This window comes from Amphiprion ocellaris, chromosome 4 (assembly GCF_022539595.1).
Source record: "Amphiprion ocellaris isolate individual 3 ecotype Okinawa chromosome 4, ASM2253959v1, whole genome shotgun sequence".
Classification (NCBI taxonomy): Eukaryota; Metazoa; Chordata; class Actinopteri; family Pomacentridae; genus Amphiprion; species Amphiprion ocellaris.
Window position 1 is genome coordinate 27,451,380 of NC_072769.1, and position 288,358 is coordinate 27,739,737.

Below are 288,358 nucleotides of genomic sequence, written 5' to 3' on the forward strand. Positions count from 1 at the left end.
AAATGTAATTAAATTACAACAAAATTTTATTTATTACTGGAATCAAATACAAAGCTTCGAAACAACATTTAGACTAATATACAGAGATAAAACATAATAAAGCAATTTAATAAACGATGGATAAAGTATTCAGTGGAGTAGAAGTACAGCCCAAAATGGATAAAGTAGTGAAGTCCTTGAGTAAATGTATTAAATTAAATTCCAACAGTGCAAACAAGTACATTTTGACTGCCCAAAATCCAACCTTACTCAATTTTGTCTCAATCATAAGTCTGTGTGGCAGAAATAAAGTACTTTGGGGGCAAAAAATATAAACTGTCATCACAACATCTATATGTTTAACCCCTGCAAAAATATAGAAACATTAGAAATCACTGGTAAAATACTCTGCATGCCTCCAGAGGTTCTTTGTGTCATGTTTAATTACAAAAAAGGCAGCAAGCCAGTGTTCTTTTTGCAAATGTACACCACATCACCAACCATACTTTGTTTACCTGCTAATATAAACTTAAATAATAGTGCTGTTATGAGCAGCGTAGCTTTCCATCATATTTATCCGGATAAATGTCTATTAAAACAGTTCAAACGCTATATTAATAACTTTAAAAACGTGTGAAAAAGGGGTATAATTGGTAACTACTGTCACTTGGCAGTTTGACTACTTCGAAACAGCGAAGCGTTTAGCATCCCGAAACTACAGCTCCCATGATGCTTTGACAGCGCTTGTGCCTCTAAGACTCTTGGGAGATGGCTTTTAGTGCTAACAAACTAATCGTTGTTTAATCTTTGTTAAATTAGTAGTTATTCGGATATTATGCCCCAATACAATATCTGAGATCCGTTAAAGAAATAAAACGAGCAGACGATGGCACAACTGTTCTGCTCTACACAAAAAAAAAAAAAATGCACGGAGTTAGCTTTGTGGCTAACATGCTAATCCCGGAAGAGGAGGGACCGTCAGACGGAAGCGCTATTTGATCGCCTCTCCTGGAGATTCAGGTTCATTTCAGGCAGAATGAAGAGAGAACCAGACCTCTGTGGCATTCAGCAGATTATTATTTTTCAAAGAATACAACACGGCAGCAAGAAAAATGCAGAAGCTCACCTGTTTCCAAGAAGCAGAACCGCTGAGACGTGACACCGGGCGGTGAGTATAATGTGAGCATGCGCGGCTAACTTTCCACGCTGTTGCGAAACACGTGGAAGTTCTGCTGAGACTAACGTGGTGATCAAGTAGGCCGAATAACTGTGATTTTAAAAAACCGACTCTGATAATCATAAGATGATTATTGATGATAATGTGACGTGAGATGTCTTGCTATATTTATATGTGAAGCTGGAAAACTACAAAACCCTCAGTCTCCTACATTGTTGCCTTTAAAATACTTCTTGTGAGATTGTTTTTAATCATAGGGTTCACAATTTGTCAAATCGTCTTTAAAAAGGTGCCCGTGATCATTCTTCTTATTCAAATTGGGCCATAAAAAGGTACTTTCTAATACAGGACAAAATTCACAGGCCTCATTTTCTGCAAAACCAAACAGCTGAAAATGATAAACCAATAATTAGCTATTTGTTGAGGCTGCAGCTAATCTGTTAACTATTTTAATCATTTTAGTCCATAAAACAGAAAAATCAGTCACTGAGCTGTCTATATAATCAATAAATATGATGTTTCTTATGTTTCACCAGCTGCTGCGATAAGATCGGACTATCTTTACTCCATCAATAGCATCTTTTTCAACCTTTTATCTAAACAAATCATCAAAATGATTATAGATGTTGTAATTACAATTAAGCTGGTTGTAAAGACAGAAGTATTTTGAGTATCACCCAGTTTTCAACTAGAAATCAACATTAAAATCTTAGTTAGCATCATAAAAGGGGCACCGCCTTTTTGTTGTGTTAAAAATCACGTTTGTCTCTAATCTCTTCACAGTTGAGGCTGATTTGGATGCAGAGAAAGAAGAATGAACGGGCTGAATTCAGTCCAAGGACGATGTGATAATCCTGAGATCAAAGCGAGAGTGGGACAGCTGGTGAGTCTGTATGTTGGCGTGGAGCACTTTCAGCCCATGACGACAAACTGAATAAACTTTTCTGACACCTACTATGAGAGCTGAACTTCAGCTCCTGATTCTAACTTTATTCTGAGGCTCTGTTATGAGAATATTAATGCGTTTTTTCACTGCAAGATCACCACAGTTTTCTAACTTTTATTTAAAACTGTCCACGTTACAGGGAGCAATGTCAAAAATTTGTGCCATCTGGATGAAGATTTGCTGTTTCAGATGAAGGTGTTCATTGACTAGGTGGTCTTAAGAGCAGGTGAGTCTCTACATGTTGGTACTTGAACATTTTCAGCCTGTGATGACAAATTAATAAACTTTTCTGACACCTACTATGAGAGCTGACCTGCAGCTCCTGATTCTAACTTTATTCTGAGGCTCTATTATAAGAATATTATGCTTTCTTCACTGCAAGCTTGTCATTTTTTTCAGTTTTTTTTTCTTCCACTGTTCACTTTACAGGTAACGATGAAGAGACTGAACATTTGAACCAGCTGGATGAAGATTTGCTGTTTTATTTGGGTCTAACCAGCTGCAGGTGAGTCTCTACATGTTGATGCTTTGAACATAGTTAGCCGGTGACGACAAATTAAATAAACTTTTCTGACACCTACTATGAGAGCTGACCTGCAGCTCCTGATTCTAACTTTATTCTGAGGCTCTGTCATGAGAATATTAATGTTTTTTTCACTTCAAAATCTTCAGTTATGTAACATTTATTTAAAACTATCCATGTTACAGGGAGCAATGTAGAATATTTGAACGAACTGGATGAAGATTTGTGGTTTCAGATGAAGTTTTTCATTGACCAGCTGGGTTTGAGAGCAGGTGAGTCTGAATGTTGGTACTTGAACATTTTCAGCCGGTGACGACAAACTAAATAAACTTTTCTGACACCTACTATGAGAGCTGACCTGCAGCTCCTGATTCTAACTATATTCTGAGGCTGTAGATGTTATTTACATGATGATGGCTGCTTCTTTTTGCACATTGTGACTGCATTTTCTTCTTTTCCAAGTTCATTTTCAACTCTACAAAGACGACAGCCGTCCTGCTGATGATCGGGTTTCTGTAACGGTACGTTTGTTTGAGTGTATGCTTCGTATGTCCAGAGCTGTCTGTGATGACAAACTAATATTTCTGACACCTCGTATGAAAGCTTCCAGCTCCTGATTCTAACGTTTATCTGAGGCAAACCTGGATGGGTTTTTTTTTTTCGTCACACATTTTGCTCCAGACTAATCTGCATTTGTCTCTTTCAGGTGTCTCAACACATTTTTATTTATTTTTTTTGATATATTTCTGCTGCCTTCGAGCTGACAGAACAAACCAGAGTGAGGCCACTTCCAGTTGATGGGACCCGTCATTTATTTTGTCATGTTGGATTTGCTGAATAAACAGTAACTAATTCTTGAATGCTCATGTTTGGTGTTGTAATTCTACTGTAAATTATTTTTATGTGGTTTTGGGGGGAATATTCACAAAATTGTATTAAACACTTAAAGGTGGTGATTTAATGGTGTATTTGGACAAAAATCTACTTGTTCCAAGCAGATTTATAGACAATCCAATAATTAGTTGTTATTTTTTACCAGCATTCCAACATGCCAGTTTTTCATGCTTGAAGAAAAACATGTAGTCAGTGTCATGGTCGAGCATTTCCACCTTCAAACTGCAGCGTATTGACAAAATTCTCAGAGATTCAGACTTGCCTTGTTAACATGGTATTTCTATGCTGGAAGACATTAAAAAAAAAAAACATGCAGTCATTGTCATGACTGAGCATTTCCACCTTGAAACTGCAGCGTACGTAAAGATTCTCAGATATTCAGACTTTGAGGTGCTCTTCTATATTACTTGTCTTCAGAATCTGTCTCCGACTGGAGTATTTATGGCTTGTAAAGGGTTTTACAGTGTTTGAGTCAGAGGTGAGCTGGTGTGCTAAGACTGCAGCCAGTGGAGAGATGTGGGTGTAGAAGGAAGTTGAGACTTTGTAGAAGTCGCAACGCCATTTTGTTTTCTTTTTTTAATGCACACTGCCTGTCCAAAAAAAAGTCGCCACCTGGATTTTTTATTTTTTTTTATCACAGATTGTGAGTTTGGAAGCAGGTTGTTCAGCATTTTATTGCTATTGTGTGTCTGTTACTGTGCTGTTCTGACCTGTCGATGCAAATTAGTCAGAATCTGTAAACTACAATGACATTTACATTAAAAATAAATGGTTGTAATAGATAATAGAGTCGTGCCATTGAGCTTATCACTTGTTATAAAGTATTCAGTATCTTCCATGCATGTTTTTTCGTCCTTTTCATTGCATTTTTATCGCAGATTGTGACTTTAAATTGGGTTTGAAAGCAGGTTGTTCAGCATTTTGTTGCTACAGTATATGTACTGCCTGTTATTGTGTTGTTTGGACTTGGAGAGGGACTGTAGATGTAAATTAGCTACAAGTTGTAAACTGGTGCATCACAATGACATTTACATTAAAAATAAATTATCCTAATAGATACTAGAGTCCTGATATTAAACTTATCACTTGTTATAAAGTATTTAGTAGTTTCCACATTAGTTTTTATCCTTTTATTTGCATTTTAAGCACATATTGTGACTTTAAATTGGGTTTCCAAACAGCAAACAAAACTAGACTTCCTCACATATTGAACAAAAACGAGGCTCCAAAGCATAAATATCTTGTTAAATCTGCAGTTTCTTCTGGGAGAGTTCTTCTACTGACTCCTGCTCCTTTAAAATCTCTCCTGTCCCTGGTTGCCTCCCAGGAACCAAAACCTCCTGTGCGCTCATCTGAATAGGAAATTAACTCTCCTCCTGCTGCTTTCCCTGTGGAGTGCATCCTCATTTGCGTCCACATTTCCATACAGGTGCGTCCTCGGCTCCATATGGAGTCACAGGAGTGCCACAATAAAATATAAATAAATAAATAAGGAAATAAATGTGGAAATATAAAGAGAAATAGATAAATAAATAAATGTGGAAATATAAAGAGAAATAAATAAAAAGGAAAATTTTGTCTTTGCTTTTCCCTTTTCGCTTTTTTCCTTTTTTTTCCATTTTATCATTGTCTTTTCCGTTTTGCATTTGCTTTTTCATTTTGTCATTCCTCAGTCCACCAAGTAAAAGCAAAGACAAAAGCCTTTGCTTTTAATTGGTGGACTGAGCTGTCAATCAAATGGCTCTGGGTGGGGTTTTCTGTCCAGGGTGGGTAGTTGTACTCATAGATATACAGACCCTTTCCAAAAAATTTGAAAAATGGCGGTTTATTTATTTCCATGATTCCATTCAAAAAGCTAAAATTTCAAAGATTATAGATTCAGGGCCCACAATTCAAACAATTTCAAGTATTTATTTGTTTATTTTTACATAATTTGGGCTTCCAGCTCATAAAACCAACAAAAACGGGAATTCAAAAAATTAGAATACTGTGAAGAAATCAGCCCAAATTTTGCAGGGCATGAATGTTTTAAACTGAGTGTCACACACTAATCATCTACTAAATTCAGAGCACCTGCACAGGTTTGCCCAGGTGTCGTTAAATTGTTTCAGTTTTGTTCAATTGTCTCAGTTTGGTTCAATATGGGGAAAACTGCAGATTTGACAACTGGCCAGAAGACCATCATTGATACCCTCCATAGGATGGGTAAGCCACAAAAGTTCATAGCTAAGGAGGCTGGCTGTTCACAGTGTGCTGTGTCCAAGCATATCAATGGAAAGTCTAGTGGAAGGGCAATATAGTAGTTTCCACATTAGTTTTTATCTTTTTATTTGCATTTTAAGCACATATTGTGACTTTAAATTGGGTTTCCAAACAGCAAACAAAACTAGACTTCCTCACATGTTGAACGAAAACGAGGCTCCAAAGCATAAATATCTTATTAAATCTGCAGTTTCTTCTGGGAGAGTTCTTCTACTGACTCCTGCTCCTTTAAAATCTCTCCTGTCCCTGGTTGCCTCCCAGGAACCAAAACCTCCTGTGCGCTCATCTGAATAGGAAATTAACTCTCCTCCTGCTGCTTTCCCTGTGGAGATTTGCGTGATTTCGTGCCTCCGCCGAGCCTCGGTGCGGGTCCACATTTCCATACAGGTGCATCCTCGGCTCTATATGGAGTCACAGGAGTGTCACAATAAAATATAAATAAATAAATAAATAAATGTGGAAATATAAAGAGAAATAAATAAATAATGTGGAAATATAAAGAGAAATAAATTTGGAAACATAAAGAGAAATAAATAAAAAGGAAAATTTTGTCTTTGCTTTTCCCTTTTTGCTTTTTTTTCCTTTTATTTGTCCTTTTTATCATTGTCTTTTCCGTTTTGTTCCGTTTGGTTCAATATGGGAAAGACTGCAGACTTGACAACTGGCCAGAAAACCATCATTGATACCCTCCATAGGATGGGAAAGCCACAAAAGTTCATAGTTAAGGAGGCTGGCTGTTCACAGAGTGCTGTGTCCAAGCATATCAATGGAAAGTCTAGTGGAAGGGCAAAATGTGGCAGGAGAAGATGCACCAGCAAAAGAGATGACTGTGGGCTTCAGCGGATTATCAAACAGAGAAGATTCAAGAATCTGGCAGAGATCCAGAGAGAGTGGAATGAGGCAGGAGTCACAGCTTCAAAAACCACCACATTCAGACGCATCCGGGAGATGGGCTACAACTGTTGGGTTCCTCGGGTCAAGCCACTTCTGAGCCTGAGCCAACGTAGGAAGCATCTCAACTGGGCCAAGGAGAAGAAGGACTGGACTGTTGGCCAGTGCTCCAAGGTTCTCTTTTCCGATGAAAGTAAAGTGTGCCTTTCATTCGGGAATCGAGGTCCAAGGGTTTGGAGGAAGACGGGTGAGGAACAGAACCCAAGCTGCTTGAGGTCAAGTGTGAAATATCCAGTCAGTCATGATTTGGGGTGCAATGTCCGGTGCAGGTGCTGGTAAACTCTGCTTTCTTAAATCCAAGGTCACCGCAACAGTCTGCCAGAATGTTTTAGAGGACTTCATGATTCCTTCTGCTGAGGATCTGTATGGCGATGCAGATTTCATCTTCCAGCAGGACCTGGCCCCTGCCTATACTGCTGGAAGCACCAAAACCTGGTTTGATGCCCATGCCATCACAGTGCTTGACTGGCCAGCCAACTTGCCAGACCTAAACCCCATTGAGAATCTATGGGGTATTATCAAGAGGAAAATGAGGGGCACCAGACCCAAAAACAAAGAAGAGCTGACAGCAAGCATCAAGAAAATCTGGGCTTCCATAACTCCCAGGCAATGCCACAGGCTGATTGCCTCAATGCCAGGGCACATCGAGGCAGTGATTAAGGCAAAGGGATTCCCAACCAAGTATTGAAGATTGACATATCGTTGTGAAAGTACCATATTTTGATTGATTTGATGTGATCCTAATTTCTTTCTTTTTTTCTGCAAAAACTGAGAAGTAAACGGTGATTTCTTCACAGTATTCTAATTTTTTGAATTCCTATTTTCATGGGTTTTATGAGCTGGAAGCCCAAATTATGTAAAAATAAATAAATACTTGAAATCAATTAAATTGTGGGCCCTGAATCTATAATCACTGAAAGTTTTACTTTTTGAATGGAATTATGGAAATAAATAAACTTTTTCATGGTATTCTAATTTTTTGGAAAGGGTCTGTATATAGAAGACTAGATACGCTAGCGCGCTGTAGCAGCCGGCTAAGCTATGTGCCTACGTGGCGGCCATCTTGGAGGGGGCAACGTTCCCATTAAAAGCAGTGTATGTACATTGAAAATAAATCATAATTTGCTCTTTTCGCAACCGATTTTCATGTGGTTTACTTTATTGTCAATGTCAAAACATGTGCTATTAATACAGAACATTTGATTAAAAAAATGGAAAGTCTTTCTACATTCAGTCATTACATACATAAATGTAAAATTTACGTTGTAAATAATTAGATATATAGCTATATCAACAAAAAAAGAGAAAGATGAAAAATATACATATATAGAAAATATGTTTTTAGATCAAAAGATTTAATAGTAAAGGTAATCAAATAATAATTTATATTTATCTATCTATCTCTACAGCCATAGGCTGTTATATACATGGAGATAGACTAGAACAGAATAGAGTTTATTGCCATTTACAAGAAACAGGTACATTGAACTGAATCATTAAGCATGACAAAAATAATTTAAAATACTTAGACATATACACAATTGACATATAAATGCTAATAGCATGAAAGCAGGGATACAAGCAGATAATTATTATTTATTTAGATACAAACACAAGTAGGGTGAATAATAAGTGTGCATTGGGTCACAGTAGGTTGTCTATAAAGAAACAGTAAAAGTGTAAATTTTCATGAAAATAATGAAACTCAATAAAACTGAGTTGCTGCATCCTTGTCAATGATGCACCTACTCTTCCAAGATGAGCCAGGAAGTTTGAGTCCTAATCTATGCCTGTGTGTCTGTGCCTTTGAGGATTTCCCTGCTGACGTCTGACGTAACGGTGAGCGTATTGCGTCACTTCCTGTTGTAGTGCTGTGTTGTGTTCTGTGACTGTTGTAGCTTATCCACTCCATCTAATTTGATATTCATTAAATCTGTGTAGCGGTAATATTTGAATCGTAACATACAGTTGTTTTCTTCACGCACCCTCTCAGTGCTTAATTCTAAGTTAATCTGTTATCTCTGTCCGCTAGCCTAGCACTTAGCAGTTAGCATGGCTTCTCCCTCTTCCTCTCCTTCTCTTTCCTGCTCAGTGTGTCACATGTTTAGTTACTCCTCTGCCTCCTTTAGTGATAATGATACCTGTAATAAATGCAGTCTGTTTGTAGCTTTGGAGGCGAGGCTCTCTGAATTGGAAGCGCGGCTCCGCACCATGGAAAACACCCCGCTAGCTGTTAGCCAGGCTCCCTTAGCCGGTGCGGACCGCAATAATATAGCTGCTAGTGTAGCTTCTGCTAGCCGTCCCCTAAGCAGCTCCCGAGCTGCCGGGAAGTCAGGGTAGCTGGGTGACAGTTCGTAGGAAACGTAGTCCTAAGCTCAAGCCCGCTGTCCCGGCACACCACAAACCGCTTCACATTTCTAATCGTTATTCCCCACTCAATGACACACCCGCTGAGAAACCAACTCTGATCATTGGCAGCTCCATAGTCAGAAATGTGAAGCTAGCGACACCAGCGACCGTAGTAAAATGCCTCCCATCAGCCAGAGCGGGTAACATAGAAGCAAATTTGAAACTGCTGGCTAAAGATAATCGTAAATACAGTAAGATTGTTATTGATGTCGGCGGTAATGACACTCGGTTACGCCAATCGGAGGTCACCAAAATTAGTGTGGCATCGGTGTGTAACTTTGCCAAAACCATGTCGGACTCCGTAGTTTTCTCTGGACCCCTGCCTGATCTGACCAGTTCTGACAATTCAAAAATAAACAAAAGACATAGTAACCATAAAAATCTAATTAAAATTAATACCACTATTTCAACTGAGCGAAGAAACAGGACAATTAAATGTGGTCTGTTAAATATTAGATCTCTCTCGTCTAAATCTCTGTTAGTAAATGATTTGATAACTGATAACCAGATTGATTTGTTCTGTTTGACTGAAACCTGGTTGCAGCAGGAAGAATATGTTAGTCTAAATGAATCAACTCCTCCTAGTCATACTAACTGTCATGTTCCTCGAATCACAGGCTGAGGAGGAGGAGTGGCAGCAATTTACCACTCTAGCTTAAAAATGAACCAGAGACCTAAACCTAGTTACAGTTCATTTGAAAATCTCACTCTCAGTCTCTCTCATCCAGATTTAAAAGCTCAGAAACCAGTTTTATTTGTTGTTGTATACCGTCCTCCTGCTCCTTACTCTGAGTTTTTAGCTCAATTCTCAGACTTTTTATCTGATTTAGTGCTCAGCTCAGATAAAGTCATTATTGTGGGTGACTTCAACATTCATGTTGACGTGGACAGTGACAGCCTTACGACTGCTTTTAATTCAATATTTGACTCAATTGGGTTTTCTCAACATGTAAATAAACCAACTCATAGTTTTAATCATACCCTTGACCTCGTTCTGACTTATGGCATAGAAATCAAACAGTTAACAGTATTTCCCCAGAACCCTCTTCTTTCTGACCATTTTATGATAACATTTCAATTTACAATAGATTGTATAGGAGTTAAGAATAAATATCATTACAGTAGATGTCTGTCTCACAATTTGATGACTAAGTTTAAGGAAATAATACCCTCTCTATTTAGTCCAGCACCACTTACTGATATAATGGAAGGGAAATATTATAATTTTACCCCCACAGAAGTGGGTTATATTGTTAATAATGCTGCAGCCTCACTGCGTACAACACTTGATAGTGTTGCACCTGTAAAAAAGAAAGTTCTATCTCAGAGAGGACCTGCTCCTTGGTATAATTCCCAGCTGCGGACTTTAAAGCAGGCGTCCCGAAAGCTGGAAAGGAAGTGGTACTCCACTAATTTAGAGGAAGTTTATGTAGCTTGGAAAAATAGTCTAGTAAGTTATAAAAAAGCTCTTCGTAATGCCAGGACAACATATTATTCATCTTTAATAGAGGAAAACAAGAACAACCCCAGGTTTCTCTTCAGCACTGTAGCCAGGCTGACAAAGAGTCAGAGCTCTGTTGAACCTTGTATTCCTTTAGCTTTGAGCAGTAACAACTTCATGAGCTTCTTTACAAATAAAATTATTACGATTAGAGAAAAAATTAATCTGGCCCTTCCTGCAAATGTCACAGATGTATCATCGAGTACAGATACTTTAGAATTGGCTGTAAGACCTGATGGTTATTTAGAATTTTTCACCCCCATACATCTCTCTGAAATAATTTCAATAGTTTCTACATCCAAACCATCAACATGTCTTTTAGATCCTATCCCAACTAGACTGTTCAAGGAGGCTTTACCTTTAATTAATTCCTCAATGTTAGATCTGATTAATCTCTCTCTAGTAACAGGCTATGTACCACAGGCTTTTAAGGTTGCTGTAATCAAACCTTTACTTAAAAAGCCCACTCTAGATCCAGATGTTTTAGCCAACTATAGAACAATTTCCAACCTCCCATTTCTCTCCAAAATTCTGGAAAGAACAGTTGCAAATCAATTATGTGAACATTTACAAAGGAATAGCTTGTTTGAAGAGTTTCAGTCAGGCTTCAGAGTGCATCATAGCACAGAAACAGCTCTGGTGAAAGTTACTAATGACCTTCTCATAGCGTCAGATAATGGACTGGTCTCTATACTTATTTTATTGGACCTTAGTGCAGCATTCGATACAATTGACCACAAACTTTTATTACAGCGACTAGAACATTCTATTGGCATTAAAGGGACAGCACTGGACTGGTTTAAATCCTACTTATCAGACAGGTTCCAGTTTGTGCATGTCAACAATGACTCTTCTGAGCATACTAGGGTTAATCATGGAGTTCCTCAGGGTTCTGTCTTAGGACCAATACTGTTCACATTATACATGCTTCCCTTAGGCAATATTATTAGGAAGCACTGTATTAATTTCCATTGTTATGCTGACGACACTCAATTGTATCTATCTATGAAGCCAAATGAAACTAATCAGCTAGCTAGACTGCAAGATTGTCTTAAGGACATAAAGACCTGGATGACCTATAATTTCTTACTACTAAATTCAGACAAGACTGAAGTCATTGCATTTGGCCCCAAACATCTTAGACAATTGCTTTCAAAGCATATAGTTACTCTGGATGGCATTTCATTGGCCTCCAGTACTACTGTGAGGAACCTCGGTGTTATCTTTGACCAGGACATGTCCTTTAACTCGCACATAAAACAAATCTGTAGGACTTCCTTTTTCCACCTGAGAAATATTGTGAAAATCAGGAACATCCTGTCTCAGAGTGATGCAGAAAAACTAGTCCATGCATTTGTTACTTCTAGGCTTGACTACTGTAATTCCTTATTATCAGGTTGTCCCAATAGCTCTCTGAAACATCTACAGCTGATCCAAAATGCTGCAGCCAGAGTACTGACGGGAGTTAGCAAGAGAGATCATATTTCTCCTATATTGGTTTCTCTTCATTGGCTTCCTGTTAAATCTAGAATAGAATTCAAAATCCTTCTTCTGACATATAAAGCTCGTAACAACCAATCTCCATCATATCTTAAAGACCTGATAGTACCATATTATCCTAGCAGAACTCTTCGCTCTCAGACTGCAGGCTTACTTGTTGTTCCTAGAATCTCTAAAAGTAGAATGGGAGGCAGAGCCTTCAGTTATCAGGTGCCTCTCCTGTGGAACCAGCTCCCAGTTTGGGTTCGGGAGGCGGACACCCTCTCTATTTTTAAGACCAGGCTTAAAACCTTCCTTTTTGACAAAGCTTATAGTTAGGGCTGACTGGGGGACCCTGACGGGGTGAGCTGGTGTTTTCATTTGCACAACTGACTTCCCCTCTCGACGTCCTTTAGTTCTGCCCCTAGTTCTGCTGCTATAGGCCTAGGCTGCTGGGGAACCTCTCTTGATGCACTGAGCCCTTCTCTAACTACCTATGTATTTACTATATATACCAATATTGCATTACATTCACTCTGTTTCTTTCTGTGTCCTTTCTCCGAGTGTCCCTGGTCCCAGAGCTGGATGCTGGATGCTTCAGATGTGTGGCTGTGTTTTATGGTCCTTGTGTCCCACCCCCCACCTCTCTATCTCTACCCCTCTATCTCTACCTCTACACCTCTATCTCTACCCCTCTACCTCTATCCCTCTATCTGTATCCCTCTATCTCTACCTCTACCCCTCCATCTCTATCCCTCTACCTCTTCCCCTCTACCTCCATCCCTCTATCTCTACCTCTCTACCTCTTCTGTCCCTCTCAACCTGCCCGGCCAGCAGTCAGATGGGTCCCCCCACATTAGAGCCGGGTTCTGCTTGAGGTTTTTTTCCCTGTTAAAAGGGTGTTTTCCTTGCCACTGTCGCCTTTTGGCTTGCTCTGGTGGTCAGGCATATGGGTTCTGTAAAGCGTCTCGAGACAATTTGACTGTAATTGGTGCTATATAAATAAAATTGAATTGAATTGAATTGAATTGAATTGAATTGAATTGAATTCTTTACACCGCTGTTAACAGTTTAGGCTGTTAGATTGTTCCAGATAAGACAAGTACAAGATTCTTCAGAGCCGTTCTACCACGAGCCTGACAGGAAGAACTCCAACAGCTACTGAATGTTCCTGTGGTTCCCTCAAGGCTACAGGAGGAGCCCTACGAGGACGAGCCGGTCCACCTGATGGTGGCCAGTCGCTGCGGTTCAAAGGCAACACCGACTACGTGGACTTCTACTGGACCACACAGAGGCCTTCAAACCGGACCAACAAGTTCACTGACTCCCCGACTCGTGGGTCTGAGGACGCCGCTGAGCCTCGGCCCAGCTGGCCTCCTGTCTGTGGGTGTTTGAGTGCTGAGAGGTTTGTGGATGCATGTGAACATGTCTGTGTTGAAACAGCAGCTTTTGAGTCAGTAACGCTGGTAAAAACCAAGAGCTCCTTTATTTGTGACTTCCACTAAAAAACTGATGAAAATAAGTTTGCCAGGGTTCTGACTGATGACAGATTATTAAATAATGAAAATAATCGTTTAAATATTCCTTTAAACAATCCTTTTAGGTCTACATTTCCTTTAAACTGACTTCTTGGTATATGTACAAGTACTTTGGGTGGAATATACCAATAAGCCCGATGTTCAAGGGTTCTTCTGGGAATATACCATTAAACCAACCTTTTAGGTAAATGTTTCAGGATGTTGAGTACAATATACCATCAGATCAACCTTGGTCTACATTGGAAGATTTTAGAGTAGAATATTACTCCAAACCATCCTTTAGGTCTATATTTAAGGTGGAATACTCCTTTACACCAAGATTTGTTGGTCTACATTGAAGGATTTTAGGTGGAATATTCCTTTGAACGAACTTTTTAAGTTTATGTTAAAGGATGTTGGGTGGAATATACCATCAGACCAACCTCCAAGGTCTACAGTAGTGAATTTTAGGTGGAATATACCATTAAATGAACTTTTTAGGTCTACATTGGAGTATTTTAGGTGGAATTTTCTTCCAAACCTCTTTTAGTCTACATTTAAGGATGTTTAGGATGGTATATTCTTCCAAACCAACTTCTCAGGTCTACATTTCAGGTGGAATATTCCTCCATACTAACTTTTTTGGTCTACATTGAAGGATTTTTTCTAAACCACCCTTTCGGGTCTATATTTGGGGTTTTAGGTGGAATATTCCTTTTAACCAGCCCCTCAGGTCTCTTTGAGGATTTTAGATGGAATACTCAGTTAAACCAACATTTTAGGTGCATGTCCAAGGATTTTTGGTGGAATGTTCCTTTAAGGTGGATGTTTGAGGACCTTGTAGGTGGAATACTTCCTGAAACCAACCTTTTAGGTCAACATTCAAAGATTTAAGGTAAAATATTCCTTTAAATCAACCTAAATTTCATGTTTTGATCATTATCAAGTGAGAAACCTCAATCCAGACTCCTCATAATGACGTTTGAGACTTATGCTGCTGTTATTTGTTTAGTCCAGACTAAATGACAGAAATCCACATCTGTAATTTTATTTCAGGACTCAGTTATTAAATGTCAAAACAATCCATGTGACTCTAAAAACTCAACAGCTGTACAAACTCTAAGATTAAACTCTCCACAAAGATCCAAAATAAGTTGGACTTCTATATGAGAGCTTTAGTTATTCTTCATCTACTTCCTGATCAGTTTGGTCAATAAAAAAGACAAAAACTAATATTTTCAGCTGAACTAAAGACAGACTTTGTGATTTTTCTGCTCACATGTTGTGTTGTTGTAAACTTACTCTTTCAAATAAATATCCTCCTAACCCCCTGGAAGCCAGCGTTTGTCCTGTTTTTGTGTTGCTCCTCGGCAACCCTAGACAGCCGGGTCGTGATGTTTTTTGAGCAACACACCATACTATGACATTTTTACAATGATGGTTCTACTATGGAACCAGTTTGACATGTTCAGGCGTTCTTTGTGTGAAAACTCAGAGATTTCAGGTATCAGAAGGTGGTTTTCAACTTTCTTTGTTAACTTTCTGCTTCAACTTTAAATTAAATTTCCTTCACTAACCCAGCCCTCTGGACTTCCAGTAAGCTGTGTTCCTATTGGCTGTCCAGGTGGCTGCTTGGTGTTATCAGGAACACCTGAGCAGCTCAGTGTCTTCCTGCTTTATTTAGCTGCAGACAAACATTTCCTCTGCTTCTGTTCACCAGTGAACCGGGTTTGGCTCCATTAGTTTAGTTTGTTCTTTAGGCACTGGCTTGCAGCTTCCAGCAGTAAAATCGTCTTTAATGTGTTTCTTGGTGTGTTTTAGGGTTTTGTACTGGATAGTTGTCTTGGTAAATGTGGTTCTTTAGCCACAGTTAGCACATGGTGCTAATGTGTGCAGTGATTAGTGGATTTGGTGCACCTGAGTTGTGTCTTTATCTTGGCTGTAGTGAGTCTTTAGAGGTTTTTGGTCAGACACATTCTGTGTTCTTGTTTGTGAACCAGCGTTGGTTGTCCAGAAGGTAAGAGTTCCTGTCCTGATTCTCTGTTCTCAGAGGTTCTCTGGTAGGCTGCAGGAGACTTTAGCGTTTGGGTTGTGCTCGTTTGGTTTTTGTATGGTTTCATTTGGACGACTATCTTGAGGCTCCTCCATGTGGTTTAGTGAGGTTTTCTGCAACAGTTCTACATAGCAACCTGCAGCAGAAGAGACTTTGAGAGTTTTTAGGAAGTTCTGGAGACCAGACTTTAGTGCAGCAGAAACATTTGTCAGCAGTTTGAGCAGGAGAAGGTGAGCTTCAGAGTAGAAATGAGATGGAAACTTTCTTGACCCGTGTGGTGAGGTCCTGTACCAAGAGTTTGAGCAGGTTGTGAAGAGTCTGTAGTTCTTTGGTCTGAAAGCACAAGAAGAGTCGACCCATTAAAGGAGAAAAGAGGAGATATTGTTGGTTCTTCTGTCTCTCTGCAGTTTCCTTAGACTGAATATCAAGTTTATATTTTAAATGATTAACCATGTGAGCCCAAGAAGACTTCAATAAACTCCCTCCATCCCCTGGACACAACATATTTTATTATGATGTTAAAAAGTTTTAATCATAGTTTTAGCATAGTTTTTTCTCTTTGCTTGTTTAGTTTTGTCATCTGTGTGAAAGTTGCTAAACAAATAAAGCTGAATTGATAAACTGAATAATTGACTAACTCATGATTGTGACAACAGAAGTATTTTCATTGTGATTTAAGGGTTTGTTTCATTTTTAAGGTCAGGGTTAAAATCTTGACAGAAAAAAAATCAAAGAAATAAACTACGTTTAAAAAAAGCAATTACATCAAAAAAAATATTTAATACAATAAAACTTTTAAAAAGCAAATTAAACATTAAATACAATTAAATTATATTAAACAGACAAAATATTTAATTAGATAATTAAACAGAAGATACAAAACATGTAATTATGAAATTAAACAAAATTATTTAATCAAATATTAAATATTAAAGATGAAATATTTTAGACAATTAAACATTTAAAAAATACAATTAAATAAGAATATTAATACAAAACATTTAATTAGATTATTAAACCTTTAAAAAGACAAAATATTTAATTAAAAAATTAAATGTTTAATAAGAAAATTAAATCTTAAAGACAATAAAACTTTAAATAGGAATTAAACAGAAAATACAATGAAGCATTTAAAAAGAAAATTAAACTTCAAAGGTGGTAAAACATTTAAAAAGAAAAACCTCAAAGACTTAATCAAAAAATTAAACATTGGGAAAGAAAAGGAAATTTTTCAAACAAGCCGATAAAACACTTGAAAAAACAACAATTAAACATTAAAAAAGACAAAACATTTGGAAATCAGACATTAGTTTTGCTCTTTTCTCACCGTTTATTATTTTCTAAATATTTAAGAAGAATGAAACTAAAGACAAAACATTTGAAAAGACACCAGTTAAACTTTAGAAGATCAAATTAAACAGAAGAGACAATAAAACGATCAAAAAGAGCAAAAACAGATAAAGGTCTTCAAGCGTTTTCTAGTCTGAAATGAAAACATCAAGTTGTTTCTTCAAACATTTCCTCTTTCTATGTTCTTGGTTTGATTGTGGACAGATTTACTAAGAACTCATTTCAGAAAACTGCTTTCCAGATAAAGTCTACTAGTAGTTGAAGGCATCGATCAAACTAATGTTACCTTCTGATCTCCACAAACTTTACTGTTCAGTGAAGAGAATCAAAGTTTGTTGAGGATTTCTAAAAAACCCACAGGTGAAGGTCTGAGAAGAACCCAGATGGATGGTCTAAATGTGAAATCAAGACTCATGGTCACAAGTTTTAAGGCTTCTGGTAACAACAAAGTTCAAACTAACAGAGAAGTACTGAGAAACTTTAAAAATTTCAGTCCTCAGACTGTCTGAAGGTTCAAACTAACAGAGAAGTACTCAGGAACTCAGAAGATATCAGTCCTTGGACTGTCTGAAAGTTCAATCCAACAGAGATCTACTGTGGGACTTAGAAAATTTCAGCCCTCAGACTGTGTGAAAGCTCAGGTCCTGAGGACTCGGGAGGTCTGGAGGCTTGGAAAGTCTTGGAACTGAGGGTTCAACCCTCCAGCACAAAGGCTGAAGTCCAACCTCCTGAGAAAAACGGTCGAGTCGAGACTCGAGTTAAAAAAAAAAGTCGAAAACGACAAAAAATAGATGATAAATGCGCAAAAAAAAGAAGAATTTGTATCTGAGCGAGTAGCTCAGGAGGATAAGAAGAGGACTACCAAGCGGAAGGTCGCAGGTTCAAGACCCACCACTGGCAATTTTCTCTTTTTGTCTTTGTCAGAATTTTGATAAAGTTTAAGCAGGGTCTGGTCTTGAACCAGCGACCTGCAGCTCCATAGGCAAATCCTTAACTCACTGAGCTACAGATCAGATAAATAGAAATAAATTCGTCGTCCCTTTGGCATCGTAGTTTCTGAAGTCACCACATGGGTGGAGCCAAGGCGGAGTCTGGGTGGAGTCAGGGCGGAGAGTAGGCGGGGAGGTGGGTGGCGGCCTCCCCCCTCTACTCCCCCCACCACCCACCACACCTTCCCCCGCCCGACGAGTTCTTCGAGTCTCCACGAGTTCCTCGAGTCTCGACAGGTTTTCCCGAGTTTCTGGAGTTTCCACGAGGTCAGAGGCAGAACAAAATGTCATGCAGAGGTGCTGAAGTCGGCCAGGATGGACTGACTTTTTACAGCAACTAGAAGGAAGACGACTAGAAGAGCAGGTCTTTAACCACCATCCATAAAATCCATGGAGTCGGCTCCCGAGAAATGAAGGGAAGTCAACTTTTATCAACCTCCATCCAGACGTTCAACTTGATATCTTTGAGATTTTTAGCACCACAAACCTTTAGTATCACACTTTATTATCATTTATTCGGACTTTAATGGAATCCACCAGCAAATTTATTTTTTCTTGACAAACTTTATTCTTGTCATCGTGGGACTGCAATATTTAAAACTGTTCCTTCGATTTGACCTCATGTTTATTAGTTTTAGTGCAGAAAGTTATTTTAATTGCCAATTAGTCTCTTAAAAACCAAATAAATTGGATTAGTCAAGAGGTTTAAATTTCTTAGTCATATTTTAAATATGACAAAAAATATAAAAATAAAGTGTCTTGAGACAATTTGACCTGTAATTGGCGTTATATAAATAAAATTGAATTAAAATTGTATGTATCTTGTAATGTTGGAGTAATTCAGCCATATATGTTGGAAAACACATTTTCTTTGTCCATTAATCTGTTGATTGTTTTCTGCAGTAATTCATTTATTGTTTTGGTTTATAAATGTCAAACCCAAATATATTCAGTTTACTGTCTTAAAAACCAAATAGATTTACATTAATGATGCAGGAATCAGGCAGTTTCTCACTTTTTATCTTAGTTTAGTCAGAAAGATAGTTGATAATGTGTGAATTGTTGCAGCTTGTGAGGCGTAGAAGGTTTTAATCTTTGGGGCCGAGTGTCAAAAAACATTTAGAAACCAACATCAACAAAACACTCAACAAAGGGAAATCCAACTTTTGCATGACAATGTCTAATTAAAGGACATTTATTTCCAACATAAATGTGTGATATTCATCCTCTGGAGCTTTCTCTTCACATCGTCTTCCACCTGGACTGGTTTGGTCGGGAGCATGTGCAACAAACATTTGAAAAACTGCACTTTAACATCAGTGAATGACACTGAAGTTTAATCTCTACATAAATGAGACTGAGTCTGGATGTGCTGCTCTGTCATTAACTCCTAAGTTTAGGGAAAGTTCAAACAAAAGAGGACAGACTTGAGAATGAGCTTATTTTGAACAAACATCTCAGACTTTCTGAGCTTCAGCACCTACAGCAAGATATTTTAACAACAAGCAACTCAAGAGATCCAGAAGTTGGAGCGAGTTAGCTTTAGCTGAGCCAAAGAACATGTGGGACACTAACCCAGCAAACATTTCAGATTTTCTCTGTGAATTCTGAGAAATAATTTCCTATTTAATGACAGAGCTACACATCTTAACTCAGTCTCATGAAAACAGACTCTAATTCAGTGTCATCCATCCATATTAAAGTGCAGTTACCCAAAATGTTTGTTGCATGAGCTCCAACAAAACCTGTCCAGGTAGAAGGCCACTTTGACAAACAGGAAGTGGACGATTCCAAGCAGATTTATAGAAGGGGGAACCGGACTGTACTAAGTGTGGTCGAGTATAGAGGGGTGTTTTGTGGGTTTTTAAGGCCGATAATGATTATTAGTGAGATATTTGGAGTAGATATGTATTTGCAGTAAATGAAAGTATTTAAAATCTTGGAATTAAACTTAGAAGAACACAAACTAACAGAAAACTTGTTGATATGTTTTTGTTTTGTTTGCAGATGCTAAGTTAAAGGAGTTTTATTCGTGATGTATAACCAATCAAATAACTCCAGAAGACAGAGCGACCACAGGTAGATTAAGGTGCAGAGCCAAAGTAGCGCCATTTTTAAATGTATTTATTACCGTAAATCAGTAAAAAATAAAATACTGATATTCAGTAAATCAGTCAGTCCACAATTACTACAATTCTACAATGTATGTCTCTTTGCTATGACTTGTTATTTGTACAATATACGATGTATATGATGGTGTTTTTTCATACCAAAGGCTATACTATGATGTTTTCTAAGAGACATAGTATACTATGGCGTTTTTTTGCGCCAAAATTCATGCTGATTTTTTTTTTCAAAGAAAACCTTACCATAGTGTTTTTCACAGCCTCCTTTACATTATTTCATCATATGGCACGTTTTTACATGTTGAAAAATGGCAGTTTTTTTTCGACATAGTATACTATGGCGTTTTTTTGCGTCAAAATTCATGATGATTTTTTTTTCAAAGAAAACCTTTCTGGAGTGTTTTTCACGGCCTCCTTTACATTATTTCATCATATGGCACGTTTTTACAACATGTTGAAAAATCTCATTTTTTTTTCGACATAGTATACTATGGCGTTTTTTTGCGCCAAAATTCATGATGATTTTTTTTTTCAAAGAAAACCTTACCATAGTGTTTTTCACGGCCTCCGTTACATTATTTCATCATATGGCACGTTTTTACAACATGTTGAAAAATCTCATTTTTTTTCGACATAGTATACTATGGCATTTTTTTGTGCCAAAATTTATGATTTTTTTTTTCAAAGAAAGCCTTTCTGGAGTGTTTTTCACGGCCTCCTTTACATTATTTCATCATACGGCACGTTTTTACAACATGTTGAAAAATCTCATTTTTTTTTGACATAGTATAGTAAGGCGTTTTTTTTTTGCGCCAAAATTCATGATGATTTTTTTTTTCAAAGAAAACCTTTCTGGAGTGTTTTTCACGGCCTCCGTTACATTATTTCATCATACGGCACATTTTTACAACATGTTGAAAAATCTCATTTTTTTTTCGACATGGCGTTTTTTGCACCAGAATTCATGATGATTTTTTTTTTCAAAGAAAACCTTTCTGGAGTGTTTTTCACGGCCTCCGTTACATTATTTCATCATATGGCACGTTTTTACAACATTGAATAATCGCATTTTTTTTTCGACATAGTATACTATGGCATTTTTTTGCACCAAAATTCATGATGATTTTTTTTTCAAAGAAAAGCTTTCTGGAGTGTTTTTCACGGCCTCCGTTACATTATTTCATCATATGGCACGTTTTTACAACGTTGAATAATCGCATTTTTTTTTCGACATAGTATACTATGGCATTTTTTTGCACCAAAATTCATGATGATTTTTTTTTCAAAGAAAAGCTTTCTGGAGTGTTTTTCACGGCCTCCGTTACATTATTTCATCATATGGCACGTTTTTACAACGTTGAATAATCGCATTTTTTTTTCGACATAGTATACTATGGCATTTTTTTGCACCAAAATTCATGATGATTTTTTTTTCAAAGAAAAGCTTTCTGGAGTGTTTTTCACAGCCTCCTTTACATTATTTCATCATACGGCACGTTTTTACAACATGTTGAAAAATCTCATTTTTTTTTCGACATAGTATACTATGGCGTTTTTTTGCGCCAAAATTTATGATGATTTTTTTTTCAAAGAAAACCTTTCTGGAGTGTTTTTCACGGCCTCCTTTACATTATTTCATCATATGGCACGTTTTTACAACATGTTGAAAAATCTCATTTTTTTTTCGACATAGTATACTATGGCGTTTTTTTGCGCCAAAATTTATGATGATTTTTTTTTCAAAGAAAACCTTTCTGGAGTGTTTTTCACGGCCTCCTTTACATTATTTCATCATATGGCACGTTTTTACAACATGTTGAAAAATCTCATTTTTTTTTTCGACATAGTATACTATGGCGTTTTTTTGCGCCAAAATTTATGATGATTTTTTTTTTCAAAGAAAACCTTTCTGGAGTGTTTTTCACGGCCTCCTTTACATTATTTCATCATATGGCACGTTTTTACAACATGTTGAAAAATCTCATTTTTTTTTCGACATAGTATACTATGGCGTTTTTTTGCGCCAAAATTCATGATATTTTTTTTTCAAAGAAAACCTTTCTGGAGTGTTTTTCACGGCCTCCTTTACATTATTTCATCATATGGCACGTTTTTACAACATGTTGAATAATCGCATTTTTTTTTCGACATAGTATACTGTGGCGTTTTTTTGCACCAAAATTCATGATGATTTTTTTTTTTCAAAGAAAACCTTACCATAGTGTTTTTCACGGCCTCCTTTACATTGTTTCATCATATGGCACGTTTTTACAACATGTTGAAAAATCTCATTTTTTTTCGACATAGTATACTATGGCGTTTTTTTGCGCCAAAATTCATGCTGATTTTTTTTTTCAAAGAAAACCTTACCATAGTGTTTTTCACGGCCTCCTTTACATTATTTCATCATATGGCACGTTTTTACAACTTGTTGAAAAATGGCAGTTTTTTTTCGACATAGTATACTATGGCGTTTTTTCATACCAAAGGCTATACTATGATGTTTTCTAACAGACATACCATGCTACTCTGGTTGTTCTGGCTCTGGGTCGCTGCACTCCTCCTCTGTTGTTTTCTAGATTGTACTCAGCTGCATGCCTTCGTCCACCCGGCCTCCGTTGACTCGTCCCCCCTGCCGTCTCTGGAGCTGAAGCTGGATTAGAACAGACCAAAGTACAGTCCAATCACGATGCCAGCTGCCTCTCAAAAGGCTCCTTCATCTGGCAGGTGGCGGCACTTCTTCTGAGGGGAAGCTGAGCTGGCCCGGCAGAACTTTGGAGATGTGTTCCAGTGGTTGGTGGATGTGTGGGGAGATAGAGCGGGACCTTTGAATTGTTCAGAAAGGAAAACAGGGAACCCATTGGTAGTTTTAGTTTAGGGTGCTACTGCGGTGTGTTTTTGGGTTTTAAGAGGTGAACAGGAAGAGGTTTTTTTGGTATTGATTATCTTTTACTTTGTTCCCAGTTGGAATGCCCATCAATGTCAACATGAAGTTCACTTTTAGTTCTGTTTATTTATTTTTATTTTACTAACACCCATTTGCTTTTAACGCCCTCACATGTTGTGTTGTTGTAAATTTACTCTTTCAAATAAATACTTGTCTAACCCTCTGGAAACCAGCGTTTGGACTGTTTTTGTGTTGCTCCTCACCTACTTCAGACAGCCAGGACATAACGTTTTGTGGACTAAAGGCTATACTATGATGTTGTTAGAGCGACATGCTATATTATGATGCTTTTTGAGCGACATGCTATACTCTGACGTTTTTTGAGCGATATGCTATACTAAGCCGTTTTTAGAATGACATGCTATACTATGATGTTTATTAGAGCGACATGCTATACTATGACATTTTTAGAGTGTTTTTCACGGCCTCCTTTACATTATTTCATCATATGGCACATTTTTACAACATGTTGAAAACTCTCATTTTTTTTTCGACATAGTATACTGTGGCGTTTTTTTGCGCCAAAATTCATGGATTTTTTTTCAAAGAAAACCTTACCATAGTGTTTTTCATGGCCTCCTTTACATTATTTCATCATATGGCACGTTTTTACATGTTGAATAATCGCATTTTTTTTTTTTGACATAGTATACTATGGCGTTTTTTTGCGGCAAAATTTATGATGATTTTTTTTTTTCAAAGAAAACCTTTCTGGAGTGTTTTTCACGGCCTCCTTTACATTATTTCATCATATGGCACGTTTTTACAACATGTTGAAAAATCTCATTTTTTTTTCGACATAGTATACTATGGCGTTTTTTTGCGCCAAAATTCATGATTTTTTTTCAAAGAAAACCTTACCATAGTGTTTTTCCACATTCTCCTTTACATTATTTCATCATATGGCACGTTTTTACAACATGTTGAAAAATCTAATTTTTTTTTCGACATAGTATATTATGGCGATTTTTTGTGCCAAAATTCATGATGATTTATTTTTCAAAGAAAACCTTACCATAGTGTTTGTCACGGCCTCCTTTACATTATTTCATCATATGACACGTTTTTACATGTTGAAAAATCTCATTTTTTTTTCGACATAGTATATTATGGCGATTTTTTGTGCCAAAATTCATGATGATTTATTTTTTCAAAGAAAACCTTACCATAGTGTTTTTTACGGCCTCCTTTACATTATTTCATCATATGGCACGTTTTTACAACATGTTGAAAAATGGATTTTTTTTCCCCCAACATAGTATACTATGGCGTTTTTTTGCGCCAAAATTTATGATGATTTTTTTTTTTCAAAGAAAACCTTTCTGGAGTGTTTTTCACGGCCTCCTTTACAATATTTCATCATATGGCATGTTTTTACAACATGTTGAAAAATCTCATTTTTTTTGCGACATAGTATACTATGGCGTTTTTTCATACCAAAGGCTATACTATGATGTTTTCTAACAGACATAGGATGCTACTCTGGTTGTTCTGGCCCTGGGTCGCTGCACTCCTCCTCTGTTGTTTTCTAGATTGTACTCAGCTTCATGCCTTCGTCCACCAGGCCTCCGTTGACTCGTCCCCCCTGCCGTCTCTGGAGCTGAAGCTGGACTGGAACAGACCAAAGTACAGTCCAATCACGATGCCAGCTGCCTCTCAAAAGGCTCCTTCATCTGGCAGGTGGCGCCACTTCTTCTGAGGGGAAGCTGAGCTGAGCCCAGCAGAACTTTGGAGATGTGTTCCAGTGGTTGGTGGATGTGTGGGGAGATAGAGAGGGACCTTTAAATTGTTCACAAAGGAAAACAGGGAATCCATTGGTAGTTTTAGTTTAGGGTGCTATTGCAGTGAGCTTTTTGGTTTTAAGAGGTGAACAGGAAGAGTTTTTTTTTCGTATTGATTATCTTTTACTTTGTTCCTGGTTGGAATGCCCATCAATGTCAATGTGAAGTTCACTTTTAGTTCTGTTTTTTATTTTACTAACATCCATTTGCTTTTAACCCCCTCACATGTTGTGTTGTTGTAAACTTACTCTTTCAAATACTTGTCTAACCCTCTGGAAACCAGCGTTTGGACTGTTTTTGTGTTGCTCCTCACCTACTTCAGACAGCCGGGACATAACGTTTTGTGGACTAAAGGCTATACTATGATGTTTTTAGAGCAACATGTTATACTATGACGTTTGTTGGACGGCATGCTATTCTATGACGTTTTAGAGTGACATGCTATAGTACGTCGTTTGTTGGGCGACACGCTATACTATAGGCTTTTTTAATTGACATATTACTATGACTTTTTTTTTCAGTTTTTTGCTGTTTTTTAGCAACATATAAGAATTTGAACAGTTTTAAATATTACTATACTTTTACTTGTGCAATGAAATTATTATTCTATGGCATTTTTTAGACAACATATTATACTCTGATGTTTTCTTGAATAACATACTATTTTGACAATATACTGCACTATGACATTTTTGAACCACATCATACATGACAATTTTAGGCAACATCCTATCATTTTGCACTTTTTGAACCACATAGTAATCTATGGGTTTTTTTTTCCCAACATGCTATACTATGAACTACAGGCCATACTATGTTATTCTTGAGTAAAGCATACTATACTTTGACATTTTCTGAACTACATCCTATACTATGGCGTTATACACAGAGTGCTTTGGTTACATGTTGATTTATAATCTAGATTTTTTTCCTGTTTTGTTTTTTGACGGGATTACCACAGACCTGACCGTGAACACCGTCAACACCAATCTGAGGGTGACGCTGCCTAAGATCTCAAGGCTCCTTGGTTGTGGTCTTTCTGGCACATACTCTTCCAAGATGAGCTGGGAAGTTTAACACTGATGGAATGACACCAGGTCTAAGCCGACAAACCTGCCCAGGCCTGTCAAACTCACAGGTTTAAAATGATCACTGCAGAGCACCCACTCATCATTTGCAGCAAACCCCTCTCTCCTCAGAGCTACTTCCCAGTTCCTCCTCAGCCCATAGTCTTTGGGAAACCTACATGGAGTAAAAAAAAAAAAGTAGACAGAGAAGTAAATAAGTCTGTACACAACATATTTAAAAAGAAATCATGCTAATAAATTAAGTACAAAGTACAAAATTAGCCAATATACTGGGGACGAGAGCTATTTAATTTGATAAGTATAACCTTGTTTAGTAACATTTCAATTATTTGAGAGCAGTCCTAAAGAACTGCCTGTAATCCCAATCATACAATCGGTTTGGAGGAAGAACATAGACGGTAATCTAGATATATATGAGTTAGGCTTTATAACTACTATTGGTAGTATTGGTGGTAGTAATAGCAATGTGACTACTACTAGTAGTAGTGGTAGTACACTAACTACTGCTGCTGATACTGGCACTGCTACTGCAACTTGTAACACTATTACAAATGCTGATACTATTTCCACAACTCGAACAGCTATTTATACTACTACTGCTGCTTGTACTTTTAGTATTACTACTACTGCTTGTACAACTATACTACAGCTACTATTAATCGTCTGGTATTTGGTTGTCAAGCTGCTAGCTCGCCTTAGTGTTTTGCTAGTGGATAAGTAGTTAGCTCTCATAGACTGGAAGCTCTCAACAAGATTTCATAATGAAAAAAGAGCCAAAAACTATTCTTACCTATGAAAAGTCATTCCAGGTTTACTTGTCTCAATCTTACGATGCAGTGTGCAACTGTATGCAGCACAGTCAGACGGCATACTTGTTATTTCCTTTACCACGCCGTCTACATCAACGGAATGCACTGAAACTTTGCCCCTACTGGGCTTAGCCTCGCCGCAGGCACGCAGCTCAAAGGGGCGTGTCCTATCTACTCATTCATACAGACCTGATCAAAATCTTAAGACCAGTTGAAAAATAGCTAGAATTTACCTTTTGCATATTTGGGTCTTAATGAGGTTTTAAGTAGAGCTACAATATGCAAAAGCAAGAAGGGGGAGTGAGACAAAAAGCACTTTGAAAAAGTAATTTATTGAAAACAAGTAAACTGAAATAGGCTGTTTATCAGCTGATCAAAAGTTTAAGACCATCGCTCAAAAAACTACAAAAAACTCTCCAAACCAGAACAAAAAATGTTCTCAGTAGGACTCAGTAATGAGTAGCTCCACCGTTCTTGTTAATCACTTCAAAAATTAATTTGGGCATGCTTGATGCGAGTGTTTCCAGGAGGCTGGTGGGAACATTGCTCCAAGTGGTGAAGATGGCTTCACGAAGGGCATCAACTGTCTGGAACTGATGGCCATTTTTATAAACTTCCCTTGCCATCCATCCCCAAATGTTCTCTATGGGATTTAAATCAGGGGAACATGCGGGATGGTCCAAAAGAGTGATGTTATTCTCCCTGAAGAAGTCCTTGGTCAAGCGAGCATTGTGAACTGCAGCGTTGTCCTGTTGAAAAACCCAGCTGTTACCACACAGACGAGGGCCCTCAGTCATGAGGGATGCCCGCTGCAACATCTGCACGTAACCAGCTGCCGTTTGACGACCTGCACCACCTGAAGCTCCAGTGTTCCACTGAATGAAAAAGCACCCAGATCATGATGGACCCCCCTCCACTGTGCCAGGTAGAAAACATCTCAGGTGGGATCTCCTTGTCATGCCAGTAACGTTGGAAGCCATCTGGACCGTCAAGGTTAAATTTTTTCTCATCAGAGAATAAAACTTTTTTCCACCTTTCAATGTCCCATGTTTGATGCTCCCTGGCAAAGTCTAAATGGGCAGTTTTGTGGCGTTGTAGGAGACGAGGTCTTTGAATTCATTTTTTGTTTTTGAAACCCTTTTCCTGCAGATGCCGTCTGATGGTTATTGCGCTGCAGTCGGCACCAGTAAGGGCCTTAATTTGGGTCGAGGACCGCCCTGTGTCTTGACGGACAGCCAATCGGATCCTCCGGCTCAGCGCAGGTGTAATTTTTTTGGGTCTACCACTTGACTTTGTTGTTCCATAATGCTGAGGATCTTTCAAAAAAATTTAGAATGACTGTCTTACTGCGTCCAACCTCAGCAGCAATGGCACGCTGCGAGAGGCCTTGCTTATGCAGCTCGACGATCCGACCACGTTCAAGAAGAGAAAGCTTCTTAGCTTTAGCCATCAGGAGGCCATGACCGTGTGAATGCCTGACAGAAGATGAGAATTTTGAGCAGATTTGGGCTTTTATAGCCTGTGGTCTTAAACTTTTGATCAGCTGATAAACAGCCTATTTCAGTTTACTTGTTGTTTTCAATAAACTACTTTTTCAAAGTGCTTTTTGTCTCACTCCCCCTTCTTGCTTTTTCATACTGTAGCTCTCCTTAAAACCTCATTAAGATAAATTCTAGCTATTTTTTCAACTGGTCTTAAGATTTTGATCAGGTCTGTATCTATGGGTATGACGACCCACCCTGGACAGAAAGCCCCACCCAGAGCCATTTCATTGACAGCTCAGTCCACCAATTAAAAGCAAAGGCTTTTGTCTTTGCTTTTACTTGGTGGACTGAAGAATGACAAAATGAAAAAGCAAATGCAAAACGGAAAAGACAATGATAAAATGGAAAAATAAAATGAAAAAAAGCAAAAAGGGAAAAGCAAAGACAAAATTTTCCTTTTTATTTATTTGTTTATTTATTTCTCTTTATACTTCCATTTATTTATTTTTTTCTCTTTATAGTTCCACATTTATTTATTTATTTCTCTTTAGATTTCCACATTTCTTTCTTTCTTTATTTATTTTTTATTATTGTGGCACTCCTGTGACTCCATAGCTCCAGACCTCGTTTGACTGTCAAAGCAAGGCGGCGGTGCTCCTGTTCCTCCTTTTCTCCGCCCTGCGCATCCAGTCGCATCCGGAGCGCAGCGCAGGGGAGTTGCCTCTGCGCCGCCGACAGCCGACACACGCAGCCTCCTCCCCCACTGACGCCGCACTGCTCTGCCGGGAGAAACGACACCGACTCTCCGCTTCCAACGGATTTTTTTTTTTTTTTTAAAAAAAAGAAAGCCTCTCTATCCGCCGGGGTGCTCATCGAACCGACCAGCTCGTCCTGACGGTAAGAGCGGTAGTTTGTTGCTCCGGTTTTTTGCGCGTTTCCATCCTCCTTATTACCATCACGACACATCTGCGCCTGAGCTGCTGTTTCCTTTTAGAAATGAGTTTAAGGTCTATTGTGGCTCCTGCACTCGATTTGTTATTATTTTAAAGGAAAAATGAGGGGATTTGATGGTTTGACATTCGGAAATGGTGGTGATGGATGTGAGATTTAGGCGTTTTTGAGGTTTAATGATAGAGGCCTGCTGGCTCATGGAGCAGCTGGATGGATGCTGGTGGAGGAGACAGACACCGGCCAGCGACCTACTTAGATCCATTAGAAAGATGAAGAGGATGAGAGATGATGATGATGATGGGAGATGGTTGGTCTGAACTCTCATCTGGGCCTCAGTCTGTCTGTGTTCAGGGTGGGGCTCCTTTATTATTTTACAATCAGTAGAAATAAAGGCCAGTGGAGCTCGTAGCATGTAAAAACAGCGTGTTTTCCTCAAGTGAAATACCTCGAAATTACACTTTAGTGCTCTGAAACTGTGCAATTTCAACCTTCCTGGCAACCAAAGACACAAACAAAGTGAAAAGTACTCTTTTTTAGGCATTTGTACTTTAACTTTGTGTTTTTATGCGACTATGCATGTACCTGACAGTTCAGACTTTTTAAGAATTAACTATAAGATCACAATATCTTGAGAATTTTTGAAAAAAAAGTATTGCTATGAATCAAATACCTGTTTAACTGTGTTTACCGTGTCTCTTTTAGTAAATAATTTTATTTTAAAAAATGCCTTTTTAGACATTTTAATCCATCCTTCTACACACTTGTCTGATGAAACAGATATATAAACAATTCTTTAAATAAATTACATCTAAAATACAAATGTAGAGAGTTAAATACTTCAAAATCACACTTTAGTACTCTGAAACGGTGCAACTTCAACCATTCTGGCAATCAAAGACACATAAACAAAGTGTAATGTGCTTTTTTTTTTTAAGGTATTTGCACTTTATGTTTTTACTCCATTACATGGACCTGACAATTCAGACTTTAAGAATAAACGATATAATCATATCTAGAGAAATTCAAAAAATAAAAAATTCTATAAATCAAATTCAGATTTAACTTTGTTTACTGCCTCTTTTAGTAAATAATTATGCTAAAAAAAAAAATTTGTCACTTTAATCTGTCCTGCACACTTGTCTGATGAAATAGATTTGTAAAGAGTTCTTTAAATAAATTACACCTAAAATACAACTGTAGAGAGTTAAATTCCTCAAAATTACACTTTAGTACTCTGAAACTGATGTACTTTTTTAGGTATTTGTACATTAACTTTGTGTTTTTACGCCACTATACATGTACCTGATGTAGTATAATAATGCTGCAATGATATCAGATCTTTAACTAGATAATTATCTTTGCCAACATAATTCACACTAACTATATATATCTACAGAAATAAATAAAAAGTGTTGCTATAAATCAAATTCATATTTATCTTTGTTTACTGTATCTCTTTTAGTAAATAATTTTACTAAAAAAATTACACATGCAGAGTTGAGACAGAGTTGAGAGTTTTGTGTGTTGGAGTATCAACAGAAAGTTACTGCCACTGGATTATTTACAATGTTGTACGTGTATCATTTAGTATATTTCATTTTTTAATACCAAGTCAACACCATTAATACACCCATAAAAACATTTGACATATCAAACATTATATGCTTTAGAAAAATGGTTTTAAAAATAGATTTCCTTTAGCAGCAAATCACAGTCTTATAAATAAGATTCTGAACAAATCAATAATTACCACATTTGTATTTTTATTGCAATAATTTCCAGTTACTGCCACTGGATTATTTACAATATTACACAATAAAAATACAAATGTGTAAAACAGGGAAATATCTTCAAGTATGACAAAAAATTATCATAAAAACACCTATTTATTCACTAGTGTCAATTATTGACTTATTAAAATCTACTTTATATTATAAAATTGCCATTTGCTATTTTTGTGGGTCTATTTGTAAGATTTAAATTGTATTTCTAAATAACATTGTATGCTTCATATGTAAAATGTTTTTATGTCTGTATAAGTGGTGTTGATGTGATATTAAAAATGAAATACAGTGAATCATTAATTAATAATAATAATGTCTATAAATACACCTAAATAATCCAAGCAAACATTATTTCTGTATCTCAGTGCTGCTATAGTGTGATCCTTGGTGCAATGTCCTCCCATTGTGGATTAAAATCTATTTAAGTCATCAGCGATTAGTTTCTTCATCATGATCCACTTTTCTGCAGTTTACTGTGACTCAGTCCCACATACATCACACTGCTGCTGTCGGAACTCAACTGGACATCAAATCTACATTAATCCGCTGCTAAAAATAGTCCGACAAATGCTTTATTTACTCCTGTCATCCTGGAGTACAAGCAGAATTACTGGTTTTGCTTTTACGCAGAAGAGAACGGCAAAACAATAAGTTAAAGCAGCCGTTGATGAATTTTGATTTGGATGAGATGTCTTGAAAACAAATGATTGTAATAGATGTTAGAATCAGCTTTATTGGCCAAGTTTCTATGCAAATAAGGAATTTGACTCCACTGAATCTTATTTCTCATTGTACAGTAATCAGAAAAACAACTAAGTACGAAATACAAAAAAAGGTAAAATTAGAGTCCTGTCTTTAAGCGTATCACTTGTTAAAATGCATTTAGCACCTTCCATGCATGCTTTCATCATTTTATTTGCATTTTTACCACAGATTGTGACTTTAAATTGGGTTTGGAAGCAGGTTGTTCAGCATTTTGTTGCTACAGTATATGTGCTGCCTGTTATTGTGTTGTTTGGACTTGGTGAGGGACTGTAGATGCAAATTAGCTACAAGTTGTAAACTGGTGCAGCACAGTGACATTTACATTAAAAATAAATGATCCTAATTGATATTAGAGTCCTGATATTAAGCTTATCACTTGTTATAAAGCATATAGCAGCTTTCTCACTTCTTTTTATCCTTTCATTTGCATTTTTTATTAAAGATTGGGGCCTTAAATTGGGTTTGGAAGCAGGTTGTTCAGCATTTTGTTGCTACTGTGTGTCTGTTATTGTGTTGTTCTGACCTGTAGATGCAAATTAGTCAGAGTCTGTAAACTACTGCATCACAGTGACATATTTGTTTGAGCTGTAAACTCTCTAAAAGATGAGAAACCTAAAATTAAATGATCGTAATAGATATTAGAGTCTGGCTATTAAACGTATCACTTCTTAGAAAGCATTTAGCAGCTTCCACACGTGTTCTTTCAGCCTTTTATTGGCATTTTTATCACAGAGTGTGACTTTTAATTGGGTTTGCACCAAACAATAAAACAAGACTTTTAAATGATCTACGTTTGTGTTTTTTTTTTTTTTTTAACAGCAGTAGCATCATGGAGGAGTTAGACGTCCCACAGATGAGGAGAGAAGTGGAGAGCCTTCAGTATCAGCTGGCAATCAACAGAGAGAAATCCTCCATCACTGTTACCGAGTGCGTCTCTGTCTTTCTCACACACACACACACACACACACACACACTTTGTGAGGTCCTGAATGTCGTATCAGTGCTGATAGTGTGTGCTTTTCTTGTTTTTTTGCAGGCTGGTGAAGTGGATCGAGGGTTGCGTTTGTGAAGATCCATTTCTGAACCCCGAGCTGATGAGAGCTAACCCCTGGGTGGAGAAGGGCAAGTGTGTGATCCTCTAATGATCACACACATGCACACACACACGGATACACACACAATCACGGATGCATCCAAACTAAAGAATCATGCACTCCTAAACGGTCACACTGCACTATGTCATACTCTCTCTCTCACACACTTTATTGCTATGATCATGTTTGTTATTTATTGATTTGGAGACTCCTGAATGCTGTTACTTTACGTGGAGACAAGTGTGTGTGTGTGTGAGTTGTACAGCACCGAGTAGCTTTCTAGAGGTTTGTTTTGACGGACTGCCGAACAAATGTTCAACGACACCCTTTTTATTGGCTCTTTACACTGTCAATCCAAATAAAGACTGTTTTGAATTTAACAGCATCGATGTGGGTGATTTCGTTACAACAAATACGAGGCAGATATGCTCAAAAACACGTGGAAACCAGGAGATGGTTTTTAGTTCTAATGAAGGGGAATTTTGACAATGCGGCGTGGACACTAAAACAATTGAACGTTACTCTTTTTCAAACATTTCCCAAGTGCAGGTTAACAGAGGAAAGAGTTTACTTAGTCTATTTGAGGTGTCTCTTCTGCAGAGATTTTCTTGTTGCATTAATTGTCTGTGCAGGTCTTCTTTGACATTTCAATTTGAGACTCAACTAAATCACTCACGAGTTTTCTTTCCAGAAAACTCTGAGATCCTTTTCATCTTCAACAATTCTTTTCATAAACTGGCGTCTTTAGCTGGGTGTCCAAATACTTTCGTGCATACGGTGCGTGTGTGTGCACGTGAGTGTTACAGTAGCTCTCTGATGTAGACATTTCGTCTGACGGCGTTGGACATGCCCTCGTTGAAGCGGAACCACACGTCGCTGTTGCCCACCGCCGTCCCCATCGCCACAACTGCACACTTCTCTCCTGCACAGAGGAAACAGGTTTTTATTACATTTATTCATTCAGGCCTCGTTGAGGGAACAGAGGAGCCAAAAAGTCTTAAAGTAACGTGGCAAGATTGACTATTTCCTCTAATAAAACTGACTGAAAACAGGTTCACTAATTGCTAGCTAATAATTCTTTTCAGAATTCGCTAATCTGCTTCTCGATGATTCAACTGGTTAAAAAACATCAGAAATCACAATCAGTTCCATTTCTTCAGACTTCCTGTTTTGCTTGACCAACAGATCAGACATTAAAGAATATCAGTTTATCATCATAGAAGTCTGACAAATATGGCAACAGATTCTGACATTTTAGCTTAAAACAATCATCAAAACACTTGTAGAAGAATTAAGTCAACTAATTCAGCTTAATTTAATCATTTAAATTGATAAAATGAACTGGTCCAGTGTAAAGTAGCTTTTTATTGTCTTATATGAGGAGAAAAATCTGTGTTGGCTTGTTTTGGGCTGTGGGAACATTTAATGGGCTTTTCCTCTTATTTTCTAAGATTCCACAGATTTTTGTAAACAAATCATCACAGCTACCACCACCATAAATACAGATAAATAAGCAGAAATATGCAGTAGAGTTTAAAAAAAAAAAAAAAAACAATAAGAAAAATATAAAATGCAGTGGAATAAGAATGTAGAATTGTTTAAGTGCAAATAATGTGCAAGGGTAGAAGAAAACCCAGTGTATCATAAATTTAGTTCTAATGACATCATGAATATTCCAGACTTTTAAAATATCCTGTGCAATATTTATTATTTTTCATGCTTACACTAGAACATACTCTACATAGGTACGTTTTACATAATACCTGTGCAATATAGCTAATAATCTTTGCAATAATGTTATTTCTATAATTAGCATTTATGTATATCCTGGTTTATTTTGGTTACTTTTTATGTTTGTACTACATTTTCTAAATGGTTGCACTGTTTTTGCTGCTGGAACAATGAAAATTATCCCCACTGTGGAATTAATAAAGGTTTATCTCATCAACTTTGTCATCTAAAATGTAAGATGTGTGTGTGGATGACGTTCACATGTGCATATTTCCTTCGTTTTTTGGCCCTCCTGTTTAATGTTGGAACACTACACTGTCCCATACAGTTCTTTCCTGCTTCTTTCTTTATATCATCTTCTGTGTATGTTTGAATATTACAGGTTTTGTGAATCTGTGGAGCTTGATTTTTCTACATTTGTGACTTTTTTTCTTTTTTTAAGTCATATAACTGTACCTAGCTGTGCTTTTGTATATCTTTGATGATTATGAAAATATTTTATACTTTACAACAGAGGGAAAAAAATATAAACATACAGAGCATGTACAGACCAAGATAACAACCGGTTCCGAGTGTATTCCCTCAAACTATAGAGTAGTGACGCACTCAAACGGAAGTCCGGTTCATCATCAAGGGGATCGAGAGCTGTTCCCGTTTTAGTTGTTTCTACTTTGACCTACAAACAGCTCTACATTTCCGCCGTCGATCAATTTCCGGGATGCACCATTTCCAGCAGGATTAGGGATTTTTAATGGGTTCGCTTTTAATTGCTGCAACCACAGAGCGCCACATCTGTGACACCAGTTTTACTTTCACAGAACATCCTGTTCTTACCTTAACGTTGTCAGAAAATCTCAATGTTCATGCAGTAGATGAGAATTACTGGGTGTCTGTTAGTGGCAGTCACAGAAACATGTCACAAAAGTGAAAATTTGAATACATTAACTTCATGTTGAGAACAAGAGAGAGAACAAGCAACACTGCTTTTCCGTTGTAAAATCAGTATTTTCTGTGTCTGCCTTTGAAGCATGAGAACCCAACAGTTTTTTCTGTTAGTTTCTTTTGTGTCCCTGGAATTATCTTGCAGACCAAACAAAAATAGAGATTTTATTGGCTTTCTGGAGCTGCAGGACTAAAAATGTAGTACGGTAAGTACTTCAGGTGGTGTAAATACAAATAAGATATTAAAATTGTTTAATCTACTGGCTGAATGAAAACATGCTGCTCAAGTCTTTTGTGCAATTGCTTTCTTTCTTATAATATACAAACATCTTTCGCAGCACTGTTAACTCTACAGGTCACTTTCATTATTTTATTTATTATAGTATTTTTGCTGCTGCTGTATATTTTTAACATACTTTATATTGTAATATATGCATTGTTTATATTTTAACGCATACTTTTATATTCTTCAAACATTTTGTATGCATGAGCCATAATTGCTCAAAAGAATATCAAATATTAACACAAAATATAAGTGTTTTTTTTTGTTTATTTTTAAAAAAAATGTATTTAGTTTTTTTCCAATTGCACTCCAGGGCACTTTAGGCACTTTGTTCTTTTAATTCTATTTCTTTTATATTTTATTCCAGTCTTTTAACTTTTTTTTTAACGACACCCACAGTAGGATTGCACCTTCCATTTCATTGTACATTACAGGCCAGAAGTTTGGAAGTGAGAACAAATTTGTACAAAAAAAATATCATAGTTTCATTGGCATACTTTGCAACAAAATAAACAAGATTATTATATGAAGAGTCCCTCATCAGAATACATTTTTACTATAATGATCAGGTATTTGTATCTGTACTCTTGGTTCTATATTCAGCTGTTTCTTGCTTGACATTTCTGTGGTAGTTACAGAGATATAGTTGAGATTTATTGGGATTTTTGTATGCAAACTCTCAAAGAGCTAAAGTGAATAATGTAAACTGTGATTTGTTGTTTACTTTTGCACTGAAGCTGTGACTCTTAAAAGTCTTCTCAACCCTACAACTAAGCACTTACTTCCTTTGTTAACATTAATTCAGCAATTCTCTGATAACATCAATGCATACCTAAAGGTAAATTGAGGAAAATGGTGCTTATCAATGAAAGCAAAGTCTGATCATGAGGTAAATACATCCCAAAATCCATGGAATTCATTCTGGTTTTAAGAAAGACATTGTGAACAGAAATTTGAAGTTGCTTCCACACTTTTGGCCTGTAGTGTAGATGTACAATGACAATAAAGTCTAAGTTTAGTTAAGTTTCCAAATATAACAAAGAGGTTGTAGGTCATGGTGTGTCAGCTGCAGAAATATGATAGTGGTTGGGAAAATGCAGGCAGCAGTCCAGATCTGCTGCTGCTACACTGTAAATGTTATATATCACACTTCAGGTGATCACTTTGAGGTGTTTTATCTAAACATCCTGCAACTTCCAAGGGTTTGGATTAAGGTCTCTACAGTACCTGTCTCTGAGGACGGCTGAGGTCTCTGAGGTTTGGGGGCCACAGCTCGACCGAAGAAGTCCAACTCCGGCTGCAGGACACAAACACAGACAGATGAGGAGGAGGAGGACGGAGTTAATCAGGAAGTTTCTAAAAACACCGTCCTCAATAAGAAGGTCAAAATCAATGAACAATCGCATGTCTCATTAGCCTAATTTCACCATGAGGGACCGGTGGCTTCTCATTATCCTCATTTGTGCCCTCTAGAGGCTCCGTTGCTGAACTATAAAACACTGCGGCTCATTTGGAGAAGCTCTGATGTTCAGAGGAAACAGGCTGCTGTTCTCTGGTGCCACCTGCAGGCGCTACGCAGCACATACAGCTGGGTGAAGCTCAGAGCCAGAAGACACAAGAAGTTTCTGATTCAACAGCTTCATGATTGAATCAGCTGCTGTAGCCAAGTTATCTCTCACATGAAGCTTCTCAGCGGCCGGTGCCAACTTGCATTAATCACTTGTGGACATAAAGACGGCTTGCAGCCCAAATCCTAGTTTTGTTTTTTGTTTTGGTTAAGGTTTGAGTTGATTCGGTTACATCTCCACAGAATTCGTGAGATCCTTTCAGGTCCTGATGAGTGATTGCAGATAATGGTCCATCCAGAAGGTATCTAAGATTAGCTTTCCTCTAATTGGCTGAACTTGTCTGTTTTACACCATAAAATGATACACAGTTACTCCCAAAATCACCAGCCTGTGAGCTTTTTGCTTCCATTTTGAGAAAAGGTTGTGTCATTTGGTTTTGATAACTGAGTGTATTCTCCTCATCATAGCCCTTCCTGGGTCATGACTCAGTGAAGGTGGGTGCTTGACCACCTCAGAGCTTCTTAAATGCTATAAAGGTGATAGCTCAAAATTGTAAAAAGATTTACAGAGCACATATTACAAATTGGATAAAACAAATGTTAAACTTGCCACTAGAATAAAACTATGAAGAAGTTTGGTGACCCTTTGTTAAATTTGTAGAGAACAATGTCATTTTTAAATGATAAGAGCGGTCGGTGTTTGTTGATGTGTTTTGTTCTTTCTGTTGTTTTTTTTTTTTTTTTACGTGTATATCTTGAAAAATAATGATAATGTTGGAAACATAAAAAAGAAAGGCTGTTTGCTCTGCACAAGCGTTCGACATTGAGCTCACTCAAACAAACCAGGCAAACGAATGAGAGTTGGCTTTACCAGACTAAAGAAAGTGTTTGTGTCTCACCCTGGTCTCCACTGTGGTCTGCTTGACAATGTTCTCCAACCTCTGCTGATGATTCCTGGCAGGTTTAGGACCAGCACTCTTCTTTTCTTCCTGTTTCTACATCACAGACACAGCAGATTGTAATCATTCACACATATGGCGACCTGGTTTCTGGTAACAAACCCACAGTCTGCTGGGTAAAACCTGCTTTGGCATCTCACCGCTGCAGGGTTTCGCTGCAGCATCAGTCGCTCGGCCCTCCTCATCTTCTCCTGCTCCATCTCTCTGCTGATGGTTTGTTTGGCCTGATACGTCAGCTGGCGGCGCGGAGGCAGGCTGGTAAACCTCGCCACCTCCTCCACACGCCTGCAAACACACACAGCAAACAGCTAAATACAAACAATGGGAGTACCACAAACACACTCGTGATGCAATGCAGCCGACACAAAGGGAAACCCTGTTAGATTGCAAAATAACAAAAGCTTCCACTTTTGGTGCCATGATTTGAGTTTTCCAGAATAAAACCCTGAATCTGTCATTCTCTAAAACCTTAATCCTCTTACAGCTGATCTCCAACTCCATCCAACACACACACACAAATCAGTAAACTGTCACTCAGTGCCTGATGGACTAATATAAATAACATAAAAACAGCTGTACAGCCAGCTATTTATTGGAGGTAATCATTATATAATATCAGACGTGTTATCAGTAGAACTATATAGAAATAGCTTCTTGGCTCCTTTAACATAATGGATTATTAGTTTTTTGAAATATTATGTGTGTACAGACATACATACAGACAGACAGACATACAATTGCATTGCTGGAATATTACTTTTTTATGGCTCTTATCCAGGTTGTTTTCTCCTGATTAGATCCTTGCTTGTGTTGTATCTACTCTCAGATGTACATTGCTTTGGATAAAAGCTAAACTAAATTGTAAAATTGTAGAATTGTATAAACCCTGTGGCTAGTACCAAGTAAAAAATCTAATAAACTGAAAACACAATTATATATTTTACTGCAAGTCCTGTGTTATTTAAAATTGTCAGAAAAATCAAGTCACATTTACTAGAAGTTTACTTATATATGAATTTGAAACACATTCACATCAGAAAAGTAAAAATATCACTGCAAATACAGGAATTACACACTCATCATCCACAGAGCAATGAGAATACAGCAGATAGAAGCAGAAACAACTTTCAGTCTTAAAAGTCTTTTAACTGCAGTAGACTATGAATGAATTATCCTGCTTTTTCTCTGCTGACAGCTTCAAAATCCACAAAAATGTCAGAATCTGAAACTGATTTTTTTTCTTTTTAAAAAAATGAGTAGTTCAATCAATAATCCTGCTGTCTGTGATGCCAAACATTTACATCCACGTCTTTATCCATGAATTATCACGGCGTGGCGTTGTGGTGAGCCAGAGAGGGCAGGTACAGGAAGGTGTAGACCAGCAGCAGCAGCAGCAGAGCGAGCACTAGAGGCAGACCCCAGTCGTTGGTGACCAGCACTTTGTCGCAGCGAGCCTGAAGAAACGAACCGTCCTGGCCGCTCGGCTCCTCCTCGGCCTGCAGTGGCATGGCTGAGATAAAAGCCGCGTTATCCCATTCTATCAGCCTCCAAAGCCCTCATGATTAGTGAGCAATGTAGTCCGGATTTCAACAAAAATGTGCGTTTTTTCATTTATTCTAACATTCCTCGATATTTCCGACGGCCACCCGCTTCTTCTTCATCATTCCATCCTCTAATCATTCCACGTTAACCTCTCCGCCCTATTGTCGTCCACATGTATCCCACCAGTGCCCTTTGCTACCTACACCGCTGTAACTCCACAACCATCACACATTCATACCAGGTGTTCAGGGGATTATTCTCTAAAGCCTTCATGCAGAGAACCACAGCGTGGACAAGAGCAGTGACCTTCAACGGCCCACAAACACAGCAGGTGTGTGTAGGTGTGTGTGTAGGTGTGTGTGTGTGTGTGCGCACTCACGGCTCCAGCACATATGTGTACTGTCCCTCGGGTGTGCGGTCCTGCCTGTACGAGAGGTTATAGGCCAGCATGGTGTCGATCAGCTCGTGCATCTGCTCTTTCTCTCTGTTGCTGAACAGTTGTGGGTTCACCTGGAAGAAAAAAACAAGATTTTAGCAACAATCACTCAGGTGTTTACTGAGGTAAGATAAACTGTATTAATGAAATTCACGTGTTACAGCAGCTGGATACAGGTAAGGCAGAAAGAAGCACAGAAATTACCACTCTCAGATGCCCAAGGTTCTGAAAGATGCTAAGACAATAAAATCCTATCAGACTTGAACTTCTTTTATGGCACTTATCCAGGTTGTTTTCTACTGACTAGATCAGGGGTGTCCAACTCATTCTAGCTCAGGGGCCACATATAGCCCAATTTGATGTCAAGTGGGCTGGACCAGTAAAATCATAATAACCTCTAAATAACCACAACTCTAAATATTTCCCTTTGTTTTAGAGCAAAAAAGTACATTCTGAAAATGTTCACATCTAATGAAATATCTTTCTGCAAAACATTATGAACAACCTGAAATTTCTCAAGAAAAATAAGTGAAATTTTAACAATATTATGCCTCAGTTTAACATTTACACATTACAACTTACAGATCGCAGTGTCTACAAAGATACAAAACATTTAGTCACAGCTATCTAGAATTGAACAACATAGTATTTTACTTTATGATCACAACTGGTCAAGATCTAGAAAATATTTTAAATTTACATTCATTTCCACATCTGTGTAGCAATCCTGACCACCTGAACTGACTCCCTATTAAGGAAGAATGTTAAGTTATCCTCCTGCCTTGTAAATGCATACAATTTATATAGAAAAAATACATAAAAGTTGTGGCAGTGCATCAACAATAGGGTTCCACCAAAACAAAGTCTTTTGTGCTGAAGCTACTGACTGACCTTGTATCACACAATGCTCAATATATTTACATATTTTCACAGTAACTACTCATTTTCACCTCTGTAATTTTTTCACTTTGCAACGTCAGCCCATGGGCCGCATTGGACCCTCTGACGGGTCGGTTTGGCCCGCAGGCCGTATGTTTCACACCCCTGGACTAGATCCTTGCCTGTGCTGTATCTACTCTCAGATGTAAGTCACTTTGGATAAAAGCGTCTGCTAAATGAAATGACGAAATTATAGAATTGTTAGATAGCTAACCTAACCTGCCCATGTGAACCTCCTAAGCCCAACACTAAGCATAAGTTGGATGGGACCTCAGTAAAGGCACTGCAAAGCTCTCCAGAAATATGAAAAAGAGAAGTTTGTGAGTTTACATGTGGATATGTACACATATGACATGCACAAGTACAAGGTTCCACATCATTAGAACATAAAATACATCATATACATCATGATCGGTCAGTGATAAGATATTGATCCCTCACTGGGGAAATTTACTTTTTGTAAAGAGAAAACACAGTTTTACATTTTTCTTTGAGTTGTACAGGAGCAAACTTTGATCGTATGTGCAGAACTATAGAAAAAAAACAGTCCTAAGGGTCAATGTGACACCAGAAGAGCTATAGGGGGAAGGAAAAACAGTATTATATATGTTGCTGTTGAAAACTGGAGAGCTGTGGCGGAAAAGAACAGCGATTAAGTTATTAACAAACAGCGTTAATAATGCAGTTGCATTGGAAGAGCTTTAGGATAAAATAGTGTTACATGATGTGGATTGTTGCGACCTGAAAGGCTGTGAAGAGAAAAATACAAGGTGTACTGTGAAATTATAAACAACAGCACCCATCCACAGCAGCTTCTAGCTTTGAAAATGCACCCAGTGAGACCAGCGTCAGCTTTAATGCGATTTACTCAAACTTGTTGCACTACTTTTCTGCAGCAGGCCAAGTTTTAGGTGCCTTTATATGCTTTCATGAGTGTGGGAGACTCCCAGTTTAAAAATGTTTGCCCATTTCAGCTGAAAATCTAACCTCAGGACTAAATATCCAAACAGCAGACTGTAGCCTCAGTTAACCAGGTTAACTGGAGCTACAAAAACAAACAAAAAAATCCTTTCATGAAAATATATTAATATTTTAGTTCAAACTGTTTCAGATCGATATTGAATGAACTCCAGCATCATTTTGTTTCTGGGTTTCATGTGTCTTTTCTCTCAGGTCTGTGCTACAAAGCAGGATTTAAGGTTATCGATGTAACTTCAGGTTTAATTTTTGTCTTCAGTTCTCCATCTTGGAAAATAGCATCACTATGCCTAGAAGAAGTCTCCTCACAGATAGTGAAGGGGGAAGAACTGCAGTTGATTTCAAAGCCATTAAATAGTTCTATTTGCCTTCGTAGAGCAACACAATCCTAAAACAGACACAGATTAAAACAGTAAAGCCTCTTAGCTTCATAAAATTTACAGTAACTTACTCCCAAAACTGTTTAACACAAAATTAAGGATAAAAATGGTGCACACACTGAGACTGTGTGAATGTGATATTAAATTCATCCTCCCTATCACCATGAAAATAGTTCAATGTACTTAATTATCTTTTAAAAACTGTATTCGTGTGAGTAGCATAAAGGAACTACATTTGTAATTTTGTCAATCTGAATAGGACATCTACACTTAAACAACTTACACACAAAAGAACAGAGGCATTTACAGGCCTGTGAATTAAATATTCACACGTCTGGCGTTTTTTTTTGCTGCAGCAGCTTTGTGACATTTAGTCTGTATTACATTTTTATATTCTTCATAGTGGTTTGGGATTACAGTTTGTTTTTCTTGTGAGAAATATGCAGGTCTAGATGTGTCCCTGTTTGTGACTGCTCATTACCACCGCCTTTATTTTGAAGGCGCTCATAGCTACAATCAGAAACCTTGATTGATTTATAGAGTTGCTAACCAATTAGCCTGACTGTGGTTGTTCGGTGTACTGAATACAGATAATAAAAAATCCTGGATATGTTACATGCTACATTAACAGAGAGAAGTTTGCTATAAATGCTTTGACGTACAGGCCGTAGTTTGGGACAGATGATGTCAAGAAGCAAGGTGAGAATATCGAGGGTCAGGCTGAGCTGGCTGATCCTCGCTCTGATGCTTGCTGGGATGTCGGCCAACATGGTGGACAAAGCATTCCTGCTGCTGAGGAGACGGGAGGAGGCCTGGAGAAGACACAATGAGTGAATGAACGGTGATATCTCAATGCTTATTATGTTTTATGCCTAAATATCTCCTGTATATTTGCTTGAAAAGGCATGAAAATTTGCACACACATACGAAGTGGCGAAAAATTTTATATTTTATAGGATGTGTGGCAAAATGGCTCCATAGTGCCCCCTGCAACATTTGTAAAAATTAGCCCCCACAGGACATTTCACTGATATCTATGAAATTTGGTAAGCATATACAGCACATCGGGGAGCACAAAAAGCCTCTTGAAGCCTTATCCTAAATCCAACAGGAAGTTGAATTATTTGTTTGATTTTTGGTGATTTTGGTCATTTTCAAGAGCTATAAACTCAAAATGTGTAACTCCAAGAGATGTCAGATTTGGCCAGTTTATACAACAAGCCTTAATGATGAAAAGTTTTCAAAATATTCCACAACAGTCAAAGGGCCTGGCCATGGCAGGCCCTTCAAATTTGATGCGTGGCCATGAAACAGGAAGTGCTGTCTAACTCCTCTGTGCATGCTCCAATCTGCCTCAAACTTCACATGTTTGATCATGATCCTGCCCTGATCACATCCATATGCCAAAAGACATTCACAGTCATAGCACTACCTGGTGGCAACAGAAAGTTATTTGCTTTACACTTTGATGTACAATTGTTAGTCAGCTGCCAGTGTTCAGATTCATTATTCTTTCATCCTCATTCTGGCTTCCAGTTATTTTTGTCTCTTTATTTTGGTTCCCAGTATGTTTTACTCTCTTTACATTGGTTCCCAGTATGTTTTACTCTCTTTACATTGGTTTCCAGTGTGTTTTATTCTCTTTATATTGACTCCTACTATGTTTTAGCCTCTTCACACTGGGCTCAATATTTTTTATCCTCTTTTTAAACACCAATTTGAGCTTTCTTCTGTCTTTTTCGAAGACATGTCTGTTTCATTTTACCTCCTTATAAAGCACATGGTAACTCTGACAACTGCTCTATATTTGCATGTAATGTGATAAAACTTTGTGATATAATAAACCTCGACGCCCGCCATGTCCCAACATGCGTGGGTGCGCTAGGGCTTATTCAGCGCTTGCAGCTTCAAGACTTAGACTGACTTTATTAATCCCCAGAGGGAAATTCAGTATTCAGTAATTGTTTTAGCTTCACAATGTTCCACACTAGTGTATGCAGTGGATGAGTACCTCATGCTGGCTGTGGGGATAGTTGATGCGGGGCACATGTGTGTGGGCAAACAGGAAGTGAAACGTGACAGAGAGGAACGGCAGGTATCTCATCAGAGAGAAGTTCTGTCCATGTAGAATCACTTGGTTCAGCCTGTCAGAGAACAACATCCAATCCAGAGCCTCACACACACTGTGAAGGTTGGGGTCCCTCACACGCATGGACAGATAATTATCATACAGACCCTGAGGAGAAGAGAGAATGTAATGTTTTACAGATCAGGAGTGCAGAATACAGTGTTTTGCAAAAGTATTTGACCCCCTACAGAAATCTTCTATTTTTGCATATTTGTCACACTTAAATGTTTCAGATCATCAAACTAATTTTAATATAAGACAAAGATAACCAAAGAAAAAACAAAATACAGTTTTTGAATGATGATTTCATTTATTGAAGGAAAAATGCTGTCCAGCCTATCTTGCCCTATGTGAAAAAGTATTTCCCCACTTAGCTACCAATCTACCAAACGAACAAATTCATTCATCAGTTGGGTTCAGTTTCACCATCCACACTCACATATGATTACTGCCAGGCTTGTTGAATCTAAACATCACTAAATAGAACCTGTCTGACATTGTGAAGTAGCTAAAGGGTCTCAAAAAGCAGCACATGATGCCACGTTCTAAAGAGATTCAAGAACAGATGAACAAAGTCATTGACATTTATCAGTCTGGAGGGTTACAAAGCCGTTGCTGAGGCTCTGGGACTCCAGAGAACCACAGTGAGAGACATTATCCACACATGGAGAAACATGGAACAGTGGTGAACCTTCCCAGGAGTGGACCAATGAACTACATTTCTCCAAGAGCATCAACATCTAATCCAGGAGGTCACAGAAGAACCCAGATGAACAGCTAAAGATCTGCAGACCTCACTGGCCTCAGTTAAGGTCCATCTACATGATTCTACAATAAGGAAGATTCTGGGAGAAAATGGATCCATGGGAGAGTTGCAAGGATCAAACTACTACTGACCATAAAGAACATAAAGGTTCATCTGGTATTTGCAAAAAAATATCTGGATGCTCTAGAGCTGGAAGACATGGGTCAGTTACATCTGGTGTAAATCTAATACTGCATTCCACCAGAAGAACATGATACCAGCAGTGAAACATGGTGGTGGTAGTGTGATGGTTGGAGGACCTGGATGACTTGTCATCACTGATGGAGCCATGAATTCTGCTCTCTATCAGAAAATCCTCCTGGAGAAAATCCACCATCAGTTCATGACCTAAAGCTCAACACAAATGGTTTATGCAGTGAGATAAAGACCCAAAGCACACAAACAAGTCCACCTCTGAGTGGCTCAAAAAGAACTAAATGAAGGTTCTGGAGTGGCCAAGTCAATGTCTGGATTTAAATCTGAGATTCTGTGACAAGACCTTAAAAGGACAGTTCATGCTGGAAAACCATCTAATGTGACTGAATTAAAACTATTCTGCAGAGAAGAGTGGACCACAATTCCTCCATAGTGATGTAAAAGACTGATCACAAGCTGGAACAAATATTTATCTGCAGTTGTTGCTGCCAAGGAACCAACCAGTTATTAGGTTCAGGGGGGCAATATCTTTTTCACAGTGGTGATAGAGGTTTTCAATAAATCTTCAATAACTCATCATTTCAAAACTGCATGTTGTGGATTATCTCTGTATAATATGCAACAAATATAAATATCTGTTTTATGATGTGGAACATTTAAATGCGAAAATATTCAAAAATAGAAGATTTCTGCAGAGGGAGCAAATACTTTTGCAGTGCACTGTAATTGTCATTTCAGAATTTTACTTGTTTCTGATTCTAGTAAAGCATCCGTCAGTGCTTCCTCTTTGCAGAGAATAAAGAAAAAAGGCAGGAAAGCAACATATTAGAAAGTTTAGTTTATTACCTGAGAAACCTTTTCATACTCTCCACTAGATGAAGCCAGATTTAGAATGTGCTGGAACCTCTGAGCTCCACCTCCTGAACCTGGTGTCTCTTCAAAACCTTCACCGATGCGTTTCCTGAAAAACACAAATTACTGTCACTCAACATGTAATTAATGAGGAAACAGTATAAGGAAGCGAATAACTTGTCCAAGGTTTGTTTGATGACATAATCAGCACCACAAAGCTCTGTTCATTAAGTGATCTGAATGTCAGCTTTTCCTTTATTATTATTTGCAATGCAGATACACTCACATACAAAATCATCTCAGTTGTCCTTGAGGGATACATTTTTAATCTGTTTAAAATTCAATTTTTTTCACATCGCAATAATTAAATCACAGAAAAAGAAAATTTTGCTATGTCACTTTTCCCCCCCAAAATCATGCAGCTTTAACAAATAATCAATTAAAGAGTGACATATCTTACATATGGTCTGAGTTAATAGTGATTTAAGACAGTTTTTGCTGAACTTAGATACAAAAATGTAGGGTGTTATTTATTTATAATACTTTCAAAACGGGCTATTTTTACATGAAACTGATATTCATGCTTTTTAGGACTTTTCAAAGTTGTAGATACCCTGATAGATTTAGGTTGTAATTTCATGGTTCATAGAAAATTCAGGAAAATGCAGTCATGGATGCCAACAACAACGAGAAACTCTCGCCATTTTTCAGGATCTTCGCTATATTTCTTCTTAAAAAGCTAAAACATTTACCATTTAATGTCAAGAAAAATTCCTAACAGACAAGACAGACACAGTTGGGACACACTGATACCGTTTTATACGAGGTAGCTGGAAGATCTCCTGCCACAGATGAAACAGTCCTTTGTTCTGGTCCTTCTGCCCCACAGAGACACACTGAATCATCCTGCTGTCCAGACGCTTGAGGCCTCGTCCATGTAGAAACTGCACAGCCAAGAAAACATATGGCATTATAATTACAACATATCTATTCACTGCTTCAGTGCCGCCACTCACCTGCAGAGTGTTGATGCAGGACCGGATGTCGTTGTCTGTCTTCTCACACAGCGACATCAGAGTTCCCGTGTCTGCCTTCAGGCCCTGTCGCTGGGAGATCTGAGAGGGAGTTTCAAATTACCATCGTGTTCGGAAACGTTTGTGTACTTCTGCGACTGTTTTTGTACCGACCTCTGCCAGTCTCTGTGCAAGGCGGGAAGGTTGTGTTTGTGGGAAAGAAAGAAGGAAGGCCTGCTGCCGGAGAGGTCTGAGAGCCGGAACATAACTGAAAGAAAAGAGAAAAAAAATAAAATCAAATGAACACAGAGAAGACATCATTCAGACTAGGGGTGTAAAACTCATTTTAGTTCAGGGGCAGTAAAATCAGAGCATAAAACCTCTAAATAACCAAAACTCCAAATGTTTCCCTTGAGTGCAAAAAAAAAAAACATTCTGAAAATGTTCACATTTAATAAAATATCATTTTACAAAACATCATGAACAACCTGAAATTTCTAAAGAAAAACTTGTTCAATTTCAACAATATCATGTCTCAGTTTTTCACTTACACATAACTTGTAGATCACAGAGTATCTACAAAGGCACAAATCATTTAGTCACAGATATCTGGAACTGAACAATATAGTATTTTACTTTATGATCAAAACAACTTGTCAAGATTGAGAAATTATTTCAAATTTACGGTTTTACAAATTTAGAATTTGCAGTTAATGTCTTCGGTGTAATTTTTACACTTTGCAAAGTCATCACCCCTAATTTAGATATTTCTGACTGGGCACAACATTAATAGAGTCTCTGAATCTAAATATCTGGGCATCTATCTGGAACAAAAACTCACATTCAAGTTCCATATCGAAAAGTTATTCTGCAAGCTGCGGCACACAATTTGCCATTTTTACAGAAACACTTTTCCTGTATTTTGCAGACAGCAAATAATTGAAGCAGTGTTCTTGTCTGTCCTAGATTATGGACAAATCTACAGAAACGCCTCTACTTCCAAAGCTTCAGAGTGAGTTCATCACCTCGCCCTCAGCTTCTGTTTCAGTTTATTCATAAAATACTGATTGGTAAAATGCCGCAATACATCACTTCCTTGTTAAATGCATCTCAAAATAACTATTCAGTTTGCTCAATTGGTTAGCTCACACTTGAAGTTTAAAATATGAGTTTATTTTTTTTAAATAATTCTGTTGAACCATGGTTCAAAAGCAATGTCTGATTTTCATTGGTTAATTTTCATAGAATTTTTATTTATTATTACTTTTGTCAGATTCAAATTATTTCTGTGACCATTGTGGTTTTCTGTCATTAACCGAGAGGTACCAACAATTTTGTCCACGTGTGTAGTTGGAACATGTTGCAGAAATCATTAAAGCTTGGTCCAGCCGTATCTGCTGACCAGTTTAAATCCAAGATCACAGACTATATTGTTTCTGAATGTGATTGCTTTTAACTTTGTTCCTTTGTTGTTTGTCGCCTTTCTATCCTGTTGACTTTACTCTCAAATCAATGAATGAATATTTAGCGTTTGCATGTTACAACACAGTAAAAATCTACAGTTTCTTTTTGGATGTTGCTTCAAACATCCTGTCTCTTACAGGTCATTACAGATGCAGATGATCGGTCGAAGCAGGATGGACTCCTTCTTCTTTTTCTTCTTCGTGGTCTCTGTTCCAGCTTCCCCACCATGTCCGTCTTTTCTGTTCAGAACTGCTAACAGTATGTTGATGGCAGCCTGCAGAGCGTCAAGGAAGACAAACATTTTTAAAAAGACTGCAATCATAGCTAGTCTTTAAACCCTCTATTTTTTATTGAAAATGCCACTAATTGCACCTCATTGTAAAGATTCACGATTTATTTATGTGGTCAAATAAAACAGTCCTGTTGCCTCGTGTAGCGCTAACAAGCACCGCCAGCGTACGTGCTTTTGGTGAAAATCATCCTTTCTGTGGCCGAGATATTTCCATACAACTGATGCGGCATGTCAGCAAACTCTTTTAAATACAGAGCAAATGATGTTCTACAAGACAAGACTTCTCTTCATGAAGAATCCTGAAGACTGAGAACCAAGCAAACACTCCTGTGAGATGACCACTGCAGATGTTGCTGCTGAAATAACACATTGTGTAGCCCTATTAGTTTTTCCTGCTATATGTCCAATGTCTCCTGCTTGTGACAAAAATTCACATAATTTCCAACTTGTGTTCGTAACGCCGCTCTTCAACAGCAAAATTTACACACCAATTTCATGCTCTTTTGTACGTTATTCCTCTATCTATGTTGTATGTAAAATGTGTGATCTATCTATCTGTCTTAAAACTGATAAACTCAGGCTACATACGCAGTTAGAAATATATGTTCCTAGTAATTACGTTCTATGAATCAGGTGTTTACTGCTTCCTACTGCCGAAAACATCATAAAGAAAGTAAAATCAACTAATCTTTTCTAGTTTTCTTAATATACAGAATTTTGCCGATTTCAACAACTTAACACAAGTTCTTATAACTTGAGTTGATGAAATAAACAACTGAGATGTCAACTCAGGAAATTACATTTATAGGAAACAAAACTAGACTTCCCAGGATGCTTTGTTAGAGAGTTAAAACTCCTCAGAGACTCATGTGTTTCCTTGCAGTTTGAGAAAACAGAAATGTGCTGTGTGTCTTTAAGCTAAATTTAGTTATGGTTCTTTCTTTTCATAATAATAATCCAAACAATTATCACTTAAACTTTTAATTCATCTCACTGAAACTGAGGGCAGCTTCACAGACTCTGTTTGCACTGATTGTGGCTTCAACCAACTGCAAGTTCTTAATGTTAAATGAAGAAGTAACTCAAAAAAAAAAAAATCAGAAAAGCTGTCTATGTGACTAGTTGATTCAAGCTAATATCTCAAGTTTATTTTTTGTTTCCTCAGGTTCAGTTAATTTAACTCGACAAGTCTGAACTAATTAATCATTGAAGTAATTCACATTTTTAAGGCAGCAGGGGAACTTTAGCTTAGATTTACAGTGTAGTGATGCAGGGGAATAAAATATGACTGTGGAAAAAAGGCGCAACAACCAGACCTTTTAGAGAAGCAAAACAATAAATCTAATTTAAATAATACTTAAAACTGTGCTCAGAACGTACCGTAGGGGCCCCGTCGATCTCATCAATAATGAGGCAGTTCGGCCTCTCGTTGGCTCCTAAAACAGACTTCATCTGCGTTGCCGTGTCGATGCGTTTCTGGAAAACCTCGGCACTGCGATCATCGCTGCAGAAACATCAACGGCACCATCGAGGTCACCACACTGAGGTCTACAGGAAACCTAGTATATTATCTGATCAGGATGAATTTAGTTTGTCTCACCTGGCATTGATTTCCACCACATTGTACCCAGCATGCTTTGCGATGACATGAGCCAGGGTGGTCTTGCCCAAACCTGGAGGACCAGACAGCAAAGCCACCTAGAAGAAGAAGAAGACAAACACACATTACTTCTTGTAATAAAGTTTATTAAATGGAAACTGGCATGATATATTGACAGATTTCTTACCTTGAATTTGGGCCGTTTGTACTGATCCAGTTCAGCTTCCAGAATCTCTTCCGTCATCTCAACCTTAGTCTTGAAGCGATTTTGATTTTGACCTCCTTGGTTGGGTTTGAACGAGTTCTGATTGGCCACCTGTCGGTCAGATCGAGCTGGGCGGGACTTCCTCTCCCTCCCAAACACCACAGTGTCCCAAAGCTTCAGCCACTTGAGCAGACAGCGGTTGGTAAACTGCGAAGACACGTTTAAACACAACAGATACTCGATTCATTCACCAGAAGGGAGATCTAATCATTTACAGAGCCCTAAGCTCACACAGGAAACACAACACATCGCTCACATCATCACTGAGAAGCTCCGTGTAGTGCCGAGGAGAGAATCTGTCCACCCAGAGTCGAGACGCTCGGCCTTCTGCGTCTTCAGGATCCTCGTTCTCTTCATTCTCTGTGTTTCCAGGCTCAACAAACACATCGTTCACGCTGCTGGAAAGTGACACAGATGTAAAAAAGACAGTTAAAATCCTGCATGTCATCCAGTTCTTGTTCTATTTTTGTGTGTGCAGACAGTGAGTAGTAGTAGTGAGTTACTTAGTCAGCAGCTCGGTAAGACGCTGTGATTCCTCCACAACCTGCTGGTGACGCTGCATGATTTCAAAGAAAGAAAAGACAAAACTGAAGATATTTTTTTGCTTTTTCACCTTTAATCAACAAAGAGAGTTTTAAGAACAGGAAATGCAAAATAGGACGTATGCAACCATGTTATATTTACCCAGTCATCGGGTTACCCCCTAAATTTACAGTCTTGACAGCTTCAGAATTCTATATATACATCGATTAAGCATAACATTATGACCACCTGCCTAATATTGTGTTGGTGCCCTTTTGCTCCCTAAACAGCCCTGACCCATCAAGGCCTGGACTCCACTAGACCCCTGAAGGTGTGCTGTGGTATCCAGCATCAAGATGTTAGAAGCAGATTCTTTAAGTCCTGGAAGTTGTGAGGTGGGGCCTCCATGGATCGGTCTTGTTTGTCCAGCACATCCCACAGATGCTCCATTGGATTGAGATCTGGGGAATTTGGAGGCCAAGTCAACACCTCAAACTGGTTGTGGTGCTCGTCAAACCATTCCTGAACCATTTTTGCTTTGTGGTATGGCGCATTATCCTGCTGAAAGAGGCCACAGCCATCAGGGAATACCGTTTCCATGAAAGACTGTACATGGTCTGCAACAATGCTTAGGTAGGTGGTATGTGTCAAGTAACATCCACATGGATGGCAGGACCCAAGGTTTCTCAGCAGAACCTTTGCCCACAGCATCACACGGCCTCCACCAGCTTGCCTTCTTCCCATAAAACATCCTGTTGCCATGTGTTCCCCAGGTAAGTGTCGCACCCGGTCATCCAGTAAAAGAAAACGTGATTCATCAGACCAGGCCACCTTCTTCCATTGCTCCATGGTCCAGTTCTGATGCTCACATGTCGAGCGTTGGTATTTCAGCAGTGCACAGGAGTCAGCATGAGCCTCTGACTGGTCTATGAAGCTCCCATACACAACAAATTGCGATGCTCTGTGTACACCTTTTTTGTTTATTCTTGCACACTATTTACACTACACATAAAACACTTCAACATTTTTACATTCTTTGCATTGGACATTTTGCATTTTATTTTTTTCTTGTTTAAATTTACTGCACATTTTTGCTTATTAATCTGTATTTATGGTGGTGGGACCTGTACTCTTTCTGCTGTAACAACCAAATTTCCCCTCGGAGATTAATAAAGTATTTCTATTCTGTTCTGATATTCAGAGTTTAATGGTGTGATGTAGTGTAAAAATCGAGTCCCTCACCTTCTCTGCCTCTTGTTCTCTCAGGACTCCTATTGGCACTGCCAGCAGCCCCAGTCCACCCTGCGAGTTTGGCAGCATTCTGGAGTCCACTACCTGCAGAGACAAAAGTAAACACAAAGAAATGAAACTCAAACTATAGCTGGACACTAGAGGGATGTTCCAGTACATTAGAGTTTGCCCAAGGTGTAGATTCAACACCACAGATGAAAAACTGCAGGCAGTTTAACCTTCGTCCCCACGTCTTCTTTCTGTCTGAGGTAGACTCGACTCCCCAATGAGTCTGTCACACTGATGTAGTCTCCTTCTAAAGGAGGCCGCCTCAGCACTCGCAGGGATGCTGGTGTTGCCGTGGGAGGTCGCTGGGGTGTCTCTGGGATTGCAGCAAAGCCACTGATATCCAGCACAGCAGGGGTCGACCTAGAACACAGAAACATGATTAGAACTTTGTTACAGTTTGTATCAAAGACTGCATGATTTGCATTATTATTATTATAACACATTCAAAAAATTTTCATCTAATAATGATAAGTGGCCACTAGATGGTACACAAGGTCAGCATAATGTTTTTGATTCCCTCTTTTTTACGTTTCAGGTTATCTGTTCATTTTGTTTTTTATTTTTTACATTTTACATTAAGTGCTCTTTTTTTATAACGCACATTGTATTTCTCTTGTTTTTTTTTTTTTGCTGCCGCTCTTATCTTTTTCATTATTTTATCTTTCCGTGTATAAAGCTGATTCAAGAAAACCCACAAAGAATTCCAGTGTACCTGTACTGAAATGTTCCTATGCAAATGGCATAGTAAATCTGTATTCTATTCTGCTTTGTTTCGGACCAGCAAACAAAACATCAAACAGAAAAGCAGAAAATCTTCAGACATAATAGACTGTAATGAGTAGCTGTATTTTTCACTTCATAGATTCATTAAATTATTATTCAAATCATTAAAATTGCTTACTTTTGCGCATTATCTGATCAATTAGCTGTACTGTCAAAGTAAAACACAATGCAAAAGACATTTTACAAAGACAAACTGTAGAGTAAAAAAAAAAAAAAAGTCTAAAGTCTACAGAGTAGATGTGTCAGACTTTTGTCCTTCTGCTACACACTGCTATATTTTATCATTGCGATTTATCGTTTAAAGTGCATCTTATATGTGTGTAATTTAAGTATGATTAATTTTTTTGTATCGAGTTCGCTCCTTTCTTATTTAGTAAAATATTTGGGCTTCTTGGGAACATACATTCAGCTTCTTTATTGATAATTGAGATTAATAGTTACTGTGTGTACACACAAAATAAAGTCACATTAAGTCTTCTGGATGCACAGATGACCAAGGTGCTTCAATCCTGCTTTGCTCAACTGAGACTACTAAGAAAAATCCAACCATTCCTTTCTCCTCCACTTTTTAAAACAGTCATTCATGCTTTCATCTCCTGAAGACTCAACTACTGTAATGTACTTTACACTGGAAACATCCATAGATTGTAATCAATTCAAAACACGTATTAAGAGAGGTGACCGCATTCCACCAGTCCTCACTGACCTACTGGCTACCTGTGAGTTTTAGAGCTAATTTTAAGATTTCCCTGCTTGTTTTTAAAGGACTCCTGCCTACATCCAGGAACTGCTAATTCCTCATGAGGCCAAACGCAGCCTGAGTTCCACCGGCAGGGCCCTTCTGATGGTTCCTAAGATCCGTTAGGTCGCGAAAGGTGGCCGAGCCTTCGAAGTTCAGGCCCCAAATTCTGGAGCCTGAGGATCTAAAGCAGGTAAACTCAAGTGTCCTCTTTTATATCTCTTCTTAAAACTAACTTTTATTATTTGGCCTTTTCTTAACTGCGGCTTTCATTTATACGATCTTACTGTGTCTTTATGGGGTCTTACTGGGTTTTTTTTTTTTGCGTTTTATACTATTTGCTCTTACTGTAAAGCACTTTCTAACTGAGGCATTTTGAAAGGTGCTATAAAAATAAAGTTGTTATCATTATATGAAATTGTATAAAAGCATTTTAATGTTGAAAAAAAAAGTTCCATCACACTATTCATCTTTTCCTGTCAACTCTCCCTGTGTTTTAAACTGACCCATTGAACTGTACCTCTTTCTGAGTGTCTTTTTTCAATATTCACCATGTATCTGTCCTACCTGAGGGAGTCTGGAGGCTCGTAGTGCTCTGGAGAGGACGGCGGTGTGATGTCATCACTCTGCGATGTGATTTTTCTCTCTTGAAGTTGTGATGCGTTGAAGAGCCGCTTGGCCACACCGGTATCCTGTTTCTGCCGCTTTGCTTTTGGAGCTGAGAGGAGCAGGTTAGATTTAAGACACAAAGGCATCAAAATAATCAAAGGCAACAAAGTCAAAATACAAATAAATGACGAACTCACTGGTGGATTGATCATCCAGCAGGTGCTCTACATCTGAAATGTCGTCTCTTGGACCTCGACTCTGACGTTTCGCTTGTTTGGAAGATTCCTCTATGTTGAAGCAAATAAACAGTTGTGTCACTTCAGAAACATTACACTGACTGAAGACGTACTCTGACTCTAACCATGAACACTATTTGTATAAAATAAACCCTTATTCTAACACATACATGCAAATTATAATAAAGCGCTGACCATAATCAGCTGATCAACCAGTTAGCCAATCGCCATAGTAACATATTACCAATTAAATCTTTTAAACTATTCGTCAAGCAACAATTTCACAAATCTGCAAGTTTCAAATGTAAATTTCATTTCATTTATTTTTAAAATGGGACAATTCGTATTAATGTACACTTTCATGTAAATACGACAGATTGTAGCCATACGGCTAATTTCCGTCTCAAGTCCCATTGGCAGATCAAAATTAGAGAACATCATATTTAATTTATATATTTCTATTACCATTCTAATAATATATTATTTATGTTGGTGTTCTGTTGGGTTTGTGGGTTGTCTGAGTGCTTACATGCTGCTGTTACAAGTAATTTCCTGTAAAGGATTAATAAAGTGTTATTCTTATATTTAATTTGAAGACGGTACTTTGGGTTCAAGGACATTTTTTTTTACCATTTATTGATTTTTGTAGGCTATGAAATTATTAAATTTGGGAAAGATAAGCCCAAGATATTATGTTAAACCAGATAATATTCACCTTTATTGATGTAACAACAGATTGCCGTTACCTGAGGTCTGTTAATTAGTACATTGAAATAAAAACTAACACACTCTTTAATTTGTAAAATGATTTATTGAGGTGTATGATGTGATTTGTTTGTTTCTGTTTGATTGGAGCACATGGTTTTCAGCTGTGATGCCACACAGTTCCATCAGGTCCTTCACCTGTGAACAAAGGTAGCAGGTGATTCATGGCAGTAGATGGTGTGGTGGAAAGTAGCAGGGTGAACAAGTTAAGAAAACTCTGCAAATGTAATGTTAGTTTACTGGTGTACTGGTAGCTAAACTTATCTCTGCTTGTCCTCTTCCTCCCAGGGTATCCAGGCAAAAGCATTCCCCAGCGGTGCGGATGTCTTTTATTAGTTCCGGGAGGGAGGTGCCATGTGGGAAGTAGGTGGAGGGGAGTTTGTGTTTCCAGTTGTGTAAATAATTGTTTAAAGTATTTAGGGGTGGTATTTATTAAATGGGGTTTAAGTTCATTTTGGTTATTGAGTATATATTTGTAGTCTGTAATGGGTTTTATGTAAATATTTAATATCTACTTATGTGAGTGTGTTTAGGGGTTTACCTCTCAGTTAGTATGTGCCTGATAGGCACTGGGTATTTAAACCTGTGGAGAGAAGTGCCAGGGGCTTCTTTCTTTAATGGTTGGAGGAACATGCTAGAATATTGTCTGGAATTATGGTGTACAAACAATAAAAAGAAATATGGATTTGAATCTCTCTGATTCCCTGGTTCCTTCATTGGTCGCCTCCACTGTTTTGGCTATCTGACAACTGACATTAGCGCAAAGTCTGTACACCACCATGTAGTTTGACATGCAAAATGGAGCAAAATTGTTCTGTACAATTATAAATGTAAATACAGTGCACTTTAGTTTAAGATCTCTACCTCATTAATTATGACATTGTGACTTTTTTCTATTGTTTTTTTTAAAAAAAAGTTTTATGTTATTGAAAACAGCCACTTTGCATTTCACTGCATGTGACAAATAAAAACTTTCAAATTTTAAAATGAATGCAAATAAAAAGTGCAAAACAGCAGATTTGCACGTAGAATGTGGAGTATGAATGTTATTTTGACATGTCATGATTAATATGTGACCCGAAATCCACAGCTAGAGTCCAGCAGAGCAGAGGATTAGATCATACGAACCCACACAGCTTTGATTTAAACATCATGGAGTCAGACTTTGATCACATGAAAAGACAGAAGACATTGAGACACATTAAATCCACAGAATATAACAATTTAAACCTTGAAGAACAGTGTGTAGTTGTACTTGGAGAGCTGGTGCTAGCCAAAAGCTAAGGATACACACACTAAAGAGGACTGATTTATTTTTTCAGTTTATTGCTCTTTGTACTAATTAACAGCCACTTCAGAGTAACAAATGTTATGCAGATAAACGTAACCTGAGTCCAGTTAGCCTATATTATAGGTGTTGTTACAGTTACTGGGGAAAACATACATGAAAGTTCCCACGCTAGCTTGTTTTGACTCACCCTCCATCTGAGCCAGAACCTCCAGCTCGTCGGCGAACTGGTCTTCGAAGTCGTCCTGGATCCCGAAAAGTTCGTCATATTCGTCCATTTCGGCTCCCGCTGCTTTATCTATCGACAAATGAACCTAAAAGTGCTATTTTCATGAATGTTTCTTTCTTAACTTCGGCAGCAGCTTCAGTAGACTCCAGTTGGCGGCAAATTTTTTGTTGTGAAATATTACATCCGGGTAACGACAGCGCCCTGTTTTCTGATTGGCTAAAGAAGCTCCTCAACCCCATCATGCACCAACGTAGCTGAATATTCTAAATATTGGGGCAAATGTGCTTAAAATTGGAACAATTTAACGTTTTCTTGCAAACATAATTCAAAAGTAGTGATGTTTCCATTAATGGTTCCGTCTTCACTTAGGCAGGAGTTCCGTGGGAGTTCAGTTCGAAGCACTTTTTTTTGTTGCGACATTATTACATCCGGATCACAAGCGCACGCTTTCTTCTAATTGGCTAAAGACGCTCCTCAACTCCCATCATGCACCAACGTAGCTGAAAATTCCAAATACTGGGCAAATGTGTTTAAAATGAAAAATATACATGTATATATTTTTTTCTTGTAAATATCATTAAAAATATATACTGACCTATAAGAAAAATAAAAATTCCATATTATTCTAAAGAAAAAATATTTGAAAAAATAGTTAATGTTATAAACTCAGGTTGACCTGAGGGTAGCGCTAACTGCACAGCCAACCTTTACCAGATTGAACCGTGTTCAATCTATTGATTGGACTGTTTCGGCTCCAGTGTCCCTTAGTGATACCTTCTAACGTGTAATGTTTACAATTTTCCCCTATGGAATTCATTTTAAAAATCACTTACTTGCGTCCAATTAATTTCCCATTGCAGTAGACAGAATATGTATACTAATTACCTCAAGGGGCTCGTATAAGCTATTTCATACTTATCTAAAGGGCTCTCAGACGTGCCCACATCCCACTAAAATGCATCATTAGTGCTGTCAAATGGACCCATAACAGCTGATTTGTTAATCAGATTGATGAAGCTCCATTGGCATCTATTTGAATATATATATTTTTTTAATCTGAACATTTTAGATATTTCCAAGTCACCTTCGGATTTATTTCTCACATCACAGATTTTCTTGGCAGTGCTGTTGTGATAAATGCACACAAGTCTCTTCAGGTAATACAAATCTAAAAAAAATAACATATTAATAACGTAACTTTAGGATTATGATGGTGATTATAATAATAATAATGATTATTATTATGATTCTTGTTGTTGTTGCTAATACTACTACTATTAATAAAACTAACAATAATAAATACATTTTGGGAAAAAATCTAAAACAGTGATAGAAAACTCAGTTTATATCTCGCATTTATGACCATAGATCTTCTAATAGGATTTTTTTTCCCATCATGACTGAATACTGAATTATATTATAGTGGTTATGGTATGTTATGGTGATTTTAAAATGAAATAACTACATAAAAACAACAACAACAGCAATGATAATAATAATAATAATAATAATAATAATAATAATAATAATAATAATAATAATAATAATAATAATAATAATAATAATAATGTGGCTTCTTGACAGATGTTCTCTGACATTTAAGCAGCCACACTCTAGTATCATAATAACATAACAACCTATTACGTCACCGTCAATAAATAATCTGGATTTCTTCATATTGTTTGATTTTCTTGTATTTAAATCACCATGTAGTAAAATTAGCACAGTAAAAGTCTTTGGAAGTCAGGTACACAAACAATTTCACTCCAAAATTCTTTGAAATTTAAATATATTTTACTGTTTTTATATTTTCTTGTAGTCCTTTCTCACGTAAAACCCTTTATTCATCCTTTATGGTGCATGTATGACCAGAATTTGGGATTTTAAGCCTGTTTGTATATTTGACCAACATGAAGTTGTGACTTGTGGGAAACTTAAAATCCTCCAGCAGATGAAAACATTGCTCAGAATGCAGGTATCAGGGATTTTTCTGAAGGGACGTGTGGTTTTCTCTCAGCTTTTACATTCAGTTGTATGTGTGTGAGAGGGAAACAGAGAGATTAATGATGATGTGTGTGACGTCAGGATGTCTCCATCGCCACCATCTGCTGCTTATAGCGGGCAAACACCTGCCAGGAGTTTGTGTGTGACGCTGAGTTAATTTCACATCAGGAAGCATGAAAGCAAACCCACTCAGCTCTCGTTGCCTCTTGAACTTCTGGTCCTCTGATGTTTGTTGCTCTGGTGAAAGATGTACAGATGTGCTCAGAGTGCAGGAACACATTGTCATTTTAAGATAAGTCCAGCAAATGCAAACAAGTCATAAAACACATGATCATAAGAGGTTGCAACAAAGTCTTTTTATCCAGTAGTGACTAAATATGAAATAATGCAGATTATTATGTCTCACATTTCTGCCATAAATCTTCTCATAGGAATATTTTTTCCATCATGACTGAATACTGAATTATATTATAAAGTATGTTATGGTGATTTTAAAATGAAATGAATACATGAATAAATAAAAGCAACACCAACAACAATAATGACAATTATAAATAATCACTTAAGTATATATATGAAATTAATAAAATTCAATAAAAAAAAATCTAAAACAGCGATAGAAATCTCATTTAATGTCTCACATTTATGACCATAAATCTTCTCATAGGAACATTTTTCCATCATGAGTAAATATTGAATTATATTATAAAGTATGTTATTTTTATGGTGATTTTGAAATGAAATGAAATGAATGAATAAATAAATGTCAAAACCAACAAATAAACATGTTTCAAAAAATAGTGTTTCTTCATGAATACAACTAATATGTTATTTTTTAAAATCAGTGTCATAAAATCTTTCATATTTTTAATCACCTTTCTTCCACTTGAGAGGACTGATAGCTTTATTATATAGTGACTTGATGAAACCATAAACAGCTCAGAAACTTTCTCTGACCCCTCTGAGCCATTACCGGGAGATGTTTGTGTGTTTCGACACTAATGATTATAAACTTGTCATTGCCAATGATTGACCATCTGTGTGTGTGTGTGTGTGTGTGTGTGTGTGTGTGTGTGTGTGTGTGTGTGTGTGTGTGTGTGTGTGTGTGTGTGTGTGCGTGTATCTGGACTCTGGTCCACAGGAGCATCTGCTGTACTCCACTGCTCGGCCACACCGTGCACTCCATTATCCCCTAGCACAGCCGCTGTGTCAGGGCTGCAGCCGCCACATTAAGGTGATGTGTTTAATCATCAATTCAACCAGAGGACGGCCCTCTTCACACGTACATACAACACTCTGCCCCTGGCTTTCTCCTGGCTTTCTGGTAACACGCAGGTCAGCATGGAGTTCAGTCAACTTTTACCAGAGAGTGTGTGTTGAACTGTGTGTGTGAGGCAGCATTTAAGGGTTCTCTGTAAGGCAGTGTGGTGGTTTGTAGTTTCAGTGAGGTGGTCTGTAGGTTTTCATTGTGGTGGTTTGTAGGTTTTCAGTGTGGTGGTTTGTAGGTTTTCATTGTGGTGGTTTGTAGGTTTTCAGTGTAGTGGTTTGTAGGTTTTCATTGTGGTGGTCTGTAGGTTTTCATTGTGGTGGTTTGTAGGTTTTCGGTGAGTGTAAGCTGCACAGGTGTCGTGACATTCAACAGGTGTGTGTGGCTGCAAGAAAAGCTCCATTCAAGCAGCAGGTGTGTGTGTTTTTGCCGCTGTTTCTGTGTGTTTTGTCGTGAACACTGAGGATGTCCAACTCCACCATCAATTTCTACGCCGTGACGCAGTCCTTCAGCTTCTCAGACATTATTGTCATAGCAACCTACTTTCTCCTCAACCTCGCCGTCGGCATCTGGGTAAGAGTCGGAGGTGTGTGTGTGTACGTTTTCTGCTAATTCAGATGTGTGACAGTTTTTGTCTGTTAGTCATCATGCAGGGTGAGCAGAAATACACTGAACGGATATTTCCTGGCTGGGCGGGACATGGCCTGGTGGCCGGTGAGTCTATCTATCTATCCATCTATCCATCTATCTATCTATCTATCTATCTATCTATCCATCTATCCATCTATCTATCTATCTATCTATCTATCTATCTATCTATCTATCTATCTATCTATCTATCTATCTATCTATCTATCTATCTATCTATCTATCCATCCATCTATCTATCTATCTATCTATCTATCTATCTATCTATCTATCTATCTATCTATCTGTCTATCCATCTATCCATCTATCTATCTATTTATCTATCTATCTATCTATCTATCTATCGTAAAATTGACAAATTCAGGTTACATAAATAGTTAGAAACATACATTCCTAGTAATTGTGTTCTATGAATCAGGTGTTTACTGCTTCCTGTTGCTGATTTCGAGATAGTTGAATATAAAATTACCACTTTAGAACTTAGAAACACAAGTTCTTATAACTTGAGTTGATGAAATAAACAACTGAGATGTCAACTCAGGAAATTACATTTACAGGAAAAAACTAGACTTCCCAGGATGCTTTGTTAGAGAGTTAAAACTCCTCAGAGACTCTTGTGCTTGTTTGCAGTTTGAAAAAACAGACGCGTGTTGTGTGTCTTTAAGTTAAACGAAGTTCTGTTTTTTTCTTTTAACAATAATAATAATAATAATCCAAACAACCCTTAAACTCGTAATTCATCTCACTGAGACTGAGGGCAGTTTCACAGATTCTGCACTGATTGTGGCTTCAACCGACTGTAAGTTCTTAATGTTAGATGAAAAGAAAAAACTGTCTGAGCAACGAGTTGATTCAAATTAATATTTCAAGTTTATTTTTGTTTCCTCAGGTTCAGTTGATTTAACTCAACAACTTTTAACTAATTAAGCATTCATGTAATTCACAGTTTTAGGGCAGCAGGGGAACTTTAGTTTAGACTTACAGTGTACTGGTGCAGGGGAACAAAATATGGCTATGTGAGTCAAAGGAGCAACAACTGGACCTTTTAGAGGAGAGATATCAAACATAAGGCCTGTGGGCCAAAACCGGCCTGCCAGAGCGTCCAATCCAGCCCAAGGAATGACTTTGCAAAATGAATATTTAATGTGAAAATATTTAAAGACATTGAACATTGTGCAATATAACGTCAGTCAGCAGCTTCAGTACAAATGAGTTGGGTTTGGTAGAACCCTATTGTTGATGGACTGCCACAATTTTTATGTATTTTTTATGTATAAATCTTTACAAGGAAGGGGCACCTTCCTCTACAGGTGGTCTGGATTACTGCACACATGTGGAAATGAATGTAAATGTAGAATAATTTCTTGATATTGACAAGCTGCTCTGATCATAAAGTAAAATACTATATTGTTCAGTTCCAGATATCTGAGACAGAATGTTTAGTGCCTTTGTAGATAAACTGTGATCTGTAAGTTGTAATGTGTAAATGATTAACTGAGGCATAAGACTGATGAAATTGTAATAATTTTTCTTGAGAAATTTCCAGTTGTTCATAATGTTTTGCAGAAAGATATTTCACTAAATGTGAACATTTTCAGACTGTACTTTTTTGCACTAAAACAAAGGGAAATATTTGGAGTTGTGGTTATTTAGAGGTTATTATGCTCTGATTATACTAGTCCTGTATGCGGCCTCTGAACCAAGATGAGTTTGACACCTCTGTTTTAGAAGAACAAAGAAATAAATATACTATTATTTCTAATACTGTGTGCCTACAAGCTACAGAAACACCTTTAAGGAGTATCTCACATTGGTGTGTCAGTACTTTTACCCAACAAACACATCAGAATACTTCCTCCCTCTCTGATGTGCACAGATCGGATCGTCTCTCTTCGCCAGCTCAGAGGGTTCGGGCCTGTTCATCGGTCTGGCCGGTACCGGAGCTGCTGGAGGCATCGCTGTCACCGGCTTCGAATGGAACGTGAGAGCAAAACACATTCAGCACAACATTAAGAGGTGTTGTTATTTCAGCACAGCTCATTTGTAGCATGGAATGAAGCAGAGCTGGTCTGCTAATCCCTCCAGAAGATATTTCTTTTGTGTGGTGGACAAAAACAAAATTAGAAAAACAACATAGAGGATGAAAATTAATGTGTCTGGGAAATGACACTCATTAGAAATCAGGCTTAGCCAAAGATATTTTCTCTAATTACCTCTAATAAGCTGTCTAGACCAAGAGAGATTATCTGTTAGTTGCATGCAGCAGAGGGCAGCACAACTCTTATGCCATCCATTTGTGTTAGACTTAATCAGTTTGTCCATGAAATATTTGCATCTAAAAAGTTAAAAAGTGACATTTTTCCTCTTGAGTTGGACTTTTGTGGTCAGTCTGGTCAAACACCTTTGTTTTCTTCCTCTCAGGCCACCTATGTGCTGCTGGCTCTGGCCTGGGTATTCGTGCCGGTCTACATCTCCTCAGGGGTTAGATCACTCACACACACACACACACACACACACACACACACACACACACACACACACACACACACACACACACACACACACACACACACACACACACACACACACACACACACACACACACACACACACACACACACACACACAGTTGTTAAGGCTGGTTCTGCAGGTACATTCACACTTTTCCCCATGGAAGGAATCCCCGCCTCGTAAATTCCCCAGCAGGGTGTTGCACTGCACTGAGCTCACAACTGACTTCTAATCACAAAAACCATAAATTAGACTTTTCCTCATAGTTGCTGCACAATCTTATTCAAACTAAAATTTATAGTCATGAAACACCTGCTAATTATCAGATCACGCTGGCCGCTGAAACAGTGGTGTTAGGTAACTAAGTACATTTCGAACATTGGTCTTTTATTTTCATGCAACTCTTTACTTCTACTTCTACATCTCACAGGGAAACATACTACGTTACAGCTTTAGTCAATTTACCTGCATATGAGGAGCTTCTAAAATGTACTATGTTATTTAATAGAAAACTGGCAACTATTTGATAATCATTAATCATATTAACAGCGGTGCTATTACAAGTGCTATTTTTAATCATTAGTTGCAGTTATTATATTATTATCATATATTATTAAAGCAGGCTCCACCTCAGCCAACAAAAATGCCACTAAAATCTTGTTTTCACATTAATGCCAATAGTATAACAGACACATTTGATATTTTTCTGCATTAATTGATTACTTTTATTTTCTAAAAATTAGGTACATTTTTGTGATAATATTTATAGATTTTTACCAAGATGACATTTTCAATACAGGACTTTTACCTGGAACCTGCATTGAAAATGTTACCACAAAATACTGCGGTGTATTTTTACAGTGTGGTGTTTTTTCTTGAGTATAAGATGTGAATCTCATTAGACTTAGAAGACTTTATCAATCCTGAGAGGGAAATGAAGTTGTTGCAGCAGCATGGATATTCAATGGGTTAGGGTTAGTTAAAGTGAAAATAAAATGAAATTAAATTAAATAAAGTGAAATAAGATTTTTTAAAAATATCTAAATGTAATTTAGAAATAAATCCACAGAATCTGCAAGTGACAATGTGCAAATGAAAATGTGTTTGGATGTGCAGATGACATAAGAATGTGCAGATAAGATCCTCCTCCAGTTCTTGAAACCATCCAGAGCTTCTCATATTGCTTTGGGTTAAAGATGTTAAAATGTGTGTGTCCAGATCGTGACGATGCCCGAGTACCTGGGACGTCGATTTGGAGGCGAGAGGATCCGAACGTACCTGGCCGTCCTCTCGCTGATGTTGTCCGTCTTCACGAAGATATCTGTATGACAACAAACAGACACACAAACAAAGAATCGGTAGAAAAACTCTCTTTGGTTCCAAAACTTTCTGCAAATAGACTAAATCTTGTGGTTTTGCCCCCAGACTGACCTGTACTCTGGAGCCCTGTTTGTTCAGGTGTGTCTGGGATGGAACCTCTACCTGTCCACCGTCCTCATGCTAGTGGTCACTGCTCTCTATACTATCGCAGGTACAAGATTTTAGCATTCACAAGTTGATATGCAGGATTCTCATAGGCTCATAGGCTATTTGAAGTCCCAAACATTCACTGGCTGCAGCTTCTCGAACGTGATGTATTTGGGCTGTTGCACTACAAAAAAATGTCTTTCTTCCTCTATCTTCTTACATTTTTAGACTAAACCATCAGTCATTGCTCGGTAGATGAGATAATTACTCATGAAATTCCTCCCTTTCAGGTGGCCTCGCTGCTGTCATTTACACAGACACTCTACAGACAGTTATCATGATTGTGGGTGCAATTATCCTAACAATTACTGGTATGTGCACCTTCTGTCAGTCAAAAGAAAACACAAACTATGCAGACACACATAGCGGTTGTTTTAACTGTTGTATGGCTGGATATGTGTGTCCGTAGCTTTCAACAAGATTGGTGGCTACAGCAACCTGGAGCGAGTGTACAGCATAGCGGTGCCCAGTAAGATTATTCCCAACAGCACCTGCCACCTGCCTCGGCAGGACGCCATGCACCTGTTCAGAGATGCCGTCACCGGAGACCTGCCTTGGCCCGGCATGACTCTGGGGCTCACCATACTGGCCACCTGGTACTGGTGTACCGACCAGGTACAGCTAAAGCACAGACAAAACCACATACTGTTGCTTCAGAAAGTATCCAGACCCATTTACTCATTGAACTTATTAAAATGTTGTAGGTTTAACTTTAAATGGATAAAGCTGATGTTTTTCCTCATCGATATTAGTTTACACTTGATGATCTGTATCAAAAAATGGAAAACACGTTTTTTAAAATTGTTGAAAATGTCTTAAAAGTCGAAAAGTATCCTGGTCGGTGAGCTGATATCTTCAGGTGTTCGTCTAAATCAGATATTTTTCTGCTTTTCACAGTTGCATTCTCGTAACAGTTTGATCACACCTTGTATTTGTCTGAATTCATTCTCCCTTCAATTCAGACCAGCTTCCCTGAGAGGGTACCCCTATAGCATGATGCTGCCGCCACCATGCTTCACTGTAGGAATGGTGTTAGCCAGGTGATGACTGGAGTTTGCTGAACGTAGTGTAAGAAGTTCTACCCAAAGAGCTCAGTTTTTGACTTTGTCTTGGTGCTATCAGTCCTTTAAATGCGGTCTGGCAAACATCAAGAGAGTTGCCATGTGCCTTTTGTTCAAGAACAACTTTCATTAGTTGCCGTGCTCTAAAGGCCTGATTAGGTGCTGTTGACCCGGTCGTCAGTTTGGCAGGTTTCCATCCCAGAGGAGTTATTTTTGGGGTGCCTGTCACCTCCCTGATCAAAAGTCTATTTTCTCGGTTACTCAGTTACAGCAAGCCAGACAGCCGACTTGAGTTTCCAAACTTCTTCCATTACACAAGTATTGAGGCCACTGTTCTCCTGGGAACATTCAAAGCTTTAGAAAAAGTTTACACCCTTGCTCTGATCTGTGACACTGTTTTGTGGAGATTCGCAGAGAGTTCTTTGGTTTCCATTGCTCAGTTTTAGTCCAGAATCCACACAAAAAGTGTGGATTGTGGGATTTTATCACACAAACGTTTGCCTTTTCAGACTTTGTCTAGTCCCTGTACGTTCCACAGGTAGAGTGCAATCAAATTCTGAACACATAGCAAAGATTATTAAAGCAACTAGAGTGGACACTTTCTGAAGCAACTGTTCACAAGAATAGTAACTGGAAACCACCAGAACTTTAAAGTGTACTTCCTCTTGTGACCAATGGGAATTTGTTCCCCAAACTTTAACTGTACCGAGGCAGTTTGGAAAATTTCAGACTTCTCTGTTAGTACAAAAGTACAAAAATACTAAATCCATACCATTAAACAAATTAAAGCTAAATATCACAAGCAACGCATTTAAAAACAAAATGCTCATATGTATTAATCCCATACAGATGAACTGAACTGTAAACAGTATGTTTTTTTTTCAGAATAAGGAAGTTCCTGAGAAATGTAATGTGATGTTTCCATCAATGTTTGCTTTCTCCTCCCAAATAACGATGGACAATTTTAGCTTTATTCATACTGCTTACCCTGCCTGTCCTACTAATGTGGCTGCGTCCACAAATCTCAGAAAAAGAAAAGAGGTCAGTTTCCGCCCTTTTGCTCAGATGATGATGTTGCGCCAAATCCAAACTCTAGACTTCAAAAATCCCTTCAGAATACAAAAAGCTGCAATTATGTTTTTTTTGCAGTCCATGAGGAAAAAGCAGACATAGTTAAAAATACCTTGCTGTTTTCATACACAGTAATTACACTGGATTATTTCTACATCAGTTGTCTGGGTAGGCTTCAGTTGTGTACTTTCACTTTCAGTATGAGAAACTTTCTTCAGATATTCTGATGTATACTACAAATAGAGTCTTCAATCGGCTACTGATTTACTTGAAGTGGTTGAAGCAGCAATGGAGACAGTTCAGCAACAATCTGGTTTTTTGTTGTTTTTTTTTTTTTATTTACAACATTCATTTTTGGTCCCACGTCAGGTAATTAATGATATTATTTACCAGTAATCAGCATGGCAGCCCGCTCGTCTCACTATCGGTAACCAGTCACAGCGGTATCAACACTTGAGCATGACTTGTATGAGTGAGTAATCTGATCTTGCACGTGTCAGACACATCGCACCTGTGTGGTTTGACGTGAAAAAACGTTATAGTATGAAATTCTACAGAAGAAAAAGACAGTTGAGGTAATTTAGAAAGTATTTGCTGAAGGATTATGTACAAAACTGAAGTGCCTGAGTTGGCATCACAGCTGACCAAATATGGTACCACATCTGCACAGACCGATCATCTCCAAAAACATCCAAACTGGAAAGATCCATGCTCTGCTGTTTAAGGCATAGATTTGTAAACACAAATACCACCTGATACATCACTATCAGGGATTATTTCCTCACAGACATCTAAATATCTGCACGTTAAATTCATTATTGGCCAAAAACACTTTGAAAAAAAAAAAAAACATCCAGAAAATAAAATTTAAAAAATCCCAGTTAAATAGTTCTCATATGTTGCACCCAAGGATTTCACAAAAGAAAGGAGACAGAAAAGATTCCACATCGTCGGCTGACAAACACGCCGGTTTACCTGCACAGTTACCTCCACAGTTCTACCTGCCAGTCTTGTTGTTCTGAGGTGCCTTCTTCTGCGACACTCCACCCCGCGCCCTCAAGTGTCTTAAACTGCTGACCTTTGAGAAAGAAACTCCCAGTAACCCGGACTGGTTGGTTGGTGGCTGCGGCGCTATGTGGTCCGTCTTCCTGTAACCAGGGCTGTGTCGTCGTGGCGACCGTCCAGACCGGGACTCAACTCGCAGCTGGGCCGAGTCGGGCTGCAGCATTTGGCTCTGCCAGTAACGGTGTCCGCCAATCACTGGACCAGCTGCTCGGGCCGGGCGATGAAAACTTCCCGGTTTTGCAATGACAACTTTTGGTCCTCTCGGTCTCCCATCACGACCTGGAGATCTAGAGGTCTGAAACAACTAGACGGAGAGAGGAAGCAGAGAGAGAGATGAGTAGAACTGCAATTATTCCGCTACTGATTTCACACATGGAGCACATTAGGGGTCAATCCTCGGTCCTTTTGGACTCACTGTCCAGGTGCTCAAACATTTTAACATCTTGTTAGTTTCAAATGGTACTACAGCGAAAGTTGGTTATTGGAGTTTCCTTCAACTACATAAATGTTTCAGACTCTTCACAGACTCAGACTCGCACAGATACCTGAGTCACATTTGATAACATGATTATATAATTATGTAAAACTAGCTTTGCTGCTAAACTTGCACAAAGAAGGTTCCACTTATTCAATGAAAGCTAGTTAGCCATAATTTAATAACACAATGGCTCCTCTGAGATTTTAAATACTTTGGGGTGAGACAGTTCTAATTGTCTTACCAAAAATCATGTTTCCAGGGCTACAGTGCCATGAAAAAGTATTTGCCCCACTACAGAAATCTTCTATTTTTACATATGTGTCCTATTTAAATGTTTCAGACCATCAATCTAATTTTAATGTAAGACAAAGTTAACCCAAGAAAATGACAAATGAGAAAATGCAGACAGGAAAAATGCTTTCCAGTCCACGCTGCCCAATGTGAAAAAGTAATTGCCCCCTTAGCTACCAAATGACAAAATTCATTTTACAGTTGGGTTCAATTTCACGACCGCTACTACTGCCAGGCTTGTTGAATCTAAACATCACTAAATAGAACCTGTCTGGCATTGTGAAGTAGCTAAAGGGTCTAAAAAAGCAGCACATGATGCCACATTCTAAAGAGATTCAAGAACAGATGAGAAACAAAGTCGTTGACATTTATCAGTCTGGAGGGTTACAAAGCCATTGCTGAGGCTCTGGGACTCCAGAGAACCACAGTGAGAGACATTATCCACACATGGAGAAACATGGAACAGGGTGGCCCAACCAGTTAATAGATTGAGGGGGGCAATTACTTTTTATTTTTCAATAAACCATAACTTAAAGATGGCATTTTATGTTTTGTGGGTTATCTCTGTCTAATATTTGATAAATATATATATTGGTTTGACGATCTGGAACATTTAAGTGTGAGAAATAGAAGATTTTTTTAGGGGGGGGGCAAATACTTTTTCATGGTTCTGTATGTGGGCTTGATGAAAATAGCCCAAATATCTTCATGCTAAAGGCATGAAAGAAGTCTTGCAATGGAAAATACCCTCTGAAAATCTGAAACCTGGAACCAAAAATGGTTTGATCATGTTTTTAAACATGGGAGAATATGCACATCAGCTGCAGTGTAATTTTAGCTATTATTCAGGACACAATAAATATGACAGCTTCACATTTTAGCTTACTTAAAGTTTAGTCTGCCATATAAATCCTGTTGTTCAGTTTTCCAAAACTCAAACTGTAAGTCATTGTTTTATTGTATTTCCATTAGACAGAGTTAGTTCCTCTCTGAAAACAGTCTTTAAACATGCAAAAACAGCTAAAAGTCAAAATTCACTCGCACAGGCTTTCACCCACTAAGCCACCACATCCCCTCCCACTATGGACTTTCTTGCTCTAAATACCATCTCGCCTGATCTGGGTGACATCTCCTGTTACAAGCGTGAAAACAGATTCAAGAGGAGGTTTCCTTTTCAGACCATGTGAATTACAATAGACTGAAAGGTTGGTATGAATCTGTCAGCCAAATGACATTCACATTTTTTTAAAAACACCCTAGTTTTAACATTTTTTAGAACCAAATCAAGGCTGCTCATAAGATCCAACAGAAGATTGAATATCACACACAGGCCAAGATACGAACTAGACTTCTGATCTATGAAATCCTTTCTTTAAAAAAAAAAAAAAAAAAGCCTATTTTAGGAATGTCTTTTCTTAAATTCCCTATTCTGTGATTCATTTTTGCCATGTTGCATAATGCACTCCACACTACACTACACATTGTGTTTAAATAAAGTTTTGGGTGAAGGTTGAATATTTGTTCTGTTTCTTCTGTTTGTGAAGGTCATTGTGCAACGGTCGCTGTCTGCTAAGAACATGAGTCACGTGAAAGGCGCTTCCATCCTGGCAGCCTATCTGAAGATGCTGCCCTTCATCTTCATCGTCCTCCCTGGCATGATCAGCAGAGCCCTTTATCCAGGTGTGAGCACACACACATACGTACACACCTTTTAATCAGGATAAAAAATCTGGGCATTTTAACTGTGGACAGGTAGAGGCTTGCTTTGATTCTAGTGAAGCAACACACCCATTCTGACATAAGTTTGGACTAATGTGTGTGAAAGACTCTTATAATGTTGGACTGTTACTGAACTGTGCTGCCTACCTGTTCATGACCATTTCTGGGAACTTTCTATTACTCATTAAGCTTTAAAAAGGCTCTAAAACATTAAGTCAGGCATTGTGTCATCTATGACAGCACCTAATCATTTAATCCACCAAGAATCCATCTCCTTAATCGTTTTTCAATTAACTAATTACAATTTGCCTTCAATATGTGGGGAAATTAAGATAAACACCTCAGTTTCCTACAGTTAACAGTTATGTCTTTCTAGTTCATGCTTTGTCCGACCAACAGTCCAAAAACCATCATATTCAGTCTGCTGTTGCAGAAAATAGAGAAAAACAGCATGTTCTCATAATGAACCTGTTAATGAAGAATTACTTCAAGTGGTAAATTTTGTTTCCCCGTTACTTCCCACCATCACTCACAGGGAATCCAAAGTTAAACATAAAAACCAACGATACACTCAAATAATATTAAGTGAAACTGGAGGCGGTGAATGCAATTTTTTACAAATAATTTTGAATCAGTCCACTGAAGTGAGAAACCAGCAATCAGATGTTTTTCTAACCAGAACTTTCTGACTTTGTCAGCCTTCTCCGACCAACGGCAACTTTGGATTGTTGGGTTTTCTGTTTATACTTCGTAAGGTCTGTACTTTATTATGCTAAGCGCCGTGAGATAACATATGTTGTAAATCTGCTCTGTATAAATAAAACTGAATTGATTATTAAGTTATTATGGAGCTATTCTTTTACTTGTCAACTAATGTTTCGATTATTTCAGCCAAACAAAACAATGATATAAACCAGAAAATGCAAATAAAAGAAACTAGATGAATGATTTTAGACAAAATTAGTCGTTACCCATTCACTAATTCAATATAGCATTTCACAACTTATGTGATCTCATAGCAGTCACATAATAAGGTCAAGATTTTTGAAGGATTGTAAAGAAGGAAGAAAGAACCCAACAATCTAAATTGACTTTAGTAGGAAAGAACCAAAAAACCTCTGTAACGGGGAAGAAAAACTAAAACGCAGTAATCTCAGAATTATAGAAATCACTGTTCTGGGTGCTCACCTGTCCTATGTGCCTGTGTGGGGAGGGGTATCCTTGTCTGCGCAGCTGCTGTGATTTGCGGATGAGGGCTTTGCTGTCGTCTGATTGGCTAGGCTCCCGCAGGTCCAGCATGCTCTGAGAGAGGCGGGCCATCACGTTGAACCCGTCTCCTAGGCGATTCCCTCGGCCCGACCCGGTCGTCCCCATGTTGGTCAAAGGGTCAGTCGGTTCCTGCTGGTTACAATCATAAAACTCCTCCTCCGATGCCGTGGAAGCGCTCGAAGGATCGTCGTTGCCGGCGCGGTCGCATATGACCTTGGTGCTGTCCTGGCTGTCGTCACCGTTACTGCCGGAGTCCCTGCTGTAGTTGGGCGCTGATGTCAGGCGGCCCCGGCTGGGCATCAGCTCCTTCTCGGGTCTTGCTTTGGTCAACAAGCCATCTACTTGGTCCATTTTTATCAGAGTGACCTGTGCTTCGCCAGGCTGCTCTAGGGGGGCGGGGTCTATGACTAGCTGCAGCGTGCGCCGTTTGGGAACTGGAGGTGCTGCAGGTTGTGTCTCTGGATTTTGTACAATGTTGTCCACTGGTGGTGATGTAGACGGTTGTGCATTTGGTTTGTGAGCATCCTGTGGTGCAGGTTTGTTGGGCTGCTGTGGGGAAACTGTTGGGTCTTTATTTGGTTTGTTGGTTGGACTGGCAGGAGTAGGAGTTTTGGGGTTTGTATTTTCAGGAAGATTTTCAGCTTTTGTATCCTGATCTGAAGCAGATTTCTCAGTCTGGGGCGGCATGGTCAGTGGGGAGCTGAATCGTATCGCCTGACTGACCTCAAACCTCTCCGACCTCTGCAAGTGAACCTGATTGGCCCGCTTTTCATCTCTGATGTTAATAAAGCCAATCACATCGCTCGGTGGGTCCGGCTCCGGCCAGGTGGGCAGGTACGGGATCAGGTACGCTTTCTCCAGATGGGCTAATCCTGGATGTAAAGGCGACTCTTCAATTACATCCTTCAGACGTCCTTTCATTATCTTTAGCCCAGTGGGATTCTGGAAGCTCGAGTTCTTGTTGCTGGAGTTCTGGTCGGAGGAGGTGGGGCTTGTGTGGGTTCCCGCGGCAACAAGGGCGTATTTGGGATTTATGAGCTTCCTGGCAACGGAGGCTGGTACTGGAGTGGGAGCTGTGTGTGGGATCGGGTCAGGAATGGGTTCGTCCACCATGGGAACCTTGTTGAGAGACACGCCTCTGGACACGAGGTAAAGATCACGGAACTGCAAGTCGAAGGTCTCCACCGCCTGTCCTGTAATCACGGTGATGAGGTTACGGTCCAAACGAGATGAGGACCAAGTAAAACTGGAACAAGAGCAGAAATATAAACAAACTCATCTATTACTGTTCTTCAAACACCTTCTTCTACTAAATCCACCCCACTTCCTGTTTGTAAACTGTTTGTGTCTAGTCACAACAGCGAATATCTAGTTTATCACAGTTTAATCATTACACTAGACATTTGTACTCTGAAGTCATGCATCACATTATGCTCTTTGATCATATTGTGTAATTGTTCCTGCTAAGCTTCCTGGTGGAACAAGGGATGCAGTCTGTGAGAGTATGCAGAAGTATTGGTAAACAGGGCCATTAGGGATGACAGTTTAAAGGTCTGTGTATGTGTGTGTGCGTGTGTGTTTGTGTAGAAGTCATCCAAGGATCACACTTCACTTTAACATGTGACTGCTGGTTTCCAAGGCTAAAAAAACTGAGCAGTTATTATGTCACAGCCAGAGCATTTAATGTTTACATGACTGTAGCATATTTCAAGTTTATATTTGAAGAAAAACTAGACTTCTCAGTGTCCCTATGGACATATTGGTGTACAGTGCTGTGAGCCTCTGCATATATCTTGATGGCAATACTAGGAGGAAAACTCCATATGTATTTATTTAATCAATTTCTTCATTTTTTGACAGCTTGAGAGTTGTGCTACAAATTGTAACCACTGATAGAGTATTTCTAGAAATCCAAACTAAAACAAGGTTGAAATGATAATCACAATTTTGTCTCTCAAGTTACAGAAGAGCAAACTTTGAACAGTAAGATTTTCCTCTGGGAAGTTAGTGACTAGCTGGTGAGCAAAGAAGAGCATTTAGCACAGATAGATATCTATTTCTTAGCAGCTAGTGGAGACCTAAACACAGCTAACAAGAAGAGCAAATTTTGCTTGCTAACAAGTTTGCCACAACAACTTTCTAAGAATAATTTATCAGTGGTTACAATTTGTAGCACAACTCTTGAGTTGTCAAAAGATTCTCAAATTGATTAATTAATTACACGTGGACTTTGGAAATTCCCATCTATGATATCTTCATCTTTTGCCCTGGACAGAATGTGTAAGGTGGATTTATTGGAGCTACTTCAGTAAAGTTACAGATCAGAAAACCCAAACTGTCAACTGAAAGACTCTAAAACGCTCTGTAATGCTGAGTAGACCTGCAGAGCTGGATGATTATTTTCTGAGGGTTTGTCTTTAACTTTAAACCTTCGTTTGATCCATCGCCAAGTACAGATCAATGAAAGCTTTAAATACACAAACAAACAGTGCACGGCTCACCTGTATGAACCTGAGATGGCTCTGTCTCCATCTACCAGGAGAAACTTCTGGCTCAGAGACCCTCGCACCTTCTGAGCCGATCGCGTGAAGAACTCCACGCCTCCACAGCAGCGAACTCGCAGATTCTAAAGACAGACACATACTAGGTCAGCGCTGTGTAAACTTAGGCTGGGCAGGATGAAGCATTAATGGCAGGAAGGACTTTAATGAACAAAAGGCAAAATAAAGGCAACAACAGAATAGAGAGACAGAAAAGAACGAGCTACTCAAGAACTGGTGCTCGGCATTATTACTATTATAGCCTCGTGTTAGGCGACTCTACAGGTTGGAGCATGGGCTGGATCTATGTATGTGCATGCTTGTATGACACACCCTGCGGTGTTTTCCTTCTGCCCTGTGATAAGGGTGTGGTTCCGAATGGAGCGTTACCTCGCAAGTAAACGTTCTGTGCGAAATCTCACAGGAGTCGCTAACCAAAGGAGTCATAAATGCTCATAATAACAGCACAGATGTCAGATAAGAAAGAAGTCGAGAGAGAGAGCGAGAGAGCGGAGGTCTCGTGGTCAACGCTGTGAGGAAGGAAGAAGGAGAATTGAAAGAGAAATGTATTACAGAAAGCGAAGTGGGAGAGTACGGTTTTTTTAATTGCCTGCAGCACAGACAAGAATGCGCTTAGTGTCTTTCTGGTCTCCAGTCTGAAATATTTAGAAAATTCCCCTTGAAACAGTAAGTGTTATCTGCTACTGCCTGGACCAGTTCGGCTCAGAGAGGCAAAGAGCAACAAAGAAAGTTAGCATAAGGCGATCAACTAGCTGGTGCATGCACCTTACAAAGGCCTGCAGGCAAAAAGCTGTCAATTTGAATCAATCATGTGGCTGCAGTTTCAGATATTTCCCTTGTATAGTAATATTACTGCAGAAAATGCGTCTTTAATAAAAACATCTTAGCTGAAACGCTGAAACTGGAGCTTTTAAAAACAAGAACTTTCCATTATTGTTCACTTATCAAGAGGAGCCATCTATCCAACTGGCTCATCTCCCAGCTTATCAAAACATTGTGTGTGTGTGTGTGTGTGTGTGTGTGTGTGTGTGTGTGTGTGTGTGTGTGTGTGTGTGTGTGTGTGTGCGCAAACAAACCTTCAGGTGTCCACGGTGCATATCAGCCCTGGCACACATAGAAAGAAAGCAGGGGACGGCGGCCATGTCGATGATTATGTATACAGGAATTTTGCGTTTGTATGCCGCATCCAGCAGGTCTCGAAAGATATCCACATCTGTAAACACATCCATCACCACTGCTATCACCTACACACACACAAAACACAAAAAAACACACACACAGGAAGCCACAAATGATGTTAGTGTTTCCTGGTCTGCAAGGGTGGATGGATTTAAGCCGCTCTTATCAACAATAATACAGCCATTAAATCCACAAAGGAAGCCAGGCATTTATGAAAGCTGAGCTTGAACAATAAATTAAATATTCCTGCAGTCCAGAAACTAGATAGTTGCTAGACACAAAGAGTGTTTTACAGAGTGGTGATAAAATGTGAAGCCGGTAGACAGCGTGTCAGTCAGACTAACGGCAGGATGGTAGTCTTTGCCTGAACTAGTTTAGAAGTTTAAAAGTCACAATGACTGACAACTGACAGAAAAAAAAAAAACAACTGGAAGAAGACAGCTTGTGAATCTTGAGGTCAGAATATTTTACAGGACGTTTTACTGCCAAAATACTTGAGTACAATGAAACGTTGTCTTGCCAATCCCGGATAAAGTCAGAAAAACTAGAAGCATTCCAAGCAGTAAAACTGTATTCTGTGTTGGGACTGAGTCAAATTAATTAAAGTCTCAATGTCTCCTTTGTTTCTCCGGTGCAAAGCTAGACAACTTTTATGAGCATGTGCCAGCAGTTACGTATGCGAGATGTAAAGCTGATGTACAAGGTGCTGGCATCTAACTTTAGTGATGTCAGAGCCCTTTTTTTCCACTAGTGTGTGAAGCTCACACTTGTCACGTTAAAACTTTGTTGTGTGGAGGAAGGGGAAGTAGGTCTGAGAGACAAAGCCTAGGCAAATGATGAGATTTAAAGGGGCAAAACTTAACAGAAAGAAACCAGTAACGCTGGATTAAATTCAATCCAAATGTCAGATTATTCTGGTAGATATGTTTTTATCTAACGTACAATGGCAAGATGTGAACCAGCAAAGGCTGCAATGTACATCCTTATTATGTAAATTGTACACAACATAACATAAAGAAACATAAACAATGATAATGAGCGGCACCTAATTACAGAATTACAGCCACAACTAACAATTACTTAACAAGTAATCTGCTGACTTTTAAAATGAGTGACAAATGCCAATCATAACTCCTTACATCCTTTGTTTTGTACAATTAAAACAGTCTCAAACTCAAAATATAGAGAAATTCATCATATGTGACAGAGAAAAAACCGACACTGACAATGGAAAAGCTGAAAACAGATGTTTAGTGTTTATTTTTTTGATAAAAAAAAGATTAATTACGTATCAAAACCATAAATATCATTTCTCTGCTTTGTAGTTTGTGCATTTAACAGTAAGAAATCTGTTAAAACCATAATGTGTTGTGGCGTGTTCAACAGCACTGCAAAAAAAAAGTTATTTGTGTTGACTATTAATACTATTAACTGTTTAGATCCCTTATGTCCAATTAAAACAGTCCCAAACTCAAAAATATAGAGAAAAATCATCATATGTGTCAGAGAAAAACCTGACACTGACGTTTTAAAAGCTGGAAACAGATGTTTTTTGTTTTTTTAAACCATCAATTTCTCGTCAGTCTACAGAAATAAAGTTATTACTAAGCTTAACTGTAAATGCAAAAAAAAAAAACCTGCAATATAATTTTTTGTTTCGCAGTTTGTGAATTAAGCACTAAGAAATCTGTTAAAACCATAACGTGATGCATTCATTGGCACTGCGAAAATAAAGTTGTGTTGACTCATTTTAAGCCTCCATATTGTTGTTTTGGTCATTTTAGTGTAAATATAAATGTAGAAGCAAACTAAAATAGCGATAAACATACACAAATAGTTACTGATGAAGTTAATTGGTGTTTAATATTAAAAATAAATAAAAGATAACAAGTAGTTTTATGGGTTAACTAAGTTTGGTGGAGGTCTTCTGACCCATCGTACCTTCTGGGCTGATGCAATGCTCTTCCGCACCACCTCCTTGATGTGCGTGAACCCTTCGGTGGGAGGCTGCGTGTACACGGTCACGCGTGTCACCCCACGGTATGAGATGGACTCGGGCCAGCCCAGGTCCAGCTCCGCCACCGAGGCCTCAGATCGGTCGGGCCAGTACTCGAGCGACACCTCCCCGTCCTCTGCTACTTCCGCGGCCGCGGGGGTCAGGCTCCCCGCGGTCAGGCTCCCCGGGGTCAGGCTCCCCGGTCCGGGCGTGTCGGGCTTCTGGTGGTGCTCGTATCCGGGCCGGTAGGCCTCCGCCGTGCGCGCAATCCGCTCCAGCTCCGGTTCGGACAGAAACTCCCGGAGCCCGTTCTGGCGGATGAAGTCCATGAAGGCATCGCGGCCGCCGGTAAGGAGCGTCTCGAGCGCGAGCCGCTGCTCTTCGCTGTAGAAGAACTCCGGTTTGCCCTCGCTCACGCGCCAGTTGACGTGGTGGTCGTCCAGACACTGGATCTGGGACAGAGCCATGGCCCCGGTTCACCGAATCACACTTTAACACGCCCTGACCCGGTTTCCGTCCGGAGCGTCAAACCCGGAGACAGTCGATCCGGTCCATAGTGTCCTCGTGACCGGAGCTGTTAACGGATCCGCGAGTCGTTCTATTGTCAGCTCTTCGGTTCCTAACTCAGGTGTTCTCGGCACGAACCTCCCGCCCAGAGACACGCCTCCACCTGGCAGGGGCCGGATGTCTGCGGCGGCTGCGGCCCGGTTGAGCGGCTGCAGCCCCGGGGCCCGGCGGCTGTCTGGGCGGAGGAGTTACCGTGAGTCAGAACGAACCGGAACACCGACTGGAACAGAGGAATAAGTCATTAATCCTCCTGTAAAAGTGTCGAAACTCGGTTTGAGTCACTGCTGACGAGTCACTTTTCCTCCTCTAGTCAGACAGATGTTCCAGATGTTCAAACATGGCAGCTGCTCACCTCCAACAAACACTGAAAGAACCAAAACAACAACAACAAAACAACAAAAAAGTCGTAGATGTCAACAACGAGCCGCGAACGAGTCCGTTTATCTCCGTCGTGTCCAGACACAGAGTTCACGGAAGGTCCAGCGGTCCGTGTCTGACCTGGAATTCGGCAACGGAAGCTCTGTCACCGGCTACAGGGAGGAGGAGCGTCCGGTAGCTGGTCTGGAAGCTCCACCCTCAAGAGAGAAAGTCTGTTCTCACCCCAAATCTGAACCCTGAAGGAAAAAGTAGTAACAAATCCAGTAAAATGTGTTAAAGTGGGACTTCATTTTCATCGTTTTCTTTATTTTATGTTTATATATGCAGATATTCAGCTTATTAAGTAATGTGTGGTTAAGATAAGATATACTTTATTGATTCTAAAGCTAATTTTACAATTCAGTACAACTACAGATAGTGAGATTAAACAAACAAAACACACACAAATAGCCACAGAATAAAACAATGCAGTGAAAAATAACATTCCCACCCAGAATATACATATACAGTGCTGGGGAAAAGTATTTGCCCCCCTACAGAAATCTTGTATTTTTACATATGTGTCCTTTACATATGTGTTTTTTTTCACACTTAAAAGTTCCAGATACATCAAATTTTAACACAAAACAAAGATAACCCAAGAAAACACAAGATGCAGTTTTTAAATGAAAATTTCATCTGTTGAAGTAAAAATACCGTCCAGCCCATCTTGTCCTATGTGAAAAAGTAATTGCCCCCATAGCTACCAACCTACCAAATGACCAAATTCATTCATCAGTTGGGTTCAGTTTCACCATCCACACTCACATATGATTACTGCCAAGCTTGTTGAATCTAAACATCTCTAAATAGAACCTGTCTGGCATTGTGAAGCAGCTAAAGGGTCTGAAAATGCAGCACATGATGCCACATTCTAAAGAGATTCAAGAACAGATGAGAAACAAAGTCAATGACATTCATCAGTCTGGAGGGTTCAAAGCCATTGCTGAGGCTCTGGGACTCCAGAGAACCACAGTGAGAGACATTATCCACACATGGAGAAACATGGAACAGTGGTGAACCTTCCCAGGAGTGGACCAACGACCAACATTTCTCCAAGAGCATCAACATCTAATCCAGGAGGTCACAAAAGAACCCAGACGAACATCTAAAGATCTGCAGACCTCACTGGCCTCAGTTAAGGTCCATCTACATGATTCTACAATAAGGAAGACTCTGGGAGAAAATGGATCCATGGGAGAGTTGCAAGGATCAAACTACTACTGACCAAAAAGAACATAACATCTGGTATTTTCAAAAAATATCTGGATGAGCTCCAGGACTTCTGGGATAACATCCTGTGGACTGATGAGTCAAAGGTGGAACTTTCTGGAAGACGTGGGTCAGTTACATCTGGTGTAAATCTAATACTGCATTCCACCAGAAGAACATGATACCAGCAGTGAAACATGGTGGTGGTAGTGTGATGGTTGGAGGACCTGGATGACTTGTCATCACTGATGGAGCCATGAATTCTGCTCTCTATCAGAAAATCCTCCTGGAGAAAATCCACCATCAGTTCGTGACCAAAAGCTCAACGCTAATGGTTAATGGAGCAAGTCAATGACACAAAACACACAAACAAGTCCACCTCTGAGTGGCTCAAAAGAACTAAGTGAAGGTTCTGGAGTGGCCGAGTCAAAGTCTGGACTTGAATCTAACTGAGATTCTTTGACAAGACCCTGAAAGGACAGTTCATGCTGGAAAACCATCTAATGTGACTGAATTAAAACTATTCTGTAGAGAAGAGTGGACCACAATTCCTCCATGGTGATGTAAAAGACTGATCACAAGCTGGAACAAACATTTAACTGCAGTTGTTACTGACAAGAGACCAACCAGTTGTTAGGTTCAGGGGGGCAATTTCTTTTCACATATGGGTTTTCAGGGAATCTTTATAAAACTGTATTATGTGTTTTATGGATTATCTCAGTCTAATATTCAATAAATATTTATATTAGTTTGATGATCTGAAACATTTAAGTGTGAGAAAAATGCAAAAATACAAGATTTCTGTAGGGAGGCAAATACTTACTCATATATAGTACAGATACTCAGCTTATTGAGTAATAAGTGTGGATAAGATAAATTAAAATGAGACATACTTTACTGGCCCTAAAGGGAAATTTTTCTGTGGCAGGAGCTATGACGATTATAAAACAACCAAACAAAAAAAAACACCGAATTAAACCACAAATAGAAAAATAATATTTCCACCAAAAAGTACATACTGCTCTTGTAAAAACACTGTATAGTATAAAACTGAAGATATTTAATTGAGCTGTTTGCTGAAGTGGAGATAAAAGTTTAATTTGGCTGCTGCTCTATTTGTAGAAAATAAAATTACTATCTTGTGAGCACATCTGATAACAGTTTTATAGTTCAGGGATTAGTGTTCTTTCCTTCCAATCTCGTTTATTCCCATTAAACCGAGCTGCTTTATGGTTGGTCAGTGATGTGTTACTGACAGATCTGATAAATAAATAAATGGATGTCTGGATCGTGGTTAATATATTTTAGGATTAACATGATTTATTGTTGCCTCGATGAACAAACGGAGGAGTCACCCTCGTTGTGAGTCCACTTATAGTCACCTCACAGACCACTGAACATTAGATTACTCTGAAAATAAGTCACTTAAATGTGATGTGATTACAACTCAGAGGTCACTGCATGCAGCATTACTGCAGTGGATGCTGCTGATGTGCTATTTGTTGTGCTTTAGCATAAAATTAATGAAGATTTCTCATTTTTTTCCAAGTCTCGTGACAGTACTGTCAAAAAGAGAACGCAATAATCCATTGACCTTTATCCATTCAACACATATATGCTCAAAAATTTATTTAAATAGGATATTATGCTAATGATAATAAGGAATTCAGTAGGTTTTTGGGTAATTATACTTGTACAGGTTCCAGTTTTTGGATTAAATATTGCAAAATGCAATATGAGTTCTGCACAGATTTTCTTCCTCATTAAGGACCTGAAATTGCTTTTAAAAGCTGCCATTGTGGACAGAAGTGTGTTTCCAGTGTGTTGTTGTCTAACAGACTTGCAAATAAATGTAAACCTGCCCACCGTTTGAGTAGAAACTGGAACAAAGCAACATGAATTCTGGATGAGAAGAATATTTAGTTTCATCTTCCGTTCTTCATGTTTCAGACTCGGTCGGGTGTGTGGATCCAGATGAGTGTGTTCGAGTGTGTGGAGCTGAGGTGGGATGCTCCAACATCGCTTTCCCCAAACTAGTCATTGAACTCATGCCAAGCGGTGAGAATATGGCTTTATCCTACTTGTTTTAAATTTGTAAATGTGTCAAAGACTTTGATAAGTTTTCAGCAGCCCAGCGGAAAATCTTACTGCTCAAAGTTTGCTCCTCTTTAGCTTAGAAGACAAAATTGTGATTCTCATTTTAGGTTTGTTTTAGCTTTGATTTTGTCTAATGTGATTCTCTTATTTTTCTCCTAAAATTCAGCAGGAGATATAGATGAGAAAGGAGCAGAACAATTAGCAACAGGAGTCAAACTTGGGATTTAAAGGAGATCATTCGACTAATGGCTCCATTATTTCTCAGTTGAGCTGCATGTGAACTGTATATGAGCTAAATTTTATACAAGTATTATACATTGTATATATACAATATATATGCGTAACAAATTTATTAGACCACTGTTGCTCATTGTTCTCCTCTTTTCTCATCTATATCTCCTTTTGAATTTTAGGAAAACAATATGAGAATCATATGAAACAAAATCAAAACTAAAATAAGTATCACAATTTTGTCTCCTGAGCTATAGAGAAGCAAACTTTGAACAGGAAGATTTTCCTCTGGGATCACACACCTGTGAATCCATATGTGTGTTTTAGGTTTGCGTGGACTCATGATAGCTGTGATGATGGCCGCTCTGATGTCCTCGCTGACCTCCATCTTTAACAGTAGCTCCACACTTTTCACTATGGACATCTGGAAGAAGCACCGACCGCGAGCCACAGAGAGGGAGCTGCTGCTGGTCGGCAGGTGTGACACTCTTAACATCTGACGGTGCTTAACAACAGACTGAATAAAGAAAACAGACATTTGTGTGTAGAGAAAGTGAAAGATGAAGCCATGCTGCTTGTGTTTGTTCCAGGATCGTGACTGTGATCCTGGTGGTGGTGAGCGTGGTATGGATCCCCATCCTTCAGTCGGCCAACAGTGGCCAGCTGTACGTTTACATCCAGTCGGTGACGAGCTACCTGGCTCCACCCGTCACTGCTGTCTTCACTCTGGCAGTCTTCTGGAAGAGGACCAACGAACAGGTAACATACAAACACATGCACAGAGAGTCTTCCACACAAAAAAACAGTGGCGTGCAAAAGTATTTGCCCTCCTACAGACATCTTGTTTGCATATTTGTCGCATATAAATGTGTCAGATAATTTAATGTAAGACTAAGATAATCCAAGAAAAAACTAAATGTAGTTTGTGAAGTAAAAATGCTGACCAGTCCATCTTGCCCTATCTGAAAAAGCAATCACCCCCTTAGCTACCAATCTACCAAATGGCCTAATTCATTCAGGAGTTGGGTTTAGTTTCACCATCCACACTCACATATGATTACTGTCAGGCTTATTGAATCTAAACATCACTAAATAGAACCTTGAGAAGTAGTTAAGGGTCTCAAAAAGCAGCACATGATGCCAGGTTCTAAGAAGAACATGATACCAGCAGTGAAACATGGAGGTGGTAGTGTGATGGTTGGAGGACCTGGATGACTTGTCATCACTGATGGAGCCATGAATTCTGCTCTCTATCAGAAAATCCTCCTGGAGAAAATCCACCATCAGTTCATGACCTAAAGCTCAACACAAATGGTTTACGCAGCAAGACAATGACCCAAAACACACAAGCAAGTCCACCTCTGAGTGGCTCAAAAAGAACAAAATTGAGGTTCTGGAGTGGCCGAGTCAAAGTCTGGACCTGAATCCAATTGAAATGCTGAGATAAGACCTTAAAAGGACAGTTCATGCTGGAAAACAATCTAAAGTGGCTAAATTAAAACTATTCTGCAGAGAGGAGTGGACTAGAATTCCTCCATTGTGATGTAAAAAGACTGATCACAAGCTGGAACAAACATTTAATTGCAGTTGTTGCTGCCAAGGGGCCACCCAGTTATTCAGTTCAGTAGGGTCATTACTTATTTAAGGATAAGGATAAGAATAAGGATAAACTTTATTGATCCCACAGTGGGGAAAGTTCACCGTTACAGCAGCTCCAAAGAAAAAGTATAAAGGAAGTGCAGGAATAGATAAGAAAAAGAAACACAGTGCAAAAATTGCAGAAAAAACATTATATACAGATGATTTTTTTTTTCTTCTAAATATCATGTAGAAGATTATATACAAGAGGATGAGGTATCAGTTATTGCACTGATGAGGTACAGGGGTGGTATAGGTTTTCAGTAAATCTTCACTAAATCATAATTTAAAAGCTGCATTTTGTGTTTTGTGCATTTTCTCTGTCTAATATTCAATTAATACTAGTTTGATGATCTGGAGCATTTAAGTGTGAAAAATATGCAAAATTAGAAGGGGGGCAAATACTTTTGCACAGCATGTATGTACTGTATGTGTACAGTTGCAACCACCACTTAATTCCATTTTTCCTACTAATTCAATAATAGGTTTGTATATGGAATGAAAATAGTGAAAAAGGCCAAAGGAACATCCTCAAATTGTTCATTTTGACTAAAACCTAAATGTAGTAAATTACAGTGAGAGAAAAGAAGGACTTTCTGACATCTGGGAAGCTGGAACCAGTGAGTTTCTGGCGTTTTTACTGAACAAATGACAACAGAATTTTAAGGTCAATTATCAGATTCTGTCATTGAACAAATTAATTTATCAACTACTACCCATTGCAGCAATTAATAAGAAACAAGCATGTAATTACAGTAGTACTTCCGTCCATCAATTAGCTATATATGGAGGACTAAAAGTGCCAAAATTAAATAAATAAATACATCATTAAATAATTAATTAAATATGTCATTAATTAATTAAAATTGGAATTAAATATTTCATTAATTAATTAAAATTGGAATTAAATATGTCATTAATTAATTAAAATTGGAATTAAATACTTAAATGTGTTATTAAATAAATATATCATTAAATAATTAAATATGTCATTAATTAATTAAAATTGGCATTAAATATGTCATTAATTAATTAAAATTGGCATTAAATATGTCATTAATTAATTAAAATTGGAATTAAATACATAAATGTGTTATTAAATATGTCATTAATTTATTAAAATAACAATTATTTTAAGTAAAAAACATATTTCATTATTTCACTATTTAATTAATTATTTCATGGTCCTTGCGTTGCAGTGGATCATGAATTTATTTTATCTGTCAACCTCGCCCGTCAAAGTCGGTGGGCGGATCCTAACACCTGATTGGTTACCCTGCACATCAAGTCAAGGCAAATCGATTCCAGATAATGGATTGACGCAGAGCTTGTGAACACATTCCGATACACTGGGTGGCGCTATTCACCTCTACGTTGGTTTGGATACTCAATAAAACAAAACTTTATTAGCAACCGCTAAAGACTCGGTCCTCTTTCCCAAATGTTGATACATGCGGTGCAAGACAAATTTTCCTTTAGCATTTCCTTTAGCATCTACTCGGCGCGCCACGGCTCGTCTCGGTTTAGTTGTTTTTCCATTACATTGAGTACCACCTCATCGTGGGTTGAGTCGTCATAGCACGGTGGCCCGAAAGTCCCTTACCGTCATTTTTGTGCGACACAAACGCAATGCAACAATGTACATGGAGGCGATAGTACACCTGCTGCTCGGTCTGTGGCTTTCTGTCAGATTCAGAGTAACAGAAGAGTCGGAGAAAGCTGAGAGCGGCGAGTCGAAACACTCAGGAGACACACAGGAGAGTTTGGGAGGCGATACAGCAGTATCAAGCTGAAGACAAGAGGATATGAACGAGACGACATATAAGGGTAAGCTAATGCTAGTTCGCTAGCTATCGTGTATCAGTCCTGTGAACGACCCTGTAATGGCTGCAGTTTGTCGCTATTAGGTATTAAAATATGTATGCTGTGTATGTGTTTCAGATGCTCTCTGATGAGACTTCATGGGATTTACCTGAAGCAGCAGCACATGAGCCTGCAGTGGCACAAGGTGTAGAGGAGGAGGGCAGAGATGTACAGGATGCACTGATGCACTACGTGTCATGCAAAAGTTAAAAGTTGTTCTTCTTGTTATACTTCTGTTTTTCTGTCCCCGGACCGCTATTGTTTTCTTTAATGCAATTCTGACAATAAACTTTTGTAGATGTGTCTATGCTATTGTTTGTTTGTGAAGGTTAGCAAGATTAAATAAAAAATTAAACGCCAAAACATTAAAACAGCTGTTTTAAGAAAATTCCAGTTTGATAAATCAGTATTGCTTTGGTGTAATTCAGTCACCAGAATTATGAACCATAAAGGAGTTTGTGTTAAAACATGTTAAATCCCATTAAACACAAATACATTATTAGGGAATATAGAATTGTTTGGTTCAGACTGTTGACTCTTTTCCTACCAGTGTCTTAACAGACAAAATGAAAAGTTATGATGCAATCACATAAGTCACAAAATAGTTTATTAGTCAGCAGCAAAATCAAAACTATTTACAATGTGCAAAGTACAAACTGTGGTGGGCCTCTCCTACAGTGGAGGACTAAAAGTAAAACTATATACAACTACAGGTGCTGGTCATATAATTAGAATATCATGAAAAAAGTTGTTCATTATTTCAGTAATTCCATTCAAAAAGTGAAACTTGTATATTATACTCATTCATTACACAGAGACTGATATATTTCAAATGTTTATTTCTCTTAACTTTGATGATTATACCTGAATACTAACAAAAATCTCAAATTTGGTATCTCTGAAAATTAGAATATTGTAGAAAGGTTCAATATTGAAGACACCTCTAATCAGCTAATTAACTCAAAACACCTGCAAAGGCCTTTAAATGGTCTCTCAGCCTAGTTCTGTAGGCTACACAATCATGGGGAAGACTACTGACCTGACAGTTGTCCAAAAGACAAGCTTTTTCGTGATATTCTAATTATATGACCAGCACTTGTAAATCTCAAGTCTATGGGAGGTGGACTCGCTCACACTCGCCGGCTGCCCACTGCCTACCCAGCTACCCCAGCTGCCCCAGCACACCCAGGAATGACTGGTTGAAGGCAGTATTCTGGGCCAGCTTCATTCTCTCTTGCCTCGCTGAGGAGCAACCAGATGTTCTCATCATGCTGGGCATGACTCCACTCCTCCTCAGTCTGCATCTCCACAAGTACGCTAGGAAGGTCCAATTTTCTGTGGCCCCCTTTCCTCTTGCCTAGACCAAAGACAGAAAAGTGATCAGAGTCAGCTTTAATGGCCAAGTAAGTACACAATATACACAGAATTTGGTTTCGGCTGTTGGTGTCATCCTAGGAATATGGAAGAGAATAATAAAAAATAAACAATAGAAAGAGGAACAGGGAGGAAAAAGAAATAGTAGTAAAATAGAACACAATATAAACAGAAATGTACAGCTAGACTGGAATGTATGAACACATTAGCAAAATGGTAATTGCTATAAACACAGTAGTGGCGATTTTTGTGTACAGGGCACTGTAGTCCAAATGTCCAGGGTGAGTGGGGTCTCTGATGATGTTTTCTGCAGTCCGTACTATGGGCTGTAGTCTGTTTCTGTCCTGCTGTGTGGTTGATCCAGAGGTGCACAGGACAGATTGTATGACTGCAGTGTAGAACTGGATCAACAGCTCATGTGGCAGGCCATGTCTCCTCAGCTGTCGTAGGAAATACATCCTCTGCTGAGCCTTTTTCAGGAGGTCCTGAGAGATTGTAGTCCCCAGGAGCTGGAAGGACTCCACAGCTATGATGTGATGTGTTTAGCCACCCGTCCATCCATTTTCAATCATGATCATGTCTTTGATACTTTAATAAACTTCTGGCACTCTTCGCTTTAACCAAAGCACAAGCAGTAACTGCTCCACCACAAACAAAAACGACGTGGTGTGAACTTCATTTCATCCTGTGCACATTTTGGAGTTGCTAAGAAGAGCTGTGTTTTCTCATTTTTATGTATATTTTCATTCAGTTTCACAGCTACCTAGTGACTATAAGAAGAATGGTTGCAATACTACACCGCACCAGAACGTAAATTAATTAGAGTGACTTACTTGTTAAATCAATAGAAAATAAATGCAGCTGCATGTGTTCTGTTTATGTGTCACTGTAGCTACATGTAGCTTTCATCAGGCGTTCCTGAGCTGGCTGCTGCACAGTTTGCATTTACACCTGCCTCAATTCTTGGTCATTGGTCTCGTTGTTCTGATCATGCTTGCAGGCATTTACACCTGTAGTAATAATAATACGAAAATCAACCATGCTCTCTGTTTACCGTGTCTTACCGGTGATAAGACGGTGCTGTTGACAGGGTCGGTGTCGAAGCTGGTGCTGGAGAGGAGCTGCTGCTGGTGGTGGAGAGGAGACAGGGCAGCCGGGGGCTCCGCGACGGAGGTGGAGTAGGCTTCGCATGTGGAAAGGGATTCTTGAACAGAAATAAACACTCACTCTAAGTACAAGAAAAACACGGCATGCTGACTGAAGTATTAGCTTCTGAGAGCTAAACGTTAGAAACAGCAGCACGAAATACAAGCAGAGCACGGAGTTAGCGCCGATGGCTAACTAGCTATCTTATTGTCTGCTCCAGGAGACAACGACGTTACTTTCTAAAAATACTTGTTTGCTTAAAAGAAGCTTGCCACCAATGGAATAAATGATGTATAAGTTTCTTGAAGTCACAAAACACTCACCGTTCTCGAACGTCTCCAACAATGCAGCGGCTGAGTCTCCCTCCTGTTGCTGGCGGTGCGGTGCCAGTAAATAGCTTCCATTAAACCTCTTCCAACACCTCCTGGTTGACCCACGCCGGCCGTTGTGGTCCTTGGTGGACCGATAGTCATTTTTGAGCTTTTTCAGCTTCTCCCTACACTGCTTCTGTCCTCTTTATATACAGTCTACTGTATATGTGAGCGGCCATCCGCTCAGAGACCTCCTGATAAACTTTCTCCGTCCAGCTCTCTCTGTATTCTTTGGTCCGCCACCAAAGACAAAGTCTCGACCTCTTCATTCACCCACGGTACAGGTCTGGCTGTCACATTAAAATTATGAAGAACAGAGAGTTTCGTGAAGAGCAATGCACACCGTCGCTGTTTACAGTCATTTTTTTAATGCAGGATTTTGTTTTCGTGCTGAAGTTGCTCTGTGTCGTCACTCCCTGTCCAATCAGTGGCCTGCACTATGTAAACGCCACATTATCGGCTCATCTCAGCTCGCTGGGAACCTCAGCCGAGAAGGTGCTGAAAATTAGTCCGTATGGAAACGCTCGCTAACAAAGATGAGACGAGCCGTACCGTGCCGAGTAGATGCTTGTGGAATCGCGGCTAAACAAAGACGAGCGGAGCCGTGCCGCGCCGAGTAGGTCCTAAAGGAAAAGCGCTCGACACTCCGAGCATCGCTGCAATTTGACAGGCTGGTAATCCACAAAGAACGTGATGTTCCAGAACTTCCCTCGGTATGCCAAACGCCCTGGTCCCTGTGTGTGCTCCTGTTGCACCCTGGTACCAGAAAACCGGCGGAGTACTTCCTCTAAATTTGCAGTCACTCTACGGTCAACATCTTGGTCGGAAAGTGCGGAAATAACTTCAACAACGTCAATAAATTCCTCTGCTTTACACGCTACATGCTCGCGGTCAGCAGGTCCTGCTTCCACATACTCTGCAAGGTCTAAAATATCTCTCACCAACTCTCTAGAAAGTTCACAGCGACTCTCCCTCTACACAGCCTCCATGTTTAGAAAGACTTCTACTTCCGGTTTCAAGGCAGACAAAAGCAGTGGATTAGACTAGATTCACGTTAGTCCCGCCCACGGACTTTGACGGGCGAGGTTGACAGATAAAATTAATTCATGATCCACTGCAACACAAGGACCATGAAATAATTAATTAAATCGTGAAATAATGAAATATGTTTTTTACTTAAAATAATTGTTATTTTAATAAATTAATGACATATTTAATAACACATTTATGTATTTAATTCCAATTTTAATTAATTAATGACATATTTAATTCCAATTTTAACTAATTAATGACATATTTAATTATTTAATGATATATTTATTTAATAACACATTTAAGTATTTAATTCCAATTTTAATTAATTAATGACATATTTAATTCCAATTTTAATTAATTAATGAAATATTTAATTCCAATTTTAATTAATTAATGACATATTTAATTAATTATTTAATGATGTATTTATTTATTTAATTTTGGCACTTTTAGTCCTCCATAGCTATACACCAACCGCTTTATTGTCAGTATGGTCGCAGGGGGGATGGGGGCCCACCAAGCACACTCGCACACCTACGACCAATTTAGAATCATCAGTAACCTCAGCATGTCTTTGGACATGCTAACTCCACACAGAAAGACCCACACCAGGGATCTTCTAGCAGTGAGGTGACAATCACTGCAACACAGTGCTGCCCTACATTAGTACTTAATAAATAATAAGGATCCTTTGAACAGGGATATTTTTAAGACTCAAAATATTGCTTTTCAACAAACAGACAAAAAAGCATTGGTAAGCGTTGTCTCAAGCATAACCAAACTTAATTTAAAGTTTTATGCCATTCTGGACAGAATTGACCAAGCTAATTCTGCAGAACTTTCTGGATGTTTGAGGTTTTCCTCAGTGCCTTGTTTGTCCTTTCCACTACACTGTATTTGCTTTATGGTTTTATTAGCCTCACGTGGGATCGAGATTTGTGCTGCAGTCTCTTTCTCTTTCTCTCTCTGCTTGGTGTGGATTCCTTTGTGTGAGAAAGTGTGAAGTGTGTGTGTTAGTCACATCTGATGAAGTGTATTGTTTATGGCTTCCTGTGGAGGAACCAGCATGAACATATTGCACTCTGGCTTTAAAAGAAAAGAAAGTCTTTGCCTTTATCTGATAACAAAGTGAGTGAAAGTGTGTTTATGACCAGATAAAGACTTCAAGTTAAACAGAACATCGCTGTAGGAAGGGCATCTATCAGCTCCAAGTCAACAACACGTGTTGAGACATTGTTTGGCTGCAAGTAAAGACCAGTTGGCTGCATATTCAAGATCCAACCCCTGTTTTAACAGAGCGAGTATTGGGTGTGTCTGCTGGCATGCTGTCAAACAACTGAAAAAGAGAATTTTTTTAGGTTTTTCAGAATGAACAGGGTTTTCTCCTGTGCTATAATGTAAATATGACCTTTTAGCAACTCAGAAAAGCTTCAAAGAGTCCACTCTAGTTGACTCTCACTACTTTGTGTTTACAGTGAACTCACCTGAGGTTACAACATGAGATGGCAACAGCCAAGCAAACTCTGATTTGATCATTTGCAGGTCAAAGGACATCCCAGTCATATAAAATTATTTGTAGTTATGTTGGCGTAGTATGAGGCAGTATTGTTCTCTGAGGGTGCAAGTTCAGCACAGACTGAAATATGAAAACAACTACTGAATGGATGGCCATTAATTCTTGTCAAGACATTCATGTATCCCAGAGGATGTATTCTTTTTTATTGTAACAGCTACCAGATAAAATTTAGTACTAACATTCAGGTTGTACTCAGTGTTTTTCAATGCAGAACTTTGATTTATAGCTATAAAATAATGATACAACAACATTCCCATTAGCCCCATCGGCAGTGGTTCTCTTAGGTCCACTGGGCTGCTGGATGGGGCCTTCATGGATCGGGTTTGTACCAGTAAAAACTGTGTTGGTACAAAAATGCGATCTACCTCAGATTTAACCCACCTAAGCTCATTGTATTTTGATCTGTACCTGGTTTAACTGCTGTAACAATGTAAATTTCCCCTGGAGTGGGGAGAAATAAAGAACTTTATCTTTATCTTATCTTTATCTTATCTTTAAAGTGGCCCAGATGCAAAAAAAACCACACTAAAATCTCCACGTTTTTACATTCTAACACAAAAAACAATCGTTTTCCAATTCAAAAATTATGTTTTATAGAGTCTTTAGTCTTTATATGAAAATCTGTTTAAGATTTGACCAACCTAAGCTTGACCAAGAGCTTCCAAACTCCCCCAGTCAGATCAAACATTTGTGAGATAAACAAGTCCAATCCACAAAGACCCCATCCTGCGAAGTGCAGAACCCAAAGGATCTATTGCCAATGTCTGGTACCAAAACACCCACAGAGGCGTTCATGCCCTTGCTTTATCCGCACAAGAAGCACCTGCACTGTCGTGGCGAATGAGTTCAACATTACCTACTAAACACAAGCATGTCAAAAATGTTCCTGTGAGCATTTTAGCATTTACTTCTGCTGTGCCTCGACGACTCTTTAGGCTCGTATCAGCAGCATGACGAACTGCACATTTAAACACTGTCACTGAAACAGGGTTGAAACACAATTTTTAGATGACCTCAGTGTCTTGTCACAGTTTAAATCCAACCGTGTACAGACATGCCAAAAACCAAACCCAATGCTGAATGTCACAGCCATCTGCTTCTTCTAGACCTATAAAAAGGTTAATGAGAAGGGTTCATAGTGGTGTTACACAAAAAGGTCTAAGCTTTTTATTTGATCAGATGAACTGGCAGCATATCGCAGTAATAATCTGAACGTTATTGACTCACAGGGTCAAAGGACACATGAGTCACATGCTAAGTAGTCTGGCTGCAGAGTGCAATCAATACAGACTTGCTTACACGTTAGCATGATGTGTGCAGTCATAAAAGCAGCAAATATCACTCATAAAATCTATCTATCTATCTATCTATCTATCTATCTATCTATCTATCTATCTATCTATCTATCTATCTATCTATCTATCTATCTATCACAATGACATGAGAGAAAGTATGTTTACTCTGTGTGCTGTAACAATCTGATTATTTTCTTCATGCATGTGAAGTCGAACTGCACAGATCACATTCTTTGCTGGAGCGTAGACGGAGAGTTATTTGTGTTGCTGCACGTGTGTTCACTCACAGTAAGTGAGAAGTGACATGATGGTGACAGATCATCACGGTGGGAAACTTACGAGCCGAACACACCCAAGCATAAACCCTGAGCTGCTTCAGGTCGGGAATTAGTCCGATGAAGAAATCACTTTTCTGTGTGCCCAGAGCAAAAAATGTTCAAAGTTTTCAAAAACTATATATATATATATATATATATATATATATATATATATATATATATATATATATATATATGCATCAATGTGTACACTACAGGGGAAACATTTGGAAGCAACTTCAAGTTTCTGTTCACAATGTCTCTTAAAAACTGGTATAAATTCTATGGATTTTGGGATGTATTTACTGTATGATCAGACTTTGCTTCCACTGATATGCATCACATTCCTCATTTTACCTTTAGGTATGCATTGATGTTACCAGTCAATTGTTGAATACATGAAAACAAAAGAAGGGCTTAGTTTTAGGGTTGAGAAGATTAACAAGAGTCACAACTTCAGTGCAAAAGTAAAAAAAATAATAAAATCTCAACTGTGTCCATATCTCTATAACTACCACAGAAATTACTAGAAAGAAACAGCTGAGTACAGAAACAAGACTGCAGATACAAATATTTGATAATTACAGTGAAAATGTATACTGATGAGAGACTCTTTATACAATAATCATGTTTATTTTGTTGCAAAGTACACCAATGAAACTATGATCTTTCGGCCTGAAGGTTTGACAAAACATTAGGAAGACTCGGTATAATTTAATAAAGTGGTTGTATCATATTTACATAAAATAAAGCTCATACAAAGTTCACATATAGCTCAATTGACAAAAAAAATTGATCCATTAGTTGAATTATCTCCTTGAAATCTCAAGTTTGACTCTTGTTGCTAATTGTTCTCCTCCTTTCTCACCTATATCTCCTGGTGAATTTTAGGAGAAAAATATGAGAAACAGATCAGACTAAATCCAAACTAAAACAAGACTGAAATGAGAATCACAACGCTGTCTCGCGAGCCGCAGAAGAACAAACTTGGAGCGGTAAGATTTTCCTCTGGGTGTGTTTTCAGGGTGCGTTCTGGGGCCTGATGGTGGGTTTGGTGGTGGGAGTGTGTCGGATGGTGCTGGAGTTCGCCTTCCCTCCACACCGATGTGGCGTCGTGGATTCAGCTCCCACGGTGCTACGCAGCGTCCACTACCTCCACTTCGCCATCCTGCTGTGTGGACTCACCGCTATCGTGGTTGCCGTGGTTTCACTGCTCACGCCACCGCCCACCCACGAGCAGGTATGTACACATAGTTTGGTATTACACACACACAATAGCTTGATAAATACTCAAACTATTAGCGAGGTGAGGATATGTAGGTAATGTAATGTTTTCTACTAAAAATCAACCTCAGGTAAAAACACCTGCACATCTGAAAGTAGATTATCTGAAGCTCGGCCTCCATGTTAAAGATGACATTCCCATCTAAATCCAAAAGATCAACACTGAGCTCAAAATCTTACCATACAGTTGAACTATTGTTGCACAGAACAGAATGACTAACTAAAGGCTTTACATTTGACATTTTGTTATAGCTGCTGACCCATTTGTCACACATGATTTCACTCCAACCCGCAAATGAACTCTAACTGCAAACATCAGCCTTTCTGATGAAACACTTCGTCTTACCAGGTTTCAAAGGAATTAAGCAGAACGGTGTGATTCACACATTTATCACATTCATCATCTGTAACCTCACATGTTCAGACCATCACCACATTCATCTGTATGCTCCCTTGTACATACACACAGCTAATCACAACTACTACTTTATGTCCACTAAAACACACACACTGCTCTAAGTAAATAATTATTACTAGAATTATCTGTGGATAAAATTTATTTACACATTTAAAACACTAACTGTATAGCTGAAGAATATTTCACCCTCCTCGGCACTGGAAATGATTACAAATAAAATATTAGTTTTGAGAATTTGTTTTCTTGAAGAGAGTTTGATGATAGCACACCTATAGCTTCCTGTTGATATGAAGCTATAACCAACAACTAGTTAGCTCAGCTCAGCATAAAGACAACAGGCAGAAACAGCTGGATGGCATTTTCAAATATATATATATATATATATATGTTACGCACCGTCTAGGCTGAAGCTGTGTAGCATAATATTTTTTTAAAAAAATGAAAAACTAATATTTTCCCAGTCCCCAACAACAATTAACAAGTTCTAAGAAAATTACAAAAAGGTTTATTTACAATATGTTAAAATGAAACAGGCCACTTCATGGGCTATTCAAACAACAACAGAACTGGATACAAACTAAAGAGGCATTTAAGCACTCAAACAAAAAAACTATCCAACAAAACTACTACAAAAAGAAAACCTAAGTCTAACAAACAAAAAACAACACTAGCTTATCCTAACAAAGAAAACACAGGTATCAAGTAAATTGGTTTGAGTCTGGGAAAAACGTGAAAAAGGGCCTGCTGTCAGAGTGGCTCCACTCCACTGCCAGCCGCTGACATTTTCAAAGGGGCAACAGCCAACCAGCGTCGTCCGCCTTGCCGCCAATTCCACCTCCTGCACACAAAGATCTACACACACACACACAGAACACCCACTACAACCTAACAAGACAGATGACTCACACAGAAAACAAGGACGAGACAAAGATCCACACAAAGACAGAACACCCACTCCCAGACAATAAAACAGATCCAAACTACAAACACAATATTACAAAATACAGCCACAGCTGTAACTATATGTATATATGTATATATGTATATATGTATATGTATATATGTATATATGTATATATATATATATATATATATATATATATATATATATATATATATATATATATATATATATATAGATATATAGATATATAGATATATAGATATATATAGATATATAGATATATAGATATATATAGATATATATAGATATAGATATATAGATATATAGATATAGATATAGATAGATTTATATTTATTAGTGTCAGATCTCATTAAGAAATCAGTAATGAAAGCATCATGACCTCAAATGCACCACTTGCCTAAATAAGGACAGTCAGTACCTCTGGTAATGGATTAATTTTCATACATAAGCTTGTAAAATAAATTGTATATTTCTTTTGTATATATCTGTATCTATATCTATATTTGGAAAAGCCAATCCAGCTGTTTCTGTCTGTTATCTTTATGCTAAGCTAACTAGCTGTTGGTCATAGCTTCATATCAATAGAAAGATATGGGTGTGCTACATACACACCACAAGTCATAAGTTTGGACACACCTTCTCATTTGATGGTTTTTCTTTATTTTCATGACTATTTACATTATAGATTCTCACTGAAGGCATCAAAACTATGAATGAACACATATAGAGTTATGCAGTGAACGAAAAAGTGTGAAATAAGTCAAAACATGTTTTATATTTTAGATTCTCCAAAATAGCCACCTTTTGTTTGATTTACTGGTTTGCTCACTCTTGGCATTCTCTCCGTGAGCTTCATGATATAGTCACCTGAAATGGTGTTTTTTTAAGCTTTACAGGTCTGGGGAGAAATTAATTGTATAATATATAAACACGTCATTTATATATATTGAGGGAATGCCAAGAGTGTGCAAAGCAGTAATCAAAGTAAAGGGTGGCTATTTTGGAGAATCTAAAATATAAAACATATTTAGAGTTATTTCACAATTATTTGTTTGCTACATAATTCCATATATCTTGCTTCATAGTAGCAGTAAAAATAGAGAAAAAAACATTGAATGAGAAGGTGTTTATAGGTGTTTATATATAATACAATTAATTTCTCCCCAGACCTGATGACTCCATGTGCAGCATCATTTAAATGTTAAATTGTTCAAAATTGTACCATCTTATAGTGATTACACCCTTCTGAGGTGAACTGCAGGTTATGTGGCCTTATGTCAAATTAAAAAACAACAGTTTTGATTTGAGATAATTAAAAACACAGGCCCCACAAGTAGGGGCTCAAGGCAACTAAAGTCAGTACTTTTAGCTAAACTCATTTCTGACATTCAAATCTTTATTTTGTTCAATACTTTTTTATGAGACAGTATTTTCCAGCTGCTCTTTGCTGGAGGGGGTTGTTGCTTCACATTTCTCTTTAAAATACCCAAGAGGTGTTCTGTTGGATTCAGGTCAGGCAAGATCCCCTGCCCTCACATCATAGTTTTCATTTTTTTTCTTCTTTGGAAACTCTTGGCTGTGTGCTTTGGATTGTTGTGTTACAACTCGGCTCCACAGTTGCAACAAAAACTCGGAGACAACCACTGTACGGTGAAACACAAAGGTTTATTGCCAACTAAAAGCAGTCCACAATGCCGTCAAGGCCCAAACGACACAAAACCCCACACGTGAGGCTGGAGCTCCACAGACACCAGCTCCTGTCAGCCAGCCCCGTCTAGACTGGAGAGGAGAGCAGTTAAATGCAGCTGAGCCACTGATTGCAGGTGTGGCTCAGTCTGGTGACGACCCTCAGCTCCTCATCAGGAACACCTGGTGTCCAGACGAAGGGTCGCCACAGTTGGCATGCTGGAATATTCTGCAAAGCTTCTGGAAGTGACGTTTTCAGACAGTATTTTTGTGTTCTGTATCTGTATATTTCAAATAATCTGTTTTAAGTGGATCCATGATGCAGATAAATGACCTACAGGAATAAAAACTGAGAAAGTTGTGGTCATTTTATACCGTGTTCGTGAAACTAGACAACACAATAATAACCCTAGGGAAACATTTGGGTATCAAAATTTACATAAAAAACATGATCATATTCATAACATTACAAAAGTAACTTTGTGCAAAAATTCAATGTGAAAATGCATCTTGAAAGAGTATTTTCTAGCATTTCTAAGGATTGCACAAATATTGACCAAACTGTCAAAAATGAAAACTGTTTAAGGAGATTATTCCTCACATTGTTGTTCTTCTTGGTCAGCAAACTCAGGTGTTTTTACTATTTTTTACATGGAGTTGCTATCTTGAATGCTGTATTTTCAATCTAGTCTTTCTAAAGCATCTGTTTTTCATTGCTTGTGATTCAGTTACTGCTAGGTGATATTTGAGTTCATTGTTTAGAGAGTTTTAAACGGTTCTTTTTAGTCAGGATATTGTCCAAAAAACCATGTTAGAGCTGAAGTGTGAGTCAGTAAATCATATGCTGGTGCCTTTCCTGCTCTCCCAGGTGTGTAACCTCACCTGGTGGACGATAACTGAAGAGCCACAGAGAGAAATCCCTCTGCAGAAAGTGTCCTCTGTCAGCCACCGTAGCTCCCAGGGTAATAAAACCAGCATCATGTGATGAACACTCATCTGCACACTCAGCTGTTGTTGGAGCAACTTCCTGTGTGTGTGTGTGTGTGTGTGTGTGTGTGTGTGTGTGTGTGTGTGTGTGTGTGTGTGTGTCTCTCTCTCTCTCTCTCTCTCTCTCTCTCTCTCTGTGTGTGTCTGTGTATGTCCCTCTCTATGTGTGTGTCTCTTTGATTTTTGTTTTGTGGGTGTGTCTGTATGTCCCTCTGTGTGTGTGTGTGTCTGATTTTTGTATTATGTCTGTTTGTGTCTCTGATTTGTGTGTGTGTATGTGTGTGCATGTCTCTGATTTTTGTTTTTGTCTGTGTGTGTCTCGGTGTCTCTCTCTCTCTCTCTTTGTGTGTGTGTGTATGTGTGTGTGTTTCAGGCTCTGAACCAGCCCGGCGGGTGATGTGTGGTCGTGGGACAGGATTGTGTATCGCAGCGGTGCGACAGTCGGAGGATTCTCCGTCTCCCAGAGTTCCCAGTGTCCGAGAGAGTGTGTTCTGGTCTCGGTTCTGCTGCGTCAACGCCATCCTCCTGGTCAGCATTAACATTTTTCTGTACGCCTACTTCGCCTGAGTGGAGGATCAGATTTAACATCCTGCCTCGCCCTCCTGCTCCACAACATGAACTGGAAACTCCACCTGCCTGCAAAAACTGATCTGTTTATATCAGGAGGTTCAAAACCAAACGCATCTTTATGGAGATTTCTGCTGAACCCTGAAGGCATCGTGCATTTAACAATATTAATAAAAATATATAGATGTAACTAAAAATGCTAAAAATCACCAAAATTTAGGAGTAGAAAATACACACACACACACACACACACACACACACACACACACACACACACACACAAAAACACACACAGAGACACAGACACGCACACACACACGGACACACACACACATCGACACACACCCCAAAGGATTTAACAGCCAAGATTACAAACATAAATCAGACAAACAAAAAAAACTACCATAAAAATAAAATGTTAGATGACACCACAGTGAAACATAAAATTAATTCCCAATAAAAATATTTTTAAAAATATCTCTAAATCTAATTTAAAACACAGGTCTCTAATTTATAACAAATAAACTAAGTAAAATAAAATACAGAGGATGTTCCACTGAATCTGTTTCACCAGTTAGACTTCTTGTTTGAACATGAAATGAAATCAAAAAGGCTTTTTATCTTCGCTTTTTTCAATAATCAGAATTCTAGCTGTGATCTCAATTAAATGCAAATTAGAGAATCAACTCATTTAAAGACTTTTTTCGGAAAACCCCGTAATAGTTGCAGTAAACTAACTGTAAAGGCAAGTTACTGGAATTATTTCTAATCACCTAATTGACTTAATAATGTTTATCATTTTTAACTGCTAAACTTTATCCTCTTTTCAAAGCTTTTTTAAAAAAAATGTAAATAAGTTTTCAAAGGATTATTATTTACAGTAAAATAAACATCTCATCAAATTAAAAGCTCAAAAATGTATATTAGTAAGAATATGTGGTTTAGTTTGTATGTGACTTTAATTGTATTTTGAAATTATACTCATTCAGTTAATGTTTTCTGCATTATATATATGTGTGTGTGTGTGTGTGTGTGTGTGTGTGTGTGTCTGTGATGATATTTAGCTTGTTTATCAACAGAAATTGCAGATTTTCCTGGCATGATATATTATTTTATATTAGAATTGTTGCTGTCATCCAAATTTAGTTAACACATGTTTTTTTTGTTTAATATTCAAGAGTGAAGCTTCATATGCATCCATATATATATATATATATATATATATATATATATATATATATATATATATATATATATATATATATATATATGTATAAATATGGAGGTTTTCATTCATTTTTTTGCTATTACGATTCATCAGAACTAAAAATTGTAAATCAGCTGAAAAACAAAGCTTCACAAAGGAAGTTATGATGTCGCGCTGTGTGTCTTTCTTACTATTCTGGTGTAATTCCTTAAGAAATATTAAGTACTGAGTGTTAGATGTGAAAAATTGTCTTGACAAATGTTTATTTTTCTTGTGATATTTTAAATAAATGAAAGATATGTGCATCACAGCTCAAAAGCGTCCACAAATAAATGTTGGATGGAGTATTTATACCCACATAAAATCTTTATTTGGTTGCGGAGGGCACTGGGAGGCAAAAACAATAAAAAATTGCAAAATCTAAAGTTAAATTTCACCTTCAGTGCGTAACTTCAATACAAGCCTGTTCACTCAGAGGCTGCAGGAGTTATTTTCATTTTCAATTTTTGCTTCAGGCCATTTTTGATTTGCTGATTAGTCAGTAAAAAACAGGAAACACAAACAACCCATGTTGATGTCTGGATTGTTTGTTTCCCTGCAGCCTAACATCCAAGTTTTTCATGAATATGATGTCCTACATGTCTTATTTTAACTCGTCTGTGTTCTACATAAACCGTTTCAGTATTTCAAATAGCTTTAAAGGACCAGTTCAGCTCATTTAATGCCATTTTCCACTACCTAAAAAGTGACTGTAGCACCTATATTGTGACTAAAATGTTGATAATGTATCACGACTTTGAGTTAGTCACTATTTTCATCGCCGATTAGTCTGTTGATTATTTTCTGGATTGATTCATTAGTGCTTTGATTTGTAAAACCTCAGAAAATGGTGAAAAATGGACAGTAAAACATAATGTTAAATTCCACTTTTAATGCATATATTCAATACAAGCTGGTTCACTCTGAGGCTGCAGCAATTATTACTCCGCCAAGGAACGCGGCGTAGTTATGTGACGATCAGCGTACGTTTGTCCATCTGTCTGTCTGTCTGTTCACAACATTTCCCAAAAACAGACTAACGGATTTAGATGAAATTTTCAGGGAAGGTCTGAAATGACACAAGGACCAACTGATAAAATTTGGGCAGTGACGTAGCTTATAGTCTGGATCCATGGATTTGTTAAAGATTTCTGTATCATTGCAAAATAGCGGTGTGGCATCACTGTAACTATGACAACACGTGAACACTGCATCAGCTGCCTGCTGACGATCACATGAATGCAGTCCGACCACAAATCGACCAATGTGGACTTATCAGGACTTATCCATCGGAAATGATACAAGCAACAGGTGATTATATTGTGAGTCTTTTTCCGAGTCCCATCAATTCCTACCGCCTGCTACATATTTAGGTTACACGATTCGGCATCCGTACATAACGTACACATGCATAACACACACCTGTGCTCAACGCAACATCATTTTTTAATTAAAGATTTCATCTGTTGGAAATGATACAAAGATTGAGCAGTCTTGGCAGAGAACTGTGCTCTCTGAGTGCTTTTCTTGTTCTTACTATTTCTTTATCAATTTATGTTTCAGGTTTTATTTTTGACTTACTGATTAGTCAGTAAAAAACAGGAAACATATAGAACCCACAGTGAATTGTTTGTTCATGTAATAATGACAGAATTTAATCAACCATTGCTCAATACTGGAACTGACTTAAATCATTAAATTTTGCATTACTCTGAATACTCACTTCTGCCCGATGACACAGCAGGTATTTAGGACTAACAAAGCGAGAACAGACTAACATCTTTAGGTATCATTCAGAGTTTTACACCCACAATCAGGGTGTGGTTCGATTTTGTTTCTGTAAACCCATTTTCCCACAGTCACTAAGAAAAGCAGAAAATCTCTCATGAGAAATAATCAACTTTGCCAGAAAATACTGCAACCTCAGGACCCCATAGCGCATAGCTTGAAGCTGATTGGATGGGGCCTTTAATCTATTGCTATCTATTAGCTTTCAGGTAATTGATTAATTGACTAAATTGATTGATAAGTGTTGGCGTTACGGCAGCATGTTGTCGAGGGTTTGATATGGCATCAGTGCTACAGCGGTTGGACGTAATCTGGTGGGAAGACTCCGACTCGGCCTCGACAGCGCCCCCTCCAGCTCAGCGAGCTTGAGCAGTCTAGCAGGTCGATGATGTCGCCACGCAGGAAGTGGAGGTGGGCGCTCTGAGGGGGGGTGTAGTCACAGAGGGCGTGAGCCAGGCGGGGCTTCTGCACGAATAAACAGTCAGAAAATTACTGTAAAAGAGGGGGATACCCATTTTGCTCACATCTATAGTCCGTACTAACTGATTCCTACATACACAAAATACTAATATTTGCTTTATTTTAGTGAAAAAATGGTTTATAGTCGAACTGTTTTGTGAGATATTATTGGAGCTGTTTTACCAGTATAATAAGAATTATCTTTCTAAGCAGCTTTTTTATTTGTTTTGTGCATAAAATGTGCGAAATATTAGTGTCCAGACATGTAAACTGTGTGTATAGTGTCACACCGATGACCCATAATCTGTATTAATTGATTCCTATATACATAATATTTGCTTTATGACACTGAATGACACAATAACATAAATCAAACTTTATTTATGGCATATATTTGGCTATCAGTTAAACTGTCAGACAAATGATTTTAAACAAAATCCAATTGTTCATTTTTCTTTTGTGAGATATTATTGGAGGTGTTTAACCACCAACATACTAATAATTAGCTTTAATTAGCTTTTCAAGCGGCTTTTCTGCTTGCTTTATGCATCAAAACTCGATGCTTTCAACCATGGAAACAGTGTGTATTGTTTATTTGTTAAATACCAGCAACCTAACATCGTTCAAGACCAAGTAAAACAATTACAGTGTAAAGAAACAGGCTGTTTTACTAGATTTTCTCGTAATTTCCCAGTTTAAAGCTTCATATATGATATGTTCTGCCTTTTAGAGGTTTATTTGTCCTCTATAACCCTCTGTGGTGTTTTCAATCTACAGATAGAACAGCAAACTCTACACAAACGACACACTCTGTTATGGGTCTTGACAAAAGTTTATGAGTTGTCATACCTCCAAAACTGATTCCAGCCGACGGGGGGAGCTTTGTCTCTCTGGGTGAGAGGGGTGAGAGTGGAGTCGGGTGGAGGGGATGGACTCCTGAGAGCTGCTTCTGTAGGGGTTGGGGTAGGGGTTACGAGCTGGGTGAAGCAGTGGCTGAGGAGACGAGGGAGGGTCTCTGAAGCAGACCACCTTCTCCACGGCGATGCTGTGGGTTCGGTAGAAGTCCACCAGACGGTTAAGGGAACAGAACGACTCGTCCCAGATGCAGTACTGACCACCGCCCTCCAGGACCCGGAAGTGCTCCACCCTGTCGCCATAGCTACAATGAAAGAGAAGGTGAGAGGTGAGAGGTCTGATCTGTGCACCGACACCTGCTGCTGCTTCTTTCCTCAAATTGTTTCTTTGTTCAGGATCCATTCAGTCGTAACAATGCCGTTAAAAATGAGACCACAAACCTCTGCGTCTATGGATGTATCTCAGGTATTATGTCCACTAAAACACACTAAAGAAGTAATTATTACAAATTTATACATTTAAAATTAAACTCAAACTGTACACACAAATAATATTATTTCACCCTCCACCACCCTGGAAATGATTTCAACCAAAATATTTGTTTTGAGAATTTGTTTTCTTAAGGCGAGTTTGAGGATCGCGTGCCCAAATCGTTCTGTTGATGTGAAGCTACAACCAACGCCTAGTTAACTTAGCATAAAGACAACAGGCAGAACCAGCTGTATTGGCTTTTCCAAATATACATACACCGATCAGCCACAACATTAAAACCACTAGCGTAACATTTGTGTAGGTGTTCTCCGTGCAGCCAAACAGTTCTGACATGTCAGGACAAAGACACAGGATCTCTGGTGGTGTCCAGTGGTGTTCGGCAGGCATCAGGAAGATCTTTTGAGTCCCGTGGGTTGCAGGGTTTGGATTTGGCCTCGATGGATTGGACTTTTTCTGAAGCATCCCTTTGATGATCCACTGGATTGGGATTTAGGGAGTTTGGAGGCTATGTCAGTACTTTGAACGCTTGGTTGTGTTCCTAGAGCTGTTCTTGATCAGTTTTTGAGGTGTAGTGAGGCACATTGTCTTACTGGGGGACTGTTGTTACCCAAAAGGAGTGTTCTTGGTCTGGAACATTGTTTAGGTACATGGTACATGGTACAATAACATCTAGATGAACACCAGGACCCAAGGTTTCCTAACATTATTATTATTATTGCATTATTATGAAAAAATGAATGTTGTACACTTTAGTATATTGACTGGTAGTCAAAAGTCTGGACACACCTTCTCATTTAATGGTTTTTCTTTATTTTCATGACTATTTACATTGTAGATTCTCATTGAAGGCATCAAAACTATGAATGAACACATATGGAATTATGTAGTAAAAAGTGTGAAATAAGTCAAAACATGTTTTATATATTAGATTGTTCAAAATAGCCACCCTTTGCTTTAAATACTGCTTTGCACACTCTTGGCATTGTCTGGATGAGCTTCATGAGGTAGTCACCTGAAATGATTTTCCAGCAGTCTTGAAGGAGTTCCCAGAGATGCTGAGCACTTGTTGGTCCTTTTTCCTTCACTCTGTGGTCCATCTCATCTCAAACCATCTGGATTGGGTTTAGGTCAGGTGACTGTGGAGGCCAGGTCATCTGACGCAGCACCCAATCACTCTCCTTATTGGTCAAATAGTCCTTACACAGCCTGGAGGTGTGTTTGGGGTCATTGTCCTGTTAATAAATGAGGGTCCAAGTAAACACAAACCAGATGGGATGGCATGTCACTGCAGGATGCTGTGGTAGCCATGCTGGTTCAGTGTTCCTTCAGTTTGGAATAAATTCCCAACAGTATCACCAGCAAAGCACCCCTACACCATCACACTTGCTTTTCCTTAGTAGTGGTTTCTTAGCAGCTATTTGACCATAAAGGCCTGATTGGTTCGGTCTCCTCTGAGCAGTTGATGTAGAGATGTGTCTGCTACTAGAACTCTGTGTAGCATTTATCTGGGCTCTAATCTGAGCTGCTGTTAACTTGTGATTTCTGAGGCTGGTGATTTGGATGAACTTATCCTCAGCAGCAGAGGAGACTCTTGGTCTTCCTTTCCTGGGGTGGTCCTCATGTGAACCAGTTTGGTCGTAGCACTTGATGGTTTTTGTGACTGCACTTGGGGATACATTCAAAGTTTTTGCAATTTTCCAGACTGACTGACCTTCTGTTCCTAAATTAATGATGGACTGTTGTTTCTCTTTAATTAGCTGATTGGTTCTTGCCATAATATGGATTCTAACAGTTGTCAAATAGAGCTGTCAACTGTGTACCAACCTGACTTCTGTACAACACAACTGATGGTCCCAACCCCATTAAGAAGGCAAGAAATTCTACAAATTAACCTTGACAAGGCACATCTGTGAAGTGAAACCACTTCACGTGACTACCTCATGAAGCTCATTGAGAGAAGGCCAAAGGTTTGCAAATCTGTGATCAAAGCAAAGGGTGGCTACTTTGTGGAAGCTAAATATTAAACATATTCAGAGTTATTTCACAATTGCTTGCTACATAATTCCATATATCTTGTTTCATAGTTTTGACATCTTCAGTATGTATGTAGAAAGTTGTAAAAATAAAGAAAAAGCATTGAATAAGAAGGTGTGTCCAAACCTTTGACTGGTAGGGTATATAGATATAAAACATCTCCGCAGAGCTGTTTAAGATACTTCACTGTTTAACATTGTATTTTTTTTCACAGTCTTTCAGGTTGCAACGATTCACATCATGTAAAACAGTTTTTATCCGAAAGCTCTTCCAGTTCAACTACATTGTTAGTGTTGTTTGTTTATCCTGCAGTTCTTCCGAGTCAACAACATTGCTTAATTGCAGTTTTTTTCCGCCACATCTCTTCCAGTTTGCAGCAGCCTCATTGAACATGGTTTTTCTTCCCCCTATAGATCTTCCGGAGCTACATCATACGTTAACACTCTTTTCTCTCTACAGCTCTTCATAAACAATCAAAGTTTACTCCCAACAGCAAAATGTAAAACTAGTATTTAATGCTGGCCCTTTCCGGCAATAATGCTTTTTACTTGTACATATGTAGATTCATCATGCTTGGTATATTGTCTTATATCTTTTTTTTTAGCCTTAATGTACTTTTTGTAATTCTTGTCCTGCTTCTTTCAGGCCTTATCTGTATCCAGCTGCTGCAATGTGAATTTCCCCAGTGAGGGATCAACAAAGCTTATGTTATTTTATCTTTTTTTAAATAAACTTTATTGATGAATTTGCATTCTCTGTTGAAAAATAAATGTCTTTGGGTTTTAGACTGTTGGTTGGACAAAACAAGACATTTGAAGACCAAACTTTAGGCTCTTTATTCACTATTTTTCAATATATCATAAACTAATCCAGTACTCAATAAAGCAAAAGGAACAAGAACAATATTTAACATTGAAACTAATTTAGTTGAAAGAATAACATTACAAAAATCCTCATTATATGTGAGCCGCAGCATCACCTTTTCACTTAATCTGTTAGTTTTTGTTTTCATTGGGAGTTTGTGTGAATTTGTTGCTGTAATTACTTAAGGAATTAAAACATGTTTCACTTTCAGACATGCACAATGCATTACCGTATTACTCTGAATTACTTCTAATGTGTCACTGATTGTTATGTCAGTTCCTACCTTATACTAATGAAGATAATCCTTTAATAACTCTAAAAGGGGGTGGAGAATCTGGGTGGCAGTGCCTCACGTCCATAATCTGTATTAACTGATTACTGTGTACAAAAAATACTAATATAAAATGGTTTATAATAACACCAAATGACACAACAACATCAATCAAACTTTCATTTTGGTATTAAACTGAAGGAACAAATGATTTTCACAAAAATTCAACTCGTAATTTTTGTTTTGTGAGATATTATTGGAGCTGTTTTACCACCAACATACTACAAATTAGCTTTATAAGCAAGTCTTTAACTGCTTTGTGCATCAAAACTGTGAAACAATAGTGTCCACACATGCAAACAGTGTGTACAGTGCATACCGATCAGCCACAACATTAAAACACTGACAGGAGAAGTGAATAACATTGATTCTTGTTACAATACAATGATCTCCTGTAGAACCTTCAGTACTGGTAGTTGTGTTACATACCACTAACCTAAACTTTGTTCAAGACCAAGTAAATCAATGAAAGTGTAAATAAACAGGATATTTTTGTAAATTTTCTTTTAAATTTCCCCGTTTAAAGCTTCATGTAAGATGTGCTCTGCATCTTAGACAGTTTAGAGGTTTATTTGACCTCTTTTCTTGTGATACCTCAAAAAAAAAAGAAAGATGTGCATCACAGCTCAAAATCATCCACAAAGAACTGCCGGATGGAGTATTTATACACAGATAAAGTCTTTATTTGGCTACGGAGGGTGTCGGGGGACAAGAAATAAGACGGTAAAACATCCCAAAGCGTAGAGTTAAATCCTATTTTTAATGCATATATTCAATACAAGCTGTTTTTCAGTTTTCGATTCATGCTTATGGTCATTTTTGATTCACTGATTAGTTAGTAAAAAAAATGGGAAAGAAGCAGAACCCATGGTGACTTGTTTGTTGTCCAACGTCCAAAGTTTATCATGTATATGACATTTCCTCCAAAACAATTGGAATCGAGATGCACAACAAACTCTGTACAAACCACACATTGATTTATGGGTTTTTAACTCTCCTGCTGATCACTGTGCTAGTATCTATAACCTCATCCTTCCTCTCAGTCCTTGCAGGCAGACAGATGTTGAGCCTGAATGCGTTCACAGTACGTACCTGCATGTCGGTGACATGTCGATTGCATAATGTACCTGTGCTTAATTAAAGAATATGAGGTGTTACGCAACGCCCCCATTATCGAATACAATCAATTTACCCTCAGTGATTAAAGTGTCCCATGTTGCTTCGGTGACCCAAATTACACGTCCTCCTCCTCACACAGAGCTGTGATATTTTTAGTGAAATGGGTTGTCGCGGACCATATTTAAATAGTCTGGCTCTCCGCTCGGCCAGCCCTTACACACTCAGAGACACGTGGATGCTGTAACTTGCTAATGTGTTCGGTGAGATGGAAAACAAACATCCGACTGCACACATAATCAGAGCCGGCAGCAGATGCTTACGTCCTCGGTCATGAAGAGACGCAGTACAGCAGATGCAACTTCACAAAGTTCATCAGTCTCAAGCTTCAGCCTGAACCCCTTATTTCATCCTAAATGCTGTTGGCGTGCGTGTGTGTGTGTGTGTGTGTGTGCATGTGTGTGCATGTGTGTGCATGCGTGATGTGTTCACTGACCTAACAGAGACAGAAAACTCTCCAGGAGCTGATTCACTCTCCCTCACCAGAAACACTCCGGTGTCCTGCCAACGCAGTCTCTGCTCGGCCTCGAGTCTCGACACCGGACCTGCAAACCACCTACGACAAAACACACAACCACAGAAATGACTCCTGAGCTAACATACTTTGACAGTGTAAGTAAATATTAATGCTGCTATTTAAACCGCCTCAAGCAGGGGTACGTTCAGAATTAAATATACAGCTCAGTTATGTAAGTCATCCAAAAAAAGAGACACAAAATGATTAAAAAAGATGTTAAAAAACACATAATTATGTTTATTTTTCTGACCTTTTTCTAATTTTTGTTTAAATAGTAGCTCAGTTTTGTAAATCAGGATCCAAAAAGGCATAACAAAATGATAAAACAGACAATAAACATGTAACTACATTCACTTTTACTGAGTCTTCTCAAATTTTTGCTTAAATATCAGGTCAGTTATGTACAACAGTTGCTTGGACCCAAAAAAAGAGTCACAAAATGATAAAACAGATAAAAAATATGTAATTATAATGATTTTTTTTCTGACCTTTCTCTAATTTTTGCTGATTGTCTTGTGAAATATTGAACAAATTCACCTTTTTATGCCTCTAAAAGTCCTCGAAATTACACAGTTAATGTCGAAACATCACTTTTTACAGCACTTTTTGGTCAAAACACAAAAGTACGGTACTTCTTTTTAATTAATGTTAGGAAGCAGTGATGTCACGATTATAAGCACATTTCTATCAAAATAGCAGGAATTATTGACTTTTTTATCATCCTAAATCAATTTGCTGTATTTCTAAGTACAACACAAGTAGAAGAATGATTTCTTTACGGATGAGGGAGGAGGGAAATGTAGTTCTCGGGCACGTAGCCTCGCCGCCCCTGGATCTCTGCTGTTACCCAGCAGGAATCATCCTCCATTTCTGTCACCTATGACACACATGCACACAAGCAGTTACTCTAAGTAAACATATCATTTGTAATGCATTATCATCCAGCGTCTACTCACTCACCTTGATAATGTCCCCTTTATGGAAGCTGATCTCGTCTGCTTCGGATGCTGTGAAAGAGAACAGAGCCACAGCCTCCATCCTGAGCACAAGTCAGAGCATGAATGAAAGAGTGGCTTCAGCTCTGCGGGGTGATGAAAAAAATAAATAAATCAATGTGTGTCTGTGCGAGTGCAGTCGCTCCCGTCCTCCTCATTAGTTAACGAGGAGAGTGTTTTTTTTTTTTTGCGCGTGTCCCTCTGTTCGTCCATGTGACCGAGTTAGAGATTGTGGTGTGAACACGTGGAGAAGCCGACAGTCCTCTCTGTCCACACTCACTTCAAACTCTTTACTGGAGCGTTTCCAGTCATCAGGGAAATCAGCCACAGTGGAAGCCAGACAGAGCGAAGGAATGAAAAGCACCCAAAATAGAGCGTTCTTATTATAACAGATCTGGGCAGGAGTTAACTCGGTGACTCACTCTTTTCCAGATCCAAAAATATTTTTAAGAAAAGGCATAAATTGTTTTGCAGTTTGTATACAGTTTTACCAAATGAGATGCTGCGGCAAGAAGTTAAAAGGGATGAAAACCATCTAATGTGACTGAATTAAAACTATTGTGCAGAGAAGAGTGGACCAGAATTCCTCCATGATGTAAAAGACTGATCACAAGCTGGAACAAACATTTAACTGCAGTTGCTGCTGCCAAGGAACCAACCAGTTATTAGGTTCAGGGGGGCAATTACTTTTTCAAAGGGGTGATGCAGGTTTTCAATAAATCATCATTTAAAAATTATCTCTGTCTAGTATTCAATAAATCTAAATGTTAATTTGATGATCTGAAACATTTAAGAAGATTTTCCACGGCACTGTATGTCAGTTCATAAGTGATTTTTTACTCTTTGGAAATAAAATGTCGATATCACATCCTATTAGACATTTATGTTAAATGTTGTGTATTTTGTGGGTTGTACTGACATTTTGGCACCAAATTCTAATTAGATAATCTGTCGACCTTTGCACCTGAAGAAAGTCCCAAAAGATGTTCAGGAGGCACCTTGTTCATGCACAGGTGAGTAGTTCCAAAACATGACATCAGCACAGTGAAAACAACAACAGAGATCCAACCAATATCAGTATTTTTACTCACATTTTATTTATGTAAAGAAAAATCGTCTGATGCATTCTATTGACAAGGTAAAACTCTGGCACTGGTTGGCACAGTAATCTGCTTATGTTTGGTTCAACGTTTAGTCAGTAATGGGTTTCTCTTTAACCCGACCGACTACTGTAGGTTTCAGCCACACCAGAAAAACAAAAATATTCTGGTTCAGATCAATAAAGCCGCCCACTTGCTGCTTTTGTCACATGGTCTGTCTAGACGAGCTGCTGTCTGCATCCATATTTGGATATCAGTAGGATGAGACCAGAGTGTAGTAATGGTGAGTCATGAATGTAATACTGTAATAAAAAAAGGAGTAATTTACAGTAGATTTGAGTCATGTTTCAGGTTTGGGTGTAATATTTGGCAGCGTCACTTTAGTTTAGTCCAAATATATGAAAATCTATTTTTAAAAAAACATATAAACAACAATATATGATGAAAAATCCAACAAATATCAACAACATCCTGCAACATCCTGGTGTTTTCAGCAACTTATATGTGTGTGTGTGTCCTTTTGTGGTAATTTTTGCCTGTTTTTGTTGTAATATCACAATTACTGTGGTTCTTGGGCGTCTTTTTGTTGTAATTTTACATCGTTTTGTGTGTATACTATGCGTGTGTGTGTGTGTGTGTGTGTGTGTGTGTGTGTGGGCCTGTGTGTGTATGTGTGTGGTAATATTGTGCCTTTTTGTGGTAATTTTGCCGATTTTTATTGTGGTTTTCCATCTTTTTGTTGCAATTTTGTGTCTTTTTGATGTAATTTATTATATTTTTGTTGTATTTTTCCATCTTTTTGTTGTGATTCTACATCTCTTTGTGGTGACTTATTGTTTTTTAGCAATTTGTGCATCAGTGTGTATGTTTTTGTGGTCATTTTTGCCTGTTTTTTAGTAATATCACAATTATTGTGGTTCTGTGGCATCTTTTTGTTGTAATTTTACATCTTTTTGTTGTGATTTTACATCTCTTTGTGTTGATTCTAACATTTGTGTGTTTGTGTGGTAACTTTGTGTGTTTTTGGTAATTTTGCATCTTTTGTAGTAATTTTGTGACATTCTGTGGTGATTTTGCCTCTTTTGATTTTCCATCTTTTTGCCGTGATTTTACATCTCTTTGTGGTGACTTTGTGTCTTTTAGCAATTTGTGTGTCTTTGTGTGTCTTTTTGTGGTCATTTTTGCCTGTTTTCATAGTAATTTCACATTTATTGTGGTCCTTTGGTGTCTTTTTGTTGTGATTTTAGATCTTTTTGTACTGATTCTAGCATTTGTGTGTGTGTGTGTGTGTGTATGTGGTGATTTTGTGCTTTTTGTGGTAATTTTACCTTTTTTGAGGTAATTTAGTGACTTTTTGTTCTGATTTTACATCTCTTTGTGGTGACATTGTGTCCTTTAGCAATTTGTGTGTCAGTGTGTGTGTTTTTGATGGTCATTTTTGCCTGTTTTTGTAGTAATTTCAGATTTTTTTGTAGTCCTTTGGTGTCTTTTTGTTGTGATTTTACATCTTTCTGTGGTAATTCGGTGAATTTTTGTGGTGATTTTATATCTCTTCATGGTGACTTTGTGTCTTTTAGCAGTGTGTGTGTGTGTGTGTGTGCGTGTTAGTAGCAGTCCGCTATGACCTCCTGTTGTGTGTCGGGTTGACTGCGAGCTGAACTCGCGGTCAGGATGTCCTGCAGCAGTGACAAGGGAGAGTTGTGAACGTGGTCGCTGCTTCGGGTCAGGACGTCCAACCTCTCGTCCAAATCCAGAGACCTCAACACTTCACACACACTCACACATGGCGTCTGACCCCCGACGCTCGCCGCTTCCTGTCCCGCCTCGCCACAGTCGTCACAATTGACCACTTCCCCTCCACTGACACCCCCCTCGGCGTTGGCGTCTTTAGCCTTCATCACCAGCATCTTTCTGATCTCTCGCGCCCAACCGCATCCGGGCAGTTCACAAGTCACTCTGGCAACCGTTGCCATGGCAGCAGTTGCATCCAGGGCCCCTAGCGACAGCGGACAAACCACCTCTCTGAGTGTTATCAGCAGTCGACAGGCCCTCAGAGCTACAGGTCTGTCGCAGTCGACCAGACCGCTCAACAACGCCGAGACGACCCCCCACTGGACCAGACTGTTCAACACACCGACCACATCCTCCTCGTTGTGCGTCCGTGTGTGAAGCGTGTTAGGAATCACGGCGTAGGGGTGTGTTTGAGTAGGATTACCTTTCGTGTAACCCCGCTGACCTGAAAAGGCTTCGTCCAGCAGCAGCTCTGCCAACTCCAGTGTGTGAACTTTCACTTCCCAGTCCAGATCGGCGCTGCCTCGAGAGAGGACTGAGCGAACAGACGGCATGAGGAGGGAGGAGGAGGCGGGCGACTGCACACACGAGTGTGAGGACATCGAAGACAACCAGGCGATGAAGTATCGCACGACGGCCCTCCTGGCGAATCCCTCGGTGTCCCAGGAGAGAACTTCAAGCAGCTGATTCACGATTTCAGTCTGGAGGGAAACAGAAGTTCAGGTTATAGATATAAGTCAAATTTAGGATTTACTTCCTGTGACTGTTCAGATCAGATCTGGATAAAGTCAGTCGTGTGCAAGTGAGCTGAGATTTACATGAGGACCTCAACATACAAATAAGAAGTGAATCACACATTCTGTAAACTCCCACACAGAGAGAGGATTAACCAGACAGATAACTGCTCCAGACCTTTAATAAAATGCAGTAAATTCAAATTAATTCTCAACTTTTTATGATGTCAGTTGGCATTACAGCCGCACGCATATTTAAACAGGTTGAGCTATGCATCACTTACTTGGGAGTAGTAGAACCATAGATAGACAGACAGACAGATAGACAGACAGACAGACAGACAGACAGACAGACAGACAGACAGACAGATAGATAGATAGATGCTGGCTAAAGAAACACAAATAAGGTGCCTAAGATGCTGGTATTTACAGAAACGTGCAAAAATTGTTGGTATTTACAATAAGGTGCAAGTCAGTAGTATTTATATTAAATAGAATGTTTTGAGGGTGTTCAGATGGAGAGAGAGGAAGAGGTGAAGAAGTGTGTTCAAGCAGGTTGGAACAGGTGGAGGAAAGTGTCAGGTGTGACGTGTGATAAAAGAGTATCGGCAAGAATGAAAGGAAAGGTGTAGAAAAAGGTGGTGCGACCAGCGATGTTGTCTGGTTTAGAGACAAGTGGTAGAGCTGGAGGTAGCAGAGATGAAAATGTTGAGGTTCTCTTTGGGAGTGACCAGGATGGATAGGATCAGGAATGAGTACATCAGAGGGACAGATGATGTTAGATGTTCTGGAGATGAAGGCCAGACTGAGATGGTTTGGACATGTACAGAGGAGGGACAGTGAATACATCAGTAGAAGGATGCTGAGTTCTGAACTGCCAGTCAGAAGGTCTAGTGGAAGACCAGAGAGGAGGTTTATGGATGTAGTGAAAGAGGACATAAAGTTAGCTGGTGTGAGAGAAGAGGATGCAGAGGATAGGGTTAGATGGAAGCAGATGATTTGCTGGGGTGACCCCTGAAGGGAAAAACCGAAAGGAAGAGAAGAAGAATGTAATGAGGGTTCAGAATGCAGTAAAACAGAGTATTAAATATATGTCCCACTTGACTTGGTCAGGACACAAAGAAAACAGAACTAAATATTTTTCTTCTCTTTCCTATGTACAATTAATTCCTCCCAGCAGTCTTGTTCCACCAGTGAAACGTTGAAGTGTTTTCAACCTACCTGCTCCTGGGTGAGTGCTGCCCCCTGCTGCCAGCTCGCTGCCAGTGTCTGCGCCAGTGCAGAGATGGCGCTGGCTCTAACGTAACTCTCTGTGTCCTGCAGCGCCGCCCTGAGGAGAGGAGTGGTGAAGCAGCAGCCGCCCAGCACAGCAACTGACGCATCCGACGCCTCCTCGGCCGTCGTCTGGATGACTCTCACCCCCGCCAGGCGTCCCAGAAACTCCACGGTTGAGTCTCTCACCTCCCAGCGAATATCACAGGAACGTTTCCTCACCACCTGGAGGAGATCTGACAGCGACACATGCAGAATATCATTCCTGTCACAGAGAGGAGAGGAGCTATTAACCGCAGTGAAGAGGCTGCTGGCGGGGGTTCACCTTGTCTGTGCTGGTCTGTTATGGAGGAGAGATCTGAGCAAACAGACATCCACTGCACTAAGGCCTGGAAGGACTTCTGTAGTACCTGAGAAACACAAGCAACTTAATGATACAAAACCTCATGAAAAACAAACATAAGTAGAAAAATATGTCCTACAAATACAAACATAAGTAGAAAAATATGTTATAAAAATACAAACATAAGTAGAAAAATGTCATAAAAATATAAATATTTGTTTAAAAAAGTCCTACAAATATAAACATAAGTAGAAAAATATAACCAAAAAATATGAAAATAAGCAGAAAAACATGTCCTAAAAATATAAACTTAAATATAAAAATATTAACATTAGTAGAAAAATGGGCGTTTGCTATCGTACCAAATTTATATGTCCTTTTATGTCCTGATATGAGGCACAACTAAACTGAAAAGACATATATTTCAATACATATCTACTGTATTGTAACCCTTAATCATCTGTCATCATAGCATATGGTGCTCCAAATACCTTAAGATTCAACACATTACTTCTTAATTTTACTGTTTTAATTTTATTATTACTTTTGACAAAAAAAGAAATGTTAAGCTTTTGACTCTGCAAAAAAAAGTGAGAAATAAGAAAATTAATTGGGTCATCAATGAAAACAAACAGACAAATGAGTGGATGATGGAAACACCTGAATTAACAAAACAGGCAACCAATGTTTTCTCATAAATGGTTCAGTTCCAAACAAAAAGGGAAAATTAAATTGTTTTAACATACAAGCATGCTTCAGACAACAGTGTACTTCCAGCTTAGAGATAGATTTAACAAAAACTGACTTTGTGTTAAAGAAATATCTGAACCAGTTCACCCTGCACAAAGCCAAGCCTCACTAACGATCCTCTGTACCAATGGAAGCAACGGTTTTGGAATGAGGTCTGAGTAGTAAGGCTGTGATACTCAAGTGTCCAAGTTATTGTAGACTTAAACGGCTCACTAGCAGTAGAATATTAATGTAAACTTACAGTGGGGTCGGAATCGGGATTGTCCAGACATTGTACGAGAAGTGTGAACACTTCGGCCAACTTGACTTCCACTCCTGAGACAAACGCACAGTTATAATGTCAAAATGTTCACTTAGTTTGTGTTTTTGTGCACATAAAATCTATTTTGGAGGAGTAAACAGCAAAATTAAGTGCCATCACAGTACATTTAATACTTAGACAGCAGACATTTCACTGCTCTTTAACAAAAAACATGATCTAACAGGCTTAATTACCAAATAAAAGAAGTGGATAACGTCACATTTTATATAATTTGATTCAATTCAGCTGAAATCTGTTTGTGCTGTGGTTGTCTTTGCCTCCGTTTTACCTGGGCTGCCACTAAGGGCTGTCAGAGCGTCGAGAGCACATTTCTGAACTTTGCTGCTGCCGATGACGTTCCTGGAAACTTCACGACAGCCGGAAGAAGAGGAGGACGGGGAGGAAGAGTCGCCACTGCAGAGCTTCAATAACGACAGAACTGCAGTGACAATTAACACTGGAGGACAGGGGAGGCAGTCAGCAGCCTGAAGGAGGATAGACAGACTGATCAATAGAGGGATAATAGTAGTTGGCATGCAAATTGTGCTGATCAAAGAAACTGGAATAAGGTGCCTAAAATGCTGGTATTCACAGAAATGTGCAAAAAATTGTTAGTATTTATAATAAATACAGAAGATTATAAGAGTATGGAATACAGTAACTACATTATTTAAAAATTAAAAATATGTTCTAAAATATATGACCTAAAAACATGTATTTTTAAATGTTGTTAAAATATAAATAAGTAGAAAAACATGTCCTAAAAAATATAAACATATGTAGAAAAATGTGACCTAAAAATATAAACCGAAGTAGAAAACTAAGACCCAAAAATATAAACATACGTAGGAAAATATGTCCTAAAAATATAAACATCATTAGAAGAATATAACCTAAAATTATAAACATAAGTAGAAAATATGACCTAAAAATATAAACAGAAGTAGAAAAAAAAATTATGCATTTTCCCCCACAAAAATTGTTTGAATTTACAATAAGGTGCAAATCTGTGGTAGCTACAGTAAAATAAACTATGATAAGAGTACAAAAAGTGATGAAATAATGTCTTATAAAGTACAAAATGTGCGATATGAGAATAGAACTAATAATAAAGAGCATATAGGTGTAGGATTATTGGTTTATTGCATGGTTTAGTTGAGTGAAAGTGACAGAATAATGTCTTTTAGTGCATAAGAAATACAGTCAGTGTTGACTCTGCTGCCCTCTAATGTTCCAGACTCACCATCAGTGTCATCTGTGGTGTGTTTGTTAAACAGACGCAGATCAGGGAGATGCAGGAGGTTTTATTCTTCAGCTGCTCCATCATCAAGAACCGTTGCTCGTCTGCTGAATGAACAGAAACCATTCTCAGCTGCATAAATTTAACACAACAGACTTTGTAAAAATGCGTACATGTGTGCGTGTTACCTGTGGTGGTGAGCAGATTCAGGCCGGTAATAATGTCGAGGGGTAGCAGCAGCACTCGAGCACTCTGGGCCGTGTGAACAAGGTCGCTGCACATAAGACGAGAAACGGGAAAAAAAACTCAGAGTCCACGGGAATGTGCGAATAAATAGTCGACTGCCAAATCTCCTCAAACATAACCTCTGCAGACGGAGGCTGAGCTGCCAGGCGTGAACCCGCAGCAGAATGTGACGCTGTGCTGTGAACAGATGCTTACTGAAGGCCTCGGCGGAGAAAAGCAGCTGCTGCCTGAATGAGGTCGGCGGGTTTCCTGATGTTCAGCATGAAAGATAGAAGACGGGAGACGCGCTGGTCTGGTGCACGACGATTAACGTCGCAGCTGCTGAAACAAACACGGGAAGACTTTTAGAACTGCGAGCCCGCTCATTAAAAGTTGACTTGATACGATAATTACCACAGAGCAAGTTTCCATCCTTCTTTTTACACATTTAGGCAGCAACAGTTGAGTCCATATTGTACAGTAAATCTACTCTTCTCTCAGCATCATAGTGCACTCAAAAAAGTCACTAACTACACTTAAAAACACTAAAAAACATGGTGGAAGGAACTGCTCCAGATCCAAAGATATCACCTCATCAGTGAAGCATCTAATATTTATTGATGATGTGACATGTTGTGTCATTTTTGTGCTTTTTATGTGTTATTTTGGCATCGTTTTGTGTCATTTTTGTGTCTTTTTCTGTCATTCTTGTGTTGTTTCAGCATCCTTTTGTGTCATTTTTGTGTTGTTTAAGCATTGTTTTGTGTTATTTTTGCGTTATTCAAGCACGATTTTGTGTCATTTTTGTGTATTTTTCTGTCATTCTTGTGTTATTAAGGAATTGTTTTCTGTCGTTTTTGTGTCTGGAATTTTTGCCTTTATTTGACAATGAAGAGGCACACAACAAACAACCTAAACAAGAATTTGAGCAGGGACACTGCAGTGATGTGGCAAGTACTATAATCATTTGGCTTTAGAGGCACTATGGGGGTCATTTTTACATGCATTTTTAATAATGATTGTCAGCTTCCTTGCAGTGTATACAAAATATTGCAAAGAGCTGCAAACAGCAGCACTGCATATCTGCATATTGGAGTCGCTCTGACAAATATTACTAATGGCTTGCTATGGTTATTTGAACACAATGGAGCCATGCTTGATGCAATTAGTAATAATTAGCGTGCATTTCCAACTAAGGTCTATTTCACACATATCTTTAAATGGGGTTTTTCCTCTTTCTGTCTCAGGAAAAGATGACTAAGGTGCCAAACCAACCCTAGTGGAAAATCTTACTGATCAAAGTTCGCTCTTTTATAGCTTAAATAAATAAACAAATTTTGATTCTTATTTTAGTTTCAATTTTGTCTGATGTTTCTCATATTTTTCTCAAACTTGAGATGTATATAAGCTTTATTTTTTACAAATATAATACAACCACTGTATTTAATTATACTGAGAGATCTTCCTAATATTTTGCCAAACCTGTTTTATATAAATAAAAGTATATAAATACATATTGATACATATATATGTGTGAATGCATATACATTTAAAGCTCACATTGAGAAAAAATTGTTCCTTTCTCACTCATATCTGCTTGTGAATCTTAGGAGAACAATATGAGGAAACATAACAGACAAAATCCAAACTAAAACAAGAATCATCATTTTGTCTCCAGGCTATAGAGGAGCATACTTTGAGCAGTAAAATGTTCCTCTGGGTATATCCGTAAGCCTGTAACCTGGCAATTGAAAATAAAGCTTTTTTCAGTTCAGGTAGGATACTTAAAATGGCGCATATATGTGGACTGATTGTGATGCTTGTGTACTTCAATATAGTGGAAAATATGATTAAAAATTTTTCAGCTACTATATGTGCCAGATAATGGCACAAAATCCTCTCGCTATACAAGAAAACTGAAAATTGAGTGTCTAAGCATCTTCATCCAGGAAAGAATTCTCCTAAAACTGCATTTGCGTGTAGATGAAAAGCCAAAATGTGGAGAAAATGCAAAACAAAACCGATGTACATGTGGCTAAAGTCAGAATTTGTGCAACTGGAATGTCTATTGCAATATTTGTCCACACTTTCTCCAGCAAGTCACTGGTGTCAATCGAAACTCAAAATTGGAATAAAAAGCATCTCAGACTTCAAGGTGAGTTCAGAGTAGAGGTTTTACTTTGCCACAGGTGGCTCCAACAGGACAGGGAAAAAGGTAATTTGAGGTACTAGTGCTCATGAATGGTTGTTTTCTAGTCTTCATTGTCTTGGTTGCTTTGGTCATTGGTGTATTTTCCATATTTTACTGAATTTATTACTGTCTTCAAACCAAATTACACAAAGTAGGCTCTTGAAAGTTGTGTTTTACATATAAGGGAGGTTTACCTGTATGCAGCTAGAATGACGTCCATCAGAGGCAGAATTAGCTGACTGTAGCCGGCCACCAGCAGCTCGTCTACAGAGTCAGCGACCATCTGCAGCAGCTTCTCCCACAGAGGAGGTCTGGTCTGGGCCAGCAGCAGGGCCAGAAGTTTGAGGATCTGCAGACTCTGGTGAAGCTGTGTGTTTTCTCTGGGAACCAGCGACTTCTTCAGGCACTCTGAGATCGCCGTGACAACAGCAGCGTAATCCTGATTGGTTTCCACAGTGACAGCAGAGTATTCTAAGTCTGCAATGGAGCCGCCCGACCTCCCAACATCTTCTCCTTCCTCGTCCACGTCGTTACTTCCTACCGAGGAGACGGACTGGCAGGAGAGCAGGACGTGGGCTAGCATTTGATTGGCAGCAGAGGCGACGAATAAGCTTTTGTCTGTCTGGAGTTGTAGGAGGGGCTGGAGGAAATCTGAGGAATCAAACATAAAAAACTGTCTAAACTCTGAATTTACATTATTATTATTATACAACATCTTTATTCCTCATCATTGCCTGTCTCCTTCTCATGAAATTCTCCTACGCAATTATATAAAATGAGAGAAGATATTCGTATTAGGGATCAACCGATGCCAGTTACTGGCAATCAAGAACAACCGATAAAGGAAAATGTGTATATATATATATATATATATATATATATATATATATATATATATATATATATATATACATAATACATACATACATACATACATACATACATACATACATACATACATACATACATACATACATACATACATACATACATACATACATACATATATATATATATATAAAACGGTCCAGATACAATTCTTAGATTTCAAATCGGATAAAACAGCTTTAACTGATCAAAAATATTGGAAAACAAACACAACAAAAATATCATACAGGACGGACTTTGGACAATTGACCCAAAAATGTTAACTAGCCATTAGCATAGCCTTAGCCACAAAAACTACAGACCGAGACAGGAGGCTGCATCAAACCTGAAGTAGTGCATTTAATTTAGCAATAATCGGTCATTAAAATACAGATAATTGGAAAAATGCCAAATATAATCCGTCAGGTCGATAATCGATCAATCTCTATTTCCAATATAATGATCACCTGCTTGTACAAAGAAGCTGAGAGCCTTTGGGTGCTGCATCATTGTTCTTAAGCCCTGGATCCAGCCAATCCGTATGCAGGGATCCTCCCAGAGTCCTGCTTCCTGCCAGTGCTGAAGGTTAAAGACCAGGTCCAGAACAGAGGACTCCTGCAAGGAGGGGGACATCATCATCACAGGGGCAGGTTACAGCCAGGGAAGGTTGGCTTTAGACTAGTTAATAATAACTCACCATACCCCACTGTTACAATCGCTGTGAACTGGACTTTGCATTTTCGCATGAATCAAACATCACTCAAATAACTGTCTGTATGTTCCCTCTGTGTGCTGCAGTACCACTGTTACTGTTCCTATTTATACATTTGTGCCTGCACTCAGTAATTAAATTTTATGTTATTGTGTGTTAATTTTACAAAGTAGGTGTTTATGGGACTGAAAGAAGGGACTTGCACCATCACTTTATATCATTGCTATGCAGTGTATGACATGCTCTGAATGAAATGTCATTGTTTTATTGACAATGACAATAAAAGATTGAATTGAATTGAATTGAATTGAATTGAATTGAATTGAATTGAATTGAATTGAATTGAACAGTTTAGTAGAAGTATTCTGGGCTTTACCTGCAGAACTTTGAAGGCAACCTCGGTTACAGCCACGAAGCCAGTGAGTCTGAGAGTGAAAGAGAGGATGCTGGGGTCCAGAGCTGTGTTGTGGACCACAGTGGATATGAATTCAAGCAGACATGGGCATGACTCCAGCAGAGATGTCCCTTCATTGGGTGAGAAGACAGTGATACAGATGTACAATCCTGGGCGACAAAAACTGTGAACTTCCTTCTTTCTTTCACTCTTTGTGCATTATGTATTCATCACTACACATCCTAGCTTCATTTTTTAGCCATAAAGAGAAAAGACTAAGATGCAAAAAGTATCAAAAAGGCACACAACTCCTCTGCCACACAATACAGGAGCCTGTTAGCAATTCAGTTCAGTGGATCAAATGATTAGTCAATTAACAGAAAATTAGGTGATAGAAAATATAATAGTTTGAGCCACTTTAAAAGCTAAAATACCAAAACTTAGCTGATTCTTTCTTAAATGCATTAAACCAGTGCTATTCTTAATTTTAATGTTTTATTATACTAAACATCCTTAAGTTTTGGAAAGTGGTTTGTAGGAAGCAGACGTTTCTTTTTTTTTGTTTTTGCACAAATATCACTAAAATAAACCAAAAAACAACTTCAACTTCAGCTTTATTGCCATTCAGCAATGTACACAGTACACAGTTAAATGAAATGACATACGTTGGAGAATAAAGTAGTTATCATAACAATTGTCTACTATACAATATTTGAATTTTTGTCAATGATTAGTCAATCGACCAAAAAATATTCAGACTATTTTGAAAATCACATAATATTCGGTAATAATCAGTCATTTTAAATGAAAAAATACCAAAACTTCACTGATTCCTTCTTAAATGCACTGAGTTAGTGCTATTCTTAATTTTATTTTTTTATTACACTCCTTAACTTTTGGAAAGTGGGTTGTAGGAAGCAGATGTTCTTTTTGGTTGTTGCAAATATCACTAAAATAAACCAAATAATTATTAGACAACAAAGTAGTTATCGCAACAATTGTCTGTTGCACAATATTTCGGTTTGTCAATGCATTCATCAAAAGAATCTGTGCAATATGACTGATATGCGCAATAATGTTATTTTTTAGAACTAGCACTTGTATATATGTTGATTTATTTTTACACCACAGTCCTTAAATGTTTGCACTATCTGCAAATTTCCCTACTGTGGGATTAATCAAGGCTTATCTCACTCGCCAGCTTTACTCATCAGTACATTTATGTTTATTGCACTTTAATGCCTCCACTTTTTCTACTTTTTGGAGTTCCACAGAAATACGCAAAGAGTTCATAGAAACAAACACATTCACCAGGTTAAGTGCTACTAACCAGCTTTGGTGAGCCCTGTGAACCAGTCCAGCAGTTTTTCCAGGCTGGTGTCATCGGGCAGAGAGCTCCCTGAGGCCGCCAGCACCTCACAGACCCGGGGCAGCAGCGACACACACTCTCTGTCCATGGTACCAACCGGAGTGTGTGTTACTAAACCAACTTCTGAGCTAGCAGCTACATGTGTCTAGCAGCTACATTTACAGCTGGAACAGATGGAACTGTAGCTAGAAGCTAGCTTGTGTAGCACAGAATAAACAGGTCCAGCTAGCTGAAAAAACGGAAATATCATTTTTTCTTGTACTTTTGCTAAACATCCATGTCGCGGTTAATAGTTTCAGATTTACCGGTGCGCAGCTTCCTTTCTCTTTTGCTTTCAGTGCAAAATTTGAGTCCGAACAAAGATGGCTGCGCTGTTTCCTGATCTATAAACATCCGTAACTTCTACATCCCACGTGTTCCTCTGCTCCGTATGTTCTATAGATCTACTGCTCCTGCGCAGCCCGTCCACCCGCCTACGAGCAGGTTCCGGTGTTCCGTTTCCGTCACATCGTCCATTTTCACGTTTTCGCACATGGTGCTGCACCGGCCGACGACCGCCAGCCGCTTCACTTCTGGGATTCTGCTCCGTTGTAGCTAGAAATCCGCCTCGCAGTGCCGTTAAATGCAAGATACGGTGGATATGGTGGACGACCCCGAGTATGAGGAGGAGGAGCCCTCCTTCAGCGACCCGGAGGACTTCGTGGACGACGTCGAGGATGATGGTGAGCGGGGAGCAGGAAAAACGCCGGCTTTCTGGCCTGTTGCTAGCAGCTAGCCAACGGCTCAACGGTGCTGCTCCTTTAGATGCTAAACAGCTAGCTAGCTTTACAATTCGATATTTAGAATAAAATTAACAATTCCTCCATATTCAGAAATAGTTATCAGGAATCAAACAGAAACAGAACCGTTTCCCTCGAAGTCCTCAAAAATCGTGTTAACACAATTTCGCTTAACGCCCATTAAAGCTTCACCCAGACAGCCGCTAACTGTGGCCCTGTCGCTGACATTTAGAAAACTGAAACAGCATATTATTTAGACTAAGCAGTTAATAAACGTTTTCTCGAAGTTGTCTGTACAGATAATTAAGGCCAAGACCACCACCGTGACCCCTCAGTATGTAGATCATATGGATCAGCTGGTAATACTAGCTATCTCAGTGTAACGTTGGTCCATGTTTAAGATGAGTCTGCAGCATTATGCCCTCAGTTCTGCAGGGATAACGTGAACCTTATCATGATTACATTTTAAGGATTAATACCTTGCATTCAGTATTTGCATTCTTTGCTAATTTATTGGTACAATCAGTAAATCTAATGTAAACCAATACATCATTTATGCAACAAATCCTGTTTTTAGTATGATCTATAATGGCCAGAGAATTGGAATTCACTGTACTGAAATTATATTGTCTGCTCATTTAGTTCAATGTGGGCAAGCTAAATATTAGACATATTTCATTGTACCGCACTACAATTTAACATTATGACTTGCAGCCCTCTGAAATGATCATGTAGTTTACTCAACAAATTTCAAAAACAAAAATGAGTTTTTGTATCAGATCATGTTACTTGAAGTTTGGTCTACTGAATAAATTTCTAATTATTAAATCAGTTTTCTAAAGATCTATATCTAAAGTCTGTTTTAATTCAGTCATTTATTGGCATGATTGGTGTATTGGGAAATTTGGGCAGTAAGCAATAAATATGTGGTACCTTCCATTAAAATCAGTTAGCTGTCCCATATACATTAAACTGAGAAATATCAGGGCATAGAAATGTGACTATAAGCCCAAACTAACGCAGGCAGATCAGAGAAAAAACTACCTTTATATCTGCCCTTTCTCATTTTCCCAATCCTCCTCTTCTACTTTTCAGAACTTCTGGGTGACATCCTGCGGGAGAAGCCCCAGGAGGCGGATGGCATAGACTCGGTGGTGGTGGTTGACAACGTCCCTCAGGTGGGCCCGGAGCGTTTGGAAAAGCTCAAGAACGTCATACACAAGATCTTTTCCAAGTTTGGCAAGATCACGACTGAGTTTTATCCAGAGGTTGAGGGCACGACCAAAGGGTATGACCCCGTCTTCTTGGATGGGTTTTATTTTATACGCAGTGATGCTCTGTTTACAGTTGAATCAAAGATTTAAACTGACATCTTGTTCTTGTAGATACATCTTCTTGGAGTATGCTGCTCCTACCCAGGCCCTTGAAGCAGTAAAGAACGCAGACGGATACAAACTAGACAAACAACATACATTCAGGGTCAACCTCTTCACTGACTTTGACAAGTATGTATGCAACATTAACCAAGAAACTTGCACGTTGAAGTGGGATGCAAATAGAATAATACTCTTTGCTTATTCTTCCCAGGTACATGAACATCAGTGATGAGTGGGAAACTCCAGAGAAGCAGCCTTTCAAAGACTTTGTGAGTCTTTTTTTTTTTTTTTTTAAAATTATTAAACAAATACTAGGGTCAGTCAGTGTTGTCTCAGCAAAGGTGCTTGTTTGATCATCTCAGAATCTCCTGAAATTTTGTAGGAATGATCTTTGGCATCTGAAACGCACATTTTTTTTTTAGCTTAAATTCCAACATTTTCACAATTTTTTACCCAATAGAAATTTCCAATACATGTCTTGTGAGTTTGGAAATTGAACAAGATGCCACTTTCATATGTCCGTATCTCTTGACATATATGTCCTCTAGTCTTCAGATTTTTAGGAGATGTTCAGAATATTCTGGTGAATGGAGAGAATGTAGCAAATTAGATGATACTTCTATCTCTTACTATCCCAAATTTCATCAACCTACCCATGATTCAAGATGTTCATCTGGCCGTTCGGAAATTCATTACTTTTTTACCTGTCAATTTTGATTGGTCATAACTCCCATTTCTACTAACATATGAAAGATTTCTAAGCATTAATAATGTCATTCAGACAGTATTCTCACAATAACATTGATCAAACAGATCCTGTGTATTACATAGAGATATATTTTTTGCCACATTCTTTGAAAATCCGCTTTATTTGTAATTTCTGAACAAATCTTGAATCTTAGAGGTCTTAAGCACAAAACAGTGGCTAGTTTGCCAGAATCTGCGACATTCTTTCCATTCACCTGAAACTTCTAGATATCTCCTGAAAATGTGAAGACTCTGGGACATATGCTTCCAGAGATGTGGACATCAGAACTGGCATCTTGCTCCGTTTCCAACTCATGAATGATTTACTGAAAATTTCTATTTTATGAAAAATTATGAAAATGTTGGAATTTCAGTAAAAAAAAAAAATGGGCAAATGTCAGTTTCAGATGCCAAAGATCATTCCAAGAAAGTTTCAAGAGATTCTGAAATGGTCAGCAACCACCTTGACACAGAATGACTTTTCGCTCTTTAGGTACAACTTAATTAATTGGTTATTCTACTTAATCCGTTTGGTGAAGAAGTTTCATCTTAATATAACAGTTTAATTATAAAGTTGACTGTTTCTATATGAGCAGAATAATCAGTTGTACTCGCCATTAACTGTCCGTCTCTGTTTAGGGTAATATGCGTCATTGGATTGAGGACCCAGACTGTCGTGACCAGTACAGTGTGATTTACGAAGCTGGAGAGAGGACGGCCATTTTCTCCAATGACGCTAAAGAGCCAATCACAGTTGAAGAGAGAGCAGTAAGTCATTAACTGCGCACACAGTCGGTGGGACATTTAGGTCTAATGGGGTCATATTGAATGTAATCCACCAGCCCTCGTTGGTTTGCAGACTTAATATTTTTGTGCTTCGATGCAGCGCTGGACAGAGACGTACGTTCGCTGGTCACCTAAAGGCACCTACCTGGCCACCTTCCATCAACGTGGCATCGCATTGTGGGGCGGCGAGAAGTTCAAACAGATTCAGAGGTTCAGCCATCAGGGTGTGTCCCTCATCGACTTCTCACCATGTGAGAGGTAATCTAAACCGCTGTGGAGCAATACTAATCCTGAGGACCACACCCTTTATCTCCTCTTAGCACGTGATAACAAATAGTACTCTCACCTAATCCCATCTCATTAATTATCTTATTTTAATCTTGTTCAAATACAGAGCTTATTCCAAAAATTGATGTAGGTTTTAAAGATTGTTTTATTATTCATATTTTGTTGCAGACAACACATGTACAGATGAATTATTCAGTACTTTTATCAGTAAACAGCCACATCCAAAGGCAATGCAAATTTTATTTAATTTACAAATAAAAACGGTAAAATGTCATCTAAAGCAATAGTGACTTCAAGTACCAACCCCAGACAATGGCACAGAAGTAAACTCTAAATGAAGGTTAATGTCAGAAGAATGATGCATTACCTGAGTTGTCTGAAGCTTAATGTGTGGTTGTGATCCCTTCCAGGTATGTTGTGACCTTCAGTCCACTCATGGACACCAAGGAGGACCCACAGGCCATCATCATCTGGGACATTCTCACCGGACAGAAGAAGAGAGGCTTCCACTGCGAGAGCTCTGCACACTGGCCCATATTCAAGTAAGAACACTTTATTCTTGTTCAAGTCTTAAAAGCTTCACATTTGCTGCTCCTCCAGTGTTTGAAAGTGTTATAACTTAAAATGTTTGTTCTCAGATGGAGCCATGATGGGAAGTTCTTTGCTAGAATGACCCCAGACACATTGAGCATCTATGAAACTCCAGTAAGTAAACTTAAAAACATTTTAACTATATTTTTTTAAGTGTGCAATTGATATTAAAGCCATGTTTCTACTATTTTCAGTCTATGGGCCTGCTGGACAAGAAGAGTCTTAAGATTACCGGCATCAAGTAAGAGTCTTTGATGTTGTTATGACTTTTTTTTAAATTACATGCTTTAAAGTGTGACATTATTCTGTATAGAGATATTAATAAGAGTCTGTGTATTTGTGTATCTCCAGGGACTTCTCCTGGTCTCCTGGTGACAACATCATTGCATTCTGGGTGCCTGAGGACAAAGATATCCCAGCAAGAGTGACTCTGATGCAGATGCCTTCCCGTCAGGAGATCCGTGTCCGCAATCTCTTCAATGTTGTCGACTGCAAACTGCACTGGCAGAGAAATGGAGATTATCTGTGTGTGAAGGTGGACAGGACTCCCAAAGGAACACAGGTAGTCAGAAACGATAGAGAAGGGAAACAGCTGACTTCTCACTGGTAAAAAATCTAGTTCTAAATTCAGTGTTATATGTTTCAGGGCGTTGTTACCAACTTTGAAATCTTCCGCATGAGAGAGAAGCAGGTTCCAGTTGATGTGGTGGAAATGAAGGGTAAGAACATATGTATGTTTATGTACATGCACGCACGCGTTTTGTTTTTCTTTCCAATAGTAAAAAACTAAACTGTCATTCTTTTCGCTGTTTAGAAAGCATCATAGCGTTCGCATGGGAGCCTAACGGCAGCAAGTTCGCTGTTCTCCACGGAGAGTCTCCGAGAATCAACGCCTCCTTCTATCATGTCAAAAATAACGGCAAAATTGAGCTCATAAGTGAGTTTAGTGGACAGATATGCAAACTTATGGCAGAATGTTGTCCAAGATAATATGGCCTCTAAACTTCCACTGAATGTGCTGTTTTGTCTTTTGCAGAGATGTTTGACAAGCAGCAGGCCAACAGTATCTTCTGGAGCCCACAGGGACAGTTCATGGTGCTGGCTGGACTCAGGAGGTCAGTTTTTTTATATATGCATGAGAGAAACCAATATAAGAAGCCACTGATGACAAACTAAATAACTTTTCTGACACCTCGTATGAGAGCAAAGCTCCTGATTCTAACGCTACTCTGAGGCTCAAAGTATTTTATATCTGCGCTGATTAATGTCTTCGAATGTGCACATAAACTTCACTTTCTCTGTGTGTGCAGTATGAATGGAGCTCTAGCCTTTGTGGACACGTCAGACTGCACCATGATGAACATAGCAGAGCACTACATGGCCTCTGATGTGGAGTGGGACCCAACTGGTCGCTATGTCGTCACCTCCGTCTCCTGGTGGAGCCACAAGGTCCAGACCAACACACAAAGAACACCTGGCTGTGGCTCTGCTGTCTTACCAGTCCATAAAAATACCTGAATTATCATCCATTTACATTCTTTTCTTCACCTATCATGCATGTAGGTGGACAACGCGTACTGGCTGTGGACGTTCCAGGGCCGTCTCCTTCAGAAGAACAACAAGGACCGCTTCTGTCAGCTGCTCTGGAGACCCAGACCTCCCACCTTGCTCAGCACAGAGCAGATCAAGGTACCGTTTTATCTGTACACCATCTGTGTATGGAGCCAGTGATGACAAACGTAACTTTTCTGACACCTCGTATGAGAGCTGCACTGTGGCTCCTGATTCTAACTCTGATCTGAGGCTCGCAACTTCCTGTGCATTTATACATCGCATACACCAGAGACGTGCAGTTAGGTTCTTGGCTGGTTTACAGTCAGATTTACAGATCTATGAACCCAAAGGAGTCACTATTGAGTTGGCTGCATGCACATTGAGTACTGGTTATGTTTCATATCTCAGCATTCTTTACACACACATAGGTAAGGTATTTGGCTCAGAAAGAACAATATATTTATAGCGAGAGAAAGCATTTACTTTGCACCCTCCATGTGTTCTAAATTTTCCATTGCATTTCCGCAATTCATACTCATTCAATTCAAATTAAAGAGAGCGGTGCTCAAAAAAACAAACACAAAATTAATATTTCGTTGTTTTTTAAAGCTTTTAATTCAGATGCTTTAATTTTTAAAAAGGACTGTTCAACAAAAGAGTAACAAGAAAAACTAAATATTTTATTTAAGCTCAAAATGTAATAAATATTTGATTGTTTTTTTCTTAGTCCATTTTTTTTTTTTGATAAAATGTATAAAATTGAAAACCGTTCACCTTTTGTCCGTTAGTTTGAATCAAACCTTTGATCATCTGTTAGTTAGCTCTTCTTGTTTTGACTGAAAACTGACCGCACGTCCCTTACATAATCTGCGGCTGTGAAACCTTCCTTTGCGGTAAATGTGCTCTTACTACACTCACTTGTTCTCTTGCAGATGATCAAAAAGGATCTGAAGAAATACTCCAAGATCTTTGAGCAGAAGGATCGTCTGAGCCAGTCCAAGGCTTCTAAGGTTTGACCTGATATGCCAGTGATTGACATGATGTTGTTACACATGAAGAGCTGTATGGGATCAGTCTTGTATCTTGTTGGTTGATCTGAAAAGAGCTGTAAAGACAGAACACAGTTTTGTGTTAACTTTGTGGAGTTTTTTTGGGAATGGGCCCTTCCTGGTAGGAAATTCAAGAAAACCAGCAGCATATTAAACGTACAGAATATACAGAAATAAGAGAAGAGCACAGAGGGGATATGGAGATATAAAAAATATAAAGGCATAATTATTTACAGAATGTATATAATAAAGCTGAAAACTGTGTAGATAATGTGCAAGTAGGCAGAAAAATATAAATCAAATAAGAACTGTGCAGTTACTAATGTGCAAATAACAAGAGATGCCCACTTATGGACATGTATGGGTCCGGGTTGCCAACAGATTTAAATGTTTGTCTCTGAGGAAGAGTTGAAGAGCCGTATGGCCTGTGGGACAAACGACTTCCTGAGTCACTGAACATTTCATTATTTTCTGCTCCCTCGTTAACTGGTGTTAATATAGTTTAGGCTTTTGACTTTTTTTCGCCAGTTGTGTTGGGGCTAAACAAATTAGATAGCTGCTGTTCAATCGTGTTTCTTTCCCTTGTTAGGAGATTTAAAACTAAAAATGTACTTTACTGATTCTGCTACATTTAAGATATTTTATGAGTGAAGTAACACATGCTCCATATTCAGGATCCCAAATGTAAGTCTTGTGTACTGAAGCTGAATGTTCCTGTGTGTGAGTAGGAGCTGGTGGACAAGCGCAGGGCCATGATGGAGGACTACCGTCGCTACAGGGAGGCGGCGCTGCAGATCTATCAGGAACAGAAGAGCATCCGCCTCGAGCTCAGAGGAGGTCAGGGGTTCTCTTTGCTTTTGCATTGCTCGACCGTCGCTTCCCTCCAGGTCATAATTAAGAATATTGACATTTTTCATTGTGTCCTGCAGGAGTGGACACTGATGAGCTGGACAGCAACGTGGACGACTGGGAGGAAGAGACCATTGAGTTTTTTATCAACGAAGAAATCATTCCCCTTGGAGATCTGTAGTCCCCTACGCAGGTAATACCCTAACATAGACTGTACAGCACAAATTCCATTTATTGGAACAACTCTTTTCTTTCTCAGTGTTGTTATTTGATTGCTTGCAGTCAGCTATTTGTCTACACTGCTTATTGGGTCATTCCACAAATAACCTATTTCCTTAATTGGCCCTCATTTTGTTTTACCATTTTAGTTTTATTCCTCAAAAACTTTGGAAAATTCTGCCATCTTCCCAGTATAATGGAGCTGAATGTATTTCCTGATGTGCTGTTGCAAATGTCAACAACAGTATCTTTCAGTAAAAGTGTTGCATAAGTCCGGGTAACACAAAGTACATGTTGTCTGCAATTTTCAGACACTGTTTAATAGAAAATCCGGCATTTTTTAGCAGATTATTGGGTCCGAGGCCAATTTTATAGAAATAAAAACCTTTTGTATTTCATTGGCGGACGTTCTTTTGAGTTCCTTATGTTATGAGTTGTATTGAAAAAGCAGCTGAAAGTATTTTAAATAATGGAGTTGGAGCTGCTCTGCTGGATAAATGAAATCATTTTTAAGTTATCCCTTTCTTTGCCCATAGGTTTTAATACCGTAGCATATCGGATGACTTACACTTGAATGCTGATCTAGACCATGGTCACTAAAATAATATAAGGGAAAGTGGGGTAGAATGAGCCCATTTTTACTTGAGTTGTCGTCACAGTGGAGGCATGACAGTAATCTCTTAAAAAATAAAACATGGACATATACTTCAGAATGTGGGGCATCATTGGGAATAATTGGTTTGAATCTAAAATAAACTGTTTTTAAAATATAGCTTTCCCCCCCAAAAGAAGTGTTTTCTTGTCTCTACTCAAGCAAGCTCAAAGAAAATATGTCAGGATAAATTGTGCCATCGATTAGGTTGAAGTAATATTGAATGTTTTCTACCTGATATAATGCAAGACCTGTCTGTGTTTGTTCAGCCAAGATCTGGTAGGCATATACTGTTCTTTTGAACCCTGTTCTGGTTTCTTATCTTTTTTTTTGTTTCATGAATCACTTTAAAGTCATTGTGTCGATCTTCATGTGCCACATGACTTATGGACTTCCATTCTTTACTTCTCCTACAGCTCTCTCCAAATCCTTAAGAGAAGTTGAAGACCTGTCTGTCTTCCACTGGTCTAAAAATTAAAAATTCACATCATTTTGGATATAAAATGTAAAAATATGATACAGAATTACAGTAATGTAATTATTTACCAATAATCAACTTAACCCCGGCCTTCGGGCTCAACCGACCCACAGGCTCATCTTACCTCACTCTCCTCTAATGTTATTGGTCTGTGTACTCAAACAAAACACAACTATAAGGTTTTACCACAACTTTTGTTCTGTCATTCCTTCTTTGCATGTTTGTCTAAATAACTTAAAACACTCACTCTTACGCTGCATTTTCCTTCTTCTCGCCTTCAGTCCATCCGTTTTTGTGTGGAAGGAGGAGAGACGAACTGCGTCATTGATTGGAGAAGGACGACCACGCTGTGAATTTTTGGGGTTCATCTTGAGCCTCAATATTCGACTTTAGTGACATCATCAAAGCACGCCTCGCGGGTCAGCAGCCACATCGAGGGACAAGAGAGGATACTTCTTATTGTATATTTTCTCCTTGTCCCTCGCCACCATCTGCCACATTTTATTCCCCGTGGAACTTGGTATTTAGTAATACTGCCTCTATTTTCTATTCATCAACTGAAGTCGCTCGCTGTCTAATCTCAGCCCCGTCTCCTATTGGACCTTCTTCCTCCTGGAGGTGATTGTGAACTAGCCTTACCATGGTAGTGTGTTACTGCAAGGCAGTACAGAGTGCCATACCAGAGGGGGGTGGAGGTGTTGTGACTAAACAAGTAGCCTTGTTAATAAATGTGCTGATGGGGCGCTATAGTGGCCTGTATCCTCCTCCATTCAGACTAGGCTTTCACACAGGGAGGGGGTGCGCAGTGGGAATAACTTTAAATAAACATTCAAATGTAATACTACCTGCTTCCGTCTCAGCGTTTGGTTCTTTGTTCTCGAGGGAATGTCTTGTTTTGGCACTGAAATCCAGCTGAGTCACATAATCCCACCATGCTGAACATACAAGTAGACCTGGTTTAGTAAGTATAGAAAAAGATAACTGCTAACAATTCGCTTCTCGATTCTTTGAAATCGATTCTTTTCTGATCAATATTGTACATGTAAAATCTGCCGTTTTTTGCTGTTTTTTGCTGTTTTTTTTTTTTTTTTTAAACAAATTGAGACATTTAAGTAGAAAAATATGACCTAAAAATATAAACACAAGTAGAAAAATGTCCTAAAAATATAAAACATAAGTTGAAAGCTATGACCGAAACAAGAAAAGCACTCAGAGTGCAGTACTCCGCCAAGTCTGCTCATTGGTTGTATCATTTCCGATGGCTGAAATCTTGAAAAATTCATGGCAGAAATCACGGCACTATAGAATGTAGCCATTTAATATAGACGTACCCACAAACAAAATGACGTGCTGAGCACAGGTGTGTGTTATGCATTTGTATGTTGTGTATGGATACTGAACCGCGTCACCTAAATATGTAGCAGGCGGTGGGACTCAATAGGACTTCGGAAACACCCCCACAATTTAATCAATTGTTCCTTGTATCATTTCGGATGGAAAAGTCCACAGCGGTGGATTTGTGGTAGGATTGCAATCGTGATTGTCAGCAGGCAGCTGACGTAGTGTTCACTTGTCATAGTTACAGTGACGCTGTGCCACTATCTCACAATAATAGAGAAATCTTTAACAAATCCATGGATCCAGACAATAAGCAGCATCACTGCCAAAATATAACCAGTCGGTCCTTGTTTCATTTCTGACCTTCCCTGAAAAATTCATCCAAATCTGTTAGTTTTTGAGTAATGTTGTGTACAGACAAAACCAACATCGATCATCACATAACTCCGCATCTTTGACGGAGTAAAAATAATCCAAAACACTAATTGCTACACAATGCATATCTAAAAATATTACTTTGAACAAATGGGTTTGCGTGAAGTCAATGTGGATAATGTACACGATCATTAAACGGCAAACATTTTTATTGATCTAATTTCTCTTTTTCTTTGGTCATAGATGATCAGGATTAAGCCACAATGACATCACTTTCTGAGGTTTCTGTAGCCTTTAATCCTTCTGTTTGCAGACATGCAGCCAGTGGAGAGTACTGTATGTTAAGCAGCCTTATCCTTCCCTGATGTATGTAAATCTTTGTTGTTTGGAACGAATTATATCCCATAAACAGATGACGGCATCCTCAAGAGCCACAGTTAAAACACAGCTGTGTTTCAGCTTAAACTCAGAGGCTTTCATGTCATCTAGCTGCCACTAAAATCACTATATTTGAAATGTGAGGCCATAAGTCGTAGAGGGGAGATTCCGTTCTGCTCGGCTGATTTTAACGTCTCTACGTTTTGCCGTAGGTGAAAATATTTGAGTTAAGAGATCACGCACTCTTTTATATCTACTGTATGTTTTGTGGCTCTAAAATATTTCAGGCAAACCACGATGATGGGCTCTCTATTCCGAGGTCTAGTCTGTCATTAAGTTGAAAATGTGTTTTTTTTCTTTTTAAACAGATTTTATTGACATTCATGCCCTCACTCAAGAACCACCTGATGTGCTGGCAGAATGTAAAGTATGGTTTCTTTTTTTGAAAAGTAAAATATGGTAGTTAAGGAGTCCAACTGTGTATTTCATATTCAACATTTGCGTCATTGTTTTTGAGTTCTGTAGAAATTCAGCAAACAAGAAGCAGTTAGCTGTGGGTGAGCTAAAACCATTTAGCTTCATTAGTCTGCATGGTTACTCCCTGATGGAAGTGTCTGCTGCTGTTGATCCACAATATTGACTCTGGGCTGCACAGATTTTTCACCTCATTAACCTCATTGGACATGATGCACTGGAAGTTCACACACTTGTAAAGACATAAAATTATTCATTTATTTAGGAATGTCCCCAGATGCACTATCATGAGTTACACTATCTGAACGAGATTTAAAATGCTGCAAAATAGGACTTCAACTCAAATCAGCAGGAGAGTTGAGAGAAGGAACTTTAGATTTCTATCATCCTCGGAAGTGAAACTTGCATTCAGACTGAGTTGGCAATGAGTTAGGAAAAAACTGACCTACCTAGTAATCAGTGAGTTGTCGCACTGTCTAACACTTTCGTGGTTAAAGCCCTCGTGAAAATTTCTGACGTTTTATTTCGTTAAAGAGTCTCTGTGATCCTTTAACATGGAGACTCCTCATCAGTCACAGATTTCAAAAAAACACTCTCCTCCACAGATTAACAAATGTCAAATGAGCACATTAATCATCTAATATATCCACCTATTCATCTATTGGCTATACTGTGTTATCATTGGGGATGCTGGAGCAATGAATACCTCTGTACTCTAAATAATTAAAATGAATATTAAGTTTTTGTGTTTTTGATGACTTCAGTTAGGCTGTACTTTTATTGTGGTTTTGCATTGGACTGTAGTATATTGCAATCTAATAAACAGCTTAAAAGGGACCACAAAGTTCAATCTGAATCTCCAAACAGTCTTTTAAATTTTAAGTGTAAGGCAATAAACATTTTGCTCAACATCTGATGTTTACTGCACTGTGTGGGGGGTTTGGTGACAGAAACTTTATTGGATAGACATGAAACGTCCCATAGTACAAAAAAAGAAAAAAGGTTTCAGGTTTTTTGAATTTTCATGTTTTATGTACTGTACTGATTGTTGACTTTCACTTTAAAATTTATTTTTTAGCATTTTTTTTTTTGGCCTAAAAGGAATCCAATACAAACGATACTTGCTATGTTTATGTTTTTACTTGGATAATTTCCCCAAACAGTAAATAATAAATCAACAAAGGCTGTAATAAATACATTATGTTGTGAAAAAAATGTTAAAAAAAAAAAAAAAAATGACATACTCGGTCAAACTTAATACTGAGGACAAATACAACTCTTACATTATTTTTAGATATACAACAAAAGTAGAAAAATTTGACCTAAAAATATAAAAATAAGTAGAAAAATATATCTTAAAAATATATGCAGAAGTAGAAAAAAATGACCTAAAAATATAAACATAAATATAAAAATATATTCCAAAAATATAAATACATACACAAAAATATGTCTTAAAAGTATAAACTTCAGTAGGAAAATATGTCCTAAAAATATAAAAATAGATAGAAAAATATGACATAAAAATATAAACACAAGTTGAAAAATATGACCTAAAAATATAAACATAAGAAGAAAAATGTCCTAAAAATATGAACATAAGTAGAAAAATTTGAACTAAAAATATAAACATAAATGGAAAAATATTACCTAAAAACAAATAAAAGTAGAAAAATATGATCTAAAATATTTCCTAAAAATAAACATAAATAGAAAAATATTACCTAAAAAATGTCCTAAAAATCTAAACCTAAATAGAAAAATATGCCTTAAAATATAAACAGAAATTAAAAAAAAAATCTGTCCTACAAATATAAACACAAGTAGAAAAACATATTCTAAAAATATCAACATAAGTAAAAATGTGCTTTTCCTAAGAAAATAAAATGTAATATACAGTGTAATAACTAATGTGTTTCTGGCGCATTAGGTTCGAATTATGATTGATTAAATATAAAATACTGACATTATGATTGCAATTTTAATTATACTGATACTTCTCTCTTAACATGTATGTGTTTACTTCTCTATAATTAAAAAAATAGCAGCAGAATGGTCTGTAAAGTTAAATTATACTGCTTATTTCTGTGGAAGTCTGGACGCCTGGAGATCCCCGGACCTTAGCTTGGGAAGTGGCTTCATAGGCTGGTTCATATTTTTACTGTGTGAATTCCCACAACTGAAAATAGCTGTACAATAACAGTGTGTGTGTGCGTGGAACATGTGGAAACATGGGTGGCTGTAGTCCCGAGCCCAAATCTCTCGCGAGACTTTGCTGATTGTGTGGCGATCCCTATCCTCCCGGTCTCATCACCGGGCAGACGGACGGACGGACAGAGAGGGAGCCACACGGAGCAGGACTCACCGACCATGGAGCTCCTGTACGGGGTACGAAAACTCACAAGCTTCGGGTCACGTTTTCTATTTTTTTTATCTTCTCTCTCTCTCTCTCTCTCTCTCTCTCTCTCTCTCACACACACACACACACACACACACACACACACACACACACACAAACACACACACACACACACACACACACACACGTTGATGGTTAAACCGGGCTGGAGCGTCGCCGTGATGCTGCCGGTGTGAAGGGCATGAAGGGAACCGAGCCGGGGCGGTCCGCACCTCCGGGGAGGCAGGAAGGTGGCAAATAAAGAGTCCGTACCGCGGAGAGGAGCCCGAAGTTGTCCGTTAAACGAGAGAGAGAAAGAGGGCCGGTGAAAGGACGCTTTGTAACCGGTATAAATTACCGACCGAGCAGGGCGGGGAAGAGGTGATGGTGAGTCCCGGAGAGGAAGAAGAAGAAGAAGAAATATTCAGAAATGTCAATAATAATCTTAAAACCGGCTGACATGTCGGTACAAAACACCGTTTAAAGTTCGATGTGTCTTCCCTTCTGCGCATGCGTGCACGCACGTGCATGTCCGTGTATGTGGAGCGCGTTTGTTAATTTCTGCAAACATATTTTCGCCATTTTTCCCCTATTGTTTTTTTTTTAACTTCAACCTCAGGTTTTTCTAGCGGTTTAGTAGAAGCGTCACTTTTTCCATTTTTCCCCCTTTTTTCCTTTTTTTTTTCCTCCTCCACACTATGGCAGATGTTTCCACGGGCTGGACAATAAGGGGCGTCCTTCCACCCCCACTGCCCCCCGTTTGTTCACATCTCGGTGGCAGCTGAGCGCCCCGGGTGGAGCCGGAGGTTCCCACGGCCCCTAGAGGACTTCACATCGGCCTGCATCACACACTAGCAGCGGCTTAATATGGGAATTAACCTCTTAAATGGGTAAAATAATAACAAAACACTTAAAAATCTCCAGTAAAAGTGAAAGGATGGAAATCAAAATAAAAATCCTAAAACTACACTTATTTACCGTGTAAAAGTAGTTAATACTGTCATACACCGAGTTTTTCACTAATATGCACAAAAAAATAATAATATTGCAGTTTTGTTGTCATTATACGATGCTTAATGAAATTGACTTCTCTGTTTATACACAGATAATAGGCTGACATAAATATATATAAAAACAAGGAAAATGTATAAAAATTATGGACACAAGCTATGTGTATATGCACACATACATGCACGCATATTTATATGTAGATATATTTAAATTAAAACATAACAAGGGTCAACATGTGCAAAGTTCTAAAATGAATTAGTGACATTAATTGTCCTGAAAATATAAGTAGAAAAATTTGACCTAAAAATGTAAACAGAACTACAGAAATATGTTCTAAAAATATAAACATAAATAGAAAAAAATTACATAAAAATATAAACATGAGTAGGAAAATATTCCCAAAAATGTATACATTAGTAGAAATATATGATCTAGTAATCATGATGACACTAATTACAGAGGTATTTATTGTTTTTATGAGTGATATTTGCTGCTTTTAAGACTGTACACGCTGTGCTGCCGTGTAACAGTGTACAAAAGAGCATGCAACTGGCGTGTAAATCGGTCAAAAAAACAGCAATTAGGTGTCTAAAATGCTGTTATTTACAGAAATGTGCAAAAAAATTGTTAATACTTACAAGAAAGTGCAAATTGGTGATTTTTAGAATAAAATAGAGTATTATAACAGAGCAGAATATAATAAAATAGAGTATTATAACAGTGCAGAAAGTAATAAAATTGAGTATTATAAAAATACAGAATACAATAAAATAAGGTATTATGAGGTACTAAGGTGCAAATTTGTGAAACTAGAACTATGACTCCCTGAAGGTAGTCGAATTCCTCGTCATCTAAGTAGTGACGTGCATGAATAGGATGAATGAGATTCCCACTGTCCCTACATACTATCTAGCGAAACCACAATTATATAGAAGAAGAACTAATAGTAAAGTGTATATAGGTGCATGGGTCCTGGTGGGCCCAAGATTATTGGTTTCTTGCATGGTTCTTATGTTGTACATTAAAATACATCGACTATTTTTTTCTAAGTGTAGCTCAAAATATAATAATATGTCAGTAAATGATAACGTTTCCCCACAGGGGGGGTCATATGAGGTCGAGCTTCTGCAGACTCAACCGCATGATTTATTTTGAAAGAATAAATCTGGTACTTCATTATTCCTGCTTTTTGCACTCTTATGCACATTAATCCTTTTTTTTTAAGTCTGAATAGCAGTCTGGACTTCCTTGGCTTCACTCTGGCCGAAAAAGGAGAACAGGGGTCTCAGTCACATTTCCTGTTTGTTTCAGTTGCATCTGCTGAGCAGGAAGCGCCTCCTTCCGCAATAGACGGCCACCATGGAGCTGAGATAGCCGCTTCCTGTTCTCTCCACCAATCACACCCCTTGATGCGGTGCAACCATGGGAACATGGCGCGGTCTACGAGTGGCTTTCATCCTCGGGTCTTTATTTATGATCCTGCTCATCATCGTCTACTGGGATGATGTCGGAGGCTTCAAACTCTACCCCCTGCAGGACCCCAAACACGAGTCACTTCCCTCCGCTTGCTGCTCTCAGCTGACCGTGACCACGAGCAGAACCCAAACCAGGTCCACCTTCAACGTCTCCACCACCGCTTCAAATGCTACACTGATCCCAAAAACAGCAGGTCAGGAGGAGGATGAGAAGGAAAAACAGGAGCAGAGAAAGGAGGATGGGGAGAAGGAGAGGAATAAGGAACAGGAGAGGAGGAAACAGAGGATCATGGATGTTTGCTCAGGAAGAGGCGCTGCAGAATTCCCCGGAAGGACTCGGCCTTTTGAGCAGATCCCCAACAGGGAGCTGGATCACCTCATAGTGGACGATACTCACCAGATCATCTACTGCTACGTTCCCAAGGTACAGCTGCCTTCTGTGTTTGTGTGGGCGGAGAGTCACTTCACTGTGTGGGGATGGAAGCGTTGGGAAAATAGTAAGATGTTAAAATCACTGTTTCATTGGTTTTCTAGTGCGTTACATCAGTTTGCACATGTTCATATTTAGGGCCTGAGCACTGACTTCCTATTGGAATGCAAGGAATTATTTTTTGTCCAAAAGAATGACATTTTTAAAGGCCCAAAAATTTTTAAAGGCTCAAAAACTCATGGAAATTTGCACACACATCATATCTGGCGAAATGTGATATTTTATGGGATTTGCGTGTGAAAGAGTGGCTCCATAGCGCCCCCTGCAACATATGTAACGTCTACTACGGGCAGGACGTTTCACCTTCATAGTGTTAGTTTATATTTCAGCTGCACAAGATCCAATCTTTCCCAAATTTCATATGCATGACAAGAGTCCAGGTCTGAAGAGATCGACATTCTAAAATTGAGTCATAGTCATAGCACCACCTATTGCTAACAACAAGTTATAGTCATTACATTTGCACGTACTGCTGCTAGAAACTTTGTGATATAATGCTTGACAGTGGTCAGCTCAGTCTTAACTCCTTCAAATTTCTGTTACACCCTGGTATTCATCACACCTTGACATGCGTGGGTGTACGAGGACCTGTTCAACACTGCTTGCAGCTTTATTCCCTCTCGTCTCTGAATGTTTTTCCTTCTCAGGTAGCGTGCACCAACTGGAAGAGAGTGATGGTGGTTTTGTCTCAGTCACTGATCTCACCTTCCTCAGGAAAACCTTACACCGACCCAGAGGCTGTACCTCCCGACCTTGTGCACAACTCTTCCCTCCACCTCACCTTCGCTAAGTAAGACACACAAATATTTAAACATACTCAGAGAGATATTCAACATATATTTAAAAAAAATATTCATTAAATTCATGCTTTATGTGTCAGCATAGACCAGGAGTAAATCCAAAGTTCTCTCACATTGGGAGAGTATTATTTGTTGGCTGAGGCGATTCTGTAGCACTGTAATGCTTCATTTGTGATCTTGTGATATATTTTACCTTCATCGCCAAAAAAAAGTAGCTCCTGTGATTTGGTTATATTGCGATTAGAATAATATTTAAAATAACCGTCCAACTTTCCACCTGCAATTTGTTTTGTATTGACATTATGCCAGCTATTGTTTCAAATGGAGTACAGGTTAAAAGTTACAGTACTTTTAGTTAAGAAACTAAACTTTTCCATGACAAGTTAAATTGAAAGTTTACCTGGTTCATTTTGAGATATTTTTTTTTAAATCGTGTGTGGCAGATGACACAATGTGAAACTGCTTGAACCTAAATACTTAAATATTGTGCAGAATGGCAGTAATGGTATACATTTATGAAGTGGAATAAAATGGGAATACTCAAAGTGCAAATACCTGAAAACTGCACCCTCTGCAGGTAGTTAACGTCAACTTTATTGTCAGTTCTGCCATATATACAGGACATAGAGGGTGCAAACATTTTCCCTTAATCCCATTTAAGACATCTGCCTCGTTTTCGGATGCTTTTCTTTTCTTTTTTTTTGGACTGTAATCCTTCCACTGAACATCAACTTTCTTTTATCTGGAACACCAGCAACTTTTCTTGGATGCTGTCTGGGTTTTTCCACTACAAGCTGTTCTGTTCCTCTTGTTGCTTCCCTCTTCAACTCTGGCAAACCAAATCATTTCTGATAAATTTATAATGCATTTATGCTGCTGTGCTAGTATGGGACACCAGATTTGAATCTCCGGTTTGCTGCAATGTACAAACAGGTTAACCTGGCACTGATTGGCTTAATCAGCATTGTGTGACCTGATTTAGTTTGAATGTAAATGATGTCCATTTATATGTAAAACACTACAGAGACAGTTTTATAATATTCTCAGCACTGCTTTGTGTGATTTATGAATATAACTGCAGAATGACCTTGGTGTCCTCAATGCTACCATTTTTTTTCGTAATTTGAAACCAAGTTTCTCATTTGCAGCAGTTGCACTTGTAATTATCTTTACACTTTAGTGGTCACATCCTTAATCCTCCCTCCAGGGGAAAGTCAATGAATGAAGGAAGCTCAAGATACTGGCACTTGGAAAACACATTACCTTCTTTTTTAATTACTGAGCAGCAGACTGAGGAAAAAAAAAAGATGCTGCATCTGTTAACCTTCATCAGCTCAAATATCAAAGTACGGTCAATGTCAGGCCTTCATTTAATGCAGAGCTTTCTCTTAATAGAACCATCTGCTCAGTTCCTTGGTATAAAAAACAGTTGTACAGACAGAACAATAACCATAAACAACCAAATTTCTGCATAAACACAATGAGCCCCTGCCAAAATGTTTTAACAACTCTGTAAAAGTCTCACTCGAGTCAACGTCCAAGAGGCTAAAAATGTTTCTAAACAGGATGCTGGAAACTGGGCAAACCACATACCTCACTCCTGTAATAAACACAGGAGGAAATCTAACAGAAGTTTGCAATTCTGAAATGCAAGAGAGTCTGTGTTAAGGTATCTTCTGCTTCTTTCCTACAAATCTGATTGTAAAAAATGCTACAGTGATTATTTCTTCACTTTCTTTTTGAGGGTTTTTGGAAATCACTGCATGATTCTCTTTCTGAGCACTGCTTTTTTTCTGTCTCCACTGCTTGTTGCATTAGTAAGTGAAAGGTTTCATAATGTGTCTTAGACACTGAGTTATACTGAAGGTGTTTGTGAGCTAAAGGAGCTTTTTAGTGAGTTGAAGAGGGAGTGGAAACCATAGGCGGGGCTTGGTGTTGCAGCACAGACGGACCTTTCTCTACCCTCGGGAGCTGAATATGTGTTTTTCTATCTTCATCACTGTACATCTTTTTTTGCTATAGGAGAAATTTGAGTTTAGTTTTCAGTCATTTGATACCATGAACAGGTTCATTCAGCAATATATGAGACTGAACAGTTGCAGACTTTGGGTTTTGAAAAGATAAGATAAGATAAGATAAACTTTATTGATCCGTCACCAGTGAAATTCAAATGTTAGAGCAGCTGGATACAGATAAAAACCTGAAAGAAGCAGGGCAAGAATTCCAAAAGTACAATATACAATATACCAAGCATGATGAATCTACATATGAATATGTACAGATATAATGTGATGAATTAACATATGAACAGGTTCAGCATGGAGGATAATGTACCCACAATTCTGTTAATGCAGTAAACACCAAAAAAACATTATTGGCAGAAAAGACCAGAGTTAAACGTGATATTACTGCGCATTGAGCTCTGTAAGAGATCAGTGTTATATCTTGTTGATTGATCTGGAGGAGCTGTAAAGAGAGAAGACAGTTTTACATTCTGTTGTTGGGAGCAAACTTTGATTGTTTACGAAGACATGAAATATAAAGAGATGATGTGACACCAGAAGAGCTTTCAGGAGAAGAAAAGCAGGATTAGATGATGCTGTTGCAAACTGGAAGTGATGTAGCAGAAAAAACATCAATTAATTGACGTTGTTGACTCAGAATAGCTACACGGATAAGCAAACAGCACAAATAATGTAGATTATTTGACCTGAAAGGCTGTGAAGAGAAAAAAAAACAGCGTTAAAATAGTATTACAATCACATTTTGAGTAAGAGGATGGTAACAGAAGAGCTTTCATGGTGCTCTGCTTGTTGGTTTTTTTCTATTTACCAGGTTTTGGCGCCATTATGGTTCTCTTTCCCGCCACCTGATGGCACTCAAGCTTCAGCACTACACCAAGTTCCTGTTTGTTCGAGACCCTTTTGTGCGTCTCATCTCTGCCTTCAGGAACAAGTTTGGAAGGTGTGTATCTGACATATAGAGGAATGTGCTTCTCTTATGATTAAACAGCACACTTCCTGTATGATTTATAGGTGTTGGTGTGTCTTTCTCAGGCCAAACGAGGACTTCTACAAGCAGTTTGGGTCGGTTATGCTACGTCGTTATGGCAATGTGTCTGGAAGTTTGCCAGAGACGGCGGCCGAGGCGTTCGCAACGGGAATCAAACCAACATTTCATCAATTCATCACATATCTGCTGGATCCCGAGACGGAGAGGGAAAGCATCTTCAACGAGCATTGGCGACAGGTATTGGTTTCACATGCGCTCATGTTTATATACACAGGCGATGTTTGATATTTTTTAATCGGTTTTTGAATGTCAAGTTTGTAATTTCTCTCCCTCGCTATTTCTGTGTCTCTTATTAACAAACTCCATGTGGTTTTAACTCACTGTCCGCTCATTTTTCACAGCAACATAAAGTCCTGCAAATGTTTTATGACATATGACAGTTATGAAGTCATAAATCATAACAAAAAAATGAAGCTTTAATGTCATTGATGATTTATTTGAGAAAAAAAAATTAAAAATCAACATGTACAGTATTTTTTCAAGTGCCCACATGTGTTACTAATATTGGTGTCTACAAACTATAGATACTTTACTACTTAGATTTTTAATTAGCATCTATATTTGTTGTATTTTACCGTAAAAGTGCCGAGGAATGCAATATTGTTTAGTTTCAGAATCTAGTTATTTATTAAAGATTTACGGTTTGGTGAATTTTTAAGTGATTTTGATTAATTGTTGCAATTTTGATTTTGGATTTGCTATTGGAAGTCGAAAAATTTGATGAGTCTTTCTGTGTTTACAATTTCTGGCTGCGATAAATGATGTAATTCAGGCAATTTTTAAAAAATTATTCAAACTTGCTGACAGGTTTTAGTGTTCAGACTGTTTGAAGTCATCAGATACTGCCACTGGTAATTCCACATTACATATTATTCTAATAACGTACGCGGATGTTGACACTATGCAGTAAAAATGTGTCATATTTTCATGTAAACCTGGAAAATTTTAAAGTTTGAGGATTAGGATACAAGAAGCTGCAACGTATGTAAAATGAAGAAGAAAAATCTGATTCTGTTTCTAGGCCAGCAATCAAGCTGAAAACAGATTAGTGTTGTCCTGTGTACAAAAGGTCAGAATTCCTTGAGCTGGATCCATCCACAGAAGTAGATTTAACAGTGCTTTGTTCAACTAAATCAACTTGCAGTCGCTGTTTATCTCTCATGAATATGTCTGTGCATATCATAAGCAGCACAAAATAAGACATCAGAAGTTTCAGAAATCAGATTCTGAGCAAAAGAGGGGCAGTTCTAGTTTCAAATCAAGTTTTTAGAGCAGCTTTTTCCATGTCTGTTGTGGCGTATTGTGGAAGAATGGCACACATCAGTATCACAAAAATCGTACATTCTTCATATTGACTTTACTTTTTATTGTTTTATTCTTTAACATTATTTTGTACTTAAATTCATCATGGTTATGACACTTATATCCATCCATTATCTATACACAGCTTAATCCTCATTGGGGTAGCGGGTGGGCTGGAGCCTATCCAAAGGCAGGCCTTTGCCCTAAGTCACACCCTGGACAGGTCACCAGTCTCTCAAGGGCTACATATAGAGACAAACAATTACACTCGCATTCACACCTACGGGAAATTTAGAGTTACCAATTCACCTCAGCATGTTTTTGGACTGTGGGAGGAAGCTGGAGAACCCGGAGAAAACCCACACATGCACAGGACAAGTGGCAATAGCTGACTATAAACCACAGTATTACAGTTTTTCTTGCTAAAATGTTTGTTGAAACCTTCCCTTCACTTCTCCAAACTGTAAACACAAACCCGATTTTTGTTCACAAAACATCAGACTCTTCTGGCAAAATCAAACATTCGCCTCCAAACTGTTTTATCTGTGCTAAATCAAAAGCACAAGTTCAGGTCATGTGTGCAGGTCATACACACAGCCAGCCAGCTTAAAAACACTACTGTGCATTCATTACTCAACATATCAAAAAAAAGAAGAAAGAAAGCAAAACACAATGTTCAGAACATGTGATTCTAGATCAGTGTTTCTCAAATAGTGGGGCGCGCCCCCCAGGGGGGACGCAGAGGCATGTCAAAGGGAGCGTGGGCGACTCGGAGGAAAAGGTCCGTCTGCACGGAACTAATTAGCTGAACTATTGTTTTAACGTTGGCCTGTTTTTCGCAGCGCACAACAATACTGAAATTGCGCTGGCCGTTCGGACTCAGAAGTAGAGACTCCAGAGAACGGAGAACGCGTTGTTAATGTGCAGTCGGAACCTATGGTCGGAACACCAGCGTACTTGATCACGTCACCACTTCGGCCCATTTACTCGGATTATTTTTTACCAGCGATGTCAAACATACATCCCGCGGTCCAAAACCGGCCCGCCAGATGGTCTATTTTGGCCCGCGGGACGACTTTACAAAGGACAAAAATTACAATGACATTAACTGTAAATTGTAAATTTGTAAAAATGTAAATTTAAAATAATTTCTAGACCTTTAGAAGTTGTTTTAACTTGAAGTAAAATACTAGATTGTTCAGTTCCAGATACCTGTGACTGAATGTTTTGTGTTTTTGTAGATAAACTGTGATCCGGCAGTTACAATGCATGTGTAAATGATGAACTGAGGCATAATAGGCTACTGTTGAAATTGAACTTGCTTTCCTTAAGAAATTTCAAGTTCATAATGTTTTGTACAAAGATCCTTCATTAAATGTGAACATTTTCAGAATGTACTTTTTGTAACTACACCCATTGTGTAACATATACACATTTCTTACAACCTTCCACCCTTTTCTCAAAACTGTAAACACAAAACTTCTGTTTTCAAATCACATTCGCAAAATCTTTGACTCTTCTTGCAAAATCAGTCACTTCAAACACTCAAAACCAAACACTGTTTTCAGATTCTACACAAAGTCAGTCAAAACTGAAGCAGTACTACATTCATTGTGCACCACATCAATAAATGCAAGACACAGTGTTCAAAGCGTAGAGGTCCAGAAAAAAAGTTGATTGTTCATACATAATTCAGTAAATGCATTATGAATTTTCCAAAAGATACTATTCAGAACTTGAAATGAAAATATATTAAGCAATAAACATTATCCTATATTCGGGTACAACCGTAACGACCGAATATTCGGATGTTCGGGTCCAGCCCTGGAATAAATAGAGAATCAATGAAATTAGTTCTAAGAAGAGTTGTAAATATATAAAATCTATCAAATCAATCAAAAACCTGACTTAAAGGGTAGGTCTTGAGTTTGCTTGTAAAAATACTAACGCTCTCTGTGGCCCTCAGGTGTTCTGCTGTTGTGTAATAAGAAAATGCTGCCTCACTGTATGTTGATGTTCTGTCTTTAGGTTTAGTTAAAAACCCACGACCAGAAGACCTGAGGGTTCTAGAGGGTTCATATGATAAATCTGACAAATATGAAGCCCTGAGACTATTGAGGGTTTTACAAACTAATAAAGGGATCATAAACTCAATTCTAAAATGGACTTTAAAATAAGTGTAATGTGATCTCTCCTTCTGGTCTTAGTTAGAACTTGTGCTGCCGAGTTTTGAAGTAGTTGGAGTGGAATTACCGTCTTTTTAGGGAGACCAGGCAGGAGATCATTACAGTAGTCAATAATATAAGCATGTATTTGTGTCTCTGCATGAGTCTTAGAGAGGACTGGATTGATTTCAAATTGTTTTATTTAACATACGACACCAGTTTGGCAGAGAAGAGTCAATAAAATCTGTAAATTGTGTTCAACTTCCAAAAGAGTGAGAAAAAAATAGATTCAATAGACAGATTTGATTGTTTTAGCAGTTTAGAAGTGTAACACCTATTGCATAAGTACTGCTGGGAGAACAGTGTGTCCTCACTCATGTGACTGTCTTGCAGTTCTACGAAAAGGAAAAGTGCAGTTGGAAATACATGCATGCAGTAAAAACAGTGAATTCCAGCTGAAATGACTGCTCTTGCTCTTCTTCTTCTCACCCTGTGCACTCTGAGCTGAGTTATTTTGGTCTTATCACTTCATTAGCAAGAAATTTGAACAGTTTTGAGTTGCTGTGTGCAAGCAAAGGCATCTGCTCTGTAATTGTGTTTACCGTCTGCCTCCTGTGGTTAATATGTGCATCCCAGAGCCAAATGTGCTTTAGTGAGTGTTGAGAATTTTGCAAATGAGATATGCAAATTGTGTGTAGCTAGGTGAAAATTAGTTTTTGTTTTGTCAAAACAATGATCCTTTTTTTAAAAAATGCACTCATTGTTTCAACAGTTTCGAAAATTTGTAAAATACACATACAGTAAAATATGAACAGCATTGTTGATTCAGAGCACACAAACAATAATGAGGTAAAGGCCTGTGTAGCAATAAGTACTGATCACTTGAAGGTCAGAAATCTTCTATTTTTGCATATTTGTCACACTTAAATGTTCCAGATCATCAGACAAATTTTAATATAAGGCAAAGATAACCCAAAAAACACAGAATGCAATTTTTGTATGATGATTTCATTGATCGAAATTGATTGTCCTATGTGAAAAAGTAATTGCCCTATTAGCTACCAGTCTACTAAATGACCAAATTCATTCAGCAGTTGGGTTCAGTTTCACCATCCACACTCACATATGATTACTGCCAGGCTTGTTGAATCTAAACATCACTAAATAGAACCTGTCTGTTATTTATGAAGTAGCTAAAGGGTCTGAAAATGCAGCACATGATGCCACGTTCTAAAGAGATTCAAGAACAGATGAGAAACAAAGTCGTTGACATTTATCAGTCTGGAGGGTTACAAAGCCATTGATGAGGCTCTGGGACTCCAGAGAACCACAGTGAGAGACATTATCCACAAATGGAGAAACATGGAACAGTGGTGAACCTTCCCAGGAGTGGACCAACGACCAACATTTCTGCAACAGCGTCAACATCCAGTCCAGGAGGTCACAGAAGAACCCAGACGAACATCTAAAGATCTGCAGACCTCACTGGCCTCAGTTAATAAGGAAGACTCTGGGAGAAAATGCATCCATGGGAGAGTTGCAAGGATCAAAGTACTACTGACCAAAAAGAACATTAAGGTTTGTCTGGTATTCACAAAATATATCTGGATGAGTTCTAACACTTTTGGGATAACATCCTGTGGACTGATGAGTCAAAGGTGAAACTTTCTGGAAGACATGGGTCAGTTACATCTGATGTAAAGCTAATACTGCATTCCACAAGAAGAACATGATACCAGCAGTGAAACATGGTGGTGGTAGTGTGATGGTTGGAGGACCTGGATGACTTGTCATCACTGATGGAGCCATGAATTCTGCTCTCTATCAGAAAATCCTCCTGGAGAAAATCCACCATCAGTTCATGACCTAAAGCTCAACAATAATGGTTTATGTAGCAAGACAATGACCCAAAGCACACAAGTCCACCTCTGATTGACTAAAAAAGAACTAAATGAAGGTTCTGGAGTGGCCAAGTCAAAGTCCAGACTTGAATCTAACTGAGATTCTGTGACAAGACCTTAAAAGGACAGTTGATGCTGGAAAACCATCTAATGTGACTGAATTAAAACTATTCTGCAGAGAAGAGTGGACCACAATTCCTCCATGATGTAAAAGACTGATCACAAGCTGGAACAAACATTTAACTGCAGTTGCTGCTGCCAAGGAACCAACCAGTTATTAGGTTTAGGTACTTTTTCATGGGTGAAACTAACCCTTTTCAATAAATCATCATTTAAAAACTGCATTTTGTGTTTTGTGGGTTATTGCTGTCTAGTATTAAATAAATATAAATATTAGTTTGAAGGTCTGGAACATTTAAGTGTGAGAAATTTGCAAAAATAGACGATTTCTATTTGGCGGCAAATATTTTTTCATAGCACTGTAGAGTAATATAAACAAAACAGAAGTAGAGCCGTTTTGCCAGTTTTCCATGTCGGATAATACCTGCACATATAAATACAGTTTTAACACCGTTGGTCTGTTTTTTCTGTGTTTCAGGTGTACCGTCTATGCCATCCATGTCAGGTGAAATATGACTTCATTGGGCGACTGGAAACCTTGGAAACAGATGCGGAGCATCTACTGAAGCTTCTGGAGGTGGACGATCTGCTACGTTTCCCTTCAGGGGCCCGAAACCGCACTGCAGCCAGCTGGGAAAGAGACTGGTTCGCACAGATTCCCATTACGACACGAAGAAAACTGTACAAGCTGTATGAACCAGACTTTGAGCTGTTTGGCTACCCCGAACCCGACAGCGTTGTACACCGGTAGACCACACCGAGTCAAAGGCCTAGACGCTGCACTGTGTGTAGAGTCCACACCTCACCTACCACTGCACAGCCAGCACATGCCTTTAAAGACCAGTCTGTGATGCTGTATGTCTCATTTGTTTTGTGCATACCTCAAATGACAGAAGTGCCTGCCAGTATTATTTTAATTTTGTCACCATTTCATATCAGGAGCGGACCTGCTTACAAATTATTTTATCTGTTTTCCCCACATAAAGGCACCTTGAAGAGTATTTTGTGAATAGTACTGTATTTTGGTAAATCATGGGGGCCAGCAGGAGATATTTCTGAAGGGAAATATGTTGCAGAAAAATAAAGCATTTTGTAAATGTTACAACTTTTTTTCACCCCTAATTTATGTTGTTTTGTAGATAAATTATAAAACACGTCATAAAAAACATTTCAGTGAAAAGTTGTCCTTTGAAAATTGTATTTAAAACCCACCAGATAGTTACAATATTAGAATCACATGCCTTGCATTGTGTCATAATAATAATAGTACAATCAAATAAAATCAAACTTTATTGTCATTTACCTGTACATACAACCATAGTTCAGGCAATATGAGTGGGTGTTTCACTTGGAATCCAATGGCAAAAAAAAGAACATAATTAAAAACACACACATTCCTGAAAGGTATTGCAACTAAAATGAGATTGAAATAGTCTCTGTTTAAAGTGTCTATACTAGCAGCCTGTGGTTAAGTGCAAGTTAAATCACTGTGAATTCTAATTTAACACTAAAACTAAGGTGCAGTCATGTGCAAATTCCAGATCAAATATCTAATAATAACTTTATTTGTACAGAACCTTTCAAGACACACAATTACAAAGTGCTTTACAACGAAAACACATAAAATAAAACAATAAGGTCCCATCAAGACAGTAAAATTGTATAAGTGAAAGCAGCAGCTACGGAAAGGCCAAACAATAAAAGTGAGTTTTAAGAAGACATAAAAGAGTACACTAAATTGACCTACTTTAGATCCTCAGGCTATAGAACTTGGAGACAACTGTGGAGGCTCGGCCACCTTTAGCAACCAAACAGGTCTTAGGAACCATCAGAAGGGCCCTGTCGGTGGATCTCAGGCTGCGTTCAGGCTGATGGGGAATTAGCAGTTCCTGGATGTAGGTGGGAGTCCTTTAAAAACAAGCAGGAAAATCTTAGAATTAGCTCTAAAACTCACAGGTAGCCAGTGAAGGTTAGTAAAGACTGGTTTAATGTGGTCACCTCACTTAGTACGTGTTCTGAATTGATTGCAGTCTATGGATGTTTCGCTTACTAATACCGGGGTAAAGTACATTACAGTAGCCGAGTCTGGTGGAGACAAAAGCATGAATGACTGTTTTAAAAAGTGGAGGAGAAAGGAATGGTTAGAGTTTTGTGCCACCTGTGCATCCAGCGATAGATCTGAATCAAAAATGATCCCTAGGTTGTGGGCCTCTAATCTAACATATTTTGACAGAGCACCCAGACGACAAGACAGATAATTAGTCATGCCGGCACTGGGGCCTGGGGATGTAATTATAATGCTCTCTGATTTAGAGTCATTCAGCTGCAGAAAATTATTTGACATCCAGTTTTTGACTGTGCTCAGGCAAGACAGAACATGCAAAATATTGGTACTGCCAGACTTAAGAGGTACAAACCCACAAAGTCTGCCAGAAACTTGGGTGTCATGATTGATGACCAAATAACCTTCATGGCTCATGTGGCCTCTGTTGCTCAGTTGTGTTAATTCGTCCTGTACAACATCAGGAAGATCAGACCCTTCCTGTCTGAACATGCAGCACATCTCCTGGTACAGGCTCTCGTAATATCAGTCATCAGCTACTGCAACCTCCTACTGGCTGGCCTCCCTGCATGCACCAAGTTACCAAACTCTGTTCTATCTGCTGAGTCCCTCTCAGTATTTAAGAAAAGACTAAAAACCCAGCTCTTCACTGAACACCTTTAAACGTCACAGGCTGCAAAAAAAAAATTAATAAATAAATAAATCCTATTACGTCAACACTGCTTGTATACACTACGGTCCAGGTTGTTTTCTCCTGAGTTGATCTTTGCTTGTGTTGTATCTCCTCTCAGATGTCCGTCACTTTGGATAAAAAAGTCTGCTAAATGAAAGCCTAGAGTTGTAAATACAGTTGGGAATTGTCAGCATAACGGTGAAAAAGCCGGACTCATCAGGGTGTGGCAATTGTTCTGGTGCATCCCATGCATGCTAGATCAGATGGGGATATGTTGAATTTGGAGGCCGAGCCCTCAAACTGGCCTCTTCGTTGTGTTCCTTGAGCTGTTATTGAGTAATTTTTGCAGTGTGGCCGGACCCCATTACCCTGCTGGAGGAGGCTCGTGTTTGTGGTCCACAATAATGTTTAGTTTGGTGTCAGAACGCAAAGTTTCCTAACTTTGCAACGATATAGTTAATGTTATTCACCCTACCTGATTGATGTACTGATCACTGAGAGCACACAAAAACATTTCTTAGCCTTTGATGTCAGCTTTGTGTAGTACAAAAGCTAAAAACAGTGTTTCTAAATTTAGTGATGATGCACAACAGTTTGAATAAGTCAGGTCATAATTATCGGACCAGTTTAATAAGAAAGTGATATATGATGGCAAGATACCATTTAGGTGTTTATAAATAATCAGAAAACAAACATGTCATGTCTTTTAGGGGTCATTCTATGAATAACTTTTGCATATTTATTGAAGGAATGCAAAATTTCATCTTGATTCTATGAATATTTTCAGAGCTACAGGCCCTCCATGTATGTAGGTCAAAATTTCCAGCTTTTTAATTTGCATTTTTATTATGATATTATATATACTAGATTTTTTTCTAGCACTTTTGAGCTGTCCTGGCTTCATATGTAAAGGAGATAGTCACATGCAGTTTTTAGGCATGATAAACACAACTGAGTTAAAAACCAAATCAATATTGCATCTACTCCAAATGTCCCAGTCTCAAGTCACAATCTTTGAACATCAAATTCATGGAATATATATCATAGTTTAAACAGCAGACTTGTGCCAGTTTAATGTCTGTGACGCTGATTAATAGAAACAAGCATTAGCAACCTGAAGGCGTGATCTATTTTCCAATAAGTAAACTTATAAGAGTGCATTTTGGATAACATTTCAAGGGTAATATCATCAAACTCTTATCCATCCATCCATTATCTTATACACCGCTTAATCCTCATTATGTTTGCAGGGGGGCTGGAGCCTACCCCAGCTGACTTATGGTGAAGTTATATATATATATATATATATATATATATATATATATATATATATATATATATATATATATATATATATATATATATATATATATATATATATATATATATGTATATCTCATTGTATTTTGTTCCTCGTGTTATTCATGCTGAGTGTGACTAAGCATACATTTCAAATACTTACAGTTTCTAAGTACATTTTAAAGTACTTTCCAACACTTATGCGTCTGTTTGGGCCTACTATATGTGTGTGTGGTGAGAGAACAACAGATTATATGGTCCTCCACTACTTTCCATTGCACAAAAAGGTCCTCTTGTTGCGTTCACTCTTGCCCTGTTGTCTTTTTCCACGTGTTCCAGCCGTTTCTACGGTCCCTCCCCCTTTGTTTCGAAATGCCGCTTCTCATTGGTCAAGGCTCCCGTCACTGGGCTCAGAGGGCGGGGGGACACAAGCAGGCCCTGCCCACCGCGTTGCTTGACTGTTTCCCTGCTGACGTCACCGGTTCCGTCCCAACACGGAAATGCGGAGCGGCGACGGGAGAAGCGACACCGCGGTTGTCATGGATGTAAAGCGTGGCTCCGAACTCTGACTTCCCTCTGTGTTTGTCTGCGTCCCGCTCCGGCTTCAGCCGCCATAAAACTCCCGCTGCTAGCTACCCCACAGATGGACGGAGGCGCCGGGCGGGGAGAGTTCGACCTCTGCGGCTAGTTCGGCAGCTTCGTCCGGAGTTATGAGTGTTGTGGGGGTGACCGGGGTTGTGGGCCGCCTGCTGTTGGCTCTGCTGCTGCTCTCCTGGGAGGGAAGACTGGTACAGGTGAACTTTGTGTGTCCGTTTGTGTTGTTGTGGTTGTTGCGGACGCGCCGTGAGTTCTGGTTCTGCTATTTATGCGCCCCTGGCATCCACGGCTATTTCAGGCTCCGGTAGAGCTGCCATCATATAAAGTGTTTAGTTCCGTGCCCGAAGAAAGTCAATACTCTCTCTGTGTGCGTGTGTGTGCGTGCGTGTGTGTGTGTTTGTGTGTGTGTATGGCAATGGCCGTGCGCGTTCACGAGGGTCTCCGTGCTTGTCTTGATTCACTGTTTGCCCCCGACTTACCCTGTTCTGTTACAAGTTGCCACCCTCAGTGGGTAAATATGGGTGGACACACACACACACTAATCTCAACTTAAACTCAACTCAACTTTATTTTCCTCATTTTAATATATTAATATATTTTAATAGAACACATGAGTGATGGTTGCTGGAAATGTTCCTCTGTACTCCTATGTAGATATTCCATTAAAAATCAGCCTTTTCCAGCTATAATAGTCATTTACAACATTAACAATGTCTGGACTGGATTTGTGATTAATGTTATCTTCATCGAAAAAATGCGGTTTTCTTTCAAAATTAAGGACATTTCTCAGTAGTCTATCTATCTATATCTATCTATATCTATCTGTCTATCTATCTATCTATCTATCTATCTATCTATCTTACTTTGAACAATGTCTGATGAAAAATATTGGACTTTTTCCACCATTTACATTCATTATAAGATTATTTCATCTCAATTTAAATCTAATTTATCTTAAACTCAACTTCACCCTAACCTTAACTTTATTTTCCTCATTTTAATATAACCTGTTATTTTTATATATATATATATATATATATATATATATATATATATATATATATATATATATATATATATATATATATATATGCCATGATTGTGTTTTCTGTTATTTTGAAAGTGTAAATAATGGAAATAAAATCTAACTTTTTTTGACATATTATAAGAATGTCTCATCTGTAATTTGATGCCTTTTGGAGATGTTTCCATCTTTCCTTGGCTTTTTTATGCACATTAATACAAATTTTTACCTGGGGTGCCCAAATTTTCGATCCCCACTGTGTGTGTGTGTGTGTGTGTGTGTGTGTGTGTGTGTGTATATATGTATATATATATATATATATATATATATATATATATATATATATATATATATATATATATATATATATATGTTGCAGCTGCTCCGAGGCACAGAGAGCAAAACGGGGTGAATTGCATCAAAGTCTTTATTTGGCCAACAATGATCAAAATTAGCCTCTCCTTCTGGCCCGTGCCTCCGCTGCAGAGAATCTGCTGCGTCTCCGGTCTAGCTCCACTACAAACTCTGTGAGGCGTTCAGGGGCACTCAGTAAATTACAACACCACAATATTAACATTCACAATAATAACAATGGCACCAAAGACAATACAAAAAAATGTTGTGGGGTGTCTGTGAACCATTTATAATTAATTAACTCTTACTTAAACTGTACATTTGTCTAATTGGAAACTACTAAACCTCAAAATTGTCAAATTCTCTCACACTCTCCCCCACTTAAGAGATGTCGTCCCGACACTTAAATGTACCTGCTCAAGTTTCTATTATAATGAACCAAATAGTATGGAATGGACAGTATTTTAGGTCACTACCCGTTATGAGTAACTCAGACTACCGTGCACTGCAGCTGTGTATACCCCCTGACGCTTGCTCAGATGTTATTACAAGTCCAATACATGTGTAAACATAACCAAACCATTTGACCATTACTTTACATAAGGGTATTGCATCTTTTTCCCATTTCATTCACCAAGAAAAACAATTACCCAAGTACCACAGTCTTAAACCATAAATCGGCCATCAATCCATGAGTACATTTTTTTTTTTTTTTTTTTTTTAACTCATATACCTGGAGGATAAAGTGTGAAGAGTTTCAACAGTCTTATAACATGAATACTTCAGTCTTAACATGTCAACAGTCTTTTTGTTTACCAAGGTCGCCAGTAACCATGAACACTTAAACCTTTAGTTGCAACGGCTCGCTCAGTAAAACTTGGTTGACCCAAAGTATTATAAGTCAGAGTTTGTGGTTTCTTTCTGTCTCGCTTTGGATAAGTACTCATCTGCTGTGTTTCTTCCAAAGATTCAGAATCTGAACCACTGTCCACATCTCTCGCATCCTCAGTCTCCTCAGCGTCCTCTTCTGGCAGTTGAGCTGGGATGGGGTCCTCCTGATCATCATCAGCGATTTGAAAAGTCTCATTTTGTAGAAGCTCATCCCTGTCCAGCAGTGGAATGAACTCTGTCGCAGTGGGGTCCAGTGCAGGTGTCTCGTGAGGCTCAGGAACAGTCCATGTAAAAACAGCATCTGATAAATCTTCATCTGACTCCTCCTCACTTTCCACCTGCTGCGCTTGTCTCATCCGGGTTTTGTCATTTTTGTTTAAAAGTCTTTTCTTTGTTTTTGTTTTATCTCCAGTCTTGTTTGTGTCTGCTGAGACTGGGAGAAAATCACAAGGCAATAACATGTTCCTGTGCATAACTCTTGTCCTGCCTTGGCCGTTTTCTGGCACCAACTCGAACACGGGACTGTCCTCACCCTTCTGGTTTTTGATGACATAAATGTTGTCTTCCCAGTAGGAGCGGATTTTGCCAGGACCTCCCTTCTCAGTCACATTTCTCACCAGGACACGACTGCCGATTTTCAATGGTGGCCCATACACTTTCTTGTCGTACTGTGTTTTACCTCGCTGTGACGATTTGCCTGCATTTCGGGTGGCGATGTTGTAGGCTTCTGTCATCCTTTGCCTCCATTTGTCAACATAGTCCTGATAAGGGCCTGGGCTGTCCTGCTGTTCAATACCAAACAGAAGATCCACAGGAAGCCGTGGTAGCCTACCAAACAGCAAGAAGAATGGAGAGTAGCCCGTAGACTCATTAACAGTACAGTTATATGCATGTATGACTTTGGGAAGGTGGCTTTTCCAGTCTGTTTTCTGTTCTTCTGTTAGTGTCCTTAGCATAGAGAGAAGAGTCCTGTTAAACCGTTCTGTTTGCCCGTTTCCTTGCGGGTGATAAGGAGTTGTGTGTGACCCTTTAATACCTGACAGGTCTTTCAAATGATGCAACAGTTTGTTTTCAAACTCTCTCCCCAAGTCGTGATGCAGTTTCTCCGGGAAGCCAAACCTAAGGCAGAAGTCATTAAACAGTCTTTCTGCTACAGTCTTCGCTGCTTTGTTAGTTGTAGCATATGCTTGAGCAAAGCGAGTATAGTGGTCCATGACTACAAGAATATACTCGCAACCGCCTTTGCATTGTTCAAGATGCAGAAAGTCAATCGACACAATCTGAAATGGATGAGTAGTTTCAATGCTCTGCATGGGGGCACGTGCTTGTCTGTTTGGTTTTCTTTTTTTCAAACACTCACAAACATTCATGACAAAGTGCTCAATGTCCCTTTGCATTTTCGGCCAATAGAAACGGTCTCGAGTTAAGTTTATTGTCCTTTCTGAGCCCAAATGACCCATCTGCTTGTGTAGTTCATTTAAGACAAGGGGGTGGTACACAGCAGGAAGAACCAGTTGCTCTTTGTGTTGCGTTTTTCTGAACAAAGTCCCATCCTCCCTGATACACAGTTTACTCCACTCCCTGGCAAGTGCCTTGAACTCTGAGCTCTCGTTTTGAATCTCATGTGCAGCAGGTTTTCTGTTTTGTTTCACATAACTGTACATTTTACCTATTACAGGGTCTTGTTGCTGAGCTGCACAGATCTCCTCTCTGGGTAAAGGCTGAATAGTGTCCAAAAGTCTCTCTGCTCCTGCCTGTTGCTGAAGAGCATCAAATGAAACCACACTAAACATTGGCGTCTGCTCCGTTTGCTGCACCAGGATGCTCTGCTGTGTAGCTGTTACAGCATCCTGACTGACTGAATGTGTACAGTGTCTCATATAGTCCTCAAAGTCCATGGGCATCCTGGATAACCCATCTGCGTCTGCATTTGTTTTCCCTGGCCTGTACTTTATAGAAAAGTTAAAATCTGCTAACTCTGCCACCCAACGTTGACCTGATGCATTTAGCTTTGCAGTAGTTAAGACATAAGTGAGTGGATTATTATCTGTATAAACCACAAAAGATGGTGCATGAAACAAATAATCCCTGAACCGCTCACAAATAGACCACTTAAGTGCTAAGAACTCCAATTTTCCTGCATGCATATGGTAGTTTTTCTCAGGTGGTGTTAAGGTTCTAGACCCATAAGCTATCACTCTTAGCTTACCATTGCTACGCTGATAAAGTACAGCTCCTAATCCTGCCTGAGAAGCGTCAGTATGTAACACAAAAGGTTGGTTCAGATCTGGATAACCTAGGACAGGCGGATTAGACAGTTTATCAACCAGGTACGACAAAACTTGTTGATGAGTCTCAGTCCATTTGACAGGGGCAGACGAGGGTAGCTGTCCTCGGTTCTGCTTGTTTTTCCCTTTTTTAGTCTTTTTCAATGTCTTTGCATCCTGTGAGTCTTGAACAGATGGACCAGCAAGAAGTTCATACAAGGGCTTGGCTATACGTGAAAAATCTTGTATGTAAGACCTGTAGTATGATAGGAAGCCCAGTATTTGCCTCACTTCACCCACTGTGCTAGGCTGTTTCTCTTTCAGTGCCAGTACAGGAGCGACCTCTGCTGGATCCATACTGTGACCCTCTTTTGATACAATCCTGCCTAAAAATCTCACATTAGGCTTGAACAGTTCACACTTTTTAGCAGTCAATTTTACACCATGTTTTTGATACCTTTGCAACACGGCCCTGACATGTTCAATATGGTCCTGAAATGACTTACTGTGGACCAAATTGTCATCAAGGTAAGGTAAGCAAATGTCATCACGTAAACCCCACAGACACTCCTCCATGCTTCTTTGAAACTCAGCTGGGGCGGAACTTAGTCCGAATGGGATCCTGACCCACTGGTATAAACCCCAGGGTGTAATGAATGCTGTGAGAGGCTGGCTTTCTTCGTCTAAAAACCCCTGATGATAAGCCTTCCCCTGGTCCAGTACTGTAAACCAAGAGCTACCAGTAAGGCTATCAAGCATGTCTTGTATCCTAGGAATAGGATGTCTATCAGGCACAGATTTACGGTTTAGTTCACGATAGTCCACACAAAGTCTGAGTTCACCTGACTTCTTCCTAACACACACTATAGGAGAAGAATAAGGCGATTTTGATTTTGTAACCCACCCTCTGTTGATTAAGTCCTGCAAATATGCTTTGACTTCCTGGTGTAAAGGTTTGGGTACACTGATGTAAGTCTTTTGAACTGGTGTCTGGTCTTGAAGAGTAATGTGCATTTGGAGGGAGGGAATACAGCCTACATCACTATCATCTTTAGAAAAAGCTTTACACTCCTCCTTTAACATTTCTCTTACTGCTCTTTGTTGTTCTCTAGTTAAATGATCTAAGGCAACAGGGGGATCCCATGCCTCGTTAGAGTCACTTTTTGGAGGTGATGAGACTTTAACGTCTGCATCCGTTGTTACTTTCTCAGTTTGTTCAGTTTTAACTGGTTGGAGGGCGGCTGGATATATTGCTTTAACCCCCTCAATATGTCCCAAAATAACACGTGGACCTAAAGTGATACTATGGCCCGTGGTATTTGTGACTGACACAGGAACTGTGGTAGAGTTGCCCCTTTTTGCTTTAAACAGTACCTCTTGGATATGAAGTCCTTCGGGTAACCCTTGGGTTTCACTTGGGCAAAACAGCATTGCAGTGTCCTCCTCTGCAGAAACACGGGTGCGGCAGCGAAGAGTGGCAACTTCACCTGGACCCAGAGCAACTTTACCTCGTCCTGTTTTAACATGAGTCTCAAGGTCTACCGTTTGGTTGGTGTGCATCAACTGGATAAAAGTCTTAGCAGAAACAGCATCAATGTCAAAAGCATTACTCACAATGCTAGCAGCACAGTCACCGTTTTCAGTACCCCCTTGTTTCATTTGCTCATTAAGGATTTCCTCTATCACGTTAAATCCTATGATAGGGTCTTGAGCCACATTTGGGTCACTAGAGACTAGGACAGGCACTGGGAGGCTGGAGAAAGAAGCATCTGCACCTACGAGACTAAACTCTACTGGGACCCACCCCATAAAAGGTATCTCTGTGTGATTGGCAGCTAACCCATTTAAAGGTTCTGGTCCTAAGAGTTCTTCTATACCCCTAAGAGTTGTGTGCGGTAAGTGCTCAGCTCTCCATTTGTCATTTATTACAGTAGCCTGTGCACCTGTATCCCACAGTGCTGTAACTGGTACTTTATCAAAAGTGCACCTAACCATTTTGCGTCTACCAATAAGTTTGATAAGTTTTTTCCCTTGCTTGTTTACCATCATGTCAACATTTCCTATGTGTGAGGACCACTTTTGTTCTTTTGTCTCACCCAAATATTGTTCAACCACCCTCACTGCTTTACATGTGTGTTTGTGTTCCTGCCAGTGATGTGTCTGACATGTTTTGGAACAGTAGCTGGCGGATGAGCATCCTGCACATGTGTAGAGCGGGGCGTCGCGTTGCTCCTCCTGTCGACAGTTGCAGCAGTGGCGGGACTCCTGATGAGGCGGTTGGGTCACTGCTGGTCCCGTGGCAGTGGCCCTCCGTCGTTTCCCTGCAGCAGACGTGAAGCACGGCATCCTCTGGAGATGTGACCCGACTGGCCACACTTGAAGCAGTGGGTGCAGCTGTCTCCCTCACCGTTGTTCTGGCAGGTCCTGCAGCCTCTCCTCCTCCGGGCGCGGGCGTCCTCTGGAAGCTTCTTTGGTGGCTGGGACTTGCTTGCATTCAGAGAAGCGAGAACCATCTGCTTCACTTCGGCCACCTCAGCTTTAAGTTCTGATACAAGGGCATGTACTTCTGGGGGAGCCCGAGCAGTCTTTGTGTTCTCTTTGGCTGGGGCTGAAGCTGTGGTGGTTTGTGGGTTGCTGCGAGGCTCATCTGGTGTCTGCAGTTCATTTATCTTTGTAGTTTTATTGTTGTTCCGCTTTAACTTGTTCAGCCTTTCTGTCTCAAGATTGGCCGCTTCATTTAGTCTCTCTATTAAAGCTTCATCAGTCACATCCGGTGTGTCGAGAAGTGGTTTCAGCTGAAACTTGATGTTGTCATTCAAAAGTCCTGTACCAACTGACCTCAAAAATTTCCTCTTGATCAGGTCTGCTCCGTAGTGCTCCGTTTCTTTTCCCTTTGAAGCATACAGCAGCCTATCTTTAAGCTCAATAGCCCTGAAGAGAAAATCTTGTGGGGACTCTTTGTGATCCTGAGAAATGTTGATCAGCTTTTGATACAAGTCTGATGTATCATCTTCTCTGTAATGTCCTTTCAATATTGTCCTTAGCTGGGTTAGAGTCAAATCAGTTTTTAGTTCAAGCATGTCTCTGAGTTTGAGTCCAGGACTGATGGCTCTAATCACTGCCTCAATCACTTCTGACTCACTGTGGCCTTTGCGGAGTCCGCTTTCCGTTTGGTGGAGCAGGTTAGTGTAAGACAGTTTATCACGCTGCCCGCCTTCACCTATTTGCCCACTGATGCGAAACTCTCTACGAATACTCACTTCAGGGACGCTCCCAAGCTGAGAGCTTTGGGTCGGGACCGCTGCGCCCGCCATTTTGAGCTTCTCCTCTAGCGCTCTGATCTCCTGCTGCAGCTCCTCACATTTTTCTGAAGAGCGGGAAAAGTCGCGCCCCTCACTAGCATCGCCTTTTGGTCCTGTCACCGTTGAACCCAAAGCTGATAAAAGATCCCTCACATACTGGACAGTGTCTTCAGGCTTATAACTTTCCTCCACTTCATCCAGTTTGTGCTCAATCACTTTCATTAGCTCACGACGGTTAGCTTTCTTCAGTGATTCTTCTGTCTCTTCATCAGTATTACATTTCAACAGAAAACTGACCTCCACAAGCCGATCCTTGTTCTGGCGGCACAGGGCAGTAGTAACTTGGTCCCTCAGTTCTTCCAAATCCATTTTTGTACTCACAAGTTGTTTTATTTGATAGTCCGGTTCCAGGTTTGTTGTAGGAGAAGGGGTATCCTCCGGCGCGAGAGCTACCGTTAGCCGCTAACGTTGCTAACAGGCTAACTGAAAAACTTTTTCTCTCGCTCATTAAAAGTCACTTTTTACCCGATCTCCTGGCTGGCTCGCCAAGATGTTGCAGCTGCTCCGAGGCACAGAGAGCAAAACGGGGTGAATTGCATCAAAGTCTTTATTTGGCCAACAATGATCAAAATTAGCCTCTCCTTCTGGCCCGTGCCTCCGCTGCAGAGAATCTGCTGCGTCTCCGGTCTAGCTCCACTACAAACTCTGTGAGGCGTTCAGGGGCACTCAGTAAATTACAACACCACAATATTAACATTCACAATAATAACAATGGCACCAAAGACAATACAAAAAAATGTTGTGGGGTGTCTGTGAACCATTTATAATTAATTAACTCTTACTTAAACTGTACATTTGTCTAATTGGAAACTACTAAACCTCAAAATTGTCAAATTCTCTCACGGGAAGACTGGTACAGGTGAACTTTGTGTGTCCGTTTGTGTTGTTGTGGTTGTTGCGGACGCGCCGTGAGTTCTGGTTCTGCTATTTATGCGCCCCTGGCATCCACGGCTATTCAGGCTCCGGTAGAGCTGCCATCATATAAAGTGTTTAGTTCCGTGCCCGAAGAAAGTCAATACTCTCTCTGTGTGCGTGTGTGTGCGTGCGTGTGTGTGTGTTTGTGTGTGTGTATGGCAATGGCCGTGCGCGTTCACGAGGGTCTCCGTGCTTGTCTTGATTCACTGTTTGCCCCCGACTTACCCTGTTCTGTTACAAGTTGCCACCCTCAGTGGGTAAATATGGGTGGACACACACACACACTAATCTCAACTTAAACTCAACTCAACTTTATTTTCCTCATTTTAATATATTAATATATTTTAATAGAACACATGAGTGATGGTTGCTGGAAATGTTCCTCTGTACTCCTATGTAGATATTCCATTAAAAATCAGCCTTTTCCAGCTATAATAGTCATTTACAACATTAACAATGTCTGGACTGGATTTGTGATTAATGTTATCTTCATCGAAAAAATGCGGTTTTCTTTCAAAATTAAGGACATTTCTCAGTAGTCTATCTATCTATATCTATCTATATCTATCTGTCTATCTATCTATCTATCTATCTATCTATCTATCTTACTTTGAACAATGTCTGATGAAAAATATTGGACTTTTTCCACCATTTACATTCATTATAAGATTATTTCATCTCAATTTAAATCTAATTTATCTTAAACTCAACTTCACCCTAACCTTAACTTTATTTTCCTCATTTTAATATAACCTGTTATTTTTATATATATATATATATATATATATATATATATATATATATATATATATATATATATATATATATATATATATGCCATGATTGTGTTTTCTGTTATTTTGAAAGTGTAAATAATGGAAATAAAATCTAACTTTTTTTTGACATATTATAAGAATGTCTCATCTGTAATTTGATGCCTTTTGGAGATGTTTCCATCTTTCCTTGGCTTTTTTATGCACATTAATACAAATTTTTACCTGGGGTGCCCAAATTTTCGATCCCCACTGTGTGTGTGTGTGTGTGTGTGTGTGTGTGTGTGTGTGTGTGTATATATGTATATATATATATATATATATATATATATATATATATATATATATATATATATATATATATATATATATACACGCACACATGTATGTATATATGTGTGTGCGTGTGTATATATATATTTATATATTATACATAGTATAATGCGCAGCGAAATGCAACATAATATAGATATAGATATATGTGTATATATATACATTACCGTTCAAAAATTTAGGGTCACTTAGAAATGTCCTTATTTTGAAAGAAAAGCTATTTTTTCAATGAAGAAAACATTAAATGAGTTGGAAATACAATCTAGACATTGTTAATGTGGTGAATGACTATTCTAGCTGGAAACAGCTGATTTTTAATGGAATATCTCCATAGAGGTACAGAGGAACATTTCCAGCAACCATCACTCCTGTGTTCTAATGCTACATTGTGTTAGCTAATGGTGTTGAAAGGCTAACTGATGATTAGAAAACCCTTGTGCAATTATGTTAGCACATGAATAAAAGTGTGAGTTTTCATGGAAAACATGAAATTGCCGGGGTGATCCCAAACTTTTGAACGGTAGTGTATGTAGCAGTTATAGCGGTTGCATTTTCAGCAAATCAGAATCAGCTTTAATGGCCAAGTACGTACACAACATACAAGGAATTTAGTTTCGGCTGTTGGTGTCGCTCCAGGAATAAGGAAACAGCATAATAAAATAGCTATAGAAAAAAATAGAGGCTTTTCCACGTCTAGAAAAAAAACATAGTAGTGCAAAACGATAAGTGCTAAAGTGAGAATAGTGCAAAAAGCAAAGAATGTATTCTTTACTCTAATAAATTCAAGTATACTTACTACTCAAACTAAAATTGTCCCCACAGACTGTGGAAAGAAGTTTTTATTCCCATGAGCATGTAATAAAATAATAAAATAAAGTACGAACACATGCACACATGCACTCAGACAAGCCATCAGTGCAGGGTGTAGTTTTGATGGAGGGAATAAGGATATCCTGCTAAATGAGGAACAGTTACTGGAGCTGAAACTCTGCAGGGCTGGACGATCAATTCCTGCCAGACTGGACACACCCACCCTCATAAACACACACACCTACACACACACACACACACACACACACACACACACACACACACACACACACACACACACACTGCTGTGTTGAAATCCTGGATACATGACACGACTGAGCTCCCTGTCAGACAGCTGGCCTAACGTTTCTCCCCCCCTCTCTGTGTCTGTTTTCTGGCGACCCTTCAGGTTGGAGGGGTCAGATCCGTCACCCTCCCAGAGTCCCTGCTGTTTGTCTCAACGCTGGACGGCAACCTGCACGCCGTCTCCAAACAGTCAGGAGACATCAAGTGGACCTTAAGAGAAGGTTCACACATGCACAGAGGCAGATACTGTTAACATATTTTCACCTTGAAATGTTCCTCATGAAATTCTTCTTTCTGATTCTTTCAGATCCCATTATTCAAGTGCCCGTCTACCTCACAGAGTAAGTAACGCACAAAAAGGGCTGCGTGTTGAGCCGCAGTGTTTTTGTGCTACGGACTGAAATGCATTTTTAACAGATGTGTTTAAAAAGTCCCAGAAGTTGTTTGCTTTTTCTTGGTGCAGATAAAATCTTATTTAAATAGAAATCTAGTCACTTTTAACGTAAATAACAGTCATCTGAATTCTATAGTATGATTGGAAATATGATCTGGAAACTGCAGCACAGCTCAGACTAACTCAGTATAACTGCCTAATCCGAACATACGTAACTCCTGCGAATCAGCTCAATAAAAATATACCAGGTACATGCACTAAAGGCACAGAGGCTAAAGGAACACTGCAGAAAGATTAAAACATTTTGGTAAGAGGTCAGAGTTGGTAGTTAGAAGATTATTTCAAAAATCGTTGGACTCTAAATTATTTGTACTTGGTTTGTATCTAAAATAACACAATAAAATTAACAAATCCTGATGAACCTCAGTAGACCAGAAGTCCTCCACGGTGATGTAAAAGACTGAGCACAAGCTGGAACAAACATTTAACTGTAGTCGTTGCTGCCAAGAGACCGACCAGTTGTCAGGTTCAGGGGGGCAATTACTTTTTCACAGGGGTGATGCATGTTTTCAATAAATCTTCAATAAGTCATAATCTAAAAACTGTGTTTTGTGGGTTATCTCTGTCTAATATTCAGTAAATATAAGTAATAGATTGATAGTCAAGAACTGGACGATCACCTCCTGTAATAGAAGATAAATGTAGGCGGGCAAATACTTTTGCACAAATATTGATGAACCTCAGCTTTCTAAATGCTGAAAAGATAACAGCTCTGTTGTGGAAAACTATTACACACTGAATAAAACAAATTACATCAAACCTTCCACTACAAAAAGTAGCATTTACTAAAAAAAACATGAAAATATGAGGAAGTTTCTTTCTACATTATGAGCAGGGTGGGAATTGCCAGCTGTTGGTTGGAGGGAAAACCAAAATGATGGGGAAAAAAAGAGATTTAGTCACTTTTAGACTATTTTGTTTGTTTTTTGTTTGTTTTGACATTATGTTGTGTTCCTGCCCTTTACTGCCATTTAATAATAAGGCTTCTTTTATTTTGTTGTGTTTAGTTTATTATAGGATTTCGTAAATGAAACAAAAAACTAAGCTACTCAAGCACTCTATTATGCAATTTAACCAGTAATGCTGAAAACATACAATAGTAGAAAAAACCCCACAGTAACAACTGGAATTATTGTTTTTTGTGTGTTAAATAGTCAAAAATGTGATCTGATCTTCATGTACGAACATGTGCTACAGCTAATATACATACAGTCATAATCCTCTGTTTCTTTATTGAACACATTGCTTAAACATTTACAGCGCTTGTATGAAAAGTATGAATTCTGAACATTTAAACACTCTGACATTATCTTTCCAGCTTTGTGCAAGTCAGCAACTCTTGATCCTAAGTCATTTGAACTTGTGAGGGATGGATCACAGAAACAGATGTTGCTTGTAAATTCATGACAAAGATACTTATTTCACTTATTACACTTCAAATCTCATTTCATCGATTGGACTACAGCTTTGCAATCTTCTCACACCAATTATCTGTTTTTGATGCCATTATGTTTATTGTATTCAACCAGCGGACTTATACTTGTGTTTGTATAGGCCAGGTTTCCTACCAGACCCCAATGATGGCAGTTTGTATGTGCTTGGTGGAAAGCACAAGGAAGGTTTGATGGTAAGGAACTCTGTTTGTGTTGTATTTTGTGTTCATGTTGTCACTTTATGACCTTGTTGTTTTTGATGTTTCTGCAGAAACTGCCTTTCACCATCCCAGAGCTGGTTCAGTCAGCTCCCTGCCGAAGCTCTGACGGCATTCTCTACACAGGTAGGACAGTTAGTGTGTGTGTGTTTGTTTGTGTGTGTGTGTGTGTGTGTGTGTGTGTATGTGTGTGTATGCGTGTGTATGCGTGTGTATGCGTGTGTGTGTGTGTTTGTGTGTGTGTGTGTGTGTGTGTGTGTGTCTGTGTATGTGTGTGTATGCGTGTGTATGTGTGTTCACGAGCGTCTCTGTGCTTGTCTTGATTGAGTGTTTGCCCTGTTCTGTTATCAGTTGCCACCCTCAGTAGGTAAATATGGGAGTGGTGGACACACACACACGCATGCACACACACACACACATATCCACCCAACTTCAACATAACCTTAACTTTATTTTCCTCACTTTAATATAACCTGTTCCTGCTTTTACTTTTAATCAGGCTTTTGATTAATTTAATAGACCTTATTTCTTTATTTCTCTCCTTAAAGCTAATTGTATTTACTAATTTACCTATTTACATAGTTTTTAATCTGTTTTATGTACATTTTATTGCTTTATTTTTGTTATTTCTTATTCTGTAAGATGTTATCATCCAAATTAAAGCAAATAACAGCTTTATATGTTTCAGTTTATGTGTATTGAGTCTAGATTAAATATTTTTTACTGGTTTGAGCAATGTCTGATGAATAATATTGAACTTTTTCCACCACATTCTAATTTTATATGATGCACCTGTATATATATATATATATATATATATATATATATATAAACACCAGTTGAGATGAAACTAAATAGAATAAGATAGGTAAATAAATAAATTCTATTAAATATCTATTATTAAAATACAGATAGAAACAGAAGTCAAAGATTATACAGGTACATCACATAAAATTAGAATGTGGTGGAAAAAGTTCAATATTATCTCAATCCTCAATCACTGTGTTTTAGAGTCCTTTATTGATACCTGGGAGTTGTTTGCAGTGTTTTATTGCATTTTTTTATTTTTGTAAAGCACTTTATGTTGTGCTCTGGCAGAGCTGCCATCATAGAAGAAGAAAGTCAATACTCTGTGTGCGTTTGTGTGTGCACGCAGGTAAAAAGCAGGACGTGTGGTTTGTGGTTGATCCTGAAACAGGCGAGAAGCAAACCAGTTTAACCACCTCCTCCACCGAATCCATCTGTCCCAACACCCCTCTGCTCTACATAGGACGGACAGGTAGGTCACACAGGTAGCTGCACACATGTGGCTGAGGTTCAATGGTTATATAAGCATTCCTGTTTGTTTTCCAGAATACGTGGTTACCATGTTTGATACTAAGACACAAGAGCTGCGCTGGAACGCCACGTACAATGATTACTCAGCTCCTCCTTATGATGAGAAACAAGACTACAGTATGTCCCTGCACCACATGTGACTACATAAGAGCACTGAAAGACTGTGTCTTTGGAGTATGACATGAAAAAATACACCATTGTAGAGTCTAATTGCTTTAGTGCAACATTTAAGTCAACAAATAACTGAATGTTTTTTATCTAACTGCTATTTCTAAGGCTTTATTGTTTGGTTATTTGCAGAATATCCCAAACATTTTAATGCATTCTCAGCATCGAGAGATAAAGCATTTATGCTCATAACTACTGCACTTTTTGAAGGAAAAAAATATGCACATGTCTATCACTGTGTATTGTGATGCAGATAAACACTTAAAAGATGTACAGTGCTGTGCAAAAGTATTTACCCTTCTACAGAAATCTTTTATTTTTGTATATTTGTTGCTCTTAAATGTTTCAGATCTTCAGTCTGATTTTGATATTAGACAAAGATAACACTAGAAAACACAAAAATTCAGTTTTTGGATGATGATTTAGTTTATTGAAAGAAAAATGTCCTGCAGCCCATCTTGCCCTATGTGAAAAAATAATTGCCCCTTTAGCTACCAATCTACCAAATGAACAAATCCATTCAGCAGTTGGGTTCAGTTTCACCATCCACACTCACATATGATTACTGCCAGGCTTGTTGAATCTAAACATCACTAAATAGAACCTGTCTGGCATTATGAAGTAGATAAAGGGTCTGAAAAAGCAGCACATGATGCCATGCTCTAAAGAGAATCAAGAATAAATGATGAACAAAGTCATTGACATTCATCAATCTGGAGGGTTACAAAACCATTGCTGAGAACCACAGTGAGAGACATTATCCACAAATGGAGAAACATGGAACAGTGGTGAACCTTCCCAGGAGTGGACCAACAACCAACATTTCTCCAGGAGCATCAACACAGACGAACATCTAAAGATCTGCAGACCTCACTGGCCTCAGTTAAGGTCCGTCTACATGATTCCACAGTAAGGAAGACTCTGGGAGAAAATGGATCCATGGGAGAGTTGCAAGGATCAAACCACTACTTAATCCTGGCTCAAAAAGAACTAAATTAAGGTTCTTTAGTGGCCGCGTCAAAGTCCAGACTTGAATCCAATTAAGATTCTGTGACAAGTCCTTAAAAGGACAGATCATGCTGGAAAATCATCTAATGTGACTGAATTAAAACTATTCTGCAGAGAAGAGTGGACCAGAATTCCTCCATGGTGATGTAAAAGACTGATCACAAGCTGGAACAAATATTTATCTGCAGTTGTTGCTGCCAAAGGACCAACCAGTTATTAGATTCAGGTGGGCAATTACTATTACACATATGGGTTTTCAGTGAAGATTCGGTGAATCTTCATTAAATCACCATTTAAAAACTGCATTTTGTGTTTTGTGGGTTACCTCTGTCTAATATTCACTAAATCTTAATATTAGTGTGATGATTTGGAACATTTTAGTGTGACAAATAAAAACAAAAGATCTCTGTCTAAATGTCAGATCTAATGGATTGTGCAGGAGTTCTTGGAGGTTTCTGCTCTTTTAGTGGTATCTAGTTAAATGTTTGCATGAAAACTTCCAGAAAAAGTGAAACTCATCACTAAACAGATGTCCAAAGTGTTGCATTTCAACTTTTAAACCAACCTGCTGCTTTTCCTCCAGAAATGGCCCACCTGGTTTCAAGCGGTGACGGTCTAGTTGTGACAGTAGACAGAGAGTCAGGTAGGGGGAGGTGTGTGGTTTTTACTCTGTGAATATTTTATCACTTCTATGTGTGTGAGTGGTTGATGTTTCGTCTCTACTTCCTGGGACTATTGTAAATGTTGTGCTATTTGGTTCTCCAGGTGACGTCCTGTGGAGCCAGAACTATGGCTCGCCTGTCATCGGGGTCTATTTGTACTCCGGTGACTCGCTGAGACACGCCCCTCACTTGTCCCTCGCCATGGAAACGCTACGCTTCCTCACATTTTCCTCCACCAGCGACCAGACAGACGCACACTCCACTTTGAAGTGGAGTTATCAGTTTGTGAAGGAACAAGCCAGCGCACAAGCACAACTAGTGTAAGAGAAATCAGGTGTATTCATCTTCCTGCTTGCATGTGGAGGATGAAAAGCTTGTTCTGCTTTTCCTGAGGTGATATCTTCTGTCTGGGCTCCTTACTGATGGTCATTCATAATAATTATAACTAGGAAGCTCTTATACTTTGTTAAACAGTTTCCCTAATTTGCTGTTTTTTGCTGTTTCTGTAAATTTAAACAATGGCACGACAAGGTTTTCTCATAAACTAAATGAACATGAGGTAGCTGTCAAGAACTGCTAAATCTTTATCTCTATAAAGATGCTGCAGGTTTTATTATCACATTTTAGCATTCACATCCTGCAAGCAAGAACACAAACTGCAGCAAAAAGATGACAAGAAATGAGAAGAAAGGAAAATGTAATGAACCTGAGGATGATGTTAAATGGTCACACTTAACCCCTAATGTCAGAGGAGTGTCTCCCCCCAAGTTGTTTTCTGTCATTTTATTTTAATTGGACAGCAACAGTGTGACAGGAAACATGGCGGCAGAGCGAGCATTGACCGGAGACATTTCCCCAATTTGGTATTTTCTAAAGGTCACATGTTGTCTCTTTGTTTGGTTTGCTGTTGTGAACTAATTTACAAAACTGATTCAGCTGTTAGATGAAGTGTATTTTTATGTGATTTTTTTAATGGTCAACTCTACAGTTTTCTGTGCTAGTGTCATAAAGAAAATGTCATTTTATATCACTGAAGATGAAGTTTGTGCCTCAGATTTGCAGTTCTCAAAGAAAACTGATAATAGTTTAATTCTGGAACTTCGATTAACTATCGTCCTGAAAGCAGTCTGTTCGCTCCACTTGCTATACAAACAAGTGTGCAACTAAAACAACTGAAAACCCAACTTTAGCTGAGGAAATAACCCGGCTGTTGTTTCCTTCAGACCCACTCTCTATGTAGGAAAGCTGGATTCCCACCTCTATGCCTCGACTTCCCTTGTGCACCAAGGAGTCTCGTTAGTGGTGAGTTCAAATCTGTAATTTGTATTAATACTTGCTGTTGGTTTAACAGAACACTATTACAGTAAATCTCATCATGTGAGTCAGTGCAGTAAGGAGCCGATAACGATAATAAAACAGGCATTATGTGACTGGTTTGTGCTTTCTGTTGCCATGACAGCCTCGGGGACTGACCTTGGCTCGCATCGAAGGCCCAGTGACGGCCGAAGTGACAGTCAGAAAGAGAGGAGAGTGTGAGATCACACCGTCCACTGATGTGCGTTATCCACCAGGAAGCACAAACAGCCGGAAGAACCACTGGCTGCTGATAGGTAAATACATAGAAACTCACTCAGCCTGCAGATAGCTTCCTTCAGCTGCCGTGACACGTCAGAAATAAAGAAATAAACTTTCCTTCAAAGCTGTACGGCTGCTCTAACCAGATTAAATGCTCTAACTTATATAAAGTTCTTGCTGAAAGTGAATGCATCTACCGTGTACATAAATGGTACTAGCACGTCACAGAGCAGTCTGTATTTTCTTGTGCAACAATAAGAGTTGTTTTGTTGTTTTAATGCCATTTGCACGAGTACATTACAGCGCAAGTAACCTGGAATTCTTTGCGTATTTTCTCAAGTCCGCTTTATATACAGGAAAAAATAAAGGGGCATCACAACAACATCTAAAAATAAAACATGCACATATACTTCAGGATGTGGGGCATCCATGGGAATAATCGGTTTGGATCTAAAATGAATAGTTTTTAAAATATGGCTTTTCACAAAAAAAGTGTTTTCTTGTCTTAACTTGCCCCCAGCAAGGGGTAAATTGAGCCTTTGGAGAAAATATGTCAGGAAATTATGTCACCAGTTGCGTTGAAGTAAAATTGACAACTTTATACCTCATATAATGTAAGATCTGTCTGCATTTGTTCATCTAAGACCTGGTGGACATATCCTGCTCTCTTGAACCCTGTTCTGGTTCCGTATCGGGGGATTTTTTCCTGAATCACTGAAAGTCATTCTGTCGATCTTCATCTGCCACTTGATGTATGGATTTCCCATTCTTTACTTCTCCTAAGGCTCTCTCCAGATCCCTAAGAGAAATATAAAATACAATATCAAAATACAGTAATGTAATTATTTGCCAATAATCAACTTAACCCCGGCCTTCTGGCTCAACTAACCCCACTGCTGCCATTTTAACAAAAGCACATCATCCAGGCAGTTTAGAGCTAACTTCATGCTAACAGTTCAGCCTTATATTGTAGCTTACTAATGCACTAACGTGTGTAAAATAGTTTCAGATGTCTCAATAATTATTCAGACACAACACTCAAAAAACCATAAACATGAAAAATTTACTTTCACAAAACTGTTTTGTTAACTAAAATGTGCCTCCCTATTACTCCATGTGCTCCTTCTCTTCACTGGGAGAGTATTACGGATACCTCTTCAAAAATATCTGCTCATATGTCCAATTTCTTTCATAGTTTTCTCGAAACAAGTGATGGCTCAACTAACTACCAGGCTCGTCTTACCCCACTCTCCCCTATAGAAGTTATATTGCGCTTGTTGGTTTGAAAACAGAAGTGAAATGAGCATAGTAATACTGCACATAAATAGGGACATTATGTGCGGGGAAATGTAGGGAGATGTGGTCATTCAGTTGGTTAATTGTTCAGTCCAGTAAAAATATTCTGATTAACCTAATAGTTAAATAAATATTGACAAATCCCAATCAGCACTTCCTAAAACTGCAACATCCCCAAGTTTATATTTAGCTGAGGACGTGTTAAATTCAGAATCACAATCAGTTTTATTGCCATTATGCAGTGTCTTTCCCCTTATATAAATACCATACTGACATAAATACGTGTATATATATATATATGTATGTATGTATGTATGTATGTATGTATGTATGTATGTATGTATATATATATATATATGTATATATGTATATATGTATATATATATGTATATATATATATTATATGTATGTATGTGTATATATATATATTATACATACATACATATATATATATATATATATATATATATATATATATATATATATATATATATATATATATATATATATATATATATACATTTATATAAAAATAGATATATGTAAATAAAATGTAGCAAAACAGAACAGTACAGTTCAGATTGCACTTTGGGGACAACAGATCGCAGAGTATAAATAGATCAGAGATTGTGACTTGTTAAAAGACAAGACAAATAGGAAGGAATAACACCCAGAACAGTTGTGTAAATGCATTTTATCTGTATGTTTCTGTGCTGTAGGCCACCATGAGCTCCCTCCAGTAGCCCACACCACCATGCTGAGAGATTTCCCAGTCAGTCTGCAGCACTCTGGTGAGGCGGTCATCCCCCCTCGATCCTCCGCCTCCCCTGCCTCATACTACCACGAGCGCTACGTGAGTCACAAATACTTGTGTCAAAGTGATCCTTATTTGTCAGGCTATTATTGCTCATAGCAGCCTGCTTAAAGCTGCGCCAGAGACCAAAAGCATTATGTCATAAATTATTAAATTAACCATTCTGAACACAGACTGCTTCACAGAGACCACAGAGTATGTAAACAGAGTAGAAAACAAGTGAATCCTTTTCTCATTATCTCCTCTCGTCCTGTAGTTTCAGACAGTTGCTGGTGGCCATAGCGACGTTAATGCTAACAAAGGAGGCGCTGATGGGAGCACATCAGGACAGGCTCAGAGGCCAACCACGGTGCTGCCGGTCTACATGACTCAGGACCGTCTGACGCTGGCTGTCTTGACACTGCTGCTGGGAGGATGGCTCGCCTTTGCACTCACGTATCCCACCGTAAGTTTATGTGTGTTACGCCTTTAAAATGCAACTGAATATTTGGAAAGTCTCTGGAATATGTAGATTTAATGTTATTGTAGAGTTAGATGAGGAGAACAATGCCACTCTCGTGAGCAGACAATAGATACTGTATGTACAGTGCCATGAAAAAGTATTTGCCCCCATCACAGACATCTTCTACTTTTGCACATTTGTCACACGTAAATGTCTGAGATCATCAAACTAGTTTTAACATAAGACAAAGATTACCCAAGAAAACACAAAATGCAGTTTTTAAATGACCAACGACCAACATTTCTCCAAGAGCATCGAACCCAGACGCTCTTGGAGACGGACCTCACTGGCCTCAGTTAAGGTCCATCTACATGATTCCACAATAAGGAAGACTCTGGGAGAAAATGGATCCATGGGAGAGTTGCAAAGATCAAACCACTACTGACCAAAAAGAACATTAAGGTTCATCTGGTATTTTCAAAAAATATCTGATGAGCTCCAAGACTTTTGGGATAACATCCTGTGGACTGATGAATCAAAGGTGGAACTTTGTGGAAGACATGGATCCGTTACATCTGGTGTAAAGCTAATACTGCATTCCACAAGAAGAACATGTTACCAGCAGTGAAACATGGTGGTGATAGTGTGATGGTTGGAGGACCTGGATGACTTGTCATCACTGATGGAGCCATGAATTCTGCTCTCTATCAGAAAATCCTCCTGGAGAATATCCAGGAAAACCACGGCTGGAATTAAACACATTAAGAACACATCAGGAAACTCACACATTGTGGAACTGCAGCAGGAGATCCAGATCAAAGTTATTCCAACTAAAATCATCAGTTGGAGTGGAGAATAAAATCATCCTGGAGAATATCATGACCTAAAGATCGACACTAATGGTTTATGCAGTGAGACAATGACCCAAAACACACGAACAAGTCCACCTCTTTAGTTCTCAAAAATAACTAAATGAAGGTTCTGGAGTGGCCGAGTCAAAGTCTGGATTTGACTCCAGTTGAGATTCTGTGACAAGACCTTAAAAGGACAGTTCATGCTGGAAAACCATCTAATGTGACCAAATTAAAACTATTGTGCAGAGAGGAGTGAACCAAAATTCCTCAATGGTGATGGAAAAGACTGATCACAAGCTGGAACAAACATTTAACTGCAGTTGTTGCTGCCAAGAGACCAACCATTTATTAGGGTCATGGGGGCAATGACTTTTTCACACGGGTGATACAGGTTTTCAGTAAATCTTCAATAAACCAACATTTACAACCCTTGCATTCTGTGGGTTATTTCTGTGTAATTTTCAGTAAATCTAAATATTAGTTTGATGATCTGGAACATTTAAGTGTGAGAAATATGCAAAAAGTAAAAGCTTTCTGTAGGGGGCAAATACTTTTGCACAGCTTTGTATATGCTGCAGACAGTGTAGCTTACCTTAGCATAAAGACTAGAAACAAGGGGAAACAGCAATTCTGTCTCTGTCCAAAAGTAGTCATTCATTATGTTTTTTTATTCCAAGACTGTAAAGGCCAGAATTTATTCTTCTATCCTTGGTACGTGCTAATTCGGCTGAGTGATATCAATACACTCTTCTATTTTTCTGCAACAAAACACATAGCACCTTCCCAAACTGTTTTTTTTTATTAGGGATATAAAGAAATAGTAGCAAACTGCATACCCCTGTAGGAGAGCTGTGTGGGAAACATCAGTTCTGATCCACTCTGATACAGTGACTACCCTTTGATTTCTGACTGACATAGCATCCAAAGAGCCTGATAGAAATTTTCTGGTTCACCTAGTTCTGCTCAGCCCACACTGTCGGCTTCTGCTTCTGCCTACAGAAGCGTCACTGATAATCCCTCACAGAACAGGTATGAATATTTCATCCTCTGCTGTTGTTTACACATGTAGGTTGGAGTAATCAGTAGTGACAAGAGGAGCAGTTGTTCTACCTGAGGATAAAGTTAGAGCGGTATCTCTTATTAAAATGCAACATTTCACTTTGGGCTGTTGAAGCTGCTCTAGGTGGAGCACTTGGACTAGAAATCCTCACAAATAAGTTTTCTGTTTGATCTGTGGTTGGTTACAACAACAAATACTGCATCCTCACTCATGTTAAGTTAATAGCACAATAACAAAACACAATAGTCACAATATATTTATCAGTTACTAACTACAGACTCACTAATCTATTAGATTTTGTAGCATCTTCCTGCTTTCATATATATATTCATTAATGAGAAACTTTAAATGTATTTATTTACACAATAATTTGCATAATTCAGTGTGCAAATCAATGTGACCTATGCATATTGTGCAGAATGTACTATTATTACGATATGAAACTTGTTAATCGTATTTTCTTTCACATTATTCTTGTAATATTGTACCAATATCTAAGAATCCTGTCACCTTTCTTTGCACTACATCATGTGTTTAAACTTCCTAGATATCATTTATATATTTTCTTATACTGTGTGTTTTATTATGTATTTCATTCTAGTTTAACCATAATTTTGTTGTATTGTTGTGTGCAGCTGTGCAATGACAATAAAGATCTTGAATCTAGAATTAAATAGCAATAACTGTGTTTTATTTTTCAGTTGTGTTGCAAAGGAAAATTTTACAATCTCACTCAAAAAAGGGCTTCATTTATTTATCTTCCTGAATATTTCCAGTGCTCTTAAACTCCACCAGCATTTAATGCGATGTGCATCTGTGTGTGTTTCTGCAGCGTGCAACCCAGCAGCTAAAAGCTCAGAGGCAGCTCGAGGAGGCTTTTGAGTCTCGTCTCCAGCGAATGCAGACAAATATGCAGACCAGCACGCAGACAAACGCTCAGACAGTGACCTCGGTTTCCTCAGATGCGACCCTTTCTACCGACGCAAACGACTCCAGTGGTACGCAACTTTAAAAACAAGTTCTCCGTGTTCTTCTCTCCCTATTTAATGATGCTGTGTATGAACATTTCTCTTCTTTAACATCCATGATGTACTGTTGAAGCAGCGTTTTTCTTAAAGCCTAGAAATTTTGAATATATTAATTATTGCTTGATTAAGCTGGTTACAGAAAGAAGTTGTTAGAATTCAAACTGTATATCTTCACTACTCTATATCTAGACTCCCTCACTGCATCTCCAGACCCCCCACCTGGTCCTCACAGTCACAGCAACTGCACCTCAGATGTAGATAAAAATGGCTCGTCTGGGCAAAACCTCGAAGCAGGTAAGACACCCACCTGTGTCAAGTCGTTTTTATATTTATACACGTGGACAAAATTGTTGGTACCTCTCAGTTAATGAAAGAAAAACCCACAATGGTCATAGAAATAATTTGAATCTGACAAAAGTAATAATAAATAAAATTAACCAATGAAAATCAGACGTTGCTTTTGAACTGTGGTTTAACAGCATCATTTAAAAAAATAAACTCATGAAACAGGCCTGGACAAAAATGATGGTACCCCTAGAAAAGACTGAAAATAATGTGACCATAGGGACATGTTCAATCAAGGTGTGTCCTCTAATTAGCATCACAGGTGTCTACAAACTTGTAATCAGTCAGTCGGCCTATTTATAGGGTTACAAGTAGTCACTGTGCTGTTTGGTGACATGGTGTGTACCACACTGAACATGGACCAGAGGAAGCAAAGGAGAGAGTTGTCTCAGGAGATTAGAAAGAAAATTATAGACCAGCATGTTAAAGGTAAAGGCTATAAGACCATCTCCAAGCAGCTTGATGTTCCTGTGACTACAGTTGCACATATTATTCAGAAATTTAAGATCCATGGGACTGTAGCCAACCTCCCTGGACGTGGCCTCAGGAGGAAAATTGATGACAAATGGAAGAGACGGATAATACGAATGGTAACAAATGAGCCCAGAACAACCTCTAAAGACATTTTTCTTTCATTAACCGAGGGGTACCAACAATTTTGTCCACGTGTATAGTTCATTACCTCAATTCAAAGATTTGCCTCTAGAGTCTTTGCACAGCATACAACCCTCTCTGTCCTTAATCTGCATAAGGAAAACAAATCCGAAAGTGTCAAATTATCTGTCCTGCACTGGTAAATTGAGATTGTTTTTCCTTTGCTTCATTCTTTTTTTCTGTGTCTTTCAGAGGGAAACAGTGAAGAGGTGCAGGTGGGAAAAATCTCCTTCACCCCCGCTGAGGTGCTCGGACACGGCACAGCAGGAACTTTTGTCTTCAGGTGCAGTATATTTATCTGAAGAAAAAACTGTTTCAGCTGCTTGTAGAACTGACCTTAAATCTAAGACCGCATCAGTCAATTTGCATGTTTTGGATATTTTGTGGAAAACACATATAGTTAATATTTTTGTGAAAAATATTCCTATAGCATATTATAAAAATGATTTCCTACCATCCAGAAAACCCTGCCCGACATACAGTGCCATGCAAATGTAATTGCCCCCCTACAGAAATCTTCTATTTTTACATATTTCTCACACTTAAATGTTCCAAATCATCAAACTAATATTTATATTTATTGAATATTAGAAAAATGCAGTTTTTAAATGATTATTTATGAAAGATTAATTGAAAACCTCCATCACCCATATGTGTAAAAGTAATTGCTTCCCTGAACCCACTAACTGGTTGACCCCTGGGCAGCAACAACTGCAGTTAAATGTTTGTTCCAGCTTGTGATCAGTCTTTTACATCAACATGGAAGAATTGTGGTCCACTCCTCTGCAGAATAGTTTTAATTCAGTCACATCAGATGGTTTTCCAGCATGAACTGTCCTTAATTTAATTCTTTTTGAGCCAACAGTCAGTAGTAGTTTGATCCTTTAACTCTCCCATGGATCCGTTTCCTCCCAGAGTCTTCCTTACTGTGGAATCATGTAGACGGACCTTAACTGAGGCCAGTGAGGTCTGCAGATCTTTAGATGTTTGGTTCTTTTATGACCTCCTGGATTAGATGTTGATGCTCTTGGAGAAATGTTGGTCTTTGATCCACTCCAGGGAAGGTTCACCACTGTTCCATGTTTCTCCATCTGTGGATAATGTCTCTCACTGTGGTTCTCTGGAGTCCCAGAGCTTCAGAAATGGCTTCGTAACCCTCCAGACTGATGAATGTCAACGACTTTGTTTCTCATCTGTTCTTGAATCTCTTTAGAACGTGGCAGCATGTGCTGCTTTTTCAGACCCTTTAGCTGCTTCACAATGATAGACAGGTTCTGTTTAGTGATGTTTAGATTCAACAAGCCTGGCAGTAATCATATGTGAGTGTGGATGGTGAAACTGAACCCAACTGATAAATGAGTTTGGTCATTTGGGCCTTAGCTACCAAAATGATTAGTAGCCAAGGGGGCAATTACTTTTTCATGTAGAGCAAGACGGGCTGGACAGCATTGTCCCTTCAAAAATTACCCCCTTGACTCCTGAATTTATTTACAATTAAATAAAAACTTTTGTGTTTTTTTGCTTTCCAGCAGATGCTAAAATAAGAGATTGTTAATTTATCAATTACACCTAGAACATAGATACATAGATATATAATAATAAGAGATATATAATAACTAGGTCCTACTCCGACTGGTCCTATGAGAAACCAGTGCTTGCAAAAGGTTCCAAAGTACGTTTTGAATATGCACAAACCGGTATTGGGGGAATGCATATGCTATCTCAGCTGCAGTCTGAATGAAAGCGGTATGTTGCGAATTCACGACAATGGACTTCAAGGGGTTAAAATCATCATCTAAAAACAGCGTTGTCTGTTCTTGGGTTGTCTTTATCTAATATTGAAATTAATTTGATGATCGGGAACATTTAAGTGTGACAAATATGCAAAACTAGAAGATTTCTGAAGGGAGGCATATACTTTTTTCCTAGCAGTGTACAATAATACAGTGTATTAGAGAGGAACTCACACTACCTGTTTGCTCCTCTCAGCTCCCAAGCACAACCAACAACAATTACAGCACTCAGTGTTTAATTTGCGCAATTATCAAAGGACATCACAGATTCACAGTAGGCTAATACCAAAAACAGAATATACCCAAGCTAAAGTTACATGCTCTGTAAGTGGAAGAGAAGAAATCAAACAGAAAAATGTGACCCACCCCCACAGAGCTCGGCGCTGCTATAGATAACCGTGTGATGCTATTTACAGTGTTTTACAAAGGTGTAAACCACAGCTGGTTGGCTGACTGGAGGTGGAGAAAGGAGTGTCTGCAGGAGCGACCCTAAGCCATCTGTTTAACTTGTAGCTGTAAAACTAGAACCAGCCAGTCCCACACTCTCTCCACATCCACTTCCAGTCCGTTGGCTTGTTCACATTAAGCACCAAACCAAACAAATTAATAGGGAGTGGAAGAGAAACCGTCAAACAGCGAGTCGAGTTACTGAGAACGTGCAACACTGTATTGTATCCATCAAGGAAGATGGTCTATGCAGATGCTAGCTCCGTGCAACTACTTGTAAGGATACGCATAAACTAAGACATACTAATAGTTACATAGATGTTAGCAACTTCAATATTGCACTGGGTCAAATACACTATAGTCTAGTTTAGAAAATGGTGGATGTGACTTTTTAAAGCTGGAATTGAAGCTAAAAACATGACGAGAATGAAATGGTGCCCTTATTTTTCATCCTGTACCTTGCTGCTGTATTTATAATCTACAACTCCTTGCACTGGAAGGTGCTTTGTTGAGCCGTGAGTGTAGCTCAGTCATTCACTCAGCCAATCAGAGAGGTTCATGGGTCCACAGTGTCTATTGGTGTGCAAATATACTAACACAATGTCTCAGGGTTACAACAATTGGAACGGCTGCTTTGGGCTGACAGCTGATGTCAGGTTTTAGACACTGGGGCTTCAGAAGACTGCTTAAAAGAGCATTCCTCCATAAAGAATGAGCTGCACAATCTTTCTGTAGTCCACATAATGCTTATTTAAATTTTAGAGTAGTATGCGTGTGACTGAATGGTTACTATGATGGATAATCAATGTTGAGGTCGGTTTGTTTTGTCACAGCAGCTAGTACAAGTGTAATGACATTGTTATGGCTCCAAGTGAACCAACGTGCGCAATAGCAAATCTGCCATAATTCATTAATAATTATTATTTTTGTACAGTGACGTGTCAGAGTGACTGCTGTGACAAAAGACTTCATTCTCTCAAGTGAAAAGAATTAATATCAGCGGCGACAGGTAGAAAATTACACCAAACACATGATATGCTCTGAAAAATTGTTAGCACTCACAACGAACTTAAAGGTTTCAATTATACAGCAGATATTCGCTAGTTTGACTGTTTGGCGACAGACCTCTGGAATTCTAAGATTCAGTTCAGTTTTATTTATATAGCACAAATTCACAATATATGTCATTGTCATCTCACAGCAGTCAACATGAGTTTTAACATGAATTTTAAACGGAGAGCAGAGAGCTCAACAATCCAAAGCTATCGTTGGATTCCCTATGAGCGACGGTTGGAGGGAACAAAATAACAACTTGCGACAGAACCAGGCTCAGGGAAGGCAGCCGTCTGCCTCGACCAGTCAAGTGAGACTGGGGATGACTTTCATCTAGTTAATTAATGACATTGAATTTAACTAAACACATGAAGAAGTTAACGGGAATAAATGCAAACCTTATCAAAGCTACCAAAAAACACAAATCTGAGGTCACTGCATCTTGCATTAATTGAATTAGATTAAACTCAACTTTATTTATATCGCACAAATTCACAGCATTTGTCATCTCACAGCGAGTAACATAGTAAAGTACAGACCTTATGAATTATAAACAGAGAACAGAAAACCACAATCCAAATTTGCTTTGGAGTGGATGAAGGGCTGATAAGATGAACTCTATTTCGTACCACATGCATCCATATCTGTGCCTAATATGTTGGGATTTTTGGGGGGGTTTTCAGGGGTAAATTTGACGGCCGCCATGTGGCTGTGAAGCGAATCCTGCCGGAGTGTTTTGAGGTAGCAGAGCGAGAAGTTCAGCTTCTCCGAGAGTCCGACACACACCCCAACGTCATCCGATATTTCTGCACAGAGAGGGACCGCCTCTTCACCTACATCGCCATCGAGCTTTGTGCTGCAACCCTGCAACAGGTCGACACTGCATGGCCTCATTATTAGCATCTCAGCCTTCAGTGTAAACTCAGTTTATCCAAGTGTTTGTTATCGTTTGTCTGTATTCTTCGCAGTATGTGGAGGATCCGTCGTGCTTTTCTGAGCTGAGTCCCATAACTCTGCTGGAACAGACCATGTGTGGCCTCTCACACCTCCACTCACTCAATATAGGTGTGTGATACACTCAGACAGATGCATGCACGCCAAATTCCTTAAATCTGTAATAGATGGCAGTTTTTGAAACACTTTTCTATTCTTTACCTTCTCGCTGCCCACCCGCCTTCCGACCTTTCTTCATCCAGTCCATCGTGACCTGAAGCCCAGAAACATCCTCCTCTCCAGTCCCAGCGCTCTGGGTCGAGTCCGAGCTCTCATCTCAGACTTCGGCCTCTGTAAGAAGATCCCAGATGGCCGGAGCAGCTTCTCCCTGCGGTCCGGAATACCTGGAACTGAAGGGTGGATTGCTCCAGAGGTGCTGCGAGATACACCTGGAAACAAACCGGTAGGATGCACACACATCACACGTCACACAAAGAGTTTGATAGATGATAAACCAGGTCAACCTGCAGCTACAGCCAAGTTTTTCTGACCTTTTCTTGTCTGTGCGACCATTTTCTGCGACCAAGCCCTGAAATCCATTGAAATGTTCAAACTGTCCTCTGAGTTTGAAATGATTCAGTCTCTCCTATTTCCAGACAGCAGCAGTGGACGTGTTCTCTGCAGGCTGTGTGTTTTACTACGTGGTCAGCAGGGGGCAGCACCCTTTTGGAGATGCATTGAGACGACAGGTCAACATCTTGTCAGGAGAATATTCACTCTCACATTTTATGGAGGATATACATGGTGAGGGTGTTCTGTTCAGCTGCAAGAATTAAAACTAGTTAAACAAATATCTGTGAACAGTCGCAGTAAAATCCCCCGATGATGTAATGAGAGCTCAAAACAAATCACACCTCAAGTGAAATGACTCGCCTGAAATCAGCGTTTGTACCTCTCTCCTGTCAGATGACGTCATAGCACAGGATCTGATTGAGCAGATGATCAGCGCTGAGGCAGAGTCTCGGCCCTCCACTGCCTGTGTCCTCAAACATCCGTTCTTCTGGAGCCCTGAGAAGCAGCTTCTCTTTTTCCAGGTGTGTTCACTCACTTCTCTGTGCTCATTTGTTCCCAGATACACGAAGATACAACTTTATACAGTGCTGTACAAAAGTATCCAGAAATCTAATATTTTTGCATATTTGTCACACTTAAGTGTTCCAGATCATCAAACTAATTTTAATGTAAGTCAAAGATAACCCAAGAAAATACTAAATGCAGTTTTTAGGTGATGATTTTATTTATTGAAGGAAAAATACTGTCCAGCCCATCTTGCTCTATGTGAAAAAGTAATTGCCCCCTTAGGTACCAATCTACCAAATGGTCAAATTCATTCAACAGTTGGGTTCAGTTTCACCATCCACACTCACATGATTACTGCCAGGCTTGTTGAATCTAAACATCACTAAATAGAACCTGTCTATCATTGTGAAGCAGCTAAAGGGTCTGAAAAAGCAGCACATGATGCCACGTTCTAAAGAGATTCCAGAACAGATGAGAAACAAAGTCATTGACATTTATCAGTCTGGAGGGTTACAAAGCCATTGATGAGGCTCTGGGACTCCAGAGAACCTCAGTGAGAGACATTATCCACACATGGAGAAACATGGAACAGTGGTGAACCTTCCCAGGAGTGGATCAAAGACCAAGAGGGATCAAACCACTACTGACCATAAAGAACATAAAGGTTTGTCTGGTATTTATAATATCTGGATGAGTTCCAAGACTTCTGGGATAACATCCTGTGGACTGATGAGTCAAAGGTGGAACTTTGTGGAAGACATGGATCCGTTACATCTGGTGTAAAGCTAATACTGCATTCCACAAGAAGAACATGATACCAGCAGTGAAACATGTTGGTGGTAGTGTGATGGTTGGAGGACCTGGATGACTTGTCATCACTGATGGAGCCATGAATTCTGCTCTCTATCAGAAAATCCTCCTGGAGAAAATCCACCATCAGTTCATGACCTAAAGCTCAACACTAATGGTTTACACACACAATGCTTAATTTCTTTGTGTGTGATCTGTTGTCCTATGTTTTATTGTTTGTTTCACTGTTATGTTTTCTTTGTGTACTTTTTGCAATGTGTTTTTATTGTGACTTATTACTCATTATCCTATGTATCATTCATGTCTTTTTTCTGTTTTTGTTTCTTGTTTTTTTTTCTGTCTGCCTAGGGCCTGCGGATGTTAATTAGCATTGTTGCTACAATCCAGAATATTTACGTTCATTGTTGTCTAAATAGACGTTCATTAATGTGCACTGTCCCTATCAAATAAAGAAAAAATAAATTATAAAATGCAGCAAGACAATGACCCAAAGTACACTAACAAGTCCACCTCTGAGGGGCTCAGAAAGAACTAAATCAAGGTTCTGGAGTGGCTGAGTGGCAAATACTTACCTGAGTTTCTTTCTGCTTAGCTTCACATCTCTGCCTGTAGACTCTCATATTTTTGTGTGTGCGTGTGTTCAAAGGATGTGAGTGATCGCATAGAGAAGGAGCCGGCAGAAAGTCTGATTGTGGTCAGACTGGAAACTGCAGGAAGAGCAGTGGTCCGAACCAACTGGAGGATGCATATCTCTGTTCCTCTACAGACAGGTACGCATGCAAAACCACATAACAGTTTACACCTGTGCAGGACAACAACACATTCAGAATCTGTGGTAACATTTTCCCCCATGTGGTCTCCAGACTTGAGGCGATTCAGGACATATAAAGGAAACTCAGTTAGAGACCTGCTGAGAGCCATGAGGAATAAGGTCAGTCTGTGTGTTTGCACTAAATCTGTTTGGTTTATATTCAACCAGCCTAATGTGGTTTTGCATTTCGGCGTCCTGAATATTACAGAAGCATCACTACCACGAGTTGCCGCCGGAGGTGCAGGAGACTCTCGGTGAGCTGCCCGAAGGCTTCGTCAGCTATTTCACCTCACGGTTTCCACGACTGCTGATGCACACTCACGCTGCTCTGCACATCTGCTCCCACGAGAGACTGTTTCACCCCTACTATCTGCCCCCTACTTCCAAGTAGCTCGCACATGACTCTGCACTCTGCACTCCATGGCACACAGACAAGTAAAAAAAAAAAAAAAAAATCCCTGACAGTACCCTGTTATTGCTTTTGTAAAGCCCATACTGTTATTAGGGAAGAAGTTACAGTGCTGTGAAAAAGTTTTAGTATGCCTTGGGTTGTTTATAAATTAATTTTATTGTATTTTATTTTGTACTCCTCCACAGGCTGCATACATTTGTATTAATAATGTTTTAAACCATATATTTTAATGAACACTCCCTTTCTGAGGCCTCTGGAGTGCCGCTTCGGTCTGGTTTTGTTGTAGGGAAACAAAACTAAATAAAATAGGAATTGAATTGTTATTAAAAATAATAAATGATAAATCAGTGGAAACATTTTAAATGTTCTGCCACAGTTTGTCTAAACACATAATGTACATCCAAATAATTGTAAAGCAGCCATCTTGTGTCATTCACAACGCTGCTCCGATCTCATGTTCAGTCGATATGGACTTTAAAATATGAAAAACATGTAGGGACTTTGTCGCAGCACTGTAGGTAACGCAGCTGGTTTAATAATGATGTAAGCTCGTGTTGCTGTTCCCAGAACTTGTGCTAGGAGGCTGAATCAAACCAGTTAGTTTAAACAGTTCGCTCCTCTCCTGGTTCCTGCTGCTTCTTTTAGCTCTTCTGCAGAAAGACTCTGAGATATTGACCTGCAGTTTGTTTGTATTCGGTGTGTGTTTGTAGCTGAACACCGACTGTACTCGGCCGTGTTACCCACTAAAGGCGTCACAGTTAAAATGTGGGCAGCGTGCATATGCTGGGAAAGTCTGATTTATGACCAGAGTGAGTGGGTGGTGATGTAAGAATGACAGATTGAACTTATAGACACATACGGACAATTTTTTATTGTTTAATTGAGCTGCAGTTCTGTTTCTCTGTATTACTGCTGCTAAATGTTGAGTTTGAGCTCCATAAAACTCCACTAAATTCTCTCCCTGTAGCTACTGGATGCTGGGTTGTTTATAACTCTGCTGCAGAATGAATGAGTTGAACTTTTGTACTTTTTTGTTTTGGGAATGAGTGAATTAAATTAAGGCTTTGGGTGTGCCAAATAATGAAGCGAATCAAGTATTGTCTTCAGTTTGTAAATGCAGAAAAAAGAAACCAAAGAAGTAAAGATGAATTCTAACTCACGATCTTAAATCTTAGCACAAGTTGGTGTCAACTTTATTTTTCATAATTCATGCTGCAACAAACTGTATGAGCAGGAGAAAGCAATATTTGAAGGTTTGTTATGAAGGACCTGAAAACAGTATCTCAACCAGTTACATAAACATTTGTGTTCAACAGTTTTCTCCTGCCAGCACAGAAGCATCCACTCAAGTAAGATTTAATAAATTCACTGACATTTGACTTCAAGCTGTTTGTTTTCTACAATGGAAGCATCTTTTGGATCCACTGAAATCACCTTGCATGTTCAGCTTAAATCGTTTGCAACTCCTGAGGTTCGTCTGGTAGTAGAGTCACACTAAAATCTTTAATTCTGAGGCTTCAGTACTAAAGAAATGGTTTTCTCACAGATTACAATGCTTTTTTTTTTGACATTTCCAAAAAGCCAGGACGGCCTCCAGACATTTCTGTCTTTGAAGTTGGTCGTTAATGCTGGTGGGAGAATGTCATTTTTGTGCACGTGTGAATCGATGTGCTGTAGTTATGTACCATTCTTAAATGTCAGCAGGTACAGAAGACCACGCAGGTGTGTTTTTGTTTATTTTGAGTTGTAAGATAAAAGATGGGGGTTTTAAAAAATGTAGGAAACTGTTGCATTACATCTTTTAAACCCACAGAGGGAGACATCTGCCTGAGACATCTCTCTCTAAGACCTTTTCTTAGTAATAGAACAAATGGTGGGATATTCAATTCTAAACTGCTTCAGTAATTTGAGATCTGTAAAGCAACAGTTTAAAGTTGCCTACCAGTTGTGCGTTAATCTTCCCCTGATTAATAATCCGTGCTGGGAAACACTTCCTGTAGAGAAGATAAGACGTCAGACGTCTGCTAATTCCAGTGTCAGTGTGAACTAAAACAGAAGTGGTTAAATGACGCGACGGCCTGAGGAGCAGCAATGTGTCACGGCCAAATCATGGGCTAATGAACCGCTGGTTGTTTATGTTTCATGGTATGATTCAGAGGCAGCAACTGAGGGAATGCTCAACGTTATTAAATATCAGAGACTGTAGGTCCAATCAAATCAGCCCGAGGGAAACATCTGCTTAACCGGAGTCATGAGACCAACTTCACATTGCAGATAAATGTGTGTGATGGCACTCGTAGACTCTTCAACAGCTCTTGGAGAGTTTCACTTTTCTGTACTAAAGCATAACCTGAGCAGCAGAACGCTAATAGGAATCTTTTCATTTATGTGGTCTTGCTGACTAAGCAAAGCGATGTGAGCTGTTGCTTTAATGATGCTGAGGTCGTTGCTGGGTGGTTGCCACGTGGCTGCAAGGAGGTTTGGATAGATTCATTCAAATTACCACTAGCTGGGTTGCAAAGGTGTTGCTGGAATATTTTTTCACAATTCTGGTTGTAGGACATTCAGGAGGATGCGTTCATTGGCTTATTGTGTGTTTACAGGTGGTTGTTCATTGATATAAAGTGTTCTTACTGGTAGCTAGGGTATCACTAAGTGGTTGTTATGGTCTTCTGGGCAGTATTTTATGGTTACCATGGCATTGCTATAGTCTAGATCAGGGGTGTCAAACTCATTTTAGTTCAGGGGCCACATACAGGACCAGTAAAATCTGAGCATAAAACCTATAAATACCCACAACTCCAAATTTAGCCCTTTGTTTTTGTGCAAGAGAGTAAATATTCTGAAAATGATTTTTAAAAAACATTATGAACAACCTGACATTTCTTAAGAAAAATAAATTCAATTTCAGCAATGTTATGCCTCAGTTTATCATTTACACCTTACAACTTACAGATCACAAAATATTTACAAAGGCACAAAATATTCAGTCGCAGGTATATGGAACGGAACGATATAATATTTTACTTTATGATCAAAACAAAAACTTGTCAAGATCTAGCAATTATTAAAAAATTTATTTTTTCAGATTTACAGTTTGCAGTTAGTGTCTTCTACTTTTTACCCTTTGCAAAGATGTCCTGTGGGCTGGATTGGATGCTCTGGCGGGCCAGCTTTGGCCCACAGGCCGTATGTTTGACACCCTTGGTCTACATGGATTGGCCACTATGACCCATTGATTCATGAACTACTCTCCGGGAGCATCGCCATATTACTCTTTTGAAATCGTATTGTTGAGTCTCAAGAAGGTACAGTAGTGACCTGACAATCTCAAGCTAAACACTGTGCTTTGTCAGTTATTCTCCTCTAAATGAACCATAATTTGCAGAAGTGGGAAGTTTGACGTTAAATGTACAAAGTGGGAAAAGAAAAAATGGCTGCCTCCCGTTTGCTTTGTTGCTTTTCTATAAACAAATGCTTGGCTCATGTCGTTCACTTAACTGACAAAACGACAGGGTGACAAATTCACAAATGCCAGGTTGTCAAAAAAGTAGATAAGTAGAGAAACTGTATTTGCATGTTACTAGTTAATTTCAATAGTGTAACAAAAATCGGAAACATAAGTGTAAATTGTTAAAAAAAAAACAGGTAATTTCTTCCTGTGATTTTACTTATTATCTGTAGTTTCAGAAAATAAGCTAAAAATGGTAAAATAACTGTAAATTGTAATACACACACACACATATGTAATTTCTAGGTAATTATTTTCTGTGATTTTATTAGTTGTCTGTAGTTTATCAAAAATAGGGAAAATTGTAAAATAAATGTAAATTGTTTAAAGTAATTATGGGTTATTTTTTCTGTGATTTTGCTAGTTTATTATTTGTAGTTCAACAAAATAGAGATGAATTGTAAAATTACTGTAAATTAAAAAAATCTATATGTAAAAACAATTAAAATAAATGTTAATTATTTTACAGTTTAGGAGAAGCCAAATTGTCATTCCCTTCTGTTTTGTTTTTTCAATATCAAACTTTGGTTAGTCTGTCCTGCATTGAACATAATATACGGTTTAACGCATTTAACCCAGAAACACACAGACAGTCTGCAGGCTCCAGATGAAACACGCATGTTGAAGTGCAACTTGAGGACAAAATGTCCTGCGCCTCGGTGTCTCTGTAAACGAACGCTTCCTTATGTTTCAGAGACCACTGGGGGATAGGTTTGTCTGCTCCCTGCTTTTTCCTCTCATCTCCTTTGTCGGATCAACAGGAGGCCGGTTTGGGTTTCTCTGATGTGTGTTTGCGTGGGAGGAGGGGGCCGATCGAAACGGGCCGAGGGACGCCGCTCTTACTCCATTTTGGGATCGGGACAGGAAGTGGGCTCAGCAGAGGAAACATGACCTCCTCCTCCTCTCCCCCGCCTCCCTCCCTCTATCCTCTTACTTTTTCTTGTATTCCCTCTTCCTCCCTTTGTGCGTCCCTCCCCCACCAGTCTGAGCCGCTCACAAGGTCATTCCTGTGCTTTTTGGTGGGATCCCGTCGGCCGTCACATGACTCCTTGAATTACATTCTGCTCGCTTCCTGAGTAAATGAATCCACGTTAACCAGCGATTTCTGAAACAACACTAGAACTCTGCTCTGGTTGTTTCTGGGCTCCCTCCCTGTCTCCTGAGACATGCAGCCTGTTATGTAGCGGAGCTCCTCTGATTAAAAGCCAAAGCAAAGGTCAGACTCTGCTGGGTAACTGAGATATCGCCCGACTTCAGCTTTACTCTCATGCCCAGTGGTCTGATAGCTCCGGCTGATGAGCTTCATGTTACATTATGTGGAATGAGGGCTCTCACTTATGATATCAGGAACTTCAACTCTCTGCTAGAGAGCTTCTCGTGTTCATAAATACTGATTAAGCAGCCCCAGGACATAAGAAAAACATATTTGAATAACACTTTTCAAAAAATCCTCTGCTAAAATGTTTCAACCACGCTTCACTTTCCAGCTCGGAGGGTCTCAACCTCTTGCTTTGCCACATATACACACTCAAACGCACACAGACGCCCACACGGAGAAAAAAAATAAATAGAATGTCAGCAAACGGCACCACAGAGCACAGAGCTGAGGCACCACGAAACAAAAAACAAAAAGCAGAAGACCTCCCTCTCTTCATCCTCTGGTCGCTTTTCAAAGTCTGTTTATTTGTTTCGCTGCCTTCTTCTTCCCCCAGACGTTTTCCATCCAGTGCAATGACGAGACTTTACAAATAATAATAAAAAAAAAAAATTTGTGTGAGTGGAAAAAGTAGGTTAGTCAACGAAAAACGTTACAGCAACATACCAGTTACAGTTACAGTGATACTGTTAGACAGAGTGGTGTTGGTAGTGTAAAGTGTACACACAGTGTCAGTCAAATACTTACAGTATTCTATATACAGGAAGCTCAGCGTGTCACGATGAGCACATACAAATAACACGGTTAAATACAGTCTTATGAAGGCGTGTGGAAGCGTTCATGGTTCGCCTCATTCCCCTCAAGGCCATATGGACTTAAAACTCAGGGTGGGACGAGCCGCTGCTGCTGCTGCTGCTGCTGCTGCGTACCAAAATGCAAATCAGGCAAAATGTTTAGAATCGAATCAACATTTTTGTTTCACTCCGCTCTGATTCATTTCTCTGCTCGTGAACATATAAGGAAGTAAATGATTTCTAGGAAAGTGCATGGGATTAGTGGATGTTTCTGGTTGGCTGGCAGGTATCCATTAAAATCACATAACAGAAAACACTCAGACGTAGTTCTGGTCAGCAGGTTAACCACAGTTGTAAATCAGTGCACAGAGGATGGTAAACTGCAAGAAAACCATAGCGACGGTCTTTTTATTTATGCTACATTAACTCTCACTGGTGAAGCAGACATAAACAAGGCTGCAAATAGCGACTAATCTGTTAATTATTGGTTTCTTTTTTGGCCACCAGCTGCAAACACAACATGGAAACATGATCATATTGTAAAGTTTACAAATGTGTTGGAGAGCACCATTTTTATTGATTTACATCTATGTTAATCTAATATTCGCTCTCTTTCAGCTGTTTTTGGTCTCCACCAACTCTTGAATAAATATCTGGCTCTTTAGCTTCTAAATATGCCATTATTTTAAAAAAAATATATTATTTATTTTTAAAAGGGCTCAAATGTCGCTATTTTCTCGACAATATTAGTTCATAGCTTCATCTAATTAGCACCTGTGATCTAAACAGCTAGTTGCTAAATTTGTCTGATGTTGGGCAAATACTTGTTTTTTGGGGCTGTTATGCTAAAAACAGCTGGGAACAAGGCTGTAGCAAACAGGTAAAATTACAAACTATAAAACAAAAACAGTGACCTGAAAGACGCTAAGACTGTTCCAGCTGTGGGGAACATTAGATTCTGGTGAGAATCAATCCCAAAGAGCAAATATCTGGCTCTTTAGCTCCTAAATACAACATTATTATTATTATTTTTTTTTAAATGGCTCAAATGGCACTACTTTCTGGATATTACCAGTTTATAGCATCATGCTAATTTGCAGCTGTGGTCCCTAAGCTAATTTGTCTGTCAGCAGTTTGGTATTGGGTAAATAGTTGGTTTTTGGGGCTTTTGTGCTGAAAGCAGCTTTAAACAAGGCCATGAGAAAGTTGTACCAAACTGGTAGAGTTGCAGACTATAAAACAAAAACGTGACCTGAAAGACACTAAAACCATTGTATTATGGTATTATATTCTGCTGTTAATATAAAATATATCGACCAGTGCAGTTTTAAAATGGCAAAAATCTTTAAAGTATTTGCTTCTTAGTTGGAAACTTAAACATATTTAATTTGCAAACAGAATAGAGAAGCTGGACACAGCAAATATTGAGTTTTTTAGGCAGAATGCAGGAAGTTTGAAATGTCTTCAGATAAACGTATTATTAAAAATAAAGAGAAAATCTTATTTTCAAAAATGAACAAATGGCTGTAAATGGAGCAGTTCCTTAATGGACTTTGCTGTTTTCATTATAGTGTTAAACTACAATTCTTTCCAGGACATTTAGAAGGAAATTATCCATCAGTAATAAAAAAACAAAACATCTAACTTCTTTGTGGTTTTGTTCAGTCTGGCTTGTTCAGATTCCTTGTTTTTGTTTTGCTGTTTTTCGGAGTAAGGCTTTCCACCCTGACTGCTACAGAAGTCCAACATGGCCGCCAGAAACGCGGGGAAAAGGTCATTTACAGTTCAACCCTGTCATTTTCTGCTGTTCCCTTCATGTTTACGGGACAAAATGACAGGAACATGCAGTGTAACCACACACCAAAGCCTTCTTGTAAATACATAGTATGCCTCAGGTTACATCTAGGCTGTTGTGGTGCATCTTCTGGGATTCTGGAGGGAAGAGTGGAAGAAGGAAGAAAGGCCTAAAGATAGAGATGAGCCATAATTCATATAAGACCAGGAGCTGCATGTTTTTCTTTAAAGCGCTCATTTGACGTCTACTGATTCTGCAGCAGACGAACAATCCGACTATTGTGAGAGGAGTCGGATGGGATAAGACTTGTCATCTGCAGATGTTCATGTCTTGTGCGATGGCAGGGACATGAGAATAAACACTAGAGGAGGAAGAAGAAGAAGGAAGAGATAGAACAGGAGAGAACAGGGAGGGTAAGAAAAGGGCTTCGTCTCTTCCTCTGTTGAAGTTCATTGACAGGAACACTTGTGCAACCTTATCACATAACACAGCATATGACCAGCGAGGGCCCAAACCCTCACCCCTCTCCCTCCGTCACGTGGACTTTAAGACAAGGCATTTTTCAGCTCACTCTAAATCTTCTGCCTTTCTTCCTGCCTTTGCACTCTTTCCCTCCAGCTTCTCATTTCGACAGGCAGCAGTGTGACTCGGTTTAGCGACAGGGTTGTCATTAGTCTTATGTACACAAGAGAAACAACAACACTTTCAGTGCTCATGTCATGTAGTTGGTGCTTTCCTCTACATGTTTATACATTTCTGAGCCTGTGTGCGGAGGAGCAGCTGACTGTATTTCCAGCGTTCACACATTTATACAAGCTAAACGCAGGGTTTCCACAGGTCTACAGTCACTTCACGGCTCAACAGGTTAAGAGTTCAGTTAGATCCACTCTGAATGGCTCGACTGACTGTTCCACAGGTCAGTGTTAATATCAGCTCACAGGCTGTAGTGTCAGACCTTCTCCGAAGTCCTCCAGGCCTGGGTTCATGGCTGGTCTCACAGTTAGAGTCAAAGAAGCTGTTTGTCTGCGGCGCTAAGGTCATTGCAACATGATGTCTTTGAGGTTTTCCTGCAGGATGGTGTCCTTCACGGCGTGAAAGACGAAGCGGATGTTTTCTGTGTCTACCGCTGTGGTGAAGTGGTGGAAAAGTGGCTTCCCCCGGTTTCTCCTCTTCCGACTAAACGACTGCACCAGAAAGGCCTGGAAGAAGCAGAGGAGGAACAGTGAGACCTGGAGTAGGTGTTTGTTGTTTCCTCAAATACAACATGACACCTCCTTTTCTAACAAGCTGGTTTTGGAAAGGAGATGATAGCCACTCATTGGCACTTTTTCTCTCATGAAATGAAACCTGAAATGCTTTCACAGAAAGTAGGAAATGCTTCCACTTTCCTCCTAAGCATTGATTCTACTCACACACAGACAGCCGTGGACATCATAGACACATAGTTGTTTTTATTATACTGCTTTCTACTCTGCTATACATGCCAAAAAGTTCAACAACTACATATTTCAGGCATGCACATTCCTGCCAAGCATGTGCTGTCCTGTTCTTGTGTTTGGGCGGCATGCAGATGTCTACAGCAGACTCTCATGGACTTGGACAGAAAGATTAAATTACCATCAACAGTGTTCGAGTGGACCCTTGTGGAAATGTGTAATGTCTAACACCAGCCTCAAGCTCTTGGAGGAAGAATTTTCTCTGGCTGGTCTGTTTCTGAGACAATTTTGACTCCTTCTCCCTCATCAGTGGTTATTTCCTCCAGACAAACTCTTCCAGGACTTTAACAAACTGGCTAAACTGAGAACTTCAAAGGCCAGTTTATATTTGTGGACGTCCAGTGAAATTTTGTCTACACTGAAAGCACGAAGAAAACAAATGGTGCTCAAAGGAGACGAACGTAGATTTTCCGTCATCCACACTTCAATAATTAATCATTAAATTAGTTGTAATTCAAATAGTAGCTGCCGGACTTTAGAGGAGCTTTCTATCAGCGGAGTCCAAACACAGTGGAAAGAAGTTCTCCAGAAATACTGTGCAATGTTTATCCACTGTGCTTGACACACCTCAGGAATAGTTATGGTGTCACAGCCTCAGTCGGTTCAATGCAACTGTCTGTGCAGACATTGAGCACTGACTTATGAAAACAACTACATCCACTTTTAAAGTTCACTTTGGTCTGCGTACATGCGGAAAGGAAGAACTGGCCATAAGGCTACAAACAACCCATAATGCAACAGAAGAAGTTTCTTCAAATTTTCAATCTCTCCCCTCAAAGCATTGTTTTTTTTAAATAAATTTATGCCAAAGACTCTGGACAGTTCCTCAAATGTCCACTTCATGTAAGCTCTTAATCCTCATGTTCAAATGTGCAATTTTAAAGCAGAAATAAAGTTTACAGACTGGCACAAAAATGTTGCGGAGAGTTCATCCATCTCTATATACTGTCCATGGCTCTGTGTAAAACTTTATAGTTTGTATATCCATCAAATGATTTGAAAGGGGGTGAAAAATAATAATTGTATAATGATTTATACATTTATTGTTTTATAGCTCTTATCCAGGTTGTGTTCTCCTGACTAGATCCTTGCTTGTGTTGTTTCTACTCAGGTGTAGGCCACTTTGGATAAAGGTGTCTGCTAAATGAAACTGTAGAACTGTATAAAAATGAACTGTTGTACATTTAGGTACAGACTCTGCATGAATGAATTAGTGCTGTGAGCTTGCAGCTGTGTAAAAATAGAAAAAAAAAACCCTGAGAAAGAAGTATAAACTTCTGCTTCGTTCCTGGTTGCTTCTCAGCTATTCGGTCACAAAAATTGTCTGATTTCTCAGACTGGTTGTCGATGTTTCAGATGCCAACCAATGTCTTGACAAACAAACATGCAAGTTGAAAACTGGCAACCAATGCATCATAATGCAGCAACATTAAAGCCATCTGCATACCTGTACGTCCTCTAGCCTGCGAGGGTCTCCTCTGAACTCGGGAAAGTTCTTGCGGATGTCCACTGTGCGAATCTTTTCCACCAGCAGGTCTGTTTTGTTGAGAAAGAGGATGATGGACACGTTAAGAAAGAGCTTGTTGTTGACGATGGTCTCGAAAATGTTCATGCTCTCCACCAGACGGTTTGTCCTGCGATCCTCCATCAACACCTGGAATCACACAGACTCAGCGTTACTCTTCTGTTTTTAGGGGTTTTATCTAACCACAGAAGGATCTGGCCATCGTCATATGACTGTTGGTTTGACCGTTAACAATCATGTTTGGTGAGTTTAAACAAAAAGAGCTTTGTGTAAACTTCTCTCTGAGCTTTCTGGTCCTTTCCAGTTATTCAAAAAGTCTCACTGATAAACATTTCTGCATAATTTCTACTGCACAGTCGGAAATGTGTTGAGAATGCCGGTACCTGGTCGTACTCTGACGAAGACACCATAAACAGTATCGATGTGATGCCATCGAAACACTGGAACCACTTCTGCCTCTGGGACCTTTGGCCTCCAACGTCCACCATCTTGAAGGGAATCTTTTTAATGACAAAGTCGTGCTCGACGATCCCCTTAGTCGCCTTCCTTGCAAACAAAATGTCTTGCTTGCTTGGAATATAGTTCTGAAAAGAGAAGATAAACATTTTTTTTTGCAAGTTGAAAGGGGTGAAGAAACACAAAGTAAGATCTGAGCAGTCAGTGACTCACCAGTTGCCCGATCCGATCCAAGTTATCCAGGAAGTATTTGACCGACTCGCTCTGCAGACGAGAAGGAAAAAAGTCTATTACAGCTGCAGTCCTCTTATTATACACTAACCAGACTTAAAAGATCAAAACAGTCGGATTACAGCGCTAATCTGATTATTATAACAATGTCATTTCTTGTATTTCTTCCTTATTTAATTCTCACTGTGCTCATTGATTTATAAATGCATCGATCGATGCAACAAAGGCAGAAAACATGTAACCCGCCCTAATCACATTAGTCCCATTATGTCTCTGTAAAGGACACTGTATGGACGGGCAGTATTCTGAATTTATAACAGGATCATAAACTGAAGGGACTCAACTGACAAAATTGGATCATTGTGATAATATAAACCATGTTTTATCCACAGAGCCTGACGTGACTTATGACTGAAAACTCTAAAATCTAAATCAATATTTTGCTATTACCAATGGTTCAAGTGGTTATGTGTGATCTGAAAAGTGCCACCACACACTCTTTGTCAGCATCCTGTTTTTTCTTCTTTGTTTTCATTTAGCAGCCTTCAAACTCCATTTTCATCAACTTTCTTGTTCTCAGTTACAAAGTTCTAATAAACTTATTTACACAACCTGCCCACAAAGTTAACAGGAGGATTTAGCCACTAAACAAACAGATATTTACGTCAGGAGCTGGTGGAGACCAAAACAGAGCTATGAAAATTCAAATTACTTTTAACGTGTTGACTGGATTTGCAGAATTTGCTTGTTTGTTTGGCTCGACAACTTCATCAGGTGATAATATACCACTGACTTATTTACAGCTTGAACAAAAATGAATAAAATCTACCAGCATACTGATATGTTCATGAAGTAGAAAGTGACTTCCACATGCCACCAGTTTCCACAGAAAAGGGAGGGGAATAATCTGAGACGGTGGACTTTATTTGTAGGCATGAGAAATGCATATAATAAACTGGATTATAGGCAAATTCCCACAGCATGCTCCATTGTTTTCTAGCTGTCTAAAAATGATCAGAATCATTTTTGTTTCCAGACTGTCAACGTCCATGAGCAAGATTACACCATTTATCACCTGTAGAAGCTCTGAACCCCAAAAGCCACCAACCGGTTTGAAAGGCAAGTTGTTTTCTCCACATGAGCAAAATTACACCATTTATCAACTGTATAAGCAGAAACCTTCACCAGATTTCTGTCCGATGACCCCTCACCTACTCTGATTTGCCATCGCATCGGTAAAATTCTCCAAATCCAAGCTTAAAATTGGTTATATTTCATCAAAATTGCTTCACTGAACATGCTCCAGTTTTAAAAAAGACTGATTCTGTAAAAGAAAAAAAAAACATTGTGCGTTCCTTAATGCATATCTATAAGCGACTCTGGTGCAGCCAACTTTTGTGACTAAAATTTAGGGACTTTTCAAATTTGTAAAATGTACTTACTGAAAGAAATTCAACTTTAATTTTTTTTCCTTTTTATGACAGACGGCATTATAAATTCGTTAAACTAGTTAAAAGAGCTCTAATTCTAGCTATGATTGTGCTGTTTCTGTAGAAGTGCAGGACTTTATATTGCAGTGAAACATAAGTGCACTGGGTTTCAGTCATTCAGCTTGTTTGCCGGACATATCCATGCCTTTTCAAGTTTTAACTTGAATCAGAAAGCTTGCTAACAGTTTTTTAGCTGTCAACAAGCTGTCCAGTTCATAGTCTTGGATGCATGTTTCCTGCTAAGTTCACTTCAACTCTGTAAGTTATGAAAATCAATTAGCAAACCCTTGTAACTTGTGTAATCCTTTACAGTGAACATCGTGTCTGCATTAATATTTGTCAGCGCACCTCCATTAGTCTTCCATAGTAATGTGGTTTAAGTGCACGGCAATCTTCGCTGCAACAGATTACACTGCTGACGCAAGTTCCAGGAGGCTGCTAATTGATTTTCATAGAGCTGGAAAAAGAGTGGAACCGAGCAGCCAGAGGAAAATCTTACTGCTCACAGTTTGCTCCTTTATAACTCAGGAGACAAAATTGTGATTTTTGTTTTAGTTTGGATTTTGTCTCATATGATTCTCATATTTTTCTCCTAAAATTCTCATATAGGTGAGGAAGGAGGAGAACAATTAGCAACAGGAATCAAACTTGAGATTTAAAGGAGGTAATTCAACTAATGGATCCATTTTTTCTCAGTGTGAGCTGTATATGAGCTTTATTTTATAGAAATATAAAACATTTGACTCCTGTTGCTAATTGTTCTCCTCCTTTCTCACCTACATCTCCTGGTGAATTTTAGGAGAGAAATATGAGAAGCAAATCAGAGGATATCAAAACTAAAATAAGAATGACAAAGTTGTCTCCTGAGCTGTAGAGGAGAGAAACTTTGTGCAGGAGGATTTTCGTCTTGGCCTGTGCAAAATGCTCTGCTGTGCTTGAACGTGACGCTTAATACAAACTGGCTAAAGTTAAGATTTTAAGCCAAAACAAAAGGTGTGTAAAAGTTCAAAGTGGAATCAAAGTGATTCTCAGCAGCAGTTTAAAACCGAACCTCTCTCTCTTCCTCCCTGTTTCTCTTAAATACGCTCACATTCAACAGGAAACAGCTGTGTGTGTGAAAACAGTGGGGAGAGACATGGGGGAGGGAGGGATTAACGAGTCAGACAGAACCGAGCTACACACACACACACACACACACACACACACACACACACACACACACACCACGATATAACATCATTTCTCTTTAAACTCGTGTTGACAGCAGCCTTTTTTTGTCACAACTTTTGACTTCCCTCAACCTGATCAACCAGAACCAGTGAAAGCTCTTCCACGCCGACATCCAGGAAACGTGACCCCGATGTGAGCGACATGTCAAGCCCGTGACCCCCGCCGCTGACCCACGGCGTCAGAGCAATAGGAAGCACAAAAGGCGGGGGCTCCGATTGGTTCGGCCGGAGAAAGGGGGCTCGGAAGGGAAAGGCGGGGACGAGGGGAATTCCCAGAGATGAAGGGAAACAAAGACAGCGGCGGACGCACAAATCAATTTCCACGGCCCGCTTTAACTGTCATCAGCAGAAATGAGGCGGTCCGATTAGTCACACGGTGGAAGCATCAAAGCTGATTTATTTTTATTAGGCCAAGGATGACTTTTAGCACATGTAATGCAGATCTGTTGGTAATAAACGGTGAAATATGGCTGTGTGTGTGTGTGTGTGTGTGTGTGTGTGTGTGTGTGTGTGTGTGTGTGTGTGTGTGTGTGTGTGTGTGTGTGTGTGTGTGTGTGTGTGTGTGTGTGTGTGGGGTTGAGTAAGGCAGGAGGAATGTCTCCATTGATGGCGTGTATGGGCAGATTAGGGGCTTTATTACAGCAAAGACCTGAATAAGCTCACATTCTGCAGTGTGTGTGTGTGTGTGTGTGTGTGTGTGTGTGTGTGTGTGTGTGTGTGTGTGTGTGTACTGTGTGTATATGTCAGTACAGGTATATGTGTCACTTGCCCTGTGTGTGTGTAACTGGGTGTGTCTGTTAGTTCTGCCCCGATTGATATGCTGATTATTCTTTCATTAACTGGTCGATCATTTTGTATTTCCAATGTTCAGCACAATTACTCAGAGTGAAAAGTGATGTCACCACATAATAATATTTTAAAGTACTTGTGGAGATCTTTTAAAGGTGAAAAAAGATGGTTCATTTCTGTCGTGAGATCCACATACGTACTACAAAATAAATGAATAAAAATTTAAAAAAACCAAATGCTCCCTCCAACCGATAGGTGGAAACACCAAACAAAAACTGCACGTCTTGTCACAATTTTTTTCCCCTTTTTTCTTTTTTTTAATATATAATTTTTCAATTTGAATGCTCAGCATCATTTACTTTTTTTGCAATTTGTGAGCCTTCTTCCAAAACATAAGCTATTACCTTTTTAGCATGTAGCATGCTGAGGTTTATCAATATTTGGTCGTTTTTATTATAGTTATGTTCTGAGGGTCGAGCCTTCAATCAATCCAATTAATTACTAGTGGATGGATGGATAGATAGATAGATAGATAGATAGATAGATAGATAGATAGATAGATAGATAGATAGATAGATAGATAGATAGATAGATAGATAGATAGATAGATAGATAGATAGATAGATAGATAGATAGATAGATAGATAGAAAAACTTTCATGTTAGCTTATTTGGAAGAGAAACTGGCAAATTATCCACAAAAACAAGTTCAAACTACCTTCCTCGATCGGCTTCACCCAAGCGTTTGTTGTTAATGCTTCTTCCTCTGTTGTGGAGATGTTCCCAGAACTATCCGTTATTAATCCTTTAACTAAATGTTTACTAGTATATGTAAATCTTACTTTTAAGATTTCATGAGCATATTGTTTGGTTTGTCCTATATTTAGGCGTGGATATTAGGAACGAACAAGACATCATGCAAATCTAGAGCGTGAACAGTAAAACGGATAAAGACACATGCCATCGTTAAATCATGTAATCCACCTCCTCACTGACACTGAAGTCAGGCATAAGGTGTAAAGTCTGAACCCAAAAACTCCTGCATTCAGCTCACAGTTTACCGTCCAGGCTTGACATACGGCCTTGTTTTTGTCCAGCAGAGGAGGTTTCTCTGTTTATGTCCTGTATCAAACTGTGAGTTATCTGGGTGTGGTGGGAACACAGAAAACCCAGCAAGTAAACAAAGTCCTTGCATGTGCTTTCACTATCTCCACTTCTTCTCTCTCTCTGAGCCTTCCCATCCCCCCTCCTACTCATCTCTACTTTCCACTCCCTCCTTTTCTTTCTCGGCCTCCACCGTCCGCCGGTGGCCCGGCTCCAGCGGTGCCTGGGAAAAGCTCACTGTGGTATCCTTGGAAAACCTCTCGGAGAGCAAAGGAGGGAAAGGGGAGGCGGCGAGCGTCTAACTCAGCACATTTACTCCATGGTAGACATTTTAGTTTTTCTTGCTGTGAAAGGATCAGGCAGGCAATGCTCTATATTTTACTTATTGTCAACAAGTCCCACAAAAAGAAGACCGGTAGCTTTCAGTGCGGCCCATCTGCTTTATCCAGCCCTACACACACTGCATTAAAAGAGAGCTCAATAATAGGTTCGTCTTTTCAACAAACATATAGAAAAATAACCACAAGAAGGAACAGAACACCAATAACAACAAATCCTGAGGGCTGAACTACAAAGCCAAATAATGTTGAGCATAAAGTCAGAGTTTTCAGTTTCAGGAAGGCTAAATCTCCATGGTAACTGATGCTGCGGAGCTAACCTGGCCCAGGTGTTGTTCAGGGTTTAGGATTTAAATCATCTATAAGAAGTGTCTCCCTTCAACCAAATCATTTCCTTACGGCTGTTTATGAGCGATGCAGATTCTCAGCTGAGGGAAAATGTTTTATCTGTAAACCTGGTGATATGTACGTTACTAAAACCACTGAATGAAGCCGTGTGGTTACAGTATCCCACACTGTATGCACCGCGTTGCCATGGAAACCTACATGCATTTAGTTAGTGATGCAGAAATCGTAGAAATATGTTTTTATGTTTGGTCCGTGTACTCTGCTGGTTCTTCACCTGATAGCTCACTGATTAGAACACTGATTCTTCTCTTCCTTGTTTGCTCCCTAGTCTACAGGCCACCCTCCCTAGCCAAAGGTTTGACATCATTTGTTTTATCCAACATCCAAAGGTTGATCTAGGAGCCTTTTTCCAGAACAGAGCTATCGCCTTTTTTGCATTTAGAAACCTGACATTCATCAATATTTGTTCATTTTTATGATGTTCTTTTGGATAAAGACCAAGTAGAAAAAAATTTAGGATCCAGTGAAATTCTTTTTGAAATAATCTTCTCACATGTAGCTCTGATCTCAAAATGTTTTAATCTTTCTGCAGTGTTCCTCTGTGCAAATATCTGGTATATTTTTATTAAACTGATTTAGCTTTGCAGGAGTTAGGTACGTTCACATTAGTCATTTATACTGAATTAGTGTGAGCCATGTGTTTACTGTTTTTATTCATAAAACCAGTAAATAATTGTATAAACATCTGGGCAGTGTACCCTTAAGCAAATAGAAGTAAACTGTGCATATTTTGGGAACTGTTGCAGCTGCAGATGAATAGTGCGTTAGTATTTATGGCAGCAGGACATCATACGAGAGATAAATTACTATCAACTCATTGTAATATGTTGTAGCCACACTAGCTGCACGGATCAGAGTGCCAACACTGCTCCATATCAGAGGTTTTTCTGGGGATGGTTAAAGAGAGGTGCAGAGACAGACGTGAGGGAAACACTCTGCATGAGGTGAAAGCGACAGGTGACTGCTGCTATTCTAAAAATCTGCAGGAATCCAGCTGCAGTTAACTCTGCTGATCTGGCCACTTTATCGGCACAGTCAGCTGTTGCAGCTGCAGCGACAGCGACACGCAGCTCACGGAAGCAGTTACGGAGCTTTATATCCAAAAGAACCTGCCTGCAGCGAGCGGTGTCAAAACTCACACTGGAGGTCGTAACTCCAGTCTTCCACTGTATCCAGAGATACACTTCGAAAATTACAGGGGAAAAAAGACGTTATTAACAGAGAATATGGCTGAGAACCAGCATGTTGAAAAGTTTATGAAAACTTACTATTACGTATTCAGTGATACTTGTTAGTAAATCCATGGGTGCACTTCAGTGTGGTGGTCTGATGATGACAGTTTGGCAACATTTAAACACGTAGGCTCAACTTTTAATCTCCAATCTTATTCTTTCATTGTTAAACTGACTAGTTCCTTTGTTTGATATGTGTTCTAATTGAGCTAATTATAAATTTAACTTATTATTACCATTTGTACTATTTATTTTATTTGTCTCCTTATGCCTTATGTCTTGCTTGATTGTCTCTGTGTTTGCATGTTTTGAATGTCAAAGCACCTTGTGGACGCTGTTCTTCAGGGCGCTATATAAATAAAGTTATTATTATTATATAAGCAAAGACACCCTGATACTGTGTTCCTGTACTGCATGGCTGCAGTCTTAACTCATGTTGAAAAAAAAAATAAAAAGGTCTGTGACACAGAGGAATGAGCTGACGCTCATTTAATGCATTGCTTTTCTAGTTATGGGATTTGCTGACAATAACAAAAATGTGAAATATCACCAGCCTTACTTAAAAGCGACGATGCATGTCAGCGGAACCGAAACGCGGACTCTGTATACCATTAAAAAGTTTACAGCATTGAGGCAGCAGGAGATTTCTATGGCTTCAAGAGCTGTCTGCAGAGGGAAAAGAAATTGACTCGACATGCAGGTTACACATTTATCTCAGAGTCAGTGTGGGAGGATATGCCAGTTAACAGATACTAGCTGATCAAAGATATACTGATATTAGCATTTACTGTATGTTACAGATTTCTTCGACAGATCATAAAGCAGGAGAACATGCTTGGATAAGTTAGGAATGGTGGCATCACATATGTTGTATTTGACTCTGTCGACACCGTCTGCAGTGCATGTAACTGAGCTGGTGTGGAGTCTTTACAGTAAGTTGCCAACTAGCTATATGTGTATATGTCTGCATCTGTCTATGCTTATTTACTTTCTTTCTGGAAATTGGAATAGGTTTCAGCTCCAAAAATCTTGCAGGAGTTGGACGCTCACTGTTGAACATCTGATCCACTGGAAGCTTACTGACAGACTGGAAGCTTTCTATGTGTTTGGTCGTTAAAACATACAATTCTACAGGCCTGTACAGCTGTAACACACTAACTTTATCACCCAGCAACCCCAGATAAGACAAAGCAGTCTGATTCAACACACACACACACACACACACACACACGCACACACACACACACACACACACACACACACACACAATGTTAAGTGAGAGGGAGATGGAAGTGGCTTCCGTCTGACTCCAGATTGTTTTGTCACTGATAAATGTGGAACAAGGTGAAAGGTCAAACTTGCAGCTCTGAGCATACAGTAAAGCTGCTGTGCCACTTTCAATAAAGTCCAGATAAAACTGGCTGCCACAGCCAATACAGAGCGCAATGACAACAAGGCCAGCTGCTGACGCTCCGTAGACAATATGGTTAGTGATCATTCACGACATACTGCTGCAGCATTAAGTGTCATTAACAGTCTGTCTGGCCCTTCACAGCGTGTTTGTCGACACTTGTTGAGCTAATGGTTTGTCTAGCCGCTCTGTTCCACACAAACTGTTGTTTAAACTATTGTAAGTGGCTACTTCACAGCAGTCTCACTTTGTTTGGGTCTCCGGAGACAACAGTGAAAAAGATGAGCTAAGACATCTGGAATAACAGCAAGGCATGATCTGAATAAAGACACCAGCGAAAGAGCTGCCAGGCGTCCTCTGTGTCTCATTCTGGTCAGTGTTATATAAAATCTCTGAGGATTTCAGTTCTACAAGAAAAAGAACACACTGTAACAGCTCCTCTCCTCAACTAATATCATATCTTTGCCCTCTTTGACATGAAATGGCCTGAAATTTTGCCCTGTAAAAGTCAAATAATGACGCTGTGAGTCCACAGCCATGCTAGCAGCTCCGATGCTGCCACTCAGCAACCGTCTTGGTAACACTCCCAGCCAGTTATTTTGGTCTAACAACACCAAGTCCCTATCTAAATGAATGGGGAGAGTAAGTATTTCTTTAAACCAATCACTGTCGTACATGCACAGTTACACTGCACTAGAGTCCATGATTGGTTGGATATTTCCCCGTATGACAGTTATAAAGCAGATGATTGGCTTTTTTTTGGAACATGTGTCATAAAACCAACATGTTTGGGGTTACAGAATTGTCCCATAGATTTCTATTCAGGACTTTTTTTCGCCTCTCCCTTGTAACAACATGACGGCACGTTGAGCTAAATGCTAATATCAGCATTCTACAAGGCTCATAGTGACAATATTAACAAGTCAAGATTAGCATTTGCTGTAGTTGCTATCTTAGCTTAGCTTCTCACCATGTTTGATAATTAGTCTGTGTAGATTCTCAGTCATCCAGGTCATGGTGATGATTGTGATTTTAAGGTTTTTATATATTCAGTTTTAAAAAGGGGTCTAAGGAAAGGTGCCATCTTTATCAGACTCCACTTTAAAAACACCTTGTGGCGTTTTCAATAAAGCCATTCTTTTATTTTCTATCTATTTATCAGGTGTGCAATACAAATAGAGGAAACCTTCAGCAATGTGTGCTTCCCACCGGTGATGATCGGTGTGTTTATAATATCAGAGTTAAAAGGAGAAAAGAATTGCGCTGTCGTCGCCGAGCTGCTTCAGATTGTGTTTGCGGCGTGTAACGTGGCAGATGAAACTCCACAGGGCTCCACTTCACTGGCTCCATTTCCAGTCAAGAGAAAAATAATTACATCTTTGGAAGGTCTCCAAACAAAAAAATGAGAGAGTTAAGTTACACGGGAAAACAATAAAAAACTTATAGCGGCTTCAGTCACCGCGACTTCTCTTTCAGCTGACAGGTATAAACACTTCTGAAGTGATCCAGTTACTTTCGCCGGTGTTCCAAGCACGTCAGTGATCATTAAATCAGCGACAACAGGCCGTAGTAAATCAGTTACAATGCAGATATCTACTGCTCACCGCTGCAGAACCAGAAAGCACAGACAGACTGTAGTGCAGGGTTTATCACTGATGCTTCGTTTTTAGCAGTTTATCGATTTGACGGCTCACAGCAGAAACAATGAAGGATGGATAATAAAGATCTTGTTTTTTTTAATGTATGCTTTGAAGAAGGAAAAGGAAAAATACTGTCCAGCCCATCTTGCCCTATGTGAAAAAGTAATTGCCCCCTTAGCTACCAATCTACCAAATGACCAAAGTCATTCATCAATTGGGTTCAGTTTCACCATCCACACTCACATATGATTACTGCCAGGCTTGTTGAATCCAAACATCACTAAATAGAACCTGTCTATCATTGTGAAGTAGCTAAAGGGTCTGAAAAAGCAGCACATGATGCCACGTTCTGAAGAGATTCAAGAACAGATGAGAAACAAAGTCACTGACATTTATCAGTCTGGAGGGTTACAAAGCCAAATGGTTTATGCAGCAAGACAAAGACCCAAAGCACACAAACAAGTCCATCTCTGAGTGGTTCAAAAAGTCTGGACTTGCATCAAAGACACAGATGCTGTGACAAGACCTTAAAAGGGCCGTTCATGCTGAAAAACCATCTAATGTGACAGTTGGAGCCATTTCAATGAGTAACCAGCAAGTGGCACTGTGAATGAATTACCTGTGTATTTAAAGGCCACACTAATTGAGACAGGTGTGGCGCAAAACGAGAGGTAAATTGTTTTTGACCGTGGCGTGGTGTGAAAGACTGTTTATTGGAAAGACTTTGTTCTTTGTTAATTTTGATAAACTCCTGAAGGTAAATAAATTGATGAATCCGTTCATAATTGTTATTTTTTTGGGCCACGAGAGAGTACAAGAACACGTCAGAGCAGCCAGGAAGCCACGCGTTCTTAACGGGATCAAGTTTGCGTGATCAATTAGTCAAAAACAATCTCTATTTGATCATATCGAAACTATAAGTTGTGCGACGAGGACGGCAACGCTGCGATCCAGCTGTAATCCAGACGCTGTGGTTCAGAGGACGCTGATCTTCACCACGGCTCACAGCAGGGCGCAGGAGAGACCTGACAGGAGGAGTCCCGGCTGCATTGGGCGCAGCGACGAGCACCGGAGATCGGGGCCGGGCAGTGGACCACCCATTGGCAAGGTGTGGACGTCTGGACGCGGGGCAGCGGACGGAGACAGGAGACTCCGGGGCAGCGGCGGCGCAACGGCGGCGGACAAACGAGGAAAGGTTTCTTTTGGATCGAGGTCTAATAAAGGAGGTACCACACATATATATGGCCATTATATAAAAGTGTGCACACAACTGTCTATTTGAAATACCAATGCATTGGGTCAAAACAAAGTAAAATAAACTTTATTTCAAGTCCAAGACACTACTTCAAAGGAAAAGACTTTATTTTCATGGACATAATTTACGTTGTGTATTGGTGTGAACTTTTGAAAAAGAAACTTTTAAACGAAAAACTGTGATTGATGAACAAATGGTTAAAAAATGTCTGAAACTCAAGGTAGTTCGAAGGTTCAAACTGATAATCAAGGTAACGATGCATATTTGTGTGAAAAGATGACTGAGGCAGTAGAAGTAACTGGAGAATCTCAGACTGTTAGTGAGGCTGAACTCCCAGTCACAAAAAGAAAAGTAAAACTTACCACAAAAGCACTACTTTGTAAAATAGGAAATTTAGAAAAAACAAGAAAATTTAAACTGAGTAAAGCTGCTGAACTACAAAGGACACTTTGGGAGTTATTGTTTGAACCTGGGAATAAAGCTGAAATAGAAAGCAGCTTTAACAAATATCAAGTGCTGCTTAATGATGCAAAAGCTGCACATAATGCTCTGCTCAAGCTGTTACCTGTGGAAGAAACAGAAACACATGAAATCTGGTTCAAGGCAAAACTTCTGGGTGTGGATGAAGTCTCTTGGAGTGTCATATTTGGAGTGTGCACGTGAAGGAGCTGTGAAAAGCACTGAGGATAAAATAACACCAATGGACAGTATGGTATATAAAATGTTGGATCAGCAACAACCTGCGCAGGATCTGTGAGATCAAACAGATCCAACAAATCCTCAATAGCAACAGCACGGGCGCAAGCTGAAGCTAAGAGAGCTGCACTGCTGGCACGTGCAGATTCACTAAAAAAGAGACATGAACTGGAGACACAAGCAGAATCACTACGCAAACAAATGGAACAAGTGGACCTTGAGGCTCAGATTGAAGCTGCAGGTGCAGAAGTGTCTGTGTTGCAAGCATTTTCAGCAGAACAGGATGGAATGGAGTCCTACTTTGAGAAGCACGAACTAAAGCAAACAAATGTTCATCCCAATGCAAGGTTCAAGGATTTGACAGAAAATAAAACATTACATGTATCTGTGTCAAAAGTGGAAAGAAGTGGAAAAGAGGATGGAACTGTTGTACATACAGCTGATAACGGCATACTTCAGATTTTACAGAAGCAAAATCAAGTATCTGAACTGCTACTACAACAACAGAGGTCAAGTCAACTTCCACCAAGAGAGATACCAGTCTTTGAAGGAGACCTTTAAAATTCAAGATGTTCATGCAAGCCTTTAAACACTGTGTTGAAGATAACTGTCATTTCAATGAGTAACCAGCAAGTGGCACTGTAAATGAGTTACCTGTGTATTTAAAGGCCACACTAATTGCCACAGGTGTGGCGCAAAACGAGAGGTAAATTGTTTTTGACCGTGGCGTGGAAGACTGTTTATTGGAAAGACTTTGTTCTTTGTTAATTTTGATGAACTCCTGAAGGTAAATAAATTGATGAATCCGTTCATAATTGTTATTTTTTTGGACCACGAGAGAGTACAAGAACACGTCAGAGCAGCCAGAAAGCCACGCGTTGTTAATGTAATCAAGTTTGCGTCATCAGTGACTGAATTAAAACTATTTTGCAGAGAAGAGTGGACCAGAATTCCTCCATGGTGATGTAAAAGACTGATCACAAACTGGAACAAACATTTAACTGCAGTTGTTGCTGCCAATGGACCAACCAGTTATTAGCTTCAGGGGGGCAATAATTTTTTTCAAATGGGTGATATTGGTTTTAAATAAATCTTCAATAAATCACAATTCAGTAATTTGTCTTATTTGAGTTATCTCTGTCTAATATTCAATAAATATTAGTTTGATGATCTGGAATATTTAAGTGTGAGAAATATGCAAAAATAGAAGATTTCTGTAGGGGAGCAAATACTTTTGCACAACACCGTACAGAGATGGGCACAATTTCCTGAAAGAGCCGACATAAAGTGTCTATTAAAGTGTTGGCATTGATTCTTCTAATTTCTGTAACCCTACTGTTTTGTGTTTAGATGATGGAGGTGGAGTCTAACACTAGTATTTGCTCAAATGGGTTGAAATATGGTGGCCGTGCAGGTATGAATAAAGACAAAAGAGCTGCCAGGCATCCTTGGTGTCTCATTCTGGCCATTGTTATATGAAGTCTCTGAGGATTTCTGTTCTACAAGAACAAAAACACACTGGAACAGCTTCTCTCCTCAACTAAACTCGTATATTTTTCCTCTTTGACATGAAATGGTCCAAAATTTTGCACTGTAATAATCAAATAACACTGAGTCTACAGCCATGCTAGCCGCTCCAGTCTTGTCACTCAGCAGCCATCTTGGTAACAGTCCCAGCCAGTTATTTTGTTCCAACAACACCAAGTACCTATCTAAATGTATGGGGAGCGAGCCATTGCTGCAATTTCAGTTACTAGCAGGACGTTCATACTGCATAGTCAGATCATTCTGCAGCACTGAATAGTTGGCTACACCTTGTTTTCATTCTGCTCCAGGAGGAAAAAAGCACTCTGGTTTACTTGCATGTCTTTAAACCAATCACAGTTGTATTGGAGGAAGAAGCGAAGGATGTAGCAGCAGTTTGTCCTCAAAATAATGAAAGAGAAATTATTATGGTGGATCATTTGCACACAGGGAGGTGAGAACTGTCATTAAAGAGGCTATATCACCGAAAACAAATTAGCAAGGCTGCCTCACCACGCAACCCAAATCCTCTGCAACACTTAGAAGTTTTTGTTTAAAGGTTGTGTCCTGCAGCGTGACTGATTCACCACCGCCTGTTGTCACTCATTTAATGATCGCTGCAGGTCGTGGTATACGTTTCTCATCATTTTCATCAAACCTTTCACCTTCCGATGGGAGCGTTGTCCTCCTGGAGGAGACCACTCCCATCAGGATCAGGAAGGTGATCTCTCAGAACAACTTAGTATTGATTTATAGTGACCCTTTTCTCTAAAACCCAAACTGTGCCAGCAAAACACACCACAGAGTCACCAGATGTTCTCACTGCAGGGGTCAGTGGGTCAGGTTTTTCCTTCAATTGTCACATTTCTGTAGTAGTGAAAGCCCTGCTCGCTGAAAGTTGCTCATTTGATGTCTGCTGTGACACGTTATGTGAAGCAACCAGTCGGTGAGTAACCTCCGACTGATCGTGACGGCTAATAAAAGAAGGAAGAGCAAGCCGGAACATTCGTCGGAGGATTTAGCAATTAGAAAGTGGTTTGTTTCAGAATATTTCACCATACAATAAAAATGGTTTGGGTCATTCAAAGAGTGCTGATTAAATACCTCAGAAAACCAACCCACGGAGTCACAAGAGGAAGGGAAGGATGAGAAAGAGAAAAACACATCGAGACAATATACTGCATTATTATGTGTGGCTAAATATTTGGTCGCTCTGTTAATTCTTTTAGCCTCATAAAAATAAGTACACTAAAGTGTCTTTAGTTGACGGGGTCATCATCCACTCATACTGGCAAAAACTAACGATAACTCTTAACTAGATATTTGTTTTATGGGGCCACAAGCTGCATAGACTGGGAGACACAGCTTTAGACTGCTGCAGGAGAAGTTTGAGAAGCTTTGAAGCCGTTTTTCTCCTGTGAAAATAGGTCACTGATCAGGCTAATTAAATGCAGCCAACACTCTTGAAAGCGTCAAGGGGTCAACTGATTATCAGACCCAGTATGTGTCACTTTCCCGATTTTCTGTGTTGTTTTTTTTCTTTATTCCTAGTAATTCTAATTTATTATAAAAGCGCATATTTGGCTGTTTGGTGGGAAGGTTCTCTTTAAATTAAACACATAAATGAATAAAGGTGTGTTATTCTAAATTCTGTTACCAAATGCAAATCAAAATATTGTCTAAATTCTAATAATTGCTATTAGCCCTTGACAAACTGCATTGTTTGACCCCTATAAGGTTCATTCTCTGTGATGGAATAAACATACAATCTTTTTCTAATAATTTCAGGTCAGGAGAGGACAGCAGAAACAAACAAAAAAAAAAAAAACATCTCTGGGTGCGGTACTCTTTAACAAGTCATAAAGAGCTTAGCGCTGCAAGCCATCCATTTACTTACACCTCCATCCTTTAATCTATTGATTCCCAACTAGGTGTGCTTGGACCTCGGGAGGCCCTTCTGCAGTTGCTACAGGGTATGAGGAAATACTGTGCAAGAGCCCAGCAAATTCAAACTGAAGCTAAATTGAAAACATATGGTTTGGCCAGAAAAGGAGTAAAAATAAGTACAAGTAAGTCTAGCATCTAAAACAGTGCATTAAATGTTACCATTAAAAGTGCATGAAAATTAGTCTGTGTTCAATAAAGTCAAACTAAATTGCATAAATTAGCAGAATGAATGAAAACCTCATCAAAGCTACCAAAAAAACATGAATAAATCTGAGATCACTCCATCTTGCATTAAAGAATTTCTATAAAATATCCACTTTCATATAATTAATAGTGCAGAATGACATTGAGTTTCAAAGAATCAAAGCTACCAAACAAATCTGAGATCAGTGCATCTAATTCCATTCTATTCCATTCTATTTTATTTATATAGCGCAAATTCACAACACGCCATCTCACAATGCTTAACATAGTCAGGTACAGACTTTACGAATTTTAAAACACAGCAGAAAACCCAAGAATCCAAAGTTGCCTTTGAATTCACTATGAGCGACGGTGGGAAGGGATGAAAAAAAAACCCTAATATAGAGAGGGAAAATAAAAACTCAGACAGCACCTGGCTCAGGGAAGGCAGCCCTCTGCCTCGACCGGCTGGGCTGAGGGTGGGGATGAGGGGGAAGGGGGATAGTATTAAGAAATTTCTGTAAAGTATCCACTTTCATATAATTAATTACTGACACTGACTTCAAGTAAACACATGAAGAAGGCAACAGGAATGAATGCAAACCTTATCAAAGCTACCAAAAAACCAAAAAACAAATGCAAGATCACTGCATCTAATTCAGTTCAATTAAATGTGATTTTATTAATATAGCGCAATTCACAACATATGTCATCTCACAACAATTAACATAATAAAGATCTTACAAAGGTGGAAAGGAACCAATAAACGCCCCTAATACAGGGAGGGGAAAAATTACCTCAGACAGAACTAGGCTCAGGGAAGGCAGCCATCTGCCTCCACCAGTTAGGGTAAGGATGGAAATGAAGGAGGAGTGGGATAGTATCAAGAAATTTCTAGAAATTATCCACTTTTATGTAATTAATATGCAAAATGACATCGAGTTCAAGTAAACACATGAAGACGTGAACGGGAATTACCGCAAACCTTATCAAAGCTACCAAATAAAACAAAAAACAAATCCAAGCTTACTGCATCTAATTCAAATCAGTTAAATCAAATTTTATTAATATAGAGTGAATTCACAACATATGTCATCTCACAGCAATTAACATAGTAAATTAAAGACCATATCAGGGTGGGAAAGAACCAAAAAAAGCTCGTAATATAGAGAGGGGAAAAAAAACTCAGCCGGAACCAGGCTCAGGGAAGGCGGTTGTCTGCCTCGACCAGTTGATGTCAGAATGCGGATGAAAGGGGAGGGAGAAAGTATCAAGAAATTTCTAGAAATTATCCACTTTTATATTATTAATATGCAAAATGACATTGCATTAAAATAAACATAAAGACGTGAACAGGAATTACTGCAAACCTGATCAAAGCTACCAAACAAATCTTAGATCACTGCATCTTGCATTGAAAAATTTCCATAAAATACCCACTTTCATATAATTAATTAATGACATTGAGTGCAAGTAGACATATGAAGAAGTGAACATGTGGTAGTGATGAAGGTTCATTAAAACACAACAAGCCTGGTAGCCACGTCTCCGATGTACTCACCAGCTGGAACTCTGAGCGCCGAGCGTAGGCCTCCTGAATGCCGGTGTCGGCCCACAGTGCGCTCAGCGCCATCACATACAGCTGGAACTCAATGGGCTCGACCCCCGAGGCGCCCACGCGTCCCTCCCACGACATCACCAGCATGCCCTGCTTCTCGTTCTCGCAGCTCTGCCAAGTAATGCCCAGTTTGTCCCGGGCGTCCACCAGCACACGCATGCCCTGCAGAAACACGCAACACATGACACGCAGGGGAACAAATGTAAACACTTTTGACCACAAAGACATAGAAAAAAAACACGTTGCTTCCTGGTAAAAAAATATCAACACTGAGTGCAGCATTAGTGGGAAACATGGAGCAGCTGTAACACGTGTCCAACACATGCATGTGTAGCTGCTGGTGGTTTTCTGATCTGCGTGGGAGATCTCGTAACAACACACACTGATACCGAGTGTTTCTGCTTTTCATTTCTTTGTTTTTTATTCTGGATAGCTATTCTATTTCAACGACTACTAAAGTGTTCCACAGCCTTCTCGGTGTTTCCTTTCAGGCGCAGGATTAGAGAGTTCTGTGTCTCACCATTTCTGTAATTTTCCGAGACTGATGATCCGACATTCACACCCACTTCACACAGCGGCTGGCCAGCTGTGTGGAGTCGAGAACGGAGCTTTGACTTCTCTAAGTCTCTCATTTAGTTGTCACAAGGCTGGTTTTTGTCACTTTTTATGTGAGAGTGCAGAGCTTCGAATATCTGAAAGTTAACTGTAGCACCGTCCCAGAGGAAAATCTTACTGCTCAAAGTTTGTTCCTCTAGTCTGGATTTTGTCTGATATATTTCTCATATTTTTCTTCTAAAATTCAGCAGGAGATATAGGTGAGAAACGAGGAAAACAATTAGCAACAGGAGTCAAACTTGAGATTTAAAGGAGATAATTCGACTAATGGCTACATTTTTTTTCTCAATGGAGCTACATGTAAGCTGCATATGAGCTTTATTTTACACAAATCCAAATACCACTGTATTGAATTATACTGAGAAGTCTTCCTAATGTTTTGTCAAACCTACATATGCATATACAGCTCACGTGTACCTCAATTTAGAAAAAATGGAGCAATTAGTCGAATTATCACCTTTAAATCTCAAGTATGACTCCTGTTGCTAATTTGGGTTAGAAGCAGAGTGGTCTAACGCACAATCAATCTGAATTGAGTTTTATATAATTTCTATAATGTTTTATGGTCTAGATTTTAGTGGCCAAGTGGTCTAACCCACGACCCAAATACAGGGTTACAGTGGTGCTTCCAATGTTAGACCATTCTTGAAAACACAAAACTTTCAACCCATTTTTCTCAAAAACTACAGAAAGTGCATCAGACCACTCTGCTTCCAAACCTTTCACTTGTTTCCTCCTCTCTCATCTGTATCTCCTGGTGAATTTTAGGACCAAAATATGACAATCGTATCAGACAAAACCGAAGCTAAAACATGAATCACTATTTTATCTCCCCAGCTATAAAAGAGCAAGCTTTGAATGGTAAGGTTTTCCTCCAGGTTTGCTTTCTGATATGCAGTCACTAGTTTGCTTCCTTCATAAGTTGCTGCACTGTGAATCACATTTCAAAGAGCTGGACTGAGCGGTGAGCAGCCCACTAGTGTCTGCCGGGTCACAGTGTGTCTGTCAGTGACTCATGACCACCTAATTCTTCTGCAATGTGTTCGAGTCAAGTTTGTTTGCACGGCTTAATCTCACATTCAATAGACTTCAGACACCCATGACATCTGCAGCTCCTGACCCAGCTCGACCTCGACTTCACAAAGACAAGGAAAGCCTGCTCGTAACCTCGAGCAACATCAGATAAGAAAATTCAAAAGAGAGATTCCCCCTCTCCTGTAAAAAAAAGTATTCCTTACTGATTTAGCTTTGGTGTGTGTTTGTGCTGTGTGCAGTCTTAATGACTCAGTGCTGTGGTGTGCTTTAAAGTCTGATCTTGTATTTTAAGGCTTTTTACAGATTTCATGCTTTTGTTTTTAGGATCTACACAAGTGAGGAAATCCCAGACTGGTGTGTAACACAAAGACACACATGCAGGTTCAGAACCAGCAAATCAGCAATTAAACCACTAAAAGAGTCACTGTGAGCAAACCTCGAGTCACATCCTGCAAGCCGACGTGAAGCTTATGAATTATCTACAGCATTTGTAGCACAATTCTCCATATTCACATCTGCTTCTCTTCCTGTGGCCAGCATGTTTACACGGCTGCCTGTTTTCCCGCTGCTTCTTCACCAAGTGTGCTGCAATTCTACAAGGGACAGGACTAAAAAGTCACTTAGCCGTATTAACATTAACCATCTTTGTAGTATTTCAAGCTGAAAAGTGAAACATACATTCTGGGGACGTGAGATTTTCATTATTTACTGAAAAGGGGCACAATATGGGACCTTTATCATGCAGAGAGCTACGAGCTAACAGTCAGGATATCAGTTCTTCACATAGTTCAATAGGCTGATTGGTATTTGTATGTCTTTGCCAATTGATTTGTGCCTTTAGTTAGCCCCTCATCCCAACCATGGTAGGGCACCGCTATGAGAGACACTATTCTGAATAAGAAACATATTCCAGCTCTTGGGATCTGTCTCATGTGTCATTGGCACTCAGTATCAAACCACATGGGGCTAAAAACATGAAATTCTTACGTCTGAGCTGACAACTTCTCACAGTCATGGTGTGGTCAGCAGCCTTATTAACAGTTGCCTTCAGCAGATGGCTAGCCGAGTTCACTTTCATTCGTCACTGTGTTGTAATTAGAAAGCTGTCTTACAGCATTAATATCGTCCACTCCGTGAACTACACTGACCATCAACACCAGCCACAAACACATCACCAGCATGCAAGCAGCGCCTCTATCTGCTTTAATTAACAGGGTTTAAACCAAATACTTCAAAGAATTTTAGCCAACCGAGAAAAAAAAAAACAGCAGAGACGAGATAGGAGATGAAGCTGTCATATGTTCAATTTAGAAAAGCAGCATATTAGCACTAACTGTGTTTTGCTGTTAGTGTGTACAGTGCTGTGAGCAAGTATCTGGATCCTGATGTCGTCTATTTTTGCATATGTTTCATACTTTAATGTTCCAGATAATCAAAGTAATATTTAGACAGAGATAACCCACAAAACACAAAATGCAGTTTTGAAATGATGAATTATTGAAGATTTGTTGAAAATCTGTATCACCCCTGTGAAAAAGTAATTGCCCCCAAACCCAATAACTGGTTGGTCCATTGGCAGCAACAACTGCAGTTAAATGTTTGTTCCAGCTTGTGATCAGTCTTTTACATCATGGAGGAATTCTGGTCCACGCTTCTCTGCACAATAGTTGTAATTCAGTCACATTAGATAGTTTACTAGCAGGAACTGTCCTTTTAAGTTCTTGACACAGCATCTTAATTGGATTCAAGTCCAGACTTTGACTCGGCCACTCCAGAACCTTCATTTAGTTCTTTTTGAGCCACTCAGAGGTGGACTTGTTTGTGTGCTTTGGGTCATTGTCTTGTTGCATAAATTTTAGTGTTGAGCTTTAGGTCATGAACTGATGGATTTTCTCCAGGAGGATTTTCTGATAGAGAGCAGAATTCATGGCTCCATCAGTGATGACAAGTCATCCAGGTCCTCCAACCATCACACTACCACCACCATGTTTCACTGCTGGTATCATGTTCTTCTTGTGGAATGCAGTATTAGCTTTACACCAGATGTAGCAGACCCATGTCTTCCAGAAAATTCCACCTTTGACTCATCAGTCCACAGGATGTTATCGCAAAAATCTAGGAGCTCATCCAGATATTTTTTGTAAATCCCAGATGAACCTTTATGTTCTTTTTGGTCAGTAGTGGTTTGATCCTTGCAACTCTCCCATGGATCCATTTTCTCCCAGAGTCTTCCTTATTGTGGAATCAACTGAGGCCAGTGAGGTCTGCAGATCTTTAGATGTTCATCTGGGTTCTTCTGTGACCTCCTGGATTAGATGTTGACGCTCTTGGAGAAATGTAGTTCGTTGGTCCACTCCTGGGAAGGTTCACCACTGTTCCATGTTTCTCCATGTGTGGATAATGTCTCTCACTGTGGTTCTCTGGAGTCCCAGAGCCTCATCAATGGCTTTGTAACCCTCCAGACTGATAAATGTCAACAACTTTGTTCCTCATCTGTTCCTGTTCGTATATTGTAACGTCTGACGGGGGGACACGTCGAATATTCAGATCTCAAAATAAATATTCAGATACCACTGTCACGACTGAATATTCGGATATTCGGGTCCAGCCCTAGTAGGATCATCAATAACTCAGAAAATCTATATTTAATATCTGAGGCCTGACAGAATCAGAGTAACATGACTTGTGAGAAACAAATGGTTGCACTTTGATTATAAGATTATTCCAGAGATTTATCTGTCACTGGACGTATAATTACTGAGATTGGAGCATCAGGGCCACACCTGTACTCCACCTCTGTTCTGTTTATTTTCGTAAGCCGAACTATGCCACACACCTGTACGCCTCATCCCTCCATCCTTTCCCGCTTTGTTCTGCTACTCTGTCATTAGGTTCCCATGAAAGGATCCTCGACACCTGGCAGGTGAGACTGATCCTCCACCAACAGTCCAAACCACAGACAGCACAGGATTGGCTGGAAGTGGTTCTAAATTGAATATATACTTGAGTTTGGGAACGACAACCAACAATATGTTAGACTGAGTCGGGCATTTTTCACTATTTTCCAAAACAGGTATCACTTACTCAAGAAAATAGTCTGTAATTGAAATAAATCTTTACCTATTTCTATGATTTACATGAATGTGCACTGAATATTTTGGGAGTTTGTCACACAAAACAAAAAAACTGAAAACATAATTTTGGATTTATTACACCATTTTATGACATTTGAAAACCTAAATGATTCATTATAATAGAGAGATTCGTCATGAATGGAAATAACAGGATTATTAATTATTAATATTCTCAAGATGATGAATGATGGCAAGTTGAGCTGGGGGAGTTACAGGCATGTGGTGTCATGTTAATATTTCTATTTGCTAGTTCCAGTGGATGTATGTAGGTTTTCTGGACACAAACACTACATTAAAACCAAAGTCCAAGACAGTCAGATCACGTTTTAAAACCACGTTATTACTTGTAGTTTTTGCCTCGCCAGTCAGCTCCTACACATCATACACTGAGTGTGTTATCTGGAGGTATAGTGTTGTGAAAAAGTATTCACCCCCCTACATAAATCTTCCCTTTTTGCATGTTTATCTGACTTAAATGTTCCAGATCACCAAACTAATATTTAGATTTATTGAATATTAGACAGAGAAAACCCACAAAACACAAAATGCAGTTTTTAAATGATGATTTATTTAAAATTATGTCACCCCTGTGAAAAAGTCATTGCCCCCCTGAACCTAATAACTGGTTGGTTCCTTGGCAGCAACAACTGCAGTTAAATGTTTGTTCCAGCTTGTGATCAGTCTTTTACAACATAGAGGAATTCAGGTCCACTCTTCTGTGCAGAATAGTTTTAATTCAGTCACATTAGATGATTTTCCAGCATGAACTGTCCTTTTAGGGTCTTGTCACAGAATCTCAGTTGGATTCAAGTCCAGACTTTGACTCGGCCATTCCAGAACCTTCATTTAGTTCTTTTTGAGCCAGGAGTCAGTAGTAGTTTGATCCTTGCAACTCTCCCATGGATCCATTTTCTCCCAGAGTCTTCCTTACTGTGGAATCATGTAGACCAGACCTGGGCATCCTAAGGCCCGCGGGCCACATCCGGCCCGCCGGATGACTCTGACTGGCCCGTATGAGGTCACTGGAAAATATTAAAAGTCAATGCAAATATACAGTGGCATGAAGAAGTATCTGAACCCTTTGAAATTTCTCACATTTCTGCATAAAATCACCATCAAATGTGATCTGATCTTTGTTAAAATAACACAAATGAAAAAACAGTGTCTGCTTTAACTAAAACCACCCAAACATATATAGGTTTTCTTAATTTTAATGAGGATAACATGCAAACAATGACAGAAGGGGGAGGAATAAGTAACTGAACCTTCTGCCTAAGGAGACTTTGAGAGCAATTAATACCAATTTTTACCAAATAATTTAAGTCAGAGGTGTGTCCAGTCACTGAGGAGTGGCTTAAAGCTGCCCTGCCCACTATAAAACACACACCTGGTAAGAATTGTGTCTTGATGAGAAGCATTGTCTGATGGGCACCATGGCTCGCTCAAAAGAGCTCTCTGAAGACCTGCGATCAAGAATTGTTGATTTGTATAAAGCTGGGAAAGGTTACAAAACTATCTCTAAAAGTCTGGATGTTCATCAATCCACAGTTAGAGAAATTGTCTACAAATGGAGAGAGTTTGGCACTGTTGCTTCTCTCCCAAGGAGTGGCCGTCCACCAAAAATGACAACAAGAGTTCAGTGCAGAATGCTCAGAAAGGTAAAAAAGAACCCTAGAGTGTCTGCTAAAGACTTACAGAAATCACTGACACAGTCCAATATCTCATCGACAATATGTAAAACACTGGCCAAGAATGGTGTTCATGGGAGGACTCCATGGAGGAAGCCACTGCTGTCTAAAAAAAAACATTGCTGCACGTTTAATGTTCGCAAAAAGGCACTTGGACACTCCACAGAACTTCTGGCAAAATATTTTGTGGACTGATGAAACGAAAGTTGAATTGTTTGACAACGTCATGTATGGAGGAAAAATGGAACAGCTCACCAACATCAACACCTCATCCCCACCGTGAAGCATGGTGGAGGGAGCATCATGGTTTGGGGCTGTTTTGCTGCCTCAGGGCCTGGACAACTTGCAATCATTAATGGAAAAATGAATTCAAAAGTTTATCAGGATGTTTTGCAGTAAAAGCTGAAGCCGTCTGTCAGACAGTTGAAGCGAAAAAGAGGATGGATGCTGCAACAGGACAATGACCCAAAACAGAGAAGTAAATCAACTTCAGAATGGTTTCAGAAGAACAAAATACACGTTCTGGAGTGGCCAAGTCAAAGTCCTGACTTGAACCCCATTGAGATGCTGTGGCATGACTTCAAGAGAGCGATTCATGCCAGACATCCCAGGAATCTGACCGAACTGCAGCAGTTTTGTAAAGAGGAATGGTCCAAGATTGATCCTGATCGATGGTGCCAGACTGATCTGCAACTACAGGAAACGTCTGGTTGAAGTTATTGCTGCCAAAGGGGGGGCAACCAGATATTAAATACGAAGGTTCAGTTACTTATTGCTCCCCCTTCTGTCATTGTTTGCATGTTATCCTCATTAAAAATATGAAAACCTATAAATGTTTGGTTGGTTTTAGTTATAGCAGACAGTTTTTCTTATTTGTGTGATTTTGACAAAGATCAGATCACATTTGATGGTGATTTTATGCAGAAATGTGAGAAATTCCAAAGGGTTCAGATACTTTTTCATGCCACTGTATATCATCGCAATACATGCAAGCAATACGCCTGCACTGCTTTTATTTTGAAAGGTCTACTAAATTAACGTTTTTTCGCGCGTGCTTTCCGTACTTGGCATAAGGTTTATGCGCTGATTGGTTTGTTTGTTAGCTTCAGCCCGGGAAGATGTCAGCTAACGGCAAAAAAAGACAGATTGATTCCCAATGCAGAGTTTTTAACAAAGAATGGACTTCCAAGTATTTCTTCACTGAAGTCAGAAGTAAAGCTGTGGGCTAGTTTGTGGAGAACAGATCGCGGTGCTCAAGGATTATAATCTGAATCGACATTACGAGACCAAACATGGCGGAGAAGTACAAACATTTGACTGAAGCAGAGCGGGGAGGATATCTGAAGGTTTGCTAGCTAAACTGCTAAAGCAGCAATGACTTTGTTTTACCAAAGCTCATATCAAGGGATGCAGCAGTCAAGACGAGTTTTCTAATATCCTACAAAATCGCCAAAAAACAGTAAGCCATTCTCTGATGGAGAGTTTATAAAAGAATGTCTGGTGGACTCTGCAGCGTTTATATGCCCGGAGAAGAAAGGAGCGTTCGTTAATGTGACCCTTAGGAGGCGAACCGTAACGAGGCGGGTGGAGAGCAGCGCCGAGAATCTGGAGCTTCAGCTGCACAACAAAGTGGACGATTTTGACGTTTTGTCCTTGGCTCTGGACGAGAGCTGTGATGTCCGTGACACAGCCCAGTTACTCATCTTTATACGTGGACTAACAAAAAACCTTTGAGATGACGGAGGAGCTGGCAGCTGTGCAGCCAATGAAGGGAACCACGATGAGGAGTGATTTGTTCACTGAGGTAAATACACGCATGAACAAGCTGGGACTAAAATGGGAGAATTTGGTTGGTGTTACAACTGATGGCTGTCCAAATTTGACAGGGAAAAATGTTGGACTATTGAAACGGATGCAAGATAAAGTGACTGAAATAAACCCAGAACAGAAACTGATATTTTTGCATTGTATTATACATCAGGAGGTGCTGTGTAAGTCAGTGCTAAAAATCAACCACGTGACTGATGTTGTAGCTAAAGTAGCTAACTTCATCAGGGCAGGAGCATTGAATTACAGACAGTTTGTTGTCTTTTTGGAGGAGATGATAGTGAACATGGTAACCTTGGTTACCAGACAGTTGTCAGATGGATCAGCCTGGACAAGGTGCTTAAACGAGTTTGGGATCTGAGAGCAGAGATTCAAGAGTTGGACATTGTACATCATTGTATTGTGTAATTTACTGTTTTTATTGAGATATATTGAACATTGCTGTAAGTGTAGTGGGGAGCTGTTGTCTTTCTTTATGCTTCACAGTCATCTTAATGTAGATTTAGAAAAACTGACAACACCTCATAGCGTTCATGATGAACAAAAACTGACATTATAAGGCAAGTTTCAAATCTCTGCCAGCTGATGGTCATATTGTTGTAGAATAAATTCTGAGTGATGGCTTACTTATTTCGTTTGTAAAAACAGTGACTGCTGAAAAGTAATTAAAGCACTTGGAAAATCAGTTTCACATTTTAAGTATGTCTTTATGATAGTAAATATCTACAACTCAATAGGCAGCAGTCATAGTTTGAATGAAAAAAACTAAATCTTTCATTAAATAGTTGTTCTGTGTTCCACATTTTCATTATATCATTGTATTGTTTCATTTACTGTTTTTATTGAGATATATATTCAGCAGAGCTTTTAAGTGTACTGGTCCAGCCCTTAACAACCGTCAAAGTTTCTCATGTGGCCCCGTATGAAAATTAATTGCCCACCCCTGATGTAGACGGACCTTAACTGAGGCCAGTGAGGTCTGCAGATCTTTAGATGTTTGTCTGGGTTCTTTTGTCACCTCCTGGATTAGATGTTGACGCTGTTGGAGAAATGTAGTTCGTTGATCCACTCCAGGGAAGGTTCACCACTGTTCCATGTTTCTCCATGTGTGGATAATGTCTCTCACTGTGGTTCTCTGGAGTCCCAGAGCCTCAGCAATGACTCCAGACTGATAAATGTCAATGACTTTGTTTCTCATGTTCTTGAATCTCTTCAGAACGTGGCATCATGTGCTGCTTTTTCAGACCCTTTAGCTACTTCACAATGTCAGACAGGTTCTATTTAGTGATGTTTAGATTCAACAAGCCTGGCAGTAATCACATGTGAGTGTGGATGGTGAAATTAAACCCAACGGCTGAATGAATTTGGTGATTTGGTAGATTGATAGCTATGGGGACAGTTACTTTTTAACATAGATGGACTGGACAGTAACTTTCCTTCAATAAATGAAATCATCATAATTCAACTACATTTTGCATTTTCTTAGGTAATCTTTGTTGTAGGTTGAAATTAGTTTGATGATCTGAATCAATTACTTGTGACAAATATGCGAAAACAGAAGATTTCTGTCGGGGGTCAAATACTTTTTACACTGTATGTAGTTAGGCTGGATACTGGCAGTCAGATCACATTTTAAAAGCGTATAATTTGTAGTTTTTGCCTTGCCAGTCAGCTCCTACACATCTTGCATTATGTGTGCTATGCAGCAGTATTGTGGTGGTAAAGTGCGGGTGTGTGTGGGGGGATTGTGTTCATGATGTGGGCTGAGACAGAACCACCACTGTATGCTTGTTTGTGGGTGGAGGGCTGCTGAATACTGTCTTGTCTGTGCAGGAGTGCAGGCTCTTATCGTCCTTGTCTGGGCTGTGTGGCACTCAGGGCGGATGTGCTCATCCCTCAGGAATAGTCTGGTATTGTTAGCTGGTGAAGGAGGCCCAGCCATGACAGCAAACAAAGGGGCAGAACACACACACACACACACACACACACACACACACACACACACACACACACACACACACACACACACACACTTCAGGATAAAAATATGCACTATGTCAACAGACCTCAGTGTGTGTGTGTGTCTGAGCGAGTGTGTGAACTTCAGCTGTGGATGGAAACAGCACAGGGCTGCAACGAATAATTAGTATTGATTAAGCAACCAATGATTTTGTCAATAAAATTAGAAAAAAAAGTCACATACAGAGAGAGAGAGTCTAAGTTGACACCTGCTTATTTGCCTGAAAGTGCAAACCTCACATACTGAATTTTTTTTACATATACAATCCTACCGCAGGTGTTGTAAAAAAAAAAAAAAAAAAGGTCAAAATCCTGGAGTAAAGAACTTAAAAACTAGAATAAAATCTTTAAAAAAAACAGAATTAAAAGAACAAAGTGTTCTGAAGTGCAATTGAGAAATAAAAATTTTATTTTATATATATATATATATATATATATATATATATATATATATATATATATATATATATATATATATATATATATATAAATAAAACATTTCATCCCTACATAAACAATCATCAGGATGATTGTTAATGCACTTATATTTGATATTACTATTCCATCTGCACTTTAATGGACATCTCTGGTTATTTGCACATTAATAACTTTAGTATATACATTCTGTATGTAATTATGTCTTCATATATTTTATATCTCTATATTTCTGTATGTTTAATATGTTGCTGCTTTCTTGAATTACAATCAATAAAGCATCTGGCTGGCTCTTGTCAATAAATCTCTAAACACTACTTGATTAATGGATTATTCTATCAGCTCTGATCAATATTTCTCCAAAATGTTGTGCTTCATGATTGTAAGTTTATAAATCCGGGGTCAACATGAGTTAAAGTAAAATACCGAATGATGGAACAAATTTCTGCTCCTTACCTTCAGTACATTCTCATAGATTGTGTCCCGGAAATCCAGCAGAGCTTTCTGATCAAACTCCTGCCCGTTAATGATCCGCATCTGCTTCAGGAATGTGGACTTTCCGCTCTCTCCGGCCCCGAGCAGGAGGATCTTCACCAGCCGCCGCACGGCTCTCCTCTCCCGGGCCAGCATCGCGTCTATCTCCCGGCTCCTACGCCGCGCCTCCCGTTCCTGCGCCGCGTCCCTCTCCCGGCCGCCCTCCTTGCTGCCGCCGGCGTCGCGGCTGGCCTCGGCCGGGAGCAGGCAGCGGCTCAGGGTGCGGACCACTCCCGACATGGCGAGAAAAAGTTCACCGAAACTCCGGTGGGAAAATGTTCATTCTAGGATCGTGACCTCCGGGAAGGAAAAGGCCCAGTCCGGCTACATCCAACAGGTCTCCAGCCGAGACATAAGCCGCATTCAGAGGGAGGAGAAGCCGCTGTCGGGTCTCCCACCAGCAAAGTCCATGTCGGTCCGAGCCGCCATAAACAAAAACACTCCGGATGAAGAACGTTTCACCGCTGGAGGCCAGAAGAAGAAAGCTAAAGCTGCGGTGAAGTTCTCAGTCGGAGTTTACATCCACAGAACAACAACGGGCTCTAAACTGCCGAACACTGCAGCGGTTTCTGAACTTAAGAGCGCAGCTGTCCGGGCAGCGGTGGGACGGTCCGACCACCGGGGGCTCATTGCCGGAGCTCACCGGCAGGGGGCGGTAGCAGACGGAGGGACCGGTGACACTACATCCAGCAGAGACGTTATTTCACAGCAGTGAAAATGTGGCAACAGTATTCTCAGGGCCAGACTACTAGAACAACACCTCTAGAACCACATTTCTCCAACCACACTTCTACAACCACACTTTCAGGACCACACTACTAGAACCACAATTCTAGAACCCCATTTTCAGGACCACCCTTCTAGGACCACAATTCTAGGACGGCACTTCTAGGACCAAAGTACTATGACCACACTTCTAGATCTACAATTGTAGAACCACAATTCTAGAACCACACTCAAGACTGCACTTCTAGTACCACACTACTAGGTCCACACCTTTAGGACCACACTACTAGAGCCACAATTCTAGAACCACGCTTTCAGGACCACACTACTAGATCTACAAGTCTAGAACCACAGTTTCAGGACCACACTTCTAGGACCACACCTCTAGAACCACATTTCTCGAACCACACTTCTACAACCACACTTTCAGGACCACACTTCTAGAATCACACTTTCAAGACAGCACTACTAGAACCACACTTCTTGGAATGGTGCTTCGTACCTGTGCAGACCAGCTGGCAGGAGTTCTGACGGGGATCTTCAACTCATCCCTGTCACTGGCTGAAGTACCGCCCTGTCTAAAGACAGCTACTATCGTTCCAGTGCCCAAGACTACAGCCATCAGGGACCTTAATGACTACAGACCAGTGGCACTGATGTCTGAGGTGATGAAGTGCTTTGAAAGGCTTGTTCTCCAACACCTTAAAGCCGTCTCCCCCGGAACTTCGACCCACACCAGTTTGCCTACAGGGCTAACCGGTCCACGGAGGACGTCATCACCACAGCTCTTCACACAGCCATGAGCCACCTAGAGCTCCCAGGAACCTACGTCAGGATGCTGTTCGTCGCCTATAGCTCGGCGTTCAACACCATCAGGCCTGACATCCTGGTGGAGAAGCTGGTGGACCTGAACTTGGACCACCTCATGTGCTCCTGGATCAAGAACTTCTTGACCAACCGACCACAGGTTGTGAAGGTGGGTCAGCTCCACTCATCCACCCTGACACTCAGCACTGGTTCCCCCCAGGGCTGTGTGCTGAGCCCCCTACTGTACGCCCTCTACACGTACGACTGTACACCCATCCACCCCTCCAACACCATCATTAAGTTCGCCGATGACACCACTGTGGTTGGCCTCATCTCGGGGGTTGATGAAACGGCGTACAGGGAGGAAATACAGGAGTTGGCAGGGTGGTGTTTCAGGAACAACCTGGAGATGAACACCAAGAAGACCAAAGAGATGGTCATTGATTTCAGGAGGCATAGAGGGAGACCATGCTCCACTGTCCATCAACGGGGTTTGTGTGGAAAGAGTGGCCTCCTTCAAGTTCCTGGGGACTCATTTATCTGAGGACCTCACCTGGACAGCGAACACAGCAGCACTGGTTAAAAAGGCACAGCAGAGACTCCACTTCCTCAGAGTGCTGAGGAGGAACCACCTGGAGGAGAGACTGCAGGTGTCCTTCTATTGGGCCACGATAGAGTCTGTGCTGACCTACTGTGTGACTGTTTGGTTGGCAGACAGGAAGGCTCTGCAGAGGGTTATCAGGACAGCAGAGAAAAATCTTTGGCTTATATAGGTACATTTGATTTTATTATTTAATGTTGATATTTTATTTCTTATTGCTTGTGTCGTGCACCGTCCAGTGGAAGCTATTTATATTTTGATCATGTCATGTATGATGACAATAAAACCATTCTATTCTGTTCTGTCAGGCTTTTGACTCATGTGATAGCTTTTATTTCTCTCTGTATTTATTTACATATTTATATATTTTAACCTATTTACAATGCCATGAGAAAGTATTTGCCCCGTTCTCAAATTCTTTTTTTTTTCATATTTTCCCCAATTTAATGTTTAAGATCATCAAACAAATGTAAATATGAGAAAACTGGCTCCTCAAAATCTCAGAAGTGATTCCTGATTCCTGAAAATAAAGTGAAGCACTAAGAATTCTCATAAAAGCTTAAAGCTGTGGCTGAAAACATGAAAATAACGATGTGTTCTTTCTGGGCTTGTAGGCATTACACAGCTCTGATTCATCTCGAGGACTTTTTAGTGAAATAAGTGGGATGATATTTCTCACCAGCTTTTATGGAAGTTATGTGCTGCAATTTATTTTTCAATTACACCTCAAACTGAGAAATGCTTTAAATATAAACTATGTTTATCTGAAAGTACATCATAACTGTGCACAATTTGAACCATGACTTTTCACAGAAATGTCTTCTCAGCTTTTCCTTTTCTAATATGTTTTTTGACTGTTTAGGAACCCTTTTCTACACCTTTTTGGAGTATTTTAAGTGTTCTTATAATTAATACGCTGCACTTTCGATTAAACCCTTTTTGCGAAAAGCCAGAAACCAATCATTTCATTTTTAAGCCGTCCCCAAGTTTTCTGCAAGTTTTAATATGAAAATAAATTAGGAAAACATACCAACACTAGATTTTAGTTTGGACATTGTGTCTAGCTTGCCTACTGAACAAACTGTGCATAACAACAGTGTCAAATAGATGCAGACAAAGAGACTAAGGTCTCGTCCAATCATGCAGATGATGGAATTTGAAACAGCTAGAGGGTTTGGTAACGTAATAAAACCTGAAAAGGCAAATGATGATTGATTTTGACACAGAGAGCACCAATAGTGCCTTGGGATTAGGTAAAAATGCAGCAGCAGGGTGTTTACCTTTCTGTTTTTTATTGTATGTGCAGACAAATTTGTAATGAATTAAATTACCACAGAGTAATTCCCACACAGATGACCTCCAGCCTCTTTTTCCCTGCAGCATTTCTTCTGCTGGATTATTATATAACACATACATGTAAAAACAAAAATATGTGATTTTACAGAATTTTAAGGAATTTCCTGTATTTCTGAAATAAACAAAAACATCAGTAAAATTACAAAAATAAAATGTGACTTTATATGTCTATTGTAGTTTGTATGTGTAGTCCTGTGATAGACTGGTGACCTGTCCAGGTGTCCCCTGCCTTCACCCTAAGTCTGCTGGGATAGACTCCAGCCCCCTGCAACCCTAATGAGGATTAAGCACCGTATAGATAATGGATAATATGCTGACAAATAAGAAAATAGCAATTAGCATCCATCTGAGGACTCTCAGCTGTTACATCCTACCAGTTCTGATATACGGATGTGAATCTTGGAACTTAAATAATAAAATGTTGAACAAAATCACTGCAGCAGAGATGTGGTTTTACAGACGCATGCTGCATGTATCTTACACGGACAGAATAACTAATGAAGATGTTTTTAAAACACTAAACACAAATTATACACTACTGAACAAAATTAGGAAACGGCAAGCAACATTTTTTGGACACATCTCAAGGAAGGAGACCCTGGAATATGTCATCACAACTGGAAAAATGAATGGGAAGAGAGGACAAGGCAGACAGAGAATGAAAACGATGGATGGACTGACATCATGGCTACACTTGGAACAGTCAACAGTCACAATTCAGAGGGCAAAAGATCGGAGGAGCTGGAGAGAAATGATCACCTACGCTGAATGGCATGGCGCTGGATTGATTGAGATGGATGGATGGATGGATGTCTATTGTAAAATATCATTTAAAAACCACTAACATTGTTATTATTTTTTTCAGGAAAATGCAAATTTGTCCTCCTAAAAACATTGTTAAAACATCAAAATATATCATAATAATAACAGGTTAAACTGTTAAATTCAAGTTTAAGTTCGTACATTTCTAAAATTAAATGCAATTAGTGACAATTAACAGAAAATGTAGATTTGGTTTTGTATTTTTACATTGATTTGTCTGTTAAATGAGACGTATCTCATATAACTGTAGAAGTTTTCCAAAAATAAACCATTTGGACTGAAAAGATTTGGTAAAATCAAAATAATTCTGTGCTCCTCACTACAAGTGGGAAGTTTTAAGTGATTCACCAGCGATTAACGGTCACAAAACACAAAATTCTGGGATGTTTCGACTGGACTGCAGACTATGTCAGCATGGCAGCTTTGAGAGGCATGTTTTATGTATTTTTTAAATGTCAAAATTACACCATTTATCAGAGGCAGAAACTGCAAAAACAGAAAGGATTGGGAGGTTTTTCACTACTACTCATCTGTATTATGTTCATATTTGCATTTGTCCTCTAATCCAGATTTACAGTGTGACCTAAAATTGTGATATTTTATTCTACGTGTCACATTTAAAAATTTGTCAAAAATAAACCATTTGCACTGAAAAGATTTGGTAAAAACAAAATAATTCCGTGCTCCTCACTACAAGTGGGAAGTTATAAGTGATTCACCAGCGATTGCAGTTTTTCTTAATTGATAAGACACTGTTCCTAAAAAAAAATAGCACACATTTCCCAACACACTGCACACTATTTTCTTCATTTGAACACAGTTCACAAAGCACTGCACACTTGTGTCAAAGCGCACTTTGTTGTCAAAATTTGAACTTTGTTTTCAAAATTAAGACACACAAAGCAAAACTAGGACACTGCACTGCTAAATACAAAACACTCTTCTCTCACTGTGTTTTCACATGAAGTGTAAAAAAATGATACAGTCCTCAGAGGGGACAATTGCAGTGCCTGACTGTACATTATAAAATAAAAATATACTCCACCATGTACTGTTTACTGCTATAAACTCCACCGTATACTGTTTACTGCTGCACTTTTCTCTTCCCCCATTTTAGACCCTCCTACTTATGTGCAATAACTGATACCTCATCCTGTTGTACATAATCTTCTACATGATATTTATAAGAAAAAAAAATCATCTGTATATAATGTTCTTTTTTTCTGCAATTTTTGTACTGTTTCTTTTTCTTATCTATTCCTGTACTGCCTTTATACTTTTTCTTTGGAGCTGCTGTAACGGTGAACTTTCCCCACTGTGGGATCAATAAAGTTTATCCCTATCCTTATCCTTAAATAATGTTAAAAAACACAGCACTGTATTGTACACAGTACAGTATGCAGATATTTATACCATGTCTGCATCAGTTCTTTCAGCCTGGTCAGACCACAGGACCTCATCAACATCACTAGCTATGTTTTCTGTGGACAGAAAGACCTGGTGTGTCTGATCCAACCCTGACAGGCATCAACAGAAACATCACCACATGCCAAGACCACTGATTGCAAGATTTTCCCAAAGTATGGCTGCTGCTCATATACCTTCCACCTCCATGTAGAGAAGAATTCTTCTACAGGATTCAGAAAGGGAGAATACGGCAGCAGAAAAACAACAATAACTTGAGGGTTCATATTGAACCGTTACCGAATCAATAGTTTTCTATGAAAACTAACATTGTCCCAGATGTATTCATGTGTATCATCAGAATCCAACTGAAAAACTCTCTGGAACAAACGCACACCAAACAGAGAAAAGTCAGTCATGTACACTTTCTGTAATTTTACCAGCCCTTGTGAACCAGAATTATACATTAGATGTTTTACAGTATTCTCAGAACATTTCTGACTGCTTATATTGTTCCAGTATAGACATGTCACTGAAGTGACAAACAACATTTACATACCATGTAAAGTGGTCCAGGACCAGGTGCAGGGGCAGGTCCAGGTTCTGGTTCTGGTTCTGGCTGTGGTCTAGGTCGTCCATGTCCTCTTCTTCCAACATGACCTCTTGCTCCTCTGACATCCATTCTGAACAGCTAATTCTGTTTCCCAGCAGGTTTTATAGTGTGCAGTTCATTGGTAAAAGTGTCTTCAGTTTTGACCTGTTGTGTCTTAACTGTGACAGCAGTGTTGGAACAGTGTCCTAATTCTGCTTCCTAGTGTTCACTTTTTGAAAAATGTGTGCTATGAGTGAAAAAGTGTGTTCAAATGAGCAAAAAACATGTTCACTGTTTTGCAAAAAGAGTGCAAGTGTTTTGGAAACTGTGTGCAAACCATGAATAGTGTCCAAAATTTGGACAGCAGAGTCCTGTTTTTGAGAAATGTGTGCAGTCAGTTGGTGGCTGTGTGCAGTGAATGGAATTTAGTGTCTTATCAATTGAGAAAAACTGTAACACTCATGTAACAATAATGTTGAATGAATGTGCTTTCATCAGTGTATAATATCTGTAAGAATTGATAATCTATAAAAATAAAATTTAATGTTCACATTTTCAGCATCAGCTACTTGCACCATTTTAAGCTGAACTGCACATCCCACAAAAAAAACTGTGAACTTAAAGTTTAATGAACACCCCTCCAGTAATTACCACTTGGTTTCTCCCAGAACTTTTAAATTAGTTTCCAGACACCCAAGAGACTCTCTGGGCCAGATGACAGCAGAGGTGAGCGATCTGAACCGAGACATTAAAGGTGCGATTATCATTCTATTACCATGTAGCAACATTTAAACTTTTAATATAATCATTTTGGCAAAGAGCTGAACAGCTATGAAAATGTCATTCCGTGTTGAAACAGCTAAACTACCCATTTGTGGTTTGCTCCATAGGTCAGGTCTCAGATCAGTCATAGCCAGGAGGCAGCGATAATTACTGCAAAACACGACACACACTAACACAGATCATTCTGCGCAGCTGTTTCCAATAGCAGGTTAACTTATAGAAACTGACGTGCTTCAGTCAATCTATACCAGACAAAGAAGAAGAGGTCAGACTGGAGTTACAAATGTGTACACAGCACTGCAAAATCTTCTATTTTCGCATATTTCTCACATTTATGTGTTCCAGAATGTTAAACTAACATTTATATTTACTAAATATTAGACAGACAATCCACAAAACACAAATTATTAAATTTTGGTTTATTAAAGATTTATTGAAAATCTGCATCACCCCTGTGAAAAAGCTATTGCCCCCATGAACCTAACAACTGGTTGGTCTCTTGGTCAGCAACAACTGCAGTTAAATGTTTGTTCCAGCTTGTGATCAGTCTTTTACATCACTATGGAGGAATGTTGGTCCACTCTTCTCTGCAGAATAGTTTTAATTCAGTCACGCTTAAGAACTTTAGAGCATGAACTGTTCTTTTAAGATCTTGATGTAAAATCTCAGTTGGATTCAAGTCCAGACTTTGACTCGGCCACTCCAGAACCTTCATTTAGTTCTTTTTGAGCCACTCAGAGGTGGACTTGTTTGTGTGCTTTGGGTATTTTTCTTGCTGCATAAACCATTTGTGTTGAACTTTAGTTAACAAACTGATGGTGGATTTTCTCCAGGAGGATTTTCTGATAGAGAGCAGAATTCATGGCTCCATCAGTGATGACAAGTCATCCAGGTCCTCCAACCATCACACTACCACCACCATGTTTCACTGCTGGTATCATGTTCTTCTTGTGGAATGCAGTATTAGCTTTACACCAGATGTAGCAGATCCATGTCTTCCAGAAAGTTCCACCTTTGACTCATCAGTCCACAGGATGTTATCCAAAAAGTCTTGGAGCTCATCCAGATATTTTTTTGTAAATACCAGATGAACCTTTATGTTCTTTTTGGTCAGTAGTGGTTTGATCCTTGCAACTCTCCCATGGATCCATTTTCTCCCAGAGTCTTCCTTATTGTGGAATCAACTAAGACCAGTGAGGTCTGCAGATCATTAGATGATATGTTCGTTTGGGTTCTTTTGTGACCTCCTGGATTAGATGTGGATGCTCTTGGAGAAATGTTGGTCTTTGGTCCACTACTGGGAAGGTTCACTACAGTGTTTTTCCTTCAATCAATGAAATCATCATTTAAAAACTGCATTTAGTGTTTTCTTGGGTTATATTTGTCTTATATTAACATTAGTTTGATGATCTGAAACATTTACTTGTGACAAATATGCAAAAACAGGAGATTTCTGTCAGGGGGAAAATGCTTTTTCTGTAACTGTGTGACTGTGTTCGCTCAAGATGTTGCTGGAACAAAAAGAGCATAACTCCCAGAGAAAGTAACTCAGTTGAATAAAAGTTAAAAACAAACTAGTTACAAGGCAGCCTGCATTTCTGTGCTCAGCCTCTTCATCTCAGTCTCTTCACACTTCTTCTCTGTTGATAAAGCCAAACTGTAGCATCCACGCCTGGACAAACCAGCCCGTGCCTCTCGCTCAGCCAACAGGAGACTCTCTGCTCAACAGCATTGCTGCCAGAATAACAGTCTGAGACTAATCAGTCACGGGATCCAGGCTGATCCAGGGCCAGTTTCACTACAAGAATAATCTGCCTTACTCGTGCCAGTTGGGTCTGCAGACCTCGAGTGCTCTGGCAGACTTCTTTGTGCCCACCAACAGTCCGCTGTTAGCAAGATGATGACTGAGAGTCAAAGGAAGTGGACCCAGCAGAAACCAGCCAGCTGGACGAAGCAGCAAACATGGAGGTGAGAGGCTGTGAGGAGGAGTGAGGTCCACCAGGGAGAATCCATTTGGACGAGCGGCTGCAGATCAGTGCCAGCTAATCAGCATGTCGACTCTTCTCAGTCACTGTTTAAATCTGATTTCATCTTTGTCATTTAACTTGGTCTGGCGTTGCTTTATGTAAGTGCTACTAAAACCCTGTTTCACCAGTGCATTTCCGTCTGTCAAACATCTAAGTTGAGTCATGTGATATTTTATTTATATGCTAATACATTTTGTAAGATGTAATAGAATAATGTAAATTCAAAGATATGCACTGTTTGTAGTCATGTCAGAGCAGATGGATATCTTCAAAGTTTCAGAGAACACAATAACTAAAAACTAGTTATCCATTAAAATGAATGCAGGCGGCTTTTATTGTCATAAATAGCGAATATATTGAATAACCCACTCTTTTGTTCTGTCTTTTTTAAATGTCATGATAAGAGAGTCGTCTGTTGCTCCCATAATAAAAAAAAGGCTGATTTGAGGTTTTGACAATTAATGAATAATATGATAAACAGATATCACTAAGGCACGTGAAAAAAAGTTGGATTTGACCCAAGCTAAGAGTTTCACACAAGGTGTTAAGTTCGATTTGATTAAAAATGACAGATTTAAACTGGAAGATAACCGTTTGAAGGAAGACCTGATCAAATACAGACGCAAAGTGTGACACTGATTTCTTTGTGTGGAAATTTGAATCCAGATTTGAATAGAAGACAGAATTTAATAGGGAAACTTAATGAACATAAAAAACTTAACATGTGACAGTAAGACAAACAAACACCAACAATGCCAGGACTGTCAGCTGAAGCAGACAAATGGTACTCAGCCAGCAAGCTAAAAACAGTCAGATTTCTGCAGGTTAAACTAACCTGCTGTCCCTAGTATGATTAAAGTTTGTATGACAGGACATTTTTTTTTTTTTTTTTTAGAATCTGCTAAAATATGTGGACAATGCACTTGCACTTTGACTTGTAAAGTGTGAGGAAAAACTGGAATAATGCATATTGTCTAACTTGCAAACATAAATTTATTAACCCTAACCCATGAATTTATGCTTGCAAGTTAGATTCCAGTTTTTGTACCTGTAGGATGTTCTCTTCCCTCGCCTACGCACCAGCCTCTTGAAATAGATACACGAATACTTCCTTAAAGTGTGAGGAAACATCGAGAATTGGTCATATGAATACTTGAGACAAGACATTTAGTCAGATTTAACCATTTAGATTAGCAGAGTCACCTTGAAATGAAACAGATTTGTCAGACCTACGGCTGCTGGGCCCAGATAGTGCTCTCTCCCCTTTCTCCCGCCCCTTTCTCCCTCTCTAGGTGAGTGCGGTTGAGGCTGCAGCGACAGGTGTCTTCAATCCACAATCATCATCAGCTGGCAGGAGCGGGTGGAATGCAGCCAATCAAACTCCACCCTCATCACAATATAACCTAACACCACTCACCTCTCAGTGCTGGATCATGATACGAGCCAGTAATCAGCTTGTTGCATGTTCACGCCAGCCTCTGTATTCACTCACTCGAACCTCTGGTAATCTTGGCTGTTTTTCCCTTTGTTCCAGCTTCGGATCCATCCGCTCCTGCTTCGTTCATCCTGGTTTCCACGTTGGTCAGCTCCAGTCCACAGCAGTGTCGTTCCTTCAGTTGTTCCGTCCACTGCCTAGGATCTACTCACCAGAACTGTCACCCACCTCTGGCGTCCTTCAATACCAACCCGCCGCTGCAGTTTCTGCGTCCACACACTTTGGGTTTCCAAACCATCAGCATCTACACCACGTCCTAACCCTTGGCCAGCTTTCCCCCTTAGAGAGCTTGTTACTCACAGTTACAGCTAAGACCCCCCAGTTCAAGCATCTGTTTGTTCCTGTAGTCTAGCAGTTGTTTTTTTTTGTTCTGTTAGAGTTCTTGTTTCTCGCTTTGCTAATTAGTATAAAGGATTTTGCATAGTCTGTTTTGAATACCTTGGTTATCAACGTTGTCAGAGTTCTAGTATCTAAAGTTAACTCTAGTATCTGTTTTGGTTTATAGGGTTCTCGAGTTCTGAGTTGTGTGTTCTCCGATGTTCCTAGTATTATCTTTCTTGCCTAGGTCATACCTACAGTGAGTTAGAGTTTTTTTGCGTTTGTGTAATAATACCTCCTAGCCCTTAGGAGTCCTCAAGAGTTCAGTGAAACCTTAGTTCCGATTTATTCAGAGTATTTCCGGTTGTAGTCTTCCGGTCTAAGTTTGTAGTTCAGTTTTCTGAAGCCGTGTAAATAAACTCATTTTTTGATTGTTAAACTGTCTGACTTCTCACTTCCTGCGCCTCTCGGAAATCGTAACAAGATTGAATGAAATTAGTGTAGGGACAAGGTCACACAGACCACAAAGCGTGCTCATATTCACACCTACAGGCAACTTAACCTCAGCATGTCTTTGGACTGCATCTTTTAGCTGTGAGGCGACAGTGCTAGTCATTGCAAGGTGTGATGTGCAGTTGGTGAAGAAAGATGTCGAAATACCTTACTTGCTGAACATCTGCTAAATATACCAGTGTTCCCTGAATGCCTCACTGCTGAGGCATTGGTAGATGATGCTTGCTGAGCTCAGATAGGCGTGTGACCAAAAATGACTTTGCAGAGAGTGAAATATTGAGTTCTAATGCCAGAATAATCCAAGATGACCAAGAAATCTGTCTTTCTCCAACAGGTAAACAGCTTGTTTTACCTATCAGAGTGACTGAGCCATTGAAGTAATATCAGTACTGCTTTTCAGTTCAGAAGTTATGCAGCAGGTGACGGGAGCTGAGGAAACTTGAATTTCAGGGCTCGAATTAGAGTTGCGGGTATTCAGAGGAGACACGACGAGGGGAAGTTGGGTGAACGAACCCAAAGTTCTCTGACGTGGATTTTAAAGTTATGAATTGAAGTAGTCCAAACAAATAAAACATTCTTGAATCTTTATGCCACTCGGATGTTGGATTTGACTGCTAGAAGCTCTTAATGGATTTTAAATTTGCCTGAAGAGGATGGAAGGGTTTTTTTCCGACCAACTTCTGCAAAGACTGGCCAACACTTTGGTTTGAAGGCTGCAATCCTCCTTGAAGGACTTGATCACAGTCAGAAGGTAAGAACAAATGTCCAAACCATACTGAGTTTCATAATCTGTATGAGATCGCTGACGAAGTGCTAGAGATAGAGACAGAGGTGTTTTTTTTCTTTTATTTGTCATTGTGTAAATCCAACAAAATTTGTGTGAAATTTCTAGCAATCAGCAGCAGTTTGAATTTGGCTATAAGGTGTGATGGAGGCAACAGCTCTGGGGAAGCTGTTCCATAGTCTGCTGGTTTGTGCTTTTAAAGTCCTGAATATTTTCCCATATGGAAAGGGGACAAACAGTCTGTCTTGGATAGGTGGGGTCTCTGGCGATGAAGTTGGAGATGAACAGTGGTGAAGATTTGTGGATCTGTAGAGGCAGAATGAATGAATGCTACCTCGGTTATAAAGAGTGCCAAGCGGGAGGACTGGACTTAATTAGTAACCGATTGGACAGAAAAAGGCCTTGTGACTTCCTGAATCCCGCATGTCGAGCTCCATGTCCTTGGAGTATAAAAAATAACACTATGAGCCTCAAATCTAAAGCACAAAATTATTTAATTTAATGTGAAACTAATTTACTCCTCATTTCTCTCACATTAGTCTATACAGAAAGTTATGAAAAGGCTTTTTTTTTTCCATTCAGGAAACATGTTAGTCATGTAAAAAAAAAAAAAAAAAACGTTCTGTATAATGTGATTCTTATGTGTATAAACTTACTACATCTGAACCAAATAATGAACTGCTGGTTGTTGAAGAATGTATTTTCTCAGTGGATAAAACTGACATGATTTACTTTGATTTTAAAGATCCACAGATTTAAAAAAAAAAGAAAAAGTAAAATTTATTTTCGATAGCAACTTTAACAGATATAAAATCACAAAGTGCTTTACAGCAATAATAAAACAAAGAAACAAACATAATAATAATAATAATAATAATAATAATAATAATAATAATAATAATAATAATAAAGGTAGATTTTTTTTAAAAAGCAGGGATCAGTTGTCCAGGTAAAGTCACAGACGTCTGAATGCAGTTCTGCCTTCGTATTGACAGAGGGCGCTGTTACATCAGATTTAAGCACCAAAAAACCCCAGTGTTCAAAATTCTGTCCCCTTTATCCCTCAATTAAAACAGAGAAGGAAGAGAGAATGAAACGCTCGGTCAGCATGCGAGGTATCAGCAGCGAACCAGGAAGACGCAGTGCAGGACATGTGCAGAACATCATGTCCTTTATTGACTCAGTCATGGAGTTCAGTGTTGGCGACGACGTGATGGCACACAAACACTGGCGCAGGCATAAGAACAGGTTATTCTGTTTAAATGACCTCCAAATTTAAAAATCCAACAGCAGTGTGTGTCTTCATTCACGTTGTGGCGGAGAGAGATTAAAATTCATCCAGATAGCAACACACTCTTCTCATGTAATTAGCCTAAAAGCCTTTTCATCAGGTTTGGCCCGACACCCACACATACACACACAAACACACACACTAATGGACCCCACCAGAGTCTGCTTATGCCAACTAATACTCCACATTCATCTCTAAACACTGCTGGAAAAGGCACCTGTATGATGGCACCGCTGCCTCAGTGTGTGTTCTTATGTTTGTATGAGTTATTTATATGCTAATAGACCTGGAAGGACGTACGTGTGTGTGTGTGTGTGTGTGTGTGTGTGTGTGTGTGTGTGTGTGTGTGTGTGTGTGTGTGTGTGTGTGTGTGTGTGTGTGTGTGAACAGATGGTGGAGGAGAACCTTGAAGACATACATATGTTGCCTCTCTGTTAAAAGCCATAACAACACGACTGCAGCTCCGTCCTGAACTGTGTTTACCCCCCTCATCCTCTTCCCTCTTATTCCCACTTTACTCTGATGAAATATTGTTATTCAGCTACACTGTCTGGATGCCTGTCTGACTCGAGGTACTTTGGCACAAAACACACCTTTTGTACCTGACTGAAATGCCAAATACAGCTGGAAGCAGTGATTGACAGGCCCACACTCCAGTCAGCGCAACAGGCTCCTCTTCTTCCCTCACTAATGGCAGCGTTGCGCTCGCTGCTCGGCGTCTGCAAGACGAGGCCCGGTGGGCTGAGTGGCAGTCAGGATTTGCAACTTCTGTTTGTGTTAGACTTCGGCAGTGCTTGCTGTGTTAAGGAGAGCCCCCAGTTACTTCAGATCTGGGAATACGGTAATATCAGTGCAAGAGACTCCAGCGGGGGAAGTGACACGAGCAGTCAGAGGATCAGTTGATTTAGATTAGCATCACGTCGGTCACGTTTCTGGCTGATGTCATTCTCCATCCATCCATGTCTCCCACATCCACCTGATCTGCAGTAACGTCTGATCCCCTGAGCCTCCCACCCCACTCTCACCTGTTTCCTTGTTATCCCAGCCTGAAATCATACTTGATCTCTTTTACCCCATCATTTATCTCATTGTGTTGCTCCTCAGCTGTGGATTCCTGCTCTTACGGCACGTGTAGACCATGTTACAACAATTGTTGTATAGGTTGATTATATGTCACTCTAAAAAGATTTTGGTCTCGAATCAGATTGTACTACAAACAGATGTGTGATGAACTCTTGCACTATGACACTATGATATACAGTGCCGTGCAAAAGTGTTTGCCTTGAGTCTTGAATCTCTTTAGAATGTGTGCTGTAGAACGTGTGCTGATCCTCTGACTGCTCATGTGCTGCTTTCTGATGTCTTTGTCTTGCTGTATAAACCATTTGTGTTGAGCTTTTGGTCATGAACTGATGGTGGATATTCTCCAGTAGGATTTTCTTATAGAAAGCAGAATTCATGGCTCCATCAGTGATGACAAGTCATCCAGGTCCTCCAACCATCACACTACCACCACCATGTTTCACTGCTGGTATCATGTTCTTCTTGTGGAATGCAGTATTAGATTTACACCAGATGTAACGGAACCATGTCTTCCAGAAAGTTCTACCTTTCACTTGTCAGTCCACAGGATGTTTTCCCAAAAGTCTTTGAGCTCATCCAGATATTTGTTTTGTTGTTGTTCTTTTTGGTCAGTAGTGGTTTTGTGCTTGTAACTCTCCCATGGATCCATTTCCTCCCATAGTCTTCCTTATTGTAGAATCATGTAGATTGACCTAAACTGAGGTCAGTGAGGTCTGCAGACCTTTAGATGTTCGTCTGGGTTCTTTTGTGACCTCCTGGATTAGATGTTGACACACTCGGAGAAATGCTTGTCATTGGTCCACTCCAGGGAAGGTTCACCACTGTTCCATGTTTCTCTATTTGTGGATAATGTCTCTCACTGTAGTTCTCTGGAGTCCCAAAACAAAGGCTTTGTAACCATCCAGACTGATAAATGTCGATGACTTTGTTTCTCCTCTGCATCATGTGTTGCTTTTTGAGACTTTTTAGCTACTTCTCAATGCCAGACAGGTTCTATTTAGTGATGGTGAGATTCAACAAGCCTGGCAGTAATCATATATGATTGTGAATGGTGAAACTGAACCCCATGCTGAATGAATTTGGTCATTTGCGCCTTAGCTACCAAAATGACTGATAGCTAAGGGGGCACTTACTTTTTCATATAGGGCAAGATGGGCTGGACAGTGTTTTTCCTTCAATAAATGAATTCATCAGTTAAAAACTACATTTTGTGTTTTCCTGGGTTATCTTTGTCTAATATTTAAATGAGTCTGATAATCTGAAACATTTAAGTGTGATAAATATGTGAAAACAGAAGATTTGTCAGGGGGCAAATACTTTTGCCCAGCACTGTAAGTACAAAAGTATATGAATGTAAAATCACATCATCAGCTCACAGCATTCATACTTATTTTTTTTGAAAATGCAGCTCTGTAAGGTTTTTCTTCTTTAACCAGTCTCAAAAAGTTTGAGTGTGCGTGCATTTTTATTTACTTTTTACAACATGTAACTCCATATACTCTGAGATTCCCATTGTCAACAAAGTCCTTCAAAACACTGCTGCCACATTTCATGATTTACAGCACAGAGTTGTAGAATTTTGAACGAATCATTAATATCTTTCCACCATCGATCATTTCCTCCAACCACAAATGAAGAAAAAAGGATGTAGCCTTCACGACGTCATCCATTTGTTTGAGAACTGGCATATCTGAGCCTTAAGTTTATAATTTGCTAATTAGCATCTTGTTTTTTGAACCAGATGTGATGAGTAAGGTGTAGATCTGACACATCCTGAAACATACCTGGCTTTATCTTCTATTTTACCTTGAACAGGACCATAATTTACAAAATGATCATCATGCTGTTTTGAAAGAAAGTTCAAACTCGTGACTGAGACCATAAATCAATTAGGAAAACCTTTACCTTGGTAACAGATAACATGAAAAGTAGAGTCACATTCTCATTGACTCCTTAGCAGGAGTCGCCCCCTGCTGGCTGTCAGAGAGATTGCAAGTTTTAGGTTGCTTGCGCATTAACTTCACTTATCAGACTCAGAGTTTGTAGACATATCTTTTTCTGATTGTTTGCAGTACAATACTACAACACACTATGTTGTGACTCCACTATATTGTAATACATGCTGGAAAATTTAGAAACCCTTTATAATTTTCTTTATTTATGTATAAATATGATGTAAAATGTCCTAGAAGAAGATATAAAGAACCCAGTTAGACAAATGGGACAAAGATAATATACTTGGTCAGTTATTTATTGTGAGAGGCAAAAGTGTGTGAACTTTTGCTTTCAGTATTTGATGTGACAGCCTTCTGGCATCAATAACTACAGCTATCTTTTGTGTTTTTTGTTGGAGATTTTTCATTCCTTCATACAAAACAGCATTGACTCTACAAGGTTGGTGCGTTTTCTCACATGAAACAAACATGCAACAAAACAGGCCCTAACTATGATACTACCACCACCATGCCTCACAGATCGGAGAAGTTTCCTATACTGGAATGCAGTGTTTCATTTCCTCCAAACATAGCACTCTTCCTTTAAACTGAAAACTTCTATTTTGGTCTCATCTGTCCGCATTTCTTCAAAAGTTTTCTGGCTTGTACGTCTGATCTTTAACAGTCTGTTATCTGCTTTAATGATGGTGAACTTGTGAATATCAACATCAGCCACTGTATGTGACATCTTTAGTGATTTAGAAGTTACTTTGAGTTCCTTTGTGACTTTGAGACTATTTGCAAATCTTGCTCTTTGACTGATCTTATTGGTTGGCGGCTCTTGTGGTCCAAACTCCAAACCTGATGAGCATCAACAACTCTTTTTTTCTGAGGTCCTGAGAAATCTCCTCTGCGCCGTGATACATAAACGTGTTGTGAAGCTCAGACTTTGATAAATCTCTGTTTATTAAAAATAAAACCAGATGCCCAGTCACGTCTGACGGTCATCCTGAAAACACTTTCTAATTACCTGCCAATCCTGGAGGTTCACACATTTCTGCTGCTTGCAGATATTTTTGTATTGGATCAGTTACCTCAATTAATAGAGGACTAAGTGTAATATTTAGTTTGTCTTATTTGTTTAGCTTTGTTCTCCTTTACTTGTGTGAGCTGTGTGGAAATCAAATGATGTTTTTTCTGACATATTGCTGCAGAAATATCTATAAATAATTAGGTTTTCAGTTTTGACCATCACAATGATGAAGCACACATTAAGTGTCCATAGCACAAAGGAAAAGCCTGAACATGTTGGATTTATGACTTATTAAAATAAGAGGTGTTAGGGATGTCCTATATTTAACAGTTAATTTAATGATTAACAGCATCTCTTTAGATAAATAGGGACAAAAATAGTTCCAGATTTCCTGTCTGTCATGTCTCTAAGCATCAACTTTACTTTCAGCTTTAGTTGATGCGTTTATTGACAAAGACTTCTAACTCCTCTGTGATTATACTTGTTTATCAGAAACAAAACAATGTGATGGTCAGTTAAATGTGACACCAAGGTGGCTGTTTTCCCACCAATTATAAGATTATCTTGTTTGAACCACACTTGTTTTGATATGTTAAGTAACCAAATCGTAGTCATAGAGATTTATTATCAGAAAACAATAATGGGTCATTCCATCTAAAAACCTCTTCAACATCTCTGATTGGCTTGAGACTTTAAAAACATAAAATGGTATCTGTGAATCGTTTTGTTGGATATATTAAATACCTGCCTACTGACCCACTTTTGGCATTCTGAATATGCAATATTGGACAAGTAAATCAAAAAATCTTCATTATTCATTAATAGTAAGTTAGAATATGAAAAAAAGTGAAGCTGGCATAAAATGTGCCATCTTTGAGCAAATATTAACGAAACAAAAGATGATTGTGATGCTAACTAGTGATATTATATACATGTCACATTCATGCAAAAGAAAACATACAGAATACTTTTTAAAAGGAAATACTTGATCACAATTTCTTTCAATAAAAAGTTTATTTTTGCTGAACTTTCATAACTGATTGAGTAGGTGTGACAAGTTGGACCACAAAAACAAGAATATTATTGGACAGTCTAATCCAAATATAATTCCGAGAATAATTTCTTTAATGTGGACATATTTTTAATTTTCAGTTTGATCACCTTGTCTGAAGGGAAGAAAGCAAACTGAATTACATATCCACAATTTAATTTATGTCTGATAGTAACATTTTTATGTATTGCAGCTTAAATTATTACAGCATTAAATGGCTTGTATGTTGATTTTCTGTATTTCTCTGTTTTTATGTTCCCATAAATGAGCATCTTTAGGTTATTGTTTGGACTCCCGAAAACTATTTTCTGACAATTAATCTGGAATAACCATGATTTGCTGAAACCGTGTGTTTCATTCATATATGGTTTTATTTTTAAGTCTCACCTCTTCATGACTGTTGCTGATCGCTGTAGTGACGACAGCTTTGAAGGAGTAATTAATGAAACCAAATGGTGAACAGTTTTCCAGGCTGCCAGCAGGTGCAGGTCCATTGATTGCTCACAATAAAGCTCCTCACATTAATACATTGTTTTTTTCCACAAGCAGTGTTTCCCATTTTATACCTGGAGCATTAAGCTGGCTCTCTCATTAGAGTAAATAAGCATACATGGAGTCAACTTCAGTTCACATAGGACTAAAATAACCAGGAAAAAAATTAAAATGAAAGGTTTTTCAATTCAGATTTTTAACCTTGTATGTTTACTGTACAATTTTCTTTGTAGATCTACTACTATATGTGAGATAGAGTAAATCTGAATGATTTGTAAAGGGGAACAAATATGATGACTGTAATGAGAAGGCAAGTGTTTTTAACATTGCAGATGTGATTGGAGAGAAAACATACTGTGGTTTTTCCACTGTTTGGGAAGAAAAACATAGTTTAGATTGAACTTAATAAATCAGCCTAATAAAGCAGACAACCTTCTTCTTCTCCACAACCTAAAACAGCACACAAACCTCCAGTAGACCCAGGTTTATTAAAGTCCCTTCACACCCATCGTATGCTCAAGCAGGTGTTTGCACTTCATTTGACAGATTAGACTTTCCAAGATTTAGAGAGTTCTGTCCTTTTTGTTTCACCTGTTAGAGACATGTTATTATTCCTAAGGCCTCGCAAAATAAACAAGAAGAAATATGTCAGGAAAGGTCAGGTCTCTACAGGAGGTTCTCCTGTGTAATTCCAACACTGCTCAGCCATCCGACACGCACTTTGTGTGAGGCCTGTACAGACACTTTTCACTGCAGCTGCTCCAGCCAGTATCATTTATGTGTTTAAAGTTCAGATCCCTGGTGCTGATTCTTTTCACTGCCGACATTTTTCTGCAGAAAAAGCTCACATTCCATTTAGGCGAGCTCTCTCCAGGATCATGATATTGCGCTCTCAGGCTCACCGTCATCAGCTGCCAGGACACTTAATGGAAGGGAATCAGGCTGTAACCGCACACTCTCTTAGTGGATTGTGTCGTCTCCAGTAGTGAGTAAATACCAATCTGTCCTCGATGATATACAACTGGAAATATTTTAAAAGCCTTTTATGAGCCCCACAAATGGATCTGTCTGTTTTTTCCTGTTATTTTTGTGTGTATTTCTTCAGCATCTGTGGAGCGACAGTCACGAATGTTTGGCATCGCTGATTCTGTACCATGAATATTGAGAGTCCCACATGGTTCTGGTCCTAAAAACTACTCGGCAAAGGTGGTTTCTTGGCCACCTCATAATCTCTTGAAACTTTGTAGGAATCTTTGGCATCGGAATTTGCTGCCACTTCTGAACATCTCTTGAAAATGTAAAGACTCTAGGGCGTATACTTCAAGAGATACGGACATCTGAAAGTGGCATCTTGTTTAATTTCCAACTTGTGAAATTAAAATATGTGAATTCAGTATGAATGAATTTGCTTTCATTTGGTGAAACATTAGGAAAATGTTGGAATTTCAGCTAAAATGTCAGCATCTGACCTAACAGAGGAATTTATTGTCAATCAGTGTTGCTGCACATTACAAGACACATTTAGTCCATGGCCATATTACAAGTAACAAAGAGAAGCAGTTTCTTGTGTTTCAGGCTTTTCCTGAAGATTGCTCCAGAAGGAAAATCTGCAAAGGCCAAAGTTTGAACTCTATAACATCACAGCTTTCATGTTATTGAGCTATGTCTTTTATCATGTACTTCATCCTTATGCCCCTGGACACGTCATCATGTGCTTATTTGGTGTTTTGTATCATTCGGCATTACTAGGCATCACCCAGGCAACACAGATGGGGTTGATAAAGCCCAAGGTATCTGTTACATGACATACTGTCAAAATACAGACTTTACTGTGGCCTGGGCAGCTCGGAAACATGTTAGATTAATGTCTGAAACAACATTGTTGGTCAGGAAATTATAAGCAGATCTACAGATGTTCTGTTTGCTGCCCACAGCTGGTGGAGTGTCACATTATTTCCTCACGTTTTACCTGCAGCACTAAGGATAAGTGCTTCTTTAAATTGATGCTGATGTGATCTAGCAGTGTTAACTTCATGAGCTGACAGTAAATATTATCCTGTGTTCCTCCATACGTCTGACAGAGCAGCTGTTCCACACAGATTCCAGGTCTGTACAGTGGGATTATTTGTATTCAAGCTTCCGAGCTGTCAGGACATTATCAAGATAAGACTGTCATTATGCACAAAATTATGTTTCAGTTTTCCAGTTTCTAGCAGCTCAAATCACCCTGAGTTTCTCCCAATGTTTGACTGATGATTACGCCCTTAGAACAGAGTCGTCATTAATTCCACAATTCCACAGTTGAAGACAGAGTCAAACTTTGAGCTGCATTCATGCAATATTGGCAGAAAACTTTAAAAAAGTGACTATAATCACACATTCACCTTACAAATTTGCTGCAAAAACACATTTAAATTACAACAGAATTTGCTGCATTCTCTCCATTCACCAGAACCGTCTGGACATCTCCTGAAAATGTGAAGACTCTAGGACATATACTTCAGGAGTTCAATTTCCAACTCACGAAAGCTTTATTAAAAATTTCCATTGTGTAAAAAATGATGAAAATGTTGTAATTTCAGCTAAAAAAAAAAAAGGGGCAGATGTCTGTTTTAGATGCCAAAAAAATATTGCTAGAAAGTTTCAAGAGATTCTGAGGTGGTCAAGTTGACACGGTATGGCCCAGTTACTCTTACTGATTATACTGGCAGCACAATATATAAATACAATATCTTATTGTAAAGTCTAGTTTTTATTCTACTGTAGACTTCTGTAACCTATTTTACAGTAATTATCTGTTAAAGCAGATGACAGTGTTAATAATGTCACTAAAGAGGCTAAATCAGCTTTTGTTGTGTTAAGTATTTGTAGATGTGAAACCAGATACAATCAGATCACATAGAGCTCCCTTTACATGAGCTAAACCTATTATAGTTGTGCTAATATTGGATTTCATTCAACCAACAGCTTGCTGACAAGTCTGTAGTCCTTTTTTACCAAGTGGAAGACTGAGACGTACAAGCTGGAGTCAAATGTGGAAGACTTTTCCCCACTGGACATAAACACAGAATAAATTACTGCTCTGAGATCCAAAACTAAAAAAAAAAAAAAAAAAAAAAAAAGAGGAATTCTAGAGCACTGCTTAGAAATGAATGCAGTGAAAATAGAGCTTTTTTTTTTAAACATATGATTAAAAGTAGTGGTGGGACGCGATTTAAAAAATGTATCAAATTAATTAGAGGCTTTTAAATGAAATAATTGCGATTAATCGCGTATCTGCTAAATAGCAATATTTGACACAATAAGCAAAAAATTTCAGATTCAATAAATTTTGATTGACAGTTGAATCAATGAATAGACATATACGTGAACTTTGTTTCATTTATAATTATCTGTGCATTTTTTATCTGTCTACTACATTCACTGATTACTGCAAACTCAAAGTGCAATTATGGTGATTATATTCAACATTTGAAGACTTTTTGTAAACTCAAGCACTTTCAGTGTCTTGAAAAGTGGTCTATTGAGGGCCTGCTACACCGTTTGCTGGTACCAGGACTATCGTAGATAATATGTCCACAGGATCGTCAGTTTCTTACATCCCATTCATTATCTAGGTGAAGTGCAGCGCATTGCATGCTGGATGCGTTGCAGCACATTTCGAGCTGCGCTCCGGTGCGTCTCCCTGGAGCTCATTTGCATCAAGTACACTTGACTTCTACTTTATGCAGATTCGGTGCAGGCAGCGGAGGTCGCGAAATATTTGTTAAACGTCTAAACTAGCCGTCGTTGAACTAAAACGAGGGCAAATTCAACAACTGCACAGCTTATTTCTCATCTCAAATGCTTTCAGAAATACTTTTTGCTGAAGCGTTTGCGTAGTAACAGAGAAAGTTTACGGACAAGCCGCCATGTTGGTCCAACGCTTCTACCGAACTGAAGATAAGCGCTGTCATGTGACCAGCTAGTGGCCTGCTACGGTGTGTCCTCTGCATCTTCTTCACGGATGGCAAGCAGACTTTAGGTTCATTACTGCCACCTACTGGGCTGGAGTGTTCATCAGTGTTCCCAAACAAAAGATTTACAATTTAAATGCGTTTTATTTGCGGCTCAACAAATGAGTAAATTCACACTTTCAGTACAAAACTAGAATCCTAGATCTTCTCTTGTGGGCTTTAATCTGTGTGTTCTGCATACAAATCGTCTTTTAAAGATGATTTCCATTGCGTTATTTCCCTGTGGGTATCAACTAAACAATCTATACATGCATCAGCCAATAGCAGCGAGATCTTTCTAATAATCTTCTGTAGTTTATCTTTTGCTTGTTGCAGCTGAAATCCAGCCAGTTAAAGTTTCTGTTGTTGCTAAGCAGGAGCAACAACAGGAGTGCTCCTTTTCATTAACATGCATTGATCAAAACTGAGAGTCATTTTTCACTGCTGTCGCGTTAAATGCATTGATTGACCACATTAAAACCATTAAAATGGTTTTGGATGTGATTTCTTTTGTCTGTTGTGTTTTGCTATTGTTTGGTCCTTTTGTCTTTGTCCTTTTGTTTAAATGTAAGTTACCATATTGGTGTATATTTATTCTAAACCATGTTCACTATTATTATTACTGTTATTATTGTTATTGTTTATAAATGGTAGTATTTTGAAGAAGCAGAGGAAATAGATTTACAGTCATTGTGTAAGGAGAAGGGGTGGGATTAGACACACGTGGACAAAATTGTTGGTACCTCTCAGTTAATGAAAGAAAAACCCACAATGGTCATAGAAATAATTTGAATCTGACAAAAGTAATAATAAATAAAAATTCTATAAAATTAACCAATGAAAATCAGACATTGCTTTTGAACCATGGTTTAACAGAATTATTTAAAAAATAAACTAATGAAACAGGCCTGGACAAAAATGATTGTACCCTTAACTAAATATTTTGTTGCACAACCTTTTGAGGCAATCACTGCAATCAAACCATTTCTGTAACTGTCAATGAGACTTCTGCACCTCTCAGCAGGTATTTTGGTCCACTCCTCATGAGCAGACTGCTCCAGTTGTCTCAGGTTTGAAGGGTTCCTTCTCCAGACGGCATGTTTCAGCTCCTTCCACAGATTTTCAATAGGATTTAGATGAGGGCTCATAGAAGGCAACTTCACAATAGTCCAATGTTTTCCTCTTAGCCATTCTTGGCTGTTTTTAGCTGTATGTTTTGGCTCATTATCCTGCGACTGAGACCAAGCTTTCTGATACTGGGCAGCACATTTCTCTCTAGAATACCTTGATATTCATGAGATTTCATTGTACCCTGCACAGATTCAAGACACCCTGTACCAGATGCAGCAAATTCCAGTCTGGCTTTTTTATGATTTCTTTTCAACAATGGTGTCCTCCTTGGTCGTCTCCCATGAAGTCCACTTTGGCTCAAACAGTGACGGATGGTGAGATCTGACACTGATGTACCTTGACCTTGGAGTTCACCTTTAATGTCTTTAGAGGTTGTTCTGGGCTCTTTTGTTACCATTCATATTATCCGTCTCTTCCATTTGTCATCAATTTTCCTCCTGCAGTCACATCCAGGGAGGTTGGCTACAGTCCCATGGATCTTAAATTTCTGAATAATATGTGCAACTGTAGTCACAGGAACATCAAGCTGCTTGGAGATGGTCTTATAGCCTTTACCTTTAACATGCTGGTCTATAATTTTCTTTCTAATCTCCTGAGACAACTCTCTCCTTGGCTTCCTCTGGTCCATGTTTAGTGTGGTACACACCATGTCACCAAACAGCACAGTGACTACTGTAACCCTATAAATAGGCCGACTGACTGATTACAATTTTGTAGACACCTGTGATGCTAATTAGAGGACACACCTTGATTGAACATGTCCCTATGGTCACATTATTTTCAGTCTTTACTAGGGGTACCATCATTTTTGTCCAGGCCTGTTACATGAGTTTATTTTTTTAAATAATTCTATTAAACCACGGTTCAAAAGCAATGTCTGACTTGTAGTGTTTAATTTTCATAGAATTTTTATTTATTATTACTTTTGTTACATTCAAATAATTTCTGTGACCATTGTGGGTTTTTCTTTCATTAACCGAGGGGTACCAACAATTTTGTCCACGTGTGTAAGTTTCGACTTCTTCCCACTCCTTTTTGAGCAACTTACTCATTGGTGTTTTTTTTTGTTGTTGTTTTCTTTTAATGTCGAAATGTTCAAAATAAACTTTCAAAAATCCAAAAAAAATCAAATCAAACATGATGCTTATTTGCAGCACGTTTATAAAATGCAGATGTAGCATTCTAGACATTTCTGCAGCAGATTTATATAGAATATATTAGCAGAATATGTACAATAATCTGTTTATTGTTTTGTGTTTCCGAAGGTTGCCTCTCACAGGAGGTAAAGGCAGAATATTTTCAGATGTGCAGGAAATTGCCGTTGTTGACATGGTAATTGGCGACGTCGCAATAAAACTGTGGGAAATTAAGGGACAGAATGCTGGCAGACAATATCGCTTGTGGGAATACGGTCAGCGCAACAACAATTGCCAGTGTCCTGGAGAGGCATAAAAAGGAGGGGAAGCAGTTGTAAGGTGCACACTTTGAGAGAAAAAGACTATTAATCTGTCCAGGTGAGATGTGTGTTCGCTCAGCAGACAGGCTTCATGCACAGCAATGCATAATGTTGCGTGAAGCTGTAGATTTTAACTGTAGAAACCAGGCAAACTGTACACACATTCGTCTTTGTGGGTGAAGATTGATTCAACCTGGCAAAAGCAAGCTGCAAGGGAAGAGCTGCGATTGGACAGAAGCAATGTGCGAAGGTTTGTTTTGCTGTTACACTAATTGCTCACTGGCTCCCACAATACTGAACTGTTTTTTTGTGGATGATCTGCATAATTGACGTGTGCATGCGGAGGAGAGAGGTTGAGGGGCAACAAACTTCCAACCTTCATTGCAGTGTGGGAATAGTGATGCTTCCTGATGACCTGCTTGTGTCAGTGCAGCAACATGATTGGCTGAATGTTTGTGTAAAAAGCAAGATGTGCAGAGAGAAAACACAAGATGATGATAGCTTGTAGCCCAAAGCAGGAAAGACTGAGGACTAGAACTTTGATTATACGATGCATCTTGTTGGGAAAAAAAGCTGCATTTCTAATTCATTCTTGTTACATACAGTTTAGTACAGTTGGTAGAGTGAAAAGACGTTACTCTTATGCAGCATTACAGAGGAAATTTACGTGATGAGTCATTCAAACTTTTATAATAAATGCTAATCGTATATATAATGTTCTCTGTTGTTAGTGTATTTTGTGCCAATGTGCTATAAATGACAATGATGCTCATTAGGGTCAAACAAGCCAACATACGTTTTGGAGGTGTGATAAGCTGTTTATCCGAAATGCATGTGACAGTTTAGATTGTATGAGGAAATCTGAGTTGATTCAGTAGTGGCCAATGCCTGACAGCAACTAAAATAAAGACTAGAACAACCCTTAAAGGCACCATTATCCATAATAGTATTCATTCATTACATACATTTGTAAAGACCATCGTGGTTCTTGAGTTTTCAGTGAGTCCTATAACTCTCAATTTTCTGTGATGGAATCTTTGAAACCATTGAGTCTTTGTTACAATAACTATCCTGCATTTTGGTTCTTTCATAGATTTATTACAGGTCTTCTGTAAATATGATATTATCTGCTGGGTCAAAAATATTCACACAGCAACCTGAATTATCAGTTTTGGTGGGGTATTAAAGATAATCAAATTTTCTTAGTGGTATGGCCTCTTCACTTCTTGTAAATAATTCCAACCGACTGCAGCTGCTGAGTTTTCCAAGTTATTTTAATTAGGACTGATTTCATACATTATGCCACAAACACTACAGTGAGGAGCTCAGCACTGATCTGAAAAAGCAAGTCATTGACTTGAACAAGTCGGAAAGTCACATTTCAAAGCAGCTTCAGATCCTAAAATCATCTGTAAGTATGAAGTTCATGGTCCAGTTGTCTTACTGCCACCATCAGGAAGAAAACACAAACTATCATCTGCTGCTGAGAGTCAACCAAGAATCAGCAAAAAGCAGGTCTGAATGAATGATACACTGCTGGAACACAGGTGCCAGTGTCCACGGTGTTCTACATCAACATGAGCTGAGAGCCTCCATGAAGAAGAAAGTTCTTCCTCTAGAAGCAGAACCTTAAAGCCCCACTTAAGTTTGCTGCTGATCACATGGACAAAGAAAAGGCCTTCTGGAGGAAAGTTCTGTGGTCAGATGGAAGAAAAACTGAACAGAAATATGTTTGGAGGAGAGAAGGTGAGGCCTTTAACCCAAGAACACCAAACCCACCATCAAGCATGGAGGTGGCAGTATCATGCTCTGGGGCTTTCTAGAAGTGCTTTTGAACTGTTTTCAGACTGTATGTTGGACAGGTTTTGGACTTTTTTGGGACTGACTTGGGACTTTTAACTGTTAAAAACTACAGTTGGGATGTTGTGGGTGATGTTGTCCCGTGTCTCCGTGGGCAGAGGGGAGGTGTGTGAGGTGTGTGGTGAGTGGGCGTGGCCTGTGGGCAGTCAGTCAGCAGGTGTTGATTGAATCGCGTGGTGTATATTTGCTGTTAAAACGAGCTGCCCAGTGTGCTCGGATGCAGTCTGTCGTGTTGATAAAATCCAGGGCGGTTCCAGAAGAGGTTAAAATTGTCAATAAAATTCAGGTTGTGAGCTGTGCATGTGTGCTGGAGCCAGGTGCTCAAACTGAGGAGTCTGGAAAAGCGCTCGGCACCGTGAGACAGAGTCGGAATTGGTCCGCTGATGAAGACTGACTTACCACAGCTTTCCACAAGTCTGAAGAGGTCCATAAAATCCTGTTTCATCAGCTCAGATTGTTACCGGGTCGTGTCGTTTGTGCCAACGTGAATAATCACACGGCATACTGAGGATGGGATGGACTTTAGCAGCTCAGGAAGTTTGTCCAAGATTACAGCAACGGTGGCGCCAGGAAAACACCGAGTGGTGGCGTTGAAGAAACGGATGTTTCTGACGATGCTGTCGCCGATGATGAGAGCTGTAGGACTGAACAGAGGACGAGGTGACCGGTGGGGCAAACCAGCAACGCCTCCATCTGGAGCTGGGGAACGCTTCGCTGGCACGTTCAGGCGACGGGCAGGGAGAGGAGCCGGAGCCGGAGCCGGAGCTGGACGTGTGTCCCTCCGCCGTAGCGTTGAGGCGAGCCGCTCAGCGGGAGGGGAGGCGGAGGTCCTTGTGCCAACAGCAGTGCCAGGTGTGGCGGAGGGAGCTGGGCTCCGGATGGTGATGACCGTTATGGCAAGTAGCAGACTCAGCTCCGGGAAGACGATCCAGGGTCGTGCCAGGGCAGTGGAGGCTCCCAGAACGCCTCCGCACAGCCTCCTCTAGGAGCCTCCGGCGTGAAGCAGAGGTCGAGGCCCGGGATGACAGCTGCTGATCCGGGACTGCAACTGGCAGGGACGCCGATCCGGCGGTGTGTCCAGCAGTGGAGGGGGAGCCGCCGGGTCGTTGGAGCAGGAAGTTGCTGACACGCCGTTGGCCGCTGGTGCGGAGAAAACTGCTGGCCTTTCTTCAATCTGCGACAGAGCCATGAAACGGTTCGAGAGGGAGAGTTGAGGCGAGACGGCTCTGACTGGGGTCTTCTGCCTGCCCCGGATCACTACCTCTGTCCACCATCGCTGGTGGTTGGGTGTAGAGCAGGACGAGGGTCGTGGACAAGCGGGATCCCAGGGTGCCGTGTCCTGGAAGGCCGCAGAGAGAGAGGCAATCCTCATGGACTGCTGGTGGGCCACCTCCACCTCCATAGTCCTGGCCAGCAGAGCGTCTTTGTCCCTCAGCTCAGCGGAGAGACGGCGAACATCTTCCAGCAGGTCAGCTATCTTTTCATTGGCCATTCTAAGTTGTGGGTCTTCCCCAGGGTACACAGAGGTAGCCATGTCTGTCGCACTGAGCTGTCGCACGGAAGTGACGTGGAGACTGTCAACACCATTAGCTAACACTAATCATATGTGTACCTATGTAGAATATGTTATAGTACATGTATACTTATTTAGCATATGTTGTAGTATATATATACCGAGGTAGCATATGTTGTAATGTATGTATGCCTATGTAGTACATGATTTCAGCTCTAAAAGACGAAGAATTAACTGACTGGAAATAAATTCTACATTATTTCTAGTTCTGTTCCATTTGTACATGTTCTCGTGGATCAGATGTAAATCATGTTTGCTCTATGTTAACGCCATGGATTTTAGACCTGCTGGAGTTTCTTTCATGCTCTACATAGCTCCTAGAACTTGAGCAGAGGTCTATTCAGCCAGAAGAAGAATTGGAAATGCTTGTGCGTGTGTGCATTATTAAAGGCCGTTATTAAAGGTCTCTTACATGAGAGCCTTTTCAAGGAAATGGTTGGATCTTAGGTAATTTTCTTCTTTTTTATTTTCTTTTCAGATGAAGGCAATTCACAGTCATTCAAAAAGCTTTGTTATGTCTCATTATGCAGTTTAAAAGTTTCTGCTAAATAGTGTGCATTCCTGCAGCAAACACATTTAAATCACTGGGAAGGAAGTATTATCTTTTTGTGATAAATGGATGTGATGTATGGGCGGCACATGCTTGATATCTCCCTGACAGTCTTTTTTTGACTTTCTTGCATCTGAACAGCTAATCTCTGTGATTTTATTTGTGTGTTCCACTGAATTTTTGTAGCGCACATAATCAGCAGCATCATTCACCTCGAATTCAACCAAAGCAGAATAACTGAAAACACCTTTAGTGTCAGTGTGATGGGAATTTAATATCAGGATTTGGTTATTAGGAAGTATATGATATAGAGGATGCTTAACATTCATGCTCTAGATTTTGTTTATTCATTAGTGAATTCACTAAGCATGTTTTTATTGCAACATAGCTGTGTTTATATGTTTTTTATACAGTAACAGTTGAAAATGTTGGTGTTGGATTTCCACAGAGCCTGTTTTTTCTGTAGACAATTCCATGCTCTTTAATAAAGTTTTAAGACAAGATTAGTATTATTTTTACACTGCTGAAGTTGGGATTTTGTCTGAAATGATTCTCATATTTTTCTCCTAAAATTCACCTGGAGATAGAAGTGAGAAAGGAGGAGAGTCAAACTCCAGATTTAAAGCTAATGCCTCCATTTTTTCCTAAATGTGAGCTGTATATGAGCTTTATTTTATTGAAATACAATACAACTACTGTACTGAAATATGCTGAGAGATCTTCCAAGTATTTTGTCAGACCTATATAAACAAATATAATAAAACATAGTAATACATATATGTGTGTATACATACATTTGCATATATAGCTCACATTGAGGAAAAATCTGAAGTTTGACTCCTGTTGCTAATTGTTCTCCTCCTTTCTCACCTATACAGTCAAGTCCATAAACATTTGTGAGAATTGAATAAATGTCTGAATATTTATGGACTTGACTGTAGATCCTCGTGAGTTTAGGAGAAAAATATGAGAATCATATCAAACAAAATCAAAGCTAAAATAAGAATCACAACATTGTCTCCCAAACTTCAGATGCGCAAACTGAAGATGATTAATGTCATTCACTTCACTTTTCAGTTGTTTTTATGTGGTGGCTGATCAGTGTATACAACAGGATGTTTTGTTAGACCCAGTGTAGACACTGAGGCTGAAAGTCAAGATGTTTATGGGGGACCAGAGGATTCAATGAGGAAACTAACCAACTCTGAGATAGAAGAGATGTGAGCATGAACAGGAAAGGCCATCTTGGATTTCTGCTTCTTCCTGGTAAGTTGAGTGGTCCTGAAGACAGAATGATAGACAGAGTTAGTGGCAAGAAAACTTAAGCTAGAGAATTTTCTCAGATACCAGCACACAGGGTTAGCAGTGATGACTCCTTGGTTTTATCTGGAGGCTTGTTTCAGCATTGATCTGTATTTGTTCTTGCTCTACAAGAGACTCAGTGTGTTCCTGGGTTACTGCAGTCTAATCATCCTGTCTGCTTCTCTGTACAGACACAACCAAGTTGGGTTCCATTGCTTTACTTTGTTCTTCACACCTTATAACACATACATTCCTACATTAGTCACACATGCAGACTCTACTGATTTCCACAACCCCATATTTAATTAGACTTTAATTTCATTTAATTTTGAGTTTTATTGTTAGTCCTGGTGTGTCTTGGCCACTTGAGCATAAAAAAGCAGAGAGGATCAGGTGAGCTTGAATAGAATAGAATAGAATAGAATAGAATAGAATAGAATAGAATAGAATAGAATAGAATAGAATAGAATAGAATAGAATAGAATAGCCACTTCATTGTCATTCATAACATACACTATCTGGTACACATTTGAATGAAATTTTGGTGCATTAGCTCACCAAAAAACATCAAAATCTAAATCTAACTATATGTATAAAATATCTAGGGCTGGACCTGAATATCCTAATATTCAGTCCCAACGGTGGTATCTGGACATTAATTTTGAGATCCGAATATTCGCGCTGTGCAAAGTCTTCTCCAGCACAACCCAAAGATTATTAGTGGGGCTGAGGTCTGGACTCTATGGAGGCCAATCTATGTGTCCCTGATCCACTCATTCTCAGTATGAGCCCCATGAATCTTTGCATCATCATCTTGGAACATGACCATGCCATCAAGGAAGAAAAACTCCACTGATGGAAAGACTTGGTCATTCTGTATCTTCAGGTAGTCAGCTGACCTCATCCTTTGGGAACATAATGTTGCTGAACCTGAGCAACCCCAGACCATAACCCTAACCTCCACATGCTTGTAGGCACTAGCCATGATGAGTGCATCAGTTCATCCATCTCTCTTCTTACCCTGATGCCCCCATCACTTTGGAACAGGGTAAATCTGGACTCATCAGACCACATGACTGACCACACTTGTTACTCGAAGATCATGGTTCACCACTATCCTTCCAGGTTTTAATGATGCATTGGACAGTTCTTAAATTGATTTAAGTAGTTTCAGAAATCTCATTAGTTGTTTTCTTTGCTTGATGCAGGCCAATAATTTGTGTATGTGATCTCATCTCTGAATGTCCAGTAGGGCTGAATTTCTTTTGGCACTGCACTGTATTCATTCGGCCCTCCTTTGAAAGTGATTTCTTTCAGGAGCTGCATTTCAGGATCCTCTGCTGTTGCTTCCTCAAACTGCTGCGGTTTTTCCTCTGAAATGGGTAGCTGAGGTGTAACCATGTTTACCTCTAGTTCTTTGTCTAACAGATCTTCCTTTTGCTCTTTGAGGAATGCTCGGCTTAAGGTGTCCGCAATATGAAATTCTTAACCTGGGCGATAGGTAACAGTGAGGCTGTATCTTTGCAGTCTAAGCAGTATTCTTTGTAACCTCATAGGAGCTTGGGGTAAAGGTTTTTTAAATATGCTTTCAAGTGGCTTGTGGTCGCTCTCAACATGAATGTTTTTTCCATAAACATATTGGTGGAACTTCTCACATCCATAGACAATAGCAAGTAACTCTTCTTCTATTTGCGCGTACTTGCACTGACAGTCAGTGAGAGCCCTTGACCTATAAGCTACAGGTTGTCCATCCTGCAGAATAACTGCACTGATCCCCTCAGAGCTGGCATCTACTGACAGTGTGACTGGTTTGTTCTCATCATAAAACTTCAAAGTTGGAGCATTGGTGACCAGCTGTTTAAGATATTCAAAACTTTTCTTTCGTGCTTCCTCCCAGTGCCACTCTATGTCACCTTCAAGCAGCTTTCTTAAAGGAGCACTAATGTCTGACAAGTTTGGTATGAACTTGGCAAGATACTGGATCATTCCCATGAACCTCTGCAGTTCCTGCTTGTTCTCTGGTGATGGTAGCTGCATCACTGCTCTCACCTTTTCCTCATCTGGTCTCAGTCCACTGCTGCTGAGTTTGTGTCCAATGTATTTTATTTCATTTGTCCTTATAACACACTTGGTCTTGTTAAGTTTCAGGTTGTATTCCCTGGCTCTCTCCAACAGCTTCTCCAGTCTGTGGTCGTGCTCCTCCACAGAGTCTCCCCACACTAGCAAGTCATTAATAATATTTACCACACCCTCCAGCCCTTCAATCATCTGTGCAACAGCCCTTTGGAATACCTCTGGTGCAGATGAAATCCCAAATGGCAAACGTAGGAATATGTATCTTCCTATGGGGTTGTTAAATGTACATAACTTTGAGCTATCTGCATCAAGTTTTACCTGCCAGAAGTCCCGATTAGCATCTAGGACTGAGAAGTATTTCGCATTTGGGATGCGGAACACTACTTCCTCAACAGTGAGCTCTTCTGGGTGCATGCACAATGAGTGTAACAGTGTGGTCAGTCTGTATGTGGTACTGACCGGGTAAACATCCTAGTCCATCAAAGAGATCATCATAGTGTTTCAGAATGTCATTTTCCTTTCCAACATCATGCATTCTCTTAACCAAACCTAGCTTCACACAAGTGTCTCCTCCCGGTATTGCTGGAACATCTTGTGGTGTGATTTCAAATTCAATTTTGTGTTTTTGTCCTTTGAACTCACATGTTAGTGATTTCTTTCCCACTGGTGCTATCTTTTGGCCAAAGTATGCAACAATTTGCTTTTAGATGCTACAAGTCTGCCTCTAACATTGAGGGCTTTAAATGTTTTGAATGACATTGCATTGCAATCTGCACCTGTGTCCAGTTTAAAACTCACTACTTTGTTGTTTATTCATAGACTTTCAGTCCACTTTTCTTCCTCAGATTCAGTGTCTGCTGTGTCCATCACTCTGATGTGTTTTTTGTGTTCCACTTTGACTGTGCCACCAAACATGTCATTCTCACTCTCACTTTGAAGAACATGTGCCGTATGTAAGGTAAGTTTTTTCTGGGCTCACAGTAGTCCTGAAGTTTCCTCTTCAGAAGAGTTATTTTGTGTCTCTCGTCGTCCCCGAAGTCAAAAGTATTGCATACTTTTATTGCTTCCTCTCCCGCGACGTGGAGAAATGTGGCACACTGTACCTTCTCAGACTTTTCTGCGATGCCGCTAGCAGTACAGAAGAGCTCAAAACACTGAATCCAGTTTCTCCAGTTTTCGGCAAGATTGCCTTGCAGGCTCAAAGCTGGTGGAAGTTGAAACTGCGCCATACTCTACTTCTGCCTTAACTTCTGACACCATGTAATATTGACAACTCTGGAGGCTTAAATCTGAAGTGGAGCATCATACTTTACTTGGCTTGTTACATTTCGCTACAGGCTGCTTCAGCCCAGGCTCACGAACCACAATGCACACTTCCGTGCTGTTGTATACAAAACTACAGGTGCCTGTTAGGCACTAACCTTCATATATTACAATCACGACCCTCTTGCAATAGAATCAGCTGGGTGCTAGTAATACCTCAAAAGTAATTGGAATCAAAAAGTAACTACTGGCCATGTGAGTCGAAAAGTTGAAGAGAAAAGTTTTGAGTGAGGAAAAGAAGGGTTTAATTCTGGCAAACCTCAGGTTGCGTCCATCTGTAAAATTTCTAAGATGGCGTTTCATAACAACAAGGTCAAGTAACGGACATTGGAGAGACCAAATATTGATTTCTGAACTAATCCTAAGTTAAAACATTAGTATTATGCTGTTTAAAAATGAATATGAACTTGTTTTCTTCACATTATGTACGGTCTGAAAACACTACATCTTTTTTGTTTTTTTTCCACCATTTGTCATTCTCTGCAAATAAATGCTGTAAATGAAAATATTTTTATTTTGAATTTGAGAAAAATGTTTTCAGTAGTTTATAGAATAAACAGTACATTACTGTCAGTACAGTTAATTACCATATTGATATATAAATACATATATACCTACATACAGAGTGTAGGAGAGAGGTGGAGAAAGGCAAAAACCCCTTAAAAAAACACAAAACACTACAAATACAGTGGTCACAGCATGTTTTGTGACAATTTAGAGTCACTGTCATGATCAATTTGCACATTTTTTAAGTCAAATGTGTCAAAAAAAAAGACAGTTGGATTGAGGAAAAAAGACAGCAGGCATATTGGCAAGTTTAAGAGCTTCTAAAATTCTACCTAAATCTATCTAACACACGTATTTATAAAGGAGCTGACTTCTATAACCTTCAGCTTATTGTAGCTTTAGTTGAATGTAGGAGGAAAGAGGAACAGTTGAAAAGATTCACGGAACAAAAGACGGAAGAAGACGATAATTTCATTTTCACCTGAGAGGGTTGAAGATGGAATCACACACACACACACACACACACACACACACACACACACACACACACACACACACACACACACACACACACACACACACACTCTCTCTGTCTTCAGTTAATATTCATACAAGATCATGTTGAGCAAAGAGATCAGGATTTTTGTGAAATGGATGTATTTGTAGCTCTGCTGGTGCACCTCTGTTTTTGATTAGTTCTCTCACTGCGCTTCTTCTACTACGAGATCATCGATGTGTCACTAAAACATTGCTCATCATACACACACACTTGCTTCTTCCAGTGTTTGGTGAGTGTGTTGACGCTTTACTATCTGAAATGGCATCTTCGTTGTCTTACCCTTTATTACTGCGTGCACATTGTGTGTGTGTGTGTGTGTGTGTGTGTGTGTGTGTGTGTGTGTGTGTGTGTGTGTGTGTGTGTGTGTGTGTGCGAGAGAGAAAGAGAGAGCCTGTAAGTCTGCGTGTGTGTGTAATGAGGAAAACTCCCATTTGGGAAAACCAATTACCACAGGTAAATAACATAACCCTTCATTCTAAGATTTAGACAAACAATGAATTTCCCAAGAGGAAAAACCTCATCGTACACACACACACACACACACACACACACACACACACACACACACACACACACACACACACACTGTTGTGTTTCCATCTCATTGACATTAATTGCCTGCAGACATCCACTAAACTAATCACCTCGCTATGCATTATGTGTAGTGTATAAAGACTTGTTAAAATATTTTTTTTATTTTAGTGCAACAACTAAAGTGATTATTGGTAGGACAGAGAAGAATTCACAGTATCACTCCAATGCCTTACCTCTCAATTTAATATAGTTCTATAAACATTAGTCCCCTCAGTATGATCTACCAAAATATGCAGAAGAAAGAATAAAAAGTGATAAGTGCATCTCAAACACAATATGCCATGATGAGATATTTTTTACAGATTCAACTGACAAAATGGGACACATAACAATAATAATAATAATAATATATATACTACCCACACTACTACCCAAAAATTTTAGATTGCCTCAATTCTATCAGTTTTTATTGAAATGTAAATAGTTCAAGTCCAATGAATAGCTTGAGATTGTACAAAAGTAAGTGGTGAACTGCCAGAGGTAAAAAAAAATAAATAAATAAATAAAAAAGGTGGCCCCAAACTGAAAAATAATGTACATTTCACAGTTGTACAAAAAAAGGCCTTTTTCAGGGAACAAGAAATGGGTTCACAAGTTAAAAACTGTTCTGCAGCAATGGAAGTAGATCTAGCTTTGAAAGTTGGTGCTACCAAATCCTACAGGTGTCCCAACTTTTCTTGATTACTTACAATCCCCTCTCTCTGTAAAAAAGTAGAGTTGGAACACACTGTGGCACCATACCCTCCAGAGCATTATTTGAACAGTATTGTACTGCAGAAAATAGTGTGTTTATATCATATCATAACACTTAAAAATGTAGGTCTTTCCTACAGAGAAATTGCAAAGAAAGCCAATGCGTCAGTGAGTACAGTTTTCTTCACCATCACTAAGACATTCAGAAACTGGGGGAAACTGACAGGAAGAAGTCTGGAAAACCCAAAACCACAACAGAATCAGAAGACAAGCTTCTGAGAGTCAGCAGTCTCACAGGGCAACAGCTTCAAGCACAGCTTAATAGTTTCCATAGTAAGTAAGTCTCAGTTTTATTTTTATATATATATATATATATATATATAGTTTTTTTTAAATTTTCAAACAGTTACTAAGGAAAGATGATGTTAATATTTCAAAGTCTTGAATGAAAACACAACTGAAATACGTCTCACAGCAGAAAACACAATAACTTTTTCTCCTTAATATTTATTCCTAAATCCCCTCCTTGTTTATCTTTGTTTTCTTGCAATGCATGTGAAATAAAGTATTTTTGCTCAGAGCAAACATTGCGGATTCAGTTCTTTCTTTGTAAACAGATTTTAAATGTGAAATCTACATAAAAATCCACTGGCATGTAGAATTTCTGAACGTCTTCTAGTCAGAAACACTTCCCATAGTTGCAGTTTTATTCAACCCGTACATATACTGGAAAGAAAAGAAAAGAAAAAACAAACATGTATGTATACTTTTAGGCTCCAAATAGAGAAGGAAGTGTCCATACATGTACAATAAAAGTACATACACACTCACACAGGCCATCACTTTAATTCACATCCCTCAGCAGCATCTTTAACCTTGTAAAACGAACCTCCGGCTTCCTCTGTGTGTCTTTATCTCCACAATCTGCTGTTTGCTCTATTAGGATCAGCAAGATTTTGTTGGCTTACATTCCCTCGCTGGTCCTCACAAGTCCAGATAAGCCCCAGTGTGTGCGCGTCTCCCCCGGGGACTCTGTGTAATTATGAATTTAGCCTGGAATGGTTTGATAACTAATAAAACCAAGATTTCTAGGGAAAATAAGTAAGAGAAAATTAAAGTGTTGGGGTGTACAAATCCCAATTAAAATAATGCAGTGTTTATGGTGTGCAGGACACACACTGAGAGGAGGAGGAGGATGAAGAAGTGCTGGCATTAGGGCTGGGAGGGAGAGGCAGGAGGGTTATCATATTTTCACAGGAATTTCCTCATTTAAAATCTTCATTAGGCGCTCGCTCACTTTATATTTGTTCCCGACTCCCCCATCGCTCCACAGCAGCCTCTGGTCCTCGGCTGTGCGGCGCGATATACTCAGTGTGAGAGTCGACTGCTTGTCCAAGTGCGTGTGCATGCAGGCTCCTGATTATCCTTTGAGTTTATTAATTACAACTCTTTGTCATTCATCCAGGTTCTATCAGTCGCCGCACAGAACTCTCTTCCCTCTTCGCTGACATCTTTGTCTTTAGTTTCATTAAATTTCTGTCTCCGCTGCTCATCCGTCTCCTCCCTGTCTGCCTCCTTTATGAGGGAGGCAAACACCCATTTTTGCATCAAAGAACAAGAGACTATAGGCAAATTATTTGCTCTTGTCCACACTTTATCTCTCACAGCTGTTACTCTAGGACCAGCCTGTTGATGCGATCATCTTTTCTCTTCAGTAAATAGGGCTGTCTGGCTGTAGTCGCTCAGCACATGTAGGTATAGATCTTAATCTGATTAATCCTGGATTACAACGCAGCTATCAGACACTTTGTGCAAGTGTTTCTTTGTCTGATATTCAGATGAGTGAGTGTGTGTGTCTTATTTTTCTGTACTGTCATCCCTGAGGTCCATATCAACTAATATGGAGCTATTACAGATCTATATCAGTTACTAAGACAAAAGGCAGAACAAATGGAGCAACAGCAGCATCGGTGGTTTATACTAAACTTTTCTTTTCTTCTGACTAGTGACCTCAAATAATAACGTGTTATAGAAGTAAAAGTGGAAGCTCTGCGACTTGGATGGAGGTCAGGATGGATGGTTGGTTGTATGGAGGTTTTTAAAGCACACATCGTCCAACCAGCAGTCAGTGTCGGTTTGTTTGAACAATGAGCGAAAGCTTTAGGAGTGTGTTCTTCACTCTTCAGCACCTCTAATAACATTTAATCTGCAGGAACAGTGCAGTGGAATTATTTCTGTCTCTGGAAATCTGCCGTAAATCAAACCCTGACATCCACCTGCAACCTGCTGACACGAAAAAAGGATGTTTATCAAGACATTCTCCCTTTTATATTTATATATATATGTGTGTGTGTGTGTGTGTGTATAAGATATATTCTTTTCTAAATGTGTAAATATCTATAAATCCATTTTTAAAATATTTTTGTTCTATAATTATTTTATTATTCCTTATTCTTATAGTGTCACAAACAGCCAAAACCAAATTCCTCGTATGTTGTGTATGTACTTGGCCATTAAAGCTGATTCTGATTCTGGCATTGTTTTAAACTGGACAAAGGGAAATGGGATTTTCGTTACTGTTTAGTTCAAGTTCAGAAAATCATGTAATTTGCACATGGGTAGTGACTGAGCAACAGTTTTTTGGATTTACAGGTGAAATAGCAGAATATAACCTCAATAAATAACTACAGCAACTATGTAAAAACTGTCAAAACAAAAACTAATAAAATAAAACAAAAGAAGCGACATTTGTGTGTCTGTAGTTAGACTTGTGCTTGTGAAGTTCTGTCGCCGTCATGTTGCATTTAATAAACTTGTTGTGCAGAAGTAAATTCAAAAGAAAATTAAAAAGTCACAAACAATAATTACTAAAAGAAAATAAAATCCATGTGAAGTGGGTCCAGTTTTGACTTTTTGACATAAAAACAGATTTTAATTGCCTCATGTTGTCCATTTAACATGCAGTTTCTTTGACCTGAAGTGCAACCAGACGTGCCGATGTGTATTACACCAACAAACTTTTTCCACATAAGGAAGTGCAAAATATTATTTCCAAATGACATTTTACATAAATACCACAATTTATTCAAATTATGGTAAAGCCTCCACAGTTGACCATAAAAGTCATTCTCACACAGAAAGAACAATACTTGCTGTTATTTCAGATCTTCGTGTGAATGTGTGTGTTGTTCCCTCTGAGCGCTGTATGTAATGTTCTGATGCATTTGTATGGATGCGACATGACAGTATTTATTTTCATTAAGAGCTTTGACATTTTCATTTTTGTGAGAGCTGCAGAAAAAATCAGTTTTCTCTTTTCTCCTACAAATTTCTCATCTCTGACAGCCTAATATTCTGCTTTAATAACAATTCAACAGCGTTCTTTGTGCCATTGTTGGCTTTTTGGGTGTGTGCGCGCATGTTTGCGTGGATCTGTGTGCCACATATAAACACATATATGACCTCTTTCCCCCTGTCTGCTCTGCAAAGGCTTCAGCTTTCCTGCATGATTGAACACACATAATGCAGCTGTCCAAGTAAACCGCGATAACCAAAACACACCCGTCCCTGACCTACATGTCTGTCGCCAACCAGACGACACACACACAAACACACACATCCATGCACACACACCGCAGAGATGCCAGAGATGAAAATGACAAGCAAGCCAGATGGAGTAATTTTTTGTTTAATATGTGCATCTATTAGAAAAATGCATCGTTTCCATGCATCAGATGTGAAATGAGCTTGAAATCAACATCTTCTGGTGAGAACGGAGTAGAAATGAGAATCTTATGTCCATCTTTAGTCAGAGATACACTCAAAGATCATCAAGTTGATCTTGAACCCAGTTTGCGTCAAAAGAAATGTAATATAAAATAAATATTATTTAAAAAAAAAAAAAAAAAATATATATATATATATACATATATATATATATATATATATATATATATATATATATATATATATATATATATATATATATATATATATATATATATAAAAATAAAAAAAATCCCAATATAACTTGAAATTTACTTCAAATTGTCCAGTGGAGTTTTATTGTATTTTGTATATATAATTTAAATAGTGCATTGTTTACATCTGTGGGTATTTCCATCTCAAACCATTAAACTTTTTCAACAGTTTCTTCTTGGCCATCTCTAACTGGCTGTTGAAATGTGAAAATGAAGATACTGTGGTACTGAAAATATTCATGAGATTTTAGCTCAAAATATCAAATACTTTCCAAGATAATTCTAGTTGCCCGTCAACTCACTTTCAACATGTTTTTTTTTAATTTAACAAATTGTAATTTGAGGCTGTGTTTGACTGACAATATCTGAGAGTCTATTAAAGATAAAAGCTGTCATTTCTCACCATGTCATTGATTTGGAAAAAGTAGAAAGTAGATTAAATTGTCTCTGATTAGAACTGAGTTGAAATTTGAAAAAAAAAAATGAAGTTGTCATGAAAAGTCCCATCTGTGAGAACATATTAACAAAAACTGATAACGCAGAAGTCAATGTAGTTGCGTGTCGCAAAAATACTGCAGACGGCAGTATTATTTGATGTTGTACAGTGGAACTATATCCACACTATTGTTCAAAAGTTTGGGGTCACTTAGAAATGTCTTTATTTTGAACGAGAAACTTTTTTTTGAAGATAACATTAAATTTATCAGAAATACAATCTAGACATTGTTAATGTGGTAAATAACTATTCTTGCTGGAAACGGCTGATTTTTAATGGAATATCTCCATAGGGGTACAGAGGAACATTTCCAGCAACTACTTTATCTTATCTTTCATAGAAGTTACTTCAATGCACAATCTGTATCTGCCTCTGTTGTCCATCTGTGCAACATTATCAAGTTCAGATAGATAACAATGTAGCATAAACACATCCCAAAACTTTGATTGGTTCATTTATGTGTCTGTCAACAAATGGCAAAGGCCACAGTCTTTACAACAACAGAGACTGTGCAAAAGCCTTTCTTACTGCAGGAATTTATTGCAAAGGGTAATATCAGGGGCTATAATTACTAATGATGCAGTGCATGTGTTGACACAACACAACAGCAGGAAACACAGTTTGTATGAGGGCTGATCAAAAAGTTACAAGACTGTATCTCCACAAATCATGAACCAACATGCAAGCTTGTGGTGTGACTTACTAAGAAAACGTTCGAAATTTACTTTCTACTGTTGTGGTTGCAAAAGGGCTCCATTTAAATAACTGTACAGTCTTGAACTGTTAAACTAGTGACAAATTCTCCACCACTGATTTAACCCACAATCTGCTCAGGTTTGTCTTTAAATGTGTGACAGTGTGACCAGAACAAACATTATCCTTTACCAGTGACTTTATAAAGTCACGTCAGAATGCAGCTTTATTCGAATGAGAACAAGAGAAAGAATAGGACAGGCTGTTGGCATTATGGATGCTGCATGTCCATTACAGCTGTAGCCGGACACTTTAATATCCACGACTCCACCATCGATTCAGACAGTGTGGTGTAGAAAACAACCTGCCTCATGAGCCCAGGACTGTTAAATCCTGCTTGTCCATCTGTGAAATCGCTCGCAGACATGACTGATGAAGTTGATGGTGTGAACAACCTTAGAATATCTGCTCAAACTGTGAGGAATCTCATGAGTTAGGCTGGTTGGTGATATTGTTGTCCAAACCAAGGCCTTTCAGACACATTCAATAGACGCTTGCAAGATGGAGGACAATCCTTTTCACTGATGAATTTCATTTTCGTACAGAAGAGATGGCAGATGTTTGCTGTTGTACAGGGGAACTATATATGTGTGTGTGTATATATATATATGAACGTAAACATTGTGCATGTTGAGTGGACCATGAAGGTGGAGGAGTGATGGTATGGAATGTGCCATGGGCAGAGAACATGTCTAAATTTCATCAATGGCAATCTCATGTCAAACCATATTGAAATGAAATCCTCACCCATGACCTCAACATCACTTGATGTCTCAACAAAATGTGGACTACTTTTCTATAGCTAAACATTCCAGTCCTACGATGGCACCCTTCAAGCAACTATTGGAGGCTCCTCTAAATTGTCCACTAAGTTCTCCAAGGGGGGAGCCTATCCCAGCTGACTCGGGCGAAGGCAGGGGACACCCTAGACAGGTCGCCAGTCTGTCGCAGGGCCACATACAGAGACAAACAATCACTCTCACATTCACACCTACGGGCAATTTAGAATAATCAATTAACCTCAGCATATTTTTGTACTGTGGGAGGAAGCCGGAGTACCCGGAGAAAACCCACGCATGCACAGGGAGAACATGCAAACTCCATGCAGAAAGATCCCGGGAAAGCCGGGACGCGAACCAGGGATCTTCTCGCTGCAAGGCGAAAGTGCTAACCACTACGCCACTGTGCAGCCCAACTTGAGTGTTTTATTATTTCTAATTTCACTTACATGGAGATGGCTTTCCTTTTCGTCCAAGTACTGCCATCAGAAGAGTCTGACTTAGGGTTGGGAGCCATAATCAAGGGCAAAAAGTTAGCAAATGTAGCACAATCCAAGGCGGCGTACAACCGGCTAATGTAAACAAAGCTGTCTTATAGCGCCGCGTGACAACATACTGCACTCCGCTCACCAGCAAGTTCCACGTAACCAGTTCTGACGTAACGATGAAAGGCCGTAGGTCAAGGACATCATAAACCAAGGACCCCTTGTATCTGGCAGTATCTATCTAAAGTTAGCTAATTGTTAGCTGCTATAAGTTACTGGTCATCCTCATAAGACTGTAAAATCCAAAAGCCCTGTTTTTTGGGGTTTTTTTTTTACACCTGCTCAATGGCATGTTTTATTGCTGATTAATCCAGTTTTTCAATTGTGGAAGGATTTTCTTTTTTTATTTCTTTCATTAAAAAGTAATACAACCTTGCTTTTACAAAGAATGCTTTGGCAAATAAAAGTATCTCATCCTTCATTTGGGAAGAGGAGGCCAATCCACAACAATATCAGTGGCACTTTCATTTTTATCAATACACAAAAAACGCCTTCACTGTACAGTTGTGCTAACCCACTAACCTGTGGGTCTGCACAACCAGATGTTCTTAAGTGAGAGGAGAAGAGGTCCACATCCGCTAGTCAGTTTTCTGTGAATATATCCAGTTTTCTTCCAGTCAGTCTGTCCGTATATCCGCTCACCACACTCCTGTTTTTCTCTGTTTTTGTTTTAATGAGTTAATTAGTGCTGGAACATCATGACGACTGTTGTCAGGCAGCTTCAGGCTTTATATGTAAACACCACCCCAAGGACTGCACAAACCGCAAACACACACTCAAACGCATAAGCATCAAATTAACATTTAGAAAGAAAAATATCAACAAAACCAGGACAAGAGAGCATGGTACTGAGCCAAAGTCTTCAAAGACGACTTCTGACAGAATTCTTGATGAGTCAGAATAAAACGGCAAGAAAATGAGAGGGTGAAAGCAGAAAAACAAGAAAACATCATTCTCTCTCTTTGTGTGTGTGTGTGTGTGTGTGTGTGTGTGTGTGTGCATGTGTGTGTGTGTCAGTCCTTTCATGTTCACAACCATGTCAACAGTAAATAGCAGAGATAATTCTTTCAATTTTCTGTGATCAGCCACTTTATTATTGAAGCTGTATGTTTGTGCACATGTCTGCGTGTGTTCTTTTCTGCACTAAAGAAGAAGCACTTGATATTTAGTCTTTTGGAGTGAATAACTCTGCCTATATACTTAATTATATGCCTCTGTACGTGTGTGTGTTCTCCACTTAGGCATTAATATAGAAAGGCCAGCAATTTGATTTGTGAAAGATCCATTAAACTGTTAAAGAATTTATAAAATATCATCAAAAATAGCAGTAAAAAAGCACTAACTGGTAGAGTTAAACACTGCAGAGAGATTACTGCATTAAAGTTAGTGCTGAAATGATTTAAGGAGATTTGGCCGTGGAAATGGACCTCTAGTCGGGCAGCACATAAACACTGAAAACAGAGATAGCTGCTGATGTAACGGAGGGAAAAAGACCTACAATAACCTCCATTTTAAGAAGTAGTTACACTTTCCCAAGTATATTTATTCACTTTCTAGTCGAGAGTGAGATGAGAGGTTGAGAGGATTCATGTCTGTCTGTTTAATTTGAGGTGGTTTGTTCAGTCAGATGGATTTTCCACCTTTCCCAGTCAACTGATCTCCACACAGCTCCTCATTAACCTCAGTGTGTATTGCTACTGTACTTACATAACAAATACAGTGTGGTAAGAACAGAAAAACAGTCTATTTTTGTTGAAATGAGTTTCTGTAGTTGTTGTGAAAGATAATGCATTATTGCACCAACTTCTCTCCAATTGTAATTTGCCATATTGTCTATCGTGTAACTGTGTGTCCCAAAAATGACATTCCTATTCAAATAAATGACAAATTCTTATTTACCTTTTAAAATGATTTAAAAAACATTTTCTCACCAAGGGGTTAAACTGTGGTGTAAAATTAAAAGAAACAGTCTCAAAGTCCATAATCATTTTGGGCAATGCTCAGCCCAGAATGCAGCAATGGTGCCCCTGCAAAATAGTCATATTAGATTTGTTTTGGTGGAACATTTGCATGCCAGGAAGCGAGAACTGTCATTAAAATGGCTACTTTCCTCAAAGGGTTAGGCAGGGCTGTCTCATATCATGATCCAAATCCTCTGCAAAACTTGCCATTTTGAACTTGAAAGTTGCTGCTCAGAGGTTGTTGATGGTGTTTCCTGTAGTGAAGGAGATTTTGAAAACTGTGACATGTACAGTGATGTGAAAAACTATTTGATGTCTTCTGTTTTTGCATGTTTCTCACGTTTAAATGTTCCAGATCATCAAACTAATATTTATATTTATTTAACATTACACAGAGATAACCCACAAAACACAAAATGCAGTTTTTAAAGGATGATTTATTCATATTCAATGAAAATATGTATCACCCCTGTGAAAAAGTAATTTCCCCCCTGAACCTAATAACTGTTTGGTCCCTCAGTAGCAACACATATTCTTTCACTGCTGGTATCATGTTCTTCTTGTGGAATGCAGTATTAGTTTTACACCAGATGTAACAAACCCATGTCTTCCAGAAAGTTCCACCTTTGACTCATTAGTCCACAGGATGTTATCCCAGAAGTCTTGGAGATCATCCAGATATTTTTTGTAAATACCAGATCAACCTTTATGTTCTTTATGGTCAGTAGTAGTTTGATCCTTGCAACTCTCCCATGGATCCATTTTCTCCCAGAGTCTTCCTTATTGTAGAATCATGTAGATGGACCTTAACTGAGGCCAGTGAGGTCTGCAGATCTTTAGATGTTCTCTGGCTTCTTTTGTGACCTCCTGGATTAGATGTTGATGCTCTTGGAGAAATGTTGGCCGTAGGTTCTATATGGTGATGTTTAGGTTCAACAAGCCTGGCAGTAATCATATGTGAGTGTCGATGGTGAAACTGAACCCAACTGCTGAATGAATTTGGTCATTTGGTAGATCGGTAGCTAAGGGGGCAATTACTTTTTCACATAGGGCAAGATTTTAAGGAGAGCATTTTTCCTTCAATAAATTAAATCATCATCTAAAAAACTGCATTTTATGATTTCTTGGGTTATCTTTGATGATCTGAAATATTTAAATGTGGCAAATATGCAAAAATCGAAGATATCTGCAAATACCTTTTCATAGAAAAGAACAGGAAGAGAAAGCTGTACTTGTACTAGTTTCACAGAGAAAACTAGGGTTCGCATCCCGTGTGGGAACATTGTACTTAAGTTTTGTCAATGTTTGGTTCAGTTTACACAACAACATTTCTTGGTCAGGTTTGGGAAAATATCCCAGTTAAAATATGACCTTTGCACAACCCTTTAAAGTTTCTACTGCATTTTCCTGGAGTCCTACTAGCAACCAGCAACAGTAAGGCAATAAAATACATGGCAAGGATACGCTGATTTGAAATGAATTTGCGATTCATCACAAATAAACAGAATCAGGTAGAAAATATGCTTCCCTCAGAATTGAGTGTTTTTGGTTTTGTTGTCAGCTCTTGCTTGTCTGTCTGTCTGCTCCTGATTCCTTCCTGCTCGTGTTGCTTTCTTGCTTACCTGCTCCCATTTAGGGTTTGTTTTCCTTCACTGGTTGACTGCTGTTAGCTGACCTGGAAGCGAGACACAGTAAACCTCATTTAACCTACACCTGCTCTGTCTCACAACTCCTGCTTTTGAGTCCAAGCATCAACTACCAGCGTTTTCACACTGGCAATGATCCAAGAGTAGAGCAGCTTTCATCATGGCATCATTAAAAAAAATTGAAAGGAAAGGTTTTGAAATGTGACACACAAAGACCAAATCCAATGTCAGCTGAAATTTCACAAAATTAAAAATCTCGCTGAACTTGTAAACCAGAGTTATCGTCTCTTACCTCTGTGCTTAAGAAGAGCAGTGAGATTAGCATTTGCTTCATCTCCACCAGAATACAGGCGCAGATGGTGACCTTTCCTCCAACAAGAGGGTATTTCACTGATGAAAACACTGGTCATGTCACCCTCTCACTTGTAATCACAGTAAAAACCACCTTCCCCACCATTATTAGGCTTCTATTATTTCTCTCCTTGAAAGAATTATTACATTTCAGCAGAGTAGTCCTTTATCAGCCCAAACAAATCAGTGAAAAGGTGAATTACTGGCTGTTTGATTGCCATATTGAAGCACACGTGGCGGACTGTCGATCACAGGTTGCTAATGTGAGATTTGTTTTGCCGGTGCTTGGTTGGGACTTGCACACTCTGCTACAGTATCATACACACATACTATTACTGATGTGTGTTTATTCTACGTGTTGTAGTCTTTTTATGCTCTGTTGCTCCATCGTCTGTGTCTGTTTCCAGCGTTCGAGTGCCGCACTTTGACAGACATCATGGAACCATGTTTAGCAATTTATATGCAAAGCAGAGAGAAGGCAGGAACATCAACTGGAATGATACACAGTAAGACAGGGAGAGATCTAATAGGACAGAAGGTTGCCGGCTGTGGATGTATGAGATTGCTTTGCAGACAGAAACAGGTGTGTGCGTGTACATGCACACGGACAATTTAGACACCTAGACAAAGACAAGAGACCCTGAGAGAGAGCTCTTTAGCAAAGTTCGAAGGTAGAGCTGGTGCTCAGAGAAGTCTATTCGTCAGACCTGAGCAGGGGCTTTGCAATTCTTCTCCTGTCCTCCCCTGCAGGCTGCTGAGAGTGGAGGAGGCGGAGGATTTGTTTAAGGAGGTTTAATACAGCAGCTGAAGAGTGCACGCAGCTTTCTGTCACTGCAAGTTTGTACGTGGATGTATGTGCAAGAGTGATGGGGGCATGAATGTTTATACTTTGAGTGTATTTGCATATGTGCATGCATTAAATTGTGTGTCAGAGGCTGTGTGTGGAAGGAAGTGACTGCAGGTATGTGCAAATGGACAAGTTGCTGTACAGCAGGATGCCGCACAATGTTAATGGTTGACCTTGTTCAGCAAACAATGTCAGACCTCCATAAAATTTCCATAAAATCATTCATTTAATTTATTTCTGCAGGTTGATCTGAATATCGTCTGTCCACACTGTAAACACATCCCTGCAGTCACATCTCAGCATTATCAAGTAAGTGCAGTAACAGGCAAAATCCCATAAGTACCCAGAGAGCCATGATTGTACTGGAGATGAGCAGATGTACAGGAACTGTGGCGCTGGGACAAATCACCACCTAAGTGCTTTCACATTTTTGTGGCAAATCAGTATAAACATATTTTCATTTTTTTCTGGAGGAGCAGTCTTTACTGAAGCAGCCTGTTTGGGGTTCGTTAACACACTGATAGACCGGCAGTTTTGTTGCCTTTTTAATTTCTTAACTGTTGCACTATAGCTTCACAGAATGAGTGCTGATAATTTTTATTTTCACAGCAACTCCGCTCCCTCTGATGTTGAGCCACAAGGTGCAATCAGAAATTCTGAGACTAAACGGTGAAAACCACATTAATAGGGATGTGAAGTGTGACTTCGCCCCTCGGGATCAGACTGTCAGCTCCAAGTTTGACTGTAACATTCAGAGGCGTCTGATTGAGGATGACCGGATCTGTGGCGTCACCTGCCACCCACTCAGCGCGATTAAAGCATGTCAGTTTTTCCTGATGATCCAACGCAGTCGTCACTCTCCACCCACCTCACTTGCCAGATTTGACTTCTTATGACTTCTTCCTCTGTCTGGAAGTGAAACTGAACTCAAGGGGTCAAAGTTTTAACACTGTGATGGAGATACAGAATGCGTCGCAGATGCTCTTGATGTGAACCTGCACTGAGGAGGAGGAATTGATCTTTACCCAATCACCAGATGGGTCACTGAGTAAAACCCTAAAAACTCAGAATAAACTCTGCCAGTGTCTGTGTAGATTCTCAGTCATCCAGGTCATGGTAATTTTAGGTCTGTAGAATCAGCTGGACTTCTTTTGTCGATTCTTTCAAGAAGAAAGAAGAAGAAGTCCAGTTGAAAATGAAACTCTGATTGTCTGTATATTATGGTACTTGTCCACAGGATCCATCAGTTTAAGGCTTTCCATTCATTGTCTCTGTGAAACGCCCACTGGCTGCCCGCACCTCATTAGCATTAAGCAACCTAGACCTCGTCTTTATGCAATTGAGGCTTGTCGAGCGGACATCTGATGCCTCTCGAAACTTTCATAAAACCTCTAAACTAGCAGTCGTGGAACTAAAATGGGAAGAGATTCAGCAGATGATTTCTTTCCTAAAATGTTTTGAGAAATACTTTTCACTGAACTGCTTTCGCAATGAAAGAGAAAGTTTGCCACCGAGCCGCCATGTTAGTCCGACGCCTCCACAGGACTGAAGGTAAAGCGCCTGTCATGTGATCCGCTGGTGACACGCCTATCAAACGTGCCATGTTGAGAAACAGTGTATTGCCTTGCTTGTAAAAAAGCGCCTGTGGACACATAGCATTAGGGTTACATATTTAAAAGTTTTAATTCCCAGCTTGTTTTTGACCACTAAAAAGTAAATGTGATCAGAGATGAAATGAATCTATCAGCTGATATCGAGAACAATTTCAACCAAAGAGGAATTCCTCTCCCAACTCATCACATGCTGCTGTTTTTTCCAGCTCCTTTACTGTCAAAGTTAGTGTTTAGTTGTGAAATTCAGTGTTTTAACCCAAACTCTTTTACTGTAAGTAGCAAGTAAAAACAACATGGAAGTCATAAAATAAACAAACTAAGTGTTAAAATCACAGCCCAACATTAGACATGAAGCTCGGTCTCTTGGGTGAACGTCCTGTGACTTATTGCCCATCTGATCTCCATATTAATCTCTTTTAAACTTGAAAAAAGCCCATAAATCTGTACTGACAGAGGTGACTAAGACACCAAAGGACTCTTTATATCTCCCAGAAAGCAGCATTTGTTCATCTCTCTTGCCTTAATCAGGTATAACTAAATACATCAGGTACTCCAGTCAGATTTTTGCCCACACTGAGAGAGAAAGAGGATAATAGAGGGACAGAAAAGAGAGCCAGAAATGGAAATGCACACACAACTGGGCAGAAAGACCAGTGGAGAGTGAAGTAAAGGCAGCTCTGGACCCAGCTTAAAAGCTCTCATACATCATCTCATTACCCCTGCTGTGTACATGTGTGTGTACTTTCACATTCCTCCCAGTGTATTTTCTCATTTGCTTTTGTGTGCTGTCTTATGTTTGCATACTTTGCACTCATTTGCGTGTCTGTGCATGTCACGCGTGAGTAGCCTACAGACAGATGCTATTATTTGCATATAAATGTTTCCCCTGGAGAATTTGCAGCTGCCATCCATCACTGCAGATTTGCGCTGTCCTCCGCCTTGCAGACGCTGCTCAAACTGCTGTGCTGCTACACCGACCAACAGCAGTTTACACATCAGCCCACCGGATCAACGCTATCTGAGTCTCAGATCGTGTGTGCCGTGTCAACGTGGAAAGCCGAGCAGAAAAGTTTGACTGGATGAACGATAGTGAGCACAGTTCAATCAAGTACACCAAGGACTGTGGTCGATAGCGTAATACAGAAAGACAGCTCAGGGAGCAGAGGGGTTGACTAGCTGAATCTGCAGCAGTCAGCCATCCAGCAGCTCAGAGATGAGTTCTGAGGATGGCTGTTTTACTTCTGAAAGTGCAGTAACAGAGAAGACATCCAGCTATTTCAATCCTGTCGTCCAACTGCTATTTTTTATTTTTTTTTGTCATTGCGCTGAGTAGCACATGTTCTAAGAAATAAGCTCATCCTTGAAAAAGTAAAGAATTAATTTATCATTATTCCACTTTAAATTGTATAACAGATTTATTTCCTTTATCTCACTCATAAAAAGATAAATTCTTTAAAGAACAAATATTCAATTTTGAAACTATTCCTGTGGTAAAATCTGGAGGACAATTTGTGCAGTCTTACAGCTTCGGAGTCTGGTGGGTGGGTGTTGTCTTTGAGCTTCCTCTGGAATCTGCACACGCTCCTCGTCTCATAGATATCGATGCTGATGTACTGATGATGTTCTGGGTGATTTTAATCACCTCCTGTCCCGGGCCGTCCTCATCCCAAACCAGTGTGTTTCCAGTTAGGACTCCTTCTACTTGTACTTTTTTAACACTCTATTTTACTGTGTTCTGTACTCTCAAAGCATTCTATTTTACTGTAAATACAGCCAACTTGCACCTTTTTTTTTTGCACATTTTTGTAAATACCAGCACCTTATTACTGCTTCTTCAACCACAATGTGATATTTCTTAAATATAAATGGAAACCAGCAGTGAAAACAGAAGAGCCAAAAACTGCAGTTCCCTTAACGTCCACTTGAGGCTCCAAAAGTGAGTCAGTCCTTACAGATCACTATATTTAAATGTGCAACAGCAGAAATCAACATGATCACAGCCTGGTACAAGAGATGGTTTTGGCCTCTGTAGCGACTTTCATCATTTATGAAAAACTGCACAGAATTTTTTTTCCATCAAGTCAAGCATTTAAATTTTATTCGGGCAGAGAGGCTTGCATGGCCCGCCTTAGCTCTACTCACACTCCTGTCATCGTGCTATTATTCTTTCTGTTCGTTGTGTTTCTACTGTTTCTCCAGCCTCCGTAGGCGATCACCTGACACATCTGCTATGGTTGTATCATTGGCCCAACTCTGCTTGCAGTTTGCTTCCTTGTATTTTTGCTCAGACTTCTTTATGTCTCAGGTTCCAATCATCTCCTTCCCAGTCTGCAACTCACAGTGTAAGATGCCATGCACACCCTGTTCAATCTTTAAATGGTTGGTCAGCCACCAGCCATGCTCAGAGCCACCCAACGCAAAACACTACGTACCTCTGGATGCCAACGCCGGCTATTAGCCTGCTCCTCCCCTGGAATCACCTCCCCGCTTCACTCTCACTGCATAGACTGTCAAACCCTTAAGTCTGTGTCAAGAGATCTCATAAGAGCTCCACCGCTTAGCCAGATGTTCAGCTGAGGCCAAGGCGGCGACGACTGGAGGAACTGTTGCGCTGAGCTTCAAACTGTTTTTCAGGAAAACCTACGGCTGAGGTCACAGAGGGTTCATCTATCTTCACACACTGATTTATTTAAAAAGCTGACAGGGACCTTAAGCAGAATGTTAGATGTGTTTATTAACAGCTCTATTCCACTTATGTTGCCTGAACTAACCCACTCAGGCGCTCAGTGTCAGAACTCCACTGTGAATATCCTGAGCTTTGTACACCCACCAGCCACCCCAACAACCTACTTATCACTGGCATTGCGGTATGAAAACACGGCTCTTTTATCAATGGAAAAATCTCAGCGATTTGACCTGCACCGGCATGAAAACACAGACAAATTTTGTTTATCTCATCAAGGCTGATTCAGTGTTGTGCACTGAGCTGTGAGGACTTTTTAGTCTATCATGCTCACTTGCAGGGCAGCTGTCGGACATTTTAGAAGAAACGAATTAATAACTTTCAATGGACTCTTTCACATGTCTAATATTCTGAAACAGGATAAAACTGGTAAAATAAATTGTTTCTAAGACATTCAAAACTGAGAAAAATCCATAAAACCATGGCCATATATGCAGAATAAGTAAAACTTTGCTTCTACAGCACACCTCAGAGAGCAGGTGTTAATGTGCTGAAACTGAAAGTGTTTTCTAATTAGACATACTGTGGCCACACTGGATCTGGAGATACACCAAAAACTAATCAGATGATCGTTGGATGAATGTTCCACCAAATGTTACTGAAATCTGTTGGATTTTTTTTTAAAAATATGCTGCTCAGAAAAACAAACATACAAACCCCAAAATGGAACTGAAACATAACTTCCCTAGAAAAGGGTCAACATTTTTCCTGCACAATTTTCAAACCAAATATAAGAATCTGTTTAGCGTTTGTGCGTATTTCTGCCATGGTGGTAGCCCTGTCAATGTTTATCTGTTACTGCTGCTTAGCTCTTCCCTGCAAGTAGCAACAAGAGAAGGAAAAATGTGTCACTAAGATTTGTTCAAGCATACATTTTCTGTTTGAAGCTTGGAACACATCACACGATTTAAAGCCCAATTATAACCTCGTTGTGGGCATGACGACCGGTTTTCAGCATTGTGGAAAGTCTGCACTGGTCTGCAGAAAATCAGGCAGGTCACCTTGGACAGCCATCACACATTATCTGTGGAGTGTGTGAGGCTTTGGGATTCAGTTCTCTTGCCTCCTGATTGAGCTTCAGACTAACTTTCCAAGGAGTCAGGATAACTTCAGACATGATTTTTTTTTAAAGCGGTGAAAATTTTTATGAAATTCTGCCCTTTACAGTGTTCTGCAGCTGTAATCTGAATGCAATCTGATTTCCTTTTACGATAACCTTCAAAATTCAGTCATCTAAATGTGTGACGAGTCTTTCGATGAGCAGCTATGGCTTTACAAGTTTGTCTTTCCATCTTTGTTTGCAGTCATTATTTAACAAATGCTGCATGGAAATACACGGTGCGGGGGCATCTGATATTTCTATTTTTATTAAAAAGTTTCACTGTTGCAGATTTCACATACTGCACTTGGTGTCATTTTGAAGGAAACATCTTTGCAGCTTTTTGTCTCTGCCCAATTAATAAGAACATGATCAGACAGAAATTTGTCAAATGTGTAAGTTTTGGTGCGCATGTGTCTTGCTCGCTGTTTTTTTTTTCTTTTTGTAGACATCAGACTGTGAAGAGGCTTTCGCTTGCTGTGTTTTTGACACACACAGACACACAGGAGAGGCGAAGATGTAATATGTTGTGACATGTTTGAGTGGAGCTCAGAGACGGAGTGAGTGAGTCAGGGAATGTCTTTAATGTAACACCTACTCATCTACATCAGAAACAAACAAGTCAAAGACAACACCTCTTCATACAGGCCTGCACACACACACACTCTCTCTCTCTAGCACATACAGACATATACAGAAAGAAAGGAGAGGCTGCAGTGCAAACATAACACACTATATTCCGTCACGTCCTCGTATGCTGCAGACATCAGATGCATAAAGCTGTGAGTGAGCTCTGTGGCAGCAGATAGGAATATAAATCTGTTGGACTGCTAACCTCTACAGAACATGCTAACACATAATTTAAGGACAAATTAAGAACCAATTCAAACACCGGCGGCTTTGTAATGTCTCCCTGTGCTTTCAGCAACAAATGCGGAGGTTCGTACAGGTTGCTTGAAGCCTTTTCTCAGATGTCATTTGGAAAATCGTATTATTGATGATCTGGCATTACACTTGCTTTGTCAAGTTACTCTGCGGTGATTGAGGATCATTACGGAGGCAGTGTTGTGACTGATGAGTGGCACCGTGGGTCAAATGAGCTGTTGTGCCAAGCGAATGGAGGCACCGCTATCAGTGGAGAGTCAATGAGATGACGCCGACCTTAGAGACAGTGTTGATAATAAGAATGGGTTGCTAGGCACCCTTTCTCCTCCCCTCACCCCTCGCTCTGTTTGGGCCGGAGCTCAACACAAATCTGTAAATACTTTAATTGTGCTGGACCCGTGCATTTGTCGCACACTGATGGGATGGTATCGACTAAAATGCACCGGGGACAAAGTTTGAATAAGTCTGTACAAGCAGCACACGTCAAGAGGATGATCTGTTCAGGTTTCTCTCTGTAACAACATATATACAGTAAAGAGGACAAAGAACTATCACCTGAATCTGCAGCTCCGTCCTCAAGTTTATCTCTTCAGCCCCCAGCTTTACTATTTCTATTAGGGTGTAAAAACTCATATTGCAATATTTTGTTGTTCCACAGTATGGAAAAATAGACAAATATCCACCAGAAGACTTGAATAGCTCCATTTGGAAAGAAGTTATAACTCTAGAAACTGGGGCGATTTTGTAGGGGGGTGCTGCAGAAAAAGTTGTTTGGAGCCGTTCTCATATTGTGCAACAGTGGCAAAGGCATTCAGATTAGTGCTTTGCTTTGGGTGGCATTCAGGTCTGGCTGTGCATACGTCACAAAGGTTTGTGGTGCTGGTCAAACAAATCAGTTGTGTTGCTGCGTGTGGTGGCAACAACTGCATCCTTCCGGAGAGGGGGGCCAGGGGGAATCCAGGGCAAGGCTGGGGGTCCAGATGCAGGCCAGAGATGAAGCACCGGGCAGCGTGGCCAGCAGGTGACTGCAACAGAGAAAAGACGTTCATTGAAGCGTACAAGAAGCAACAGGAGCAAAGTGCAGGAGCCAAACTGTTGGAAGCTAAAACTACAATCTGGTAGGATGTGGAGTGTGGAAAGGGCTTTTATTGCAGAGGATGGGGGACGGGTGTGCTGAGCCACAGCTGCCCGGAGTTCTGCTGATGAGACTGATTAGTATTGAGGACAGCTGCTGCAGAAAACAGCACAATGGAGAGAGAACAAGAGCAGAGAGGACTGAGAGAGAGGGAGAACTGAAAGGAGTGGAGAGGAGGATGAGTAAAGAAAAAGAGGGAAGAGGTGAGAGATGGGGTCAGGTGGGGGCTGATGCAGGGACCAGAGAGGGGGCCGTGACAGTTTTTTTAGTTGAATCTTCCTTTTCAGTTTTTCCCCTCATGTTCTTTGTCTGCATGTCAACAAAGTCCTTGTCTTTTAAATCAAACCTTCTCTCGTAGATTAGTCATGGAAAAGAACCGTGTGGTAGGAATTTGCTGTATCATCCAACTCAGAAAACAGAAAACACTTTGCTGGGTAGCTGGCAGATTTATTATGGTATACAATACGGACAATACAGAGTTTGTCGAGATTCTCAAAGGAGAAGTACAAATGAAATGGCTTTTATCGTGAAAAGATTTCAGAAACTCCTTCTCATTTGTTAGTATGCATAGATGCCAGTTTGTTTTTAGTTCCACACCATTTAAGAACCAGAGTCCTTCTTAATAAACCCTTTTTAGGAGTGTAAGAATATCTTTTAATGTTGGCCTCAGACCTTTTGGAACCTTAGGCACTACCAGAAGGTTATTCTACCAACAAAAATAGTTCCACAGCAAGGACACATGGACATAATATGGACACATAGATAACAAGAAAAGCACTGAGAGAATGCAGTACTCCGCCAAGGCTGCTTAGTCGTGTGATTTCCGACGGATGAAATCTTGACAGAAGTCGTGGTGGAAATCACAGCACAATAGGATGTGGCCATTTAATATAGATATGCTCACAAACAAAACGACCTCCTTGCGCTGAACGCAGGCATATGTTATGCATGTGTATGTTATGTACGGATACCGAATCGCTTGATCTACATATGTAGCAGGCAACGGAAATTGACGGGACTTGGAAACACCTCCACAATTTAATCAGTTGTTCCTTGTATCATTTCTGACGGATAAGTCCCAATAAGTCTGCAGTGGTCGATTTATAGTAGGATCGCAATCATGTGATCGTCAGCAGAGAGCTAACATAGTGTTCACTTGTTGTCATAGTTACAGTGACGCTGTGACACTATCTCACAAACACACAGAAATCTTTGACAAATCCGTGGATCCAGACTATAAATCGCATAAAATCTAACCACTTGGTCCTTGTGTCATTTCTGACCTTACCTGAAAATTTCTTCCATATCCGTTAGTCCGTTTTTGAGTAATGTTGCTAACAGACAGACGGACAGACAGACAAATCAAAGACAATCGTCACCTAACTCCACTGAGGCTCCGCCTCCTTGACAGAGTAATAAATGATAATCTAAGAGACCATGATTGATTTTACTTACACAGCCATAAGAGTTTTCTTCATATATTGAACCAACTTGTAGCATGTTCTGGAGTTATTTTGCGTTACTTCACATCAGACTCTCTGTGATGTGAGTGTTGCACATTAGTGTCAGTGCTGAAATGACATATTGTGCAGTTTGTGTTCACTGTCATAGTGTTAGCAGCTTCTATGGGGAGCTGCTCAGCTCCCTGTAGAACACAGAGGAGCATTTAGCTTCTCTACAACCTTGATTAGTCACAGAACTGGATCTTGTGCAGTTAAAAGAAGATTTGAAAAGTGTAAATGGAGTTCAAATGGGTTAAAAAGTTGACAGACACACAAATTTTGGGGCAATTTTTCATGCACAATCGGCTACTCGATAAGATATTTAATGTAGTAAGGAAAACAAAAAAACAATGAGCTGTATTTGTTCAGAATTTTAAGTTCAACACTGTTGGTCGGCTGATCCCTTCAGACCTTCCAGCAGTCCACAGTCTTGTTAACTGGAGGCTCTAAGTTGCCCAGAAGTGTCGATGTGGTTGTGAATGGTTGTCAGTCTAAAACGTACTGTACTTTCACAGGGCGTCATTGATCAGTCTCGGTCATATCTAATGTGAGGGTGTCAGATGCCAAGAAACAGAGAGGGAGGAGAAATTAAAGCAACTTACCGCTGATGTTAGGCAACTTGTCACTGAGACTGTGATGAATATGGAAGGATAACCTTCAGCTGTAACAAAACTGTTCTCTTAGTTTCTGTCTGTTTCTATTTGTTAACAAACTGAACTAAAATCATTGGCATGCTCAGCGCACTGCAGCTTAGTGGGAAGAAAATCCTCTCCAAGATCTATCAACAGTTCATTTTACCACCTGTGTTGTAACAATAACACAAACCTGTTACAGGCAAGAAACATGTACAAGGTGCACCCTGCCAACTCTGAAATTATTCTCATGAAGTTAAACTGCTTTCCAGCTATGTTGTGATGTAATAGCTGCCAGGACTACGTTCACAGCCAACTTTGTTTCCCTTTTTTTTCGGAACTGAAGCGTGACATTTATTTGCCGGAATTACTTGGAGGTTGTTAAGGTTGCAGGACTTTGTCTCCAGAGACCAGTGTTCACTTCCTGACTCGTGTCTGTGTGAGAGTTTAGGCAACAAAAAACAAGGAAAACCTCAATAAAGATCAATAAAGGGCTGAGAATGTTCCTGAGAAGGAGTATACTCGCATTAGGAGAGCACTGAGGAAGTGTGGCTACCCCAGCTGGGCCTTCATCAAATCAACTTAAAGATCTAGAAAACACAACACCACAGCAAACAGCAAAGAAAACAGGAGGAACAACAATACATAGGTGGAGTATCTGAAAAACTCAGCAGGATTGTCTCCAAACATAACATACCAGTGCACTTCAGACCAAATAACACTCTAAGACAAAAACTCCCAAGGATAAAACACCAACACACAAGCAGAACAACTTTATATACGCAGTCCAATGCAGTTATAGGAGAGAATAAACTACAGGGAAGCACAGACCTTTATATAGGATCATTTAGAATGGAACTTTATTCATTCCGAGAAAAATCTTAAATGCAGCACCAAAATGGCAAAAAGATATACACTACAGGCCAAAAGTTTGGAAGCAACTTAAAATTTATGTTCACAATGTCTTTCTTACAAACCAGTATGAATTCTATGATTTTTAGGATGTATTTACTGCATTTTCCTCAATTTACTTTTAGGTATGCATTGATGTTACCAGACAATTGTTGAATAAATGTTAACAAAAGAAAAGATGGGCTTAGTTTTAGTGTTGAGAAGATTTACAAGAGTCTTCTCAACAGTGCAAAAATAAAAACAAATCACCATTTGCATTATTTACTTTAGATCTTTGGCTTTTGAGAGTTTACATACAAAAATCTCAATAAATCTCAACTGTGTCCATATCTCTGACAAACTACCACAGAACTGGCTGGAAAGAAACAGCTAAGTAAAGAAACAAGAGTACAGATTCAAATACCTAATAATTATAATAAAAATATATTCTGATGAGTGACTCTTTATACACTAATCGTGCTTATTTTGTTGCAAAGTACACCAATGAAACTATGATTTTTTTTTGTACAAATTTGATCTCGCTTCCAAACGTTTGGCCTGTAGTATACGTAGAATACGTTACAAAGAAATGAAGTGAACTGAATTAAAATAAGTAATACTGACAATGATGCTACAGTAGTAAACAGTGAACATTGCACATGAAATTAAAATTTCGTACAACATCCTGGACCTGATATTACAGTTTTAAAAAAATTGATATTGCAAATGATATTGACATTCCTCTATCAGTGGTTTCCTCAGAATCCTCAACAGGACAGAACCAGCTTGTTCAGTCTTTTATCATCGGCTGCCTTCGTCCTGCTACTCCAGAGATGATGCTGGTTACTGCTGAGTGACAAAACATCTGCAGCATTGTTCTGCAAGCCTTTAAACATCTCAGTCTCCTGAGAAAAAAACAGATGCTTTTGACCTTTTTTTTTCAGAGCCTACGTGTTTTTAGTCCAGTGCAGTTTATTGTCTACGTGGACACCGAGGTTCTGGTGATCCTCAACAAACTCCTCAGTGCTGACCCGGTTTGCGATGGTTCTGATCCTCCTGAGATCCACCAACAACTCCTTAGTGTCTGTGATATTGAGTTGTAGTAGTCGAGTTCATGCTGTTCCCCAAAATTCCACTCCACGATGAGAAACGATAAGACTGTATAGATTATACAAACTCCTCTGAATGTGGAAAAATAACTTTCATTGGTTCTTCCAAGATCAAAAACACAGATAAAGGCAAGGCAAGTTTATTTATATGGCATAATTCATGCGCAAGACAATTCAAAGTGCTTTACAATGACAAAGAAATTAATTATAAAGATTATTTCAAAGGTAGACATTAAAAGCATACATGAAAATCATAGAAATAAAACACAATTTTAGTAACAAAATCAACATGAAATTTTATGATAATAAAAACAACGAAAAACTAAGATGAAAAGACAGATAAAATAAAATCACTTTAAAAGTTACAGTGCAGCGTTAAGAGTGACAGTGCAGTGCTGGTATTAAGATAGTCATTAATCAAAGGCAACAGTAAATAAGTCTTTAAACTTGACTTAAAGGAGCTGAGAGTTTCAGCAGACCTGCAGTTTTCTAGAAGTCTGTTCCAGATATGTGGAGCATAAAAACTGAAAGCTGCTTTTTCCTTTTTGGTTCTGACTCTGGGGACAGAGAGCAGACCTGGACCAGAGAACCTGAGTGACCTGGATGGTTCATATGGTAAAAGGAGCTCACTGATATACTAGGGCCCTAAACCATTCAGAGCTTTATAAACTAACACAAGTGTTTTAAAGTCTATCCTCTGAGAGACGGGAAGCCAGTGCAAAGACCTCAAAACTGGAGAGATGTGATCGACTTTTTTAGTCTTGGTGAGGACTCTAGCAGCAGCGTTCTAGATCAGCTGCATTTGTTTTGTGGACTTTTTAGTCAGATCTGTAAAGACTGAAGATAAATGCATGGACCAGTTTTTCAAAGTTCTGTGGAGACATAAGTCCTGTTCTTATGGTGATAGTAAGCTGACTTTGTAATGGTCTTAATGTGGTTTTGAAAGGTCAGGTCTGAGTGCATGACTACACCCAGATTTCTGTTGTGATCTGTGTTTTTTTAACTGTAATAACTGAAGCTGTTTGCTGACATTTAGTTATTCCTCTTTTGGTCCCAAGACAACTACCTCAGTTTTGTGCACATTTAACTGAATATAATTTAGACACATCCATTCATTGATTTGCTCTATACATTTACTCAGCAATGATCGACAGCAATGTGATCTTGTTTGAAATGACGCCCACACATGAAGGTGTTAGACTAATGACACTTGAATTAAATTAATTATAAAAAAACGGATCAGTTGCATGGGCAAAGCAGGCAATTCATCAAATCCATAGAACTAGAATCAAGAGTTCCAGGAGAGGTGCTGATAATTAGAGCCCTTGTAGTTGTTTTTAAATCTCTGACTCTGAGGCTCTGATGTTCTCTGTGTTATTGAGGTGTGTCGTGTAACCGTGCCAGGATCTAAACAGCTCTTTAAGAAAAAAGTTGAGGACGGCTCGGAGTCTGGCGAGGGATTTAAAAAGACTGCCAAATAATGTGGAATAAATCATCCCGCTGTAAGGACGATTATTTGCAAGTGGTGCAGATTTCTGCAGATTCAGCAGAAGAGCAGAAATAAGTCTGCAGAAAACAGAAACTTTCACCGCATGATCTGCAGGTAACTCCTACAGTCCTGAAGAAGTTGACTTGCTTGGGAGTCGAACATTAAAGCAAAACTACAGTTGGATGCAGGCAGAGAGCAAGTCTTTGAGGACAATGTTGACTGGTTGTAACCATAAACATGTTTGTTGCAGTTTTTCAAGAGAAGAACCTTGAACCAGCAGTGAAGACTGAAAGTGGAAACGTTCTGGTCCAGGGTTACTTCACTGCCTGCAGTCACTGATTCAGCTGGATTCTGCATCACATCAGAGACTGCTTGAAGATAAAGTGAACCACAAGAGGATCTTTCAACGAGGTAAAACAGCCCAGATCTGAATCCCACTGAAACGTTGTTGGGGGGATTTGAAGCAGGCAGAACATGCAAGAAACCCTGAAAAAATATTCAGGAATTTTTCATGAAGCGAGGTCAAAATTATCAGCCAGCTGAGGAGACAGACAGGCGATTATGTAAAACACCTAAAAGAAGCTATTTCGGCTGAATACTGACTTTGTTATCACATTAGAATATTACATCTGCTGATATTTACCTTCTGTTTGTGGCTCAAATGTTTGCTTGTCCAAATATGTCAAGGTTCTGGATGTACTTAGTGTTTTTTCGCCTGACTGCATTTTCTCTTGCAACTTATTTGTGCAAATGTAATTTGTAGGAGATCAGGCTGACTCCATGGAGTGTCCAATGACAGCAGAAGTGTTTTCATATTGTGATCTCAATCTTTGAGAATGTTAGATGAGGCCGACAATCTTGAGCTCACACCGAAACGCGACTCATCTTGACAATTTGTGAGATAAAAATTGCGTCTTCTTGGCACTTATCACTCCACTACAGAGTATTCAGTGGGACCAAAAGCCACATACGGCTTTGAAACGGCTGCAGCTATTCTCCGATTTGTGCACAGACTTTTCAGATTATTAGATGATTTCAGAGACCCTGAAAATATCTGCAGGTAGTTTCACATGTGAGGAGAACCAAGAGGACAATCTTACTGCTCAAAGTTTACTCTTCTATGGCGTGTGAGACAAAATTGTGATTCTCCTTTTAGCTTTGATTTTATCTGATATGTTTCTCATATTTTTCTCCTAAAATTCACCAGGAGATATAGGTGAGAAAGGAGAACAATTAGCAACAGGATGCAAAGTTGAGCTTCAAAGGAGATAATTCAACTAAGTTTTTCTCTGTGGTATCTATCTATCTATCTATCTATCTATCTATCTATCTATCTATCTATCTATCTATCTATCTATCTATCTATCTATCTATCTATCTATCTATCTATCTATCTATCTATCTATCTATCTATCTAATCATATATTGGAGAAATCTGGAAACATTTAACATGTCAGTATGTATTTATACAATCAGACCCATAAATATTTGGACATTGGAACACTTTTCAGCATTTTTTCTATACACACATCTAATTTGGATGAAAATACCCTCAAATTAAAGCTGAAAGTCTTCATGTGAAGCATATCTTGACTGTTTCATTTCTTATCTACTGTGGTGGTCTATAGAGCCCAAATGTTGAAAATTGTGTCAGTGTCCAAGTATTTCTGCACCAG

The 288,358-nt window shown here is 39.2% G+C and overlaps 10 protein-coding genes, 2 long non-coding RNA genes and 7 other non-coding genes across 21 annotated transcripts; 14 read left to right on the forward strand and 5 right to left on the reverse strand.

Moving 5' to 3' along the window:
* The first annotated feature begins 958 nt into the window (after positions 1 to 958).
* On the forward strand, positions 959 to 3,485 carry LOC111569159 (uncharacterized). Its single transcript, XR_002746186.3, has 7 exons — positions 959 to 1,147; positions 1,940 to 2,039; positions 2,242 to 2,328; positions 2,532 to 2,607; positions 2,811 to 2,897; positions 3,088 to 3,146; positions 3,332 to 3,485. It is a non-coding gene; the product is annotated as an uncharacterized LOC111569159 (long non-coding RNA).
* Positions 2,071 to 2,159, forward strand: LOC111569162 (small nucleolar RNA SNORD60). The gene has a single exon (XR_002746189.1). It is a non-coding gene; the product is annotated as a small nucleolar RNA SNORD60 (small nucleolar RNA).
* On the forward strand, positions 2,363 to 2,450 carry LOC111569161 (small nucleolar RNA SNORD60). Its single transcript, XR_002746188.1, has one exon. It is a non-coding gene; the product is annotated as a small nucleolar RNA SNORD60 (small nucleolar RNA).
* Positions 2,643 to 2,731, forward strand: LOC111569163 (small nucleolar RNA SNORD60). Its single transcript, XR_002746190.1, has one exon. It is a non-coding gene; the product is annotated as a small nucleolar RNA SNORD60 (small nucleolar RNA).
* Positions 2,930 to 3,018, forward strand: LOC111569164 (small nucleolar RNA SNORD60). Its single transcript, XR_002746191.2, has one exon. It is a non-coding gene; the product is annotated as a small nucleolar RNA SNORD60 (small nucleolar RNA).
* LOC111569160 (small nucleolar RNA SNORD60) lies at positions 3,185 to 3,264 on the forward strand. The gene has a single exon (XR_002746187.1). It is a non-coding gene; the product is annotated as a small nucleolar RNA SNORD60 (small nucleolar RNA).
* Positions 3,486 to 28,943: 25,458 nt separating the features above from the next.
* On the forward strand, positions 28,944 to 33,239 carry LOC111579505 (guanine nucleotide-binding protein G(I)/G(S)/G(O) subunit gamma-13-like). Its single transcript, XM_023286807.3, has 3 exons — positions 28,944 to 29,162; positions 32,585 to 32,692; positions 32,802 to 33,239. Exons 2-3 carry the CDS (start codon positions 32,595 to 32,597, stop codon positions 32,905 to 32,907), a joined length of 204 nt encoding a protein of 67 aa, XP_023142575.1. The 5' UTR covers positions 28,944 to 29,162; positions 32,585 to 32,594; the 3' UTR covers positions 32,908 to 33,239.
* On the reverse strand, positions 31,167 to 57,844 carry chtf18 (CTF18, chromosome transmission fidelity factor 18 homolog (S. cerevisiae)). Its single transcript, XM_023286803.3, has 22 exons — positions 57,623 to 57,844; positions 55,341 to 55,430; positions 55,102 to 55,252; positions 53,183 to 53,372; positions 52,956 to 53,048; positions 51,695 to 51,747; positions 51,448 to 51,589; positions 51,114 to 51,338; positions 50,927 to 51,024; positions 50,707 to 50,830; positions 49,172 to 49,308; positions 47,745 to 47,838; positions 47,574 to 47,672; positions 47,371 to 47,501; positions 46,552 to 46,666; positions 44,628 to 44,852; positions 43,279 to 43,428; positions 40,263 to 40,393; positions 38,482 to 38,626; positions 38,282 to 38,377; positions 37,043 to 37,112; positions 31,167 to 33,781 (listed from the first exon to the last, which is right to left on the reverse strand). The coding sequence occupies exons 1-22, from the start codon at positions 57,708 to 57,710 to the stop codon at positions 33,660 to 33,662; spliced, it is 2,769 nt and encodes a 922-aa protein (XP_023142571.1). The 5' UTR covers positions 57,711 to 57,844; the 3' UTR covers positions 31,167 to 33,659.
* Positions 57,845 to 60,952: 3,108 nt separating this feature from the next.
* slc5a10 (solute carrier family 5 member 10) lies at positions 60,953 to 99,604 on the forward strand. Its single transcript, XM_023286806.3, has 15 exons — positions 60,953 to 61,505; positions 61,575 to 61,646; positions 63,457 to 63,561; positions 64,002 to 64,061; positions 65,310 to 65,414; positions 65,517 to 65,622; positions 65,849 to 65,929; positions 66,028 to 66,233; positions 71,129 to 71,264; positions 82,455 to 82,562; positions 83,160 to 83,310; positions 83,423 to 83,591; positions 94,472 to 94,687; positions 98,629 to 98,722; positions 99,121 to 99,604. Exons 1-15 carry the CDS (start codon positions 61,398 to 61,400, stop codon positions 99,312 to 99,314), a joined length of 1,911 nt encoding a protein of 636 aa, XP_023142574.3. The 5' UTR covers positions 60,953 to 61,397; the 3' UTR covers positions 99,315 to 99,604.
* On the reverse strand, positions 68,060 to 79,389 carry LOC111579503 (protein FAM83G). Its single transcript, XM_023286805.3, has 5 exons — positions 78,254 to 79,389; positions 76,210 to 76,377; positions 75,074 to 75,198; positions 72,492 to 73,818; positions 68,060 to 69,119 (listed from the first exon to the last, which is right to left on the reverse strand). The coding sequence occupies exons 1-5, from the start codon at positions 78,773 to 78,775 to the stop codon at positions 68,748 to 68,750; spliced, it is 2,514 nt and encodes an 837-aa protein (XP_023142573.2). The 5' UTR covers positions 78,776 to 79,389; the 3' UTR covers positions 68,060 to 68,747.
* On the forward strand, positions 85,279 to 86,636 carry LOC129348670 (uncharacterized). The gene is made up of 2 exons (XR_008601292.1): positions 85,279 to 86,297; positions 86,412 to 86,636. It is a non-coding gene; the product is annotated as an uncharacterized LOC129348670 (long non-coding RNA).
* Positions 99,605 to 101,432: 1,828 nt separating the features above from the next.
* On the reverse strand, positions 101,433 to 111,003 carry LOC111579496 (GRB2-related adapter protein-like). The gene is made up of 5 exons (XM_023286793.3): positions 110,037 to 111,003; positions 109,856 to 109,953; positions 108,996 to 109,115; positions 103,657 to 103,966; positions 101,433 to 102,813 (listed from the first exon to the last, which is right to left on the reverse strand). Exons 1-5 carry the CDS (start codon positions 110,112 to 110,114, stop codon positions 102,640 to 102,642), a joined length of 780 nt encoding a protein of 259 aa, XP_023142561.1. The 5' UTR covers positions 110,115 to 111,003; the 3' UTR covers positions 101,433 to 102,639.
* Positions 111,004 to 111,145: 142 nt separating this feature from the next.
* brat1 (BRCA1-associated ATM activator 1) lies at positions 111,146 to 123,925 on the reverse strand. Of its 3 annotated transcripts, none has more exons than XM_035955675.2 (12): positions 123,322 to 123,925; positions 121,974 to 122,122; positions 121,353 to 121,500; positions 120,213 to 120,669; positions 118,044 to 118,169; positions 117,791 to 117,876; positions 117,606 to 117,706; positions 116,652 to 116,847; positions 116,303 to 116,376; positions 115,294 to 115,378; positions 114,918 to 115,204; positions 111,146 to 113,663 (listed from the first exon to the last, which is right to left on the reverse strand). In XM_035955675.2, exons 1-12 carry the CDS (start codon positions 123,446 to 123,448, stop codon positions 112,776 to 112,778), a joined length of 2,724 nt encoding a protein of 907 aa, XP_035811568.2. In that variant the 5' UTR covers positions 123,449 to 123,925; the 3' UTR covers positions 111,146 to 112,775. The 3 variants fall into 3 exon arrangements, with proteins under 3 accessions (XP_035811568.2, XP_035811567.2, XP_023142566.2); XM_035955674.2 differs by having other exon boundaries at positions 117,606 to 117,709; XM_023286798.3 differs by having other exon boundaries at positions 117,606 to 117,876; positions 118,044 to 118,166.
* Positions 123,866 to 133,572, forward strand: eif3ba (eukaryotic translation initiation factor 3, subunit Ba). Its single transcript, XM_023286788.3, has 19 exons — positions 123,866 to 124,082; positions 125,235 to 125,427; positions 125,525 to 125,644; positions 125,727 to 125,784; positions 126,902 to 127,030; positions 127,149 to 127,306; positions 127,747 to 127,878; positions 127,975 to 128,041; positions 128,122 to 128,168; positions 128,279 to 128,489; positions 128,574 to 128,646; positions 128,742 to 128,864; positions 128,964 to 129,042; positions 129,238 to 129,376; positions 129,491 to 129,616; positions 130,414 to 130,491; positions 131,259 to 131,367; positions 131,460 to 131,572; positions 133,010 to 133,572. Exons 1-18 carry the CDS (start codon positions 123,983 to 123,985, stop codon positions 131,558 to 131,560), a joined length of 2,043 nt encoding a protein of 680 aa, XP_023142556.1. The 5' UTR covers positions 123,866 to 123,982; the 3' UTR covers positions 131,561 to 131,572; positions 133,010 to 133,572.
* Positions 129,084 to 129,165, forward strand: LOC111579508 (small nucleolar RNA SNORD60). The gene has a single exon (XR_002747085.1). It is a non-coding gene; the product is annotated as a small nucleolar RNA SNORD60 (small nucleolar RNA).
* LOC111579506 (small nucleolar RNA SNORD60) lies at positions 129,650 to 129,734 on the forward strand. Its single transcript, XR_002747084.1, has one exon. It is a non-coding gene; the product is annotated as a small nucleolar RNA SNORD60 (small nucleolar RNA).
* Positions 133,573 to 137,566: 3,994 nt separating the features above from the next.
* LOC111579493 (carbohydrate sulfotransferase 12-like) lies at positions 137,567 to 151,132 on the forward strand. The gene is made up of 6 exons (XM_023286789.3): positions 137,567 to 137,681; positions 140,014 to 140,601; positions 141,315 to 141,457; positions 144,303 to 144,431; positions 144,524 to 144,716; positions 150,506 to 151,132. Exons 2-6 carry the CDS (start codon positions 140,125 to 140,127, stop codon positions 150,776 to 150,778), a joined length of 1,215 nt encoding a protein of 404 aa, XP_023142557.2. The 5' UTR covers positions 137,567 to 137,681; positions 140,014 to 140,124; the 3' UTR covers positions 150,779 to 151,132.
* A 3,399-nt stretch (positions 151,133 to 154,531) lies between these two features.
* On the forward strand, positions 154,532 to 187,760 carry ern2 (endoplasmic reticulum to nucleus signaling 2). The gene is made up of 24 exons (XM_023286790.3): positions 154,532 to 154,855; positions 165,797 to 165,914; positions 166,001 to 166,034; positions 167,702 to 167,774; positions 167,852 to 167,924; positions 168,955 to 169,077; positions 169,152 to 169,253; positions 170,896 to 170,955; positions 171,078 to 171,294; positions 172,198 to 172,276; positions 172,434 to 172,584; positions 174,565 to 174,698; positions 174,916 to 175,104; positions 177,848 to 178,013; positions 178,233 to 178,337; positions 179,235 to 179,325; positions 183,019 to 183,208; positions 183,304 to 183,400; positions 183,532 to 183,731; positions 183,925 to 184,072; positions 184,235 to 184,362; positions 185,805 to 185,928; positions 186,022 to 186,089; positions 186,178 to 187,760. The coding sequence occupies exons 1-24, from the start codon at positions 154,772 to 154,774 to the stop codon at positions 186,358 to 186,360; spliced, it is 2,937 nt and encodes a 978-aa protein (XP_023142558.2). The 5' UTR covers positions 154,532 to 154,771; the 3' UTR covers positions 186,361 to 187,760.
* Positions 187,761 to 191,554: 3,794 nt separating this feature from the next.
* On the reverse strand, positions 191,555 to 225,735 carry gna12a (guanine nucleotide binding protein (G protein) alpha 12a). The gene is made up of 6 exons (XM_023286792.3): positions 225,418 to 225,735; positions 214,152 to 214,370; positions 197,328 to 197,378; positions 197,042 to 197,242; positions 196,581 to 196,787; positions 191,555 to 194,836 (listed from the first exon to the last, which is right to left on the reverse strand). The coding sequence occupies exons 1-6, from the start codon at positions 225,733 to 225,735 to the stop codon at positions 194,675 to 194,677; spliced, it is 1,158 nt and encodes a 385-aa protein (XP_023142560.1). The 3' UTR covers positions 191,555 to 194,674.
* Positions 225,736 to 288,358: the final 62,623 nt, after the last annotated feature.

What these genes read in the sequence shown, in the direction of transcription:
- LOC111579505 (XM_023286807.3), top strand. Translation starts at nt 32,595, where the DNA reads ATGGAGGAGTTAGACGTCCCACAGATGAGGAGAGAAGTGGAGAGCCTT. An exon ending in TCCTCCATCACTGTTACCGA is followed by an intron (nt 32,693 to 32,801) that starts GTGCGTCTCTGT and finishes GTTTTTTTGCAG; the next exon opens with GCTGGTGAAGTGGATCGAGG.
- chtf18 (XM_023286803.3), bottom strand. Translation starts at nt 57,710, where the DNA reads ATGGACGAATATGACGAACTTTTCGGGATCCAGGACGACTTCGAAGAC. An exon ending in AAGAAGACGTGGGGACGAAG is followed by an intron (nt 53,049 to 53,182) that starts GTTAAACTGCCT and finishes TTGTCTCTGCAG; the next exon opens with GTAGTGGACTCCAGAATGCT. An exon ending in CCTGCATCAACACTCTGCAG is followed by an intron (nt 47,502 to 47,573) that starts GTGAGTGGCGGC and finishes TTGGCTGTGCAG; the next exon opens with TTTCTACATGGACGAGGCCT.
- slc5a10 (XM_023286806.3), top strand. Translation starts at nt 61,398, where the DNA reads ATGTCCAACTCCACCATCAATTTCTACGCCGTGACGCAGTCCTTCAGC. An exon ending in CATTGAACTCATGCCAAGCG is followed by an intron (nt 82,563 to 83,159) that starts GTGAGAATATGG and finishes TGTGTGTTTTAG; the next exon opens with GTTTGCGTGGACTCATGATA. An exon ending in CACCGCCCACCCACGAGCAG is followed by an intron (nt 94,688 to 98,628) that starts GTATGTACACAT and finishes CTGCTCTCCCAG; the next exon opens with GTGTGTAACCTCACCTGGTG.
- LOC111579503 (XM_023286805.3), bottom strand. Translation starts at nt 78,775, where the DNA reads ATGGCTCTGTCCCAGATCCAGTGTCTGGACGACCACCACGTCAACTGG. An exon ending in GCATTGCATCAGCCCAGAAG is followed by an intron (nt 76,378 to 78,253) that starts GTACGATGGGTC and finishes GTGTGTGTGTAG; the next exon opens with GTGATAGCAGTGGTGATGGA. An exon ending in TGCACCGTGGACACCTGAAG is followed by an intron (nt 75,199 to 76,209) that starts GTTTGTTTGCGC and finishes GTCTGTCTTTAG; the next exon opens with AATCTGCGAGTTCGCTGCTG.
- LOC111579496 (XM_023286793.3), bottom strand. Translation starts at nt 110,114, where the DNA reads ATGGAGGCTGTGGCTCTGTTCTCTTTCACAGCATCCGAAGCAGACGAG. An exon ending in ATAAAGGGGACATTATCAAG is followed by an intron (nt 109,954 to 110,036) that starts GTGAGTGAGTAG and finishes TGTGTGTCATAG; the next exon opens with GTGACAGAAATGGAGGATGA. An exon ending in ATTTCCCTCCTCCCTCATCC is followed by an intron (nt 109,116 to 109,855) that starts GTAAAGAAATCA and finishes GTTTTGTCGTAG; the next exon opens with GTGGTTTGCAGGTCCGGTGT.
- brat1 (XM_023286798.3), bottom strand. Translation starts at nt 123,448, where the DNA reads ATGGACAGAGAGTGTGTGTCGCTGCTGCCCCGGGTCTGTGAGGTGCTG. An exon ending in ATCCCGATTCCGACCCCACT is followed by an intron (nt 115,379 to 116,302) that starts GTAAGTTTACAT and finishes TGTGTTTCTCAG; the next exon opens with GTACTACAGAAGTCCTTCCA. An exon ending in CAGCACTCACCCAGGAGCAG is followed by an intron (nt 113,664 to 114,917) that starts GTAGGTTGAAAA and finishes GTTTCCCTCCAG; the next exon opens with ACTGAAATCGTGAATCAGCT.
- eif3ba (XM_023286788.3), top strand. Translation starts at nt 123,983, where the DNA reads ATGCAAGATACGGTGGATATGGTGGACGACCCCGAGTATGAGGAGGAG. An exon ending in AGCAGCCTTTCAAAGACTTT is followed by an intron (nt 125,785 to 126,901) that starts GTGAGTCTTTTT and finishes GTCTCTGTTTAG; the next exon opens with GGTAATATGCGTCATTGGAT. An exon ending in TCACAGTTGAAGAGAGAGCA is followed by an intron (nt 127,031 to 127,148) that starts GTAAGTCATTAA and finishes GCTTCGATGCAG; the next exon opens with CGCTGGACAGAGACGTACGT.
- LOC111579493 (XM_023286789.3), top strand. Translation starts at nt 140,125, where the DNA reads ATGGGAACATGGCGCGGTCTACGAGTGGCTTTCATCCTCGGGTCTTTA. An exon ending in CTCCACCTCACCTTCGCTAA is followed by an intron (nt 141,458 to 144,302) that starts GTAAGACACACA and finishes TCTATTTACCAG; the next exon opens with GTTTTGGCGCCATTATGGTT. An exon ending in TCAACGAGCATTGGCGACAG is followed by an intron (nt 144,717 to 150,505) that starts GTATTGGTTTCA and finishes TCTGTGTTTCAG; the next exon opens with GTGTACCGTCTATGCCATCC.
- ern2 (XM_023286790.3), top strand. Translation starts at nt 154,772, where the DNA reads ATGAGTGTTGTGGGGGTGACCGGGGTTGTGGGCCGCCTGCTGTTGGCT. An exon ending in GTGCCCGTCTACCTCACAGA is followed by an intron (nt 166,035 to 167,701) that starts GTAAGTAACGCA and finishes GTGTTTGTATAG; the next exon opens with GCCAGGTTTCCTACCAGACC. An exon ending in CATACTACCACGAGCGCTAC is followed by an intron (nt 174,699 to 174,915) that starts GTGAGTCACAAA and finishes CTCGTCCTGTAG; the next exon opens with TTTCAGACAGTTGCTGGTGG.
- gna12a (XM_023286792.3), bottom strand. Translation starts at nt 225,735, where the DNA reads ATGTCGGGAGTGGTCCGCACCCTGAGCCGCTGCCTGCTCCCGGCCGAG. An exon ending in GGCGCTCAGAGTTCCAGCTG is followed by an intron (nt 197,379 to 214,151) that starts GTGAGTACATCG and finishes TCTCGTCTGCAG; the next exon opens with AGCGAGTCGGTCAAATACTT. An exon ending in CTTCGTCAGAGTACGACCAG is followed by an intron (nt 196,788 to 197,041) that starts GTACCGGCATTC and finishes GTGTGATTCCAG; the next exon opens with GTGTTGATGGAGGATCGCAG.